At 37.6% G+C, this 288,358-nt stretch overlaps 9 protein-coding genes, 1 non-coding gene and 1 pseudogene across 11 annotated transcripts in view; 6 read left to right on the top strand and 5 right to left on the bottom strand.

Annotated features, from left to right (window-relative positions):
- Positions 1-5,289, bottom strand: part of LOC145782528 (uncharacterized) — a 12,698-nt gene extending 7,409 nt beyond the window's left edge. For both annotated transcript variants that reach the window (XM_082594334.1, XM_082594342.1), the window contains exons 1-7: positions 4,870-5,289; positions 4,640-4,763; positions 4,392-4,550; positions 2,201-4,008; positions 1,673-1,815; positions 1,403-1,469; positions 936-982 (exon numbers count right to left, since the gene is read on the bottom strand). In XM_082594334.1, coding sequence (XP_082450460.1) covers positions 936-982; positions 1,403-1,469; positions 1,673-1,815; positions 2,201-4,008; positions 4,392-4,550; positions 4,640-4,763; positions 4,870-5,111 — 2,590 coding nt within the window. In that variant the 5' untranslated portion in view covers positions 5,112-5,289. The remainder of the gene's footprint in view (positions 1-935; positions 983-1,402; positions 1,470-1,672; positions 1,816-2,200; positions 4,009-4,391; positions 4,551-4,639; positions 4,764-4,869) is intronic.
- A 31,859-nt stretch (positions 5,290-37,148) lies between these two features.
- LOC145766904 (G protein-coupled receptor 137Ba-like) lies at positions 37,149-41,791 on the top strand. Its single transcript, XM_082578613.1, has 7 exons — positions 37,149-37,541; positions 38,386-38,435; positions 38,982-39,078; positions 39,293-39,439; positions 40,196-40,345; positions 40,918-41,046; positions 41,642-41,791. The coding sequence occupies exons 1-7, from the start codon at positions 37,149-37,151 to the stop codon at positions 41,789-41,791; spliced, it is 1,116 nt and encodes a 371-aa protein (XP_082434739.1).
- A 28,888-nt stretch (positions 41,792-70,679) lies between these two features.
- LOC145766887 (uncharacterized) lies at positions 70,680-84,563 on the bottom strand. Its single transcript, XM_082578591.1, has 6 exons — positions 84,244-84,563; positions 79,405-79,557; positions 77,359-77,605; positions 75,561-75,765; positions 74,192-74,476; positions 70,680-72,858 (listed from the first exon to the last, which is right to left on the bottom strand). The coding sequence occupies exons 1-6, from the start codon at positions 84,515-84,517 to the stop codon at positions 72,604-72,606; spliced, it is 1,419 nt and encodes a 472-aa protein (XP_082434717.1). The 5' UTR covers positions 84,518-84,563; the 3' UTR covers positions 70,680-72,603.
- Positions 84,564-90,809: 6,246 nt separating this feature from the next.
- On the bottom strand, positions 90,810-90,912 carry LOC145785073 (U6 spliceosomal RNA). The gene has a single exon (XR_014291115.1). It is a non-coding gene; the product is annotated as a U6 spliceosomal RNA (small nuclear RNA).
- A 33,888-nt stretch (positions 90,913-124,800) lies between these two features.
- LOC145766878 (somatostatin receptor type 2-like) lies at positions 124,801-181,765 on the top strand. The gene is made up of 9 exons (XM_082578582.1): positions 124,801-124,825; positions 124,934-125,084; positions 133,422-133,584; positions 134,167-134,348; positions 134,646-134,774; positions 135,934-136,153; positions 175,386-175,604; positions 179,590-179,702; positions 181,645-181,765. The coding sequence occupies exons 1-9, from the start codon at positions 124,801-124,803 to the stop codon at positions 181,688-181,690; spliced, it is 1,248 nt and encodes a 415-aa protein (XP_082434708.1). The 3' UTR covers positions 181,691-181,765.
- LOC145776534 (uncharacterized) lies at positions 140,347-141,446 on the bottom strand (annotated as a pseudogene).
- Positions 181,766-195,630: 13,865 nt separating the features above from the next.
- On the top strand, positions 195,631-201,671 carry LOC145777361 (uncharacterized). Its single transcript, XM_082588731.1, has 7 exons — positions 195,631-195,787; positions 196,153-196,384; positions 197,414-197,579; positions 198,099-198,311; positions 198,512-198,778; positions 199,221-199,349; positions 199,987-201,671. The coding sequence occupies exons 1-7, from the start codon at positions 195,691-195,693 to the stop codon at positions 200,002-200,004; spliced, it is 1,122 nt and encodes a 373-aa protein (XP_082444857.1). The 5' UTR covers positions 195,631-195,690; the 3' UTR covers positions 200,005-201,671.
- A 7,939-nt stretch (positions 201,672-209,610) lies between these two features.
- On the top strand, positions 209,611-240,493 carry LOC145771333 (somatostatin receptor type 2-like). Its single transcript, XM_082583085.1, has 10 exons — positions 209,611-209,723; positions 228,231-228,381; positions 229,333-229,495; positions 230,062-230,243; positions 230,629-230,757; positions 231,028-231,226; positions 233,604-233,870; positions 234,196-234,308; positions 236,999-237,139; positions 238,076-240,493. The coding sequence occupies exons 1-10, from the start codon at positions 209,648-209,650 to the stop codon at positions 238,260-238,262; spliced, it is 1,608 nt and encodes a 535-aa protein (XP_082439211.1). The 5' UTR covers positions 209,611-209,647; the 3' UTR covers positions 238,263-240,493.
- LOC145776518 (protein FAM200C-like) lies at positions 219,179-220,123 on the bottom strand. Its single transcript, XM_082587824.1, has one exon. It carries the CDS (start codon positions 220,121-220,123, stop codon positions 219,179-219,181), a length of 945 nt encoding a protein of 314 aa, XP_082443950.1.
- An 8,020-nt stretch (positions 240,494-248,513) lies between the features above and the next one.
- On the top strand, positions 248,514-265,432 carry LOC145766868 (somatostatin receptor type 2-like). The gene is made up of 10 exons (XM_082578572.1): positions 248,514-248,568; positions 251,924-252,065; positions 252,836-252,998; positions 253,654-253,835; positions 255,957-256,058; positions 257,340-257,565; positions 257,789-258,049; positions 259,396-259,508; positions 262,170-262,310; positions 263,674-265,432. The coding sequence occupies exons 1-10, from the start codon at positions 248,514-248,516 to the stop codon at positions 263,753-263,755; spliced, it is 1,467 nt and encodes a 488-aa protein (XP_082434698.1). The 3' UTR covers positions 263,756-265,432.
- Positions 265,433-270,191: 4,759 nt separating this feature from the next.
- Positions 270,192-286,009, top strand: LOC145766860 (somatostatin receptor type 5-like). The gene is made up of 9 exons (XM_082578564.1): positions 270,192-270,285; positions 270,972-271,113; positions 272,303-272,465; positions 274,562-274,749; positions 277,707-277,974; positions 279,517-279,780; positions 280,257-280,369; positions 283,700-283,834; positions 284,830-286,009. Exons 1-9 carry the CDS (start codon positions 270,252-270,254, stop codon positions 284,948-284,950), a joined length of 1,428 nt encoding a protein of 475 aa, XP_082434690.1. The 5' UTR covers positions 270,192-270,251; the 3' UTR covers positions 284,951-286,009.
- Positions 286,010-288,358: the final 2,349 nt, after the last annotated feature.

The following is a 288,358-nucleotide window of genomic DNA, read 5'->3' as shown; positions in this document are numbered from 1 at the left end:
AACCAACTAAAACACAATAGCTTCCTCGTTTCATCGAATTGCATTTTTATCAGCACAAAACGTCACTGGGCATAAATTTAAAACCATTTTAAAACAAGTCTTTTAATGCAAAGGCTTGATGCCAAGTATTTAAAAATTGCATACAAAATGTCGGAATGGCTCATTTCGGCGAGTTCCCTATTCGGCGCTTTTTTGGAAATCCAACGATTGAATATTATTCAGTATTCAGACATAGAATCAATGTAAATACGAACTGTTAGGCTAACTGGGTTCTTTAATTGGGTTCAACCCATACCTGGTAAGCAAAAGTTCCCTTTTGTACACGCTTTCAACGTCTGGCGACGTTAAAACGATGCAATTGCCTTTACATTACATTCAAAAGTTTTATTGACATCAAAAACTCCTTGACTGTTTTGAATTACAGCATCGTTTTGTGAAAAAGTTATTTTGATGTAAAATATATTTGAAATATCATATAAAATCAACAAATAGCTTATTTAAAAAATGAATGACATGACGAATGACATAAACATGACGCAAAGAAGGTGGATGTACCGTTGTACCTGAGAAACATTTACAAAAGCCATTCGATTTGTTCAAAGAACCCAGTTAGCCTAACAGTTCGTATTTACATTGATTCAATGTCTGAATATTGAATAATATTCAATCGTTGGATTTACAGAAGGCGTCGTTGGATTTTCAAAAAATTGCCGAATAGGGAACTCGCAGAAAAAAGCTGTCGCCGAATAGTAGCAGACCCACAAAATGTTAAGTAAGCATTGTTTAACTACTGTATTCATCTATGACAGAAAATAAAACATTCATCCTGAAACACATTTTAAAATATTGAACAGAGGAAAAAACCATCAACATTTTCACTTTTGTGAAAATAAAAAAGTTACCTCTCTACCGAAATTGTAGAGTAAACAACTTACACAACTGAGGGATAGCGGCTTGAAACCTCCGACCGATGTTGATTTTTCTGCAGTGAAATATAGCACAATTAGTTATCTGCACTGCACGTTGATTAGATTTAAAGAGGGTAACTATATTAAAAATGAAAGACTTAAAACAAAATCACTGTTAATATTGATTGCAAACCGACAAAAGGTGAAAATTGTGGGCCATAGAAAACATTTGCTGTTTCAGAAGTAGCTCCATATTCAAAGAATGCTTGACTGGGTTTAGTTTCGAAACAGCTGCAAGCTTCATACATTGATTAGAAAGCGTTATGGAGATACAATTATCAGGTGGTCTGATACCACAGCTACTTGCACTCAAGCTACTTTGCAGTTCCAACTTTAGGTTTTCATCAAAATTAGGTTGTACAAGATTATGCAAAAATGTAGTTTACAACGCTCAGTAATGCTAACATACGACATTGATACAAAAAATAACTTACGGCTCGGATGATCTGACGAGTTCTTCATCTTCTTCAGCTATAATCAGAAATTCTCCGTCTACACTTTCTAAAGAAAATAAATTTTGTAAATAAAACTTAACAGTTACAACAAGGTCCAACCTCGTGAACTGTAATTTTAACTTGGACAGAAAGTAATAGAAAACTGTAACAAGGTCGCTCCGTCCAAAAACCAACCACGATCCCAAATGACTCAAGAATATAAAGTTGATGCCTTCAACAATAATAAAAACGCAATTTATCTCCACTTACTTTGTCTGTTGAACATTGGAGTAACCGGTGTGGTACAGTACAAACCAGAACCAGACCGTCTCGGACTGAGCATCGGTGGGGGAGTGTATGGAGGTATTTTATCACTAACTCCATTATACCCCGAGCAGCTATCTCCACTTGGTCTGGAAAAGAAGAACTTTTTTCAAAATAAGGATAAGACATAAACCAATAAAAATAAGAAATACCAACTAAAACCAGATTTTTAATGTATACAAATACGCTATGAAAATGAGCTGAATCATGTTGTTCACATGTAATCGCAAGACTGTAAGTGTAGGGCGTTTGTAGTTATCGTAGTGACGGCATTTGAAAAGAAAAATATGCAAGTTTAACAGAGAATCAAACGCAAATTCTTCTGCTTTCATGACAACTGTACCACGATTCGGTAATCGGTATAAATCCAAAACTAGCCGCGAGTGTATGTACTTTATAGCTTTACTTAACTTTTGAATTTGTAGTTCGAATTGAAACACAAAAGTAAAATAAAATGATATTTCAAGCGTGTACCTTCTACGTTGATGCAAGTTACTTTGGTGATAAGGAAGATGACTTGGCGTGCCAACAGAAAATGTACTGGCACTGGATGGTATTACCAGGGGTGGGGGGCGATGCCGAACCCGCACCTCAGACCGCAGCAGGTTCGCATTCTTTGTAGGATTTCCGACTTGATGTTGCCGACTGTTTGTCAATGAGCCGGATTTTAACAACAATCGAAAGTCGGCTGAATGTCTTCGATGACGGATCCGTTTTGGCATCGGTTTTGGTTCTGCCCAAACTTCTTCGACCTTTTTTGTTAATGAACTTGATGATGTTGGCTTTTCGTTTGTTTCCCGGCTGTTTGAAGATTTTTGCGTTTCACCAGCCCCAACTTCATTAGGCAGTTTGAACTTGTCAATATTCTGAGTGACAGGTGGAGTTTCGGCCGATCTTAATTTGATGGTGGGTATTGGACTGTGTAGAATTTGTTTGAGAAGACTGGTCTGTGAAGTTTTTATAAGATGGGCTCCCTCGCTGTGATGCCTCTGTCTGAAAGGTCGGGCACCACTTACAAGAGTGCCAGCAGTGGGGGTGCCACCCATCATGGAATTGGGAAGAATCTTGCTTGGATTTGCAACATCAACAGCTTCTTGCATCAGCGAGTCATCAAAGGAGGAAAGAAGCGGAGATTGTTGACTGGATGGGTCAACATTGTCTCTCCAAGTCACCACAGATTCTCTCTGACTTAACGGATTCACAGTAGCTGAACTGTATTCAAAAAACCTTTGTTGTGATCCATCCATGACAGCATTGACAGGAACAGTAACGGGAAAAATATACGGGTCTTGACCGGATTGCATGGGAGATCTTTCTGGTGCAAAGTTTGGGTCTTGGTACATTGGCTGTTGTGGACCGCACTCTTGCTGAGGTACAGAAGCTGGTATCCACTGAACGGAAGAAGCTGTGTTAGGATCAGATTCAGCTGAATGCATGTCATGCTGTTGGTAAGAAGGTTGAAATTGATCATGCAAATTCGCATCAGTCATATGATCTCTGTTGGCAGCAGCAACAGCGATAGAAGCAAGTTGAGACAAGGAGTTAGTAGCAGCGAGTTGACGAGCATCATAGTGTGGGGAGAAATTTTCTCCGGGCGTTCCAGCAAACATAGGCTTACCCATGTCCACAGGAATTTGCTGATCTAAGTAGTTTTGCTGATTTTCCGACCTGTTTTGATTGTTCAGATCGCCCATGACTGTTTGTTGTTGTTGCGGACTATTAACAAACGCAGCATTTGGTGCTTGCAATGGTGGGGGAATTTGAGAAGCAGGAAAAGAATTGACGTTTGTCAAAGGAAGTCCTTGTTGAAATGGTACCGCATAGCGTTGAACCTCATGCTCTCCTTGTGAATCGATGACCTGCATTGCTTCAAGCTTTTCTCCTGTTTGGCTTTCCGCGAAATTGGGATTGTACGCATTAACCACAGATTGCTGTTGGTAAACCATACCTTGAGGATCCCCATAAGCTTGAGAAAAAACGGGATTAACGTATTCTGTCCCGGGTGGTTCTGACTTCAAAAAACAAGCAGCCGACGCCATAGTCAGTAACCCATTGTGTGCTATGCTTTGTGAAGGAAGGTTACCGCTACTTGGGGCGTAATGCTGCGATGGCGCCATGCCACCAACTGGATCGCAATTCATTGAAAGATCACTTGCAGACGATATGCTCAGTTGAGTTAAATGGCTGTAGGTATCCGAAGATAGGTTGTCAGTTGGAATTGAAGACGACTTCGTCACAAGATCAGCGCTTGCTGTTTTTAATAAGCGCTCTTCTTTTAAATGCTAAAAATAAATGAATAGTTAACCTTTAACAGTTGATAGGCGCTGAAATTAAAAAATGTAGTATTGTACCAATTTTATGAATTATTGTATGCTTGCCAATGATAAAATCATATGTCTAAAGAGAAAGAATTGTTTGAAATTATTCAACGACACACTAAAAACATAAACATTACGAATCAAAAAGTAGTAAAGAGTAAAATTCTTACACTTTCTCTCTCTTGCTCACGTAACAACTCAATACATAAAATAAGGTGTTTCCACAAGAACAACTTATATTTTTTCCGTGCCAAACATTACTACTACTATTGTATACGGCTTTAACGAGTTAGCACTTCAGAAAAGTTGATAGCAATATTATTGCAATGCCTATGTCCAAGCTTTACCTTCTTATCAGACGAACTGTGAACACGCATGTGGCCATTTAAAGCCGGCGTACTACGAAAAGTATGTCCACACAATGGACATGTCAAATTACTATCAGATTTTCTTCGACTAGTGCTGGAACTGCTTGTTTTTCTAACTTTTGTATTTGCAGAGGGCACCTATGAAAAGTCAAAGTATTAGTAATGTACCTACTACCTACTGTGCATCATTGCTTGCAATTCGAAAATGCTAACCAACAACTAGTTACCTTGCTTTGCATCACAGTGTTGTTTACTGCTGCACTCCCGGATGTCCGCAAAGGATCAAACGGATCACCTTGAACAGGCATAACTGAAGACATTTCTATTTCACTTGGATTTATTCTCGAGTTTCTGAAAAAAAAGAACATAGAGTACTAAAACCTTGCGCGAGGCCATATTTTGACAGTCATTTGATGACAGTCTTACCAATGCAAAATAGAAAAGTTTAAATTCTTACCCAGTGTGCTGTGTTTCCTCATTTTGAAGTACATAGTTTGAATGATGTTTCATTGCGGCATTTGAAAGCCGATCAAGTCTCAATATCGGATGTGCTGTTCCAGGTAGAAACTGGTGCCCGCTGGATATGGTTAGATTCCCTGGATCCTGCTTTACTTGATGGGTTTCCACACCGAGGAATGGTAAACTAGTTGGTATTATTTGCACCCGATCATCCTGCCTACCAAGCAACGTTTGTCGCATCTCTGTTTGTTCAATGGGATTAGGCTGCTGATATAAAGAAGAGGGTGGAGTAGTTGAAGATTTTTGTAGTATGTGTAAGATTTTTTTAGGCGTGCCAGCGTCTAAGGTTGCTCTCAGGTTTTTACCGAGGCTAGTTGTTGCATTGTTTGCAGAAGACCTTGCTGAAGTGAGAGGCACATATGGGTTCTTTTCGTTTTGTTCAAGTAGTTTGCTTAATGCTGCTGCTGCTTTTTTGTCTCTTTCATTAAGAGGAGCTTCGTCATTTTCTTCCTCGGCAGATTCTTCATCATTCGAAAAGAAACGCCTTCTTTGTTGATCGAGTTGGTGCTCGGGGTGATCGAGAGGGCTTTTTAATTCAGGCCCGGTTTCAGCAGTCACTTGTACTGGCAGGGAAGGCACTTGTCTGTGAGTTGTTGAAGCCAAGACAGGTTTTTCTTGTTTTGTATCTTCACCTGATTGGAGAGATAACATCGGACTATCCTGAGAGCCGAACGAAAGATTTCTGACGTGGCCGCATGTGAAGTCTGGTGTGTTGCGTTCAGAACTTGTCCATTCACCAGGAGTAGAACGAGGTGATTTACTAGGGATTTGAACTAATGAACTCGAAGGTAATGGCACGAGAAATACACCGGGTTGGCCAGAAACAAGCAAAGGACCTTGCAAAGGCTTAATAATAGACGCCTTGGAAATTGACTGAGACCGTTCGCTAATGATTGAGACATTTTGCTGTTCAACTGGCTTCGTGAACTGCTGCATTGCACCGCCACTGACTCCTTGACCATAAGCTTCTTGTTGTTGTTGTCTTTGGTGCTGTTGCAGAGCGCTATGAGCAAGCAACTGCATATTATAATGGTCAGCGGGTGGTGATAGCAATTGAACGTTATCGCTTTTTTCTTCACTGTTTCCATTCAAACTTTTTTTCTGAAAAAAATGCAATCCTGGTAAAATGTATTTTTTCAAAATTAACGTCGCTGTTATGTGCCAATCACCCACACAAAAATGAAGTTAACCAGCCAATACAACAATATATGTGAAGATCAGAAGAAAAACACTACTTACCTCAACATATACTTCTTGTTGAACTAACGAGTTTACAGAAGTTCTAGATTGTTCAGTGTGGATTTGTTTTGACATACTGCACAAACAAATTTTATTGTATACAAAACTTATACTGTATATACATAATGTAATACATCAAGAAAAGAAAACTTTGCATGATGCATCTTACATAAACTTACAAAATTTTGATGTTGCGATTGAAGTTGACACATATTTTCTTTAAACTACATTGACAAGAGGAGTGGTAAAAATTGGTTTTGACAATTCTTTTGCACTCAGCTGATGTTAATGTGCAAATCTACACAACGTTTCCTGTTTCAAGCAAAATGTTTTTTGAGTATGCAATTCATTGAATTGCGGCATAGATAAGAATCAGCACCGGGAGTGGTGATTCTGTTAGTTGACGTACAGCTTAGCCGACAGTAAAGCACAGCTTTAAAACCAAAGAAATGATCAGGATTGCGACCATGCTTTGAGTTTGTTTACATGTCTGCTGGTAGTCGGTACTTAGCGATTTCCAATTGTGCAACTTCTTGAGTTTATCCCAAACAGCAAGTCAGCACTTTTTTACATTGATTCAACGTCTGCAGGCGTTGAACCAATGTAAAAAAGTCTGGTTGTGCTGGCTGGGATCTGGTGTAGCGCGCTTCAGTTTTATTTGTTGAGTTCATAGAATAAGTCATGTTTTCCGGCCAAAAACACAGTGAGATGAAAGCGATCACTGGCTTAAAAGTGCCGGAACCGCCGCAAGACATGCAATAACCGGCGGTCAAAACAACATTCAAAACCAGAAGAGTTCCGGTCGCAAAATCAAACACTCTAGATTGAGCTGCCGGCGTAGCTGAGACATGCAGCAATGACGTTACACGTTTTGGCACGCGATAAGAAGTGAAATCGAGCATTTGCGAATTCGTTTATTTGCTAAACGCTGCTGGTGTTTGCCGTCCGAAAATAATCCCGAGCGCTCACCTTTACACCGTTTGTGACGCTCAGTTTTGACAACGTCTTGCTTTCATAACTTCAACTAATATGACATAATTGGACAAAAAAAGTAATACGTTTTTCAATTATTATGCCCACTTGCGATGAAGTTAATTTCACATACCACATTCGTTTTACATTTAATTAGGTTTACTGTGGAAATGGCGGCATAGCTTCAAGTTTATATTCAAGGTATTGTTTTTATTAAGGTCAAATGTTTCAGGTCAAAATGAATCCCTGCAGGCAAGTTGCCTCAAAGTTACATTGCGATATGCTGTGATGCTTGTCGTCTTTTGGCGTTGCAGCTTACTACAAGAGAGTTCGACGACCATAAGCATATAATTACAACGGACAAAAAGGTCAGTGGTGAATTGCGGCAATGAAACAATGTGATGTGCGGTAACGACCGCACATATATGTAAAGAGCGGTTTGTATGAGTTAAAACTTCAAGAGTGATGTACAGTTTTTACATGAACAAACTAATTATATCCAAAATAAAGTTGACAAAAAAATTGGTTTATTGCAATTTTGATCAAAAAGTTTTGATTTTACAGATAACTTGTTTGACTACCGGTACTCATTCTATAATATTTGTGCATATGATATTATACATGGTTCATATTAATATGATGGTTCAACATCACTTACCCAATCAATTGTGTGTTTCTAGTGCCAGCAATTGATTTCTGAACATCTAAACACAACAATAAGCACTTAGCTAAACACATACTTTCACAAAATGCAATAGATATTACATAATGCATATATGCTATCCTAAACAAAAAATATTTGAGCAATTGATGCGAAAAACATAACAGTATTTTTTCCAAGTCCAAACCTTAAAATCATTTGGGTAGGCTATCACCGACAACAGTATTTGTACAGTACAGTTGGGACTCAAGTTGCTAACCACACCGCGACGAGTCCTGGTTTTCACAAGGAATAGGCCAAAAGCAGAAAAATTTCAACAAACGAATGCTAAATATTACCTAGTCCGTCAAAGCAATAGCAAACAGTTGAATAAATAGGTATGACTCAGGGATGCCAGCGACAAATTTCCAATAAACTTAGATTGTGTGCTAAAAAAAAACCCAGATGAGGCAAAAAAACCCAGGTCCAGAAAATATGTAGTAAAAGCGGTTAAAAAAACCTGCGTGTGCTTTCAGCACTATTTTAAATACTTACACAGAAGCCTCAGAAAGCTACAAATGGTAACACGTATATATAATTATACAATATGATATCCATGCTTATGTTGGTATGGTATTTAATATATAATGTAATATAACTACATACAAAAACAAGAGCTTGGTAAGCATATGGGCTCACAGCAAAGATTTTGGTTCAAAATTACTTTTAAGGTAAAACGTCTAGCTAGCAAGGTTCAGTGTGTGTTTAACCAAAATTTCTAAAACTGACTAGATGTATGAGTGTATAGGCTAGCCATTAAGGTTAGCTTTGACTTTTGAAGTAAAATTTTTGCAGTGTGAGTTGTAGACTGCAGCTGAGGAGAATCATCATGCCTGCATACTGCTTACAGTTTGTTGTACAACTACGATAACTTGGTTCTTAGCAATAAACCCTGCTTAGCCTTTTTCATTTGAACATAATGTTGAAAAGAATAACTCAAATTCACAATAAATAAATGTTCAGTAACACAAATAGTTGTACTACTCCAATTTTTAGTCATCCACATTTTCATAAATTTGGATCATTTCTTGAGCATCCTGTACCTCACTGACTGCAGTAGCTGATGCAAAAAACATTACCGGTACCTTATCATTTTTGTGTTGCAGTGTGGACCCTTTATCGAAAATCCCAGAGCCTTAATACCATGCAAGCTCTGTACAAAGTTAAAAACCAAAAAAAACCAAGATTTACCTAAATTTGAAACAAAAGAACTTAAAACCCAGATGTGGTCAAAAAAACCCAGATCTAGGTGGAAAAACCAAGCTCTGGCATCCTTGGTATGACTTCAAGAAATGCTATGTGGTGAAAGCTAGAACAAATGCTTCTATTACATCATCATGCATAACCAGCATTTTGCAAAAAGTAAAGCAATCAATGCTGCAGAAACGGGTAACAACAATGGAAAACTAAAGAAACCGCATGATCAAAATTGGGATAAGCTAAAGCTTTTTCAGTTAGCTTTTCCCACTATTGATGTAATTAAAGCATACGGCAACAATGCTACATTTTATAGAAATCAGTTAACAAAAAACAGTTAAACTACTCATTTTTACAAATTAGTCAAGTTTACAGTTAAATTACTTTTTTACAAAATTAGTAGGTATTTATATTCAGGGTTGAGAAAAACCCGGGTTTTTTTAAAAAAGCCCAACCCGCCCGGGTTTTTTTAAAAAAACCCGGGTTTTTTTGGGTTTTATTGGGTTTTTTTAAAAAAGATGCAAAAAAAGGTAGATTCATGCTTATTTCACCTCAAAACTACTTTTTACGAATGAAGTGCCTTTCACTCACAGTCTCACAGTACATGCTTGCATAACTCAATAAAATAATGCACTAAGGTTGTTGTTGCTTGAATGTTGCATCATCCATTAATTTCAAGATCAAGTTGGATGTTGCATATCCACTGATTTCTATACCAAGTTGATGCTACCGTGGTAGAAATCACATTATTGCATCATTTGCTTTAGATTTGAAGGCAAGGAGCATTTATGCCATCATGTTTAAATATTTTTTATCATTTATATATACATACTATATAGGCAGTGGCTATTTGACCGGCTCCGGTCTTTGAATCTGAAACACTATTTGACCGGTCATGACGTCACCACATAAGCACTTTTTTTTTCTCTTTTAAAGCAAAAGACGATAAGCGCGTTAAGTTTTAAATTCAACACGTTTTCTTCAACTGAGTCCGTGGTCATGGCAACTTAGAGCATCAGTATGTTCTAGGTGACATGCCAATTGCCCCTAAAAAGAGTGAAAAAGACTTGGGTGTTATGATAACGACTGATCTTAAAACATCCACCCATGTCTCGTATGCAGTTAAAAAGGCGGAGATGGTCCTGGGTGTTTTAAAACGAACACTGGTCAGCAGGGACAAGCATGTCTTTTTAAGATTATATAAACAGTTGATCAGGCCCCACTTGGAATTTGCAGTGGCGGCTTGGAATCCCCATTCTGTTCGGGACATTGATTTGCTAGAGAGGGTGCAACAACGAGCAACAAAATGCATTCATGGACTGAAAAACCTAACCTATGAACAAAGACTGTTTGAACTAGACCTTCTCTCGTTGGAAAAACGGAGATTAATTTTTGATTTGACAGAAGTTTTTAAATTAGTACACAATGTTTCGGTATCACCATGTTCCAAATATTTCCTTTTTAACTCTAATTCAACCAGAGGCCATAATTTTAAATTGCATAAACAGTTTGCTCAACTGAACTGCCGTAAATTTTCCTTTGCCAATAGAGTAGTCGATACTTGGAATAATTTACCATATGCTGTAGTCAATAGTATGTCTATTGCGACATTTAAGCGACGTGTCGAAAACTATTTATGATTGTGTCTTATCTTTTTTGTTCCTTGTGATTTTTGTTTTCTCTTCAAAATTTTCTTATTTTTATTTATTTATGTTTTCTTATCAATTGTTATCTGCGAGCTATGTTAATGTTTTTCTCTGTAGTACCATGTGTACTGGACCAGAATACATTATTATTATTATTATTTCACATCATATATACAGACTACAGTAGAGTAGTACTTTCAGCAGTTTAACTATAAGGCCTTCTTGCATAAATGAGTTTTAGTGTAGTATACACAAAGGGGCATTACTTGATTTCTGTGTACTGTACAATATCCACTGCGTTTTCAGTTTATTCTTGGAAATTTACTTCACAATCACATCCTTAAGTCCTAATTTAAAGTTTGTTTTAAGTGCCTTGTAGTGTTTTTGTTCATTTTTTCAATTTTCTAATAAAAACTGGACAAATATGATGCTCTGGGTTTTTTTATGGGTTTTTTTGGGTTTTTTTAAGTGGGTTTTTTTGAAAAAACCCACCCGGGTTTTTTTGGGTCGGGTAAAATACCGACAACCCTGTTTATATTAAATAGAAACATGAAGATAATACATCAGTTTATGTACTTTTTAGCAGCCAGCGCCCAGCAGCAACAGCTAAAAGAATGCATATCATATTGAATAAAAATGGGTTGCATAAGCCGTAACAGCAATTTTACTTCAAAATGCAAAGCTCTATCAAGTTGATAACATTGGTCATTAGGGTGATTCATAAATTGAAATTTTTTTTAATTCAATGGGGCACCCTCTTGTATCGTGTCAATACCTGAAAAAATAATCAAAATTTATTTTTAGGGCAATCGAAAGTATTTTTAAGGTTGCTACCGACTTTGAAAGCTGCACATAATACACGAATGGGTCATTCCATGTCAACTCAACAGGGTGTGCAAGCTCGACCCTCTTAGATTTTCTTGAAATTCACACTAAAGTTTCATATTGACGTATAATGAACAAAAAAACAATTTCAGTTCATTATCTTAAGACGTTTAGAAATTACAGCCCTTTAAAGTCACCAAGGTCCCTCAAAATGCGTTTGCATGTAAATTTTCCTCCATGTTTGGGTCTTCATAACTTTTAATCTAAAGCATTTACAACACTGAAATTTGGTATTCTGAGTAAGAAGCAGTCCTAGTTTTCATATCTACCACCAAAATTGCTAATTTTAAATTAGTTTTAAATATAAAACCTTTTAAAAATTGAAATTTTTTGCATTTGAAAAAAATTTATCAATTTTTGATGTCCGCTATCTCCCAAACCAATAGTCACAAAACTACCATTTCACGTATCATTAATCTATACTAGTTGGTAATTAACCCCCATGAGACTGACACCAAACAAATGTAAAATTATTGAAGTTTGGAGGGTGTAAAGATGGTTCGGGCTTCATCTTTGCACCCTCCAAACTTCATTAATTTCACAATTGTTTGGTGTCAGTCTCACGGGGGTTAATTACCAACTAGTATAGATTAATGATATGCAAAATGGTAGTTCTGTGACTATTGGTTTGGGAGATAGCGGACATCAAAAATTGATAAAAAATTTTCAAATGTAAAAAATTTCAATTTTTGAAAGGTTCTACATCTAAAACTAATTTGAAATTAGCAATTTTGGTGGTAGATATGAAAACTAGGGCTGCTTCTTACTCAGAATACCAAATTTCAGTGTTGTAAATGCTTTAGATTAAAAGTTATGAAGACCCAAACATGGAGGAAAATTTACATGCGAACGCATTTTGAGGGACCTTAGTGACTTTGAAAAGCTTTAATTTCTAAACGTCTTGAGATAATGAGCTGAAATTTTTTTTGTGTTGATTATACATCAATATGAAACTTTAGTATGAATTTCAAGAAAATCTAAGAGGGTCGAGCTTGCACACCCTGTTGAGTTGACATGGAGTGACCCATTTGTGTATTATGTGCAGCTTTCAAAGTCGGTAGCAACCTTAAAAATGCTTTCGATTGCCCTAAAAGTTTGACAGGATTATTTTTTCAGGTATTGACACGATACAAGAGGGTGCCCCATTGAATTAAAAAAAATTTCAATTTATGAATCCCCCTATTGATCATATATGCTATACACAGGGTACATCAAATATAGTTACAACTTTCTAAAACTCCTACAGCCTGTTTTACCCTAAAAGGGGATCATCATAAGGTCCTTATTCAAATAGAATGGACATCTGCTATACAGGGTATGTATTTATTATTATCTACAACAACTAAGAATCTTTCAATGAATGGTGAAGCTGTTGATGTTTTGACAATAACGACTTAGCCTATTTATTTTATTGTTTTAAACAAACGTTATTCATACCTCTTTCTGGATTTTTATCTTGGGACATGTTGCTGTATGAAGCAGGGTTTTCTGCCTCTAGCATCATTTGTGACTGCACTGGTGAAATTCCTGTTTACAATAAAAAAAAATATTCACTTAACTGTTGTTTGAAAATAGCGATATAATTGACAGTGTTTTTCTGTGTATAATAAAATAAATAAAATAAACAACTCATAAATGACAAAAAATGTTTCAGACATCTGTGTCTTTCAAATTTCTTTCCACAATATACTACATAACTAAGTTTTTATTACATATCCACAAGCATAATATTATTGTGAGGATCAACATAATCAGTATTAATAAGACACTTGACAAGTACCGTATACTAAATGTAAATAGCCTAATAGTTTGCACTAGCCAATGTCTCAAACAGTTAAGTGAATTATTTATTAAGTTATTTTGCACCAGGTTGGCAACCACTTTCTTTCATTTAATCAAAAAATAATAATTGTAAAACAAGTACGGTACCAGTACATTTCAAAAAATAAGGTTAGCCTAATAACGTAAGCAATTCCAGCTTTCACATACCGTATTTCCCAGTTTTAAGACACAGACACTTTTTTTCTGGTATTGTTACATTGAATATTAGGGCACTCATTTATTGTTACACACCATATCTTCATTAATGGAGATCAAGCCATTTACATCACAGCTTGTCAAACTATCACAAGCTGAAAGGGGTCACAAATTAAATTAATAGCAGGCCTATACAGTATTAACTACTCACAAAAAATTATAAAATGAGGTTGTAGAATATAAGCATATAAGCTTAGAAATCCCTGCATTATACCATACGGGTCTGCTACTATTCGGTGAGTCCGATTCGATGAGTTTCTAACCTCTAACCCTAACCCCAAACCTCTAACCCTAAAACGGCAATGATAATTAGGCTACGGTACCCGATCATTAAAAAAAAAATTAAAAAATCCCCTGTTAAGGGATCGGACTCACCGAATCGGACTCATCGAAACGGGCCATTCCGATACCATACGGTTGCTTAAGTTGGGAGCACACCTTGACTACATGACTTGCTACTTGCACTTTTTAACAATCACAGATAACAATTTTCGCTATAATAAAACACAGCAATTGTTTCATAATAGTTACCTGCCATAAACGAAGCCCCTTGTTCATTAAATAAGTGATATTCATGTGCACTCGCTTCTTCAGCATAGCTATGATCAACATCCAATGGTGCACAAGGTTCAGTCGACCCAGAAGTAGGAGTATGAGGTTGATTATGATCTGGAAAACATGTGTTGTTAGCTAATAACAAAACCAAGAAGTTGCATTATTGTTTCTATTAGAAAAAGTCACATTTTGCTATGGCAAAAAAGTAAAATAATTATATATATAAGTTATCTTCTCTATTGGTAGCTTAAAGTATTAAAGTAACAGTATCCACAACGCTGAGAATAATGCATCCTATAATTACAAAACTTCTCTGGTCCACAATGATAATAAAAACAAAGACATTTATAGAATTTGTTGTTATAGGTTTGCAGCTAGATATTTTTGTCTCACTTCAAACCATACAAGACTAGATGAAAACATCATCACTTAATCTATTACAGTCAATTAAAAAACAAAGTACCTTTACCTAACAAAGAAAATATCCAACCTTTACATATTCATTATTTAGCACAACATGTTTATTATTAATTAAATTGAGTGCAAGCACACAATCCATCATCCACAAACCACTGTAGTCAATAATATTTTATAACTCATTAAGTGGGCTGATTACAGACCACAATTTTGCACAACTTATTTATGTTGTTTTTTAAAGCTACCGTATATTTTAAACAAAAAATATATATGCCAACATGCAAATATTAAACAACAAAAAAGGTTTGATTGTAGTTGCATCAAAGAAATCATCCTAGTTTTGAAAAAAAATATATATACGTCAGCTTCTTCTTCTTTTGTGTGATATCTTCTTTTTTGTGGATTGTTCAGACTTCAAGGTGGGTGATGGAAAGCCAGGTAAGTGTCACTTTGTCCTGTTCTGCTATTCCATTTGACGCCTTGTAAACGGAACATTCAAGAATGACATGATCAGCAGTTTGTTCCTCCGTGCTCCATTTGCAGACCGATGAGGAAGCCAGACCCCACTTTACATATTGGAATGGATGCGGCCGACTTCTGTTTGAATTCTGTCGAGCTTGACCCAAGTCAGCTGAGGCAGGTCCATAGCAGGAGTGAAGGCGCGTCACCGAGTGAAGTACAAAACCATGGAGTTTGGTGTAAGTGGCACACCATGCTTTGTTCCAAGTGTCTTCCATATAATGTGTTGCACTGGTAGTATGATTACTGAATGGTTGTAATAGTTGAAGTGCTGCTGGTACAAAGGGATGTCTTGGCTTTAATCACCGGAAAGGTTCCTGAGAGGGGAAGCTGAGTTTTGCGTAGAGCAAGTGGTTTGGATCTTCTGCCAGACGAGTGTATAATGGCTTACTTTCGGTGAAGCTCAGCAGATTGAATGCCTGCAAGAATTGGTAAGTACTCTGCTGGAGTAGGGAGCAGGCATCCAGCTACAGTACGCTTTGCATCGTTGATGAGGCGGGTGTGGGGACTGCAGCACCAAGTAGGGTTTAGTATTAAGCAGTGGAGTAAACCAAAGCCAGGGTTGCAGTGCCCAAGGTGTCAGCACCTACACCCCAAGTTGTGCCTGCCCAACGTCTCAGCAAGGCAACGAGAGATGTTAGCTTTTTGCGTAGTGACTGTAGATGGTGACGACACGTAAGTGACCAGACCAGTGTTACGTCGAGGTATTTAAGTTCTGGGCAAGACAGCAAAGTTCAGCTGTATGGCCAAATGATGAGAATATCCAGAGGTGGACAGTAGTGCCACTATTTTTTTGGTAGCAGTTCTTGGAATAGCAAAGCTACTTTCTTTCGATGTAGGCCTAGTGTTAGCAAAGAGGCACTACATTTCTTTCAGTTGTAGTCCTGCTACTTTCCAATTTAAAACAAAAAAAATTGACTTGTTTTTGAAGATTTTTCATGGAAATAAAGCGTGAAAAAATCAAAGCAGAAATCATTCGACTACTGCAGGAAACATCAAAGTCAAGGCACAACAAACAATTGTGGAGACCAATCTGCAGACAGAATCAAGTCTTTGAGCTTTCCTAGTGCCAATTTATAATGTCTCTTTATTGAATACAACACCCCATTCCTTCCAGGGCTGCAGTGGAGAGACTTTTCTCTGTTGGAAAAGACGTGCTAAACATAAAGCGGACAAGACTCAGCAACTCGCATTTTGAAATGCTGGTGTTTTCTAAAGATGCATATTGCATAACAATATATCTCACCTAAAACGTGTTTTCTAGAACGATGTTGAAATAGTAGTATAAATTGTAAACGAATGATATTATATCATTTGTTTTAAAGGTTATTTTGACATTGCTATTTTTGTGTTGCATCCCTTATCACAGTGTACTGTATGTTGCTACAACGAGCAAAAAAATGTAACACTATTGGAAGATGTTGTACAAGTCTCCGCATTGGGTATAAATGCTATCACTTAACCCATTCATGGCCGGTGTCCTTTTAAAAGGACATCGTTTTGAATGCATCAGTATTGCATCATCTTATTTTGATTGAATCATTTTGGACTTGCTAGTAGTTGTTTAGGGTCTGTTTTGGAAGGTGTTGATAAATATTTGCAAACAACGTACTTTTTCTGAATTTTGTGAAAGTTTGAAAATTGTTGAAAAATGAGAAGAGCCCGATAAAGTGAAGTGAGGAGGAACATGCATGTTTTATTGCCTATTGGTAATAGATATGAATTATGCTTCTTCATAGTTTGACACTCTGTAATATTGTGCTTCCTACTACACTCTAATTTGTGTAAGGTTTTGCTTCTTTTATTTGTTTATTTTGCTTTATATTTATTGTTGCCTTTTAAAAGGACACCGGCCACATGGCCACATTTGTTTGGTTGTTTGTAACACTGTCAAAGAATATTGAACATCGTGTAAAAGCAGCACATTGTGCCTATGGAAGACTTAACCATCGTGTTTTCAAGCTATATTTATCCGCACAAAAATTATGGTCCTCCGGGCAGTCGTTCTATCTACTCTTCTCTATGCTTGTGAAACCTGGACATTATACCGCCGTTACATCAAACGTCTTGAAAATTTTCAGCAGAGGAAACTGGGTCAAATGCTAGGCACTCGTTGGGAAGATTGTCTCACCAAAGATGCAATCCTTGATCGCGCTAGGTTGCCCAGTTCAGAAGTCACCATATTGCAACACTGCCTTCGCTGGACAGGACATGTCATGAAAAGGAACAACGAGGAGGGACAACTAGAGACAGGAACCCCCCCCTCCAGAAGACCAAGAATGAGATACAAAGATCAGCTGAAAGTCTCCCTCAACCATGCAAACATTGATCTGGATTCATGGAAAAACCTTGCTAGTGACAGATTACTCTGGAGAAAAAGATCTAAGGAAGGCACGGAAATTTTTCGAAAAAAAAGGATACAAAAAGCCCAAGAAAAACGAACACTAGAAAAGTTAAAACTACCACGTCTCTCCCTCCATACAATCCTTACCCCCCATACAATGTGACTTTTGCCCACGTCTTTTCCATCATACACTGGCCTCCAAAGCCATATATGACATCACCATCCAAAGCCAAATTTGATTTGATGACGAAACCAATGCTCGGTCACGAGCTGGAGCCGACGACTGTCAGTGGCGTATCGCTATGGTTTGTGCCGCCGCGGCGGACCATGATTTTGCACCCCTGAACGAGTGAAGTAGGAACCAGCAAATAGAATACGAGCCAAATCCATTTCAAAAAAGATTTTGACTATGCTTTTTCGTTTACGTTTAAAAATATTCTACTGCCACAAGCTTCCGACCGAGGGGGAGACTGCCAACTGGGGGGGACACCCTCCCACTAGCTACGCCGATGGTTACCGTGAATATAATATCTTCATACAATAACTTTGAAACGTCCTTCAAGTAAGATCTGACAAATTTCTACCGAAACAAACACCTTCTTATGTTAAGGTATCGCGAGATTTACATTTGACTATGTGGCCGGTGTCCTTTTAAAAGGCAAACAAAAAAATGCATCAAAAAAGCAAAAATCATCAAATTTTTTTAAACTAATTTAAAAGTTATGACAATACAACTTTGTGGCTAAAATATTTCCTAAAAAAAGCAACGGGAACTTGTGGCGGCTTTTAATGGGTTAAATATACCGTACGTCAAAGATTAGAATTGACCAAGACATAGCCCATAGGGTATAATAAAGTGTATAAACAGTAAACATAGACAGTTTCACCCTATATTTTTGGTTGATTCCAAAGTATGATGTTGTGGTATTTTGGCCAGAGCAGAGATTTGTACACCAGCTTCCACTATTGTTATTAGTAGTCAGATAAATTTTGCTGCAACTTATCTTACCAAAAAGATGAGATAAATGAGAATCTTTCACAGACAAAAGCATGTCTTTCTCTCTTTTTAAGATAGGAAGATTCCCTTTCTGAAATTCATCCATTTTCAAACAAGATCAGATATACTTTGTTGCAATGTACCGTACTTCACCAACAAATGTAAAGTTTTATTTTCAGTGAAGGATTAGGCTATGCTACTTATACAATACAATGCAACTTCCTTTTAAAATCATTTTCATTATGAGGGATCTTTGAAAGTAATCTAAGACAACTAATACATTCCATTGCATCCCTGCATATAAAATTCAAGCAATTTTTAAATAACATTAAGTGATAATGATACAAAACCTAGGCTATAGCATTTATAGCAAGAAATATTATTAAACTACAGTGTAATGACAATTAATTAGAATTAAATAAAATGACCTCCCCTTGCGTATGCCACTAATTGTGAATAATTCTATACATACTACAAATTGTTGTAAGCAACTCATATGCAAGTTTAAGATTGATTGAATGGCTTATTTTATAAAAAATAGATTACCATACCTGGTAGCCAAGACAGTAAAAATTTAGACTTACTAGCCTAGGCCTACCTCTTCGCAACAAATACCACACTCAAAAAAGAATGTGCATTATTACAGTACAGCTACTCCACTCTCTGGCATGGTTTTTGCTTTTGCAAGAAAAAATGACCTAATAGACATAAACAAAGCTTACATATTACCCTGCACTAGCACCTTCATAATAGGCGTAAAATGAAGCATGATTGCTGTTTGCATTAATCCATTACATTACATTAGCCTAATCCTTTAGACAAAATTAATCTCCAAGCCGACTTTCAAAGTTTTATGTACTCTTATTGCTGCAAAAATGCAGTTTCCATTTGCAGCAATTGCCGCATCTCATTGCAACTTGATCATGCTTATAGAAAACGTCTCTAATATTGTTTACATTTTTTTTAAATTTATCCACAGTAAATCCAATAATGCATCAAAACAACTTCAAGGCAATAATTTAGGTGCAACAAATGTACAAAATCTTTTGTTGTGCCGAAAATTATCTGCAACGAGCAAACGTCATGGCTTTGTTGTGACGTCACAAAATTTACAAAACAGAGTTTCAATTGATGTTATTATTTTAGCCATGTGCTGTGCTAGACTGGCAACAGCCACCGAATAGTATTATTTGAGTTGATATTTGTGGAAAGCTTAAAAAATATCAAAATAAAACAATATATGATGTCAAGTGGTCATAATTTATTTGAAATCATTACTCACAGCTGCCAAAAGAAAGTTTTTATTTTTCATCATCATCATCATCATCAGGTGCCGTCTCCGATCCGGAGGTTGGCTGTCACTTTCTTCCACAAGTCACGCTCTTCCGCTACTCTTTTTGTTTCTCCGATGCTTGACAAATCAGCCCACTGTATCACGTCATCTCCCCATGTTCGTCTCCTTCTTCCCCTGCACCTCTTTCCTTCCACCATACCTTCAATAACCAATTGATGTAGCTGTCCTGCCGATCCTCTCAAAATATGTCCCGCGAATTTCATCTTTTGTTTTGCCAAGTCGTTTGCCCATTTATCTTGCACTCCAATTCTTTTCCTAATTGCTTCGTTTGTAATGTGTTTTTTATATGATATTTTTATATTCTTCTGTAGCACCAGAGTTGAAAAGCATCAATTTTTTTGTGAATTTTTTTGCTGTAGGTCCAACTTTCACTTCCATATGACATGACTGGTTTGATGTACCAAGATAGAAGTCTCAGTTTTAATTGTAAATTTATTTCTCCTCCTAAAAATTCCTTGCATTTCCAAAATGACGCTTTTGCTTGACCGATTCTTCTTTTTCCTCATCATTGAGGCATCTTCAATCTTGTGTAATGAGGGTGGTCACAGCGGTAAACCATAATCTCTTCGTGGGAAAATTGTAACATAAGATTCCCAAATCCGTTCGTCTGTATGTATCGACCGAAAAAGAAACACTCCTTGAAACGTCTATTCAATAAGTGTATTCCTGTAAAATTAGCCCGCGGCTATCGAAATCGAGATGCAACGCCGTACACCTCTAAAAACTGTCACTACGATACAGATTACTTGAATAAAAGACGGAACCTTTGTCCAGCTAGCAAGCACTAAGCAAACAGTTAAATGTGCGGCCAACTTTCAAACAATCATTTTACGAATGACCAGAATAGATAGCAATATCTCAAACTCACATATGCAGTAGCCTACTGTGACGCAATAATGAAAGACAATTATGAAGTCATTCAAACAGTTGTTTAAAGCTGATGTAATATTTCCTGTTTAAACAGGTTTCAAACTGAAACAGGCCCAAACAGGCCCAAACAGGTTTGACACAAGTCTTATGAACGATGGTGCAATTTTGGCACATTTTCTAGCAACTTCCATGACGTAATATTCAGTAGACTTGAACGGTTTTTTATATGACGTTTGATTAGGTGAACCATTGTCTGGAACATAGCGGCCCCTAGTTATGAGAGTCTGACATGGCATAACTAAAAAAGAATTGACGACAATTGTGAGCCAATGAATAAAAACACATGATACGGTACACAAATTGTTTGAATCACTCACGTTTAAGTTAATACGCAAATACAAAGGGCATGCAAAGAATGAACAGCAATTTGAATAAACACGACGATACATGAAATTGGTACCATAGGTAGCCTACACACTAAAATGACGCTATATACAATTGTTGCGATAATAACCGACTGTTCTGGGCTCAGACAAGTATCGGCCACCGCAGACAAAACCAGGCTCAAACCCTAACACTCAGGTGTTCTTTACGGGGGCGAGGCACGAAATATCCCTCAACACGTAGTCCATTTTCACTTTCCCCGTACTCTCATCATAGTTGCAGACGGCAACTTTAACTCTACGAACCACAGGCTCCCCTTTCCTAATTTGTGGAACTACCTCATGCACCCTCCCAAGTTGATACTTCCCACGTTTACCAATGTCTTGGAGAGAACCTACCACTACAAGTTGACCAGGCTCCAAATTCTAGGCCATTTTTAGCCATTTTTTCCGGCCCTGAAGACCTGGCAAATAAAAATCGATCCATTTACTCTAAAACTGCTGAGAAAGTGACAAATTGAACCGATAATCCCTTCTTAATTGGTCACGATCATGTGGTTGCCCAACAGCACAGTATGGGTCTAAGTATGGGGTCAAAAGTGAGGCAGGGGTGATGACAGTAAAATCCCTAGGGTCGTCACTCAAAGGTACCAAAGGGCGTTCGTTCACGATCCGAACAGCACTGCTTGTGTACGTAAGCAGTTCAATGAAATTGGGCTTGCGTATTGACGAGTCCAGAATGTGAAAAAAGTACTTGGTCATATCGGCCACGAAACCAAGTCTACTTAGCCGAAATCTAGCCAAGAGATCTGCCAGAGGGTTTAAGAAATCAGGACACGAAAACATTACATCATTAACACAAGTTCCTCGAAATTCAGACTTGCCATCGTAAACAATACGCTTTTTTAATTGTGACGTCACAAAGTATGGTAAATACCATTCAAATCCCTTTACATTTTCTGCTTCACCAGCACGCTCAATATAGCCATTAGATTTAAGATCTTTCATGATGTCAGTAAGGAAATCACGAAGTTCAGGTTGTTTTAAAGCTTTCTTTCTTAAAGCAGCAGCTCTATTTGACGCCAACACAAAATTGTTAGGTAGATCAATATCTTCCTTCAACGGTACAGGTCTCTCAAATCGACCATCTTTCAACTCAATATTCGGTTCAACAAGTTCTCTAGCTAAATTATCATTGCGAGACAATTCACAGGTTTCATTTTGCAACGTCAAATCCTGAATGACTTTATTCAGGTCTGCTATTTCCATTACACGAGACTCAATTTTACGCTGAAAGCCAGAGATGACATCCGACTCTGAAGACGTTTGCACTCTGCACACTTTAGCAACGCTTTCATCTAAGGGTGACTTACCACCACAAGCCAACCAACCGAGAGGAGTGAGTAAAGCATGCGGTTCGCTACGATTTTCACCAACACGTTCTTCTTTTGTCCACATCAAATAAGCGTTGTCGTTGCCAATCAGTACATCTACAGTACTACAATCATTCAAATGAAACATATTCACGTCATGAAAATGACGGAAACCATTTAAATCTTGTTTATGCGGTAAAGTTTTAACATCGTCAGCCCAAGCTGGGTTAACCACCGAAGTTATATCACAAAACAGTTCATCTGTCTCTAACGACTGGATGTTGAGTTTAACAAGGTTAGCACAAGTAGGTTTCTGACCAGCCAGGGTATCCATTTTAAACGACGCTTTATCGTACGGTTTAAGACCAAGTTCGCACACCAAATCCAGGGATATCTAGAACAACGGGATTGCTGACTCTGTTTTGAAGTGGACAATAGTAGGGTTACTGCATCATTATTGCACAAACTAAAATGTGGATTTCTCAACATACAACCCATTTCTTGTTTTTAAAATGATGCTTAAAGATGAAATAATTTAAAAAAAGCCCAAAAAAAAATTGAAAATTTGGCCGTTTTTCCCTAAACCGCCACTAAGTGATAAAAAATACACAAATTTTAAACACAAATATTTTTAATACGACTTACTGGATTTGAATCAAACTTTAACAGAATGTTTATAAGTATCACAACTGAAGCTCTATGGAAGGTAATGAAGATATTTTAAGAAAATAAAAAGTTATTCGAATTGTTGCATTTTTTCAAAAATTTTTGATCCTCGGACATGAAACAAATGGGTGACAGCATCATGGACAAAAATTTCCAAAATTCTTTGACCAGAGGCTTTGCATGTTTACTCTGTCTGATAGTGTTAAAAATTTGAAAGCGATTGGCAAATAAATGAAAGAGATATTTGGGATTAAAATTTGGTACTTGGTCAAAAATCACATTTCACGAAAAACAACAATAAACATTGTCAACACCTTAAAGCCTCCTTTATTATAAACTTTTATTAACCTGGTCAAATGGTTGAAGGTTTAGACTTGAAAAAAAACTATTGATTTATTTTCTCCTTTATCATAAGTAGACCCTTTTTTTGCCTCTGCTTGGGTTTGTAATTTTTTCTTAAGTGCTTTAAATGCTTTTCTCCTGGCCTTGGATGTGTCAAAGCTTCTTTTTCTTGATTTGTTAAGTCAAAACTTGTCGAGTATTTGGCAGATTTCTGAATACGCAGAGATTTTGCCACTGTCTTGTTTTTCTATTTTTTTTTGCTGAAGTAGAAGGTTGGCAAAAAGGGCTTTGATCTTCTGTTGTTGGATGGATTTCTGGTGTTACAGGAAAGGTTACACTTGTGTTACAGTAACAGTTCATCAAGTCTACCACCATTGTTAGACTTACAACAAACCTTATCCAACTTTCTTTGTTTAGCAATACCACGAAATTAAATTTTCTTACTTCTTTTCATGTTTTGTTTATTTCCTATTTTTGATGACTAAAACTTGCCCAAAAGTGATGCAATAATCAATTAAATATGAAAACTAAAGCTGTGTTCAATACTGAATAGTCTTGGATGACTAACAGCAAAAGTTTGCTTTAAAATGATGATCTTAAGTTATAGACAAGGCCAGCCATTAGTTGTTGCTATAGGCGTTGCTAGGGAAGATGCCTAGGAGTGCCCACTTTCAAGACCTTATTTTAGCTTCACAGCAGGGATATCTAGAAAAGGCGACTACTCAACAGCGTAATTGACACGCGCTTTCGCCTTTTTCATTTTCGGGCGTTACAGCGCTGACCCTTCTAGTGTCCATCGCTTTATCGAAATTTGCAAAGTCAGCAATCCCGTTGTTCTAGATATCCCTGACCAAATCACTCGAAACAAACGTCAACTGCGAACCAGAATCATGCTGACAATACACCAACTTCGATTTGCCAGTCATTGGATTCAAAACACGAGCAGCAGTAACGCGGTTAAAAGCTGCTTTAACATTTCCAATCTTAACATTACGCACAGGAACTCTGGCACCAGTATCATCTTTGCCAACCGAATCCAGAGAATCACGTGACGTCACATAAAAATCATGCAGAAGAAAATAATGTTTCCTATCGTTGTTAGGCCCACACTTACGACAGTTATTTGCATGAACGCAATCCCTAACCATATGCTGGCGCAAACAATTCAAGCATTTTCCAGCTTTCACAATGACATCTCTCCGATCTTTAGGTGTCAAACGCAAAAATTCTTTACAATTAGACAAAAAATGATATTCAACTTGACCACGTGACGAACAACAAATACATGCCAGCAGGTCTTTACGTCTAGCCTCACCACCGCGCGGTGCGCCAACAACAGTCGAGTACTGCGAACTCCCTGACATCACATCATCATGGGGTTTTACGGACGTCTGCCTAACCGGACATGAAGGCAATTTTCCTTTGCCAAACTTTTTAAAATGCTGCGACTCACCAGAATCGCCCATTAGCATAATGCTAAAATCAGTCGACTTACGCGTTTCTTCTCGAACTACAAATTCAAACAAACTCTGAAAAGTAGGTTCCTCAGTGCTACCATACCGATCACCTAAAAAGTCAAGATAACGCTGCTTAGCGTCAAACGGGAGTCGCTTAGCCAAATCCAAAACAAAACGTCCTTCTAATTTATCACGCTGACCATAAGCTTGCGCGTAAAGCAAACACTGCGACAATTCATCTTTAAACTCTTTCAAATCACTGAAAGAAATCGAAGTCAATTTGCTACCATAGCGGTACTTCCTAATTTCCGGTTCGGCGAAAAGACCTCCACGAACTCCAAAACGTTGAGACAAGCGAGCTAATGACATTTCTATCCTGTCTTCCTCTGACAAGCCAGGAGTGTCGGAAACCAAATTAGCAATCGTTTGCGTAGCTGTTCTAACACAAGCTGCTTGTAACAAAGTCAAACGTGTTCGTTTAAAGGGCGAAGCTGCCATTAAGGCCGTAACACGATTTTTAAAGAAGATAAATGGCATATTATTACCATCGTAACCAATCAAGGCCGCCTTATCGAAAAACGTCCTACTATTTTGGTATTCAAAAAAGCAATCCTGCTGTTGAGAACTCGATTTAGCGGGAGAAGACAAGCTATATCCCTTAAGGGGCTGAGTGGGCTCAGTCACATGCACAGCCCGATCACGATCCTCACACACGTTAAAATCAGGAGACACGATACGCCTCTCACAACCACCCAAATTACGTGTAGCTGGGCGATCAACAACTAGCGGCGCAGAAAACTTTGAAGGGGGCAAAGCATTACTGCTAATGGCGGCCCCGTGACCTGTACGCTCTGGGGGAGGAGTTCGGTTGTAATTTGTAGACCTTGGCTCTACAGCCTTCGGAAGACCCTTAACCGCGGCCCCGAGACCTTCTGAAACAGCTGGAAAACATGTGGATTGTACAGGTCCACTTACAGATTGAACAGGCGTCTGGAAAAGGTTAGGTAAATTAAACTGCGATTGATGTTCACTTCTGGAATGCCTAAAAGAGCCCTTCCTAGAGCTACGCCCGGAGCCCAACTCAGAACGATATTTAGCCAAAACTACCTCTTTACGTTGTTCGGCCCTCAACTGAGCGTCTTTGAGTGCGAACTCAGCAGCTCTAGCTTCAGCTTTCGCGGCGGCCTCAGCAGCTCTCGCTTCGGCCTCAGCTCTCGCGATGGCCTCAGCTCGTACGGCCTCAGCAGCTCTCGCAGCAGCCTCAGCAGCTCTCGTGTCGGCCTCAGCTCTCGCGGCAGCCTCAGCTCGTATGGCCTCAGCTCGTATGGCCTCAGCTCTCGCGATGGCCTCAGCAGCTCTTGCTTCGGCCTCAGCTTGTATCTGGAGCTCCTCTCGTTTTAACTGTAGGTTAATTTGTGTAACTATCCGTGACGAGCTCTCAGACATCCTAGTGCTTACATTTGAGGCGCTATCCTCAGGATGTATGTCAGCATCCAACCTATCTGAGAACTCACTTTCTTTTTGTTCGAAGTTATTTTTTAACGAGTTAAATTCGGGATCTACCCTATCACGAAGTTCTGCCAAGATTGCAGAGTTAACAATTTTACTCAAAAGAGCATGGAAATGCCTTAATTCCTCTTCTAAGGTAGAGAACTTAGATCGAAAAATTAACAGTTCCTGCTTATCACTCAAAGAACCTAGGGCTACAGAAAGTTTCCCAATTTGAGTCAAAATATCCCGTCTAAGATGCCAGGCCTCTCGAACTCACTTAGCCTCATCGTTACTGGGTCCCTCTCCAGAATGGCCTGCCTGACCGCAAAGAACATCATCAGGCTTAAACTCAGTCGAGTCGACGGCGGTCGAGTCCCTGTCGCCACCGAGTGCAGACATATTAAATGTTGGGGCTAAATTTAACAATTAAAAAGTTAAATTACACAAACACACAAATTTAAGTTATAAAAAACTTAACTGTAAAGACCGTAAAAAATACAAAAAAGAATTTAAATGCACAATATCGTAGATGTAAGGGTATATGAATGAAGTCCAAAAGTTCCACAAAACTTGCTTGGATTCTTCGACTTTTGAATCTTCAAGCACAGATCGATAATCTTTAATCTTCTTTCTTGCCAATGAATGTCAAAGTTATTTTTCGTCAGTACCAAACTGAGAAGAAATGTCTTTAATTTTCTTTTGCTTCTGTAGACTACCAACCAACAAGATCTTCTTTTATTATTTCTTTGCTTCTGTAGCCTAGCCTACCAACCAACAACTTCGTCTTTTATTTTTTATGCTTCTAAGTGCTTCTGTGCCAAACACTAGACAGAGAATCGTCTTTTATTTTTTATGGTCACAGCGGTAAACCATAATCTCTTCGTGGGAAAATTGTAACATAAGATTCCCAAATCCGTTCGTCTGTATGTATCGACCGAAAAGGAAACACTCCTTGAAACGTCTATTCAATAAGTGTATTCCTGTAAAATTAGCCCGCGGCTATCGAAATCGAGATGCAACGCCGTACACCTCTAAAAACTGTCACTACGATACAGATTACTTGAATAAAAGACGGAACCTTTGTCCAGCTAGCAAGCACTAAGCAAACAGTTAAATGTGCGGCCAACTTTCAAACAATCATTTTACGAATGACCAGAATAGATAGCAATATCTCAAACTCACATATGCAGTACTGTGACGCAATAATGAAAGACAACTATGAAGTCATTCAAACAGGTGTTTAAAGCTGATGTAATATTTCCTGTTTAAACAGGTTTCAAACTGAAACAGGCCCAAACAGGTCCAAACAGGTTTGACACAAGTCTTATGAACGATGGTGCAATTTTGGCACATTTTCTAGCAACTTCCATGACGTAATATTCAGTAGACTTGAACGGTTTTTTATATGACGTTTGATTAGGTGAACCATTGTCTGGAACAGAGGGACCCTAGGTATGTGTACGTGGTGACCTGATCCAATTGTTCTCCTTCCAGCTTAATTTTTATTTTATAATTTCCATTGCTTTTTTCGATGAACATTGTCTTTGTTTTTTTCAAATTGAGTTTCATTCCGTATTTTTTACTGATTTCATTGATTTTGTCCATGCTTTCTTGTAGTTTTTCTTCTGTGTCGGCGAGTATGACAGTGTCATCTGCGTATCGTATGTTGCTTACTATTTGACCATTGAATTTTACTCCGTTTTTGTTTAGTATTGTTAATGTTTCCTTGATTATTGCTTCGCTGTACAAATTGAATAATATTGGTGAGAGTATGCATCCCTGCCGAGCTCTTTTGAATATCCGGAAAAATTCTGTGAGACTGCTACCACTTCGAACTGCTGCTGTTTGTTTAAAATATAGGCCTATGTTTTTTATAAGCCTTCTTTCTAAGAACGGGACATTAAATTTTTCTAGCAATTGCAGTAATTTGGTATGTTTTATCCTGTCAAATGCTTTGCTGTAATCTATGTATGTAATGTAAGTGTGTTTTCCTTTTTCTATTCTCCGTTCGCCAATTGTTCTTAGAAGGAAAATTGCATTTCTTGTTCTGGATCCTTTTTTATATCCCACTTGATTTTCGTCAATTTGTTGTTGTATTATTGGGGTTATCCTTTTTTTGATAATGTTAGAGCTTCGGTAGAGAGTTTGTCTTGTTGAACCATAGGCATACGAAGCCGAGCAACGTGATCAAGTTTAACATCTTCAAGTTTATTACATTTACATAAACATAAAACTACTTCTTGATTCTTACAATTAGTTAGCTAGTTACCTTCAAGAAGTTGAAATTTATTGCATTTTATCAATATTTTCAGATTCCTGATGAGGGCTTAGGTTAAGCCGAAAACGTTTGAATGTTAAACTATTTTGTAAATATGTAAAAAATATATACTGTTGTAATGCTCGACCCTGTGGTATTGTTGTGTCTTGCCTGTCTTTGGTATAAAAAAGCAAACTCTCTCCCGAAACTATATTATCAACATAAAACTCGCTGAGTTTGAGCTAGTCAGAAGTAGCCTACTGTGCAGTTTTTGTCTTTTTCTGTTTATAGATTTAGTTAACCATTGTATTTTTTTCAGATGTAGTTAATTTGTATGTATATTATTCCTGAAGAGGACATCTTGTGATGTCGAAAACGTTCGATACTTAATTTGTTGCGTAGTCTTATGTTTATGTAAAGGTAATAAACTTGAAGATGTTAAACTTGATCACGTTGCTCGGCTTCGTATGATTTTGATAATGTGTAGCAGAATTTTGCTGGCGTGTGAAATCAGACTTATAGTCCTGTGTTCTTCACATCTCATTGTTTTTGTTATTTTTGGTATTGGGATCAAGATACTCTTAGTGAAGTCATCCGGAATTTCACCACTATTGTACATCTTGTTTATTAGTTTCGTCATGTTCTGCAATCCCGTTTCTCCTAGTTGTTTCAGAAGTTCCGCAGGAATTTCATCTATCCCACTTGATTTTCCATCTGGGAGTCTTTTTATGACATCTCTAACTTCATTTTCCATCATTTTTGTAACTTCAGATTTTGCTGGTAAAATTTCTATATTGTCTCGTTCATCATCATATAGTTCTTACGCATATTCTTGCCATCTGTTGGTTATTCCTTCTTGAGTTTGTATTACTTGTCCATCTTTATTGATCAGCCCCATCTTTGCAGCTGGCGTTTGACCTTTCATTTCTTTTAGTTTGGTGAAGAGTTTTGGCGATCTCATGTCATCTAAATGCTCCAACTCTTTGCACTTTTTTTTCCAGTAATCTTCTTTTGCTTTTCTACACATTTGTCGGATCTTTTTGTTTAGTTTTTTGTACAGAAGTGCGTTTTTTACAAGCAATGTTCCTTTCAGATTTCGCCTTTCTTTGCTTTTTCTCTAACAACTGCCTTGCGCATATGTTTTCCGCAACATCTTTTATACAAATTTTCATTTTATTCCAGTCCGTTTCTAAACATTTCTTTGCAAGTTTATTGTCCAGTTCTTCTCTAAAATTTTCCCGTTGTCTGGGGTCCTTTAGCTTGTTGACGTCCCACAATGAACGTTTCTTTGTTTTCTTCAATGCTTTCAATTTGTTTTTTATTTTGCACACCACCACGTTATGATCAGAATCGCAGTCTGCACTTGTTCGTACCTTTGCATTGATCATCCCATTCCTGTGTCGTTTACTCATTAAAATGTAGTCTATTTGATTTTTTGTGATTCCATCTGGCGATCTCCACGTATGCCTTGAGTTTACTTTTTGTTCAAACCATGTGTTTGCTATAAACAGGTCATTTTTTTACAGCAGTCTATCAGTTTTTTTCCATTGTCGTTTAGTGTTCCAAGTCCAAATGGGCCCACGATTTTTTCATATGTGACATCACCAACTTTAGCGTTAAAATCTCCCAGTAGCCTACTACCAGTTGATCAGTTGATTTTTTATACTTTCTTATTGTTTCATTCAAATTTTCGTAAAAAGTATCTTTGTTCTTCTCGCTTGCATCCTCATTTGGTGCATAGGCCTATAGGCTACTTGTATTAGCAATGTGTTGAAAGGGTGTGTGTTTATTTTCATGCAAATAATTCTTTCACAAATTAGATCATAAAATATCATATATTTTTCGACTTATTTTTCGTATTTACTTTTTCGAATATTTTTTGAGTATGTTCTTTTTTAACTTCATTTTTGTAGTTTCTCATTATAGTTTCAGCCAGAAACTTTTAGGCAAAAAATTTTGAGGTTGCTGCTAAAATCTTTTGCTTCTGAAACGCTGAAACAGCCCAAATATTTTTAATAGGTTTTATTTATTTATGTTTATTAATCCTAGAACCGCTGCTGGCGTAACTACTGCTTCGATGATACAGAGGAAACAAAAATGAGTCTCACGAGTTCGAATTGCAAAATACAGAACATCAATTTTTCTTGAATTAGCTTTTTTTAGAATGAATAAGTCTTGAATTAGGGAATGAAAATAATTCAATGCGTTAAACTTGTTTATGCTGATGCAAAATAAAAGAAAAAACAAGTGATTACGTGATTTAAATTTGGCAAATCCCAACCATATGTTTACAACAAGGGTGAACTCATGTTAAGGTTTCGTCATAGAGGTGAATTGCAGAGATATTAAATAGTTGTTACTTCACAGCAACTTGAAACTGACGCTATTTCTTAGAAGTTATAGCTGATGAAATCACACGATTTGACGTCATAATGCAACGTTTTGCTAAAACGGAGAAAATTAAGCCATCAATCGCTATTGAACAGAATCACCGGTGAAAGGCTGCGGTTGTGTTGTTGGGTATAAGACGATTTATCAATTATTTTTGCTCATAACAAGTGAGTTTTAAAGAATGCAAATATTATAGAAGAAAAACATTTTGCACAAAATTGAAAACACTGAGTATTCATTACGGGTTCCTACAAACCCTTTGAACTTACGGAACCCAAACCGCATATTATGCAGAACCCTGTTGAAGAGCACTGCTCGACATGTTTGCGCCAGTAATATAAAATTGACTTTTACATTCTGTTTGAACTGTTTGCTCTAATTTATAAAGGTAAATTTGGTCATTAGGACAGAATTTTTTATGTGGCAACACTGCTATAAATTAAAGCTTCTATTTTTTATGAAAAAAATGAAATAAATTCTGACAGGTGTTCAAGCCCACAAGCCACAACAATGCTTGATATGATTATGAACGACTCGGTTACATGTCTTGTAATGCAAAGGAATTTATTCTACGAGTCAGTTCAATCATAAATAGCTAAAAGTCGATTTCGATCAGCTAGTAGCTAGATCATCTTCAGTTAAGCTTATTCATATGGAACAAGCTTTCTATTTGAATAAGAATATGAATAGGCTAGTGGAATAAGAATTTGAATAATATTCTTTCTGAATAACACAGCAAAGGTCTAGAAAAAGGTAGAAGCGAAAACGCGGACGTTATAGCGTGCATGGTAGCCTACCAAAGCAGGACAATCAGTTTAAAATATGGCACGGTTGCAACACTTAATAAAATTTTTATAAATTTAGAAAAAGGAGAAAAAAAGGTTAATGAGTTTTTTTTTCTTTAACAATTGATATAGGTAAAAAAACAAGACAAAAAGACAGTTGCTTTGTTGATCGACCTTGGTGGGTTATCAAAAGTGTTGATGGTCTTGAGGAGAACACTTGGATGCAACCTACGGTAGTTCATATCCTGAACTGTTCATACCCTCAGTTCGTACCCTGAAAAGATCAAGAGAAAAAATGAAAAAAAAGCGGAAGTCGCTGATTGCAATTTCCGCAAACATTTTAAAATTTTCCCCCTGAAAAGATTGAGAGAAAGATAGCACAAAGCCGAAGTCGCTGATCGGAGTTTCCGCAAACATTTTTCTGCATATTCCGCTAACCCTAACTCTAGCCATAGACTAATCGCTGATCGCAGTTTTTGCAAACATTTTCCCGTAGTTTCTGCTAACCGCAGTTTCCGTTAACCCTTACCCTAACCTTAGAGTAATCTATGCTCTAACCCTCGCTGATTAGGGTGGAGTGAAAAAAGTTTTTTGTTTAAATAAAAAAAAACGGGGTTCTTAAATCCCGACAAATGACCTAAAATTTCATTAAAAATTGACTTTAGGGGGTTGCCCCCATTTTCCAGCCGGCAACCCCCCAATTTCTGCAGGTGGAAAGGTAAAATTGTTTATCTCAGTAACCACTGGTTGTAGAGTCATGATATATAGCTCAAAAGCTGCCAAAACATCATGTTTCTATCTGTCCTAAGAAGAAAGTTTGCTCTATTTACGATACAAAACGAGTTATAACCAAAAACCAAAATATACACACATTTTTGTTAAAATTCAGCATTTTTTCTGACAAATTGTGATCTGTCATCAGGTTTTAAAAAAAAAATCTGATATGTTGCACAAGATATAGTAACACACTGATAATACGGGGAAAGATGCAGGGAGGAACTACGGCAAGAAGAGCAACAAAATTTCAGTATCTATACTTTGATGGATGTAAAGATACAACACAAACGGTTGTGCAAGGTCCAAATGAAAAGCACTACAGATCTGTTCAATTGGAAGAACACTATACTGCAGTTGGCGAGCCGGGGAGTTATTACCTCAATACCTCACCCACTTTTCACCTGAAGATGGCAAGGGCAGAACCATAGCTCAACATCTTTTTAATTCATTACAAGGTACAGAATTGCAAAATAAACTGGCAGTTGTTGGTACTGATGGCACTGTATCAATGACAGGAAAACACAACGGATGCATTCGAGGCCTGGAAGAGTTGCTGAATAAGCCATTTCAATGGATAGTATGTCTGCTACATAGGCTACTAATGAATTGCCTTTGGGACATGTGTTTGCAGGTCTCGATGGTGCTACAAGTGGCCCAGACACATTTACTGGTCCAATTGGAAAAAACTACATGGAACTGTATCCTGTTGGCCAGTTACTCAATTCAAAGAGCTCTCGCCACCACTTTTGGCCTTTCCAAAGCTCCCATCCGAAGTTGTGAATGACTTAAGTACAGACCAGTTCTATGCTTATAAAATTTGCTGGGCAATTATTGAAGGAAATGTTAATGATGATCTGGCTTATTTGGAGGTTGGACCAGTTGTGCATTCAAGATGGCTAACTTTGGGATGCAGAATTTTACGTTATTATGTGACAGTAGATAAACCGCCTTTGAACCTGGAGATTCTGGTTCGTTTTTGCCTTGAAGTATATTTTTCGACTTGGTTTGAAATCAAGCTAAACAACCATTTAACAAATGGATCCATAAACTTTTTCAACTTGATTCAACGAGTTTTGAATTTTTCTGACCAAAATGTTCGGAAAATTGCTTTGAATGTGGTGACAAGAAACGGTTATTTTGCACAGCCCAAAAATATTCTGATTGCAATGCTGGGGGGTGATAATGAAGACATACGAAATAAGGGTGTGACCAAGGTGCTTGCAATTCACAAACATGCCGCTGAAACAAATTCACTTATGTACATTGAAAGTCATAGCAGTTCCAACCCATTGAACTGCAGTCCAATTCGTTTGTTCTGTGTTCCAAAGTTGAACTTGGAAGCAAAGGCATACCACGAGTTAGTTGATATTGAACCTTATCAACAACTTTCTCCAGCAATTGAGCACTTAACCGATGCAGAGTTGGAAGAATGCCGCGAGGAAGCCTCTGATTTTGTTTTATCCATGTCACAATCAAACAGTGGAACGACATGTGAAGCTCGTAACAGAAGCATCAGCACAAGTTTCAGGATTTGAAAGACGAGATGGACTCATTCGCCAAAAAGTTAAGTCTCGTAAACTGATGTAAAAATTTGACACAAAAATACATTTTACATAAGCCGTTTTAATCCAATTGACATACCTACTCAATTTTTTTTTGTGATTATCGTGCCATCACAAAGCCTGAATTGTCATTTTAAAAACAGAGCCTTTTAGGATTAGCAAAGCTCACACTTGAAATATTTCAACTGAGGAATTACAAATCAACGAAATTATGAAAAAACATTAAGTTTGGGGACGACTGGGATATGAGTTTACCACTCTTCGAGTCTCCAGCCCCCCAAATGTATATCAAACACAATCTTCCTCCAGCCGTAATAAAACTCATGCTTTGCCGTTGCAGTATTGAAAACCACGAGCAGTTCCGCTCGGCCATGTCGCTAACATGTCACACCAGGCAAAGCAACTTGTTTTTGCAAAATGAATATGAGTTCTTTGAAGTTCATCACCAAACACTTGTGATATTTTTGCACTGCTGCAATTAACATTATGCTTAATGTGAGTGCTTCATTATGATGTTTTGAACTGATGTTAAAAGGACTGTGTTGTGAATATTTTTGGATTATGGGCCCAATCTTCGGTATTATCATTGTGTTACTATATCTTGTGCAACATATCAGATTTTTTTTTCAAAAAACTTATGAGAGATCACAATTTGTCAGAAAAAATGCTGAATTTTAACAAAAATGTGTGTATATTTTGGTTTTTTGGCTATAACTCGTTAAATTGTATTCACAATAGAGCAAACTTTCTTCTTAGGACAGATAGAAACATGATGTTTTGGCAGCTTTTGAGCTATATATCATGACTCTACAACCAGTGGTTACTGAGATAAACAATTTTACCTTTCCACCTGCAGAAATTGGGGGGTTGCCGGCTGGAAAATGGGGGCAACCCCCTAAAGTCAATTTTTAATGAAGTTTTAGGTCATTTGTCGGGATTTAAGAACCCCGTTTTTTTCGATTTAAACAAAAAACTTTTTTCACTCCACCCTATCGCTGATTGCTGTTTCCGCAAACATTTTTCCGCAGTTTCCGCTAACCTTTACCCTAACTCTAACCATAGAGTGATCTATGCTCTAACTCTCGCTGATTGCAGTTTCCGCTAACCGCAGTTTTTGTTTACCCTAACTCAAACCATCGAGTAATCTATGCTCTTTAACCCTAACCCTCGCTAATTGCAGTTTCCGCAAATATTTTTTCGCAGTTTCTGCTAACCGCAGTTTCCGCTTACCCTAACCCTCGAGGTGTTTGCGGAAACTTCGATCAGCAACTTCGGGTTTGTGCTATTAAACTGCGATCAGCGACTTCGGCTTTTTTATATTTTTCTCTCGATCTTTTTAGGGACGAACTGAGGGTACAAACTGTTCAGGGTACAAACTAGGTTGCACCCAGAACACTCTTGCCTTATCTCATCACGTAAAGCAAGGTTGGCAAAGAAAACCCCTGAATAAGTATAGCCACTTCTTTTTTTTAAGAGAGTGAAACCTTTTGTTTTGTCTGTTGCGAGAATAGTACGGTACAATTATACACAATGCGCATCATCATCGGCCATGCCTGAATAAGGCGTCGACTACCGTGAGTCTCCACAACGATCGATTGTCCATACTTCTAATTAGGTTTTCAAAATTTTGGTTTGTCCATGTTGAAAGATTTTTGAAGATTTCCAAACGTGGACGCCCCTGGTGTCTCTGACCAGGAAGTTGCCCCGTCTGACCAGGAGTACACAATGCGCATAAAATAATTAATACCATATAGCTAATAGCAATCTAGATATCGCAACAGACAGGAAGCAGCAAAGTAGGCTAGGCTACTCAAATTAAATATTTACCACAAAAATGCGTAGCCCAACGATTGAGTCACTTCGGGTTAGAATTTAATTTAAAAAAGCACCTCCTGGTGGTATCGAACTCATATCCTTGGGAGTACGAGCAAGACAAATATCGCACGCGCCATTGATTCACTTGGCAAAAACAGTTGAATTATTTTAGAAGTTATATATATATATTATTATATATGCACTTTTTTCATTTGTTCTTTTCTCGTCTTTTGCTTTGAAAGAGAAGGTGGAAGAAGAGAAAATATGCAGCAGGGGTGCAAACGCAGCAACAGCACGCATGCACAGTAAAAGTAACATAAAGATAAAAAAAAGGCATGGAACGGCTATATCTACGGCACCGTAAGTATAGCCACTTCCTTAAATTATTTGCGCAGTCAAGTTATATATAATCTAAATGTATGCATAGAGGACTGCAGCAGTCACATTTATATTATGGCAAAGGCTATGTTTGCAATATATATATACTGTAGGCTACTGTATTGTGGATATTGCCTCTGTGGCTATGTTTTCATGTTTATTCAAGCAAAGTATTTGGCCTTTATATGCGCTCAGCCATGTTGTAGTTGTAATCTCCATATCTTTTTGTGAAAAATAAAGTTATGCATGCATAATAAATCTATGATAGCAGCAGCAACAAAACAAATAATGTGGCAAAACCTAAATCCTAAAATTATAAATTGATAAAAATATGTATTTTTTAAAAATAAATATTGTTAATGTTTACAGTCACCAAAGTTACTCATTATCAGTAGAAATGTAGTAAGCTAAGTAAAACCAGTCATTTCCCTAAAGTAGGCTAGTATATTGCATTTCAAAAAATTGACTTTGAGAACCAGAACAAACAGTTTTGGAGGAATTCTCAAACTCCAGCAAAATTAAAAAACTCAAATAATTAAAGTTTATTACTCTACTTGTAACAATAATCTCAAGGGTCACCTTCATGTAACTAATAATAACTAACAATCCTTGAGACTAATTGAGACATGCAGTTATTACTCTAATTTCAGGTTTTTTAGTAATAATATGTTTTTTGTTAATATTTGATGTTTTATGTGATGATCTTTAGCTTCTACCATTACAATTTGGAGGAAGTTTCTGTTTAAAAATCACTGGAACATTCTGAAATTTTTCTCTTGTTTGGGTGTTTGTTTCATTGCACTACACTATGCTGATAACATGTCAAAATGTAACCATTCCAATCATTGACAAAAATGTCTCTGCCACAGAAAGTGATTGGATTTTCTTTCCAACAATTTCAAGCAACATCACACTCAGCTTGACCCTGTTTTATGTGGTGATTTACTGCATAGTATTTCTGAGTGTATATATCCAATTATGGATGATCCTTCTTTACAACTACAAGCAATTTAGCTTTCAAAGTGTATTCCTTTATCTGTGCTTATTGTGGAGTGGACTTCGTGCAATATTGTTTTCTTTTTATATTAACAATACAATGACTGCAACTGAGCTTCCAGTGTTTTGTTATTGGCTTCTTTATTGCTTTCCTGTTTGTTTACAGTTTTGTACCTTGTGCCTTCTGAATCTATACTTTGCTCAGGTAAATACATTCATATTTTTATGGGTACAGTACTTTCATTTAAGTTGTATGGGGACGATACCTTAAAATAACTTTTAATTTTGGAAATGCAGGTACACAATCCATTGTTATAACCTTGGTTCCAGTAATGTTTCAGTTTTTGAATTTGAGAAGATTGGTATATTTGCATATGTGTGCTCGGCATAAGTAGGGAATTGAATTAGAAACTACAATTTATTAGTAACAAATGCTGCACTTCAATTGACTTAGGTCGTAGGTCAATGTAATACTCGGAATGGCCCGTTTTGGTGATTTCGATTCGGTGAGTTCGATCCATATTCGGTGTTTTATCAATTTTTTTTAACTATTGGGTACCGTAGCCTAATTATCATTGCCGTTTTAGGGTTAGGGGTTAGAGGTTAGGAACTCACCAAATTGGACTCACCGAATAGTAGCAGACTCGTAATACTAGCTGACACTTGGTAGGATTTGGTAGACTGGTAACCTATCTAACAAATGCCGCTACATTGTACGTAGGTGACTGAAGTTGCATAGGTCAGAGGTTTTCTGGCCAAAGAACACAAAACAGGCTTTGTGAGTTTCAGATATGGAATTGTGTTTCTTTCTTTGGCTTTAAAACTGGAAATTACTATGATGTAATGTTAGCCATTTATACAGATATGGCAGTTTATTACACCTATTTGATTGTAAGATATGGTTCTCAGGCAATCAAGAGCTCTTTCAACCCCTCTCTCTTTTGGCAAAAATGTTGTAACCTTTTTTTTATACAAGTACTGTAATATGACAATGAAATGCTTACTTTACACAGGGTAACTCACTAACTTACTATGTTTTGACATTTCAGGTGATGTTCAAATCTATATCTAAGTACGCTGCAAACCCAAATAGATACATGTAAGTTATTCAGTTAACATATATGGTTTTATTATGTTTGGCATGTTAGTGTGCTTTGATTTTGAAAAATTGTTTTGTATGCAATTTGAACCTTGACAATGCAAAAAAACTCATTAATTACTTTCCTTGTGTCTTTTTACCACTTTGGTTAGTTTATACACTTCAAACATTCTTTTTTCAGTGAAAGTGTTTTATTTCATATCGAATGATGTCTAAATGATACTATTCATCATTGGTTACGTGTTTTATGAGCAAGGCATATTTACAGACACAGTGTTTCTAGTTCTAGACTTTTTGTTGGATTATGATTTAAAAAAAACTTTTACTCTCTTTGAAATGTTAAAGATACTACTGTTTGAAATTCAAATATTTTAAATTTTCGTTGAAAAAATGACGTAGTCTTCATTAATGTTGGTCAATCACCAACTTTTTGGCATTCGGACTTTGTTAACAGTGTGTTGTAGCTTTGTATTCAATTTGCAACTGTTCTTTTTTAAAAGAAAAAATATATTATTCCTGTGGTTTGTTTATTGCAATGAATTTCAGATTTCCATTGCGAGCAGCATCTTTATTGGCTGTAATCCTGTTCTTTGTGATGAACATAACCTGTGCTGTGATTGTTTACAAAGAAGCAACTGCCAAGGTATTACTTTGAAATCTAAAAAGTTTGCTAAGTTCATCCAATAGGCTACTAAATAAAGTAAAACCAGAAAAACTGTGACTTGTTTTGGTTTCGTCACTGACAGTACCTTTAGTATGTTTTTCTAAAGTGGAGACGTTTTTTTTAAGGTAAATTATATCGAATTTAAAGTATGCAGTGAAATCAAAAAATACGTAATGCAAATATGTTTCTTCAGGATCCAATAAAACATGCAATACGAGCGATCGTGTTTGCAAGAGTGCTTGTCAATGATATGCTCTTTGTCATTTTTGCCATTTTTCTGGCATATTCTTTCTTCAAGATTTCTAAGACTCCTTCAGCTAATATTCTACTTGAATCAAAGGTATGTTTTAATTAAAGATTGATTAAGATTTGTGGTAAGTCATAATTAATAGTTTGTATCACACAAGACTCTATAGTCTGATGTGTTTTACCCATATCGATTGCTCTCAGCGATTAATACACACAGTTTTATGCGAATCATTGATGTTTGCACTCAATTATCATTGTCATAGTTTAATGTTTAACATGCAGCGTTTAGACAAGCCCAAATTTTTTGCCTATTTTATGTAACATTGGCTTATTTTTGTACTTGTTAAATACAGGATATCACTGTCTAACATTACGGGTTAACTGGTGCATAAAAGTGACTAGATTGTATATATATTGTGTGGTTAATTTTGTTTATGGCTGCTTTTGTTACAAAAAATTACGATGAACGTTAAATGACTATTGACTATTGTAATATTGTTTAATCTTTATTATTGTTTTGAAATAATTCCATTAGGGTGCATTATTACATACAAATTTAACACATACAACAATATTCCGCACAAATTATATCATAGTTCATACCAATTCGTTGTGATTTGCCACTTATAAGGAGCTTCCGGAAACTTGTGCAATGACGTGTGGCGCAAACAATGCAACATCTATTATACTCGAATGCCCTGTCCTAAAAGCAAAATGCTCTTACACAAGATTTGACCGAGTTCAACGATTGAACGAGAGCTTTCGTGGTGCTCTGGTCTACGGCCGTGGGAGTGTGACACACGACGAAAAGAATAGGGCTTTTATAGTTTTTTTTGTTTTGTTTTAGGGAATAACTGTTTGCCAAGCTGTATCTGTTGGAATTGTTATTGTTTTCTTGTATGTGTCTCGTTCCTTATACAACCTCATAGCGATCAGTCCGTTGAGATGCCCAAAATCTTCCAAAATGAATTTCAAGTGGTATAATGTTTCTGACCAAGTAAGCTACAGCCACGTACCGTACTAGATTAACTTTATAATTTCAAATAAAAAGGCTTGTTCTGTGTTGATCTACGTTTTCAGATGACACAATGCGATAACCTGCTGAGTGCTGGCATTCTCAAGGATCTCTGATACCTGTATAAGACATGTGATCTGGTTTTTAAAAACTTAGACAAAAGGCTTGTGTAGAATCTGAAAACTTTGTATCTACTTTGCAGTTTATTTTGAATAATAGAATTGGCATTAATTCAATAAACAACATTAGCATTAAACACCAAACGCAACTTCCTTGATAATTTCTTTGTGCCAGCTGGCCCAAGAATATTTGAGCATTTGTAACATGTGATATCAGCACGATCACGTTTTTTTAAAGATTGGAGTGTTAAGTTTTGTAAAAACGCACAAGTTGCAACAAAAAGACGATTTTTAATGTTTACTCTTCACTGAAAATTCCCTTTTTCTCAGTTACTAGCTTTGGCTTGTTGCTATTGTTATACAAGTTTGTGATGGTTTTTGAAATCGAACTATCTGACTCAAAACTTCAAAATCTAATAAAGATCAATATCTCAGGCTGATCTGGTAGACCTCAACGAAGACGTGTCTTACGTGGTGTTTGGTGTCGTTCTTTTCATATGGGAGTTTTTGCCCACTTTGCTAACAATTATGTTCTTCAAAGTCTCCAGGCCGGGAAATTCAATTGTAAGTATATAGGGATAGCATTTGCGTTCAATTTTCTTTTGATCATTCACTACAGAAAGCTTGTCATTGCGAATATCTGTGCACATTAATTTCAGCATGTTTGTGTCTGCTTTTATCGGAAAAGAAATACAGTCTTTACTCAAACGTACAAAATACACTAGTTTGCCTGGCTAGACTATTAGCACTGAGAAACAGAGGTTGCAACGTGCAAGTCATGTTAAAATTATTTTGCATTGCTCTATCCGTTGTGCTTGTATAGTGCTAATTATTGTAATGTGCATTATTTTGCGCTGTATCAATTTCGGACTTGTATATATTGCTCCGGCTGAGCTCTTCAAGTATTGCAACCCCGTACACTATTACTTAGGTTAGGCTACCCTCTATTTATTGCCTCAGTGCTGAAGAGGAACGCCATTCAGTGCGATTTTTCTAGTCTTCGATATGACCTCATCAATCAGCATAATCGCCTGCGTCATCAGTAACAAAGACTACAAAAATGTCCATGTCATGCCTTTTCACAGTTTTGCAATCTCACATCAGTGTTGTTTACTTGCAGTTAAAGGTTATTATTGCAACTCATGGATTTCGTTTTTAGAAATCAAGCAATGGGAACGGGTATGTAAATGGTCATACCTCGCGTGCCTACTTCTTGGACAGCCCTCGCGCCAGTGATGATGATGATGACATTAACGTGAAATCTTCAACTAGAACGGATTCTTCCTCGTCGTTATTACGGCATCATTGAACTGGCGTTTGATTGTTGACTCACAGTCAATGATCTGGTAATGACTATTCTGCTCACTTCCAAGCTCGTAAAATTGGTCATTTTTACATTGATTCAACGCCTGTACAGTGTACACGTTGAATCGATGTTTAATAGTACCAATTTTGCAAAGTGGGTTGGAACGAAACGTTGGATTGCCAAAAGTTGTAAACAGCTTTTGAAACGGGTTTTAACGCTTGGTTTACTAAGGCTAAAGCAAGCATGCTAGTTTAAATTATTTTGTTTCCGTTTGAATACGTTTACTCTTGGTGTACTGTATAAGACAGGTTTGTCGAATAAAAGCTTTTTTAATTTTGAACCCTAGGGCAATAGCAGGTTAGTTAATACAAATTTTACATAAAATGGTTTTTTTCACGAAACGCTAGGTGTAGCGACGCAACTTTAGGTGCATATGAAAGCTCATTTACAGAGTTACTTTTTCGCCAAGTTTGGCTACTTGCATTTAAATAGCAATCAGTTTATGCACCTTGGATTTTACAACATTCTAAACTAATCTTTCGAAAAGGTTAGTTGATACACTCTTAAGGTTAGTTGATACACACGTTGCAGTTCTGCAGGTTAGTTGATGCATGGCTGTATTCAAGCAGAAAAATCAGGAAATAAATGTTCATGAGCAAAGCAGTAAGTATTACCGTCCACAATAAAACACATCACACAAACGAATGCATTTTGTAAACAATTATATTGTTTGATTAGTAGGCCAAATCCCACTTTGTAAAATCAAAGGAGAACTTCAAATAGTTGCTCCTTCTGGAAGACCCTCCTAAAGCATTGGGGTATGGCAGCTTGAACAAAATGTCTGTTGCATGAAAAGAGTACTCTGACTCTTCATCAGTTATAAAAGTCTGATCGTCAGGATCTTCAAGATTTTTGGAAGTTTATGCAGGAACACCCCCTTCATAGTCATTATCCTCCTCATCGTATCGACCAATCCGGCAATGTATTTTGCTGGGTGTGTGCGACCACCAACCTGCAAAATTATCATGCAATAAGCTTTACAAGAGAAATTTTATTTATGTTTTATGATGGTGATATTTTCAAAAAAACTTCTCAGAGGTCATCTGGCTATAAAATAATTAAACTATTTTTGTCCATATGGCAAAATTATTCAACACAAGCCAACCTCTTATCAATTTTAAATTAAAAACCTCTTTAACCAATTTTAAAATTGTGAAATCACTGTCCTTACTATATAATTAGCTACTGCTATAAATTTAACTAGTTTCTATTTTGTTTTTAAATGTGTTATCGCAAACCTTCACTCATCACCACCTGCAGCAGATTGTTTTTACAAAATTATAGTCCATTAAAAATTACAATTTTAAGCAACAGCCCTTAGAATAAAAGAAAGTTATTTAATACTTTTTAAAATTTATGCATAGGCCTACCTTAACTATCACATAATCTCCAATGTTTACTTGGATCTCTTCATCTGAAATGTGATGGTCAGAATCACCGTCATTCAATTGAATGGCAATGCTTTCATCAGAAGATGTTTCCTCAATATGTTGCTTCTGTTTCTTCGATCTCTTTTTCTTTTTAAACAGTTTTTTTTTTAAATGAGCTTGCACGTTTTGGTTGTTGTTTGTCTTTTTCTTTTTCTGCTATTTCATTCCTGACCGGCGTGAGTGTAAAAATTTGAGTTTTTCCTTGTCGTCGCCGTTTTTGTTTTTTCTTTCTGGGGATTGCTTTGGGCAAAGGTCTTACATCACGTGGTGAAACATACAAGGATGTATTGTAGAAGGTCTGTTCAAAATGGAATTGCATGCTTCACTTCCTTCATCAAGGAGTGGTGTTGCTGACAAGGGTGTGCCTGCAGAAGCAGTTGATAAGGCAGGCGTTGGGATTGCGAAAATAGGTGTATCTACTATCTAGCCATCGATATTCGATATTGCTGGGATTTCGGAAATGGGCATGTCTGCAGAAGCAGCTAATACATCCAATGTTTCTGGAGTTTCAGCTTCCACAAGTTTATGGCTCTCTGCTGGAAAAAGGATAGGATGAACTGATCCGATTTCAATAGTAGGCTGTAAGGATCATAAACATTATCAGTGGCACTTGATGGGGAAAAATCAGTCTCAGTAAAGATATTTGGATTAAATGGCTAATTACCAGTATGTTCAAAACTAGATAATATGTTCCGGGGTACAAAAGCAGTGAGTTGAGCTTGATTTACCAATTGTGGTATTTCGTATATAGTTACCTGCTTTCCAGGATGAGATCTAATCCATGAATCCATTGCAGTGTTGTAAGCAGTTTTAAATGGATAAAAAAATGATTTTTGTAGATGGTGTGATGTATGCGGTGGGATAGTAAGCAAAACAATTCCAAGCTCCTTGCATTTATCAATTGCAGAAATCGAAATATGGCTTTCATGGTTGTCAAGAATTAACAACGCCATGTTTTCCTTGGAGCACTGACTATGCTCTTTAAAATGATCCAAGTATTCCACAAAAATCTCTTCAGTGGTCCAGCCTGATGGGTTTGCTTTCCCAATATAACCTTGTGGCCCACCTCGAATAAAATGATCCTTGTATATTTTTCGTGAAAATACGAACAATGGTGGTATAACACTACCATTTGCGCACATAGCATAAATAGCAGTCACCAACTCACCGCGTTCAGAGGATGTGATAGAACCAACATTTTTTGCTCCTTTTGATGTAACTATTGTATCTAATTTTCAACAAAATACATCAAATCATCAATCAGCCAACCAAGAACACTTTGGGACACTGCACGACAAAGGGAACATTGGAAAAATTTACAAACTAAGCATCTAGTTCATCAAAGGCCGCATCGGCTATGATACTGTTAATGATGATGTAACTATCTTTTGAGGATTTTGGACAGTGGTCAGACCAGTTTTATCGAGGTTAAATATTTGTCTTGCTTCAAACTTATGCTGATCTAACACAAAAGCCAAATTATTAAAATAAAGAGTGGCATTGTGTCGATTGAATGCCGAAGCCCGTCCGCCGTCCAATTGATGTTGCCTCTGGCACTCTGAGCGAGAGGATTTGACGCTGTTTGAAACCAATCCACCCTGCTCTTCCTGCTGTTTTGTTTTTTCTCCAGGTTGCAGGCATATTTAAATTGTTAGCCACAGCAAAATCATAAGCTAATTCTTTGCATTTTGGCAATGAAAGACGATGATATTGATCAGCTAGTACAATAATATGAGCTGCCAAGTCCTCTTCCATTGCAGGGGTGAAAATGGATAGGGAAATATAGACAGCCTTGTACCCCACTTCCATATTTGATCCATTTTTAAAATTTTTCTTGTAGCTATGGAGACTGGAGAGTCATCTTGTCTATGTGGAACATTGCTGCAGATTTTCTTAATGAACACCCCTTTTTGCATTCTTCAGCTGCTTTTTGAAAATCTTTAGCAGTTGAACGGTAGCATCTGCCTGTTTTTCTTTTATAAAACTGTGGTATACCAGTTATGTCTGATACACAAACCAATTATTGAAATCTTTTATACAAGATATTGAATTATTATCTGTAAAACATAATGCAACCTTTTTGGGCACATGCCAATACTTTTAAGTTTGCTTTTTTTCGCATAGCAATTCAATTTTGGGGCACTAGTAGACTTGTCAAAATCTTGAGGGAACACTGCCCCTAACTATCACATCATTGACTTTGCCCAAAACTATCTATGCCTATTTTAAGGTTAGAGGGGATTGATGTAGATATTGCATAAAAATTGCCATATAACCTTGATAAATTTGGTCAGGCAAGTTAGTTGATACAGTGTCTCAATTAACCCATAGATTAATGTATCAACTAACCTTTTCTTAAAATTTTGAAAAACATGGATGTCATTGTGCCAACACAAGAGTTGGAAAACTTTTTCACTTGCACATTGTTACCTTGCCTGAAGACACTAAATCTCACCTATATGTAAATATTCTACCTTAACTCAACCAGGCCTTAAAACTCGTGTTTTTTTCCTGCAGCCATCGTGGCCTACCGAGAGCTCCTTCTCGACGGCCAAATCTGCGTGCTTGGAGGCCAAAATACAAATAACGATAGCACAAGTAAATAGAATTATTAAACTCGCAACAAGGCCAAATTGAACACTTAGTGTTGTTGAAGTCTGGGCGACGTCCTGCTATAGAATCGTTGTACCAAGCAATAACTGCTTTATCGGGATTGTAATTCGGTATTGCGGCACCATCAATTGTTTTAACACTAAATGGTTTCAACTGGACACTAAATTGTTTCAACTGCTCGCTGCTCAGTAAATTGTTTCAACTGCATATATACCGCCTTTCATAAAACCTGACCGTTTATACCGTTATGATGTCACCATCAAGGGTGTGAAGTCACTAACCCACAGCGGGAACATTGTGTTTTCTCTTCGGAATGTCAACTAACCTACCGAGACAACAAAATCCGTCATTTTTACATTGATTCTACGTTTGCACGCAGTCGTTAAATCAGGGTAAAAATGACGAATTTTGCTGCCTGGGTAGTTCTCCTCTTTAACAACGATTCAATGTCCGACAACAACATTGAATCGACATAAAAACGACAATATAACCAGCCCATGTAAATTGGCACTTCGGATTAACACATTGTTAAAATAAACGTCGGGAATTACAAACAAGACTTATAGCTGTGATCGCAACTGGATATTTTCCATACAATAGCAAATGTTTCCTTACAATACAACAGTTGTGATTATGACGCGCTGACCTAATTATGCGTCACTCATTTTCATTTCAAAACAACCCCAGATTGGAAGCATCTAGAATATTTTCGACAGTTAATCCACGCTCATCCATATTGTTGTGAATTCATATTGTGAAATTAAATAATTAGCTAAAAGAATCCGGCGGCCAAAATGGCCAACTGAGGAGGTAGCACCGGCGGTCATTCAAGCACTACTTAGCGGCCATGGCCGCCGGCTGCTTTAAGGCTTGTCAACTTTCTCTAATTCATTGTAATGAAATTCTGATAAAAATTACAAAAAACTCTAAATTTCTAACTTTTGTCAATCTTTTCCAAATTAAGCAACTCCATGCTGCCAAATCTTCATCTGATATAATTATCATAACAGTTGACCAGCTGGTGGCAGTATTTCCCAAAAATATTGTTTATTTTTATTTTTTTGGGGGGGCGTATCAACTAACCTGTCCTTGCCCTACTTGCAAGATTATAGGCGTATGTAGCAAATGTAAATGATTCGCGCGATTTTTTGTTTGATTTTGTTATTAAGATTTGTCAACTACGAGTAGATTTCCTTTCAGAGGCTACATTTCATATAATTAGAAGTAAGCTCTTATGCAGGAAGATTACACTGCATGGTAAATACCTAAATTCTGATCCAGCTGGTGGTTGTAGCCTTATTTTTGGAAACTTGATAAGGTGTAAACAAGAGGAAAAAGTTGAAAATCTCCGTGTCAGATTTTTAGTTCGTCATTATTGACGTCAGTGGCCTACGAAAATAGATGGCCTTGGCGCCGTGCAGAAGTCTTCAGAACTGAAAGCTGAAGTCAATTGCAGATAGCCTATATTTGCCTAAAATGTTTCTTGAAATGTTTTTAGTGTTCAATGGCTTGCCTTCAGTGTTCAGTGCTTATTTTATGTTGCGGTTTGAATGTTAGCATATTGATAGTTAATAAGTAATACCCGCCAATCCAATGTAAACTATTGAATTTACATATAGAGAATGCATGTACTATTGCACTGTGTTTAGCTTGATAAAATGCTAAGTATTCCCATATCGAAGCTTCCTATGATAAAAAAACACTTGAACACTGAAACAATTGAATATCAACACTTGAAATAACATTTTAGGCAAATACAAGACCAAAGGACATGTATATTTGTCTGCAATCGCCTCCAGTTCTGGAGGCTTGTGCAAGATGTTTAGGCCATTTTTTTCGTAGGCCACGTCACTCTTTCAATTTTGTGAAAACGTTTTGTTGTACAATATATTGTACTATGTTAATTTTTTGTGGTGAACTTATGTAGTCGACACTGTTTTATGCAATTTTTCCCACCTGCTTCATCGTGTTCTCTGGTTTGTGGTCATATCAATTGCCAAGTAAGAGATGACTTGACATCGGTTTGTTTTATTGAAACTTGTCAAACCTTACATTCTATTACCTGTGCAGTTTCTTACATGATCTTGTTTTGCGCAATTGTTGTTTTGTAAGCGTTGCTTGTCATTGTAACGAAAAACCGTTTAAATGATGTAAGTTTACATAATAAGTTCACGTCACATGCATCTCGGTGACTTTCTTTTCACCATGCGGGACTTTTGAAGACGATAGTTCTGTGATTGTGTTAATGTAAGCAGGGCCATGGAATTGGAGCGAACGTCCAAACCTGAAAACGTCGAAATTTTATCTCACACGTAAACAATGATTGGACTTCCGCCTTTGTAGTTTTGCACTTTTCAACAATTGAAGTTACGAGTTGTGCAAATACGCTTTGTCCCATCTAAAATCAATTTATCCAAAGAGTAGTTAATTATTATCTGCACGCTCGATAACGCAGTGAGAAATAACTGTCAGAAATTGGGTATTTTTTATCTTCAGGCAAGTGTTAAGAGAGGAAATATCTTTTTTCTTTATCCTATTGAAGATTATGTCCTGAAGACATTCATAGTGCTCTCCTTGCAGTGAACATGCTTGCAGTGTTTCACAGGGGTGTCGAACCAACGCCTTTCGAGTGTTGTGCAAGCGTCACGGTGTCAAACTCAAATGCACTTCGTATTAAAATTGTAAAGTTGGTACCAGCCGCGGGCCAAATTGGTTCAACGTACAGTGTAAAATTTATTTCAAAAAAACTTTCATATATTCAATCAGAAACTAACCCATTTGCACCCTGCCTGCAAAACAACATCCAGCATCAAGGGACCTACCAGAACAGCTAAAGTTTTAACTTCGGATAGATATGTTCAATTTGGATAATAATGGGTGGTTTTTCCCGCGATTTATCCAGAATTTCCTTCGATCGATTATTTGGTTAACTATAGATCACTGTCTTAATTTAATGAAGCCTGCAGCATCGATGACTTTGGCTCGTGCAAGTATACAACGTTGTCTACAGTGCGTAAGTTTTAATCGCGTTCATTTTCGGCTTGCTTATGTAAGTTTATTACTGATGGTAACTTACAGTTGTTTATGGTGCAGCATATCAGTGGGCCAGATTCAAAGGGAGTATCATACCATCGTGCGGCCAAAATATGTTGCATCGCGCGCCGGTAGTTTAGATACATGTGCTCTGAGGGGTTCACAATAGTAACAACCGAAAAATCCTCGATATTTACTAATATAAATTTGTACAATTCATGTATTCTCGTCTTACCAGTATTCAGCTTGCTATTGTCTTTCAATCCTTATGATCATATTTCCTAATTATCATCTTTTTTACTGATTCGTTGTGCAGTTGACGTCATTGAATTGTAATTTCTATTTCTCTGATCAAGTTTCTGTCGTGCACTTGTTTGCTTACATAGGAATTAGCTGTTGCTTCAGGTATGCAGTGCAAACTGAACGGAGCATGACTTTTGTTTTCGGTTTTGTACATAAAATTTACAATTATGACGTGCATACTGCATATTAATAATTATATTATTGTTCTATTACGCATAATGATAATTCTACTTTCAAAGGAGATAATATTTCTGGTCATAGCAATAAATTCCTCAAATGGTGTTTCTTACGTGTAAGTTTAATTTGAGCTTAAATCGAATTCCAAAGTGCGTAGAATCGAGACTTTCACACGATGAACGACCTATCCTGTAAGCGCAATTGCTTTATCAAGGAACCTTTGTGTAAAATATTTCTTTAGAGTAGGGGTTTTATTCCGTCCTTTCAAGTATGAATGATGAAAATGTATAGCCTAGTCTACTACAAATTGTGCAATAAATTTTATACCATACAAGAAAATGCTTTGTACTATTCACGTCTGTTAAAACTGACCATTAAAATCGAAAAAAAATATCACTCTCATAGCATAGCAGGGGTCCGGAATGAGGTAGAAGCGACAAAATGAGAACGTTCTCGAGGCCGAAATGAACACCGTGTGAGGATTTTGGCACGGTCGCAACACCTTGAGAAATTTAAATAATGAAGCAAATGTGAAAAAAAACATCTAAAATTAGTGTCTTAAGATATGTTGTTTGTGTCATCATCACAAGTAACAGAGCAAAGTCAATACTTTGAAGTAGCCCGCATTTAAACCTGACTTGGTCTTCTTTCATTGCCATGCTCGATCGGAAGTTTGACGAACTGCTGTGGTGGCCTACTACAATTACCATTTCTTTATTAGACTGCTTTTCCTTTTGAAACAAGTCAATGCATTTTGTTCCACATATAAACAAACAAGCAGAGTAAATGAAATGTAAAAACAATGCATTGTAAGTTGCAACTGTTAGTAATTAGCCTATGGCGCTTATTACTAACAGTTGCAAGCGGTCATCTAGGCAGCCACCACCCCATAACAATAAATCTAATTACACATGTGTGCAAAGGTAAAACATACAACACTTGGAAAATGTTGCGGTTGAATAAGTTTACGAAATAGCTCGTGTTTATTTTGGAAGCTTTAAAAAAGTTGCAAAGATTTGTCCAACCGATGACTGATATACTGTATATGAGTAGGCCTACTAAATCGGCAAACTATGGAGTGTAATGAGTTAAGTTTGGACACGGGACGAACAACTTAGACCAGTGGTTTTTAACCTTTTGCCTTGTCGACATCACCTTGAAATTACCAAACGGTTCTCGCACCCCCTCCTAAGATTGGCTGAAAAGTAATAACTTAATTGCCTACAGTTCGAAATTTTTGTTGAAACCTGGTAAAAATAACTGCTCCTTACGTCGTAGCATATTATAACAAACCTTGATAATTCAGCATCCCCGCACCGCCTAGGCACAGGTCTCGCACCCCTGGTTAAGAACTCCTGACTTAGACCATTACATTTCATCTCCGTGCTCTCTCGTTTTTAATGATCAAAGTCCTACATGTTTTTTATTGGCATCTGCTACGCGCTTCATTTATTGGTAGGCCATGCAATCATTACCAAGAATTATAAATCACTGAATCTAAACAAGTCATGCGATAGCATTTTCCTTTTCCAGCAAGCGAAACAATTTCTACAAACACATTATAGCATTGCTGGCACTGGGTGTGAAGAGTTATGAACCTCAAGAGAGTGCAGTAGCCTTCCCGTGTGTATAGCACTGGTGGTAGGCTAATATGCAAACCTGATTTACTATTTCACAAAATTTCTTGTAAAAATCGCATGAAACCTAGCACATCAATGAGTAAATGAATGTATTTATTTTATCCAAACGAAATTTGTGGGCTCTGTGTTAAAAATACAACTCATCGATTTTAAGTTTTACTGTAATTTGGGAGACGAATCAAGATAATTTTTTCTGTTTGAAAACTGTACAAGTGAAATCAAAACTTTCCTATTTCTAAACTTGGTGGTTTGATTAAATTACAGAAAAAACATTTATATTTTTCCTTTTTCTGCAATGCCAGGAAAAAATTAGTAACCTATATTAAGAACCGGTATCCTAAATCCTGACAGCTTTCAGACTAAAAGGGAGTTTATGCTCCCTTTAGGGGAAGACGGGGCAAAGCGGGACACTTTTCGTAAAAACGTAATTTCAGCAACAGTGATGGTTGGATTTAGTTAATTTCTTTTTTAATCGAAAGCCTTAGTTGGTCAGCATTGGTTCGAAGATCAAGCGGAATCTTTCTACTGTTATAGTACAAATCAAAAAAGAATTTTTTTTAAATGTCCCGCTTTGCCCTAGCCGTGGGGCAAAGCGGGACTTTCAGTTTTGCATGATTTGGTACTGTTTAGTAGGGTGGAGTGAAAAAAATAAAAATCACTAATTCAAAAAACGTCCCCTCTCAATAGTTTCCTTTGGTCTCAAAACTAAGTTTAAAAGTGGTTTTGGGAAGTTGCCTCGAATACTCAGGTGACAACCTTGACGCAAAGGTCATGCGGGGGTCAAATCCCATAAAAATGCCATAACTCTGTGAGCGGTGATGCTAGAGAGCTAATTTTGATGCCAAAAGAAGCAGAATGTGCAGTTTCCTATCTGTCTCAAAAGAAGTTTTTTTCGAAATTTTACTAGATATATGGTTATTTTCACAAAATGTAGTTTACAGGTCAAATATGAATAACACATAGCATTATGCACAGTTTAACATCACCATAACATAATCACTCCACAAGAAATCAGCATAATGACTAATGAGTATGATATATCTCTAACCAATGAAACACTCATTTGAGTGGTTTTAGAGCAAGCACAAGCACAAGATGGTAACAACAAACAAACATAAAATTGGGTTTCATAATATTACAATGGCCTAGACCAGGGGTGTGCAACGTGCGGCCCGCGGGCCAAATGCGGCCCGCGAAGAAAAATTGTGCGGCCCGCGAAGATGTGCCAATTTTGAATTGTGTGCGGCCCGCGAAACGTGTTTATATTTTAGTTTAGTCTGGTACGTGTGAACAATTCATTGTGGAGTGGGTTATTGCAGCTTTTGCACCTTCTGTTAACCATTTTAGAAATCTCCCACCGGCCACCGCTAATACATTGTATTTAATTATTTGGAATGTAAAAATGTATGGTCACATAAAAGGCATTATGAACAAATTACGACTTTGGAAAGCTCACGTACAGACAGGAAATTCTTTCCACTTTCCAACTTTGAGAGACTACGGAATGCATCCTGAGAAGAAAACTGAATTTGCAGACCAACTTGAAAATTTGTTGTATGAATTTTTCGCTCGTTTCAAAAACTTCAAATCTCATGAACATTTGTTTGGTATATTCGCATCGCCATTCAACACAGACATTGACAAAGCACCAGTAATTTCAGCAAATATAACTTGAACTGATTGATCTTCAAGAGAAAACGGATTTGAAAGCAAAGCATTTAGAAATGAACCTTGACGATTTTTACTGAAAGCATCTCAGCTAAGATGACTTTCTACATTTGAAAAAATCCATGGCTTCGAAAATGGCTCTGTTTGGCTCAACGTATTTGTGCGAACAATTGTTTTCTAAAATGGGCGTCATAAAATCTCCCTATCGATCGGTTCTGACAGACAAACACTTGGAAAATCAACTTGAATGCGAGTACTTCCATTGAAGTAAATTTGGAAAAAGCCGTCGGGAAAAGGAGCCAGCTGCAAACTTCTCACAGAACTCACTTAAAGACGCGGTGTGACAATAAATTCCAATAGCAATTTTCTTCAGAAATTTATGCGTCTTAACTTATTATTTCTGCAAGGAGATAACCCCTAATAATGCCATAAGAATAACATGAATAACAAAAACAAAATACTCGTTTGTGCCTGCAATTACTAGAAATCATATGTTAAATAAACGTGCGGCCCGCGGTTTCACCCAGTTATTTATATCTGGCCCTCCTGTAATAAAGGTTGCACACCCCTGGCCTAGACGACATACGTTAAATGCCAGTTTTATGCAGGGGGACATGGTATCGGCAGGAGGACCTAAGATTGAAATTGCTTTTTGGTATTGTATTGCTTCATCAGTTTTTGTGACCGAATCTTTAGCCTGATCAGACCGTCACGTCTGTTGAAGCCAGCTACTGCTGATGAAGCTTCGGTTACAAGCTTTATGTGACGCTCCACAGCTTGATTGTGGCATGGGTGGCGCATAATGAGCTTTTCTTCTCTGATTTTTTCGATGTCGCAGTTACTCAGGTGTCGAATTTCTGGTGGTTCGTTGATTTGGTCAGAATTTAAGTTCACAAGTTTGTAGTAAGATTTAGCATGAACGTTGATTGCTGGAACATTGAATTTTCTCACATGGACAGAAGCTACATATTCTTCCCCATCGGATGGCTCGTTTTGGACTGGTGCTGCTTCGCTTTCAGGCACTTCATTTTCGATTAAAAATTGTTCAATGACCCCTCTCAAACTAAGGATTTTGTTTACAGCTAAATGACGAACTGTCTCATCATCATCTGCCAACATCCCCAAGAGAATGTTTTCTTGGTGCGCAAGGAATGCATTTCGCTTAAGGACATCCAGTGCAATCTTCTTGACTTTATTGTTCGGAAATTTGACGACTCTTTGTAGCATGTTGAAGCAGTTTTTCGGTCCATTTGCGATCGTGTGGTAGTGCTTGATTTCAAACCATGCAGGAAAGTAAACTCTAATGCAAAATTCTACGATTGTTGTCAATGTTGTGGTTGGTCGTTGTACAGAAACATAGAAACGGGGTATGTGACAGGCTAAGGTCAGCTACCTTGCATGGGAAAGTCCTCCAACTTCAAGAAGCTCGAGATCTTCATCAACAGTGCCCAACATTACGGCCATGCAGATTCTGTACCCATAATATTCGTCATTTAGCTGTGAACAAAATCCTTAGTTTGAGAGGGGTCATTGAACAATTTTCAATCGAAAATGAAGTGCCTGAAAGCGAAGCAGCACCAGTCCAAAACGAGCCATCCGATGGGGAAGAATCTGTAGCTGCTGTCCATGTGAGAAAATTCAACGTTCATGCTAAATCTTACTACAAACTTGTGAACTTAAATTCTGACCAAACCAACGAACCACCAGCAATTCGACACCTGAGTAAATGCGACATCGAAAAATCAGAGAAGAAAAGCTCATTATTCGCCACCCATGTCACAATCAAGCTGTGGAGCGCCACATAAAGCTTGTAACCGAAGCTTCATCAGCAAAAGCTGGCTTCAACAGACGTGACGGTCTGATCAGGCTAAAGATTCGGTCACAAAAACTGATGAAGCAATACAATACCAAAAAGCAATTTCAATCTTAGGTCCTCCTGCCGATACCATGACCCCCTGCATAAAACTGGCATTTAACGTATGTCGTCTAGGCTATTGTAATATTATGAAACCCAATTTCATGTTTGTTTGTTGTTACCATCCTGTGCTTGTGCTTGCTCTAAAACCACTCAAATGAGTGTTTCATTGGTTAGAGATATATCATACTCATATGGTGATGTTAAACTGTGCATAATGCTATGTGTTATTCATATTTGACCTGAAAATTACATTTTGTGAAAATAACCATATATCTTGTGAAATTTCGAAAAAAACTTCTTCTGAGACAGATAGGAAACTGCACATTCTGCTTCTTTTGGCATCAAAATTAGCTCTCTAGCATCACCGCTCATCGAGTTATGGCATTTTTATGGGAGTTGACCCCCGCATGACCTTTGCGTCAAGGTTGTCACCTGAGTATTCGAGGCAACTTCCCAAAACCACTTTTAAACTTAGTTTTGAGACCAAAGGCAACTATTGAGAGGGGACGTTTTTTGAATTAGTGATTTTTATTTTTTTCACTCCACCCTACTGTTTAGCCGCTTCTCTCAAAGACAACTTCTTACTTTTCACATCTTCTATTGCATTCTTAATATTGATAGCCTATCCGTCCATTTACCTATTTCAGTTTTTCTCTTGTAGCGACGAACCATTGTCAGAATTAAATTGTGTAGGCCTACCGGTACAATATAAATGAATGCTGATAAATATTTTACAATCTTGAAGACTAAAAGAGCTATAAACAAAAATTCAATCAACAGAAGAACCACAGATACAATCTAGACTTCTAGAGTCTCATGTTGCCCTAATGCACTGTCCCAAGTCGCCCTAATACAGCTGTCCCACTTTGCCCCAAAGTATAGCCTTTAGAAAATAACATCTCTGCTGAAACCTGTAAAGTTTTAGGTAAAAGTTGCTTTTGTTACCAACAAAATAATAGGCTACTGTCTCAATGTCTAAGATAAAAACAGAGCTACCAACAAATTCGCTTATGCTAACGAATGTGGTAGCTACTTTTCCATCTTTTGCATCTCTTCCGTTTTCCATCTCCTGCATCTCTTCCAACAAACCATGCCAAAACGCATTTTACTTCCTCACGACACGCGTTGTGCTCTGCCAGTCGCATTTTTTTCACAGCAAATACAGTTTACAGTTGCCTGACTAGTGCTTCCGGTTAGAGGAAGCCAAAGAATACAAAACGTGAGAAATCGCGATGTCTCGCTTTGCCCCGTCTTCTCCTAGTCATAAACTGGCGACAATATTCTTAGAATTGTAGGCCTACCGTACTATTTTTAACCTTCAAGGCGTTAAAAATGGCCTGCGTAATTGGATTCTTTAAAATTAAATAGATAATTGTAAACGAAAGCCATGTGCATATTGGCAGAGGCGCAGGAACGATTTTGACTGTGGGTGGGGGGCAGGATTATGATAAAAGGGCACTTTTGTTGCTAAAAGGCCATTTTTTATAGTTTTAAGATAAGATATAGCAATTATGCTCATCTGTCAGCATAATATCGAGTAATGATGCAAGTTTCCGGTATACAAAAGAACAATGGCAAGGAAGGGCTTCATGCTATTATAGGCTGATGATGTAACCTACTTGTTTTTTTTTGTTTGTGATACTGTCGTGAATATTATTTTGAGGCAAAAATGAAAGATTACAATTAGCCTAGGCTGAAAGCGAATAGCAGAAATTGTTGTATTGAAAAATGTGCAGTAACTCACACAGTGTTGTACGTTGACGTCGCCAGCTTTTTGTTGACGTTGAGGCTAGCGCCAGGGGCGCCGGAACGATTTTTGTTTGGGTGAGCAGGATTATGAAAAAAGGGCACTTTTTTAAAGTTTTAAAATAAGATATAGCAATAATGCTGGGCAGTTCGTTAATCGTTTTTCCTCTATTAATCATATTAATCGAAATGTGAGACAGATGAAGATAAACGAATGAAATATTTTGAAATAGCTTGAACAAGTAGGCTAGAAACGAAAAATAAGTTTCACGTTCATAGCGTCACAATCTGCCGCAAAGTATAAAATGTGTGCACGGGATATGTGCTTTGATGTGTGCTTTGAAAACGGTGTATTTCAAAGTTTAATGACATGACCCTTACCCTGAGTAATATCAATCTTTCTTCTTCTAACTCAGGGGTTCTTAACCTTTTTTGTCTCGTTTACCCCTTGCCGAATGAAAAAAGTAAAATTTACCCCCACCGTTTTGGTGGCCCCTTGTGATGTCCGTGTCCAGATTTCGAGGTCAGAAAGCTTGTTGCGACTTCTACTGACTTTCCAATCACCAAATGTTGGAAAATTTGCGTAAATTCCTTTTTGAACTCTTCTACTCCACAGATCTAATTTTGTCTGAAAGCCCTGAATTTGATCATGTAGGCTACATCTATATAATGGTCACTTTTTCCTTGCATGTGCATATTGAGCTGGTTCAAACTTGAAAAAATGTCTGTCAAGTAGGTAAGCCAATGCACCAATAAATTTGTTGTCTTCAAAGATGGAATCAACACTCTGTTCTCCTTTATCACACCGATGTTCAATGGCTCTCTAGGGGCCTTGTTTTGTCTCGAGTTTTCTAACTACATGGTGAAATCGAGATTTTTCTTCGAGAACGCAAATCCCCGTTGAGTAGGGTCATGTCAGTTAGAAGAAAATCCCCGTTGCAAATCCCCGTTGAGTAGGGTCAGGTCAGTTAGAAGAAGAAAGATTGATATTACTCAGGGTAAGGGTCATGTCATTAAACTTTGAAATACACCGTTTTCAAAGCACACATCAAAGCACATATCCCGTGCACACATTTTATACTTTGCGGCAGATTGTGACGCTATGAACGTGAAACTTATTTTTCGTTTCTAGCCTACTTGTTCAAGCTATTTCAAAATATTTTATTCATTTAAATTCATCTGTCTCACATTTCGATTAATATGATTAATAGGGGAAAAACGATGGATTTGACTCAACGGGGATTTGCGTTCTCGAAGAAAAATCTCGATTTCACCATGTAGTTAGAAAACTCGAGACAAAACAAGGCCCCTAGAGAGCCACTGAACATCGGTGTGATAAAGGAGAACAGAGTGTTGATTCCATCTGATCACAAACCACTTTGAAAAGACGATGATTAAGAGCACGTGCCCTGATAAAATTCACACATTTAACTACATGCTTCAATAGCCTACTGCTTTCAAATATTCTGGAAGGGTTTTACTTGCCAGTGCATGTCGATGAAGGGCACAGTGAGTAGAAATGATGTTCGGTGCGCGTTTTTTCGTTCGTTGAGTTGTAAAGCCAGACTTAGCACCGAGCATAGAAGGGGCACCGTCTGTGCAAAGTGAACCCACATAGGCTAATTTCAGGATATATTAGTTTGTTGAAAGAAATTATCTATTTTTTCCAGAACATTAACCGCTTTGGTAGTCGTCTCTAAACTTTCGCACATCAAAAATTCTTCTTTCAACTCACCAGCATGCACTTATTGACAGTAAACCAACAAATATGCACAGTTCGACACGTCAATTGACTCCTCTAGCTGTAGACTAATTCTTGCCTTATACCAGCTCGAATTTCGTCTTTGTGGTCGAAGTCCTAATTAGGTTGTATAGCCTACAGTGAAAATGCAGCACACATGTGCTGCTGAAATGAAACTGGCAGTCTACTTCCGTGGAGATAAAAGAAAAAGACGAAAACTTACAATAAGCATAAATTTGAATCAAAATCGAGTGCAACACTACCAGTTTTTTAATAACTGAAAAGATGAAGTTTGCTTTAATTTATGATTCAGTAAATTTACCCCCTCTGTAGGTGACATTTACCCCCAGGGGGTAAATTTACCCCCGGTTAAGAACCCCTGTCTAACTCAATTAGGCCTAAATTGCTTGGTGTAACATTAAATCAACATTTGTGTTTAGAAAACTTTGTCAGTTCCACTGTTAAATCTTGCTTTTTTCATCTTAGAAATATTGGTTCCTTCAGACAGTTTATTAATGCTGATGCTTGTAAAACTTTAACTCATGCACTTGTGACATCCAGGCTTGATTATTCAAATTCATTGTTAAATAACATTCCACATTGTACTATTTTGAGTCTTCAAAGAGTTCAGAATGCTGCTGCTCGGCTAATTACTTTAACACGTAAACGTGAGCATATCACTCCTATACTAAAATCCCTGCATTGGCTTCCAGTATTGTATCGTATTCGCTTCAAAATATGTCTATTAATTTATAAAGTTTTCCATGGTTTTGCTCCGAACTATCTGGACACTTTGCTTGTTCATTATAAACCTGCCAGAACTTTGCGTTCTCAGCATCAATTGCTCTTGTGCAACCCTTCATGTAAGACACAATATGGAAATCGTACCTTCCCAGTTGTTGCTGCCAGTTGCTGGAACTGTTTGCCTATTTGTGTGAAAGAAGCTGAAAATTTAAATGAATTCAAAGCTCGCTTGAAAACGTTCTATTTCAATGAACATTATGACTGAATGTACCGTATTAATTATCACCATTGTCATGTACAGCGCCCAGGAGCATAGTTTAACTGTGGATGTGGCGCTATATAAATATTGTTATTATTATTATAATTTGTATGCTGTAGGCTACTGTACATAGACAAATATCAAACCAATCCAAAGTAGCCTACATTTTACGCGCGTCGGTGACTCGAATGAGCTCATTTGCAACAGCTTCTAAGTCAATGGTGTCCATCACTTGTTTGTGAATATTCTCAAACATTCGATTGTTTAAGTTGTTTTCTGTCATTGTGGTACGATGGCACATTTTTATTCGCCTCATGGCGCTAAAACTGCGTTCAGCATTCATCTTTCCTAAATTGTCCCTTATAACGGCTTACTTACACTTTTCCTTCTAAAAAATTTTAACTTCTAGGTTCTCACACCCTTTGCTATGCTAAGACGTTTATAGGTTACCATTCCTTAACTTTCCTACAATTCTGTATCACTCAGGCAGGGGCGCCGGAAGCGGGGGGCAGGCCCTCAATTTTTCTGCAGATAGAGGGGCAGGGGGGGCAATGGTGCCCTTTTAAAGTCATGTAAGCAACTGCACATTTTACAATATAACAATTTCTGCTATTCGCTTTTAACCTAATAATAATCTTTCATTTTTGCCTCAAAACAATATTTACGGCAGAAAATTTTGCAACACAGTACAGGCCTTTTTTTCGGGAGCTCCTTCTCGGCGGCCAAACCTGTGGGCTTGGAGGCCAAAATACAAAATAAAAATAACGATAGCACAAGTAAATAGAATTAAACTTGCAACAATGCTAAAATGATCACTTAGCGTTGTTGAAGTCTGGGCCTGGGCGACGTCCTACAATAGAATCGTTGCACCCCGCAATAACTGCTTTATCGGGATTGTAATCTAGTACTGAGGGACCATCTAACGACACTCGCACGAGTGTCTCTAATGTGGCTGATTTTAACGAAGTTCGCCACTCCCCTAGAATTCTTTTTAGCAACGAAAAACAACGCTCGACATGATTGTGTTGACAATGACGACAAGGTAATAAAATAAGTATTTCAATGATGTGAAGGACATTACTCAATAAAGCATAATTTTTGCAAAATATGATCAAAAAATGTTTTCCCCTTGGATGTCAACTAACCTAGTTCTCCTTTTTAACAACGATTCAATGTCCGACAACATCGAATCGACATAAAAACGACAATATTGCCAGCCGATGTAATTTAGCACTTCGGATTAAGACTTTGTTAAAATAAACGTCGAGAATTACAAACAAGACTTACAGCGCTGGTGATCGCAGATGGATGGATTCCATCAATAACAAATATCCCCGCACAACGCAACAGTGGCGATTATGACGCGCTGACCTAATTTTGCGTCACTCTTTGATATTACATATTTTCGACAGTTAATCCACGATCATTCTATTGCGAAATTAAATATTTGGCTAGAAGAGACCGGCGGCCAAACTTGGCCGATTGTGGAGGTAGCACCGGTGGTCATTCAAGCACTACTTAGCGGCCATGGCCACCGGCTGCTTTAAGGCTTGACAGTAGGTTACATCATTATGACATAGCATGATGCCCTTCTTTGTATACTGGACACTTGTAGGCTATCATTACTCAATACATAGTGAGCTGATAGATTAGCATTATCGCTATATCTTATCTTAAAACTTGAAAAAAAATTTGCCTTTTAGTAAAAAAAAGTGCCTTTTTTTCGTAATCTTGCCCCCCCAGTCAAAAATCGTTCCGGCGCCCCTGCACTCAGGTCTTTTTTCTAACTAAAACCAAGACCACGAGAAACATTTTCTTTTCTCATAAGTCAGCCATCAACAATACCCGGCCACCCGGCCCTACCTTTGGTCGTAGCCTATTCTATGCAAAACGGTCGTTAGTAGTGCCTCGAATCATTGGCGTTTAATTTTCACAGCTGGTGGTAACATCAAACATAGTTGTGAGTGACAAAGACAAAACCGTCTTTGAAGAAGCATAGGAGTGGTAGAATTTCAATAAATTATGTTTGTGACCTACACAATAGCTCATTATCGAGTAATGATACAAGAACTATACATACCGGTATACAAAGAACAATGGCACGGAAGGGCATCATGTAGGCCTAACCTAGTGTGATATAGAATTTTGTGTGTGAATATTATTTTGATAGCAGAAATTGTTATATTGAAAAATGTGCAGTAGCTCACATGACCTTAAAAGGGCACGATTGCCCCCACATCCAAAGAAAAATTTAGGGCAGGGGGGCGATCGCCCCCCCGCCCCTGGCTAGCGCCGTCAGTTTATTTTTTAGTTGACGGAAGTGATAGCGCAGTCAAATATTTTGCCGATTTTAAGCGTCACGCGCTATGCGTCATTGTTTGTTTTCATGGAAAATTTCGTTTCACAATGTATTCTGGCCAGCGCGACTCAACCGAATTACCGGCTTTCGCGTTGGTTGGAATGTCTACCTGGAATATAAGGGGAAGAAGTTCGCCAAATGGTGATCACTCATATCGTGAGCAGTATCGAGCAACGAGCAGTGGTGGCTCGTGACATTGGGCTGCAGCCTCACCTGAAAGAAAGAGGGAAAATATGTTTTCCTCTGTGTTTGTCCGACCCGGTTAATTTTTTCACTTAAGAATTGCTGATCGAAAATTAAAATATTCAAAGTTTCGTTTGGCAACACCGACTTTGCGCAAACTTCTCTGCAGCCCGAGAATCTGGATTTCACGCGCTCTGGTATTGGCTAAAAGTTATCTTTGAAACTCCACCTATTTTGGTATTTTACAGAAATTTTTGAATCTGTTGGGGCTGCATGGAAATCAGCCCCACCTAACCCAATAACTTTACAGACTTTTTAAAGTTAAATAAAGTAAACAATATCACACCAAATCAGAAGAATCGGTTGAGAGCCTTCACGTGGATCATGTTGGATCATGTTGATGATCATGTTGAGAGCCTTCACGTGGCGATCCCCGTTAATCCTTTACAGGAGACTAATCTCAACACTACACTCCAGTTACTGCCAGAGAGAGCATATTTAGGGTGGTAAAAGGATAGACCCTCGGCCCTACGATGAAAATAATTAGCTTCAATACGGAAGGTTTGTCAGCCACGAAAGCAGTTCTTATAGCTAACTTACAACCAGACATCCTGTGCTTGCAAGAAACACACAGAGACAAAATCCCTCCTAGCATCCCAGGAATGTACTTAGCCATTCAATCTCCCAGCCGAACCCATGGTAGTGCCATATTCTGCAGGGAGAAGTCAGCGATTCTCGGATCGGCCAACCTAACAACGGGTGCTTTAGAAATTTTGCACATAAAAACTAATTCATTGGAAATCTTCTCAATATATAAACCCCCCACAGAATCTTTTTCCTGGCCAAATAACACCTGGATCGACAACAGCAAACCGTGCCTCATAATAGGGGACTTTAACAGCCACAACATTGCCTGGGGATACAGCAGCAGCAATAAAGATGGAGAACTGGTTGAACTGTGGGCCTCCAACAATAATCTCTCATTGCTCTACTCGCCGAAAGACAAACCAACCTTCCACAGTGCCCGATGGAAGAAAGGCTATAATCCCGACCTTGCTTTTGTTAGCTCAAAATACATCAACTCCTATAAAAGAACAATCCTCGAACCCATACCCAAGTCCCAACACCTCCCAGTATGCATCAACATAAACCCAGTAATTCAGCCCCGAATCTCCAAACCACTGCCACGGTTTAATTTCCGCAAAGCTAACTGGGACAACTTTACACAAGTACTAGACGCAGAAATCGACAATATACCCCCCACACCCCAATCATACGCTGTTTTTCAAAAACTGGTTTGGAAGGTCTCAAAACAGACCATACCAAGAGGAAGCCGCAAAGAATACATACCTGGTCTCACAACTGAAAGCAAAGAAGTGTATGAAGAATACCTGAACCAATACAACCAGGATCCTTTCAGCCAAGAAGCTCAGAACCTTGGCGAAACAGTCCTCAACAAACTCGATGAAGAAAGAAAAACGCGCTGGAGAAAAATGATAGAGTCAACTGACCTTCGCCACAATAGCAAGAAAGCATGGGCTACCATAAAAAAATTAAATTCTGATAATCAACTGCAAAATAACCTCGCAGCAGTCACACCAAACCAAGTCGCCCACCAACTGCTCCTTAATGGAAAGACCAAAGCCAAGCACCGATACCACAAACCCACCAGGTACAAAAACGATACTTTACTAGAAAGGGAAACCAACGATCAATTTTTTACACCAGCAGACCTTCAGGTAGCCTTCAAACACTTGAAAAGTGGTAAAGCAACAGGCCTAGATGGAATCACTACTGAACAGATCCTCCATTTTGGTACGAAAGCAAAATCCTGGCTCTTAAAATTCTTCAACAATTGTCTGGCCGGTGCAACAATACCAAAGATCTGGAGAAAAGCAAAGGTAGTAGCTCTTTTGAAACCCCAAAAAGATCCCTCTTCCCCAAAGAACTATAGACCAATATCACTTTTATGCATCCTCATGAAAGTATACGAACGCCTCATACTAAATAGGATTTCAACGCAAGTAGATGACCAACTTACACATGACCAGGCAGGTTTTCGACCAGGGCGCTCTTGTTGCGGTCAAGTATTAAACCTAACTCAATATATAGAGGATGGATTCGAACAGAAACTCGCCACTGGAACCGTCTTCGTAGACCTATCTGCCGCTTATGATACCATCAACCATAGGGCCTTGCTTCTTAAACTAGATCAAGTCATCAAGAACCCCACAATCAACCAAGCTATCCAATCACTTCTTACAAATAGACGATTTTTTGTTGAGATGAATGGTCGAAAAAGCCGATGGAGAACCCAACGTAATGGCCTGCCGCAAGGCTCTGTCCTTGCACCTATCTTGTTTAACATATACACCAATGATCAACCAAAACCCCCCAACGTACGTCGTTTCATTTATGCCGACGACCTCTGCCTAGCTACCCAATCAAAAAACTTCTCGGTGATAGAAAAGACCTTAACAGGAGCACTCTCCGAGTATTCCACATATTACAAGTACTGGAGCCTAAATGCAAACCCTTCCAAAACCCAAGTGACATGCTTTCACTTGAACAATCATAAGGCTAGCCAAAAACTTATCATCAATTGGGAAAACACTGCTTTACAATATACCCCCTTTCCTGTATACCTTGGCATAACACTAGACAGGACCCTATCCTATAAGACACACCTACTGAAGCTTAAGAAAAAATTATCTGCTCGCAACAACCTTTTGCAAAAGCTGGGAAACTCAAACTGGGGAGCAGATGAGCACACACTGAAGCAAACAGCACTGGCTCTCTGTTATTCGACCGCTGAATACTGCGCTCCAGTATGGGCTAGGTCAAGCCACACCAAAGTAATTGACTCCGAATTAAACCAAGCATGTAGAATCATAACTGGCACACTCCGTCCAACACCAATCGCCGACCTCTATAACTTAGCAACTATAGCCCCACCTCATATCCGAAGAGAAGTCACTACAAAAAAGGAAAGAGTAAAACAAATATCCGACCAACGCCACCCTCTCTATGAACACAAACTTATCCCAGCAAGACTCAAGTCACGCAAAAGCTTCATCAAAGTCGGCCCATTGGAACACACAAGCGCGACAGCTGCACGACTAGAAATGTGGACCTCTGAGCCCGATAGGACACAACATCCTGCCATCCCAAGTCCTTCCGAAAGTCTACAACAAACTCCCACCCTTGAGAGAAGAGAGTGGTGCTGCTTAAACAGAGCCCGCTGCGGAGTCGGGAGAAATAAAAGCAATCTTTTCCGATGGAAGATGACTCCTGACCCAATGTGTGATTGCGGCCTAGACAATCAGACAATGAAGCACATCCTCACCAACTGCCCCCTTAGCCCTTCATGTGATGACAACGACCTCAAAAACATCACAAACAATGCTCTTACCTGGCTCCGACACTGGCGTGACAAGCTATGAATGAAAGAAGAATCGGTTTATTTAAATACAGAGCTTTCGCCACACAAGTGTGGCTTCATCAGTATAAACTGCAACAATAATAAAGAATGATATACTATTAAGATGGTTATAAAATTTAATAAAAGTGGTAAAAAAGTAGATAATATAGTAAAGAAATAGAAAAGATCAAATATTATACATAACTATAAGACTTTAGGTCAATACACTAGATAATAAGATGATAATCAACATGTAAAAATTCAAATCTATTAAAATTGTAATTGGAGAGAACTTTAGAGAAAATTGGAGAGAACTTTTAACTATAAAACTAGTTTCTACGTATTGTCGCTCCTATCATTTGTCTGACTTGTCTGACTTCTAACGATGACATAGCCTACACTATTTATTATCGTGATAGCAAGGAATGAAAACAAACTGAACTGCTAATTCAAAGAATGTTGAGATGCAAACAAACTGAACCGCTAATTTAAACAGAACTAAATTCTAAGAATGTTGAGATGCAATGACATTGGCATAGCAACGATAGGTTAAAAGTAAAAATGTATTTCAATAATGATGTCATAATGAAAATTTATATTAGAAATGAATTAAAAATGAACAAGGGAGTAGTAAAGAAAAAAACGTATTGAAATGTTTAAATCAATTAGTGAAAGAAAAGAACATCTAAATCTAAAACGAGAGAATTAGGAAAATAGACAAAACAAGAAGGTCTAAAAAGTAGTTAGTAAAAAGATCGTCAGTAAAAGAGTGATAAGATTGTTTATTCTCTAATGTTTATCCCAGTAGGTTCTTGTGAGTGAAGTGTTTTAATCCAAAATTGTTCTTTAGTTTTTCTATATTCACACGTTTTGTTAAGTTTATCAATGGCAATGGCGTGAAAATCAACAGTGGTATGATTTTGTTTGTTGAAATGTGAAGCAACAGCTGTGTTTTTATTGTTTTTGATGTCTCGTAAGTGTTCACTAATTCTGATTTTAAATTTGCGTCCAGTTTCTCCAACGTATTGTTGGAAACATTTTTGGCAAGTAATTAAATAAATGATGTTAGAAGAATCACAATTAACTGACTGGAAAATATTAAACTGTTTATTTGTAACACTGCTGGAAAAGTTTTCGCAAGGATTAGAATGAGCACAAGTGGAAAAGTTTTTAAAGTTAGTTTTTATTTCGCAGAGTAGCGATGAGCTATGAATGTAGAAGTGTTAGCTGTAGAGTTAGGGTATTCAACAGGTTATAGAAAGTGCTAGTCTAGCCTAGGGTATCTCAAAATCACTTGAACCTTGTATGCAACGGCCAACGGGTAGGCTAGTCAAGACTAAGCTCAATACTAGTAAAGTTTGTCTCCAAAACAATACTGTTAGTTTTTTTTAATTACAGCTTAGGAATACATCAACCTTTCAACAAAGTTTGAATGCATTTTTTCAAAATTTGGGGTACAAACGTGCTCAGAACGCACCAAATTTAATGTGATTTTTCAAATTTTTTTGGGGGAATACCCCCAGCGAAGTCGTTCGCTTTCGGCGTACTCAGCGACGGGCTTCGCCCCCCAATTTATTTATTGCAGCCCGACTGCTCACAAACAGCACCAGCCACCACTGGTATCGAGAACGAGGGAAAGAGAAAAATCAATGAATGTCATCGCGGAGGTTGAAGATACTTTATTTCAAGAATTCTATGCCCCTGAAAAGAGCGATTTTGTTGCAGTGGACCTCGTTAAAAGATTTATATATGCTAAACCATCACAGCACGCTTGGAACAGTGATACCTTTCCGAGTGAACGTTTTCAAGGCTTGTTTTTGAAAGGTGAAACACATGTTTTCACTTGGAAAGGACATTATGCGTCCCAAACGCAGCAGACAAAAGTTTTGAAATGCTTCTACAAGGAAATAACTAATAGGCTAAGCAACTAATTACAATACAGTCTCAAAACATAATACGTGCTCTTCATTCATAGCTATTGTTAGCCTAAACTTGGTTGAAATACTTCCATTTAGTGAGACCCTGGCTAAAATAGCGCTGTAGTAGCAGTGAGACCCTGACTAAAATAGCCCCCGCTGACAATCTCTTTAAGAGCTGACGTAGCCTAGTACTTCACGCCGTGAAGTTTTTAGGCAATTCGCGCTGACGCCGTCAATTTATTTCATTGACGCGTACAACCCTGAGCTTACATGAGCTTAGTTAAAAGGGCACCATTGCACCCCTCGGCCTCGCATAAAATGTCGTATACCGTAATAGGCCTACTGTACTATGACGTCTACACTTGCTGTAACTGATTTTTATTCATGTTTGTAAAGTTATAAGCTCTTGATATGATCATACTGAGGATGCTGTGATAGCGAAATCGATTTATGATAAAGAAAATGAGGCTGGTAGGCTACACTGTTTGTTGCATTGAGTAACAAGGCTTATAGTGATGAATGATACGAGACAGTCAACCGCTTCAAGTGGACAATTTGCTGAATTGGTTCACAAAAACAGAAACATTTTTTATGAGTCGATATGCTATGAAATAGACATTAAAACAGTCATTTTCATCAATTGTGAATGTTTAAAAAATAAATTTTGCTTGAATAAACTTGAAAAGCATGCAAAGTAAACTTGAAGTCTGGTTTAAAACCCTGTAGCCTATGCAGTGTCCATGATCAATTGGATATTTGTATGTTTGCAGGAATATACGGTAATTGATTGAAATTACAATGAAGACTAAAAACTATAAAACAGCCATTTAGGCCTAAGGTTTCAGATTGTTTCAACTGACATCATTTGGTTCAGCATTGGTTTCAGCTGAGTCAGCTCCAACAAATGTTGCTATTAAAAAATAAAATAATGGAGTCTGATCGATGGATAATTTCAACCATAATAATAACAAAAAAATATTCCCTCCCCCGTGATAAGTTAAGTCCGCCGTGGGACTAATATCAGATCAAACTATTTGATGCGGAAACACACAATTTTCACAAAATTTCGGGTCCCGGATTTCTGGAGGGGGGCGCCCCCCATAAATCCGCGCCTGGTTTCATGCCAAAGACTTTATTATAACTTTTCTGCTTGACTTTCAGATCTACAGTAATGCAGTGTGGAGAGAAGTAGGTAAATTCGCTTGTTGTGCCTGCCCTTTGGAAGAGCAATTAATAGAAATAGAAATCAACACAATAATAGGCTACTTAATAGTGTGGTAGTAACATTTCAATTTTAGCTCACTATACTTTCAATTTAAAACTTAATAGGCTTATAGCCTATACTGCTCTTCCCTTGGCAGACAAAACGGGAAAAAAACCTTTGCATGCACCCATTGAACAAATTTAGGTCACGACTCACTATTTTCGGACCCTTGATCCAGATTACAATGAAAGTTACCAAATAACAAAACTGTACTACGTAGAAAAAAACAAAAAACAAATACAATTCTATTACATTTGCTCGAGACTAACATCTACAGAAAAGCAAACGTCAAAATAAACAGATAACTACAGCTACACGCAATGGGAGTAGGCCTACTATTCTTTCACAAATATAAAAATAAAACTAAAAAAATATATCACTTTAACAAAAGCTGGTTGATATATCACCAATGAAATAGCACTTCACTTTGCTCATGAGAGCGATGGGGTAGCCAGGCCACTTTTTTCTACAGTAACAGTTTATGGTAAGAACAAAAATACGTTAACACCACACTCTCTTGTTATCCTCGACTGCATAGGTGGAAAAATATGACACTGGAGTAAAGTTGCATCAAACGTCAGCATCAGTACAAAACAATAACAGAGTATAGGGTACCTAGACAGAGTACAGAGTACCTACCCAGGTTATCTCACATGCTTATAAATTAGGGTGTCCCACTTTTAGGCGACTTTTCAGGAAAATTAGGTTCGGGTCAAATTCTGAATGGATTTTCGTCACTGATTTCAAAAATGACGTTATTTTTTTATTATGACGTCATCTTGATGTGCAGCTAGCGGATTTTTGCTATTTTGGCCTTATCACGAATATGGTAAGAGCTAGAGACTTGGAACTTGCGCCAAAATGACCGGAAGGGACGATTTCCTATTTGTTGTCAATACAATATGAAACGCTAACTGCAACAGAAAAGGAGTTATTTTGAAAAAAAACATGTTTTTGCTCATTTTTGGACAAAAAAATGGGAAACACGGCAATTTTGCTACAGTGATGCTTTTATTTCGATTGTTAAGTTGCTCCGCCTTGTTTAGCAATTAAGTACAGTGGTAGTAGTAGGCTAGTGGTACACACTCTTGAATGTCTCTTTCATGTAAATGAGATTTATTTTACACACGCAAAAAGCTTTTTGAAAGGCAAAGTGAAAGGCCCTAATGCATACGAAGATGGTGGTTTGATGAACATAATTAAGAAAATATCAAAACTTAAGCCCCAACATCTGAAAATCCGACAATATTGTAAAGTTTCATCACAGCTATAGCCGCAAATCATTTAAAAGCCAAGATCTTATGGTTTTCTGAGCACAAGAAAGAGGCTAAAGATTCATCTTTTCAGAGCGATCATATGTGTCTTCTTGCTATGGCAGTTCATTTAGTGATGGATGTTCCAGGAAATTTGAACCCCTACGTTTTTATCGTCAAGAAAGGTTATCCCATGCGCGTTGAATAACAACAGCGAGTGGTTACTTAAGATTGCTGATTTTTGGGTATTGTGTTGGGCCTCAGGATATCCCTAAACTTCAACGTATGGTTTCTTGTATTGTTTGTGTTAATTTGCCAGCATTTTTAGTCATCCATCTTAAACCTTCCGCTGCTGAAGGTCCCTCAATTGGTACTGCTTACAAGAGATTTATTACTTGCATATAAATCTGTGGATGAACCAGTATTCAACGCTGTTCTGAAACATTTCGTTAAGTATGCATCCCAATGGTTGAGCCCTAAAAACGTTGCTTTAAGTTCTCCACGCTGAAGCTGCGCCTTTTGTTGCTGATGCGGCAAGACAGAAAAGTTTTCCAAGAAACGTTGATACCGAGCAGACGCTTTTGAAGCGTGGCAACTTAAGTGATTTTTTCTCCGAAGAAAGTGAGATGGCTCCACGCATTGCATGTTTTTCATCATGCGTATGATCAACAACAACAATCGAGAAACAGAGCGCTTTATTGGCAGACTAAAACGCGTTGTGAACGGCTTGATTCGAGATGACCAAGATGATTTGGCCAAAACAGACTTGCGCATTTGTGCTGCTTTACACAGTAGGCCTATGGTGTGATAAATAATCCCATTGAACTGTGTTGTGTTGTTGAATGGTGGTTTTGTTTGATAGATCTTTGAACGAAATGATCAAGGGTTTAAAGTTAGCTAGTATTAGTAATTGCAATATGCATGTAAAAATCAATGCTGAGGTATATAATCAATTGTAAATACAATATGCTAGACTAACTACCACTGTACTTAATTGTTGAACAATGTGGCGCAGCACATCAGCTTAACAACCGAAATAAAAGCACCACAGTAGCAAAATTGCCGTGTTTCTCATATTTTTGTCCAAAATGAGCAAAAACATATTTTTTTCAAAATAACTCTTTTTCTGTTGCAGTTAGCGTTTCATATTGTATTGACAACAAATAGGAAATCGTCCCTTCCGGTCATTTTGGCGCAAGTTCCAAGTCTCTAGCTCTTGCCATATTCGTGATAAGGCCAAAATAGCAAAAATCCGCTAGCTGGCACATCAAGATGACGTCATAATGAAAAAATAACGTCATTTTTGAAATCAGTGACGAAAATCCATTTAGAATTTGACCCGAACCTAATTTTCCTGAAAAGTCGCCTAAAAGTGGGACACCCTATTATAAATGCAATCAAAACAATTTTCGAGTCTGTTTTACAAAGCAAAAGATGCGCGAGCTAATACGGCACCTGGAAATTTTTTGACTTCGAAATGGGTTCTTGATCTTAAAAGTTACATGACTGCGTGTTAAAAATTGCATTTGGTTAGTTGCTAAAATTAAAAAAAACTACAATTATTTTTTCTACATTCGATTCAACTTTTTATATTTTTGGCATGTACGCTACTACAGTATATGAGAAATGGAATTTTACCAAATAGGCATTGGGATAGAACGCGGATCAAAAAGGGAAAGTGAAAAGAGTTTAAAACAAAACAAGTAAAAAATAGCTGAAGAATAAGACAAAATACGTCCAGGAGGAAAGATGTGATGGACAGAATGATGCGGAGATAAGGAGTGCAAATAATAACGCATAAACACGTCCACCCAAATTTTGAGGCTCGTGATGACGACACACATTACGGTATGTGCAAAAATAAGCTACAGTACAGTGCAATATTGAAGTGTTCAGGTAGTCAGTAGAAAAAGCTAGTACCGATAAAAATGTTGCAACACGTCTTCATTAGACCACACCGAGAATACAATCGAAAACACTTTCTGTAACTATCCATTAAACAGCATAGCACAAGGAGCAGTTCAAATATTACATATGCTCGGGTGAAGAGTGATACAGTACAGTGCAATATTGAAGTGTTCAGGTAGTCAATAGAAAAAGTTGAAAACGACGTACGTTACATGGGGCGAGGAAAACAACAATGAGGTGTCAAGTAATGTATGAACAACACCTAAACATAGGTAAGCATTAAGCAATTTAAAACCCTTTGACCGCCAGCTGCAAAATAAGGTGCAAAAAATGGTCATGCATGAGTGAACATAATTATTTTTGCTAATAACTTTTGATATATTTTTTGTACCTCAACTATCAAAACATGAAAGTAATAGTGCATTTCACACTCTTTTCAATAGTGTCAAAATTATTTGTAAAGTACATTTATTTTAAATGCTGGACTCGATTGAGTTTCCTTACCTTTCAATAATTTTTGTCCCTTTTCCCTCCCCCGAATAATGACATGTGGTTTTATTTTTTGCGTGAAATTTTTTGTAATTGATTAAACTATAGTTGGCAACACTGATCAGGTGGTTTTCCGCGCAACGAGATGCTTCGAATCCTTCGAATCACTCGTAGAATAGAATGCAATGGTCAAGTTTGATTAAGAAAATGTCAAAAAAACTTAATGGCAACCCTGCTTTTTTATCAAGAAAATATTTTCTGCATTTCATTAACTTTGATTGAAATGGTCAACAACCATAACCGAAAAAGTGGTTTTGAAAATAGTGCATTTTTAGTTTTGCCCTCATATATTATTAAAATCAAAAAAGGCTCACACAACATTATATTTGCAGACCGCAATATCAACTCTGCTTATAAGTTATTTATGACTACAATTTTGCATTTTCTTAATAAGTATTTCAAACGTGACATTGAATAATGGGACACTGAAACAGTGATTGGTGGTTTTAGGAAGTTTAATCACTTTGTGCTAATAAGAATGTTATGACTGCGATAAACTCCTAAATCCTACACTAGAATGCTTTATATTCATGCTCCAAGTGCAGCACATAAAAAACTATTTTTTCTAAAAATGCTTGGTTGCATTTGCTCTTCGTGCCATTCTCATTGAAACAGTGGGCTTAGCCTTTAAAGTTCATCGGCAGCCAAAAAATTTAAAATCATTTGAATTTTCATTAAATTGACCCCGGTGCCATAATGCGTTCCATCAGCGCTCCACACCCCGGTTGTAACTTTTCTCAAATCAAGGGTGGGGATTTTGTGAAGTTTGCAAAAGGCTTCCGTCTTTTCAACAAAACGGTCGATATCTCCATCCGTTCCATGCATCCTCACATACGCTGGTGGCTTGAATATTCCAGTTTTCAACTGATGAACCCACAAAAACTGCAATTACAAGTAACTTCAATACTAAACTTGGTATGTTCTGATACCTAGGATCCTTTTAAAACGTTATATGACGCTCTAGTGAAAGGATTCTAAACATGGGGTAAATTTTATGCGTCAAGGCAAGGGGAAAAATTAATCACGATAAAAATACAGACTATATGGCAAATTCCTAAAATCTGAGCTGAAAAAAGCTGGTAGGAATTTATCTCGATAGTCAGCAACAGTCAGATGAAGGCAAAAAGGTTAAAAACCTCAGCTCTAGTGTGTGCGAGGTTGTTAGAATCGTCTTATAGGAGGGGATTATATAAGTCATATAGGGTGATAACGAGCGATGTCATATCATATTTGATTGGCTCTAATTATACGCTCGGTTCTCTACGAACTAGTTTACATGAAGCATCATCTTGGTCTGGACAACAAACAAGGGTTTTCAACCTGGTAATTTCGTCTGCATCACTTCAGCACAGAAAAGCTTTCCCCGGTGGAGTGTACAACATTAAGCAGAATGTATATTTTCATCACAATTATGGCTGACTGTAAAAGCTTTAGGTTAATGGTTTTTATCGAAAATACAGCTGTCTGGTTAAAAAAAGCAAGTAATTTTGTCTTATCTTTCTCACGGACGTAAAACAAGCTCTCAACTGATCAACTCTTGCAGCCTGATGAGCTACTTGACGGCTTCTCATGCTTCTGTGCGCTTTTTCTTAGTCTGATTTCTGAAAATTGACTGGCTTTAGATTCGCACGTTATTGTGGATATCACTGGAATCGGAACATAACAAACTGGTACAGATTTTCACTAAAACTTTTCACTCATATTCATCAGAACTGAAGACATTTTCATTATAAAAAAAGAGTTAGATCTCAATATGAATAAGCTCAACTGCATTAAAACTGTTTTCGATAATAATTAAAACATAAAATAACTTCCGCTATACTTGATTCACGACTTCACCATCAAGCAAAAAATGAACTTGAAAAACTATAAACCTAATTATAAAGTACAGCTAACAATTGATGTGAGGTTAGTAGCCTCTAAAATTTAAATCAATAAAAGGTAAAAAGGTTTCAGCAACTACGCCCGCCCAATTTACTACATCCTGGGTAGAGGTGAGCAGTGTTCTGCCGCCGCACCATCCCATCTTTAAAAATCAGCTCATCTGCAACGCCTAATGAGCTTGTTATACTTCAAAACGTTTCTAAACCAGCAAAATCATAATTGCGGGAACATTTATCTTCGGAGTGAGAAAGATTCTTTGGAGGCTTAGCCTCGCAGTTTCGCGCAAGCCTACTTGCAGAAAAGACAAAAATCTAAAAAGCTTGCGACTTACCTTTGGCCAACTATGACCAGCAAGAATGTCAAACGATGGTTTCAAGTACTGTTGTATAACCACGTCTGCATTGTATTGGTTGTGAACGCCGATTCCCACCAAGAGGTAGGTTCCCTGTTGATCAAGCAACTCACTGACGTGCCGTTTTAGGTCTTGGCCCGTGTTTGCGATCCAGAATCCTTTGAGGGCAAGCAACGTATCCAGATGGCCATTGCACAAGCCATGACCAGGTAAGGATTGACTGGTCGGTGCCAAAGCCATCGCTAAGCAAAACTTGTCTAGGTTCTGAATATAAGAGATGTTTGAAAATTCATCAATCACAAAGAACAATTGTGTGCACAATGCAAACAGATGCTTTGCAAAAGCAAAAAACACAAACGCTGTAAGTAGATAGAAATCATCTCACAACGCAGTCGCATGTAACAGAGTGGTGCTAGCTTGTAGTAGAGATGTACCGATATATATCGGTATCGATATCGGCCATTTTTGGAGTGTCGGTAACAGCTAAATTTGGCCGATACTAAAAATATAAAATAAAACGTATTTTGCTGCATATTTTTTGTAGTCAGCAAAAATATGGACTGTTTGAAGTTAGTAACTAACGTCACACTGATGCAAAAAAATGGCAAATTTTTGATACCCCACACTTCCATGTCATTGCTACTTCCCAGTCAGCAAATCAGTGGATTTTTGCATTGATTCAAAGTCTGCATGTGTTGAATCAACATAAAAAAACGACTACTTTGCTTCATTCTTGAATTATGAAGGAGACTCAACTTCTCCCATATTTATCATCTGTGTTTCTTTTTTATTCGTAGCATAAAACTTATGATAGCTTTTCGTCCACATGACTCATGACCTCGGAAAGCAAATCAATCGCTTTTCACATTTGTTCAACGCTGGTAGACGTTGAATTAATGTAAAAAACGACTGATTTGCCATCTCGGACGTGACATCATCTCAACATTTAATCAAATAATGACATATTTTCCAGACCTTTTCAAACAATGAACTTTTGAATTGCTGAAGTTTTTCGCAGACCAACATTTAGTTACATTGACGCAAACTAATAACGCAACGAAAATCGCGAAAAGCAATTACACTCATCTACACGATTTTTGCTGTTTGAACTTAGAAATCTGATTCAGATTTTGGGGTGATAAATCCGAATCTAACCTCAAATTTATTCAATAATATCAGGTTTTTGAGATATAATAACAAACTGTTACTTTTGCCAAATGTGAAAGATTTAACATAGCGTAACTTATCATACGTATATATACACAGTCTAGCTGTATTAATTTAGTGCACTTCAATACAAACGAAACGCCTATTTTTTATTGCACATTTCGGATAACATGGTGTTTACCTGCCACTGATTGACACATTTTTCTCGAATAGAAGGAGGAACACAAGCTCTGACGCTTCCATTATAGTAGTTATTCTGTAACATTTGTAACATGACAGAATATATGTTCCGAAGCAGTGAGTTTCCCACAAAGCCGATATACTTCACATTCTTGGCATGCAGGAGAGCACATGCACTGCTTTGATCGTACGTTATCATCTTGCAACTAGATAATGAAATAAAGTCAGTTACATATCTTAATAAATAAATTCAGGAAAATAAAACTACTATTCAAAATAAAGTTCGGGAGATCCAACTAAGAGCAAAACAAGCTGTGGAGGTTAATGAAAATTAATGAAATCCCAATACAGCAGTGATCTCGGTCACTCCATTAACTATATGTGCAAAGAAAAAAATGCGCCAATAAAAAGTTATAAACCAAAAAGAACATAAGCCAAAAATCTACATCTTATATTTTACAAAAATGTCACAATTTAAAATCAAAAAATAAAGAGCCCAAAATGTAGATACTAAACTCATGTTCAGCAAACAAACGTTTCGAAAACTATACTGTCTTCATCTTCAGTGTTATAAATGTAAACTTTATTTATAACACTGTAAACTTTATTTTAAACACTGTAAATGTAAATTTCATTTATAACACTGAAGATGAAGACAGTATAGTTTTCGAAACGTTTGTTTGCTGAACATGAGTTTAGTATCTACATTTTGGGCTCTTTATTTTTTGATTAAATTAACCAGGCGTTCCAACCATTTTGCTCCTATGTCACAATTTCTTTTGTAAAAAAATATTGTAAAGAGAAAAAATTAGGTTCTGAAGTTAAACCTTGTATATACAAGCCTCTAAGCTCCTTTACTTTTCCGGTGACCAAGCATGGCTAACTAGAGCTTCTGCTTGGTGGCCAACTTCTCACGCCCGGCAGCCAAAATAAAAAATCCGGTCAAAATTTGTGTTTTAACCGTTAATTGATATCACGTTTTTACTTCCACTCAGATAAAAACAACGCAAACAAGGTCTCAAAACATTTGTAGTTGTATTTAAATGCACTCAAGTAGATGTAAAGCTAGTTTTCTAGTTTTTATACGTGGACGCTCAGACTTTTTGCGAAACTTTTATCAGCAGTATTTCTCGTCGGCGCATAAGAGACTTTGCCTTGTTTGTAAAAAAAGGTTGCGAATGCAAGTGAAGAGAAAAAAGTGTCACATACGAACGTGATGCTAACCAGCTTGTAGAAGCCGGACCAAACATGGCCTACCGGCGTGATAGTTTCGAAGGCCATTAAACAACTTTTCGGCCGCCGTGAGCTTATAGGCGTAAATCTATATCACACTTCTTGGATACCTGTTTTTTTTGGTTATTTGTCCGAAATGACTTGAAAAAATTCTGTCACTTTTTATTTATTTCGGTCATTTTTTCTGATGAAAATATTTCCTTTCAAGTAGCTGATACAAACCAAAATTTGCAATTCCTGACTAGCTGCAACATTAAGTTTCGCTGAGAAACGTTGTTTTTTTTTTCGGACATTTTGACCGAATTGTCTATATTTTTTTCGGACATTGTGCTGAAAAATCGGTCAATGACCGATAAATGACCGAAAAAAAACCCAGCTTGGATACACATATTTGTAGAATATTTTCAACTTTCTAGTTTCAGCAATTTTATTGGCATATGCTGGTACTTAACCACCATTTGCATGAGCAGATATTATACACCATGTAAAACTTCTCATGTAAAACTTCTGGCTCCAACATTTTAATGTTATAAACTTGATGACAACGAAGTACCGTAATAGCTAACCTTGGGTCATCAGGAATCCAATCAGCAATTTCAGCATGGAAATGTTTTGCTAAGTTTACACTCTGTGGAGAAGTGCAATGACTTTCAGGAACACACCTTCCACTCATCGAATTGCTGCAGCAGGGTTTATCGCTGTAAGGTTCACACCATGCTGAAGCATCATACGGAGTCAATAGGTGCATGCCACGTGAAAGTTGATGTTTAAAACCACACTGGCCATCTGGTCGGAAAGGACAAGCTGAAAACCCTGCAACGAGAAGGTGTATAGTATCATAAAAGGCAATAGCAAATTGCCTATTGATGAAAATAAACCTTTAAAAGTGAAGCTGCACAGTGCACAGTATATAAATACCGGAATGGCCTGTTTCGGCGAGAGCCTTTTACGGTGAGTTCCCTATTCGGCGAGTTTTTGAAATTTTTAAAGGAAATTATCGGGCTATTTTTTGAAATTTTTGAAAGGTTATTATTGCCGTTTTTACATCGTTTTCACGTCGCTAAACGTTGAAATCGTGCAGAAAAAAATAAAATGTTTGAACTATTAAATTAAAATTCGTCATGTTTATGTCATTCGTTTATGTCTATAAGTTAGTACTTTTGAATAGTTAAAATGATTACTTTGGATCAACAAATGTGTGGCCTACAGCTTGGATTGAAAGGAAATTATCGGGTACCGTAGACTAGTTATCCCGACCAGCAGAAATTGCCGCTTTTACATCATTTTAACGTCGCTAAACGTTGAATTTTCGCTCAGACTTTTCGGTCATTTGTTCGAAATGACTTGAAAAAATTCAGTCATTTTTTATTTTTTTCGGTCATTTTTAGTCATTTTTGGTCATTTATGGTCAATTGACTACATATTTTTTCGGACATTTTGACCTAATTGACTATATTTTTTTTGGACATTTTGCTAAAAAATCAGTCAATGACCGATAAATGACCGAAAAAAAAACCCAGGTTGAAATCGTATAGAAAAGAGAACTTTTGCTGACTAGGATATGTTGAAAGTGAGAAACATTCACAGAAGCCCTTTGGTTTGTTCCAAGAACCCAGTTAGCCTAACAGTTTGTATTCACATTGATTCAATGTCTGAATATTCAATCGTTGGATTTGCAGAAGGCGTAGTTGGATTTTCAAAAACTCGCCAAATAGGGCACTCGCCGAATAGTAGCAGACCCTATAAATACTGCAGTACTTTCTTTATGAACATGTTACTGTTATAACAGAAATAGGTACGCTTCTGTTACAGCCAAGCATACTGTTTTAAGAATACAAAGCAAAGAAACACATTGTAAGGGTAACCTGAAGGTCACTCCCTATATAATTTTTAAAATATTCATGTTCTTACAACTTAAGACAGATACGTCAGCATAAAGACAATTAAGTAAATATGGTTTGTTGCATTTTAAAGCATGTTTAGGTAGGTAAAATAAACTGAAAATGGAGAGAAACAATAATGCTACATATAGCCTATATAAGTATATAATGTGAAATTACAATATGAAATGAAGCAGTTGCATTTACGTATTTCTATTTCATTGGTCTAATAACAAACACTTAACCACAAGCCATGACAAAATTACTCTTCTTTTGATCATATTATGAAAAATAATGATTCATCAATCAATCACTCAACTGTTTCGGAATGGCCCGTTTCGGTGAGTCCAATTTGGTGAGTTTGATTTGGTGAGTTCGATTTGGTGAGTTCCCTATTCGGTGAGAGCCTTTTTCGGAGAGTTCCCGTTTTAGGGTGAGGGGTCAAGGTTAGGGTCTTATTTCAACGTTTAGCGACGTTAAAATGATGTCAAAGCGGCAATGATAATTAGGCTACGGTACCCGACAATTTTCAAAAAAAATTTCAATAAATCACCGAATAGGGAACTCTCCGAAAAAGGCTCTCACCCAATAGGGAACTCACCGAATCGGACTCACTGAGTAGTAGCAGACCCCAATTGTTTATTAGTCAGAAAAGAGGAAATGACTTTAATACAGCATTAAAACAGGAAATAACTTTTCAGACACCCTTACTTCAATTTTTTCAAAACCAACCTTCATGATGGACTCTAAACAAGGTTAAAAGCTTATCTAAGACAATCTTTTCCTTTTCTACATCCTTTCTTTCTACCCATTTTCCATTTATAACATTTTTCATCAGATTGTCACACACTGGAGTTTGATGGGGTTTGTTGGAAAATGATTCTCCTGAAAACAAAAGTCAACATATTTCAAGCTTGATGCATTACCTAGTTTGTTATTGGCATTCAATAAGCAAAATTCAGAAACAATTACGACAAACTTACTATTTTTAATACCGTATATATATGAATAAGCAGGGTTGCCATCGACATGGACCCCAAAATAAGGACTACCTAAAAATTAAAATTGTCATACGAAACGAAACAAACGTTTTTGAGCAAATCTTTGCACTTATTATGAGCTATGATATATCACATGCCATAGTTTCTGCCAGAAACAATCTGTTCCAGCAATTCCTTGTTTGTAGAATATACTTCCTACATCTCATGACAGCTCAAGTCTAGGCTTGCCTTTACTTAGTAGCAGAGATTTCACTAAGTCTCTTTCTTTTCATGGTTCACTGAGCTGAAACAAGAGAGAACACCTGCTCCACAAATGCATTACTGACTGAAAGGGAGACGATGACGCTAACCAGTTTGTAGAGCAACAGAAAAGATTAGTCTCCAGTAAAGATTTTCATCCACTAGTCCTCAGGTCCATCCATTCCTTACAGAACAAAACATCTGGAATCTTCTTGGCAGAGCAATGACAGCTGAGACCTCATCAAAGAACTCATGCTTCATTGTCATTGGCGGATCAATTTGTTTCGGTAATCCCTCAACTTTCTCATACTCAATTGTTTGATCTCTGAGCAGTGAGCAGGGTCCAGTTGATGTGTGTTAGAATGTTGGATGCTTCTCAAATTGATACCACTCATTGATATATTCCCAAAAAAAGATAAAAGATTTGTAATTGTTAAAAGGCTGTGGCTATATTTACACCATATAGTGTAATAATAGCCTCAATAGTGTTGCCAGATAAGGAATTCTGCTCTAATTTGAGAAAAGTTTAAAGCTGTTGAAAACAAAAACTTGTATTTTGGAATTTTTTTTAGTCCTGGGCAAAGATCAAAACCCTAATCTTATTCCTAACTCTAACCCTTCCTAACTTTAATCCTAATTATGGCAACACCTGAATGTAACCACGGCATTAGGTGTGGAAAAATAGCCACTTCCTTGTTAAAAATAAGACAAAATAAGGACACAAGTCAAAAACAAGGACATTTCTTAGAGATAAGGACAATTAATTTTTCTAAGAAGTTGCCCTTTAAAATAAGAACAAATCTTAGAAATAAGGACGGTATGGGGCAACCCTGTGTATAAGTTATACACTTATATAGGGTTTTCAGTACACAATAAAAAATATTTCTTATTCAAAAATATATCTCGAAAAAATTCTCTTGTTTTAAACCATTAATTAAAAAGGTTGCAACACTTTAAAACATTGGAATTGAAATAATAGAACAGAAATAAAATAAGGTTATTATATATACTATATATATTAGAGATGTACCGATACCAATATTTTGGCCGATACCGATATCACTTTTTTAGGCCGATACCGATATTTTGGCCGATACTTTAGTGTTACAAAAAGAAGCAATTTTGGTATTTGCAAGTAATTATATCAAATGCTTGAATTGGCCAATTCAAAGCTTTTTTTAATAGTTTTATGCAAATAAGGTATATAAAACTTAAAGCACAAGATCAAAAGTAAAACCACAAGATCTTGCGCTAAAACACAAGCCGTGGCACCACCACGACTGACACAGTGACAAATTAGTCTAAAACCAAAATATCCTCAAAATTTAAAATTAGTTGTGTTTAAGTTTGGCGCTTGAAATAAATAAATACGCCACAAAACCAACCAACTTTGGAAATTTATAGAGCAGCAAGGGGAACTTCAAATGGGCAACATTAGGTGCTAAAGGGGCAATATTACGTCATTATGAGTGACAATGGACGGATTTGGAAGTCCTTGGCACTTGAAGATTCAAGAATCCAATCCCAACTCAATGTTGTGTCATAATAGTAGGTTTTAGTAATGAAAGGCCATCATGATTGAGGACTGGAGTATAAGGGAAGAAACATTACATCATAATTGGGGTTTCTGAAAAATTAATGAAGGGTTTGCGCAAACTCTCCAAATAGGCTATCATAATTGATAATAAGATGTAAAATGTAAACCAAGTCATTTGTGTAGTCGTACAAAAACTATTCAACAAGTAATGTGCAACCTAAGGATGATAGGTAGTAGGCACTTTAACATACTGATATCCCATTGAACCACGAACAATCAACCAACTAAAAGCTACGCTGTTTATGACGTCATCAAGGTTGTGTTTCTCGGAACAAAGGAAAAATGCAACTTCCCACTACTGCTATTGCTCTTGTTTATTGTGTAATTACCAAAAAAAGTTTAAAGTAGGCTTATAATCTTAACTCTCTGGCTGAATGCTGAAATGGTCACAATTGGATGAACAACCTAACATCTGATGGTTCGTGGTTCAGGTTCGTTCAATTGGATATCAGTATGTCAAAGTTCCCACCCCTAAGGGCGCTTGTCCTTTGGTTGAGAAGCTTTTGCCAGGCCAAGACTACCCACTACCCAGGTACCAAAAATGTATAATTTTGCATCGTTTTTACGTTGTTAAACGTTTAAAAAAACCATGTAACTTGGTTGTTTTTAGTAAGCTGGTTCTATCAGTTTGTGATTTAATTTCCACCTTTCGTTGTAATAAACTCATCAAGCTTAAACAATGTCAGAGTAAGTAGGCTGTGCATTGCGCAACAAAGTCCCACAGCCACAGTAATCACCACTTGCTGCTGACAAGTTAAACAAAACATCTATATATGTCTTTTGATGTTGCCGATTTGCGTCACATTTTTGTGTTTTTTTTTATAGTGATACTTGCTCTTGCTATTTCTGTTACGTTTAGATGATGTCACGTCATTATGCCGATTTGAGATATAATTTAATTCATGACGTTGTATGGATGAAAAACTTTTACAAGTTTTATAGGCCTACTCTGGTGAGAGTAAAAAAGAAACACAAATGATAAATATTGGAGAAATTGAGTCTCCTTACAAAACAGAATCGAACAACGCAAAACTGCTGAAACAAAACGTTTTGTTTAAGTGAAAGAATAACTGTAAGCAACCAATGTTAAAACGTGCGCGCAAGACGTCATGGGAGTGTGATGTATCAAAAATTTGAACAGGTTGTTATTTTTCTTAATCAACGTGACGTTGTAGTTACTCCTTTAAAAAAATTATATCTTTGCTTCTGTATAAAATCCGCAGCAAACGCCTTTTTTATGTGTTTAGTATCGGCCACAGTATCGGCCACAGTATCGGCCAAATTTTGGCGATACCAATACTCAAAAAATGGCCGATATCACCGATACCGATATATCGGTACATCTCTAATATATATATATACAGTAGAATTCGTCTATAGTGACACCTGAAGGGACCGCGGAAAAAGTGTCACTATAAGCAAAGTGTCACTATAGACGAATGATGACGTCGTTGATAACGTCACTTGTGCAGTATCTGCGCATGCGCATCCCATGTTGGTTTAATTCAAACCCAGTCAGCAAATCAATCCTTTATGGTTCAACCTCTGCATACGTTAAATCAATGTAAAAAGATGGATTTGCTGGCTGGGAACTGGCGAATGCTGATAAGGACAAAATATGATTCCAACTTAAACTGGAAATACACCGTAGTGTCCTTATACGGAAATTTTTGAACCCAAGGGACAGAAATGTGGTGTCACTGTAAGCAAAGTGTTCTTACACACGAAGTCACTATAGACGAAGTCATTTCTATGCAAAACATACGGTTTGCAAACGGGACTTTGCAACAGGTGTCACTATAGGCGAAGTGTCACTATAGCCAAAGTCACTATAGGCGAATTCTACTGTATATCCAAATAATATGTAAGTTTTCAAGAACATCTTAAATCATGAATAAACCATGATGCCAATTACATCAACCAAAAAAAACAAACTCCAAGTACAGTTAAACCGGAACCAATAATGACAATAGGCCTATGTTTTCATTTCCTATCTATGTGTGTAATAGGTATATATATTTGGGTGCAACCTAGTTCGTACCCTGAAAAAATCGAGAGAAAAAATTAAAGAAAGCCAAAGTTGCTGACATTCGGAGTTTCCGCTAACAAACAAACTGAAAAGATCGATAGAAAAAAATAGAACAAAGCCAAAGTCGCTGACTGCAGTTTCCGTTTTTCTGCAGTTTCCACAAACATTTTAAACGGGTTAGGGTTTAGGGTTAGGAAAAGATCGATAGAAAAAATTTAAAAAAGCCGAAGTCGCTGATCGCGGTTTCCTCAAATACTTTAAAAGAGTTAGGGTTAGGAAAAGATCGAGAGAAAAAATTCAAAAAAGCTGAGTGAAGTCGCTGTTTGGAGTTTCCGCAAACAAACAAACTGAAAAGATTGAGAGAAAAAAATAGAACAAAGCCTAAGTCGCTGATTGCAGTTTACGTTTTTCTGCAAACATTTTAAAATTTCCGTTAATGATCCTGAGAGTTTATGTTTGTTTGCGGAAACTGCAATCAGCGACTTGGGCTTTGTGCTATTTTTTCTCTCGATCTTTTCAGAGGGAAACTTTTTAACTGTTTGCAGAAACTGCGATCAGCGACTTCGGCTTTTTATTTTTTTCTCTCGATCTTTTCAAGGTACGAACTAGGTTACATCCTATATTTTTAACCACTATTTTAAAATTAACTACAAAATTATAACTAGTATTCAACTACATTACAATACCAACACTGTTTAGGCTACCTTGTTCTGTTTTCGGTAAAGTGATACAAGTTTCAGAATCCGTAGGAAAATCAACAATGGTGGTGGCTTTAAACACTTGACATTTATATTGTTTAGAATGAGCAACTGACAAATTGTTTGGAAGTGCTAATGATTTGGTATCAAGGTAAGATATTGGCAAGTTAATGTTCGATGAAGAGGTAACAATTGTGTATGCAAAAATAAACAAGCAAATCACACTGATCCATATGAAATATTTCCTCCTCAAACAATCCTTTCTAAGACATGTATTCATGATTCAGCCAGAAATTGTTGGCAATTTGCAGCCACACCAGTTTCTTTACAATTCTAAAAATATAAAGTGCAACATAACTCAGATGATACTGTTACCCAAAATACAAAGACGTTAAAAAAGAAAGCTTATATATATACATCTTACAGTTTAAAACAATGAAAAATCAAAGCCTGGAGACACGTCAAGTTGGGAAAACTTGATAAAAGAACGTGTTTGTGGTAACTGCAATGAATTTTTTTTTTTAAATTGATCAAGAATTGTTAAAGAAAATGCGAATCTTCAAAGAAACGTTAGAAATTGCTGAAGCAACAAGTAGAAAGAGGCAAGAAGTGGGCTTACAAATGGAAATTGACTATTATAAAAAGTAAACTGTTCTAGACTAATTTGGAATTGATTATTAGTAGTAAAATAGAGCTTTAAATTACACTAAATTTTTAGGCTGTGGCAATATCTACACTATATAGTGTAATAATAGCCTGAATAGTGTTGCCAGATAAGGAATTCTGCCCTAATTTGAGAAAAGTTTAAGGCAGTGGCTATTTGACCGGCGCCGGTCTTTGAAGCTGAAACACTATTTGACCGGTCATGACGTCACTATACAGGCACTTTTTTCTTTTTCTCTTTCAAAGCAAAAGACGAGAAGCGCGTATATAAGTTCTAAATTCAACAATTTTATTCAACTCGATCCGTGGCGCGTGCGATACTACGCGGGTCGCGGGCTCCTATTGTAAAGGGAATGAGTTCGATACTACCCGGAGGTGTTTTTTTTAAATTAAATTTTGACCGGAACCGCATTTTTGTAGTCAATTTTTAATTTGAGTTGCATTACATTTACATACCATTGCCATTTTTTTAAAAGAAGCATTGTATATAACTAACTCGTTGAGAGCAAAAATGTAATGCGTCGTTCGGCAAACACGGTCACATCAACCAATCAATCATTTTATTTTTCTGCGTCCGGGACGAAAAAGATACTAATTACAAAAATCGATATAGACCTACCAGCACATTAATGAACGGGAAAAGGTGGCAAAACCTTGAAAGGTTTAAAACATGCCTGAACGAAAAATTGTGTAGTAGGCTATATATCAGTAGTTAGCACGGAAAATTACCCAGAGAAATTCTCAAATTCCAGCAAATTAAAAAAACTCTCACTTTATTACTCGCATTTGAAAAGACATAAAAAATTGGGCTGTAGACAACTCAAATTAAAAATTGACTGTGACAAAAATGTACTTCGGGTCAAAATTTAGTTAAAAAAAAAAGAACACTTCCAGGTAGTATCGAACTCATTCCCTCTAGAATGGAAGCCCGCAAAGTATCGCACGCGCCACGCATCAAGTTGAATAAAATTGTCGAGTTTAGAAGTTATATACGCGCTTCTCGCCTTTTGCTTTGAAAGAAAAAAAGAAAAAAAGTGCCTGTATAGTGACGTCATGACCGGTCAAGTAGTGTTTCAGATTCAAAGACCGGCGCCGGTCAAATAGCCACTGCCAAAGTTTAAAGATGATGAAAACAAAAACTTGTATTTTGGAAATTTTTTTTAGTCCTGGGAAGATCAAAACCCTAATCTTATTCCTAACTGTAACCCATACGTACCTTAACCCTTCCCAACTTTAATTCTAACTCTGGCAACACTTGATTGTGGAAAAATAGCCACTTCCAAATTTTTATCATTAAATTGTCACTAAACAAAGGTTGACTGCTAGGTGCTAGCAGTGCTTCCACTTTCAAATTTTCAATTTCCCTAAATTTAGTGTACAGTCTGCTTAAATTTCCCTAAATCAAACCTTAAAAATCTCTAATAATTTCGCTAAAATAAAAGGACAAATATGTGTTAGAAAAAGCATAAACAAACCAGGTTTCTATATGTAGTGACCATAGACTCCTTAAAGTAAAGAACTGGAATGTTGCGATCTCGGGGTTTGAAACTTGAGTCTGAAGGATTAACGAGTTCTGGGCTGAAATGACTTCTAGAGAAGCTAGAAACACAATCTTGGATTCCATATTAGGGTTTTTGAGGATGGCGAGTTCAATAGTGTTACTTTCAAAACCATCCGTGGTCATTTTCAAGGTCAAAATATTATATTATAAGTTTAATTACAGAATTTTGGTCATTTTTGCCCATTTTTGGGTCTAAATCGTAAAGAAAAACTGTTTGAAAGAAGTCTGTGACAAAATCTACTATTACATAAACATCATATGTATTTCTCAACATTATGGCTATTATCTAAAGGAGTCTATGATTACAATATAATACACAAATTGACAATACATAACAAGATGACACCATAATAGACAATGTCTATCACTAGTTGGAAAGCTTTTCCAACCTCCTAAGGCATCCAAAAGACTTTTCTTTGTCATTTACATTGACGACATAAGCTTTCAATAGAATGCAGGGTTGATCGGTTTAAACCGCCCGGTTAAAACCTGGTTTAAACCGGGCAGTTTTGACCACCTATTGCTGGTCAAAACCCCTTTAGTGTATGAATCAAGTTGCTTTTCAATTGAATTAAAAGTATTACCCTCCATGTTATTAATAATGATGTTCAACTATATTTTGTTTTGATCAACATAACCTAAATGGGTGCTCTTTCACAACCACCGTCATTCTGGCAGAATAATTTTTCCGCTTTCCGCCTAAAAAAGTTATCCGTGAATAAGTGCGAGGAACAAAATGCGACATGACATACCTTCGAAAGATCTCCGAATAAAACTATAATCCGCAACACGTGCCACTTAAATTTTACATGCATCGGATTCAGTATTAAATTACCTTTCCAGGGATGTGCATCAATAGGTCGGCATTTGGAAGGAACTCCCAGCAGAACGCTTCAAAGATGGAGCATATATTTACGATAATCATTAAAATAATACGATTTTTGTATAATAGACACTACTCCAAACATCTTCAAATAAAACTATAATCCGCAACACGTGCCACTTAAATTTTACATGCATCGGATTCGGTATTAAATTACCTTTCCAGGGATGTGCACCAATAGGTCGGCATTTGGAAGGAACTCCCAGCAGAACGCTTCAAAGATGCAGGAGGATATATTTACGATAAACATTAAAATAATACGATTTTGCATAATAGACACCACTCCAAACATCTTCGAATAAAACTATAATCCGCAACACGTGCCACTTAAATTTTACATGCATCGGATTCAGTATTAAATTACCTTTCCAGGGATGTGCATCAATAGGTCGGCATTTGGAAGGAACTCCCAGCAGAACGCTTCAAAGATGGAGCATATATTTACGATAAACATTAAAATAATACGATTTTTGTATAATAGACACCACTCCAAACATCTTCGAATAAAACTATAAACCGCAACACGTGCCACTTAAATTTTACATGCATCGGATTCAGTATTAAATTACCTTTCCAGGGATGTGCACCAATAGGTCGGCATTTGGAAGGAACTTCCAGCAGAACGCTTCAAAGATGCAGGAGGACATGTTTACGATAAACATTAAAATAATACGATTTTTGCATAATAGACACTACTCCAAACATCTTCGAAAAAAACTATAATCCGCAACACGTGCCACTTAAATTTTACATGCATCGGATTCAGTATTAAATTACCTTTCCAGGGATGTGCATCAATAGGTCGGCATTTGGAAGGAACTCCCAGCAGAACGCTTCAAAGATGGAGCATATATTTACGATAATCATTAAAATAATACGATTTTTGTATAATAGACACTACTCCAAACATCTTCAAATAAAACTATAATCCGCAACATGTGCCACTTAAATTTTACATGCATCGGATTCAGTATTAAATTACCTTTCCAGGGATGTGCACCAATAGGTCGGCATTTGGAAGGAACTCCCAGCAGAACGCTTCAAAGATGGAGCATATATTTACGATAATCACTAAAATAATACGATTTTTGTATAATAGACACTACTCCAAACATCTTCAAATAAAACTATAATCCGCAACATGTGCCACTTAAATTTTACATGCATCGGATTTGGTATTAAATTACCTTTCCAGGGATGTGCACCAATAGGTCGGCATTTGGAAGGAACTCCCAGCAGAACGCTTCAAAGATGGAGCATATATTTACGATAAACATTAAAATAATACGATTTTGCATAATAGACACCATCCAAACATCTTCGAATAAAACTATAATCCGCAACACGTGCCACTTAAATTTTACATGCATCGGATTCAGTATTAAATTACCTTTCCAGGGATGTGCAACAATAGGTCGGCATTTGGAAGGAACTCCCAGCAGAACGCTTCAAAGATGGAGCATATGTTTACGATAAACATTAAAATAATACGATTTTTGTATAATAGACACCACTCCAAACATCTTCGAATAAAACTATAATCCGCAACACGTGCCACTTAAATTTTACATGCATCGAATTCAGTATTAAATTACCTTTCCAGGGATGTGCACCAATAGGTCGGCATTTGGAAGGAACTCCCAGCAAAACGCTTCAAAGATGCAGGAGGATATATTTACGATAAACATTAAAATAATACGATTTTGCATAATAGACACCACTCCAAACATCTTCAAATAAAACTATAATCCGCAACACGTGCCACTTAAATTTTACATGCATCGAATTCAATATTAAATTACCTTTCCAGGGATGTGCACCAATAGGTCGGCATTTGGAAGGAACTCCCAGCAGAACGCTTCAAAGATGCAGGAGGATATATTTACGATAAACATTAAAATAATACGATTTTGCATAATAGACACCACTCCAAACATCTTCAAATAAAACCATAATCCGCAACACGTGCCACTTAAATTTTACATGCATCGGATTCAGTATTAAATTACCTTTCCAGGGATGTGCATCAATAGGTCGGCATTTGGAAGGAACTCCCAGCAGAACGCTTCAAAGATGCAGGAGGATATATTTACGATAAACATTAAAATAATACGATTTTGCATAATAGACACTACTCCAAACATCTTTGAATAAAACTATAATCCGCAACACGTGCCACTTAAATTTTACATGCATCGAATTCAGTATTAAATTACCTTTCCAGGGATGTGCATTAATAGGTCGGCATTTGAAAGGAACTCCCAGCAGAACGCTTCAAAGATGGAGAATATATTTACAACAAACATTAAAATAATACGATTTTGCATAATAGACACCACTCCAAACATCTTCGAATAAAACTATAATCCGCAACACGTGCCACTTAAATTTTACATGCATCGGATTCAGTATTAAATTACCTTTCCAGGGATGTGCATTAATAGGTCGGCATTTGGAAGGAACTCCCAGCAGAACGCTTCAAAGATGGAGCATATATTTACGATAAACATTAAAATAATACGATTTTTGTATAATAGACACTACTCCAAACATCTTCGAATAAAACTATAATCCGCAACACGTGCCACTTAAATTTTACATGCATCGGATTCAGTATTAAATTACCTTTCCAGGGATGTGCACCAATAGGTCGGCATTTGGAAGGAACTCCCAGCAGAACGCTTCAAAGATGCAGGAGGATTTATTTACGATAAACATTAAAATAATACGATTTTTGCATAATAGACACCACTCCAAACATCTTCAAAAAAAACTATAATCCGCAACACGTGCCACTTAAATTTTACATGCATCGGATTCAGCATTTTAGATCAGCTAACTTGTTTATCAACATTTACAGTTTACACGTTCTACGTAGCCTATGCTTCGATTGTTAGGCTATGCAAATTGAAACTTTTAAGAGGTAGGCCTAGCCCAGGGGTCACCAACTGGCGGCCCGCGGGCCACATGCGGCCCGCCACGCTATATCGCTGCGGCCCGCGGAAGGTATCAGCGTACAAGTATAACCTAAAATACTTTTCTTGAGGAGTTAAAAAGCACGAAGGCAAAAAATACTTTCAGGGAAACATATTTTCGCTTTGCATACGATTCCACCGACCAACCAATCAGATTATAGTTCTCTAGGTGGGGGTTGCTTAAAGTTATTCCAATGCGATGTCCAGCCACACTGTCCCAGTGGTTGCTTAAAACGCCTGTTTTCGAATTTCGATAATTAGGGTTGAGCATAGGGTTGCTTATTTTAAGTTTGCAAATGTGATGTAAACACTTGTGTGTGTTTCACCGTTGTTGTGTGTCAAGAGCAGTGTTCTCTTTATGCAGGTTTTTGTTGGCAAAATAGGTCGGTGTTTATAACAAGTTGGCAAAATATTGTATATAAATTTAAAGACTTTTTCTGATTTTATTATGAAAATATTTAGCTTAGTACTGCAAAATGTTTTTTTTTAAAGAAATATGGAACGCTTCACGATTTTGCGTGTCATCCTTGCGCAGGGACCATGCTAATCTTCTCTGTATCGTTCCAATTTTAGTACATCTACTGCCGAAGCAAGTACTGCAAAATGTTGTTAATCAACAAATTCTTGCCACGCTGATAAGCATCGCAAGTGACAGTTGTCTATAATAAAAGAAAGACGGTTTTATAGACTTTCACAAAAAGGATGAAAAACCAACTCATTGCTTTTTTAGAGGGAAGACTGTTCATGAATTACGATTTTTCGGTGATTTCCACAAGCGTTTGTTTCATGGTGCCTGGTTTCTTTACCCCTGTTATTGGAGCCTATTTTTCGCTGGTATATGCTTGCAGGTCACTATTGTTGCCTGTATTGCGATGTGTCAAACATTTCCTTGTTTACTGAAATTGTTAATTGCAAGATATCTTTTGTGAAGCGAAGTGACAACACCACTCTTGCTTGGCGATGAATATTCTGATGAAACTGCTCGCCTCGCTATGAGTGCGCAAAACAAGTGGCCTCGTTTATTAGGCATTGTTAAAAAAGTCAAAAGTGTTGTAAAACGAGCTTGGCCTTGCAGTAGCGTTGTTCGATTAATTTTGTTGCTACGGTATTCTAACATAAATATGAACAACATGTAACGCTGGATACTGGGTACGAAATGGTTTCTTTTCTAGCATAAGAGTCAACCTACCTAAAATTTTATTAGTGCGGCCCGCCACAGCTTTCCTTAGTGCCAAAGTGGCCAGCATGCAAAAAAGGTTGGTGACCCCTGGCCTAGCCTATGTACTCAACTTTTAAACAATAAGGGTTCCATGTAACAACAGTAGGCTATGTTATTATTAACCAATTTAGCAATTGTGCTGATTATCTAACTTATTTCGAGAATTACTATTTTTGCACCAAACTTAACCCGCTGTTATGATTAGCCTACTGATCTACAAAAAACTTCGCTCCAACTAATTCTACAAAATCTAATTTAGTGGTTCTCAACCTGGGTGCCATTTACAATAGCCTACTCTAGGGTGCCGCGAGCTATTTCTTATATTTATTTTCATCTGTCTTCACATAATTAATTAGCTATAGCTAGAATCATTGTTGCTGATAAGACTTTAGAAGCACGTTTACTTTTGTTACATCATTAATCAAGGGCGATTTTTCATCATACTGTGTATGATGTTTCGTGGTCACAAATCTTGTATTGTTGTCGTGGTCACAAATCTGTGGCTCCCTTGTATTGTTGTCGTGGTCACAAATCTGTGGCTCCCTTGTATTGTTGTGGCTTTGTGATGTCACATGCAATGTTTGTACAAGTTGCGCTAATTGTCGATTGTAGTTTAGCAGGTGAATGCTGTGCATAGAAATCTTTTTGCCTATTTTGTCTGCTAAGAGAAGAGCAATATAATAAGTTTCACACTGACTTCGAAATAAATAAACTTTACTTATTATTATTTTTTGATAAAAATATTGTTTCAAAGTACAGTGGCATTTAATTCCCAACTAAAACTAAAGAGTTACGATAAATATGTTGATTTTTGAAGTTGTTACTGTATTGTTAAATTGCATTTTTCAAGGGCATGCGCAACAAGCTAATTTGTCGACTTTTTTTCCACACTGCATTATACCTAAAAGTCAATCAGAGATGCTATACGGTTAAGGTTTGTTTCAACAACCTGCTGCATTCAAGGTGAAACATCATGGGTCTGCCATGGGGTGCAATAAAATATTTTTCTCTTCTGAAAGGTGGCGTAAGCCTTAAAAGATTGGGATCCATGTGGGTCTGCGGGCCAAAAATAACGCAATGTGAAAGAACAGGCGCGGTCATAGAAAAACATATCGCGAGCCGGACTTTGGACACCCATGGCCTAAGTTGTAAAAACTGCAAATAAAAGCGATATAAGAGCATTAGCAGAAAGTACGCTTGCATTCAACCTCGCCAACTTCAAATTTAATGTAAATCCTGACACAATTAATTGTCACATATGGTTGTCATCATTGTTCTATCATAGATTCACTCCAGGCAGGTAGAATATGGCTACTGGCGATAGGTCCTGCCTCAACAAAAAACCTAGCGACCGCATGAGGTTGCCTCAATGGCGCGGTTGGAAAACCTTGCACATCACACCGATTAGTTTTATTCGAAGATGTTTGGAGTGGTGTCTATTATGCAAAATCGTATTATTTTAATGTTTATCGTAAACATATCCTCCATCTTTGAAGCGTTCTGCTGGGAGTTCCTTCTAAATGCCGACCTATTGATGCACATCCCTGGAAAGGTAATTTAATACTGAATCCGATGCATGTAAAATTTAAGTGGCACGTGTTGCGGATTATAGTTTTATTCGAAGATGTTTGGAGTAGTGTCTATTTTACAAAAATCGTATTATTTTAATGTTTATCGTAAATATATGCTCCATCTTTGAAGCGTTCTGCTGGGAGTTCCTTCTAAATGCCGACCTATTGATGCACATCCCTGGAAAGGTAATTTAATACTGAATCCGATGCATGTAAAATTTAAGTGGCACGTGTTGCGTATTATAGTTTTATTCGAAGATGTTTGGAGTGGTCTCTATTATACAAAAATCGTATATTTTAATGTTTATCGTAAATACATGTTCCATCTTTGAAGCGTTCTGCTGGGAGTTCCTTCCAAATGCCGACCTATTGGTGCACATCCCTGGAAAGGTAATTTAATACCGAATCCGATGCATGTAAAATTTAAGTGGCACGTGTTGCGGATTATGGTTTTATTTGAAGATGTTTGGAGTAGTGTCTATTATACAAAAATCGTATTATTTTAATGTTTATTGTAAATATATGCTCCATCTTTGAAGCGTTTTGCTGGGAGTTCCTTCCAAATGCCGACCTATTGATGCACATCCCTGGAAAGGTAATTTAATACTGAATCCGATGCATGTAAAATTTAAGTGGCACGTGTTGCGGATTATAGTTTTATTCGAAGATGTTTGGAGTGGTGTCTATTATGCAAAATCGTATTATTTTAATGTTTATCGTAAATATATCCTCCTGCATCTTTGAAGCGTTCTGCTGGGAGTTCCTTCCAAATGCCGACCTATTGGTGCACATCCCTGGAAAGGTAATTTAATACCAAATCCGATGCATGTAAAATTTAAGTGGCACGTGTTGCGGATTATAGTTTTATTTGAAGATGTTTGGAGTAGTGTCCATTATACAAAAATCGTATTATTTTAATGTTTATCGTAAATATATGCTCCATCTTTGAAGCGTTCTGCTGGAAGTTCCTTTCAAATGCCGACCTATTAATGCACATCCCTGGAAAGGTAATTTAATACTGAATCCGATGCATGTAAAATTTAAGTGGCACGTGTTGCGGATTATAGTTTTATTTGAAGATGTTTGGAGTGGTGTCTATTATGCAAAATCGTATTATTTTAATGTTTATCGTAAATATATCCTCCTGCATCTTTGAAGCGTTCTGCTGGGAGTTCCTTCCAAATGCCGACCTATTGATGCACATCCCTGGAAAGGTAATTTAATACTGAATCCGATGCATGTAAAATTTAAGTGGCACGTGTTGCGGATTATAGTTTTATTCGAAGATGTTTGGAGTGGTGTCTATTATGCAAAATCGTATTATTTTAATGTTTATCGTAAATATATCCTCCTGCATCTTTGAAGCGTTCTGCTGGGAGTTCCTTCCAAATGCCGACCTATTGGTGCACATCCCTGGAAAGGTAATTTAATACCGAATCCGATGCATGTAAAATTTAAGTGGCACGTGTTGCGGATTATGGTTTTATTTGAAGATGTTTGGAGTAGTGTCTATTATACAAAAATCGTATTATTTTAATGTTTATCGTAAATATATGCTCCATTTTGAAGCGTTCTGCTGGGAGTTCCTTCCAAATGCCGACCTATTAATGCACATCCCTGGAAAGGTAATTTAATACTGAATCCGATGCATGTAAAATTTAAGTGGCACGTGTTGCGGATTATAGTTTTATTCGAAGATGTTTGGAGTGGTGTCTATTATGCAAAATCGTATTATTTTAATGTTTATCGTAAACATGTCCTCCTCCATCTTTGAAGCGTTCTGCTGGGAGTTCCTTCCAAATGACTACCTATTAATGCACATCCCTGGAAAGGTAATTTAATACTGAATTCGATGCATGTAAAATTTAAGTGGCACGTGTTGCGGATTATAGTTTTATTCAAAGATAATTGGAGTAGTGTCTATTATGCAAAATCGTATTATTTTAATGTTTATCGTAAATATATCCTCCTGCATCTTTGAAGCATTCTGCTGGGAGTTCCTTCTAAATGCCGACCTATTGATGCACATCCCTGGAAAGGTAATTTAATACTGAATCCGATGCATGTAAAATTTAAGTGGCACGTGTTGCGGATTATAGTTTTATTCGAAGATGTTTGGAGTGGTGTCTATTATACAAAAATCGTATTATTTTAATGTTTATCGTAAATATATCCTCCTGCATCTTTGAAGCGTTCTGCTGGGAGTTCCTTCTAAATGCCGACCTATTGATGCACATCCCTGGAAAGGTAATTTAATACTGAATCCGATGCATGTAAAATTTAAGTGGCACGTGTTGCGGATTATAGTTTTATTTGAAGATGTTTGGAGTTGTGTCTATTATGCAAAATCGTATTATTTTAATGTTTATCGTAAATATATCCTCCTGCATCTTTGAAGCGTTCTGCTGGGAGTTCCTTCCAAATGCCGACCTATTGGTGCACATCCCTGGAAAGGTAATTTAATACCAAATCCGATGCATGTAAAATTTAAGTGGCACGTGTTGCGGATTATAGTTTTATTTGAAGATGTTTGGAGTAGTGTCCATTATACAAAAATCGTATTATTTTAATGTTTATCGTAAATATATGCTCCATCTTTGAAGCGTTCTGCTGGGAGTTCCTTCCAAATGCCGACCTATTGGTGCACATCCCTGGAAAGGTAATTTAATACCGAATCCGATGCATGTAAAATTTAAGTGGCACGTGTTGCGGATTATGGTTTTATTTGAAGATGTTTGGAGTAGTGTCTATTATACAAAAATCGTATTATTTTAATGTTTATCGTAAATATATGTTCCATCTTTGAAGCGTTCTGCTGGGAGTTCCTTCCAAATGCCGACCTATTGATGCACATCCCTGGAAAGGTAATTTAATACTGAATCCGATGCATGTAAAATTTAAGTGGCACGTGTTGCGGATTATAGTTTTATTCGAAGATGTTTGGAGTGGTGTCTATTATGCAAAATCGTATTATTTTAATGTTTATTGTAAATATACTCTCCATCTTTGAAGCGTTCTGCTGGTAGTTCCTTCCAAATGCCGACCTATTGATGCACATCCCTGGAAAGGTAATTTAATACTGAATTCGATGCATGTAAAATTTAAGTGGCACGTGTTGCGGATTATAGTTTTATTCAAAGATGTTTGGAGTAGTGTCTATTATGCAAAATCGTATTATTTTAATGTTTATCGTAAATATATCCTCCTGCATCTTTGAAGCATTCTGCTGGTAGTTCCTTCAAAATGCCGACCTATTGGTGCACACCCCTGGAAAGGTAATTTAATACTGAATCCGATGCATGTAAAATTTAAGTGGCACGTGTTGCGGATTATAGTTTTATTTGAAGATGTTTGGAGTTGTGTCTATTATGCAAAATCGTATTATTTTAATGTTTATCGTAAATATATCCTCCTGCATCTTTGAAGCGTTCTGCTGGGAGTGCCTTCCAAATGCCGACCTATTGGTGCACATCCCTGGAAAGGTAATTTAATACCAAATCCGATGCATGTAAAATTTAAGTGGCACGTGTTGCGGATTATAGTTTTATTTGAAGATGTTTGGAGTAGTGTCCATTATACAAAAATCGTATTATTTTAATGTTTATTGTAAATATATGCTCCATCTTTGAAGCGTTCTGCTGGGAGTTCCTTTCAAATGCCGACCTATTAATGCACATCCCTGGAAAGGTAATTTAATACTGAATCCGATGCATGTAAAATTTAAGTGGCACGTGTTGCGGATTATAGTTTTATTTGAAGATGTTTGGAGTTGTGTCTATTATGCAAAATCGTATTATTTTAATGTTTATCGTAAATATATCCTCCTGCATCTTTGAAGCGTTCTGCTGGGAGTTCCTTCCAAATGCCGACCTATTGGTGCACATCCCTGGAAAGGTAATTTAATACCAAATCCGATGCATGTAAAATTTAAGTGGCACGTGTTGCGGATTATAGTTTTATTTGAAGATGTTTGGAGTAGTGTCCATTATACAAAAATCGTATTATTTTAATGTTTATCGTAAATATATGCTCCATCTTTGAAGCGTTCTGCTGGGAGTTCCTTCCAAATGCCGACCTATTGGTGCACATCCCTGGAAAGGTAATTTAATACCGAATCCGATGCATGTAAAATTTAAGTGGCACGTGTTGCGGATTATGGTTTTATTTGAAGATGTTTGGAGTAGTGTCTATTATACAAAAATCGTATTATTTTAATGTTTATCGTAAATATATGTTCCATCTTTGAAGCGTTCTGCTGGGAGTTCCTTCCAAATGCCGACCTATTGATGCACATCCCTGGAAAGGTAATTTAATACTGAATCCGATGCATGTAAAATTTAAGTGGCACGTGTTGCGGATTATAGTTTTATTTGAAGATGTTTGGAGTGGTGTCTATTATGCAAAATCGTATTATTTTAATGTTCATCGTAAATATATCCTCCTGCATCTTTGAAGCGTTCTGCTGGGAGTTCCTTCCAAATGCCGACCTATTGGTGCACATCCCTGGAAAGGTAATTTAATACTGAATCCGATGCATGTAAAATTTAAGTGGCACATGTTGCGGATTATAGTTTTATTTGAAGATGTTTGGAGTAGTGTCTATTATACAAAAATCGTATTATTTTAATGTTTATCGTAAATATATGCTCCATCTTTGAAGCGTTCTGCTGGGAGTTCCTTCCAAATGCCGACCTATTAATGCACATCCCTGGAAAGGTAATTTAATACTGAATCCGATGCATGTAAAATTTAAGTGGCACGTGTTGCGGATTATAGTTTTATTCGAAGATGTTTGGAGTGGTGTCTATTATGCAAAATCGTATTATTTTAATGTTTATTGTAAATATACTCTCCATCTTTGAAGCGTTCTGCTGGTAGTTCCTTCCAAATGCCGACCTATTGATGCACATCCCTGGAAAGGTAATTTAATACTGAATTCGATGCATGTAAAATTTAAGTGGCACGTGTTGCGGATTATAGTTTTATTCAAAGATGTTTGGAGTAGTGTCTATTATGCAAAATCGTATTATTTTAATGTTTATCGTAAATATATCCTCCTGCATCTTTGAAGCATTCTGCTGGTAGTTCCTTCCAAATGCCGACCTATTGGTGCACACCCCTGGAAAGGTAATTTAATACTGAATCCGATGCATGTAAAATTTAAGTGGCACGTGTTGCGGATTATAGTTTTATTTGAAGATGTTTGGAGTTGTGTCTATTATGCAAAATCGTATTATTTTAATGTTTATCGTAAATATATGCTCCATTTTGAAGCGTTCTGCTGGGAGTGCCTTCCAAATGCCGACCTATTGGTGCACATCCCTGGAAAGGTAATTTAATACCAAATCCGATGCATGTAAAATTTAAGTGGCACGTGTTGCGGATTATAGTTTTATTTGAAGATGTTTGGAGTAGTGTCCATTATACAAAAATCGTATTATTTTAATGTTTATTGTAAATATATGCTCCATCTTTGAAGCGTTCTGCTGGGAGTTCCTTTCAAATGCCGACCTATTAATGCACATCCCTGGAAAGGTAATTTAATACTGAATCCGATGCATGTAAAATTTAAGTGGCACGTGTTGCGGATTATAGTTTTATTCGAAGATGTTTGGAGTGGTGTCTATTATGCAAAATCGTATTATTTTAATGTTTATCGTAAATATATCCTCCTGCATCTTTGAAGCGTTCTGCTGGGAGTTCCTTCCAAATGCCGACCTATTGATGCACATCCCTGGAAAGGTAATTTAATACTGAATCCGATGCATGTAAAATTTAAGTGGCACGTGTTGCGGATTATAGTTTTATTCGAAGATGTTTGGAGTGGTGTCTATTATGCAAAATCGTATTATTTTAATGTTTATCGTAAATATATCCTCTTGCATCTTTGAAGCGTTCTGCTGGGAGTTCCTTTTAAATGCCGACCTATTGGTGCACATCCCTGGAAAGGTAATTTAATACCAAATCCGATGCATGTAAAATTTAAGTGGCACGTGTTGCGGATTATGGTTTTATTTGAAGATGTTTGGAGTAGTGTCTATTATACAAAAATCGTATTATTTTAATGTTTATCGTAAATATATGTTCCATCTTTGAAGCGTTCTGCTGGGAGTTCCTTCCAAATGCCGACCTATTGATGCACATCCCTGGAAAGGTAATTTAATACTGAATCCGATGCATGTAAAATTTAAGTGGCACGTGTTGCGGATTATAGTTTTATTCGAAGATGTTTGGAGTGGTGTCTATTATGCAAAATCGTATTATTTTAATGTTCATCGTAAATATATCCTCCTGCATCTTTGAAGCGTTCTGCTGGGAGTTCCTTCCAAATGCCGACCTATTGGTGCACATCCCTGGAAAGGTAATTTAATACTGAATTCGATGCATGTAAAATTTAAGTGGCACGTGTTGCGGATTATAGTTTTATTCGAAGATGTTTGGAGTGGTGTCTGTTATACAAAAATCGTATTATTTTAATGTTTATTGTAAACATATGCTCCATCTTTGAAGCGTTCTGCTGGGAGTTCCTTCCAAATGCCGACCTATTGTTGCACATCCCTGGAAAGGTAATTTAATACTGAATCTGATGCATGTAAAATTTAAGTGGCACGTGTTGCGGATTATAGTTTTATTCGAAGATGTTTGGAGTGGTGTCTATTATGCAAAATCGTATTATTTTAATGTTTATCGTAAATATATCCTCCTGCATCTTTGAAGCGTTCTGCTGGGAGTTCCTTCCAAATGCCGACCTATTGGTGCACATCCCTGGAAAGGTAATTTAATACCAAATCCGATGCATGTAAAATTTAAGTGGCACATGTTGCGGATTATAGTTTTATTCGAAGATGTTTTGAGTGGTGTCTATTATACAAAAATCGTTTTATTTTAATGATTATCGTAAATATATGCTCCATCTTTGAAGCGTTCTGCTGGGAGTTCCTTCTAAATGCCGACCTATTGGTGCACATCCCTGGAAAGGTAATTTAATACCAAATCCGATGCATGTAAAATTTAAGTGGCACGTGTTGCGGATTATAGTTTTATTCGGAGATGTTTCGAAGGTATGTCATGTCGCATTTTGTTCCTCGCACTTATTCACGGATAACTTTTTTAGGCGGAAAGCGGAAAAATTATTCTGCCAGAATGACGGTGGTCTTTCACAAGACGCCCTTTTGGTCAATCTGACAAAATGATGACGTCACACACATTGGAATGGACTATTATGAAGGAGGATGTGCGGGGTGGAAATGCAATGAAACAAACCAGAAGAAAATTGTTTCCCATTTATTTATTTGTCGTTTAATTTAAACAAATTTGCGATTGTTGAAAAGCACAAGCATAAATCTAACCAACTAAGTTAATACCAAGTCCCAAAATACTACTAGCTCCATCTGGTGGCCACCTAAACATGACCAAATTCAAACCATTATCAAAAGTTTATTTGCAATGATAAAAACATTAAACGACAGCCAATTAAATGATTGCTTGCACAGTCCTATTGGTCATTCAACCACCAGTTTGTGTTTAGCTTGTCTGAAAACATATCACAGTAGCCTACAATGTGTACTTTTCTGTTGTGATAGCATCAGACTCAACCATATGGCTTAAACTGTCATGCCAGGTCCCACTTGATACAACTTATTCATAGTGTAGAAACTGTTAACAACAGTTAACCGTTTAAAGTTACTTTGGGAGCAGGAAAAACAATCAACTGACCTCGCCACTTAACTGCACAGCTCCTTTTCAAAAAGCACGATGGCTCATGTCAAAAGAATTATGCATCCATTAAAAATAAATTTACCAATTTAACATGTTTTTGTTATTTCTATTTGGAAACCGTTGCAGCAAGCATTTTACGCTGAAATTTATTTAAAGTTGCTTTCGTATTTTTTAGATCTTGGATATCGCCACCAAACGGTCAACCATCACCATCATTATGTTTTGGCCACAGGGGGTCACACATACGAACCACATTGAAAACTTGTGGCTGAATTGTAAACGAAAATTTAAAAGAATGGGTGGCACCACAAGGCACATGATACCTGGGTATCTTGATGAATTTATGTGGCGACATCAGTTTCCACGGGGACGACATTTTCCGGAAGTTCTCCGCGCCATAAGGGAGTCCTACCCCTTACTGTAGGCGCCACATCGTCCATTTGCCAAAAAAAAAACAGCCCTTTTCAGGGCTACCTAATGATAAAAAAGAGTTGCTGTCCACATACTTTGTGATATTTATTCTATAACAAACAAACTAGGCTAACAAAAGTGCAATGTCAGACGAAACAAAATAATTTTTTTAACTGACGTTTGTAACATGATTTTTGTGTGTCAACGTTTAAGGTTTGGACCTATGAATCATTTTGTTTACACACGCGGATGCCTTTGGGAAAAAGACTTCGTGTGGTAATGAAAGAACACGAGAATGCAAGCCCAAGTCATTTCATTACGGTTTCGTTACTTACCTTTGATCCATATTTAAACCTAGGTTTATTAGGCTTAGCCTAAGTGTTGTGAAAAAATTTCTTGGCTAAGCATTGAACAAAACATAAGTATCTGCACCCACTGTCTCGCTGGTTGTTGTTGCTTTTTATTATTTGCAGAGGTTTCTCCATCCAAATAGGAACAATTTTCTGGCTCCTGCACTTGGCTTGGAGCTGACATCACTTGCTTCCTCAACCGAGCTTTTCAAGTTGATGTCGACTGAGGGCCGAGTGACAACAATTTTTCCACGACCTCCCAAAGGATCAAAGTTCTACACCGCTCTAGAGCACACATCGCTTTCCTATTGATCAGTGTTTGTTACATTACTTGATTCGGACAAGCCATTACACCACCAATTAGGCTATTTGTGTGCCTGATCCTAATCCTTTCTATGACTTTAGCATTTTTTCAATATAAATGGGAATGGGAGACAATTAATTATCGCGATCACACAATTTGAATCCAGAAAGACGATCGATTCGTCATTGAAATGCATTGTGCAAAAGCTTCGTTGGGAGGCTGTCTTCGAACAACGATTGCTCGTATATTAAATAAGGTATGAAAATGAAAGTTAGCCGTTCAATAAACAGTACGGTAACGTGTTTGCTTAATTGGTTGTCGTTTAATGTTTTTATCATTGTAAATAAACTTTTGATAATGGTTTGAATTTGGTCAAGTTTAGGTGGCCACCAGATGGAGCTAGTAGTATTTTGGGACTTGGTATTAATTTAGTTGGTTAGATCTATGCTTATGCTTTTCAACGATAGCAAATCTGTTGAAATTGAGCAAGAAATGAATAAATGGGAGACAATTAATTATCGTGAACATGCAGGGCGTGAACTGGAAGACGATCGATTTGCCATTGAAATGCATTGGGCAAAAGCTTCGTTGGGGGGCTGTCTTCGAACAACGATTGCGCGCATATTGAATAAGATATAAAAATGAAAGTTAGCACTTCAATAAACAGTAACGTGTTCTTTTAATTGGTTGTCGTTTAATGTTTTTATTATTGCAAATAAACTTTTGATAATGGTGGTTAAATCTATGCTTGTGCTTTTCAACGATAGCAAATCTGTTAAAATTGAGCAAGAAATGAATAAACGGGAGACAATTAATTATCGTGAACATGCAGGGCGTGAACTGGAAGACGATCGATTCGCCATTGAAATGCATTGGGCAAAAGCTTCGTTGGGGGGCTGTCTTCGAACAACGATTGCGCGCACATTGAATAAGATATAAAAATGAAAGTTAGCACTTCAATAAACAGTAACATGTTATTTTAATTGGTTGTCGTTTAATGTTTTTATCATTGCAAATAAACTTTTGATAATGGTTTGAATTTGGTCAAGTTTAGGTGACCACCAGATGGAGCTAGTAACATTTTGGGACTTGGTATTAACTTAGTTGGTTAGATCTATGCTTGTGCTTTTCAACGATCGCAAATTTGTTTAAATTAAACAACAAATGAATAAATGGGAGACAATTTTCTTCTGGTATGTTTTATTGCACTTCCATCCCGCACTTCCTCCTTCATAATAGTCCATTCCAATGTATGTGACGTCATCACTTTGTCCGGTTGACCAACAGGGCGTCTTGTGGAAGAGCACCCCTAAATGTTGGATTTGGAACAAAAAATATTCAACTTCTTTGTTTGTTTTTGATATTTCAATCAGTTGGTTATTTTAATTATTGAGAAAATTCAAATTCTAAAAATAAGTTTCTGATGAACCAAAAAATGCTTGGTAGAAATTTCCCTACAGCCAAAAATTTACTGCAAATTTCCCTAATTTCGGGAAATTTCCCTAAAAGTGGAAACACTGGGTGCTAGCCTCACTGTTTTTTGAAAGTAGTGTTGCCAGACGTGCTTAGATCAATTATAATTAGGGCCATTTTTATTTTGACCAAAAAAAAAATTTTGTGACTTGATGTTCATCAAAGTTTGACTTTATTTTGACCTAACAAAATTGCTTATTTGTAGAGGCCACATAGTTCTTCTTTGAATTAATACTAACTTAGTTATCCAAACATAATATTTTGTCGATTTCAGACCCAAACGTGTTCAATAAAAGGGGCTTGTTCAATAAAAGTTTGCCTTGACTGCGATGCTTGTTGTCGCTCCAGTCCAGCTTGATGGCGTTTACTTTTTCTGTGGCTTTCAACAAAATACTTTTTTATCGCACTTTACTATTACTCGCTAAAATTGCACCTTAAACAGTTCAATAGCCTACTCGTCAATTAGTAAATAAGTTCAAAAACTGCTTAGCTTATGCTAATCTAGCACTTCCAGAAAAATCGATCAAAAATCACGAAGTAAACATGATTATCATGTCACGCTGACATACAATCATACATGCTACATAATTTCTTACACCTGTGTGCATCAGTCCTTACATAATTTACTGTAGTAAATGATACAATTTTGAAGAATGTTTTATAAAGGATTTATAGAACTTTCTGTGGACCAACATAAATTCTTGGTGGACCATCAGTGGTCCACCTGGACCACATTGAGAATCACTGATGTAGGCTACTGAAATTCGTATCATCGAAACTGCTTTTTTGTCGCCTTAATTTTTTGAGCAAACTGTTACAATAATAATCGTCTCAATTTGCTTTTAAATACTTGTTTTTAACTTTCTATCGCTTAAGGTTACCTTTTGGTGACATTGCAAAGCGATTTCAATTGCTAAAACTTGTTATATTTGTGATTTTCATAAAGCTTTTGAAATTTTAAATTGAGAATTTGATTAAGCCAACTTTATCTAAAAAAGAAAATAGCACCTATGTTTTTTTTTTGTTATGCTTACTTAATTATATCTGACTTTTTATTATTTTGTTTTTCTGAATTCATGTGGTCACACTGAGCCGCGTGAGCCGGTTTTGCGTAACTTTTTGCCTCTCTGAGTCATTCCTTTATGATATCACACTAGGCTATGCATGTTTTTTTTGTAAAACTGAGAAAAAAATATAGAAGGCTATTTAACTGCAGACAGTGCACACCGTTTCGACCTTCCGGTCTTCTCAGTGCAGTAGCCTAGGTACAAACGTATTTTTTTTTAATCGCATCCTTGCTTTTTTTACTTTTTTCTAATATCGTACGGTCACAACTCAGGACTCGCTTACTCGCAGGAAGCAGCTGACTCGATGACTAATATAGTCTTTCGCTGCTTCCTGTCTGTTGTTGAATATATTTGTACCGGTTTATATTTGTAGCTTACCGTATAGCTAACCTACTAATTTTCGCAACAAACAAAATAAAAGTTTTCTCTCTCCCTAATTATAAAATATATTGCATACTATTTTGCCTAATTCCTCTACTTATTCATTTTCTATTGCTACTGGAGGGATTAATTTACAAGCTATGTAATGCTAATTTACATTCTATGTTAATAACGGCCTTCTGCAAGCATTGCAATGCCGTTGCTCGAAATAATTGTGTTGATAGTTTTGTAGCAATCCATTATTTCGTCATATAAGTTTCCCTTTCTGTTACTTTAACCTAAATTTATTTCCTAATGTTTCTGTGATTTTCCATGTAAACTGCTCCCGAAGTAAATCGAAAAAAGGGAACAGAAAATAAAATGATTTGTTCGCATTTGGCGACAGTTCAATCAGACCAGCTCAAGCTGAGGTGTAGCAATCCATTATTTCGTCATATAAGTTTCCCTTTTACATTAACCTAAATTTATTTCCTAATGTTTCTGTAATTTTCCATGTAAACTGCTCCCGAAGTAAATAGAAAAAAGGGAACAGAAAATAAAATGATTTGTTCGCATTTGGCGACAGCTCAATCAGACCAGCTCAAGCTGAGCTCAGTTCCGAAAAGATAAAATAGATTATGTAGTATGTAACAATTTGGACGACTGTTAAAATGTGAAAATTCGTAACCTTTGTTTCGTTATTCTACAATGTTTAAATTCATTTTTGCTATCAACCTACAATATTATATGAACACCTTCCGATAACTAGAAAATAGAAATTATAATTCGAATAACAATTGTGTGGAAATAGTCCATGGAGTCAGATAGCCAAATTACATAAGTTAGATAAAATATTTATTTGGTAGTCAGGAAGCCTTAATATTAATTCAAATATAAACAAACATAAGACCTTAAATAAAATAGGCTTATATCAACGTTACCACAGTCTCGCTGCGAGTCGCTGGAAAGCTGGCCATTCTAAAGGCCGAGTGTAGCCACCTTCTGAACAAAAGTTCTGAACTGGTGGGTAAAGGTCGTCATCGCAAAAATTTAAACTCAAATACTTCAATAACTCAAAAACAAAATTAAAAAATACATTTTATTTGATTTCTACATCTTCTTCAACAGATTGATCATGTTTGATCAGCTGTGATCTCCCATATGAATAAATTGCCTCCATTTAGTTCTGTCTTTTGTTTTTATTAGTGCTTCCGGCATACTTTTTATTCCCATAATTTGCTGGATATTGTCAAAAATTCGGTTAGGGTTAGGGCTGATTTCTACAGGGACTACAGCTTATCTTATCTTTATTGCATTTTCCTTCCTTGCGATGTCACAGGTGTTGGTTTCAATCTGCTTGATTTTCAATTGATTGATTGGCGTTTATTTTGTTGCGAGTGTAAATACACACATTCAAAGCAAAGTCAAATAATACAAACGATGACGTAGAATGTGTGAATTGAACGTCTTGAACAATTTGAACGTCTTGAACAATTTGAACGTCTTAAATTGAGGCTTTTTTGATAACGGATAGAGGACTGGAGGCAGCCCTTTGTAATTTCTGATGGTTTTTTGAAGATTAAATTAAGGTTATAATAATAACTAATATATTTTCAGGTATTACCGATTTATTGCTTTAGCATGGTTTTCAGGACCTTCTGATGATCTCCCTTTTAGGGTGAAACAGGCTGTCAAGGGTTTAGAGATTAATAACTATATTTGATTTAATTCGCTCTGCTTGGCATTGAGCACTTTTTGTAGCGTTAATAGTATTTATTGTTTAACCCTGTGTTTCTCAAACTTTTTTAGTCCATCGCCCCCTTTACGTTATTGAAATAAAATTTCACCCCCCTAATTCTGTCAAGTAAAATAAACATTGATAATAGAGTGATAGACCAATTTAGTTTTGGGAATTTAATCAACGAAATTGACAGTAACACAATGGTTCTCAACCGGGGGTCCGTAAAGCGATTTCCGGGGGTCCGCGAAAGTTTCCGAGTTTTCAACATGACGGATAAATTAAGAAATTTAAAAATTGTTTGTGCTTTATTTATGTATTAGCCTACAGTGATTCTTAAACTGTAAGTCGCAACGCACTGGTTCGTCGTTTGAAATTGCAAAGGACATTGCACAAAGGTTTGGTTTCTTAACTAAAATATCATATAAATTACTTAAACCTTTTAATAAGGCTATGTTGGCTATGTTCAACTAAATTCTTTTAAGACAACAGATTGATGATCAATGATTAATTTAGAAATACAAACGTTAGTCAGCAGTCTATCACCACTCACAGTTTTGCAATGACTGTGATTATAACGAATTAATATTGATTTCAAATGAAAAAAGGGAGAAATTCTTTGTAACAGTCGCAAGTATTCTATTAACTTTTGATAAAAGTTATAGAAAAACATCAAATGAGCATATAGCTTACCGATGTTTGATCCTGTGTGCCAACATATAGTGCTCATAAGTCAACATAATTTCGTCAATCTCATCAATCGTCAAGTGCGTTGCGAATTCAACAAATTCTTTTAAGTGTGTTGCTTTGAAACTTATGTAACATAATTTATGATTCCATAAGGAAACGCGATATACCAAAATTTCAAATTGAAATTTTTAGGAGTCCGCGACCGCTTCGAAGACACCAAAAGGGGCCCACCAAGACAAAAAGGTTGAGAACCACTGCAGTGAGTAGGCTAACATGAATACATGATAATGTTCAGTGTTCAATGGGATGGATGAGCTTGGCGACTTTTACAAAGTTTTGAAATGTTTGGCGACATCTTCGTAAGATAGAGTCGAAGATCATCCCGTTTATGAACTAGCAAGCGTTTCTTTGCTTTGAAAGCATCAATGTCACAACCGAAAACCCCCTTTCAACCATATATGAAGTAGGAAACGACAAAATCCACATTCTAGCTTCTTTCCAGAGAAGCTCATATTTGCCAGCAACCTGGCACCAAAACAAATCGTATCTATCATTTCTGAATTTCACTCTTGACTCATCATCTGTTTGCATATCAATGAACTGCTCTTGAAGTTCCAACTCTACAGTATGTCTGTAGGTTCGCTAGAAAATGGTTGTCCCACCCAGGTTGGAGCATGGAGGTTCACGAGATCTGCAAAGCGAAGTTTCATGTCTTTATGAAGCATCTCTAAATGTGAGCAGTATTTTTGCCGTTGTTCTTCTGTAATAACAATCTCGCTCAAATTGGGAAACTGAGTTAAGACATTTTGACCTGCGATTTTATCTTGTTGACGAATTTTATCTCAATATTCAGTGATTTATGCAGTTCAGGACTGAGCTTACTTACGGGCAACTAAATGCTGACGGTGAATTACACAATGTATTGCAATAAGTCCAGGAATTGCTCTTTTCATCAGTGCAATGAACCCTCGCTGCTTTCCAACCATTGCCCGAGCACCATCAGTTGCGCATTGTAGAATATTCTTCAGTGGAATCCCCTTCTCTTCGTAGAAGTTTTTCACTGCATTAAAGATGCTTGATGCCCGAATATCTGTAGGAAGACTGAGCGCAAAAATCATTTAATCTTGTTCTCATATTATGAACAAAACGCACATATCCAAGCAGCAGCAGCGATACATTGTCGGTCAAGGTGGAATCATCTACTGTATTTGCAGTAGGCTAAATGGTTTGCGCATTGGACTGTTGTTAGCGCGTTGGACTGTTATTGGTGGTTTGATAAATTTGCCCCCTTCGAGTGTTTTCGCCCCCCCGATCGCCCCCTTTGATTTTTTCGCCCCTCTGGCGCTTAAAATCGCCCCCAGGGGGCGATTTCACCCACTTTGAGAAACGCTGGTTTAACCCATAGTTTAGATATTTTCTACCAAAGTTATATAACAATCTATTATTAATTACGTTGCAAACATATCAGCATATTTCACAATGTAAATAGTCTATTAACGATTTGTTTTAGCCTGATGCTGTGTGTTTGCTGTGGTAATAGCGAATCGCATTCGCTTTTGGAACACAGTTCCCTCGTCATGGGCTATGACGAGGGAACTGTGTGCTGTTTATAGCACAGTCACATGTCTAGAGAACTGTGTTCCGAAAGCGCATGCAGTTTGCTAACGTTACTTGTCTGCTATAAATAATATACAAAACCAACGAAAATACACTGCCTAAAAAGTGTGGATTTTCTGACGCATACGCAACGTTTTGAAAAAAAAAGTTTTCCATGATCAAGTTTATGGCGTATTCATCACATAGCAAGTCACCTGATGGAGTGTTGAGTGATGAAACAAAAGACTGGCTGCTTTGTAATAGCCTTCCAGCTTAGTCTAGGAACATCGTGAATTTGGAATGGTAAAAAGATAGACCCTCATCCCCAGAGCTTCACACGACGACGACGATGATAACATTTCAACAGCTAATAGTGTTGTAATCAGCGATGTAGCGTGACTCATTTGATTGAAGGGGACACTGATTGATTGAGCGACTTATTTCATTTGAGATAGAAATTCCAGAAGCACAAGTATTTAGACTAATTTGTCGTGAAAAGCCTATGTAGGTAATTTTTAGGAAATTTAAAATTTAACTATTATCCAATAAACGCATTTGTAATGAAACCTTCTTGATTTCCGTGAATTCGGCAACAGTTCCTGCTGCATAGTAAAGATGTAGCAGGCCTACTGAACATTCAACTTGCCAGTAGGACCATGTATGCCATAAATTTTAAGCCCTTTTTTTGATTCAATGGCGTATGTCAAAAAACAGAAAAATTTAATGAATTTGTTGAAAAAAATTGTGTTGAGCTATTCTGAGAAAAGCTTCTTCGACCTCTGCAAATAAAGTCAACCATAGCCTGCATTTCATATTAATCAGTATTATAAAATGTATTTTCTGTTATGGTTTTAGCATCAATAATTTCAGCCAGGATCGCATTCATCATCATCATGTTCCGTCTCCGAGTCGAAGGTTGACTGTCAACTTTTTTCACACGTCACGTTCTTCCACTACTCTTTTTGCTTTCCCGATGCTTGACAAGTCAGCAGGGATGGAGGAACCATTTTAAAAGTAGGTGGGCCCAGAGGCGCAGCAGTCAAAGTCAATCCAACTTTTGGGGTCGGATTTGTTCAAAAAATTTACAAAATTGTTGAATTGCTCTACAGCGCTGTACAAAATGTGGCAATGTAGCCTACACACAAAAAAAAGGCAACAATACACACACAGTTATAATATCACCTGGGAATGCAGCATTATATAGTACGTGCATATGTAATGATATCACTGTTCTAACCATAGAGAAGATAGAAAATAATTATATTGATTGATAGGTTGCTCCACCAGTCACACGCAACCACACACACACGTGCTGTACATCAATAATGGACTCAACAGAAAAGTTTGAAGATTGAATTTCATCATTGAGCCATCAAAGATAATCAAACTTGTGTGTATCAAATGAGTGAAAACCTCTTTTTTGAAACTCCCTCTCTGAGGTGCCGTTTTCGCTACCTTTTCAAAGAAATTTGGCTTTCAAATGTGGGTGGGCCAGGCCCACCCAGAAAATAAAGTACTTGGGCCAAGGCCCACGTGGCCCACGTGGTTCCTCCATCCCTGCAAGTCAGCTCACTGTTTTATTGTACATCATCTTCCCTAGTTCGTCTTCTTCTTATCTCGCACCTCTTTTCTTTCACCAAGCAATAACCAATTGATGTAGCTGTGTCCTGCCGATATTTAACAACATCGCATTGGCTGGCAAATATATACTATCTTCAAATGATGATGGACAAAATTAAGCTTGGCCGTAGCCTATTGATCTACATTTTGCGATAGACTTATTTCGCGAAAGAGCGTTCTTGTGAAGAAAGAAAGGCCTATTTTGACTGGAGACCTATTTTGTTGGAAACAAAGTTTGATTGCTTTTTGCTGAAACGTGATCAAATCATTATAAACTAGAGGTGTTTGAACCGAATCGGGCAAAAGAGCTTTTCGCTTGAGAAGTTTAATTCGAAAAGAAAATAAAGGTAAATGAATTATGAAACAAAAAGCAACATTTTTAAAATAGCCTATAGGCTACGCTGTATTTTTTGAAGATATTAATTTTTTTTACTGTAAAATAAATTTGTTTCAAACAGTCCTAATCAGCAGTCTTGTTGTAAGATTCATAGGCAACTTGAAGAATAGACAAATTTATTTTGACCCTGAACAGGAGTTGTCAAAATTTTCAAAACATATAACGTGGTGATCCCTTCACAAATTTGTCCATGATCATGACCACTTTTCCATGATTTATAATCCATTCTACAGACAGATATTACCCTCTTCTGACCATGCGTGTGGGGAGAGGAAATATTTTACTGTTTGGACCGTGGGTATTGATCTACATACCGAAAACCAATTAAAGTAACTTTCTGACAAGACGCTTGCGAAAGGTAAGCTGTTGCACAGCTGAATCATTAGCAAATAATACCTACTACCTTCTTCCACTTTTCAGCTGTTCGAGGGAAGGTGTAAGACTCGTTTTTGCTTTTCTTGCTTTATAGGTTTTGAAGTAGAATTTAGTGGCAACACGACATTTTATGATAAAAGTACCCCACTTACATTTTTGTCTGTGCACAACAATCTTTGCACAATCCAGCTTTTTTTTTTAAACACATGGGTGAGGGTATTCCAGTCTCCTCATCGTATGATCATCTGTTGGACATGTAATCCTAGGTCTGCCAGCCCTTTTCGAGTCCACTAAGCTCTCAAATTTTATAAATGTGACTACTGTCTGACGGATTGCTGTTTCGCTAAAATGTAGTTTTTCCAATATTTTTCTTTCTGAGTACAATTTTTTGACCTTTTAACAGCTGAGGAGCTGTTTTTACTCATGATTTTCCGCAATAAATTTAACAAAATTGATTTTTTTGTTTCCAAAACAAATAGCTCATTCATAACGGGTTGCACAGAAGCATCAGTTACATAATAGTAATAGTTACACCATCAAATAATATATGGCATACAATTTGGAATAGTTTTTCTAACATATTGTAGAAATATTAAATTTTAACAGGTGATTTTAAACTTTTGAACGCGACTGTATTTTTTTCTATATTTGCAATGACAAAGTTCAACTATTGCTATATTAGGCATCGCGTAGCATTGGACTAACTGATATGCGTCAGAAAATCCACTTAAACTTTTTAGACAGTGCATTCCGTTGGTTTCGTATGTTGCTTTATTATTTATAACAAAGGTGTGACAGCGTTCACGCTTAAGGTGGACTTTAAAAACAAAAAATTGTTAATAATTTTAAGAGAAAAGAAACAGTATTTGATTAAAAGTCATATGTCAGTTCAGAAAGTTAAAATGCTTTATAAAGCCACTTTGTTGCTCTAATGTCGAACAGTAGCCTACAAATACTGTTCATGTATGTATGCTGATATGCTTGCAACCTAAATAATAGATTGTTACAAAACTTTAGTAGAAAATATCTAAACAATGGGTTAGAAAGTTCTCTATCTAAAGGAAACTTTTACAAATATCAAAATTATTCACCTTGAAACAAAATTAGAGAGTTAAAAACGCTTTTTATTGTGTAATACAGCATAATCCATTTTAACATAAGATTTGAAATGGAATAAACATAAAGCTTGAAATTCAGGGCCCCTGATTCCGAAAATGCACTTAGTTTTTTTCGAATTGGCTCTAGTTTTCGAGATATTCGACAATGAAAATATTTTTGAAATCGTTTCTCAAAAGCTTTCAATTAGCAAAAATTTTTTTTCGAGATTTTGCGCCAGCCTACTACGTATACGCCGCAAATTCTACGCCGCACACTTGCGGCGTAAACTTTTTGTTTACGCTAACGCTTACGGCCACATTTTTTGGATAGTTGTCGCTTGAGGCTACCCCGTAAAGTTTTTGCGGTTCTTTAGCGCATAGCGTCAACGCATACTTTTTAATGTATTTTTTTCGCTACAACACGCCAATACCTACCAGCGCTGCAGTTGAAAGAATGTTTTCAATGGGCAAAGACATATTGAAACCAAAACGTAACAAAATGTCAGATGAACACTTTCAGATGCTTGTGTTTCTTCGTGGAAATTCAAAATAAAACTTGTTTGTTTCGAGTGGTTTATACCGTGTGAATGTTTGGCACCTAGCAAACAAAATAAGTTTACGCTGGTGTTTGCGCTGACGCCGACGCCGCCAACTTTGTTTACAAGTTACGTTGACGCATACGGCGTACGGTTTTTCGAACGTTTGCGTTTACGCTGACGGCGTCAATATTTTTCGTATGCGCGTACATCACTGACTAAACCACACACTAGAGAAATTTAAAACTGCAAAGCTTGGGTCCTCACAACAAACGCTTAGATCACAATAAATTAACCGAAAAGTTTCAAGAACAAAGAAATGAACACCACTTCATGAACATCAGACTTCGATTTCAAGTATCTTGTTTTATGTTTTAGAAATGCTTAAGGCTTTGAAAGTGATTTCACAAAATAAAAATAATTATATTAGTCGAGTTTGTGATCGACACAGGCTGCACAATGTCAAACCAAGAAATTGGATATGCTGTTAACACATCATGTAAGTATTTGCATCATTCAATTAAATCGCCCTGATAGCTCAATGGTTACGCTACGGACTCAAGATCACGCGGCGCTGGTTCGGCTCTTGGGTGTGCGCTTGAGCAACGCATTTCAGGACTGCTCTCCATTCAGCGGCACCTAGTGAATGAAATAATTCCCCGACAACAACACTTCATCAATCGAAAAACTTTACTCTGCCAATCTCGTTAACCGGCCCTGCGTCAAGAGTCTCCACAAGTATGCGAAACTACCAGGAATAACCTATCAAGGCTTGATCGGCCGGAGGATAAAGATTCAAAACTAACCCACCAAATGCATCTCATTTAAAGGTAACTTAGTACAAATACTTATATATAAGATGTTGTACATTGTGTGCTGGCAAGGAATTGGTTAGAATTGAATTGCATAAATTTGCTGATGTAGTTCTTGCAGCCAAGCAAAGTGTTTCGTTTCATGTTGTAGTTTTTTGTTGAAAAGTTTGTAAAACACAATGCTTTTGCCAAGGTGCTTGTTTAAAAGCCGTCTTGGTAATTTCGTGTTTCGCAGTAGATGGTGGATCTGTAGAGTGTAAGCAATGCTGTCACTGCATCGGCTGCTCTCATATGTCGCTTTGTTAATAACAATTATTAACTAACATGTTAATTAATATTAACTTTCAGTTAACAATTTGCAGCTTTGCATCCTTAATGCAAAGATAATGATGCTGCGTCACCATTTTGTGTCTTCGTTTATGTGCCTTTTCTTTATTGTATTTAGACATTTTTGAGTCGTGTGGTTCATTCTTGTTTTTAGTGCTGTTTCTCTAGTTTTAAAAGCGCCATTATTTTCACTGTCGCTTTTAGGGGTGGGAATGTTGGAAACAGTAATTTAGTAATGTGCATCATTCAGTGCATTTACCTCCATCTAGTGTGTTAATTCTATACTTGGCAACCATATTTCAGCATGTTCTTTGCTATCGGTGTTAGATGTGTGGTCTAGTCAGTAACGTTGGAGGGGAGTCCTGGAGGTACTTTTGGAGCTGTGCCCAGGGGTAATTTTAAGGGTTCCAAAGCTTTTCATGGGGCCCAGAAACATGAAGAAACCACAGCGTATTGTTTTGATACAGTGCGTTTTTCTTATAAATTTCTTGATTTGAGACCCAAAATCTCATTGGCACCGAAGCCAAAATATTCTCTCAACGGACCTGGGTCTAAGACAAACCTATCGAAAACAAACTAAAGCCTAACCCTTGTACCATTTGACAATCAAGTAGGTTTATTTTAGTTTTCCTTCAAGACAAACCCATCGAAAACAATTTAAGAAAATAAGCTTCTCAAAAAAAGCTTTAAGCTTCTTAAGACATTAAACGTCTCGATACTTTCAGTTAAACTCTGAAAAGCTCCACGCAACCTGGAATGATGTCACGATTGCATTGTGGCAACATTGTGTGAAACGGTAGCCACTTCAACAAGGACAAATTCTGCCACTGCAATTGACTAGAATGCACCGCCAACCAATCATAAGCTACGTTTTCTATGACGTGAAAAGAAGATGATCCAAAGCAAATCAAGTGATGGATTTTTTGTCAGCTGGTTGGCTTAGGGGTTAGAGTTAGGGCTAGAAAGTAGTTATTTCATTGACGCGGGTTCGATTCCCACCACTGCTATTGCCCTTTTTTTTTCTGTAATTACCAAATAAAGTTCAAAACAAGCATTAACTCTCTGGCTGAGTTCTAGAAAGGGCACAATTGGACGGTGGCCTCTTATAACATGTTCTGATTGGTTGGCGGTTGCATTGTAGTCATTCGCAGTGGCAGAATTTCTACTTGTTAAAGTGGCTACCATGTGAAACAAACACGGAGAGATGGGAAAAACTTCGTTTATGGCAGGGGTTCAGAAGCATGGGACTCCCAAATGTTATTCCTTCAATGGAACGATCAAATAATCGCAGTGAAAGAGGTCAAATAATCAAAGACAGTTCTCATTTATTTAAACGGGTGTTTATTTAGTGACAGGTAACATAATTTATTTAGTGACAGCTCAATGGCTAAGCGCCTGACTCAACATCAACCGACGCTGGTTCGACTCTCGGGGTGTTCGCTTGAACAATTCATCTCAGGACTGCTCTCCATTCAGCGACATTCAATGGACAGAATAATTCTCCAGCAACAACACTTCAACAACAAACGGAAACTTCACTCCACTAATCTCGGTGATAGGGTCTGTGTCAGTGGTTTAAAGCTTTTACACGCACGCAAAACTACCAGTACCAGGAATTACTTATCAGAGGTTTTGCCAGTCCGAGGATGAAGATACAATAGGCTACCACATATAGGCGAGTGAAGCTTATCAGTTATCACTGTACTATAAAAAAAATCGTGCTTCTGGTGTGTTTTCACATCGAAACCAAACCTCGTCAATTTACTTCAGATAAAACTAGCAGCAACGTCGTAGATGCCATTGCACATTTAAAAAAAACTAAAAACAACTTCGAGATCTCAGTTTACGTGCAGTGAATTTCAAAACCTCCTTACGTCTAACGTCAGTAGTTTCCTGTGTGAGTTAGAGTCATGGCGCAAGGAAGCTGCTTCGTCTATTCTTAACTTCAACTTCCTTCAAAACAACTTTCGTTATTGTGATCAAACAAACAGCTTGTTCAACAACTCCATGCACCCACGAAACGTTGTTGTTTGTTTTCATTTATATTTCTGAGCTCCTCTGTTTTCTATTACGATCAACCACTGTTGGGAGTGAAGACAATTACTTTCATACTCTCTCCCTGCAAGCATAGGTGGGCAAAGTTACTTTCAAAAGTAGCTGAGTTACAGTTACAGTTACTTGGCCAAAATAGTAACTGAGTTACCGTTACAGTTACCGATTTTAAAAAGTAACTAGTTACCGTTACTAGTTACAGTTACTAGTTACTTTCAGTTACTCACAAATCTGAACATAAAATTCTGCACCTGGCCAACTCTGCATGCAAGTCCAGTTTAACCGCAATGTTTGATATATAGTGTTAGAGCCATCCATGCTATAACATAACAGCACAAGTAGGCCTACAAAACCAACAAGGTTTTATTTAAAAAAAATATTCAGTGGCTTATAATTATGTTTATTTCCTTTGAGAAATACGAGCATTTCAAAGTGCTCGTCACTCAGGCCTGCCCTTTTGGGCTTTAAAATGTCCTTGCCCAATCGTCGTCGTCGTGTGAGCTTCTGGGGCCGAGAGTCTATTCTTTTACCGCCCCAGATTCACACTGTTCCCGGACTACACTGAAAGGCTACTACAGAGCAGCCAGTCTTTGATTTCATCATTCAGGACACGCAGACCTTCCACTCCGTTAGGTGGCTTGAAGATGTTACAGTCATTGATGATGTCCGTACCGATAGTTCAATTGGTTAGCGCGTCACTTCTGGAACGAAGAAGCTTCAATATCAAGCTGCACTGGTTCGAACCTCAGGGCATGCTCTTAAACAACGCACGTTAAGGACTGCTCTCCATTTAGCGGCATCTAATAGATGGAATAATTTCCCGGCAACAAGACTTCAACAATCGGAAACTTCACTCTGTCAATATCGGTGACCGGGCCTGGTCAGTGATTTAAAGCCTTTAGTCTACAAGTATGCAAAACTGCCAGGATTAAGTTCTGAAGAAGCTTTGCCAGTCCGAGGATAAAGATTTAATTAATCAATCAATGATGTGGTCTGCGGGCTGTTCCTCGGCACCACATTCACAGGAGGAGGAAGAGCCCATTTCCCATTGGTGCATGGTTGAGCGAAAAAGCCAGACGCCGCACGGAGACGGTTGAGGCGCACCCATGCCTGTCTTGGTAGTGTCAAGTCGATGGAGCGTGTGTCGGCGTCGGGGATGAACGAATAAAGTCTGGTGATGAACAAGTGCTGCAATGAAAACAATATTTCTACTGCAGCACTTGACGGAATGGGAGTGTTATGTTTTTAAAACAGTTTTTTCATCGGTCCAATTGTGAATCTGGATCCGCTTAACTTGTCCTCAGGGCCCGCTTCCAAATACTCCTGTAACAGATTCAACGCGCATTGCTTTCTTTTCTTGGTTTTTGCGTAAAGGGGTGCAAAAATTCCTCCGTGGCTCTACCTACCACCATCCACTTCAGTGTCGCTGCTACTCCCCTCATCAGCAGAGCAGTTTGCTTCTTCAATTGCTTGAAGCATGTTCTGTTTTATTTTGGTCTTCAATTCAGCAGTGTCGCTTAATTGTCATGCATTAAACACAGATAAGTCTAAATTGTGGGTGGAATGCAGTCGCAAGCTGAAAGTCGCTGTCCTCGAACCAATGACCAAATCTGGTTTGTATTGCTTCCACAAGAACGTCCACCATCGGCAAGCAAACAGCAATGCTGTTGCTGGTTTTATTGTCAGACAATCTTTTTAGAGGCATTGCAAGCGTGACACTAAATGCAATAAATTTCAACTTCTTTAAGGTAACTAACTAACTGACTATAAGCATCAACAAATTGCTTTTAATTGCTGCGTGTTTCTTGATGCTTATAGTTAGTTAGTTAATTACCTTCAAGAAGTTGAAATTTACTGCATTCTTATAAATATTTTCAGGTTCCTGATGAGGGCTTAAGTTAAACCGAAAACGTTTGACTGTTAAACTCATTTGTAAATATGTAAAATATATTATTATAATGCTCAACCCTGTTGTATTGTTGTGTCTTGCCTGTCTTTGGGACATATTGATTAATCGTCAAAAACAATTAATTTAGGCAAATCAGTTATCAAAAATCGCCAAAAAAGAGCCAAATCATAAATATAAAGCTAAACGTATTAAAAAATCGCCAGATTTCTGGACTTTGGCGATAAATTCGCCAATATAGCAACCCATCTCAACCAGACCACAAAACAAAAGTAGAACCGCGCATGCGCAGTGCTGCGCCGATACATCTGCGAGAAAAATGCATTATTGCGCAAAACGCAGCAAACACGCACTAAGCAAGACACAAACACGTGCAGAGAAATAAACGGCATTAAAAACTGAAATTTCAATACAAAAGTAACTTGTAACTGTAACTGTTGAAAAAGTGCTAAAATAGTAACTAGTTACCGCGTTTCGTTACTTTTGAAAAATAGTAACGAAGTTACCGTTACAGTTACTCAAAAAGTAACTAATTACAGTAACTAGGTACTTTTGTAACTAGTTACTGCCCACCTCTGCCTGCAAGTAACATCAAGTAAAATGTGAAAGTGAAACGCAAACGCTCGGAATTCGACTTAAAATGTTTGCATTGCACAGAAATGGTTCAGAGAGAGTCTTCTAGAGCTCAACAACTCATGTGTCGACAAGTAGTAACGTTTTGCTTTACTTCTTTTAAGCACAGAGGGCAACACATTTATTACTTGAGTGGCTGCAATATGAAAAAGCATCTTTGACCCTAAGTTGAGGGGAACTGAAGCTGAATCATTTCTTTCACTGTAAAGTCCTTGCTTCACCAAATGGGTGCAACATCCATGATGTCGACCAGTTATGAAGTTGTTGAGTTGACGATATTTTCACACTATGATGATCTTGACATATGTGCTAACGTAAACCAAAAATATCGTTTCCTCGTGGTTTTTTTTTTTGAGTAATAATGATAATGTTATGGTTCAATGTATTGTCACTCCACAATATTGCTGAGATATTTTTGCCACAGGGCTTTTTTCTAATTTATATCAGGTTTACGATTTCATTACATTATTACTTGATTCATCCTCACTGCGTTATGGAAGAAAGAACAAAGTAAGTACAGTTTATAAAGTCTTCTTTATGATTCGACAATCGACATGGAATCAGTTTATAGCCTAACAGGTTTGCGACCGTGCTAAATTCCTTTCAGCTTAATAACTTATCTTGGTCAGATACTCAGTCATGGTGTGGTGCTGTATGCCAGAACAATAGATGTTATGTTGTTAAAAGATTGAAAACGAATATTGTACACTTAAAAACTTATCGATTTTTTCCATGAATAAAGAGCTTTGTTACGTCAGTTACGTCATAACCAAGCAACTAACAGATTTGACAACAACTACATTGACAATTACTTTTAGACTGTGATAGAAACGGTCATTTCATATTCCAATTGTGACTTCACGGTTAAGGATATCCGAAACATAAAAGTGTTTTAGAACTTAGCCAATGATACAAGTGAATATTTCTATAGGTTAGCTCACATTCTACAGAAACCGAATGGTTATAAACAGGCCGTTAAGAGGATAATTGAGGTTCGGTACCAATGAGCTCAATGGGCCCGGTACCCAGATCCAATCACTTTACACAACTTAATAAACTTAAAAATCACTACAACTTAAAAATAGTTTTAACAAATTGTAGACTGAAAGTTTTGCGTTAAAAACATATACACGAAAAATTAATCACAAACTTAACTTTTAGTTTTTTTTTTACAAACTGAATAATATTTTTTAAAAAGTTACAAACTTTTAAGTTGTATGATTGACAGATAAAAAAAATTAACTAACGAGGTGCAAACTTTTAAGTTCCACAATTTACAACTGAAAAATAGTTTTAACAAACAACAAACCTATAAGTTCCATAACTTACAAACTGAAAATAAAAAATAGTTTCAACAAATTGTAATCTGAAAGTTTACCTCTGAAAACATGCACATGAAAAAATTATTTTAAGTCACAAACTTAAATTTTCTTTTACAAACTTTAAAAATATTTTCAGTAAATTACAATTTTATTTTTACAAGCTTAAGAAACTACAACAAAATATCACAAGTTTCTGTTGCATAATTTGTAACGTTAAAATCTGTGTTCGGAGATTTGTTTGTGTGTTTTCATCATCAGGTGTCATTGCGTGTTGCAAAATTTGTGCTCGCATTCTGCTAGAGTTTGTATTTTTTCATGCTTGTCTTAAGTTTAGATAACAATTTGTGATGTAGTTTGCGTTAGGTTAGTTGACTTTTTCTAGTTGTCAGAATGTAGAAGAATATGTTGCAACAATTTGTTCTATAGCTGTTAATTTGGGCGTTCTCATTGCATAAAAGGAATGTTGATTGTTTAGCTGGTATTAGCATCATCTAAAATAAAATTCTTAAATAAAATAAAATTTCTTCGCTGGACAACCAATAACACAAACTTTTTACAATTAGTGTGGTTTATTTCGATAATACAGAAAACAAGACCGACGCTATAATATTTATTTACACGATTTATTAACGCTCCAAAATTCATCACTAAACAAATCGGGTGGGGATTGAAGTGGAGTTTCAACCTCCTCAAACAAGTCAAAAATCTCGCAGAGGCATTGTGCGTCACATCCTCGATGCTCACATCTCTTTGTATCCCTTTCATCACCGGTTTGAAGGGGGACTTCGATGCTTTCTTGAAGAGGAATCGAATCAGCTTCTTCATCACTTTCGTCCACATCAAATATTGGAGAAAGGGATAAGAAAGGATCAAAGAGGATGGGTAGAGGTAAAATGGATCCTTCGGGATCGGATAGGTTGAACCTTTCAAAAGCACCTTCGCCTTTAGGGGTTGAGCTATCTAGAGGGATAACATATCTTGGGCTGTCTGGTTCATTTTCACCATCTCCATCATCCCCATTAATCGGTTTGAAGTGTTGAGGAAAAAAAAGTTTTGAAGATCATCATCATCCCGGCTTATCACACGCTGAAGCTTTTCATAAGACATTTCTGTTTTATATCATAATGTGGAAAGTTAGTACTCCTTTCGTGTTTATATACAAACATCAGAGTAAAAAAAAATTAATCTGCTCACTCTTTATAGAATGCAAGCTTTGTTCTGCCTGCCTCTATCTCTGTTTTATATATGTTATGAGCATTTTTCAATTCCCCGTTTATTTCATAATAAGGTGCCTTTTTATCAGTATCCTATCGTGAGAATTATGAAGCGAACCCTGTTACACAATTATATCGCTTCACTTAATTCGGACTTTGTACTTATATTTCTCACATAAAATCAAATGTACGTCACTACTTAGGGTTATTACATTTACAAGTCCATTCATATTCATAAATATATAAAATCAAATGTGGTATAAAATCAAATGTGTTTGTGGCGTCACTACTTTGGGTTAATACATTTACAACTCCATTCATACTACTTAGGTAAGTACGTTTCGAAAAGCCAACCCTATTTCCTGTGGGGGGGGGGGGGGGGGTCGGTGGGGACTTGGTACTTTTTAAAGCAATATCATTAAAGAACTACGCGATCCACAGCTTTGAAATTTCTTGACTTTTTCTAAAAATTATTCAAGTATTTATTCCGCTTTAAATGACGTTGCTATTGTCTATAGTTTTAGAGATATGGCATGATTTTCATAACATACTCTGATATTTTAGCTAGCTACTAGCTAGCCCTTTTGTTTTCAAATTATACCGATTAATAGGATTACTGAGCGCCGCCGTGCGTGGAACTGCGACGCAGATTTCTCATGATTTGGTTTTGTTGTAAAGCTTTCAACCGTAATGATTCCGCCTTTTGTTTGCAAACTCGAGTTTTGAGTTGCTTTGATTAATCTTTTAATTACATCTGAGTTGCTTTGAAATTATCAGAGAGTATCCGATAAGCTATGCTGAAAAAAATGTAATTTTACGTTGTTTTCTATGGCGAATACATTTTGTTTCTAACTCATAACAAGAAGCAGTAGGAAAGTTCTTGACAAAACTCTGTTTATCTTATAAAACAAACATACTGATGTGGTAAGTTTCTCGATTTCTTGTCGGAAAGCAAGGAGTGCGTTCTTGACCCGCCAATAAACTTTTGCATGTACCTGTGCACTTATATTCACATGAATATTTATGGATGTTGTGAAAATGTTTTATGAAAACGAGAGATTGAAGGATACTGAAAAGAACTTGACACAGACTATCTAAACTGCTTGGCTTTTGTGGAAAAACACACGCAGCTAAATTATTGTGCTTTGACAAGCATTGTGCGTGTTGTATCATCACTGAAGCTTTACCTAAATGGTAATTTTGCAGTTGCTTGAGAGATTACAAAATTATTTTTTTATACGAGGATTGAAAAGTTTTGATATATCTCAGCAGAAACACTATTAGGACCAACTCAATAATTTCAAACTTTTCGTTCAAATGTTGGTCTTCAAAAGCTTATTTTCACAAAACGGTGTAGGCCTATATCTTTTTCTCCATAAATTTGGACGTTTGTGTCATTTGGAGCAAAGTTGTTTGTTGGGTTGAAAGAATCTGAAATCAATGTCTCGTTTTTGTAACGTATCGTAACGTAATCTATCAGTCAGCGCCTTTGTGCCTTTTTGTTTTCGAATACATTTCCGTGACAAAAGGTTGGCTTTTGTAATAACGCCATCAACCATAGAGTTGTATTCTCTGACTGCATCTCAAACGCTATACGATACTCAGCAATTGTTCTAAAGCAATGTTACACAAAATGCATATCTGACAAAATAAGGAAAACATGTTGAATTGAATTATATTTTATACGGATCGTTTTCCTTATCTTTGAAAAAAAGAAAGAACGATTTTTATCGTTTGGCATAAAAATATGTATATTAAGGTTCACCTTGGTTTGCATAATGAAAATCACCCCAAAGAATTGCTTGAAGTGATTTTCGCAGCTATTTGATCCTTTGCGATGATATCAATTATAGTTTCTATCAGATGAAACCTGTTCAAACTATTTTTTTTTAAAACTATGGTTCATTCAAGAATATAACACTTTGTAGATATAGCTTACTTCATTTTTGTGTTTTTACTTCGATTTTTTCACAAGCAAGACCTTACACAAAACATGTTATTTGCAACGTGAGTTGATTGACCATAGTAGCCTAAATGGACCAGAAAGCTGTGGCCAAAACTTGATTACTTTTTATCAAAATGTTTGCACATTGGAAACAGCAATCACTTTGTTTCAAATCAGCAAATCACTTTTTGTCATTGGTTCAACGTCTGCAGACGTCTAAACTAATATACGACAAAATTGGTTTTCTGGGTCTTCGGTTTGTAAAAACATCATTATGATGTATTGTGACGTGGTCTATCAGCCAGCAGTAGTATATGCGTCTTTTGTTTTTGGATGTGTGTCAATTACAAAAGATGGCTTTTGCAGTAACGCCATCAACCGCAAACTGCATCTAAAATGCTATTTCAAAATTTGAACAGAAAGAAATCTTCTAATGCGTAATAAATAACTTGACACAAAATGCATGTCCAACAAATTAGAAAAAAAATGTAGAAAACGTTATTTTGCAAATCTAGTTAACAACATGAAAAAAAAACACTTCAATCATTTTGACACAAACGTGCATTTTTAAAATATCAACAACCTTCAATTTTGCCCAAGGAAAAAGTCAACACTTTAGTGATTTTTTGTTTTTTTACGACAATAGCACTCGGCCTGAAAAATATTTTTTTTTTATTTTTCGTATCGTTATGTCACGACTTTGAGTTTGTTACGCAGAACGGGAGTTCCATTTGGCAAACGACCTCTTCTATAGCGTACCAACACGATTTGACTAAACGATTATTATCACTACATTTTGTCACAACTGTTTGCAAAATTGTTTCATTCAAAGTGATCATTGTTGGTAAGTATTGAAACATATCACTTTGGAATGCATCTTGACAAAGATTATCAGTCAGGAGTTTTAGACGCTCTTTGTTTTTGAAGTGCATGATGGCCTAAAATGGAACAAGCTCCTATCGAAGCAAGTCACTACCTTTGGATAGGTTGTTGTTCAAATACCACGTGACACCATTAGGCTACCTTACTTTTCTGTATTCAATCGCTACCCAGACAGCAAATCAGACACTTTTTACATCGATTCAACGTCTTTAGACGTTGAAATAATGTTAAAAACGAATAAATAGCTTCCTGAGATGTGCTGTGAAATGCAAAGTGTTTCTTGATCATGCATAACCAAATTCGACAGTGTGAATGTGAAAAAAAAATTTGCTTGGTTTAGTTCCAATATCAAGTAATGACAGTACGTTTGAAAAAGTGTAGACTATAAACATGTGGCTCAAAAAGAACTTGAAATAGTTTTTTTGCGGTGATTATGTCTCATTCTCTGCAAATGTTGAAACAAAGTTTTGCAATGCCTCCGGCAAAACAACAAGCAAACGCGAGTCGGACGCCAATTACGATTTCATTGAAGCGTGGACGACGTCTCCGCGTAAGAGATTAAAATCTACACAATGGAATTAACCCGTCACACTCAATTATAAGTTAATTAGGAAGCAATTTCTCAAGTCAAATAAAAAAATATGACCAACCATCAAATTATTTGATTTTTCAAGTTGCGCTGTTGAACAAATTGCAAAAAAGTTTCGATGTTATGTTGTCAGATAAATTATCTACACCATGTGAAAATTTGATTGATCTATCTTGCGTAGTTTTTGAGTTACACGAGCTCAAAGTGATAGTGTCGAACCGACCCCCCCGTCCGCAAGTCAACTGGCCAAAATACGTCACAGGAAAAAGGGTTAAAATGTTTCAAGGGAGTCTCATGAAAGGCATTTTTAACGTTCCTTTTTGCGTGTAGAAAAAGAAACGCAAATAATTTTGTAAAAATCTTGATTCATATCATTGTTGTAATAAGTTTTTTTTTGTTTTTTTTTCAGTTAATTTGGGAGCAGGAGCGGAGGAGCCCAGCACAGACGCAGTAAAAATCGTCTTTTCTCTAATCATTTGCGTTTTGGGATTATTCGGAAACTTGGTTGCCATTTTTGATATACTGGTTCTAAAAGAGTACCAAAAATCTGTGACCCGTTGGTATGTGTTAATAGGTTTGTGAATAAGACACGATAAAAATAACCAAGTTGTGACTTGTTTTTAAGTGTTACTCACCTCTGTTAAAGGAACGTATAGGTTAAATTATAAAACGTGGGGCTTGGTTTAAGAATATCTACTGTACACTAGTGTAAATTAGAATAACTGTTTAAATGATAGTAGATTTTAAGTAAATTGTTTAAAACGTTTCGTGCAACCTACACATAGTATCAATCCACATATTGCCTTCTATTAGTTTGTAGCCTAAGGTTGAGTGAAAGTAAAATGTGACCGATGTTATAACGAAAAGATATTTTACTCACCTATGGAAAAGTTGATGAAAAAGTTGCAGGCTATTTTGTGTACTTGTCTTGATGCTTAATGTATGTAAACAAGCCAAAAAGTAAGACTAGTTTACGAAAGAACTTGAAGTTGAAGTTTTCATGAAGTTTTATAAAAATGGCTGATTTGAGGACAAATGAGAACAAGTGCCTGTGTTGTATCGAAAATCACCATCGAAAAAATTTTTTTGGGAGGCGGCACTTTTCTCATCTGCATAGGGCAGCACTTAGGCTAAATCCGGCCCTGCCTGCAAAATACTGTTTTCAATGCTAGAGCGCTTTTAAATAGACTGCGGGTACTTGATAAACAACTGCAATTGTAACTTATTAACTCGTTTTTGAAATCAAGTGTTCCATTTTCGAAACATCTCACCTGCCGCCGAATGATATGCATTCTATCGCTATTGGAAATTCACTCAGTAGTTCTTTATTTGGTAGAGCAATGTAATTTCCTCTCAAAACACTGGTGCAGCTGAATGCAGTAGCGTTACCACAGCAACTGGTTACAAAACATCAGGCCCTCGTCATTCTCCTCCAGGAGACCCATTGCACATCTGTGGATAAGTTGGTATTACCCAACTTCACACTCGCAGGCGCAACCATCAGCGGGAAACAAGGCCTCACCATGTTTGTCCATGAGCAACTGAGCTGGACGCCAATAGATCAATCCAATGCCCAATCGGAGATAGAGTGACTATGCATAGACGTATCAGGCTATCACATCATCAGTGTTTATAAGCCACCACCCTCACGCTTAACACCAACAACCATCCCAGTGTTCCCTCAACCCAGCCTCTATGCTGGCGAGTTTAATTGCCATCACGTTGACTGGGGCTACAACACCACCAACACCGAAGGAGAAAGCCTGGCCTCATGGTCAGCCAATAATAACCTTACCCATGGCCACCTAAAGATACGGCCTGATTTGCCACATTTTGCAGAAATTTCCAGGTTTTTCTAACTTTGGGCGAACGTGTAAATAAATTTTTCTAAAAATTAGATTTTTACGCTTTCTTTATTCTTTTCTCCAAATGACACAATAGGTTTTAACATCCTCACATGTTGAAAAACAAAGAAAATTTGATGTTGTAGATTTTAGTTTAATTTTCAATAACAGTCTGATTTTGCGTTTTTCAACTTACTTTTTCTCATTTGCTACTGCTTCCCCAAGGCAACAAAGAAGTTTTTTGTCATTAGGAAACCGCAAAAAGTAAAAACATCTCAAAAAATGTCAGTTAAGCACTAGCAGTAGCTGTAGCCTAATCAAAATCTGCAAAATGTGACAAATCAGGCCGCATCTCCAGGTGGCCATGCCTCACCCTACTGCACGATCTCAAGGGTGCAGCGAGCTTCTTCTTCAGGCGCTTGAACACTGGCACAAACCTCGATCTGGCTTTCGCGAGTGATGACCCCAATAATTGCCAACCGGACAGACGTGTGATAGAGAAGTTCCTCAGGTCCCAACGTCGACCCTCGCTATCACGGCTCCAACGTCCACAATGCCTGTGCCGAGCTAGACTGTTAAGCGATGGAACTTCAGAATGGCTCGGCTCTGCGAGTACTATAGCCTCTTCACCAACGAAGTCACACAATATCTCCCATCTCCACACACCAACAACGTAGAAGAAGACACCAGGACTTTTGTGATGCAATAACATCAGCGGCAAAATACTCCGTCCCCCGCTGCCGAAGAAAGAACTATATAGTATACCGTGCTGGAATAATGAGTGCGAAAGCCTCTACCCCGACTTCCTTCACGCTCCCCGCAGGGCAACGACACCAACAGGTCAGCCACAGCCCTGTTGGCAAGGCTGGACTCAAAGAGGAAGGAGTGATGGACAGAAGCCGTTTAATCAATCGACTTTACGCACTCCAGCCGCATAGCATGGAGTACATTGAACAACCTAACTGGCTGATCACGTGCCTCTCGTCAACAATGTCCCATTTAAGCAAATTCCATCGTCTCACAACTCGTGGAGAACTAGAAATACAAATCGAGAGACCGTGAATCAGACAGATCCGTCTTACAAGAAATGACGGACCTATAACAACCCCAGACGGAGACAACATCTCGGGTGAGTTCACCCCGGAGGAATTTTCCATCGCCTTCCAGCACATAAAGCCAGGTATAGCCCCGAACGCTGACCACCTATGCCCGGAGTTATATCGTGATGACCTCAGTCATGTGTATAAAGGAAAGTCATATCCTAAACATTTTTCAGTGCCTTGTAACTTATTATATCTGTGCAGGTTATTGTTTTTAATTTATTTTTTTCTGAAGAGACAAATTCGACGATGTCTTGAAAATGTGATGTGCTACAGAACAAACAAAAGCAGTTTCGAAATCAGCACGAAAAATAAATCTAAAATGAAGCAGGCCTACTTACGTTTCCGTTTCAAAAATAAAGTTAAATTTTGTTGACCAGTGTAAGGATATGAAATTACATTTTTTTGCAAAGGAGTATTTAGGGAGGCTAATCATAACACTTTTTTGTTTGGGATAGGAGATTGAGTATTGTGTTCCTCTGGACACTGACTGTAACATTTCTAGGTACAGGCAGGGCCAGATTTAGCCTAAGTGCTGCCCTAGGCAGATAAGAAAAGTGCTGCCCCCGAAATTTTTTTCGATGGTGCGCTACGATTTATCTTTTCAATTCCTCACAAAAAAGTTATTTGCACTGTTTATTTGAATACATCAATGAATGTCATTGTATAATGAACCTGTCCTGTCCTTGTCCTGGGCATGACATTAAAAACTGCAACCGGTGGGAAAGGCTCCAGTGTGGGAACTCTGGAGTTATGGGGAATATGGAGTTACCCCTTAGTTTTCCATTACTCCCAGGTCTGCTCTGGCCCGTAGCAGTAGCACCTGTCAGGGCCCCAGCTATGGGTCAAATAACATCACTCCGGCTTGTCACCTTATTCAAACCTGGATGTGTGGCAGACTGTGCGGAAGAAGCTCATCACTGGACATAGCTCAACGGATAGGAAGGCACCATCCAGTATCACAGTTGCAGGACGTGCCCAAAAGCATGACGTGACACGTAGGCGTCATGGTCATCCTGCTGCATCTCATGCTTCACCCAATCGTCTTGACCATGTCTTGCCATTGGACCTTGAAACCTGAGACAAGAGAGTGAGGTTGGAGTCCCGCGCAGCCCTTCCTCACTTAAAACAAAATCACGCGCAAGTCATGATCCTGGATCAAGAAGCCCTGTGGCGATGGAGGAACGGCGAACCAGATGGTGCGGATACACCCAAGCTGTAGCCATGATCCCACACACAGGCGGCTCAGGCCATATGGTCGTTCTCCACTGAATCCGAGCAGCAGTGGAATCCGGCAGGCCCCTGAGCGACCGAGCAGCCCTATCTAGGGATGCTCTGCTCGCCTCCGTAGTCTGAGGACAGGGCTAGAAAAGGTGCCCTAAAAATAGCATGCTCCATCGTACCCTGGCCAGCCTGCCGCAGCTGGTGGGGATCCCTTCACGCGGTCAAAAAAACAAAAGAAAATTCTATAGTCTCAAAATCGCTTCATGGAATGTCAGAACACTGCTCGATAACCCAAACTCCAACAGACCTGCTCGCAGAACTGCTCTCGTGGCCAGAGAACTAGCCCGCTACAACATCGACATTGCTGCCCTAAGTGAAACTCGCTTTGCTGATTCAGGACATCTGTCTGAAATAGGAGGTGGCTACACCTTCTTTTGGAGTGGCCGCAGCATAAACGAACGCCGAGAGTCTGGTGTTGGATTTGCCATCAAGTCTCTCCATGTGAAGAAACTAACTAAGATACCCAATGGGGTAAACGACCGTCTAATGTCAATGCAGCTTCCTCTGGGCAAAAACAATGCCACTTTGATTAGTGCTTACGCCCCCACCATGACCAACAATACCGATGCAAAGGAAAAATTCTATGAAGAACTAGACTCTCTTATTGCTTCCATCCCCAAATCGGAGAAGTTAATCATTCTTGGCGATTTCAATGACCGTGTTGGTTGTGAACACCAGGTCTGGAATGGCATTATTGGAAAACATGGTATAGGAAAGTGCAATAGCAATGGTCTTCTTCTGCTAAAAACCTGTGCCACCCATGGCCTAGCTATCACAAACACTATGTTCCGTCATCCTACCCGTAACATAATATCATGGATGCACCCCCGCTCTAAACACTGGCATCTCATTGATTATGTCATAACCAGAGCCAAAGACAAACATGACGTATATGTGACCAAAGCCATGTGTGGTGCTGACTGCTGGACTGATCACCGCTTAATAGTCTCCAACCTATCGCTTCACATCAAGCCCAAGAGAAGACCTCAAGGCCAAACAGTCACAAAACGGCTCAATATCAACCGGCTGAAGTCCCCTGACACTGTGAAGGAGTTTCAATGTGCCCTGAGGAACAATCTCTCAACCACAACCAGTAGTGATAACAACATTGAAAGTCAATGGACCACTCTACGAGACACAGTATACTCCACCGCATCTGAGGTACTAGGCCCCGCAGTCAGAAACCATCAAGATTGGTTTGATGAAAACGATGCAGAGATCATGGAAATGCTGGAAGCCAAGCGACTTCTACTTAGAGATCACCAGGGTAACCCCTTGGATGTTTCCAAGAAAACTGCCTTTACCAATATACGCAGCAAGATTCAAGCCAAGTTGCGAAACATGCAAGACTCTTGGCTCAGTGCTAAACCTGATGAGATCCAAAGCTAAGCAGATAGGCACGACGCTAAGCGCTTTTACACCGCCTTAAAAACTGTGTATGGTCCGTCCACCTCTAAACCACGCCCTGTCTTTAACATCGATAGATCAACTCTGCTCACTACCAAGAGCCAAATCTTACAAAGGTGGGCCGAACACTTCCATGACGTTCTCAACTGGCCTTCAGAAATAAACGACGAAGCCATTGATCGCCTCCCTCAGGTAACCACCAATCGTGAACTCGACGCCCTCCCAACAGTTGATGAAGTTCAGAAAGCCATCGACCTCTTACCCTTGGGAAAAGCCCCTGGACCTGACTCTATACCAGCAGAGATCTACAAATCAGGTGGCAAGGGCCTTGTTGACAGTCTTACTGAATTATTCCAGTCAATGTGGGTTACAGGTGTACTTCCCCAGGACTTCAAAGATGCATCTATAGTGCACATTTACAAACGCAAGGGAAATCCCCAATTGTGCGACAACCATCGAGGAATCTCCCTCCTGTCAATTGCTGGAAAAATTCTCGCTCGTGTCTTACTGAACCGCCTCTTGAACCATCTCGAGCAAGGCCTCCTCCCTGAAAGCCAGTGTGGATTTCGCCAGGGCCGAGGAACTGTAGATATGATCTTTGCGGCCAGACAGCTTCAAGAAAAGTGCATGGAGCAACACCAAGACCTTTACACTGTCTTTGTCGATTTGACAAAAGCTTTTGATACAGTGAGCAGGAAAAGGTTGTGGAAGATCATGCACAAATACGGATGCCCAAACACATACATCTCCATTGTAAGACAATTTCATGATGGAATGATGGCCTACGTTGCTGATGACAATGAATTCTCTGAAGCCTTCCCAGTTACAAACGGCGTTAAACAGGGCTGTGTCCTGGCACCTACCTTATTTAGCGTGATGTTTTCAGCAATGCTAACAGATGCTTTCAGAGATGAAGACTGCAATGGTATTCCAATTCGCTATCGTTGTGACGGAAAACTTTTTAACCTGAGACGCTTCAAAGCAATCACCAAAGTTACCGAAACTGTCATTAAAGAACTTCTGTACGCGGATGACTGTGCCCTGAACGCCTGTTCCAAAAGCGAAATCCAACAACAAATGAATAAGTTCTCCTCTGCTTGCGATAATTTTGGACTAACAATCAGCACTAAAAAAACAGAGGCAATGTATCAACCAGCCCCTGGAAAATCCTATAGCAAACCACTCATCACTGTAAACGACCAGAAACTACATGCATGTCAAAGTTTCAAGTATCTCGGTAGTACTCTTTCTAACACAGCCACCATTGACCTGGAAATCAACAACAGAATCGCCAAAGCATCTATCGCCTTTGGTAGATTGAGGTCTAACGTATGGGAGAGGCGGGGAATCAAGCTGCCCACAAAGCTAAAAGTTTACAAAGCAGTTATTCTGACGACCCTTCTGTATGCATGTGAGGCCTCGACTCTTTATATGAGACACGAAAGGCAAGTGAACCACTTCCACCTTTCCTGCCTCCGAAAGCTCCTCAAGATTCGATGGCAGGACAAAGTCCCAGACACCGAAGTTCTCAGTAAAGCAAACATGCCCAGCACTCTTACCCTCGTAAAAAAGGCACAAATAAGATGGGCTGGCCATGTCCACCGGATGCCGAACCATCGCATTCCTAAACAACTGCTCTACGGAGAACTGACTAACGGCAAACGTCATGTAGGTGGTCAAAGAAAACGCTTTAAGGACACTTTAAAAGCTTCCATGAAAGAATTCGCCATCGACGTAGACTCGTGAGAAGACTTAGCCGCAGAACGACCAACATGGCGCAGTCTTATTTATAAAGGCGCAGAATCAGCTGAGAAACACCGTACGCTATCTGCTGTCAGAAAACGAGAACATCGCAAGGCCCGAGCCTCAAACAACCCTGGCCCTAGCCAACCATCCTTCCAATGTCCATCCTGCAGCAGAAGTTTCACCGCACAGATAGGCCTCATCAGCCATCTCCGCACTCATGTAGCCTACACTAACCAAAGTCAACACTAAAAAAAAGAAAAAAGAAGCTTGATCTCAGTCTCATTGGCCATCTTCAGAAACGAAGGGCGAACATCATCATCATCATCATCATCATAATGAACCAATTGTTTAAAATCGCTTCCTGAGGGCTTTTTCTCTTGCAAACAAATCAATAAATTTTTCAAAGTCTGTAGAAATAAGTAAAGCGATGAGTTAATGCTCAAAAATGTGAGATCATTCATGTGATCATGCTTCAACGTAGACCGCCGTGCATTCTTGATCAGCTTCAAAATAGAGAATGATGGCTCTGCACTGCAATTGGTTTATATACTTTAAGCATCAAGGCATCAAGTAAACAAAATAGCCTGCAACTTTTCTATCAACCTAACATTGACTAAAAAGATTATTTCTAGGCTCCTTTAAATTTACCAACAATGAAACAAACCGAAGAAAGATTATTAAAAACTGTACAGACAAGGCCTAGTCCTCCATACTAAGCGAGACAGATAACTAAAAGAAGCACTATATTGTTGAAAACCAATCAAGCGTGAAGTATTCTAGGCCCTAGGGGTAATGACTTGCCAGACATGACTTGCCGCACTGTTTATAAATGTATGTGATGTGATAACATATTTATTAATTGCTATATATCTGAATATATTTGTTGTGAATTATTATATTCACGTACAGTATTGTCAATGTAAAATATTCGTATATTTTGCCGCCCCCAATAATTTGCCGCCCTAGGCTATTGCCTAATCTGCCTTACTGATAAATCCAGCCCTGGGTACAGGCACGAGTAACTTGACATAAGCGCTGTATCAGTGCCAGTCTTTGGGGTGTGCAAACCGTGCGATCGCACAGGGCCCGCAAATTAGGGGACCCGCAATTTACTCAGAAAATGCAGAAAACATAGAGACTCAGCTTTATTTCCGAAAAATGACAAAGAAAACATGATTATCCTTTGCTATGCCACCGGACAGCACCATTTTACAGTAATATTCATACCCTAATTTTTGTTGAACATGCTCTCAAAATGCACCAAATTCAAAGTAATGTTTCAAAATTGTCTGGGGGAGGCCCCCAAGACCCCCCGCCTCTGGCTCATTTCACTGCCCTCAAACCCCCCTCCCCTTTCAAAATACCTAGCTACGGAACTGAATTGGATGATTTGGATCATTGTCATTGAGGCCCGCAAAGCATATTCCGCGCAGGGCCCGGAATACCCTAAGACCGGCGTTGGCTTTATAGCCTAAACCAATTTTATATCAAATCAAATTTATAATGTTGGTTTCAGGTACGTATTACAACTTGCAACGGCTGATTCCTTGTTCCTTTTGACTCTGCCGTTTAAAGTTTCGGAAGACTTGAACAATTACTGGATATATCCGGAATGGATGTGCAAAGCAAAGGAGACCGTCCTTTTTCTCAACTATTACGCATCTATTCTCTTTTTAGTGGTACGGGTTAGAGTTTTGTGTTTCCACGTATGACAGAAGATATGCATTGATCTATTATTATCAAAGATGATGTAGATACTTAGATACCGCTTCGATGCCCTGTAGAGTTCACCTACTGAAGGCCTTGTAATAATGATATTTAAATATATTTCGTCTGGAATTTAACCATGAGGAAAGGAAATGAATGTATGGTAATGATTTACTCTACTTGGCTGAATATCGATGCGATTGAATAAATAATTAGCTGAAACGATTAGAAGAACGTATAGATGACCTTTACTGGTTACAAAAAAATCCATCAGTATTTAACTTGCTTTCACCAATTCGAGCAAGTCAGGACAAAAATCAAATTTGACAAAGATAAGCATGCCAGTTTTTGTCTTAAATAAAGTTATTGTTTTCTGCAGATGCTTAGAATAGATTTTGATATAGATTGTAACTGCGCTGAACCGGTTTGATCAAATTTGGAATCGTGCCCCAGCCCAAAGCGAATTTCCATTATACTTTGCTTTTAGAAATTCTACAGAATTATATAAAGAACGTACATTATTGTTGTTAGAAAGTATGTTTTTGTTTTTACAGGTTATGAGCGTGGATCGGTACATTGCCGTCTGTCGCACATATTCTGACTTTTTGCAACGACTGAGAAAACGAACCACTGCGTTTGTTATTGCCATTATAATTTGGAGCATTTCTCTTCTCTTGTGCATTCCAGTGATGTTGTACAGTTTCAAAGTGGGAACTGCTCCTTGGTGCAAATGCTCGTAAGTAAACTGTAAGCGTCAGTTGCATTATGTAATCTAGTCGAAAGGTCTATTAACATTTTGTAATTACAGCAGTATGTAAATGTGCTCAAACTATAAAAATATCATTGCTTGCAGCGGTTAGTCTTTGATGTTAAGGCAAATGCTATAAATCAAGAACAGGTAGGGCTAATGCTCTTCAGGTAAAATATCCCAAAATTCAACCTCTTAGTTGGCTGCAAAACTTGGATCCATACTTTATTATTCAACTTTTTCTACCGAATGCGCCACCAAGTAAATTCATAACTACCATTTTAGATACGAGTTCCCAGATGAGCAGAATGAGATCAGTAGATGTTTGCGACAAGGATTTGGAGCGTCGCTTGAAGATTGTTTGCAACTATCCCAAAGCGCACCAATGTTTGCTACAGGAGAACCACACTGCAGGTAGGTAATAAAATAGGATGGTAATCCGTCATTGAATGCATCAACTACCTACATGAACGAAATGTAGTCTTTCAAGCACTTTTTCTTCTAAGAAGCATTTAGCCAGTTTTGACTTATTTTAAACAAAGTTTGGTGTCACGATTTCTTTCTATCTCTTACCAGGAAAAAGACTTGGAAAGGTTCAATGACGTAATTTAATGGGTTATAACCGAAAAGCAGTCAATTAAATTCACGGATAGTTCTACTAGTGAAATGATATATGAAAACGCTTGAAGGACTCCAACGAATGGTTCACCACTTCCAGCAATTAATCAAAGTAACAGTAACAGTAAATAGCAATAGATTCCACGGCTTGCGACTATTGATCGAGTTTAACGCAATCCACTCTCAGCTTCTCATACGATTCTAATTTCAATCAGAAATTATAGTAGCATCAACTTTGCTTTACTCGTATTCAACACTTCAATTCTCGATCAACAATAATCTTTGCGTCTATTAACACTAAGGTCGCCACTAGACTACTACAGTACAACAAACGATCTCTCATCATCAACTCACAATAATAATTATTACGCAAATTACACCACTATTTATAGAAGGTTGTTCGGTCTAGTAACTTCGAGAAGGTTACGTAATGTTACATCATAAGGGCTCATTGTTCTGTCAAGTTGCATTAAATCGTAAACCGTAGAAGTTTCTAGATTGTTACGCAGGGTAGACGGTTCTAGAAAATACATTATATAATAAAGATTTCGCAATCACAGATCCACTGAAAAACATCCTTATGACGTCATGACAAACGATATTGGCAATTGTGAAAACAACAGAATGTTCGAGGTTCGCATCTTACAGAAGGATCTAGAATTACGTTACATAACAACGATTTCTCAATCAAAGGCTACTACTGGTCATTGACCGATAATAACATACCGCTCAAGAATTCCATAATTAAAACAGCGCGTTCGGTCAAGATACAAAGCAACCCATCGCGAGGCATTGCACATTGATTGTGACATTTGGTTATTGTAATAACTTACGAAAGACAATGGGTTTAAAAGTTAACAGATACAAATTTTAGTGCTGCTATGACTGTGAAACAGCGAATGAGAAAAAAAACAACTGTGAAACAACATCATAAGCTTGTCTTTTTATTTTTTAGAGATGATATCCGTAATATTTCTGACTCGATATTTGAGGAAACAAGCGGAGAAAGCGGTGATGCTAGCGGAGAAAGCGGTGATGCTAGCGGGGAAAGCGTTAGCGGCAGTGGGGATGGTTTGACTGACATTCATGCCTCTTGTCATTATCTGGATAAGCCAGTTGGATGGATCGCATTTCTCAGCTTTAACTTTGCAGTGATGTTCATTTTGCCTCTCATAGTAAGAACAGTATTTTTTTTTAATTTTACTAAAAGTAACGTTTAACTTTAAGGGTTGAATAGACCAACAGTAAATTATTTCCTGATTAAGCACTTATATTTATCTTGTACCAAAGACCGGCAAGACACAACAATACAGTACAACAGGGTTGAGCATTATTTATATAACAATATATTTTACATATCTATAATAATGCTCAACCTTGTTGTATTGTTGTGTCTTGCCTGTCTTTGGTACAGTAAAGCAAACTCTCTCCTTTAACTATATTATCATATTTATCTAATTTCTAAAAACTTGCATAGCTCTAATTTTAAACTAACTTCGAAAAGCTAAAAAAATTCTAGCTGTCCAAGACTGAAATAGGCCAACAGTAAATTATTTATCGATTAGGCAAATCTATCGGTTAGGCCTGTGCTTTTTAAACTTTTTTAGTTTTGTTCACCCCTAGCATCTATCTCTACATTTCATTCACCCTTGTCTCATGATATGATAAAACTATCTCGTCTATATATAACAGCACAAAATGACTTAGGTTGTTTCGATTTTTGTTAAGATCAACTCAAGCTAACTTTTACCATTGCAAATCTACAATTTCTGGAGTCCAGAGATATACTGTAGGATAAAGCTACAAAACACAGTCACCGAGTTTTCGTACTTTTCTACACTCAGTGCCAACCAACTTGACAGAAAATGCGACCATTTTCGAACAGCTTCCACTATTGCCGTTCTTTCTTTCTCAACACTTGCATGATGCTTCTCATTGCGATTCAAGGTGCGAGAGAAAAATGCAACCGGTTAACCGTTTTGTTGAAGTATTGCTGACAGTGCTACGTCCGACGCATCGGTTTCAACACAAAAAGGCAAATTTTTATCAATAGCTTGCAACATCGCGTCCGCCAACACTTGTTTTAAGTTTTTAAAGGCGTTTTCAGCATCTTGATTCAATGGAAATGATGCTGTTTCCGTTAGAGGCTTTATTTTATCCGAATACTTTGGTATCCAACGTGCATAGTATGCAAATAACCCGACAATTCGTCGTAGAGCCTTTGTACTCCGGGGCACAGGCATTTGAAGGAGGGGCCTTACTCTTTCTGGATCTGGGATTATAGTTCCATTTTGAACTCTATACCCTAGAAGATCAATTGTTTCACATGAGTAGGCTCCTTGCACTTCTTTTCATTAAAAGTAAGGTTGCAGTCTTTAGCAACATCCAGAAAGTGACGCAGATTTTCATCGTGCTCCTGTTTTGTTTTGCCACACACTGTTACATTGTCTAAGTAAGCAAAAGTACTTTTACAAGAATGTCGATCAATAATGTCATCTATAATCCTTTGAAACCATGGCACCGCGTTAGTTAAGCCGAATGGAATGACATTGTACTCGTACAGTTGACCATTTGCTTCAAAAGCTGTGTATAAGCGATCAGCTTTGGGAATTTATATTTGATGATAAGCACTTTTGAGATCGAGTGTGCTAAAGAACGTGTATTGTGCAATTTTATTTACTTGATCTTGCATATTGGGTAATGGGTAAGCGTCTAAATCAGTGAATTTGTTAATTGTGCGGCTATAATCTACACACATTCTTTTCCGGTGAATTTCTTCATTTTGCCCAGACACAACAAGAACTTGGGCTCTCCATGGGGAGGTACTTGGACGATTTATTCTATTAGCTAGTTGCGTTCGAATGGCATTTCGAATAAATTTTTCATTAGTAATAGATTGTTTTCTTGATTTTGTGGCAATAGGTTTGCAATCTGCAGTCAAATGTTCAAAAAGTTTTGGCATGAGAGGTGTCTTAATTTTTCCTAGAGCGCCAAGCTGAAGTAATGGTTCCTTTCCACCACAATCAATTTTTACTGACTCATGTTGTTTTAAGAAGTCTTGGCCCAAAATTACGTCAGTCAGTAAGTGTTTCAAAATCACCAGATTGACATCAACATATTTGCGTTGCCCGAACTCAATGTTTACTTGACAATAACCTTGACTACTTGACGCTTTTCCTTTTATCGCCATTCCAATTTTACATGATTGAGGGTGAACTACAAGATTATGCCTTCGAACAAACTCTTTATCCACATGGCTTAAACTGGATCCAGTGTCAATTAATGCATTAGCCCAAATGCCATTGATGCTAATTTTAACATTTACCTTTGTCGGGGGGTCTCCTGTTGGTTCCGACGATGATACCACCGCGAGCGATTCCATTGCAGAAGACTTCTTTCAACTCGTGCGACAAACCACCGCGTAGTGTCCGTAAGCGTTGCATTTGTAGCACTTGACTTTTCTGGCAGGACACAGCGACCGAACATGTTTTGGAAAACTTCCACAATATCCACATTTTTGTTTTTGTTTTGTTTTATTATCTTTATCCTGCATTGCGGGAAAGCGAACTTGAGCGCTATGCATCGGTGTACGCCTTCCGACGTACACCTGACCCACGCTGCAGCCGAAGGCAATGTCTGTTTCCGGTTGTCTACTCTACTTATGACTTAAATTTGGTACTACCCATTATTCGAAATCGATCACTAGGTAGAGGCAATTATCGTAAAGTTTCTTGTCCAGAAAAACAACAGCAAGTGCGGGTGGCTGGAGTCGAACATGCAGGATCATTTTGATTTGAAGCTGGATTAATTGGAAATGGAACTACCCGCAAGTTGGTTTGGAATAGCAGCAGTACTGGGTTCATCATGATACTCAGAAATCGGCTTTGACACAAACGGCCTGTCATATTGTTCGGAGTTTCGATGAGCAATTTCTAGGGAACGAACTTGCTTGAAAATAGCTTCTAGCGTTGGGGTCTCTGGCGTGTTGTTTTCCAAAAGACGCTGTCGAATCTCGTGAGAGACAATACCAGAAATGAACGTTTCGCATATAGCTTCGTTTCGATGTTCTATTGCCGTCACCTGTCTATAATCACAATCTTTGGCTAACGTTTTTAGCTTTTGTAGATAGTCATTTAGCGATTGACTTATTTCTTGTTTGCAAGTTTTCAATTGGTAACGTGAGAAACTACTGTTGATAGGTTTCTCATAAAGAGCACGTAGTGTAGCGACAGCATTATAAACGTCGGCATCTACAATACATGCGCAATCAGGCATCTTAGCTTGTCCACATCAGTCGCATCCGGTGTACCTTCTAAGAATCCCGTGAATTGTTTGTACCAATGTAGCCAGGATTTCTTGGATTGCGCAGAACTTGGATCAGCCTTGAAGACGTTAGGTTTATAAAACTTGCTTTCCATTTTCAAATAAGTTAATTAAATTGTTCTGTCATAATAACCAGACATTTCACTTGCTGAAGTTTTAATTAACTTAAAAGTATGATATCTAAATACCAGGGAGTCGAACCGAACCCGATTTTTGTAAACCGGTTTTGGTGCGATTTTGTCTGAACCTTAACCGGAACTGAACCGAAAATTTGAGTTAGCTTAAACCCTAACCGAACCCAAACCGGTTGAAAAAAGCGGTTCACTCCAGCATTACGTCATTGTTCGCATTGTGGTAAGTGAAGTTGTACGTAGCATGTTGTTATCTTGGAGGCCACATTGTACGAATGAATTATAGCCTATTCTGTAACACACGATCCACTATCATCGATGCTTTGGAGAGGAATTTTTTGAGGTAAGCAACTTCTGTTCTGTGACATCATAGACATTAGGCAATATAGTTTGATTGTAACTTGTGCAACAAACAACAAAGGCAAGTTAATTGAGCAAAGCAGTGTTTGCCAACCTTGCGGTTTTCACGCCCAATTGGGCTATGTGTTATTATTCTAAACCTGTTGGATTTCAATAGTAGGCCTAGGCCTAATTTTATCAGACCCGAACCGGAACTTATAAAACCGGTCTTAAGTTTCTTCGAACCCAAACCGGAACTGAACCAAATTTTGAAACAATCTTTGAACCAGAACCGGACCCGAACCGGAAAAATCAAACGGTTCGACTCCCTGCTAAATACAGAACATAAATACATATGTAAACAGAAAAGAACATCATTACTCTGTAAACATAGGAACCTAACACCAGCTAACAAACTCAAGACTGCAACGAGTTGAAAACACAAAACACCGCGTGTACCAATACAGAAAGAATGCCTGCGTCCGAAACAAAATAATAATGACGTCACACACGCGAATCAGAAGAGCGCAATTTCATTACATGCAATAAGCAAATAAACACCAAAAAACAACAATTCAGTAGTTTTTATGAGGAGAACTTGTCAAAATTGTGGCTTTTGATGATTTTCGCCATTTAGTATCAGGATTCATAGATCGGAATCGCTTTGGTTAAGGGCTGATATCTGTTACAGATACAACAATCCTTTTTTCCTTTGAGTAAAAACTGGATGAGGGTAGGCTACAGGGCTTGCTTGCATGTCAGAAAGTAGATTGCTGCTTTCTGCTGTTTTGTTGATGCAAGCAGGAGTGTCAGTTATAACTAAAGCTGGCTCTTCTACAGGAAATAAAGAATCATTTTTGCTGGTTTCTGGGAAAGGTTGTAAGGTGGTTCCAATGATACTGGAGCTTGTGCTGGCAATTGGAATAGAACTTGCAGTGATGACTGGAGTCAAAATTGTGGTGATGACAGCAGATGAGATTGCGTTGGCAATTGGAATCGAAGTTGTGGTGTTAACTGCAGCTGAACTTGCATTTTCCACTAGAGCTGAGCTTGTGGTGGCGATTGGATCTTCTGAATTCTCAGCTGGATCAGGTTGATCTATCACATCAGCAGCTGCAAAATCACTGTCATTAAAGACCAGCATATTAGCTGGATAAATTCCGGCCTTTCGAAATCCATTCACCACACAGCTGACATTTGCAGCTTTTCTGTATGCAAGACCAAACAAACGACAAATCTGAAAAGGAGCGACTGCTCGTCCAGGATTTGCACGCAGCCACTGCTCAATTTGTTGATAATAATAGGTCTTCAGGGGTTTAAAAAATGTTAAATCTCATGGCTGCATCAGATGATTGGTGTGTGGTGGTAATGACAGCATAATAACACCACTTTTTGATGCCAACTCCAAAGCTTCAATATTGTGCGTGTGGCTTTTACGTCCATCTAAGATCAGCAGGACCTTCTCTTCTTGGCTAGGCTTTGCATGCTGGATAAAGTGTTTTAGCCATACCAAGAATACGTCGTTGTTCATCCATCCCTTTCTCTGAAAAAAGGTTCAAAATTTATTACGAACTATTGAGCAGAGAGAGACTAACAGTTTGTGAACCAAAGCCAAATTTATGCACCATACAGTGATAACAAAACCAATTTTCACGAATAAAAATAATTGTTAGTATGAGCATAGTTTATAATTGGTTAAAACATTTGAAAACACTAGCAAACCTAAACACTGTATAAAACTGACATCTTTAGCATCCCAGTGGGAACAACCACCATTTTTATAGGCTACATGGATTCAATGTCGGTACACATTGCATCAACGTAGAAAAGATGAGTTTTGCCTGGTAAGATTGCTAAACACTTAAACATGACTCACTTGACAAGTGAACATGCTTCCTGGTGGAGCTCCATCCTGCAACTTCATACGCACTCGTGGAAAGATGAAGCCCGGTGGGACAAAATTTCCTGCTGCAGTCATGCAGCAAATAACCGTCACATTCTGTCCTCGCTCTTGACTAGCTATCGAGCCAACTTGATGTTTCCCCTTCTTAGCCAAAACTTTTGACAATTTCTGAACAACGTTTATGCCAGATTCGTCCATATTATAAATTCTCGCAGCGTTTAAGGCGTTCTTTTCATAAATTTCATGTATAAGTACAAAAAACTTAGCTATCTGTGGTTTGTTAAATCCGGGTGATCTCGCTAGTGACGTTTCGAAGAGATATTTCTTGATGCCTTTTTAGAAATCCTTTCACCCATTCATAGCCAGCAATTTTCTTTTCTTTCTTCAACCTAGTAGAAATGTTATTTGCTTCTGCAATTTGGAATGCTAGCTTTTGAAGGTCCATCAATGTCAAGCCAAAAAACCTGGCCTCCATATCTTGAATATGTTTTGCCAATTGGTTTTCAATCTCTTCCGGTAGATCAGTATATCTTGCGGCTGCCAAAAGCAATCTTGTTTATGTTTTTCAGTCTTTTACGAAGAGTCGTTTTGGGGACATCAAACTGTTTGGCTGCTTTTTTGTACCCATTGTACCATTTCTTACAGCCTCTATTGCATGTCGCATCGCTTCTTCATCCCACTTTCCGTACACTCCTTTGCTTTTACGCTAAGCTCTTGAGGTCATGTTTGCAACCAGTTCAAGATCAGAAGAATCACGAAATGACAATTTGACTGATTAGCTGTGTTACAAATAGCAGAATATTGACTGCAAAAGTTAATGGGCATACTTATCAGAATAGCCTATGTCAACAAAAAGCTAAATGTAGAAGCTAAAATATAGCCTACCTCTTAAGACTTTTCTATCATTTAGCAAGGTGACACAGATGTAATTCAAGCCCTAGGTCAGGTTTGTACGCTACTAAAGAGTCATATTTGCTAACATATCTACAGTTTAATACCGCAAGAAAATAGTTTATGATATCTGCCTCCACGTGTAATTTGGATCCCTGGGTCCTGTGATGAGAGGAACAACTCTTGTTACAGTTTCTGCTTTGAGCATCAACTCCTTTCCTCGCCGTTTGCTGTTCACGACTTCTGCTAAAAGCAAACGTCCTAATTTAGTTTCTCTCTCTTTTGTTGTAGACGCTTATTCAGTTAGTGTTGTCAGCTGTGAAGTGGTTGTGGGTTGGTGTAAGCTATACGTCAAGAGTATCTTATTGTATTGTACTTATGTTTTCAGATGTTTCGTTTTAAGTGGATAAAGTCTTATGTTAGGTTAATCTTGAGTCTACTTATACAACAATTTATTCACTTAATAACATGAATAAGTAATTGAGGCCAATAGAATTTGATGTTGATCCAAATGCACCTGAAGCTGCTAGGAAGTGGGAACACTGGAAACTTACCTTTCAAAACTACGTCAGGAGAATCGACGACGCTACCGACGATGACAAACTGGCTGTATCAGCTTCGCGCACAGCGCCGTGGAGCGTGACGCTCGCGTTCTGATAAGATTTTCCTTTTTTGTGAGTAAACGCGACCTGGCAACACTGGACACACTCAGTAGATTTTTGCAGGACGGTTTACTGTGGAATAATAATACAACCAGAGATGGGCGTGATCTTGAAAATCACAAGTGATCTTGAAGATCAAGATCGTGATCTTGATCTTCAAAATCACTTTTTTTTGGTGATCTTGATCTTGATCTAAGATCACTTTTTTTTGTGTGATCTTGATCTTGAAGAACAATAAGATCAAGATCACTTTAAAATTGAATTTTACTTCCTAAATAGAGGCATTTTTTTAGAACTCGTAGGCTACTGTACAAAGCAGTTAGTGGCAACTACTAACATTAAGCCACTGTTAATATGATATGTGTCCAACAAAAGACGATTTAAAGTCTCCGTCTAATCTGGTCAGTGTTGCCATTTCAAAATTGAAAAAGATTTCTGTGTTGATCGTAATAAAGAAGTCAACTACCGTGTACTTTATGTTGACGTATAATAAAAAATGATTTAACTTTGTTCACAATTTCCATGTGTGAATTTAAAAAAAATGTTTTCTTTCTTTGACCCAATTTTAGATGTTTCAAAACTCTAGAATGGCGGTGTTAAAACATCTGGACTCTAGGACGCCGACTTTGGTTTAGTCATGTTTTGGTTTAGTCATGTTAAGTGGTTTATTGCAGCAAACCAACCAGACCAAGACTTGTTTAGCCAGTTTAGGGTCTGAGTATGGAGCGGTTTGTCTGACCGCAGGCCTCTGAACTTTTTTGATAGCAGACAACAGCATCAAGGCTGCCAGATAGGTAAATGGTGCAATAAACATTGACATAATACAGTGAAAGTTAAAACTGCTTAGTGACGCGAATAAAAACTCCCACATAAACCAGACAAAAATTTGGTAAAAAATGATGCAGTTCAAAGTTTATTTTTATTTATTTATTATAAATAAAACGTACAAAACTAATTGCAAATTTTGCGACTTTTTCAGAACTACTGTAATTAACCTCGGCCTTGGGTGTGACGTTGCGATTCTACGCAAACTACATCAACAATTGATAGGCCTAATAGCAACAATCACTAACTTATCACAATTCTTAGGCCAGCGATCGAGTAGTTAAAAGTAAAAGTAAGCAATACCAACTATACCTTTACCCAGGTTGCTTATAGTAATTATTTTTTGCAAGTACACAAAAAGTGATCTTGATCTTCAAGATCACGATCTTGATCTTCAAGATCACATTGTTTGGTGATCTTGATCTTCAAGATCACCTATTCTTGGTGATCTTGATCTTCAAGATCACCAATACTGGTGATCTTGCCCATCTCTGAATACAACGAACATAAATACATAAACAACGAATTAAGCGGTTACCACTCAACATGCCAGTGCACTTACCAAACTTTTATGTGCTCCACACGTACTGATCACATTGAATCACAAGAATTCATCACTATTCACAGCCTAATTGTCTTGAAAAAATAGAATACAAAATAACTAGGCTAACTGTACAGTGCACTGAAACCGAACACACACGGATTTCACTAACAAAAACTACTGCACAATATGTTCACATAAAAAATATTAGCTAACTTGCTTACAAAACAATTCTGTCATGGTAAACTTCGGAAGGCTTCGCAGTAGCAAACGACGACTAAAATGTGGTAACCGCAACTACGGAACAATAATAAAAATAAAGGGCGTAAAATCTCATACACTCCCCCACCAAAATGGGGACTGCAGAATCAGTACACATTTTTACAAACACAATACAGAAGATTTTACGATTACATACCGCATCACAATGACTAAACGACAGAGAAAGCGGATCGTGTAGTAAGAGCATTGCAATACCATAAAAAAAAACGATTACATCAACACTACTCTTTAGCAGGAATTAGTATGGACAGTTTCACAATAGGTCGTTCACGTACACCCTTTTGTGTAAGTACAGAACAGCTACGAACGACGCCATGTTTATCATGATTAACACTAATTACTCTACCCAGAGGCCAATCACACCTAGCGGAATCCTCACTAGCAATTAAAACAATGTCGCCCACTGTGACATTTCGTCTCAGTTCGTGCCATTTTTGGCGGGTCATAATTGTGTGGAGGTATTCTTGTAGCCACCTATCCCAAAACTGATCAGCAAGGTACTGAACGACACGGAACCTTTCTCTAGCATAACAATCCTTTTCATTCGATAGAGTAGGGGGAAGAGCAACAACAGTGTTTAATTTTTAGCAAATGATTGGGAGTCAAAGGTAACTCTTCTCCTGCCTCCAACGGCACATCAGTCAATGGACGAGAATTCACTATGCATTCTATCTCAGTAAGTACGGTACTCAGGGTATCGTCGGTGATTACTCGATCCTTTAGTACAGTCGTTAATATCCTACGCACTGTCCTAATCATTCTCTCCCAGCAACCTCCAAAATGGCTGGCTGTGGGTGGGTTGAAACTCCATTCTACGGCGTTTTGCCGAAGATAATCATGTATCTGAACCACGTTCCATTCGGCTATTGCTTCTCGCAACAAACGTTCGCCACCGACAAAATTGGTACCATTGTCTGTGTAGATTTGGGACACTGGTCCACGTCTTGAAATAAAACGTCTCAAAGCATTGATAAAGGAGCTGGTTGTCATATCAGGAACAAGCTCGAGGTGAACAGCTCTACTTGTCATACAGGTAAATATACAGCCATAGCGCTTGTGTTCGGTGCGCTTCACTTTGACGCGCAGTGGGCCAAAGAAATCAATGCCACAATGACTAAATGGAGGTTCATGTACTCGCAGTCGGGCAGAGGGAAGATCAGCCATAACTTGTTGACCTAATCTGGCTTCTCTCTTCAAACAAGAGACACATTTACTAATAAAACGGCGAATTATAACTCGAGAGTTCACGCACCAATAACGCTGACGCATAGCATTTAGAGTAGAGGTGACGCCCAAGTGTCCAACATTGCGATGATAATGGTCAATTAATAATCTGGTAAAGTGCGAGTCCTGTGGCACAATCATTGGATGCTTTGCATTGTAACACATGTTGGCGTTGTCAAGTCGTCCACCAACTCTCAGAACTCCTTCAACCAAAACGGGGTCAAGCTTGTGCAAAGCATCTGATTTCTTTAATTGAGCATTTACATTCAAGTTATTTGAGTGTTTGAACCACAAAGGGAATTGATTACGTTGCACATATTTAACGAGTGCAATTTCACTGTTATATAATTCGGTTGCCAAAACTGGTCCATTAACAGCGAAGTTCACTCCATTGCATTTCGATCTCAAATAGTTTTTGAAACGTAACAACCATGCTGTGGACACATTCAGTTTATGTAAAGATGAAAACTGAAGAAGTAATCGATCGGTTGGTTTGCAGTCAACCTCAGATAGACTAGAAAAAACCTTAGCTTCATTGACAGCATCAAAGAGTTTATAAGTACAGGAATTTGGCTTCAGATTATCCAATGGCTTAGGCCAACTTTCTGGGTTTAATTTTAAAAAGTCAGGGCCTTCCAACCACATACCGGACTTTAACATGGCTTCAGCAGTGAGTCCACGAGAAGCTTGATCAGCTGGATTCAACTCTGTGGGGACATATTGCCAGTCGTATACACATGTATGTGGTTGAATTTTTGACAAACGATTTCGGGTGTAAACAGGAAAACTTTTACAATCTGCCAACAAGCTACGCAACACTGCGGCAGAATCAGACCAAAATATACAGGTGCAGTCATTTAACTGTAACTGGCGTTTAACGTTTTGCGCCATTCTTACGGCATCCAATGCAGCTTCAAGTTCAAGCTGTGGAATCGTGCGTTTCTCGGAGTCGGCTAAAAAGGATATTGCAGTCACAATGTTACACTGAGCCCTTCCGTTCGAATATATTGCACGCAAATAGCAAACACAACCTCTGGCATTATTAGAAGCATCAGCGAATATGTGCAGTTGCTTCCCAACAATAGGCGTGTTGTCAGACCTCATCTCATAAAAACGTGGTATGCGTACATCACTCAACTGTGCTAGACTTTGAACCCAAGTTTCCCATTTCTTGCTAATAGAAATGGGCACTCTTTCATCCCAGTCCAAAGCCAGCCTACATGTCTCACGAAACAACAATCGTGCGGCTAGAACTACTGGAACGACCAAACCTAAGGGGTCAAACAGGGAATTCATAATAGACAACATTGAACGTCGTGTCAGAATTCTATCAGGAGGGTTTACGGAAAAGCGAAAGTCATCATCAACTACAAGGAATTCAACACGTTCTGTGCAACATTAGGGCCAAAAAATTTACCATATTCTCGAGCACATGTGCGCAAGCTAAAGGCGGCACAACTAGGCGATGAACGAGCACCAAACAAGTGCACTCGCATTCGATAAGGGACAGGATTTTGCTTGATGTCGCCATGAGGCCACCATAAGAATCTGAGAGCATCACGGTCTCGCACTGTCACTTGGTGAAACATCGCTTGTATATCAGCAACAATTGCAACACGGTGGCTGCGAAACCTCATCAGCACACCTACCAAAGAATTGACAAGATCGGGACCTTTCATCAAATAATCATTTAAAGATTGATCATGTGATTTTGCAGCACAGTCAAACACAATGCGCGTCTTATCCGGCTTTTTTGGATTTATGACTGGGTGGTGTGGCAGATACCATGTTTTATTTTTGGTGTTAATTTCATTTTCAGGCACAATTTCAGCATGAGCCTTCTCAACGTAATCTTCCATCTGTTTCACATAACGTTTGCAAAGCTCATCATCTCGCAACAGCCGTTTTTTTAATGTGGATAGACGTTTTTCAGCCATGCTTATACTTTCAGGCATTTCAACGGCATCATTTTTCCAGGGTAGAGGTAGCTCATAATGCCCATCCGAATGGACAATATGGCGTTTCATCATTTCATGAGCAATTACATCTTCTTTTGAGTATTTTAACCCAAACTCTGCTGCTTCTTTGTTGTTACCAATCCATGTAAGCAAATCTTCAACTTGGGGGATGTCATGCTCCAACGGTGAAGGATACATAGTTCCTTCATCATCAATAATTACATCAGACAGCAATTGAGAATCCTTATAGTCAAATGCCGATGAAAAGAATCCAGAACTGGAAATTTCTTGCTGCTCAACCAAGGCAGGACCTTTCAATAGCCAGCCTAATGGCGTCTTCACTGCGTCAGGGTACTTTGTTGAGTCAGGGGAGAATCTACTTTCAAGACACCGATGCAGCATCACATTGTCATTGCCTAACAGCAACGTCACATCTCCAGTCACTAAATTAGGAAAAGAAACACCATGCAAATAATCTAACTCACTCAACAAAGTGGCATCAGGCAGATTGTTGGGTTTGGCTGGAATCTCATCCAACACAGCAAGGCCATTAAGTTCATATTCTCCTTCTTCTACCAAAGGAAGCACAGTTAAATTAACAGATGAAGTATTAATAACTTCAGGATGACTGGTGGTGAGAGTTCTTAAAGTAAATTGAGTTTCCACATTATCAGCACAACTCACATTCAACTCATCCAGCAAACTTTGCTCACAAAATGATTTGTTGGAACCGGAGTCCAACAAAGCATAAGTTCGTGTCTCTTTTTCACCATTACGTACCCTTACAGGTACGATATCCAAATAAGGTAAGGAATTCATAGGAACAAGTGAACATTGCATACAATTTCTTGCTTCGGGATTATTCGCTACCATCGAAACACTTCTTGGGCCAGTGGGGGGCAAGTGTAACAAGCGATGGTGACTCATACCATGGCACTTATCTAAGTTACATCTCACAGTAAGTTTGCATTGGTTTGCTCTGTGGCCTCGGTATAGACAATTAAAACATAATCCAAGTTTCGATGCAAACATTATTCGCTCCCTAGGAGTTTTTTGTTTAAATAGAGCACAGTTATCTAATTTGTGCTCTGCATTACAACAAACACAACGCTTTTGATCAAATTTTGAATGTGGGATGGGTTTGGATGATTCATCAGCAAGAGCTGTCAATACCCGGTAACTACGGCCACTGTCGTTTGTATTACTCCTTACAATTTTTGGAAATAGCATTTTACTATACACTGAGTTAGCCTTCAGTGATTGATGAATAACAAATTCTGCAAAGTCTGAAAACTCAGCCACTCTCCCGTAGTCCTCTTGCACAATCATAGCTTTATCTACCCAATCTTTTCTTAGATCCACAGAAAGTTTATTAACAAGAGAACTAATGAAGTCCACAGAATTCATGGGTGAAGGTGTTCCAGCATCCTCCATTGCTGCCAAGCATCTTTTCATTAAAACTGCAAAACTTTCTAATGCTTCTGCACCATTTTGCAAAATTCTAGAAAAATCTAAAAGACGACGCTCACAATACCGTGAGACAACATGAGGTTGGCCGTACCTATCATACAACTCACGCCACACCATACTGTACGCTCGAGACTTGTTTCGTTCACTGGCAAGATGCTTCACCTTTTCATATACAGATTTACTGCAATGTTGGAACAGATAAACCAATCGAAGATCATCATCATAAACTTTATTTGCTACATGGACCTCAAATCGATTTATAAAGGCCCAATAGTCCATGGGGTCACCTTCGAATTTCTCCACAGAGGGTTTGGGAGAAATCGATCTCCAACTTCAATATGACGACACTGAGGTACAACCGGATCCATGTGATGAGACTGAGGTACAATGAGATCCATGTGACGACGCTGAGACGTAACATGATCTATGTGATGAGACTGAGGTATAACAGGATCCATCTGGGGAGACTGGGGCACAACTGGATCGATATGGGGAGACTGAGATACGACAGGATCAATGTGAGAAGACTTCTTACCCTTTGATTGATAGCAGTTTAGGGTGACATAACTACTCCTTTGAGACATGCTATCCCACAATTCAGCCTCAGCTTCTGCCATTTCAATATTTCTTTTTATCTGATTTCTTTGCATTTCCAATCCTTTTCTTTTCTCAGCTTCTTCCTCATCGAGGTGCTTCAAAGCGAGTTTGGCCAATTCAACTTTTATGCGGCCTTCTCTACGTTTAATACTAATTGAACTATGACTAGAATGATGGCTTTTGATTGAGTGAGCCTGAGAAACACCCTCAACCGAGCTTTTGGATTTTGAAGCCCTCCCTGTGGAATGCACCGCTACCTCCGAACCAGGCCCATCTGTCCTACCCAACACCTCTCCCGAACCACGCTCTTTTTCAGTCACTTGATCAGCCATGGCCCCCAAACAGATAAATTACACAAAATACACAATAAGCTACCAAAAGCGCAAGAGTATCAATATAAAGGCACAAAAATAAATAAAAAGGCACATGAATAAATTATTGTTCAATCCGCAAGAGAAAGATACCTCTTCGTTTTTGATGAAAAGTTTGTAGACTGAACGAAGGACACCTCTTCGTATCGACCAAGATTGTAAACTGAGCAAAGGACACCTCTTCGTCTCGATAAAAAAGTTTGTAAACTGTATCAGCTTCGCGCACAGCGCCGTGGAGTGTGACGCTCGCGTTCTGATAAGATTTTCCTTTTTTGTGAGTAAACGCGACCTGGCAACACTGGACACACTCAGTAGATTTTTGCAGGACGGTTTACTGTGGAATAATAATACAACGAACATAAATACATAAACAACGAATTAAGCGGTTACCACTCAACATGCCAGTGCACTTACCAAACTTTTATGTGCTCCACACGTAGGCTACTGATCACATTGAATCACAAGAATTCATCACTATTCACAGCCTAATTGTCTTGAAAAAAATAGAATACAAAATAACTAGGCTAACTGTACAGTGCACTGAAACCGAACACACACGGATTTCACTAACAAAAACTACTGCACAATATGTTCACTATACACTTAAGAATTCCCTTACTACCTCAAATCGGCTGCTGATATTTACAGATAAAAAAAACTGCACATAAAAAATATTAGCTAACTTGCTTACAAAACAATTCTGTCATGGTAAACTTCGGAAGGCTTCGCAGCAGCAAACGACGACTAAAATGTGGTAACCGCAACTACGGAACAATAATAAAAATAAAGGGCGTAAAATCTCATACACTGGCCGTTCTGATCAACCTTCTAAATACTTCCATGTACTCGCTCATCAGTGAAGCCACAACCTATGACGATGTCTTGGCATGTCTTGAAGAGATGTATCTGAAGCCTGTAAACGAGGTCTTCGCTAGACACAAGCTTAATACATGTCAGCAAAAGCTGGGTGAGCCTCTCGAAGATTTTTTTCAAAGGCTGCAGAAACTTAGTACCGACTGCACTTTTAAAGCCGTTAGTCTTAAGGAAAACAAAGAAGCAGCCGTTCGAGATGCTTTTATTGCTGGAATTAACTCTGCGTATATTCGTCAGACACTGCTGGAAGACAATGTGCTGCAACTTCAGCAAGCATTCGACAAAGCTCAAGCACTTAACGATGCCCGGTTAAATGCCGAGTCGTACCATACACCGGATGCTCAGGATGTTATCGCTTGTCCTCTTCCTGAAAGCGTTTCTACCGCAAGGACGCCTTATAAAACTGAGTGTGCTGCCATGAAGCTAGAGATGTGTTTCTTTTCTGGTGCTAAACGGCACTCTCGGGCAAACTGTCCAGCGAAAGATTGAATTTGTTTTAACTGCTAAAAGAAGAGGCATTTCGCTAAAGCTTGTCGAATGAAGAGGGGTTCCAAGGAAACGCCGAAACTTACAGCAGCTGTTTGTGACGAGTCAACAAATCTTGCTGTCTTGTGTCCTATGCAAAATTCTGATGACGACAAAGTTAATGTTGCTGTCACAATCAATGGTGTTTCTGGAAGAGGGCTCATCGACACAGGTGCTACCCGTAACCACATCAAGATGGATTTTGCTCGCCTCGCTAAACTTACTGGTGTCAAAAGAAACATGGAGAAAATTGACTTGGCAGTTGAAGGCGCATCGGTCAATACTTTTGGGTTTTGTTCTGCCTCAGTGGATCTATTAGATCGGAGCTATCGTATCGAATTCTCAGTGATGGATGGTTTGCTTTGGGATGTCATTCTCGGACGTGAGTTCCTAAAACAACACCGTAGTGTCAATTTCAACTTTGGGGGACCAGATAACTCTTTACACTTAAGTGTTCTGGATGCGTTAAGAGCGGTCAAACCAGTGCAATTATTCGAACATTTGACCTCAGATTGTCGTCCAATTGCTTCAAAATCTAGACGCTATTCAAAAGCTGATCAGGAGTTCATTGAAAGTTAAGTTACTCAACTCCTGAAGGACGATATCATAGAACCCAGTTCTTCACCATGGCGGGCGCAGCTGGTTGTTGTCAAAAACGAAAACCACAAACAGCGAATGTGTGTGGACTACAGCCAGACCGTAAATAGATTTACACATCTGGATGCGTAGCCTATCCCCTTTCCAGTATGCAGAGTATTATCCATAATGTCTCACAGTACAAGTATTTCTCCACTTTGGATTTACGGAGCGCCTATCAACAGATCCCTCTTCAACCAGAAGAACGCAATTATACAGCTTTAATTATACAGCAGTTTTTTCCCGCGCTTTTTGGATGTAGGAAGCAAGATTTTTGCTGTCCAGGTCCTAGTTTAAAAACTGGTTTTGTGCAAATTTAGGACCTGCAGATAAGGTAAACTCAAGAAAATATAAAGGAAAAATTACAATTTCATCTTCTTCAAAAGTTTGCAAGGGAATTACGAAGCGGTATGTCAGAAAAATGTGAAAAAAGAGAGAAGACAAGAAGTAGGGTCCACGTCTTTTAGGCGCAGACAGTTAGGCGCCGGTCAAATAGGCGCGCACACTGTGGCGTCAGGATATTTAGGTGCGGAGCACTGTGGCGCTCGTTCATTTAGGTGCTATTCCTAATAAAGTCTGCAGATTGTATCAGCTCAGCTTTGGCAAAACCTAGTCGGGGTTTTGGCGGAAAAGTAAGTTACTCTTCACTCAAGCCACCCGCTTGAATATAGGCTACAGTATATTTTTACTGATGTTTGGTGTAGTTATTATTTGACTTAACCAAACGTGAACTCAGTCATGTTCGGAAACTTAAATAATTTATTGACAAAGCTTCCGCTGACGCAAACCTGGGCTAACAACAAATAAATGCCGAACACGCGCATTAAAAAAACAATATATTTTTCTGTTCAATATAACATTTTGTGTGAAAAGCATTGCCGGTTTAAGCAGCTTAACTCATGAAAGCCAAGACATATTTTTCTGTTCAATACAACATTTTGTGTGAAAAGCATTGCCGGATAAAGCAGCTTCACTCACTGAAGCCATGAGTAACAACAAATAAATGCACACGTATTAACAAAACAACATATTTTTCTATTCAATATAACATTTTGTGAAAAGCATTGCTCTACCTGCCAAGCTGATACAATCGGCAGACTTTACTAGGAATAGCACCTAAATGAACGGGCGCCACAGTGCTCCGCACCTAAATATCCTGACGCCACAGTGTGCGCGCCTATTTGACCGGCGCCTAACTGTCTGCGCCTAAAAGACTTGCTCCCAAGAAATAGGCTTTCCAATGGAAATTCTGTCATATAAAAAAAAGCTGCTTATATTGGACTGAGATGTGATTAATTATCCTTAAAATACAACTTTAAATTATGCAAATTAGTTATTTTGTCATCAAATTGCTCATTAAATTATATGTTGAATGGTAGCCTAACTGTATTTCTAGAAGTAGTGCTGCCAGACCTTTTTTTGTACTAAAATTCGTATCATCAAAACTACTTTACTTCTGTAGCTTTAATGTTTTGTAAAAATTGTTGCAACTATAATCTTTCTCCTTAATTTGCTTTCGACTACATTTTTTTCTTTCATTTTTATCACTGCCTTTTTGGTAAAAGTATAATTGCATTTAAATCGCCAGAAAATTATTCTACTTGTAACTTTTGGAAAACCTTTGGACAGTGAAATTGATTGAACAAAGTTTATTTGAACAGAAGTAGTATGTCTGTATTTTATTATATTTAATTATATCTCTATTTCTATTTTCATTTACTTTTTTCTGAATCCGCATGGTCACACTGAGCCGGTTTCCTGCTACAGTTTTTATTTTTCTGAGTCTTTTGTGACATCACACCAAGTTTTTGAATGCGAGACTCTCAAAGTAAAAACTTCGGGAAACTTGTCACTTTTTGAATTTCTTTTGTGTTAAATCGCCCTTGTTGCTCTTGCAAGTGTTAATTGTAGGTCTATTTTACAATCGACGAAATAAAAGTTTTCTTTTTTCGCTTTCTTTTCTAGGTTTGGTGGCTGTGTATTTTTAAGATTATGTTTTTCAAACACTGTTTTATTGATGCATATTTTAAACCTTCTGGTTTTGTCTTCTTTTCCTTTTGTTGGTGTAAAATTCGCGTGTTTACTTTATCGTTCTCTACATGTTCGCGCCAGCAATGAAAAATAAACTTGAACTTGAAAAATTGAATTTCGAACCAAATGGACGGTTGTTTCAGTTCAAGCGGATTCCATTCGGACTGAAAAATGCAGTACCCTGTTTCCAACGGGTTATAAGCGATATTATTTCCACATACAAATGCAAAGGAACCTACGCTTACCTCGATGACGTCACCGTATGTGGCAATACGCGCGAGGAACACGACGAAAATTTGAAGACGTTTTTGGATGCAGCCAAAAAATGTAGGTTAACCTTAAATGAAGACAAATGTGTTTATGGTGCAGAGACCATAACATTGTTGGGGTACTGCATATGACATGGAGTAATGAAACCCGACCCTGACCGTGTTACACCTGTCCTTGGCATGCCAATCCCAACAAGCCCAAAACAGCTCCAGCGCATGGTGGGAATGTTCGCCTACTATGCGCAATGGGTACAGGGGTACTCCGAAAAAATTAAACCTTTAGTTGCGGCACGAAGATTTCCACTCGACGACGAAGCACTGCAAGCAATCAAGACATTAAAAGAGGATCTCTCAGCAGCTCTCCCGTGATTTGTCACAACCTAATATCCGCCATTTTCAAGTTTTCGAGATAAACGACTTTTTGTGTTTATAGCTGTAACATTAACAAGGTAAAACACTCGAAGTTGACTTTTGGAAGGCTGGAGCGGACAACCAAACAAAATTTTTAAGAATGAAATTTGAGCCAGGTTTTTGTTTGTTTATTAAAATATGGCTTATATTTGGTTTTGCCAGATAACTAGTTATAAAAAAAGTATTAGGTTTGTATGATAAAACCTAATATATACTCTCGATGTTGACTTGAACCGCCTTATTGGCTTATTTAATGTTATGTTTTGGTATGATAAAGCCTCATATAAGCTAAATGTTGACTTTGACCACACTATGTTGGCTTTTGTAAGCCTAAATCAAACCTAAAGTACCGGTAAGCCTCTGGATTTCTCCCAGAACTGTGTATCATTTCATCACTGTAATCTCTAGATGACTTTGCTGATATCACAAAAGCCTGCTAGGTTAAAGGCTATCGCTGACTCAAAATTAGTTGCTGGTAGCCTACTTAATAACCATGTCTTCATTTAAGACAGAGGTGATGAACCTGCGGGCCGCATGCGGCCCGTCGAAGAGTTTTGTGAGGCCCGCAAAACGATTTGACAATCGCTCATGCATTAAAGACAAAAGACATCTCAAAGCTGTTTTATGCATTCACTGGTACACCTTTCCTTTGCTATTTTCTTGCCCTAAACACTAACTTTCAAGGTTTAAAGTTAGAAAATAGAAAAGCTATAAGGCAAAGTTGTTAACACTATTCACCAACTTCACCTTGTATTTTTGGTCGATTCCAATCTATGACGTCATAGAATTTTGACAAGCGCTAAGTTGTATGGCCCGATAACTCATATGTAATTGACAAAGTGGCCCGCGACCGCAAAAAGGTTCGTCACCCCTGATTTAGGGCTACCGTACTACATTGGCTGCACAGCATCTGGGACGGTTGATTAAAAATGACCAAACACACTGAGTAGCGTACTCCCGGGCCTCTGCTTTAAAATCGTAATAATCATATGCAAGCTAAGTTATTTAGCGTACCGTAAAGTCAACTAAGCCATCAGTACACCAGTAGGCTGCGAAAAATCAAACTGATCGGCGAGACGTAAATGATACGGCATTTAATGAAAAGAAAAGATAGTGTGTTCGGATGGACATTTTTAGGCTAGCCTACATAATTAAGCTTACTTAGTGCTTGACAACATTTTCGCCCAATCTACTTTATCAAACGCTTTTAAATCCGCTTCATGCAACTCAAGAGATGTAAGATGTTGTGAAATAGCCTGCTGCAATTGCTTCTGAAATTATGGCTGTCACGTGACGATATCCTGTTACGTGATTGGAGTAGAAAAATATGTTAGGTTTCAGAAAATTATTCTTGCACAGATTAGAATATGTTAGGTTTTACCCACCAATTATCTCGAAAACCATACTACATTAGGGCACAAATTTTTGTCAGGAGATGCATGAAGTCTTTAAACGTAAAAAAATGCAAAAAAGTCATTTTCGACAAAATGGCGCATATTAGGTCTACCAAAATCACGGGAGAGCTGCACTTGGAGTTACTGATGAGCAGCTTCCTTTCGTGCTAGAAACTGATGTCTCAGACAATGCTATCTCAGCAACCCTAAACCAAGGTCGCCCTGTGGCCTTCTTCTCAAGAATGCTCAATAAGAATGAACGTCATCAGTCCAGTGTTGAAAAGGAGGCCTTAGCCATTGTGGAGGCTGTACGGGAATGGTCGTATTTACTGGCAGGTATACATTTTACCATAATTACGGATCAAAGGTCAGTAACATTCATGTACAACTCAAAGAACTATGGTAAAATCAAGAATGACAAAATCATGCGTTGGCGCATGAGTCTTGGCGAATATGATTTTGACATAGCATACCGTGCTGGACACTGTAACGCTGCCCCCGATGCACTTTCTCGGGTTTATTGCGCCACTACTCATAGCAACGCCTTGTATAAACTTCACGATTCATTATGCCATCCTGGCGGTACTCGTTTGTACCATTTTGTTCGGGCGAAAAATTTACCATATTCTCTCGATGAAGTTCGTAACGTTGTACAAAGTTGTAGTATATGTGCCGAAGTAAAACCCAAATTTTACAAGCCTCCTCCAGCACAAGTTATAAAAGCTACACAACCGTTCGAACGTATAAGTTTAGATTTTAAAGGTCCCTTGCCATTCTCAACTAAAAATCAATTTGTACTGACAATTGTTGATGAATTTTCACGCTTTCCATTTGCGTTTCCTTGTCGCAGTACGGATGCACAATCTGTAATTTTTTGTTTGAACAAATTGTTCTTTATGTTTGGAATGCCTGCCTATATGTTCACTCCGATAGGGGCTCTGCATTCCTCTCGCGTGAACTCATCACTTACTTGCATAGCAGAGGAATTGCGTGTAGCCGCACATCTATATACAATGCTCCCGGTAATGGTCAGTGTGAGCGGTATAATGGGATCATATGGTCCGCAGTAAAACTTGCTTTGAAATCATGTAAACTTGACATATCGCAGTGGGAACTTATATTGTCTGATGCTTTGCATTCCATTCGGTCACTGTTGTGTACTGCTACAAATGAAACACCCCACGAACAGCTATTTTCATTTAAACGTCGCTCATCCTTTGGTGTTTCCGTGCCTACGTGGTTGAGTACACCTGGCAATGTGTATTTGAAGTTGGTCACAGCGGTAAACCATAATCTCTTCGTGGGAAAATTGTAACGTAAGATTCCCGAATCCGTTCGTCTGTATGAAATGACCGAAAAAAAAACACTCTTTGAAACGTCTATTCAAAAAGTGTATTCCTGTAAAATTAGCCCGCGGCTATCGAAATCGGGATGCAACGCCGTACACCACTAAAACTTGTCACTACAGAACAAACTACTTAGATAAAGACGGAATTTTCGTCCAGCTGGCAAGCACTAAGCAAACAGTTAAATATGCTACCAACTTTCAAGCAATCATTTTACGAATGACCAGAATACATTGCAATATCTCAAACTCACGTACGCAGTACTGTGACGTCATAGTGAAACATTGTGAAGTAATTTTCAACAGGTGTGATACAAGTCTTACGAACGATGGTGCAATCTTGGCTCATGTTTTAGGAATTTCCATGACGTAAGATTCAGTAGACCTGAACGGTTTATATATGACGTTTGATTTGTACAGAGATTGGCCGTAACATAGCGGCCCCTAGTTATGACAGTCTAACATGGCATAACCAAAAGGAATTTAAGGACAATCGTGAGCCAATGAATAAAACACACGATACTCAAATTGTTTGAGTCACTCACGTTTAAGTTAATACGCAAATACAAAGGCATGCAAAGAATGAACAGCAATAAGAATAAACACGACGATACATGAAATTGGTACCATAGGTACACGCTAAAATGACGCTATATACAATGGTTGCGATAATAACCGACTGTTCTGGGCTCAGACAAGTGTCGGCCACCACAGACAAAACCAGGCTCAAACCCTAACACTTAGGTATTCTTTACGGGGGCGAGGCACAAAATATCCCTCAACACGTAGTCCACTTTCACTTTTCCCGTACTCTCATCATAGTTGCAGACGGCAACTTTAGCTCTACGAACCACAGGCTTCCCTTTCCTAATTTGTGGGACCACCTCATGCACCCTCCCAAGTTGATACTTCCCACGTTTACCAATGTCTTGAAGAGAACCCACCACTACAAGTTGATCAGGCTCCAAATTCTCGGCCATTTTTAACCATTTTTTCCGGCCCTGAAGCCCTGGCAAGTAAAAATCGATCCATTTACTCCAAAACTGCTGAGAAAGTGACAAATTGAACCGATAATCCCTTCTTAGTTGGTCACGATCATGTGGTTGCCCAACAGCACAGTATGGGTCTAAGTATGGGGTCAAAAGTGAGGCAGGGGTGATGACAGTAAAATCCCTAGGGTCGTCACTCAAAGGTACCAAAAGGCGTTCGTTCACGATCCGAGCGGCACTGCTGGTGTACGTAAGCAGTTCAATAAATTTGGGCTTACGAATTGAAGAGTCCAAAATGTGAAAAAAGTACTTGGTCATATCGGCCACGAAACCAAATCTATCAAGCCGAAATCTAGCCAAGACATCTACCAGAGGGTTTAACAAGTCAGGACCCGAAAACATTACATCATTAACACAAGTTCCTCGAAATTCAGACTTGCCATCGTAAACAATGCGCTTTTTTAATTGTGACGTCACAAAGTATGGGAAATACCATTCAAATCCCTTGACATTTCCTGCTTCACCAGCACGCTCAATATAGCCATTAGATTTAAGATCTTTCATGGTGTCAGTAAGGAAATCACGAAGTTCAGGTTTTTTTGTTTGTTTGTTTATCTTTATCCTGCATTGCGGGAAAGCGGACTTGAGCGCTATGCATCGGTGTACGCCTTCCGACGTACACCTGACCCACGCTGCAGCCGACGACAATGTCTGTTTCCGGTTGTCTACTCTGCTTATGACTTTAATTTGGAACTACCCATTACTCGAAATCGATCACTGGGTAGAGGCAATTATCGTAAAGTTTCTTGCCCAGAGAAACAACAGCAGGTGCGGGTGGCTGGAGTCGAACACGCAGGCTCTCGACTGTGAGCCCAAAGCGCTAACCACTCGGCCACTGCTGCCGACTGCTTGTTGTTTTAGCCGACTGCTTGTTAAAACACTGCTTGTTTTAAAGCTTTCTTTCTTAAAGCAGCAGCTCTATCTGACGCCAACACAAAATTGTTAGGTAAATCAATATCTTCCTTCAACGGTACAGGTATCTCAAATCGACCATCTTTCAACTCAATATTCGGTTCAACAAGTTCTCTAGCCAAATTGTCATTGCGAGACAATTCACAGGTTTCATTTTGCAACGTCAAATCCTGAATGACTTTATTCAGGTCTGCTATTTCCATATCACGAGACTCAATTTTACGCTGAAAGCCAGAAATGACATCCGACTCTGAAGACATCTGCACTCTGCACACATTAGCAACGTTTTCATCTAAGGGTGACTTACCACCACAAGCCAACCAACCGAGAGGAGTGAGCAAAGCATGCGGTTCATTACGATTTTCACCAACACGTTCTTCTTTTGCCCACATCAAATAAGCGTTATCGTTGCCAATCAGTACATCTACAGTACTACAATCATTCAAATGAAACATATTCACGTCATGAAAATGACAAAAACCACTTAAATCCTGCTTATGTGGTAAAGTTTTAACATCGTCAGCCCAAGCTGGGTTAACCACCGAAGTTATATCACAAAACAGTTCATCTGTCTCTAACGACTGGATGTTGAGTTTGACAAGGTCAGCACAAGTAGCTTTCTGACCAGCCAGGGTATCCATTTTAAACGACGCTTTATCGTACGGCTTAAGACCAAGTTCGCACACCAAATCACTCGAAACAAACGTCAACTGCGAACCAGGATCATGCTGACAATACACCAACTTCGATTTACCCATCATTGGATTCAAAACACAAGCAGCAGTAATGCGGTTAAAAGCTGCTTTAACATTTCCAATCTTACCATTACGCACAGGAACTCTGGCACCAGCATCATCTTTGCCGATCGAATCCACAGAATCTCGTGACGTCACATAAAAATCATGCAGAAGAAAATAGTGTTTCCTATCGTTGTTAGGCCCACACTTACGACAGTTGTTTGCATGATTACAGTCCCTAACCATATGCTGGCGCAAACAATTCAAGCATTTTCCAGCTTTCACAATGACATCTCTCCGATCTTTAGGTGTCAAGCGCAAAAATTCTTTACAGTTAGACAAAAAATGATATTCAACTTGACCACGTGACGAACAACAAATGCATGCCGGTAGGTTTTTACGTCTGGCTTCACCACTGCGCGGTGCGCCAACAGCAGTCGAGTACTGCGAACTCCTTGACATCACATCATCATGGGGTTTTACCGACGTCTGCCTAACCGGACATGAAGGCAATTTTCCTTTGCCAAACTTTTTAAAATGCTGCGACTCACCAGAATCGCCCATTAGCATAATGCTAAAATCAGTCGACTTACGCGTTTCCTCCCGTACTACAAATTCAAACAAACTCTGAAAGGTAGGCTCATCAGTGCCACCATACTGATCACCTAAAAAGTCAAGATAATGCTGCTTAGCGTCAAACGGGAGTCGCTTAGCCAAATCCAAAACAAAACGTCCTTCTAATTTATCACGCTGACCATAAGCTTGCGCGTAAAGCAAACACTGCGACAATTCATCTACTCTTTCAAATCACTGGAAGAGATTGAAGTCAATTAGCTACCATAGCGATACTTTCTAATTTCCGGTTCGGCGAAAAGACCTCCACGAACTCCAAAACGTTGGGACAAGCGAGCTAACGACATTTCTATCCTGTCTTTCTCTGACAATCCAGGAGTGTCGGAAACCAAATTAGCAATCGTTTGCGCAGCTGTTCTAACACAAGCTGCTTGTAACAAAGTCAAACGAGTCCCCTTAAAGGGCGAAGCTGCCATCAAGGCCGTAATGCGATTTTTAAAGAAGACAAATGGCATATTATTACCATCGTAACCAATCAAGGCCGCCTTATCGAAAAACGTCCTACTACTGTATTTTGGTATTCAAAAAAGCAATCCTGCTGTTGAGAACTCGATTTAGCGGGAGAAGACAAGCTATATCCCTTAAGGGGCTGAGGGGGCTCAGTCACATGCACAGCCCGATCACGCTCCTTACACACATTAAAATCAGGAGACGCAATACGCCTCTCACCACCACCCAAATTACGTGTAGCTGGGCGATCAAAAACTAGCGGCGCAGAAAACTGTGAAGGGGGCAAAGCATTACTGCTAATGGCGGCCCCGTGACCTGTACGCTCTGGGGGAGGAGTTTGGTTGTAATCCGCAGACCTTGGCTCTACAGCCTTCGGAAGATCCTTAGCTGCGGCCCCGAGACCTCCTGAAATAGCTTAAAAACATGTGGATTGCACTGGTCCACTTACAGATTGAACAGGTGTCTGGAAAAGGTTATGTAAATTCAACCGCGATTGATGTTCACTTCTGGAATGCCTAGAAGAGCCCTTCTTAGAACTACGCCGGGAGCCCACCTCTGATCGATATTCAGCTAAAGCTACCTCTTTACGTTGTTCAGCCCTCAACTGGGCGTCTTTAAGTGCGAACTCAGTAGCTCTTGCGGCAGCCTCAGTAGCTCTTGCTTCGGTCTCAGCTCTCGCGACGGCCTCTGCTCGTACGGCCTCAGCTCGTATGGCCTCAGCTCTCGCGGTGGCCTCAGCAGGGGCGTTGAAAGGGGGGTCTAGGTGGTACTTTTGGACCCGGGCCCGGAATATTTAAGGGGCCCGAATTTAAAAAATTCCCCGCGACTTCAAATATTATCAAGATCTTAATAAAATCACATCTAAAGGAATTGCCATCAGAAGATAAAAGAGTCCTTTCAGCAGTCAGATGGTAAAGTACCGGGCTCCCTTCTAGGTACCGGGCCCACTTCAGCTTTCTGGTGGTAAAATAGCCACTTCTGCCACCAAACATTAAAATAAGAATTTAGTCTAGTACGGCATAGTGATTTCCCTAACCACGAATATTACCCGAAACACGAATTTCAAAATAAACAAGTTAATATTTGTTCAAACTCAAAACTGAAATGACATAGGTAAGAAGATTACTATCCCTATTTCTGCACTAATAATTAGACCAAAACCGATTTTCCGATTGCAGCAATCAGCAAATGTTTGACCTAGGCCCTAACTCCTTTCCGAAATCGAATAGAAAACTTTCTGACTGTCTGCAGTGCTGTAAATTCTCTTCTGGTGAGCTTAGAATGACCAGTGACACATCAATGGAATTTACTCTGGCGCCATGTGACAAATAAAAGTTCAAAAAAGCAACCGCTATATAGAGATAGTAGGCTAAGTTTTGCGGTTCAAGAAATTTTAAGATTGCGCAAGATTTGTTAAATGACCATGCTTAAACGACATCAATAAAACTTTGTACACAACCTTTATATTCATAACTTTGTCGATGAAGGGGGCCCGAAAATAAATTGGTACCGGGCCCGATAAATCCTGTCAACGGCCTTGGGCCTCAGCAGCTCTCGCTTCAGCCTCAGCTCTCGCGACGGCCTCTGCTCGTACGGCCTCAGCTCGTATGGCCTCAGCTCGTATGGCCTCAGCAGCTCTCGCGTCGGCCTCGGCTTGTATCTGGAGCTCCTCTCGTCTTAGCTGCAGGTTAATTTGTGCCACTATCCGTGACGAGCTCTCAGACATCCTAGTGCTTACATTTGAGGCGCTATCCTCAGGATGTATGTCAGCATTCAACATTTCAGAGTACTCACTTTCTTTTTGTTCGAAGTTATTTTTTAATGAGTTAAATGCGGGATCTACCCTATCACGAAGTTCTGCCTAAATTGCAGAGTTAAAAATTTTACTCAAGAGAGCATGGAAATGCCGGAATTCCTCTTCTAAAGTAGATAACTTAGATCTAAAAATTAACAGTTCCTGCCTATCACTCAAAGAACCTAGGGCTACAGAAAGTTTCCCAATTTGAGTCAAAATATCCCTTCTAAGATGCCGGGCCTCTCGAACTGACTTAGCCTCATCGTTACTGGGTCCCTCCCCAGAATGGCCTGCCCGACCGCAAAGAACATCATCAGGTTTAAACTCAGTCGAGTCGACGGCGGTCGAGTCCCTGTCGCCACCGAGTGCAGACATATTAAATGTTGGGGCTAAATTTAACAATTAAAAAATTAAGTTACACAAACACACAAAATTAAGTTATAAAAAACTTAACTGCAAAGACCGTAAAAAATACAAAAAAGAATTTAAATGCACAATACCGTAGCTGTACGAGTATATGAAGTCCAAAAGTCCACAAAACTTGCTTGGATTCGTCCACTTGAATCTTCAAGCACAGATGGATTGTCTTTAATCTTCTTTCTTGCCAATGAATGTCAAAGTTATTTTTCTTCAGTACCAAACTGAGAAGAAATGTCTTTACTTTTTAGCTTAAAGTTCTTCAGTAGCCTACCAACCGAGAAGAAATGTCTTTAATTTTCTTTGCTTCTGTAGACTACCAACCAACAACTTCGTCTTTTATTATTCTTTGTGCTTCTAAGTTCCAACTGACAACAACGTCTTTATAATTTATGCTTCTAAGTGCTTCTTGGCCTACCAGCTAACAAGCAACGTCTTTATTATTTATGTCTTGCCTGTGCTTCCGTACAAACACTAGCCAGAGAACCGTCTTTATTATTTATGCTCACAGCGGTAAACCATAATCTCTTCGTGGGAAAATTGTAACGTAAGATTCCCGAATCCGTTCGTCTGTATGTAATGACCGAAAAAGAAACACTCTTTGAAACGTCTATTCAAAAAGTGTATTCCTGTAAAATTAGCCCGCGGCTATCGAAATCGGGATGCAACGCCGTACACCACTAAAACTTGTCACTACAGAACAAACTACTTAGATAAAGACGGAATTTTCGTCCAGCTGGCAAGCACTAAGCAAACAGTTAAATATGCAACCAACTTTCAAGCAATCATTTTACGAATGACCAGAATACATTGCAATATCTCAAACTCACGTACGCAGTACTGTGACGTCATAGTGAAACATTGTGAAGTAATTTTCAACAGGTGTGATACAAGTCTTACGAACGATGGTGCAATCTTGGCTCATGTTTTAGGAATTTCCATGACGTAAGATTCAGTAGACCTTAACGGTTTATATATGACGTTTGATTTGTACAGAGATTGGCCGTAACAGAAGTCTCATAGTCGCTCTACTAAATACGATCTACTTGTTGAGGAAGTGGAGCTTGTTCATGCCACTCCAAACTATGCCCGCATTCGATTCCCTACAGGGAGGGAAACAACAGTAGGCTATCGCTCAGAGATATTGCACAGATAGGGCAGTCTTCATATGAGCAGAATGTTTCGATTGACGCAAAACTGCCAGAGTCGGCGGACTCATTGCAGAAACATGACGTTGATGTTTCTACTGAAATTTCACGTGATGTTCCTGATAATTGTGATAATACTGATCGTGATCTTGACCTTTCATGTGAATCTAATGTACTTACTCCTGTTCATTCCTCTCCGACTCCTCCAACTACCTTAAGGAGATCCACGCGTATAAGAAAACTTGTAGATCGTTATGAATGTTTTCCATACGTTTGAACTGTATGTGCATAAACCTGTTTGCAAGTGTTTATGGTAATATTTTAGGGAGGATGAATGTGATGAGAGGAACAACTCTTGTTACAGTTTCTGCCTTGAGCATCAACTCCTTTCCTCGCCGTTTGCTGTTCACGACTTCTGCTAAAAGCAAACGCCCTAATTTAGTTTCTCTCTCTTTTGTTGTAGACGCTTATTCAATTAGTGTTGTCAGCTGTGAAGTGGTTGTGGGTTGGTGTAAGCTATACGTAAAGAGTATCTTATTGTATTGTACTTATATTTTCAAATGTTTCGTTTTAAGTGAATAAAGCCTTATGTTAGGTTAATCTTGAGTCTACTTATACAACAGGTCCAAATTACACATTTTATCGGGGTCCATGTTACACAACCCTTAGCTGAAATTTTTTTCAAACTTGTCACTAATATCTGGGGGGGGGGGGGAAGAACAAGCACCTTCTCGTGGTCCCTCCCGTCAGTACCATATATTCAAGAAAAAAAAAAGATATGCGAAACGAAGCTTGTCACACTCGAGCAAACCAGGCCCATGTTCAGCGCAGGGTGGATAGGGAAACGCCCTTCTCAGGGCGCGGCAGCTCCTCTGTCGAAAAGTACCGACGACCCACCGTACTGCAGCTGAACACCGAGGGCATTACGGCCAGCAAGCTCAGCATCATCGAGTATCTGGCCACAAAACATCAGGCCCTCGTTATTCTCCTCCAGGAGACCCACTGCACATTAGGGTGGAGTGAATTTCACTTAATGTTTTGATTTTGATTTAAGGTGTTGTGTTGTCTTTGGGCCTAAAAAACAACCCCAAACATAATTTTGGTTCTCCTACCCCTAAATTGACCCTTCTACCTGGGGTCAAAGGTCACACGAGGTCAAAATTGCTCTATCTCCACTTCTACTGGTGCTACAAATCTGTTTAATGGCTTAAAAGATTCAGAAGACCCATATTTCTATTTATTCTAAGAGAACATTTTCTTCTATTGCTAATAGGAATTTGACTAAACAGCAAAAATACAGTTTTTGTGGTATTTTTGCATATACAACATTATAGTTAACGAACTTCAACAGCCAAAATAGTAAATTTCAGCAATTGGTTGGATTGTTGTTTGAGAATAAGTGTATTGAACATCGAAATATTCTTATCTGTAGCATTGATGAGGAACTAAAGTTTGAACTAAGTATGAAATTAATGTTTTGATGCATTTAAGATGACATTTCAATGGTTGAAAGGCATGAAATTATTGAGAGAGAGATACAGTTTTTGCCAACAAGTCACACTACGTACGATAATATTTATTACACAAACAATCAAAATTTAAATTGAGCATGAACTAACCAGCAACAACGGGAAGGCTGCGAAGGGACCAACGACAGGTCTTCAAGTCAAGCAGCACCTAATGAAAATCCCATTGCTTGTAAATGAAAATCCAATTGCACTTTTAAACACTCAAAAATGTCACAAAATATTTTTCCTCTCTCATATTTAGGTTCCCGTTATGCCTCTGGTAAATATAACGAAAAAACAAGTGGTTTTTATGCAATCGTATTCAGCAGTAAAATTGGTTTTTGGTGTTGAAAGAGGGCATCAACTTCCGTGATTTGATCTTTTGCCAGATCACACCATTTCGTCTTTCGAACCCAGCCACATGCATGGAAGCTTCTGTTACGAGCTTCACTTGACGCTTTACAGCTTGATTGTGGCATGGGTGATCAAGTTCAAGCTTGTTTGTTTTGAAATTTTGTATTGCATCATCATTCATGACTTTGGTTGCGGGAGGTTTCTGTGACATGAATTTCATCAAAATTTACTATGTTGTGGTAGAACTCGGCGTTGATATTGATCTCCAGTTTGATAAATTTTCGAACAGTTACTGCCCCTCTCTGCAATAGATTTCACCTTTGCACTTTCATCATCTGGAGTCATTTCAACATCTTTGCTTCTGCGTAGCGATAGCACAATATTGACAGCTTGCGATCGAATTGTATCATCATCGTCAGCCATCATCGAAAGAAGAATGTTTTCGGGATGAGCTGAGAAGCCATTACGTATCAAAGTTTTTGATGCAATGTCTCTTGCTTGCTTCGAGGGAAATTGGTTGATTCGTTTGAGCATGCGAAAATAGTTGACAGCTACTTTATTTATCTTAGAGTTAAGCTTGACATCAAACCAACTTAGGAAGTAAACTTTTAAACATAATTGTACCAGAATTCTCAAAATTTTGCTCAGCTTTGTTTTGGGAAGTGTAGTATCTCAAAATGCGACATGCAAGTGTCAACCATCTTGCATGTGACAAGCCATCTACTTCAAACTGTGCTAAGTCATTCTCAAGTTTTCCAGATATGACAGCCAAACAAATTTGGTATGCATAAAATTGATCGGAACTCAAACTTTCCATAACTTCTTTTGGCAATTGAGGAAATTCAATAGAAGATAATGGCTTAAACTTAACCACATGCCAATCAGACACTAAACCATTTAGCTCTTTGCCAATTGGGCCTGAAAACGAGTCGGAGTTTAAAGAGACTCCATCCAAGTGCTTATAAAGACATGCCTGAGAGGCAGTTCGTTGCTATGCAGGAGACAGATGACCTATTGCGAAGGTCTTTGCAGCAACTTTTCTAATGTTTCTCGGCAGTCTGAGTTCCTGCTACACTCGACTGCCGAGAAACACATGTTTTTGGAAAAGTCTTGAAGGCTAGTGTGGAGGCTACACCGGTATGGTTAGCGAAACACAATGCTCGCTGTTCTATAGTGAGTAGTGCTGACGCCAGGAAGATCGCTCCTTTTCAACAACTTTTCTAAAGTGGCAAGGCTGCAATGGTGTTTACCTGTCATAATTGTGGTTCCATCTGACCCTATAATTGACAAATTTTTCTGCAGGTCGGTATTTTCCAGTGCTGTGTGAAAAGCTTTGTGATTCTTACATAACAATCCAACCAATTGCTGAAATTTACTATTTTGGCTGTTGAAGTTCGTTAAATATAATGTTGTATAAGCAAAAATACCACAAAAACTATATTTTTGCTGTTTAGTCAAATTCTACTAGCAATAGAAAAAAAGTTCTCTTAGAATAGATAGAAATATGGGTCTTCTGAATCTTTTAAGCCATTAAACAGATTTGTAGCACTAGTAGAAGTGGAGATAGAGCAATTTTGACCTCGTGTGACCTTTGACCTCAGGTAGGAGGGTCAATTTAGGGGTAGGAGAACCAAAATTATGTTCGAAGTTGTTTTTTAGGCCTAAAGACAACATTAGAAGATCTTAAATCAAAATCAAAAACATTAAGTGAAATTCACTCCACCCTACTGCACATCATCAGTGGATAAGTTGGTATTACCCAACTTCACACTCGCAGGCGTAACCATCAACAGGAAACACGGCCTCGCCACGTTTGTCCATGAGCAACTGAGCTGGGCGCCAATAGACCAATCCAGTGCCCAATCGGAGATAGAGTGGCTATGCATAGACATATAAGGCTATCACATCATCAATGTCTATAAGCCACCACCCTCACGCTTAACACCAACAGCCATCCCAGTGTTCCCCCAACCCAGCCTCTATGCTGGCGATTTTAATTGCCACCACGTTGACTGGGGCTACAACACCACCAACACCGACGGAGAAAGCCTGGCCTCATGGTCAGCCAATAATAACCTCACCCTACTGCACGATCCCAAGGGTGCAGCGAGCTTCTTCTCCGGATGCTGGAACACTGGTACAAACCCCGATCTGGCTTTCGCAATTGATGACCCCGATAATTGCCAACCGGACAGACGTGTGCTAAAGAAGTTCCCCAGGTCCCAACATCGACCCTCGATTATCAAGGCTCCAACGCTCATAATGCCTGTGCCGAGCAAGCCTGTTAAGCGACGGAACTTCAGAATGGCTCGGCTCTGTGAGGACTATAGCCTCTTCACCAACGAAGCCACACAGTATCTCCCATCCCCTCACGCCAACAACGTGGAAGAAGACACCAGGACTTTTGTGATGCAATCACATCAGCGGCAAAACAATCCATCCCCCGTGGCCGACGAAATACCTACATGCCGTGCTGGGATAAGGAGTGCGAAAGCCTCTACTCCGACTTCCTCCACACCCCCCAGGGCAATGACACCAACAGCTCAGCCACAGCCCTGCTGGCAATGCTGGACTCAAAGAGGAAGGAGCGCTGGACAGAAGCCGTTGAATCAATCAACTTCACGCACTCCAGCCGCATAGCATGGAGTACACTGAACAACCTAACCGGCAGATCACGTGCATCTCGTCAGAAATGTCCCGTTTCAGCAAATTCCATCGTCTCACAACTTGTGGAGAACGGGAAATACAAATCGAGAGACCGTGAATCAGATTGATCCGTCTTACAAGAAATGACGGACCTCTGGAGGGTAACAATTCCAGACAGGGACAACATCTTGGGTGAGTTCACCCGGGAAGAATTTTCCGCCGCCTTCCAGCACATAAAGCCAGGTAAAGCCCTGGGCCCTGACCACCTATGCCCGGAGTTGATACTCCATGCTGCTGCCTCTTTAAAGTCCTGGTTAAAAGAATTCCTTTCCTGCTGTTTGCGCCACCTGAGAATTCCCAGAATCTGGAGAAGAGCCCTTGTGGTTGCAGTTCCAAAGCCGAAAAAGCCCCCAGGGGACGCTAAGAGCTACCGTCCAATTTCACCGCTCTGCATCCCCTTCAAGATCCTCGAGAGACTCATCTACGCCCGTGTCGAACCAATAATAGACCCGCAGCTCCCCCGTGAAACAAGCTGGTTTCCGACACGGACGATCAACCGTAGATCAGGTCACACTTATGACCCAAGACATTGAGGACAGCTTCTCGGCTAAGAAGAAGGCTGGCGCCGTGTTTGTTGATCTCACGGCTGCCTATGATACCGTATGGCATAGCGGCCTTACCTGCAAGTTACTCCGTCTGCTCCCTGACAGACACATGGTCCATATGATGATGGAACTTGTGCAAAACCGCAGTTTTACCCTCACAACCGGTAGCGGTCGTCGAAGCAGCAGACTACGCCGACTTAAAAACGGCGTCCCGCAGGGCTCAGTCTTGGCTCCTCTCCTGTTCAACATATAGCCTACACCTACGACTTGCCCCCCCCACCATCTCCAGGAAGTATGCTTGCGCAGACGACCTGGCACTCCTGCACTCAGCACGAAGCTGGAAGTCAGTGGAGAGGAACCTCAGCCAAGACATGCAAACACTATCAGCATACCACCAGAAATGGAAGCTTAGCAAATTAAAGACAGCTTAGCAAGTCAAAGACAGTGTCGGCGGCCTACCACTTTAACAACCGGGAGGCACAGCATGAGATAAACATCAACATTGATGGGGAACGCCTGCCCTACTGTGCCAAACCTACATACCTCGGCATAACCCTGGACAGGTCACTCACGTACCGCCGGCACTTGGAGTCACTGCGCAAAAAACTATCAACACGCGTCGCACTTTTGAGGCGATTGGCGGGTTCCGGCTGGGGAGCTAGTGCTAAAACTCTTCGTACAGCTACCCTAGCCCTTGTTCATTCCACCGCTGAGTACTGCGCGCCGGTCTGGTGTCGTAGTTCTCACACCCACCAGATTGATACCGCCATCAACGACGCACTGCGTACTGTGACTGGATGCCTGCGTCCCACTCCGACGGACTACCTACCCATCCTAGCAGGCATCCAACCCGCTGAGCTACGCCGTAAAGGAGCCACGATTTCTCTCGCTTGCCGCGCTCTGGACCCCGACCATCTACTCCATGCAACATTCAAGCGACCACCACCTATAAAGCAGCGGCTGAAATCAAGACGCCCCTTTGTGCCTGCCGCACAACAACTACTTAAGAACGCAGAAGAACTTGGTTTAAGTGCGGCAAACTGGACGAACCACATGTGGAACACGGAGTGGCAAAATCACACCTCCACGCTCCGTGACTTCATACCAGACGCCGATCCCCGTCCACCAGGGATGTCTCCAGGGGCGCCGGAACGATTTTTGACTGGGGGGGGGGCAAGATTACGAAAAAGGGCACTTTTTTTACTAAAAGGCAAATCTTTTGTCAAGTTTTAAGATATAGCGATAATGCTAATCTATCATCTCACTATGTATTGAGTAATGATAGCCTACAAGTGTCCGGTATACAAAGAAGGGCATCATGCTATGTTATAATGATGTAACCTACTGTCAAGCCTTAAAGCAGCCGGCGGCCATGGCCGCTAAGTAGTGCTTGAATGACCACCGGTGCTACCTCCTCAATCGGCCAAGTTTGGCCGCCGGTCTCTTCTAACCAATTATTTAATTTTGCAATAGAATGGTCGTGGATTAACTGTCGAAAATATGTAGTATCAAAGAGTGACGCAAAATTAGGTCAGCGCGTCATAATCGCCACTGTTGCATTGTGCGGGGATATTGATGGAATATATCCAGCTGCAATCACCAGCGCTGTAAGTCTTGTTTGTAATTCTCGACGTTTATCTTAACAAAGTCTTAATCCGAAGTGCTAATTTACATCGGCTGGCAATATTGTCGTTTTTATGTCGATTCGATGTTGTCGGACATTGAATCGTTGTTAAAAAGGGGAACTAAGTTAGTTGACATCCAAGGGGAAAACATTTTTTGATCATATTTTGCAAAAATTATGCTTCTTTTAGTAATGTCCTTCACATCATTGAAATACTTATTTTATTACCTTGCCGTCATCGTCAACACAATCATGTCGAGCGTTGTTTTTTGTTGCTAAAAAGAATTCTAGGGGAGTGGCGAACTTCTTTAAAATCAGCCACATTGGAGACACTCGTGCGAGTGTCGTTAGATGGTCCCGCAGTACTGGATTACAATCCCGATAAAGCAGTTATTGCGTGGTGCAACGATTCTATTGTAGGACGTCGCCCAGGCCCAGACTTCAACAACGCTAAGTGATCATTTTAACATTGTTGCAAGTTCAATTCTATTTACTTGTGCTATCCTTATTTTTATTTTGTATTTTGGCCTCCAAGCACACAGATTTGGCCGCCGAGAAGGAGCTTCCGAAAGAAAAACGAGTTTTAAGGCCTGTACTGTGTTGCAAAATTTTCTGCCGTAAATATTATTTTGAGGCAAAAATGAAAGGTTATTATTAGGCTAAAAGCGAATAGCAGAACTTGTTATATTGCAAAATGTGCAGTTGCTTACATGACTTTAAAAGGGCACCGTTGCCCCCCCTGCCCCTCCATCTGCAGAAAATTTGAGGGCAGGGGGGCATCCGCCCCCCTGCCCCCCCGCTTCCGGCGCCCCTGGATGTCTCTCGCAAGGCTTGCATGGGTCAGGCTAAACTGCCTGCGAACTGGCGTGGGCCGCTTTCGTTCGGACATGCACAAGTGGGGCCTGGCTCCTTCATCAGAATGCGAGTGTGGTGCCACGGAGCAGACTGCAGACCATGTCATCCACCACTGCCTAACCCACCGGCCTCCACACGGTGCGCATGGTCTGAGGGTCCTGGACGACGAGACTGCTGAGTGGCTGATGATTTCCTGTCCTCCAATCTAGCCTGGAAAGATCGCTAATACGCCATCATCACTAACATCTCAAACTAACAGTCTAATACTGTCATGGTACAGTGTATGTGAATGTTGTAGTTGTCTCGAAACGTTCAAATTATTTTCCTACCTGCCTCTGGTCTTCGATTATATCGAAATAACGCATGAGCAAAAATAAGATCAAGCACCCCTAATAGTTTACTTACGTTTTCGTAACTACGCCACAAAAGAAATGAGATCAAACACAACTGCTACCACGTTGTCTTGTTAACCTCTTCCATCTCACGTGATATTCGTGACGTCACATACGGCTATTAGTCTCAAATCAGCCGGAGTCCATTTTACACGAGGGTCCAATTTACACCACTTTCCCCTAACTGCAATAGTGAGTCAACGCAGAACAGAAAGCAACATTTTTTTATTCTGATTTGTGTAGGCTAAAAGCCATTTTCTCTGTCCGAGAAGGTAGAATCAGTTGTGAAAATACAGTAGGCCTATTTTGATTTAAAAAGTTAATTGAAAAGACATAGCCTACTAAGTTGTTTGAAGAAGTTTGAAAAATTAGTGATTTGGCATTCATGGTGGATGTAATCACACACTTTAGTCTTTGAATTGTAACATGTAGCCTACCATGTTTTTAACCAACAAATTTAAATTATGACAACCTTAGGCAGAAATCTATGAGAATTGCAATTTGTACATGTAGTTCAACTGTGAAAATTCAAAACTTTAATTCTGCTCTCACGGAATTTAGGTCACGCTTCTTGTTAACAAATGCCACTCTCACGGAATTTAGCTCACCTCATCCGTAGGCTGTTACTGATAAAAAGGCACTATATTATGAACTAAGTGGGGAATTAAAAATACTGGTAACATAATTACATAAGCCAAAGGAATTTCCATCTAAAACCAGACTTTCAAAAACAAAACAGACCGAACGACTCTCGAGCAAGAAGGTAAAAATCACGACGGGAGAATGTCGCTTTTCTGGCACCCGTCGCAATAAACTAAATTGGTTAGAGTTAGACAGGATAAGTATTTCTCAATTTCTCAAGTAAGAGGTTGTAACTTTGATTAAGAAAAAATGTATTTAACATTAGATTTAACTTGTTTAATATTGTAGGCAATCATACCCCTAGACAGAAACCATAAATTATCCACTTGTAGCTAGAGACTAAGAGTCTATCAATTAGCAAAAGCCTACACCAAAAGACAACTCAACAATAAAAACCTCTACAGAATCGCTTCATATAGGCCTACAAGGTAAGGTCAAGTTCTGTCACGATTTGTACGACACGGTGTCTGTCTTCATTGTAAATCTTTGTCTTTGGAAGACGCAGCTTGCACGTGGTTTAATGACATATTTTTCATCACTTTTGGAGCACCAAGTCAACGGATCATCCAAAAGATATACTAGGTTTGTTATGCGACATGATTGATGAATTTAAAAGTGGCATTTATGATATCATTTTTTTCTGTTTCTGATGAAAATATTTGCAACATTTATGGTAATAGGCGTAGCCATCGGTCCGATGATTTTCAGCTGGCGCTGATAAACTTACAGTCACATTTGGAGCTGACACAAGCATTCCAATGTGATCATTACTTTACTTTTGGAGTCGAGTTCCAGAAGAAAAGTATCCTAACTTGATTGCCAATGCACAGAAAAATGTCTCTGTTTTTGGTGCAACATACGTGTGTGAAGCACTTTTTAACAAAATGGTTTTAACTAGATTTTGCGCTGCATCTCAAAATTAGGCTACCTCTGACTTTTGGCTATCCCCGATTAGGCGTTTCGAAAACTTACTAAAAGTCAAAGCCAAAATCAAACTTCACATTATGACTTGTTTTCTTTTATTGCGGTCCTTTATATAATTTAAGCTTTTGAATTAGGCTCCGGTGGAAAAGGTTGAAAACAACTGACCTAATTGCACCAGTTGTCTAATCAGCTGGCTTAAATGAGCAGACTTTCTCTGATATTTCTTTGTGTTTTATGTTGTCGCTACAGTTTGCATTAAGTTGATAAACAATTTTACAATTTCGTGAAAATTGCATTAAAAAATTGCAGTGATAGAAATTTTTGTATATATTATGCTTTTTTAGTGGTGACACTCCCGGTATATGAACAAGCAAACACAATTTCAAGAGGCACTCTCAATTTTAGGCCAATTAGCTAACCTACGGTGTTGGTAATATTTTCAGTTAATTTTGTTTAAAAATTAGGCCTATCATGTGAAAATTAGAATAAAATTATTCTCTGGTTCATAATTGATTTTTGTAAATACTTGATGTGAAAAAACACTCTTTGGGAATTTTTTTTTTTTACTGAACTACATTTAGGCCTGAGTTGCAATATTCTTTAATAATTATAATCTTTTATAGTCTGTAACTACATTGGACATGATTGGAGTATCATCAAACTTTGCCGAAATTTAGCCTGTTCATATTTTTACAAAATTTAACCTTCTTTGCAGATAATGGTCATGTGCTACGGTTTAATCATTGCTCGGCTTTTGGCTACAAAATTGAAGCCGGGAAGTCAGAAATTCAGAAAGAAGTCAGCTTCTCGATCAGACAAAAACCGAAGACGAGTAACGATTATGTGCGTAGCCCTCGTCGGAAGCTTTGTAGTGTGCTGGCTTCCTTTCCATGCTATTCTTTTAGCAAAAGTCTATGGAATCAAGGGTGGTAGTGTAAGTAAATATTATATGCATTTCTAATTGGTTGGTCAAAGAATTTAATGCTTCTGAAATTTTATAGATTTGTCTATATTAAAGTAGAGGTGGGGGGTGGGGGAGGGGGCATGGAGTGTTAATCGACTTTTTTCAAATCCAACCTTAGCCCGAGTTTTAAAATAAAACAGGACATTCTAAGACCTTTGGAAAAAATTTGAAATTTTCTTTTAAAAACCCCTCCCTACCCTGAAAATTAGGTTTGCGTTTTGTTTGTTTTGTTTGCTAATATTGTATGGACGTCACTTTTTGTTTATAGCATTTAAAGTTCAAATATTGCTTGCCACTGTACTACAACACATTAGGTATGTCGCAAGACTGCCGTAAGTATTTTTCTGGTCTTAGGGTTTTCGTAAAACACGGGAAAAGTAGTCATTTCAATTTGTGCGCATGACTACGCGCATGCGCAAAAGCGTGACATTAATGCAAACAGCTTGTATGAAGCTGGTTGTAGTTGAGCGTTCGCAAATTGACCAAAACCTATCTCCAAAAACTACTTTTAAAAAAATAAAGTTGTTTTAGCTTGTTATAATAACTGATTTAACTGATAAAACGTCTTTGGCTTCTGTCGGCAAAATTTTACTTGCACTTTCGATTCAAGCCTTCATTCTGAGATTCTACACTCAATCCCTCTTCATCCACTTGTCTATTTTATCTGCTGGTTTCAGTTTAGTCACGTAGATTGGATTGCCTTTGGTGTGATTCGGCTGCAACAATCAATTGAAAACTTCAGGCTGACAACTGGTGCTCGATGCTTCTCAACAGCAAGTTGTTGTAATGGATGTTTGCCGATACGAGGTGGTTATTCAGAAAGCTCCATCAAAAGAACACTAGACCATGGATATTGACTGCCTTGACCCTATCCAATATCCATAGATGCTCACTTGACTTGTTTCATAATGACAAGTAGGCGATTGCCAATGCCATCACTGTCTATTCTAGCAGTGGTAGCAACCATCACTAATTTGCATACCGTACTGTACATTAGGCCTACTCCTGGACATGACCTAGGCTACAACGGATCTTGTCATTAAACTTTTCACATTGTACAAAAGTGATTTTATGATACAACATATAACATGGTTAAGCGGCTATAGCTTTTAAAAAAATTTCAAGTAAATATTTCCATGAAAAATCCGACGTGGTTGTAAGAAACATTAGGCTATATACGGCTCCAAAGTATAGACTATTTCTATCGTGGGAGAAAAGGCTGCACAGGCTAACTTATATTGCAGATTTAATTCCTGATGAGGACACGTGTCGTGTCGAAAACGTTTGACTCATTATGTTAGATATTTTGTTTTGTATGTAATACATTATATTAAACCCGCTAAGGTTACTTTGTTTTGCTTGTCTATGGTTCAAAAATGCAAAATCTCTACCAAAGCTTTAACTATTATATTTTTCAACAATTATAAACATGTTATGATCAGGCACTTTAATTTGGAGTAGACTTATCATGTAGTCTATTCGCACAAAAGTAATATTAGCCTACAGAAATTTTCATGCACTATACAAAAGAGCAAAAGGCCTGTGAAAGTTTCGAAATGGATTTTAAGTGAATATGGTTGTCTTTGTTTTATTTGTTACCGGTAACTCAATACAAAATTCGAAAAATAAAACTTTGTGAATGAATTTTTCAATTTTCTTTTGAATTTACTAATAATCCAAACAAATGCGTACTGCAACTAATACTAGTAAAAAAAAGTAGAGAGGAGGCTATACCGCATTAAATTGATAAATTCAAGTGTATTGTGAAGCTTTCACTACAAAAGTGTGGTTTCGTCAGTGACTACAAATTTAGCAATAAGTCACATCAAGAAAGGTTTAAAGTTGTACTTTTGTAAGAATGATACGTTTAGGCTAGGCTACTTAAGAAGGCGTACTTGAATGGAAAAATCTGTACAATACCCTTGGGTTAATTTAACGTGGTAGCCTATTCTCTACTGTATTTCTTCAATACAAAGTATCTGTATTATCGGTATGGTTTTGCGCATGCGCGTAGTCATGCGCACAAATCGAAATAGATCATTTTTCCGGGTTTTACGATGAACCAATATCAGAAAAACTGTTTGAGGCTGTCCTGTCTTACAACATTGATATGCTTTAGTACAGTAGCAAATAATATTTGAACTTTAAATGCCATAAACAAGAATAACGTCAATACACTACAAGGCAATTTTACATGAAATATAATTTTTGTGGTAGCAGGGAGCTAGGTATTTGGACGAAAATTAAAAAAAAAATTCTAAGGGTCTTAGATTGTCTTGTTGTATTCTAAAATCAGGGCTAAAGTTGAAATTAAAATTACTCCCCCCCCCTCCCCTAATTAGACATTGGTTTAGCGAACATCAAATACTTGACATATTTGTAATCAGAAGCTTCCACAATCATTAATTTAAGAAAAATGTTTCGAATAAGAAGCTTATTCCATAGTCTCCAGGGACGTAATCAGGGGGGGGGAGAGGGGCAAAGGTGGAATTCGCCCCAAAAATATTTTGAATAAACATTTTACTTTCTCTTACAGCTTCATTTGACAGAGTTTTACTATGGATCTAGGGTGAAAGTAGGCTACTTTCAAAAATGCGCAATTTTAAGATATTAATTTCAAACTTTTCTTAGAGATAAACCATGAAATCCTCCTCTGAGTGATTTGCTTTCACCAACTCGTTGCCTGGCTTACTGACATGTGCAATAGGGTGGCTCGTTTTTGAACTTTTTTTAAATTCTCTCGGGGTAGTGGGGAAATGGTGCCAATGAGTGAGAAAAAACGCTCATGACAAAATTTGAGATTCGTAACAAATTGTCTTCAGCCTCCTCATGGGGCCCAAAAATCGAAAAATGGGGTCAAAAGCAAAATTCTTTCCAAAAATATTTTTAGTTTGGGTAGATACAATATTATTTAGATATATCTAATTAACCTAACAAAAAAAATTGGAGTCATTTGAACTATTTCTTCAGCTTCCTCACAGCTTTTGAAAATTTCCATTTTGCTGAAAATTTCGCATTTTTGTTTGTGGTTACGTAACTACAAACTTCGTCAGTGACGTAGGCTAAATTCAAATAAAAGACGTAACTTTTTCCTACCAAATTAACCCAATTTCATTAAAAGATGACGCAACAGCTCAGGGCAGGTCTATAAAGAGAAATACAATGACGTTTTATAGTTGGAAAAATGTCTAACGCAATTATGTATTATGTAACCACAAACAAAAATGCAAAATTTTCAGTAAAATAGAAATTTTCAGAAGCTGTGAGGAAGCTGCACATTCCACACTTTTCACTTTTCTGCACTTCCACACTTTCCTTCCACAGGTACCTAGACTCCCCAGCCTGGCCCCCGCGATCTAAGCTGGTGGACTTCCCTTCCGGGTGCATCGCCACCCCATAATCACGCCGCTCCCCGCCTCCATGGGGCGTGGCAGGCCGGTTCTTTAAAGTCTCTGACCTGGCTATGTTTATTGTGTTCTTCTCGCCGTGTCAATTATTTTGTACTCGTGCGTCGTTGATCAAAATAAAACAGTTCATCATCTATAGTTCAAATGACTCCAAATTTTTTTTCTTAGATATATATATATCTAAACATAATATCATAATAAAGATATATCTAAACAATATTGTATCTACCCAAACTAAAAATATTTTTGGAAAAAATTTCGTTTTTGACCCCATTTTTCGATTTTTTGGCCCCATGAGGAGGCTGAAGACAATTTCTAACGAATGTCAAATTTTGTCATGAGCGTTTTCTCACTCATTGGCACCATTTCCCCACTACCCCGAGAGAATTTAAAAAAAAGTTCAAAAACGAGCCACCCTATAATGTGCAATAATACTTGTTTGTTCCTCCCCCGACATTTTTTGCTGCCTACGCTCCTGATATCCTCCTTTGTAACAGCGTCGTACAATCTGGCGTTGTATTTTAAATTTTTTAACTGTTATTTTTTAGTCGCACCTATGTGAAACATTGCCAGTTGTTGGGACTCTATTAGCATATCTCAACTCTGCACTAAATCCTTATTTGCACAGTTGGTTGGGAACCAACCGCTCCCGAAAATGGAAGTAAGTGTAGAAATACTTTTTCATGGTCGTGTAGTTACGTCAGTTGTGAAATTATCTTCTGAATAGTTCACAGGCATATCATTTTTACTTAGAACCAAGACAACCACTTTATCTGGTCCAGATCTGGTAAAGATATTGTTAGATCCGTACCGGATCTGATAAAGATCTGGACCAGATAAACTTGCTGCTGTTTGGGAAACGTCTTTTCACAGAAAATTAAATTTGAAGAAGCATGTCCGTCCAAGAAAAAATTAAACTAATTTGAAGATAGTTGAATATTTTGCAAATAGAATGAAAGTTAAAGACATTTAACACTTTAAAACTTAACATATTTAAATCGCCGAAGTAGTTTAGCTGCAGGGATTACGCTCCTCCATTCGCCACCCTGTGACTCATAAAAGAACAAACAAACACATTCAAACATATTTCGAATGATCACTGATGCGTGACAATGAATTGTTGTTTGTTTCTATGATAACACCACAATGTTGACATCACAAAAGATGTTGAAGCAGAACAATGGCAGTTTGGGTAAATTTTTCCGCCAAAATTTAAACGTATAGAGAAAAAAAAAAAAATAGAGAATAAACAAGTAATCAGAGTTTGATTCAGGCTCCAGAGTTGCCAGATTTTACGATGCCAGTATTACGATCCAGTAATGTGGAACGAGGCGTGTCTATGACTCCAGAATCAGGGTTGCCAGATTTATGTTTCAGTCATGTGAATGGAAGCATGTCTATGACTCTAGCTCCAGGGTTGCCACATTTTTGATTTAATCATGTGGAACGAGGCGTGTCTATGACTTTAGTTTTAGGGTTGCCAGATTTATGTTTCAGGGTTGTTTCTTTTTCAAGAATTGTGATGTTATGTGTGGAACGTAACTTTGGTGTAACATGCAATACAAAGATTTAATATCTGAAAAACGCTTGTTGAAACAGTGACACAATTCATTTTTGTACGATTGAAAATGAACATACGGTTTCAGCACCAATTCAGTTTCACCTTAATGCTTGCTGGCCCAAATGGTAACAGTAAAACTGATTTTGTGGTAAAGTTTTTGAAGCAAGCTGATGTTAATTTATTGAAACGTGTTGTGGCTCCGTCCATCAAACCCCGCCGCACCAGACCTTTTTTCTCATCCCCTCCTTTCAAAAAGCGAAAGAAGTACTGTAAAAAAGCTAACAATTTAAAAAAAACGTAGACAGAAAGCAGTTGTACCAAAAGATATTTTTGATGATTCATGTAAAATTTTGTGAAGGGTAGAAAACCGAACTGGATTTATTTTTTGTTATGTTTGCACAAAACAGTTTGGAAAATGAACATTATGGAAGCACGTTCACAATCTACTTTTACGGACAAAGGCGGTGACTATCACATCGATTTTGCAATTGGTTGGACAGTCTGTGACTCTGTGGTCGCAGATCAACTTAAGCCTTTGCAACACCCAGATTTCCCAATCCAATAACACGTAGGCCTACCCATACCAAGCTCAATTTGAGACATTCCTCGGCTTTCAAAAACCTGCAAAATCCTCGCAGCTCTTCGCAAACTTTTCCTCGGTCATTCCGGCAAAATAAGTTTTGACAATCGCCTTAAAAAACAATCCATAAAAAGCGGCATCAAAAAATGTAATATAACTGCAAGGCTGCTGAAAGAAAACTCAAATAAACAATAATTCGCAACACGTTTCTGTCAAAGTTTAAGCATGCATTGGAGTTAGTATTAAATTTCCTTTCCGAGATGTGCAGCTTGAGTTGGGCATTGATGAGGACCCCCAGCAGAACAGTTGAAAATTGGAGGATGCATTCACGAAAATCAATAAAATGACATGATTTTTGCATAATTGATACTTCATCAATACATGTCAAATAAAACTACAATTCTCAACAGGTGTCTCTTAAATTTTATGTGCATCAGATTTACTATTAAATTTATTTTCCAGGAATGTGAAGCTTGTCTTGGGCATTGATGAGGAACTCCCAGCATAACGGTTCAAAGGAGGACACATTTACAAAAATCATTAAAATAATACGATTTTTGCATAATTGACATTTCCTTATTAAATCTCGAATAAAATTGTAATCCTTACGTGCCTCTTAAATATTATATGCATCAGAGTCAGTATCAAAGTTTTTTTCCATGTGTAACTTGAGTTGGGCATTGATGAGGAACTCCGAGCAGAACGGTTGAAAATTGGAGGATACATTCACGAAAATCATTCAAACAAAAATGTTTCACTTGCTCTTACCGGTTTGGTAGCATAAAACTCCGTCACAGTTGAATTGGACTTCACCAGGTTTAAGTGGCTACCTGTAACTCGGTGGTAACGCTCCAACCGTTATTGTTTTTTTTTTCTTAAATTTAATTTTAGCCTACTTGTGATCGAAACTGAAACGGCGACTTTCACAACAACTGACAAAAACAAACACTGCTATTTGTAGTGAAGTTTTAGATTTAGAACGTAGGCCTAATACAGAGAACAAAAAACAATATTTTGAAAAAAGATTGCAAACAAAATTTTATTTTTCATTGTTTTGTATCAAGCCGGAGTCGGCCTATTTTTTAACGATTTCCGACTCCGGACACGCCAGATCCTTCTGACTCCGACTCCACATCTCTTTTTAATATCCAGAGCTGTGGAGTCGAGTAATAATGATATCAAACAATGGTGAAGTCAGTATCTGAAAACATTATTACTAGGGCCCGCAAAAGTCAATTTTTTTAAGGACCTCGTCTGTCCACGAATCCAAGAATAAAGTTGTTTTCAGCACCTAGGGGGCTGTTTCTAAGAAGTTTATAGGTCAAAATAAAGTCAAAATTTTCAATAAAGTCAAAATTTGTCAAATTATGGCTTTTGAGAAACTTTTTGTGTTTCTTGAGAGTAATTTTGTCAAAATCTTTGTGGAAGCATTGTAAATGAGTAACATTCGTAACACCGACACCATTAAACCATATTAACCCATAAAAGCAGGAAATATGCCACAATGCCCACGGATCAGCAGTACCTTTTATTGCAAATTGCCAATTGTTTATTCATTGTTACGTATTCATAATTTTTATAAAACACTCCCTCTTCACAAACGTAGTCTTTTCGAAAATCAACAGTTTGGATTTTAGGAATAGCATACTGATACTCTATAAAACAAAAATGCCTAAGTAAGCTAAATCGTCTTCAGCAAAAGTTAGACATATTTGTGAAGATCTTCCTATCGCCGAAAAACACGACGCACTTTTTATAATCCATAAAAACCTTGACTTTTCGACAAAATATTACGTTTGGATCTGAAATTGACAAAATATTATGTTTGGGTAACTGGTATCAATTCATGGAAGAACTGTGGCCTCTACAAATAAGCAATTTCGTTAGGTAAAAATAAAGTCAAAATTTGATAAAAATAAAGTCAAAAAAAATTTTTTAGGTCAAAATAAAAATGGCCCTAATAAATTTGGCGAAGCGCAAGCCTTTGCACTTTAAAACTGTTTCTATGTGAGACCTAGCTCGTACATTTTTCTAGGATTCTTAGATTGAGTATAAATTATCCTTAGATAAGCAAATTCAAATTAGGTATCATGGATTGCCGCTCGAAAAAACTTATGAACATATCTCACAGAAGATTTTGAAAATATGTTGCAAAATACAGAAATCGGTAAACTTTAAAAATGGTAAAGAATATTACATTTGTCCTGACCTCAACAAGAACTAAAAATTCTTGCTAGAGATAGAATTGAAATGATATTCTTTACTTTTTTAGCTTGGTTGAAGATTGTTAAAGGTAGGTAGGCTACACCCGATCCTCATTTTTCTGGTATAGGCTACGTAGACATATGGTCATTGTTTTAACATAGATCTGACACATGTCTACGTCATTAAACAATATATTGCTTGTTTGGTTGAAACATTCTATTGCAAATGAAACTGGGTATTCTGACTTCTCATCATATGTGGTTATCTTGCGACGTGTTATCTAAGTCTTGGCAAGACGATCTATCCCATGACGATCACACAACAAAGCCCACCTACACTGTGCATAAAAAAACTGTTGAAAGCGTAGACAAAAATCCCATTCTTTGCATCTGTTTTTGCAATATTCCGATGAACTGCATCCAAATGTCTACAAAGAAGCGGTGTGGCCAAATGACAACAATTCAACGTTCTTCGATCAATAGAACTTGGTTTGTTCTACAATAGCCCAATCGATGAGCACTCTGCTATGTAAACAAGAAAAAGGCGAGGTCTTCAATCTTGGAATGTGGAGTTCAAAAGTAACTTTTAAAGATTTCAAATTTTATAGTTTAACATAGGGGTGTGTAAACCTTGCCCCGCGAGCTTAAACTTTTTGGCCAGCGGAAAGGTCCAGATTTAAAATAATGTGTGGCCGGCTAAACGATTTTCTTGTTTCAAGTTTGCAACGTTTAGTAAACTCTATTGTTTGTGTGGCAACTTCAACCAGTGTGAAATTAGGCTAGCTAGGCTTGAGGTAGGTGCTAAGGTGCGTGATCATGCGTTGCTTGTACATTCGTTACAATATAAGTTTAGTTAAAAATAAATATTTTCCAGTAAGCCCAAGTACCAGCACTAGACAATATAGGCTATTGTTCCTTTCAAGGATACAGGCTAGATTTGACAGTGCAGATAGTATGTTGCCGCACTTTTGCCTACGTTGAGATTGAGTCTGCTTATAGTAGCACATGTATTTTGCTGTCATTTTTTGAAACACAGTTGTGGCCTGCGGGCCAAGCTGGTTATGTTTGTTTGACCCAACAGTATTGCTAGTTTGCATACCCCTGATTATCACGTTATTCCCACAATAGCACAAAGTTCATCCTTGGCTGGCCAACTTTGGTTTTGTTTGCTGTAAATGAAATTCTTATTTTCAACGATTTGTTCTGTTGAGCCGAATCAATCTGATTTTGAAGTATGTTTTATTTGACACGAGGAATGCATTGATTAAAACCATTCATTGAAACCATTGATTTCACACACAGTAGGACAGCATTCAATATGTCCTTGAGACAAAGACATTCCAACAGAAGAAGAGATGCTTTTTGCTTCGCTGCACACCAGCCATATTTACTAGACTATTAGCCCTACGTGCAATTGGATTTAAAAAAGAAAAATCCGGAAGCAAAACGCATGCCACACTTGGAGTTGGATAAGTCTATTATTCAAAGACTTCACAATTGAGTTGTTTTATTTTTATTTTTCAATAAGTTGAAACAAGTTTCCATTGCTTCACATATGGCAGTGCTTTTTAAAGAAGTTTCCGAATCAAAACCGTAGGAATCATATCATTTGCACGCCCTCTTATGGCTGAAAAGTTCAATGGGTGATTGGCAGGCGAGACCTCAGCAATAACATGTAAAGCATGCCACCGGTGATGATGGAAAATTCGGACGGCTTTGTCTATTCGTGGTTGGGATACGCGATTCTTCATACTTGGAGACGGTCTCATGCACAGTGAGCCTCCACGCATCGCTATCTTCTGCAAGGTTAATCCAATATCGAGTGTCTAAGTTGCATAATTTCAGTGATTTTAAAGGGCACCAACATTGTTTTGCACATTTTATGGTCCGATACACTGTTGTTTCGTTTAAGACCAACACTTTGCATTTGATTAAATTTATGCAATTAAAACTAGATTTCTTCAAAAGTTAGAGTTGTAAGAAAATTAACTTTTAAATCATTTTTTTCATTTCCACAAAAAGATTTTAATAATTTGTTTTTTCACGATGCTTTGTACTATAATCTTGTAGCCTATCGTGTTCTTGAGTGAGGTTTTGAGTGAGTGAGTGAGTGAGGTAATCTTGTATAATCTTGTATCGATGCTTTGTACTATAATCTTGTATCGTGTTCTTGAGTGAGGTTTTACTCAATGCCAGAATCACTTGTGCGCAGCAGCGTTGACAAGGGGATCCAGGGGGTACTTTTAGACCCAGGCCGGAGTGATTTTCCCGTAGCCTCCCCAAACAGCCTCGGAACTTGAAGAAACCACTATAATTATATTCATCGATATAGTGCGTTTTTTTGGAACTCTCTTTTGGAACTTTTGTGATTTGGGATCCGAAGATCTCATTGGTACCTGGCCCAAATTATCCTCTTAACGGCCCTGCTTGTAGGCCTATATTTAAGCGCATTAAAACTTGCAAAACCTATTTTTACTTGGAATGGGGGTATTAACATTATTTCAAGTAAATTTCTATCAAGTTCTAAGACCGCTATTAGGCTACATGAATGGCCGCAGGTTGGGTGATCGGTTCAATTCCGTACCGTAGTTCCAGTCTGAGTTAAACTTCTTCGCAAAACAAGGTGAGCCTACACCATTCTTTTGAACAAAAAGTACATGACAGTGACAGAAATTAGATTCGCATAAGCAGTTATTAGCTTTCACAAAGAATTAGTAGGCTACTGTTACTAAAGCGAAATAAGGCAATAAAGCAGTAAGTGTCTGCCCCGATAGCTCAGTTGGTTAGCGCGTGACTTCTGGAACGAAGAAGCTTCAAGATCAAGCGGCGCTAGTTCGACTCTCGGGGTGTGCACGTAAGCAACGCACCTGCTCCCCATTCAGCGGCATCTAATGGATGGAATAATTCCCCGGCAACAACATTTGAACAATCGGAAACTTCACTCTGTCAATCTCGGTGACCGGGCTTGCGTCAGTGATTCAAAGCCTGTACATTACAAGTAGGCTATGTGAAACTGCCAGGATTAAGCTCTGCAAGGAGCTTTCCCAGTACGAGGATAAAGATTCAATCAATCAGTAAGCCTACGATTCAAAGATTTATTCAGTCTATAAAAATTTCCAAGACAATGTTTCTCGCATTTGCAGTTGTAAAGTGGAAAATAATATTATCAAATGTTTATCCTTTTTTTCATAATAATAATAATGTTATGGCTTCTTTATTGTCGCTGTACAACTGCGATAGCAACTTTAAGCGATACTTTAAACGTTAGCAAGTAGCCTATGTGAACATTGATACAAATATGCTGGACATCCCAAGGTTGCAGTAGGTACAAAAGAAGCCAGAAACACACCAGATGATCATGTTGTTTTTTATGGAAGCTTTGCTTTATTTACATAATTCTCAGTAAGTTTGCACATGCATCAAGGTTTAATCGCATTACGCTATGAGGCTGCAAAATGCTTCGTAAAGTTTAATCTTCACATGCATATATTGGATTATGCTACTGCACTCAAAGGATAAATAATACTCAAGAACGTCTTGAATGAAGGTATGCTTTTAGTGAAAATGTTTTTACAGGAACACAGTAGGCTACTACGATTGATCGTGAATGAAAAAATCTGTATCCTAATGCTGGCTGTTTTTGTTTGCATCGTGGACTGACAGTGAAATTAAAGAATGAAAAATAGGAAGTGTGCTATCTTGTTGCACTTATTGTGTGGATGCTATTTCTCGCGTCCACAATACGTGATTTCCTTGATTTATCGATATTAGGTTGCATGTGATTTTTGCTTAATTTTAGAACCGATTAAGTAGGCTAAGCCCATTGGGATGAACACAAAACAGTTCTAGTAGTTCGGCTAGTTAGTTTTCGTTAAGCAAATTCATATGGCAAATTTCGCTTTCAGCCATAAAAGATGTCTTCAGGGGGTATTGGGCTAGTCTTGTAATTTATTGATCAAAACAAATACACAAGTGTACAATAGCCTACCAATGTTTCTCGGCAATCGAGTGTAACAAGAATTCATCATCATGTTTTTTTATTTTTTTATTTCCGACCATCAAAGCACAAAAACAATATCACTTGCCATAACATAGCATGAGACTGGAAAAACTTAGAAGTGACAAAATGAAAACGTTAAAGCGTGCTCGAGGAGAGAAATGATTCACTTACGCAAGGATTTTGCACGGTCCTAACAACTCAACATTTTGACATTGATAGAGTATTACGCCCTAGAGACTGGGACTTGAACCCGTTCATAAGTATTACAGCTCTTATTTTGAATGGGATGTAATAATTACAGAAAGGTTATTTTGCGCATGTCTCTTTTTAAAAATATAATTTCAACATGAACAATGAAGATTTCATTATATTGCACTCTTAGGCCTACAATTTCGTAATACTTTGTCACGATTTCTTTCTATCTCTTACCAGGAAAAAGACTTGGAAAGGTTCAATGACGTAGTTTAATGGGTCAAACCGAAAAGCAGTCAATTAAATGTCGAATAATTCTACTAGCGAAATGATAATCTGACTTCTTGAAGAACTTTAACGAACGGCTTCTCAAATAACTCTAATTTCTGCATCAACTACCAATCCACAACTCATAGCACAACTCTCATAACCAACTCAATAATAATTATCATAATAATAATCTCAGAATAATCATTACACAAACTACACCACTATTTATAGTTGGCTGTTCAGTCCAGTAACTTCGAGAAGGTTACATCATAAAGAACCATCGTTCGGTCACGTAGCATTTAAATGTAAACAACAGAAGTCTCTAGAAGGTCACGTAGGGAAAATGATTCCAGAAAACACGTTACATAATACAGATTTCGTCATCAGAGGTTACTTCAGGTCATAACCGATAATAACACATCGCACCAGAATTCTACTACCAAAACAACACATTCGGAGCAATTTCCCCCTTTTCCATATTGGCAGCTTATTTATAAATCTACTGATTCATATCATTGACTGATATGAACGTAGGCACGTCAGTGCTTGTGACATATTACCATAAAAAACGTAATCAGCTTACCCGAATCACGATTTATGAAAGAAACTGGTACTTTACTTGGATGATGACGAAATGCAATCAAACTTTCTTTTTTTATGGTATTTCCAAAACGGAAACAATCCTCTCACTTCAAACTAGTTATTGTTATCGGGCAGGAGCTAAATTGACGAAAAGAGTTACAGTATGTGTCGATTTTGCTCAACTAGCAAAATTATTTTTTTTCACATCGATTTTGATAGCATTGCTAGTAAACGAAGGGCCCAAGATCAGGTGCTTCTTGTAAGAAAATAGCTGAGTAGTGGCAGTAGGCTACCTGCTAAAACCTGTTTATAGCTTGAAACTTCTCACGGTTGCTGCCAATACTTGATAAATTTTTCTTGAAGCTTGATACACTATCAATAAGTTCTTTTTATTGTTGTTTGTTGTGATGGCAAACAATCTCTTTATTTTTCACGAGGCGTATCTGAATTGCAATATTGCTTCAACGAACAACTGGTTCTGAGGAAGGATTTTTCTACAACAGAATCCAAAGAAAGAACTGTGTTTTAAAATCTTGGTCCAGAATTGATAAAGGTTTCTTAAAGAGCAGTCGATTCGTGTTTAGGCTAATAAAGCTATTTGGACGGTGACAAGTTAAAAGTTTACCAACGTTTCACCTCTAATGATATCTTTTTCTTTTGCTCGCACGAATTGAAATAAACAGAAGTTTTAGAATATTAGATGACAAAACGACATGTAGGCTACATGTAGTTACATTATAGAACGAAGCAGTAGCCTACAGTAGGTATGCAGTATGGAACGAAGTCTTGGCATCCAAACCTTTGCTTCTAGCAAACCAATAAATAGTAACATAAACTTATAGGTATCAAAGTGCTCAACTTTGCCAAAGCTGGGGTTTTATAAAGCTAGGGCTTTTTACAGTCGTCTTTTTAACCGTTTGACTAAGACTGTAAGTTAGGGCTACCATATGTTCTCTTTTAAGAGGATTTGTCCTCTTTTTTGAAGAAAAATGAATTGTCCTCCGAGGACACCCAAAAATGCTCAAATGTCTTCTTTTTTACATTTTCAGTTTTCTTGCTCATATTTTCAACAGGATTTCATTGTTATGTGACTTTTTTGCAATTTCCAACCATTTCAGTAGGCTACGAATGCAACATGTTGATTTGTAGAATTTTCGAAAAAACATTGGGGTACTAACAGTGGCGTACGCAGGATTTTCTCAAGGGGGGGGCCATTAACGGTAGCGTAGCCAGGAAATTTGGAAGGGTGGGTTTGACGACCGGCGGGCGAAGCCCGACGGTGTTTTCGCCTCAGACGACACCCAGCGGTGGGGGTCTGGGGGGCCTCCCCCAGAAAATTTTGAAAAATTACTTTGAATTTGGTGCATTCTGAGAGTATTTTCAACAAAAATGTGGGTATGAATATTCCTGTAAAATGGTGGTGTCAGGTGGCATAGCAAAAGGATAAGATCATGTTTTCTTCGGCTTTTTTCGGAAATAAACCTAAGTCTCTACGTTTTCTTGTTGCTAATTCCTGGCTGAGATGTTTGAATGTTTGGTATTGGCAAAACTCGCTCTTTTAATTCAGTTTTGTTTACAATTAGGCAAGTTTTTTTTAGACAGAAAGCATCATTCCCAAGCATAAAGAAACTGAAAGCATCATTCTCAATATCGTGACGTCACACAACATCTTAAGGGGGGGGGGCCATGGCCCAATGGGCCCCCCCCCTGCGTACGCTAGTGGGTACTAAGTTATTTGATCTGTTGTAGTAAACAATCTTAGACGGTCATTGAAACAAACTACATTGCTTTGCGATTGTCATAGGTAGCCAAATGGCGGTCAGTGATGAGTGCGAGCGAACTGCAAATCCACATGTAAAGGAATTGCTTCATTTGAGGAGATCTGATTAACAAATTTATGAAAAAGAAAAATTGGGACAAACTAAAAAAAAATTGAAAAAATCAAAAAAATGAGTAAATCACAAAGAAATAAAAAAATAAAAAACGCAAAAACTTGCAAAAGAGTTTGACGTGTTTACATTTTAAGGTTCTTACTTTTACAATAAATTATTGTTTTATCCAGATCTATTTTATATTGATTCAGCGCTTGTAAACGTTGCTGATTACCAACTTAATAGTTTGGCTAGTTTGTCAAGTGAAGCAAATCGAAACAATAATCCAATCTGCACTATGCATAACATATAACCTATTTCAAAATAAATCGTGGCATGGATAGTAGGGTGGGCCGTTTTTGACTTTTTTTCGAAATTCAAAAACGGCTAGTCATAAAAAGTGGCACATGCATGAAAAAATTACGTGTGCAAAATTTCATCAGTTTGAGGGTGCATCTTCTGCCCCCGCAGGGGGGTCAAACTTTCAATTTTTTGAAAAAAAAAGGAAAACTTCACTTTCCATTTTAACATAACTTTTTTTTATAATTTTTCTACTGGCTAGTTATAAATTGTAAGTGGGATGTTATCAGAACTTTCCTATGTAAAGGCATGTTCGAAGCTTAAGGTTTACTGCCCCCGCATCGACGACCAAAGTGCTGAATGTTCACCAATTTGAGATGCTATTTTGTCATTGCTCAATAAACAAACTTGTCGCAAAAGGGCGAGATGGTGTTAACGCTGTACGCTTATTTATGTTCTGTCCATTAACTTTGCAGGATGATACGAATGAGGTACGAACATCAGTACATATTTATGATAAAGAGTTACAAAAAAAATGAATAACCTTTTGAAGTCAAATTCTGGAGGTGGGCCTGAATATTCTGCAAAATTTGGACCAAATGAAAGAATCTGCAAAGTAAAAATATTTGAAATCGGTTGTTGTAGCCAAAGTGTCCCAATTTTCTGCAATGTATTTGTCCGCAGGAAAATCGTGTCCCTGTTACAGAACAACAGTTCCTTCTTGATCAAAGAACAACTCGCATAATGGTGATTGATAAACATGATAAATCGGCCACAAAATCTAATTTTAAATGTTTTCTGAGGAGAGTCGCAAGATCAGAACAATTCCGTTCTTTACGTGAAGAACCAGGAGCAGGCACAAGTAGCGTTTTGGTTAAAACACCTTTAACTTCTTATTCAAGCTCAGAAACTTTGTCATCCAATGAAGAACGCTGCGAAGATATTGATTATCAACCCAGTTTTGCCTCGGAAAACCACAGAAAAAGCAAGGTTACTTCCAGTTTAGTAGTATTTGCTGAATCATGCGATCGTACTGGTATTTCAGATAGGTCTGCAGCACTTATTGCTTCATCATTTCTACAAGATGTGGGAGTTGTAACGGATAGCGAATCTCAATCAGTCATAGATAAAAGCAAAGTGAGAAGAGCGAGAAAAGAAATGAGGTTTACAACTCAAATGGAAAGTAGGCTAGGCCTATCATGTGCATAAATTTGCAAAGCATATATTTTGATGGCCGAAAAGATTAAACCATCAAACAAAATAAAATTGCTGGGCGAGCTCGAAAACATTTCGCAGTTGAAGAACACATTACTTTACTTGAGGAGCCAAGTTATCATTTCATCGGTCATTTTACTGCAGCCAACTGATCTAATGTGTCATAGCTACCGCGATTCTTGAATATCTTGGATCCAATAAAATTAGCTACGATAATGTAATGGCAATTGGATGCGATGGAACCGCAATAAACACAGGTCAAAAAGGCGTCGTGATAAAGCTCCTGGAAGATCATTTCCAAAGCCACTTCAATGGTTAATATGCCTACTCCATAGTAATGAGTTGCCTCTTAGGCATCTTATAAAAGATATGGCAAGACCTGATAGCTTTACTGGGCTCATTATAAAGCAGCTAGCCACAGTCACACAACTAGATGTTGTAAAATATAAAGCAGTTCCTGCACCAGAGATTGAAATTGATGAAAATGACCTCAGCACTGACCAAAAATATCTTCTACACATGCACAGAGCAGTGAAAATTGTAGATATATCAATTCATTTCGCATATAGGAGTCCAGGTATGATAAACCACTCAAGATGGTTGAACACAGCCAATAGAATTCTACGTTTATATGTTGCATCTAACGCGTCAGCTGTATTGGTGGAATGTGTGGACTATAGGCTATTATGAATGTTTATATTCCAGTATGGTTTGCCATTATAAAGGAAAGCAATTTCACTAATGGCCAAAAACATTTCTTTAAAAGTCTACACTCTGCTCAGAAGCTATCGAATAAACCCCCAATATCCTCAACAAAGTAATATACAGGAATGCGTTTTATGCCCATTCTGAAAACATTTGTAAATGTTTGTAAATGACAAATTTGTGTAAACAACATCATGATAACAATTCACGTGGAACTGTACAGTGCATTCCATTTACGGAACCTGCAGATCAGATTGCTTTTATTCTGAAGTAAATTATAGGTTGCGTTTTATAGCTGCAACTGATCAAACGTAGGCTACTATTGCTTTTAGTTTAAGCAAGACTACGTCTTATCGTTTGTCAGTTCGTATCATCCTGCAAAGTTAATGGACAGAACATAAATGAGCGTACAGCGTTAACACCATCTCGCCCTTTTGCGGCAAGTTTGTTTATTGAGCAATGACAAAATAGCATCTCAAATTGGTGAAAATTCAGCATTTTGGTCGTCGACGCGGGGGCAGTAAACCTTAAGCTTCGAACATGCCTTTACATAGGAAAGTTCTGATAACATCCCACTTACAATTTATAACTAGCCAGTAGAAAAATTATAAAAAAAATTATGTTAAAACGGAAAGTGAAATTTTCCTTTTTTTTTCAAAAAATCGAAAGTTTGACCCCCCTGCGGGGGCAGAAGATGCACCCCCAAACTGATGAAATTTTGCACACGTAATTTTTTCATACATGTGCCACTTTTTATGACTAGCCGTTTTTGAATTTCGAAAAAAAGTCAAAAACGGCCCACCCTAATGGATAGTTGGATACTTAGGCTACAACTTATGTGGGTGCAAATGTAGAATAAATTTTATCTGTGATGCAGCCACAATGGTGCAAGGAATGAATTAGCCTTTTAGTTGAGTCTGTCCTTAGCATCTCATTAACAGCTGTATACAACTTCAATTATTATATTTAGTGCAAGTAATTTCATGATTTCGTTAAAACTGACCCTTTTTGTCTGAAAAAAGTTAAGGCATGGCTACCTACAGATAGCCTACTGCCTGCCTCACATTTTTATTGCTTTATCACATCACATTTTTATTTTGTTACACAAGTCTAACAAATCGGCTTACGAAAAACAAATTTGTCTGTTTTTTGCTGTAGCTTAACTTTTGCTGCATATGTCTATATAATTATCCAAAAAAAAATGTAAAAAGTTCTTCATACGTAACATTCTACTTGTATTTTACTCGCTGGCGAAACGTGTCCTCTTTTTAGGCAATGAAAATATGGTAGGCCTATGTAAGTGTAACGGTGTAAGGATATATAATCTGATCGTAATAGCCTACATGTGTTTTTCACACAAATGTTTGATAGTTGTCGAAAGAAACATGTTAATTAAAACTTCGAACTTTGATATTCAAGATCTACCTATGGAAAAGTCAAGTTGAACAAGGAAATTTAGGCCTACTAAGCTTCAGCAACTTGGATGCTGCACTCGGAGATGCTAAGTTTGAGGGTACAAATCAAGCATCAACTCATCTAAATGTCCTGAAAGCAAACTTCATGAAATACTGTCCTGATATAATGAACACCTACAAATTCAATTTGTTTTAAAGTTCAACTCCACTGCCAAGTAGATTAAGACTCCGAAGAACTGGAATTCGAGGTTATCTTTCTATTCATTTAGGCTACTTGTCTCATTGTTCTGGTCCACATATCTTTGTGAAGCTTAATTTTCTACGCCAGTTGCTACTAAGACCAAGGACAGGCTGAGAGCTGTAGGCTAGACTTAAACTACGTTGTGTAATTTCTGGAGTTAAACCTCTCACTAAAATATAGATGCTGAGAAGCAATTTCAAGTACGGTATCTTACTATCATGTACGTAGCCTAATCAATAAATACACAAAAACAAAACTGCCTTTAGTGTTAGCCTACGCTTTTTCAAAATTGTGAAAAGAAGTGCAAAGCATGTAATCGTTGCTAAAGGCGGCGTGTCTGAGAAAAGGTTAAGAACCACTGGCAGGGCCGTTGAGAGAATGTTTTTGGCCTTATACCAATGAGGTTCTTGAGCCCCACATTAAGACATTGGTAAGAAAAACACACTGTAGCCTATCTAAAGAATACGCTGTGGTTTCTTTATGTTCCTGGACACCTTAACAAGATTCTGGACCCTTAAAATCACCCACCCCAGGCCCTGGTCCAAAAGTTTCCCCTGGACCCCCTTGTCAACGCTACTGGCCACTGGTATAGAATGATGCAGAAAATTCTAGTTGCCACCAGCATATTCAACAAAACTTTCTGGATAGTTTTTAAACCTTTGTTGTTTATTGTTGAATCAGACAGCATAAGCTCTGTGTTAAAATCATGGCTGGTTTGCAATTTAGTCTAAGATTGTCATTTCAAAAGTACCTAAATCCAAAATTTCTGAATTAAGTTCCCAAATTTGAGACAGGTTTAATTGTTTTTACAACGAAAAGTTTTACGTATCTTGAAATCTGTGACATTCAAAAGCGGACTTCGGAACTTTTTAGGGGCCTTTAACCTTTCCAATGGGCCCAGGAACTTGAAGAAGTCTTCCCTTAATCTGTGGATATAACGCATTTTTCTTAGAATTGTCTTGAGTTGGAGCCCAAAGATCGCATTGGTCCTGTTCACAACATTAATTGTACATTCAGATCAGTATGACAGTTGATCAGATAGTCAGATATTAACTGTTATCCAATCTGAAAAAGAAAATTCATTTTGTAACTGCAGATAACTGACCATGTGTCACTAACGGAAATTGCTGAAATTTAACATTACACAAATTGGCAAGTTTTTGAATAATGTTAGAGTGCACGTTTAGTTAGGTTTAGGGCTATGAGTTGTGGAGTTTAGATCGCAGTGTTTGCTTTTCCAAATTCACACTTAGCGACAGTGAATTCTCACAAAAGAGAAGGACATTAAAATACTGACATTGCGTTTACGATGAAGAGCCCATACTTTCAATTGCAAGCTTATTCTGTCCAACGACCAGAGTTAATTTTTCAGATAGCTGAAAGTAGCCTACTATATAGGCTACCGGTACAAGGTAAAAACTTAACATAGCATTTCTTTTTTTATTTTAGCTTCTATTTTTGTTAAGTAATCTGATGATCGTTGTTAAAGTGCTTATAAAAAACAGCTGCAAGCATGGCAGATTATAGTGAAGATGGTTATGATTTGACTATTTATAACCCAATAGATTTTGTGTCGGATTTGGAGGGCAACGTTATCATTGTTAATGTAGGTAAGTACGAAAGGTGAAAAATGAGTGAAACCTGAATGGAATCATAAAGTTTATTTTTTACAGTGTTTTTATTACTCTACAACGGTTAAAATGCTTTGGTAACTTCTTGGTGGTCATTTATGCACTGATGTAGCTGCACCATTATACAGAGCACAAGGAAGTTTGTCATAGAATCCGACAAAACGTTAAAAATAAAGTTTATCAACGCTTTCGATACTTGTGTGGTCGTTTGGGCGAAAGAAGTAGAAGAACTGCAAAAAGTTTAAAACTACATTCCAGCAGTGGACAGCTTGAATTAACAAATTACAAAATGTCGAGACGTTACTTTGTTAAAACTCTATAACTGCATTTAACGCTTTTTACAGGTGAGTCCGATGACTACGATGTCAACTCCACCACGTTTCCTTCTTTGAAATCTACTGATTTCCCTGCCAACGATGCCACTACAGGACTTATAGATCAACCAGTGGAGCAAAATATTTCATGGGGAAAAGTTGCTCCTTCTTTTATCCTGTGCTTTGCTGGCATAGTCGGTTGCTTGATTGCAATGGTACACGTTCTTCGACTCAAAAAATCTTTTACCACAACATCACATTGGTAAGTCAGATCTATGTTACAAGGAACTGTTCATAAACAGTTTTCTTCTTTTTTTGTCTTCCCATTTGACGTTAAACTTGGCATATCCCAAGCAGCCACTTTATTAGGCCAGATATTTACCAGTTCGGGTACGAATCTGACCAAATCCTTACCAGATCTGGGCCAGATAAAGTAGCTGTCTGGGAAGTTACCGATTTAAAGAACTCAATGTGACGATATGGGACATGACCTTTGCAAGGGCAATACACAATGTGCGGATAAGTCCTAACTAAACTGTATTTTTCAATATTTCAACAATCACTGCAGGCTACAATGGCTTGGTTGATTACTGGAACATTTATTCTCGGACTAACAAAGTGTTTTTGGAAAATGAATCATGGATGTTTACATGCTTGTAAAACACGTCTGGGTGGATGAGATAGCAAAAAATAACTCAACTAGGCAAGTTGATTGGAAAACAGCCTCTGCCAGTGGAAACCAGTCAACACACAAAATGAAAATCGCTATCTATGAAAAGATTTTCTTGATGCTTTTAGGACTATTTTGAGATTAGTTCTTTATTATTTGAAATGAAGAGACACACAATTTGAAGGCAAATAAAACAAAAATCCAAACAAGAGAGTTTTCTGTCGAAATGAAAAGAATTTAGTTTTGTTTCGAAAACAATTTTAACCGTTTTATTCGCCAAGTAGGTTATCATAAAGTATATGATTACATTTTTTAAAGTCATATCGTCTTCTTTCAATTGTGCCTTTTTTTTCAAACGCGTTATGGTATTTCGGAATGAAGCCAAAATAAATTGTTCACTGAGAAACTTATGTTCGCAACATGCATCCAAATTTTAAAATCCTACCTGCACTCTGTTTTTCTATGAAACGGCCAAAGGTAGATGGTAGGCTTCTTCCATATACCCATGTGGCTGTAAAATAAGCATAGGCCTATTTGTGTTAGCCTGAATGAATTTTAATATTTGCATTTTTTGCATTTGAAAATAATGATCAACTTATTTTAAAATATTTTCTCTTCTAGGTTTCTTTTCCACGTGTTCGCATCCAATTGCATTTTGTCGTTGTCATTGGTACTTTTTCTGTCTGAAGAAGTTGTCATGGACAATATTTATGTGACCAGCAATTTATGTATTGCAAGAAACGCTGTCTTATTCATGAGCTTTTTCAGCTCAGCAATTTTTCTAACAGTAAGCAAAGTTTATTCTTTTAATTTTAATAGCGTAAACTTAAGACTACTATAAAAGACACATTAAGATTAGTTTTTGTAGTCAGTGCTCAAAATGGTAAGCTACCCATAAATAGCCATGAGTAGGCAAAAGGGTATGTTGCCACTTGCCACAGGTCGCTGTGAGTCGCTTATTTTTAAAATGGGATCCTACAAGAGTATGGATGCTTGGAAATGTTTGACGCGTACATCTGCAGGTTATGTGCAGAAAAACATAACATTGACAAATGCATAGCCTACGTTCTTTCTGCATTGGAACATTGCTCCACCATTTCATAGCACTGTGTACCCACCGAACATAAAGCTTGATCAACCAAAAGCTATTTTCTTTTCTTCTGACAATCAGAAAAGGACTTCGCTTAATGTCCCCCCACAAAAAAAAATTAAATTCCAAAACATGTCATAAATTATTACAGCCAAAATTTACGTTGGAGTTGATTAGAAACATAAGATTAAAGTTACATTCACTAATTTATTACAGTTCATCAGCATCGATCGATTCCTGGCGCATGCTCAGATTTCATCACCACGAATCAAGTTCCTGCAATCTCAGATATTCATTTACACTTGTACTGGTCTTGCTTGGGTCGTTTCTATTATACTCAGCATTCCTATAGCGCAGTATGAAGTTTCTACCACTTGGGCCACGATATTTTTGTCCTACTTCTCTACCATCTACTTCATTGCTGTTTTGGTAAGATAGTAAAGCATAGTAAAAGTACTGTGTGTGTAGGCTAGCCGCTAGCGGACGGCAGTGTATGTAATCACTTAGCCAACATTTTATTTGAGGCAGATCAACGTAAGTCAATTAAAATACAATGTTATAAGACTTTTTCACGTCCATCCGTTGTATGAGTAAATTAAACGTGACTAGTTTTTTTAAATTTTTGCTAGCTTTCATGCTCATTCTGCGGGATTGCTTTGCGAGCAAGCCTTAAAAAGAACCCTTCGGCTGTCCAGAATTCTGACCTGCACACTGTATCTGAAGATGTGCAGGAAAGCAATTCAATTAAATGGGTTGAAGAAAGCAAAGAAAAAACAGATGAGAGAAGTTTGACATTGACAAGCGCACTGATGATAGCTTATTTTTTCGTTTCGTGGATCCTGCTCTTTTCAGTTTATCTGAGGAACAGTCAAGCCTCCAGAGAATCTTTATTCATGGTATGATGATAGCCATAATACTAAATTGTAGGCTATATAGAGAAATAGGTTCACTGGAATACAAAGCATTTTGTATTTTGCAGTAAACCATTTCCTTTACTAATTACTTGATGCAATTGAATGGAGAGACAAACAAACTAACTACCGGGTGTAAGCCTGGAATGACAAAAAAAAAAATTGGCAAAGTTTCAAACAAATCTGAAAGTTAGTTGTTTGAAGAGGTACTGCTATTGCAATTTTAGGCAATGCGGATGCAATTGTATAAACAACGAGAAAGCTCCCTACACTAATTTAAGGATGATTTAAATTAGACCCTCCTTGTTTCTGCATGCAGAAATCATAACCAGTTGTAGCCTAAAACAACTATTCACTCCAAAATTTAACAAAAGTTACTTTTAACGTTGCGTGATTTACTGGTTGATCACACTGTAATTTGGTTTAGAACTGCATAAAAAGCGATGAAATATCAACAACTCATTTCATTGGAGAGCTTTTGGTGTACGTGAACGCGGTGGTCAATCCTTATATACATATTGTTAATACCATGTCTGCAAAACCCCGTGTTACTGAGGTAAGTAGAAATACTAACGTTACAATGCAATTGGACGCAATACACTAACATTACATAGAAAAGATGTAACTTATAAGAGCGAAGACGTGCGAGAAACTTTGACATTTATAGCAATTGTTATGATGTTTGTTAGCTCATTCTTAATATATTTTTTCGATTTCATTTTAGTAATTTTTGTGCAATAAAGTGCATACCTTTTGCCGGAAACTAATTGAAATCTATAGCTTACTGCGCCCAAGCATAGGCTAGTGTTCGTATTGGTAGCAAACCAAAACAAAAATTAAATTGTTAAAGTTTGGGTAAGGACGAGAGTACCTCTAGAAATTTCCTTATTTGGTGAAGTTTCAATGGAAATAAAAAAAGAGTGTTACCTTCCACATTGAAATAGAAAAACACTCTACTACCACCTTTGCGATTTAAATAGCAGTATAAAAGTGTAGCTTGTTGAATAATGGCCATGAAGATGATGAAGTAAACACAAACATATGTTGGAAGCTCTTTCTGGTTTAAGCTACATCTCTTTTTGCTAAGAATATCCAAAGCGTTTTCAATGTTAATTTTTAAATAGTGATTTTTATACGATAAATTGGGTTAATACGATAAATTGGGTTAAAACTAATCTCAACGATGCTTTTAGAGTGACAGTGTTGCATGAAGAAGAACAAGTTTGAAATCAGCAGCGGCAGAAGTTGGATCAATTGTGTATTGGACTGAACTGTGTTGAAAACATTAACATAAAACTTGTAACCTCCCAGACAGCAAAATCCGTCGTTTTACATTGATTTGACATCTGCAGACGTTGAATCGATGTAGAAATGACGGATTTTGTTGTCTGGGCTACTGTTGTCAGTGACGGATCTATAAAAACAATATTGTATTTTTGGAGGGTACCAAAGTTACGACAAAGAAAAAAATTCTAAGAGAGAATGGAAAAAGCAAAGTTGAGGTTCTCGGAATTAAAAAAGTTTTGTTGGGTGTCTCTGGGGCTTGACTCTAGAAACACACGCATGGTGTGTTCTATGCCGCTCAGAAGATTGAATACAATGCAGTTGCGCGAGAGAGAAAAGTTTGCAAAATCGGAGAAAATTTGCATGTTTTTTCAATTTCTTTTGGCAAATGACCAATTTCCCGCCTGGACTCGCTACTGATTGTTGCTATCATGTTTTTCCCATTGACTTATGTCTATTTTAATAATGTGTGCATTTGGTTGAATGATTAATTATTACTAATATTCTCATTTCTTCAGTAATATTTTTCTTTCAAATGCTTGCAAATTCATTTTTTTGCTTATCGAAGAACTTCAATATCGAGGCAATTTGTAGGCTACGGTTTGTCGGAAGAAGACCATTTCTGAAAATTATCATAATGACCCACTACAGTACTTTTTTCGGATTATATGCTTTTTGAACAAAAGAGAATAGACTGCTAAAGTTTATTGCATACTTTTACAAACAAATTTAAGTAGCCTGGTTTTTCTTAATTTTGTTGTCTTCCATCAATTTTAGACTGAAATGAAATTTCCACATTGGCAGATTACTGATAAAAGCAATTGAGTGCATAGACCGCTATAAAATCAACAATTTTGAATTTAAAAATATTGGAATTTTCTTTTGCTTAAACACTAGCTGCTGAGTACTGATTGTCTTCATCATTAGGCCTTTCCTGTTCGGAGATTAGCTGTCATTTACTCTCACAGTTTTCATTCTATCATTTTCACATGGCTTCCTCTGACCTTTCTGAAAGTTGATCCTGTGGTTGAGTTGAGAAAAAGATTTTTTCGTGCTATCTGATAGGCAATTATTGTATAACAAACAACATCAGGAAAATATAGGAAGCACTGAAAACTTGAAAAATCGGAAAATTGTTTTTAAGAAGCTGTATAGAATTAAATTACAGTAAACTAAAATAATTTTATTACACCATATTTTGAATTGGTTATGGTTGTGGTCATTTGAAATAGATTTCATATCACTTTTATCTTCAAACTGATTAACTTTAACCGTTTTTTACCATTGCGTTGCGATATCTTTCTGTTTCTGTGCTGTCAAATAAGACGTATATAAAGTAGGCCACAAGGAAATGCTAGCCAGTTGCAAGAAGGAAAATATGGCATTCAGTAGATTTTACATAAACGACTTAAGCTGCTGTTTATTTTTTTATTTTTGTTGTTGACATGTTGATGCAATGCCCAATACACGACCAAGAGGTGATTATTTTTAGGACTGTCGTCTTTTTTATTAACTCTTTTACTAACGTGTGTTTTGATTTTTGTTATCTGTAAAAAATCGTGAAAAACTATAATAAAAAGTTAACAGTCAGTGACTATTGTGCAGTTTGTGATATGTGAATATGTGAACGTCACAGCTGCAGTATGTAGTTGCAAAGCAAAGTAGTAGGCTACTAAATTAAGGTCAAAGTTTAACCTGAGATATTCTTCAGTCTTGGAAGGCTAGAACTAAGCAATGAAAGTTGTGCTCTATATCTGCGCAAACTAACAACCATATCTAGAATGAATTATTTTAATGAAATAATTTTATTTCTCTACCGTGCGTAACCAAAAAGAGCAAGTAGCCTATTTTTCTTGTTAGGATAGGAGCACATCGTGGCGTGTTGTTACAGTGGCGTGTCACAACACGATTTGTATGTGATAACCCAATCGTATAACTACAAGTTTTTAGTGGGAGGCTTAGTCTTCAGTTCTCTTTCGTACAAGCGTTAAAAATTAGGAAATTTGTCACTGTAGCAGAAATTATGAGGAGTGACATTGAATTTTAGGAGACATAAGGTTTTCTAATTAAACTCAAAAATTGTCTGGCAAACATAGGATTATAACAGACTGACCAGGAAAGATACCGTTCGTGAACTGTAAGCTTGTTCTTTTCGTCATACCAAGTACATAAGACCTGCAGTAGAAATGTACACACGTGGTTGTTGAAACCAAACATTTTGTTTGGTAAATGATCAAACAACACGTCAGTACAACTGAGAAAGGCTTTTTTACAAACTCCCCATCACTAAATGGTTTTCCATGTTTAGCAATGACCTCTGCGATTCGATTCTCTGCATCGTCCTTGAAGGATTTCTTGTGCTTCGTTTCAAAATGTCGTTTTATGCTTGATGTTTGGCAAAAGACGTTTTGATAATACAATCCACACTCGGCTCAGTCTTCTCGAGAAACGAATCCAAAATCTGTCGTCCAAGATTCTTGAAATGATCTGACATCTAATTTACGTCTCTTGGGATACGCCATTAAACCTAATTTCATAAGTTAAATTCTGTAAATATACCCTAGCCCTGCTGAAAAAAACGAACACTACAGATCAAACTAGAAATGTGTGCAACCATTTAGTTAGCGCTAGTGTTGGTGAAAAAATAATAATGTTGGTGATGCAATGATAACGGTAATGATGCAATGGTTGCACTTTCTTAAGATGATATAATGTGCGCATCAAATCATTTGGCGTGCAATGAAAAATCATTTCGCGTGCTACAATGCCAGGGAATGCCGACCCCTGTAACAATCGAACTCCTTGCTTCCAACAAGCGGCTAAAAATTACTAAAAGAAGCTTTCGTTTATCGGCGCTGTTTTGCAAAAATGAGCTTCAAAGCTACATTTGAACCGAAAAGCAGTTAAGAAAACACAATTTGAACAGAAATTGAAAAAGACAAAAACTTTTTACTAAGATACGGGCCTGTGGCGACTGTGACAATTCAGATCTTATTCAAACACGAACTTCTACGTCCCGTGAAAAAAATAAGGTTAAAGCTGCGTAAGCATGATTAACATACTTTCTTTTAACATTTTAAACTTTTTTTTAATGCACGAAAAACCTTATTTCAAGATAGTTCAGTTAAAAAATCTATTTAAATTATTTTAAGTGCACTCTACTAGATACAGTGAAATAGAAGCTTGAGCAAAGGTCTGAAGGAGATCTAAATTACCTCTTTAGTTGCGTGGAAGAGACGTGAAAACATCTGCGCGACGTTAAAAAAAACGTGGTTCCTTTGCTGTTGTGTGCCGTTGCTTCGGTATTTGCACTGTAGGCTACTATATGTTGCGCAGTGGACGCAGAGTGAAAGGTGGGATCATATTATTACAAGCCTTCCTTTTCCCAACTCGTGCAACCGAGTAGCTTGACAGCACATGGATATAATGAACTGGCAACCTGCATAAAGACGGGCTATTTATCAAAACTTTCATCATGTCATGCAAAAAAGCATATGCAGATTTTTGTCAGTGCGTGGGACAGCTCAGACTTGCCAAATGTATGTCATGTGTAGGCCATGCAGTCCAAGGTATTGCTCATGCAAGATATTTTGCACACGTCGTTACTATGCAGTAAAAAAGGAAGTTATTACTGTAAGTAAACATGCCTGAAAAGCTAAAAAACCTAATGAAAAAAAAACTCTCCTAATTAGTTGTTGCTGTATACAGAAGTGTAATTCGAAAGCAGGAACGTTAACTGCACCTTACCCAGGGATATCTAGAACAACGGGATTGCTGACTCTGTTTTGAAGTGGACAATAGGAGGGTTACTGCATCATTATTGCACAAACTAAAATGTGGATTTCTCAACATACAACCCATTTCTTGTTTTTAAAATGATGCTTGAAGATGAAATAATTTAAAAAAAGCAAAAAAAATTTTGAAAATGTGGCCGTTTTTTTCCCAAACCGCCACCAAGTGGTGAAAAATACACAAATTTTAAACACAAATATTTTTAATACCACTTACTGGATTTGAATCAAATTTGAACAGAATGTTTATAAGTATCAAGACTGAAGCTCTATAGAAGGAAATGAAGATATTTTGAGAAAATAAAAAGGTATTCGAATTATTGCATTTTTTCAAAAATTTTTGATCCTCAGACATGAAACAAATGGGTACCGACAGCATCATGGACAAAATTTCCAAAATTCTTTGACCAGAGGCTTTGCATGTTTACTCTGTCTGATAGTGCTGACAATTGAATGAGGCTGTTCACCAGACATTAAATTAAATGATATGAGATGTTCTACTGGTGCAAATTAAGCTAAACTATCACAAGACGTATACAGTGACAATCTGCTTTTATTCCGACGTTTCGTCAATCAGACACGACTGACTTTTTCATGGGGCTAGACCAGGTAGTGACTACCTGTCTAGCATGGCAAAACACAGGACATATTGCTGAAAACAACTAAACATGCAAAATGAAAATTCAACTTCAGGACAAAAACTTATCGCGCGCAAAGTTTGAAATAAGTTAGAAAAAAGGAGGGACTTAATTGTTAACGATCAACAAGAAACTTAAATAACAACAAGATAGGAGAGTGAACGGCATGAGTCATGAATCGAGTTTTGTACGCACTACTGCACAGTTTTACAATCAGCATGAAACCAATTTAAACAAAACGTCAAATAAGCACTTACAATAGTTTTGTAGATAGCGGGAAAAGAGATGCCATCATTGCGATTCATTACATGAGGCTTTTGATTGATGAACCAACTTTCAGAAAACATTCGCTTTTTATAATCACTTTCAACTTTTAGAATTTTAGAATTGCTCCAAGTTATTTCATGATCTGAAGTTATGGCATGCATGCAAGGAGCAGAATGTTCAGTGCGTTGATATTTGAAAGCTCTTTTGTGTTCATTAATGCGAAATTTGAGATCTCGTTTTGTTTGGCCAACATAAATTAAATTGCAATCATCACAAGAAACTTGGTACACTAAACCTGAGATTTCGCTTTGTTTCAAGGGGTCTTTTAAAGACGGCAAAAATTTACTTATTGTTAAGAAAGGTTTCAAAGCGACTTTTACACCAATTTCATTTAAGATGCGCCGAATTTTTTCAGAAACTCCCTTAACATAAGGTAAAGAAACAAAAGACTTATACTGGGTAGATGGGGGTACTAAACTTTTAGGTTGTCGTTGGCAAGCATGCTTTCTTGGAAATCCATTGAGGCGCAAAGTATTGTGTAATGCTTTGTTCTGCCGTGAACGTTCATACGGATCTGCGACATGTGTGTCAATGCGGTCATACAAAGTTTTAGCTACAGTAAGTTTTTGATGTTTGGGATGGTGTGAATTAAAATTTAAATATCTGTCAGTGTGTGTGGGTTTTTTGAAAATTGTAGTGGTCAACGTGTTTGTGGCATTGTGACGAATAACTGAGAGGTCTAAAAATGATATGGAGTTGTTTTTTTCATGTTCTGTTGTGAATTGAATTGAAGAAGATATGCTATTCAAATGTTGATGAAATTGGTTGACCGCAGACTTTTTTATAATGCAAAAAGTGTCATCTACATATCTCACCCAAAGTTGCGGTGGTGTATGGAATGAAGTGATGGCAGTGCGCTCAATGTATTCCATGAAAATGTTAGCCACGACCGGGGAAATGCAAGAACCCATCGGCGTACCATAAATTTGACGATAAAGAACGTTATTATAACAAAATACAGTAGACTCAAAACACAATTTCAAAGCTTCTGTGACGTCATTGATAGAAAGTTTAGTGCGTTCGTGTAAAGCAGGGGCGGGCAACTTCTCCAGTCGGCGGGCCAGATATGGGAAAATGAAGTACTTGGCGGGCCGGATTCACGAATTGCTACTTTAATCGCGTATTTATCTACTTAGACAAGAAATAAATCGTATGTAATGTAAACTTGAAGTTTAAAGCATAGAGATCAAAAACAGTATTTAATGAATATATCAACAATTAGCGTAATGTTCTTCAATAGCTGCTGAAGTTAGTGAGACATCTGTGGTCGATTTCGGTAACACTTTCACTGCAAAGCAAACATAAGGCCTACTGCTTACGTTTCTTGGCAAAATCCATAGGAAAATATTTATTGTAAATTCATAATCTACTTTTAACTGAAAACAAAGAATCTAAAAACACAAAGAACTGAAAAATAGCTAACAGTCATTATTGTTTGCATACGTTCCCCGTTTAATTATTACACTACTTAGCCAAATTTCACTTTGATTTATTTTTCCGGCTTGAGGCGAGGTTTGAGACCGAATGAGATTCTTACAAGAGACAAAAAAAAAGGATGGAGGGCCCGTTTATGACGTAACATAATATGCTTGTCACTTGACTAAAAACCGAAAACAAAGAGTCAAAGAACACAAACAACTAAAGAATAACTAACAGTCAGTATTATTTGACGTAGTAAGCAAGTAGTGGGTGATTGCGGCAGAGTGTGGCCGCGGGCCACATTATCATGTAAAGAGAGGGAACTGTCTGCGGGCCGCTCAAAATCCCGTCGCGGGCCGGATGCGGCCCGCGGGCCGTATGTTGCCCGTCCCTGGTGTAAAGACTTATCTTGCGAAAGTAATTGAGGGATAATCTGCAAACATTCTTTGAGAGGAACGTAAGTAAATAAGCTCACAACGTCAAAAGAAACAAAGCAATTATTGCAATCAACAGAGGTGTTTTTGATTAATTGTACAAACTCAGATGAATTTTTTACAGTGTATTTTTGGTTCAACAATGGCGATAAAATATCAATTAAAAATTTCGATAAATTATAAGTAGGCGAACCGATGAAGGAAACGATAGGTCGAAGAGGGGTGTGGTTTTTATGAATTTTGGGCAATCCATAGATTTTCGGAGTTACACTCTTATTACACTTCAGACGATGATAAACTGCCATGGTGATTTTTCGTTGAGTTGCAAATCGCCAAACTAATTTGTTTACTGATTTTTCAATAGATGCAATAGGATTAGGTCTACGTCTTAAAATGTAATATATAGTATTGTCATTTAAAAGTTCAGAGAGTTTGTTATGATACTCAGAACTGTCCATAATTACCGTTGCGTTCCCTTTATCGGCTTTCATTATTTTGATAGAGCTGTCAGATTTCAGTTCTTTTAAAGCTGTCATTTCTTCTGGAAGAAGGTTAGGTGGTGGGGGTCTTGCCGTATTCAGAATTTGAGTAATCTTTGATCTGGCCATTGCAACACCAGCTGCGTCATTTACTCCTCTGTATCCTTTTTACAGGTAGTCACTACCTGGTCTAGCCCCATGAAGAAGTCAGTCGTGTCTGATTGACGAAACGTCGGAATAAAAGCAGATTGTCACTGTATACATCTTGTGATAGTTTAGCTTAATTTGCACCAGTAGAACATCTCACTGTCTGATAGTGTTAAAAATTTGAAAGCGATTGGCAAATAAGTGAAAGAGATATTTGGGATTAAATTTTGATACTTGGTCAAAAATCACATTTTACGAAAAACAACAATAAACATTTTCAACACCTTAAAGCCGCCTTTATCATAATTAGAGCCTTTTTTTGCCTCTGCTTGGGTTTGTACTTTTTTCTTAAGTGCTTTTAATGTCTTTCTCCTGGCCTTGGATGTGTCAAAGCTTCTTTTTCTTGATTTGTCAAGTCAAAATTTATTGAGTATTTGGCAGATTTCTGAATATGCAGATTTTGCCACTGTCTTGTTTTCCTAATTCTTTTTGCTGAAGTAGAAGGTTGGCAAAAAGAGTTTTGATCTTCTGTTGTTGGATGGCTTTCTGGTGTTACAGGAAAGGTTACACTTGCGTTACAGTAACAGTTCATCCTGAGTTCATCAAGTCTACCACATTTCTCTTAGTGCAACGCTCAGAATTCAAGGTGGATACCACTAAACCTGGCAGGTTTACATTTCTCTATATAAAATGGATTTGTTACCTGACTCATCATTAATACATCCTCTCCGGTAGCCGTCCACTCACCCAAACACTCAGCAGGCACACCATACTTACATGGAAAATACCTACCAGGGAGGCGAGGGACTTACTCTGACCGAAGAGACTCACCTCGGTAGATGATAATATGTTGGTATATAAAAAAGGTTATTGGCTGCCTCAAGCTTACCTACCTGTCTCAACTTTCCTCTTGCTGATGTTGAAGCAGACTAGGAGGTGGGAGTCAAACTTGAGAGCTAGCATGTTTAGTAGGCCAAAGTTTTTATTTTTTGATGATTTGTGTGTGTGTGGGTGTCTTCTTGGTGCTCGTTTGTTGAGAGGGCACAGGCATGTGAGACAAGGGAGAGTGACGTCTAAAGATTTCTCGCTGCAGTCACTCTTTCGGGATCAGCCCGTTTTGGATGAGTGAGAACGTCAAGCTAAAGATGACACCCTTGGCTGTCTAAACTTTTTCAAAGATTAAACAGCCAAGGGTGTTCTACAGTACAACCGTACTGAGCTAGTGAGACCCATCGCTGCAATCAGTCATCCCTACCATCAAGGACGGCTGAGAGGGGCGGTTGAGAAATAGTCTCGACTGGTTCTTCTTTCTTCTGACCGTAGTAGGCAGTTTAGAAGGAAGGGAAATGTCAGATGACAAAGGAATGTTATGTTTTTTGTTTTTGTCATGGTCACCCACAGGACTTGGATAATGGACCCTTTTGTGTTCCATATGTATGTGTTGCTAATATCCAGAGGTAGGCCTATTTTCTTATGGATGATGGCATGCTTGGCGACGTACATCATGATTAAAAGTATTGAGTTATGTTTTGTCTGCAGGGGAATTGATTGTATAGGATCATGTCCTTTGTTATTTTGAGGTTCGAGGCTAGCGTAGAAGCTACACCGTTATAGTTAGCGAATCGCAATTGCTCACTGTACTAGTGAGTATTCAGCCTTGTGTTGATAGCCAGGAAGAACGTTCCCTTTTTCACAACTTGAGGTCTTGTTTGATTTCTTATACATATGTTCTGTTCATTGATTGTTTTCATTGCTAAAGTAAATGTGCGAATGTCTTCGCCGCAAAAAAAACTGAAAATAATTAACTGTTAATGGCACAACAAAAAAATCCCGCAATCTCTCTATGACTGTCATGTGCCCATGATATCTAAAGTCATGCCATTGATTGAGTTTCGCTTTTAGCAGCATGATCGTTGCTTACTTCACAATGTAGATTTTAACGACCAGGCTAAAACAGGTCGTTAAAATCTACATTGTGAAATATCTAAAGTCATCAGTGTGCCATTTGGCTGGTGATAATTAGGCTACGTAACGTCTGGCTGGTGAGCAAAGTTGGTGTATTGCAACAATGTTGCTTATATCTAACATTGCTCTCTGTCTTGTTCCCAATAACAATTTCCCATGTAGTTAAATCTGATGTCAGGTCAAACTAGAAAAAAGAAACAAAATAAATTTTGTGTGAAACATTAAAACAACAACATTTAATCAGGAAGTGATACACTGGTACCTCGTGATGTGATTTTCCCAGGCATTTATATAGTGCAGATGTTGTTCGTTTGCTTTATTTGTTCACGTTGATTTTGTGAATTACAACTCTAAACGAAGGGAGGTCGCCATGGCTAGTACATCGCACGTTCTTTTTGCATTCAGTCTGTTGGGAACTGCTACACCACGAAAAATTTTCGACTCAGGTAAGTTTGCTTCCTCACATGGTATACTGAATGAAAGATCTAATTAAATTACAGTGTCATTGGAGTAAACCGGTTAAAGCGTTTGGTGTATTTGATTACAAAGCAGTGCCAAAAATTTATAAACTAAGCTGATGGTTCATGATCAATCGTGAATTTTGTTTCGTCATTTGAGGACTCTAGGCCTATACAATAGTTTTAAATTTAATTTGCACGATACGTTTAATATTTCAAACAATAGATACTATTCACATCATTGCGATGCTAAATCATTGCAATGAAACTAGAGGAGTAACTTGGAAACGTTTAATCACAGTAGTCATCCAAATAGTACATATAATTTCAATGTTTTTCGCAGGTCGTATGGATATTTGTGAATGTTAGTTTATCTACGTGTAATATGACAAAAAGTAATCAAAATATCGAAAGAATTTTATCCACTTTTAGAGTTACTGTATATGCTGAAGAGTTTGCATGATTAAGTTACAAAGTTGTGCAGGCAAAGTGAGTTGAAGGAGTCTTTTAATGGCAACAATAATTTTTACAAACATTTTTTTGTTTAGAGAAATAACACTGATCAACAGCAAGGTTTAATCAGACACCCGATTAGACGATTTTTGAAGGGTTTTTGGCGCTGATTTCGAAAAATCTTTATTTTTCCCCAGCACACCAGATTTTTGAGATATTGGAATTTTGGTTGTTTAAATTTCATCTATAGCGACGCAAATGCGACGCAATTTGACATAATAGTGACAATTTTGACCTAAAGCATGTACAAGGCGGATTTCACAATGCATTGTGATTACTAGTTGCATTTTCATCATCATCATTAAGTTCCTTCCTCTCGTCGAGGGTTGGAGGCAATGAGGCGCCAAGTTTGTTGTGAGATTTTTCTATTGCAGTTTTGTAATTAAGTTCTGACCAGTCTTCAATATCATTAGTCCAAATTCTTGGTGGTCTGCCCCTATTTCGTTTGCCGTTCATTTTTCCTTCCAGTAGTTGTCTTTGAATAGAATTATTGCGAATCATGTGGCCAAAATATTTCAGTTTTCTTGTTTTAATTGTTTGTAGAATTTCCATGTTGGTTTGTATTGTAGATAGTACCTCTTTGTTTGTGATTTTATCCTTTCATGAAATTTTAAGCATTCTTCTATAAATCCACATTTTAAAAGCCTAAAGTTGTTTAACCATTTGTGATGATAGTGTGCATGTTTCTGCATTGTAAAGTAATGTAGTCCATATATAACAGGGCTACTCAACTAATTTTAGCAAAGGTCCATTTTGACAAGTCGAATATTTTTGCGGTCCGATGAATATTTCACATGCAACCACAAAAATTAAACAACCAGTAGCCTACGAGCACCGAAACACTTTTCAGGTAGTATGTAACACGACTTGGATTTTTGTCTGACACAAACAAAGAAATAAAAAAGGAAAAATTGTATTGTGTTTCTTTGTAGTGTAGCTGTGTGGATCGCACATCAGAGAAGACGGCAAAGCGTTGGGGGGTCTGGGGGCGAAGCCCCTAGCTCTTTTAATAATCACAAAAAATTGCTTTTCCTTAATGGAAATCTGTTTTAAGAGGCCCTAAAATGTGGCAATGAAGTTATTATTCCGAAAGCCCGAGGTCTACCTTCAACACCCAGAAGGTCCGGATTTGGACCGCGGTCCGCCGGTTGAGTAGCCCTGATATATAGCATTTCATAATTTGTTTTCGAGTGTTGATGTTAATTTTGCGTGTTGTTAATGTCTTTTTCATTTTTACGAAGTTGAAAAAGACATTAACAACACGCAAAATTGTTGCAATTTAGAAACGTGTTTTTATACAACTAAATACGTATAAATACCTAACATATTAAAATACCAATATTTTCATAACCTGATGCGCCAGAGAAAAAATTAGTCCAAATTCGGAATCAGCGCCGAAAATTCATCTAGTAAAGTTTACTTGCATCTCTGATTGAAAAGTTCAGTTAAAATTTGTTGATCAGTGTATAATTTTACGAACGTGCAGATTACACTTTATATACCATTTGCAAGTGTAATTGTCTTTATCCCAAACCAACTTTGAAAAAATAAATTCTGATACTTTCGGTGATGCTGAGCTGCAGCAGCAGGTGGGCTTAAACACGGAGCCACAAAATACTAATGTTGCATAAGCTACCTCAGTAATACATTACGCATTGCTATTTAATGTATCTCGTTTAGTGTTATATAACGTTGTTGCTTTGGACATCACAAAGCATTTGTTTAGGGTTTTATTTAAATTTTTTCTAAGTGTAATTTGTTTAAACGTGTTATTGTTAAGCTGTTTCTCAAACACAAGCAGTAATTCTCGTCGTGCTGACTCACGCATGTGGCTTGAACATAGCTGCTTTAATTTCTAACTCTTTCAATTGAAAAATAATTAAAGCAGGTAAAAAGTTTATCGACAGCAAGTGCAAAAATAGCAACGGTAGACATCGGTGTTTTGGCAATTAGGCTGGCCTCTTCATCCCGCCCACAATGCCTCAAAGGAATCGACCATCCCTATTTAACAAGCAATTCATTCTTTCTCTTTTTAAATAAAGCAGTTGTTAAATACGAATAAAAGCGAAAGAAAAATCTTTTCCTAAAAGAAGACTTGGCAAATAGAAATGAACCAGACCTGAGATTTTAAAACTTTGCCAAAAACGAGTATTGTTTGGCAAAACTTTTAATGTTGCCTTATCAGATCTTGAATTTATTTTTATCGTTTTAGTGATTAAGTTATTGCTCTCTTGAAATCAATTTCTTAAATTATATCTAACAAGCGTATCTAATGTCAGCATTGCAGATAGCCCTAAATACGTTGTAAATAAAATTTCTAGGACAAGAAAAACTTTGAAACAAAGTTGCACCAATTGCCGGTTCAAAGCCTAAATAAATTGGTAGAAATACTTAATTTTGTAAAAACTTAAAAACATGGATATATCTGCTGATCCCATACGCTTTCGAAAATCAACACAAAACATTTTGTGAAATGCAGGTGTAGTGAAAGTGTGAAGTAGGCTATTGAAATTTCACTCCTTGTGGTCTATGGTAGGAGTCATGATCACCATTGTCATGATTACATAAGAAAATGTTTTTGAAACCAAGGAAAAGTGTCACGGCCGACTTCAGTATTTAGATTCATTGTTGAGAATATATTACGGTAGTAATTTTGGTGCTTGTTTTAGCATAGATATCTTATATATAGATATGCAACTCAGTGGTGCGTAACGATGTTTGAAGGCTAACAGCGTAGCTATGGCTGTATGCATTGACTTCAAACTTGGCACAGCAAAACAACTTTATTTTTAATATATTTTTTTGGTTTTTGTTTAAATAAAACTTTCTTCGTTTTCAAGTTGACGTATGGATTGCTTGTGATGACGTCACATTCTCGTTCCGCATGGACTGCTTTATGGAGATTCTGGCGATTGAAAACAAATCACAGTCACAGAGGGTACCTCTAAATACCCATTGTCTGGCATTGTAGGCATTGTCGGGCATTGTCAGGCATTGTCGGCTTTTTGGGGGGTTGTGGAGCATTTTCAGGGGTTGTCGAACATTTTCAGGGGTTTCAGGTATTGTAGAGTAGGCTAACTACTTTCAGGCATTGTTGGGAATTTCTAGGCATTGTGTAGGATTTACAGGCATTGTCGATCATTATCAGTGGTTGACAGGCTTGTGAGGCATTGTCGAACATTTTCAGGCATTATCGAACATATTCAGGGGTTGTCGAGCATTTTGAGGGGTTGTCAGGCATTGTAGAGTAGCTACTTTCAGGCATTGTTGGGAATTTCCAGGCATTGTCTAGGATTTCCAGGCATTGTCGATCAATATCAGTGTTTGACAGGTTTAGCAGTCATTATGGAACATTTTCAGGCATTGCCGAACATTTTCAGGGATTGTCGAGCATTTTCAGGGGTTGTCAGGCATTGTAGAGTAGCTACTTTCAGACATTTGTTGGGAATTTTCAGGCATTGTCTAGGATTTCCAGGTATTGTCGATCATTATCAGTGTTTGACAGGTTTGGTAGTCATTATGGAACATTTTCAGGGATTGTCGAGCATTTTCAGGGGTTGTCAGGCATTGTAAGTAGCTACTTTCAGGCATTGTTGGGAATTTCCAGGCATTGTCTAGGATTTCCAGGCATTGTTGATCATTATTAGTGGTTGATGGGTTTGTCAGGCATTGTCGAACATTTTCAGGGGTTGTCTAGCATTTTCAGGGGTAGTCAGGCATTCTAGATTAAGCTACTTTCAGGCATTGTTGGGCATTTCCTAGCATGTCTAGGATTTCCAGGCATTGTCGATCATTATTGGTTTTTGACACGTTTGTAAGGCATTGTCGAACATTTTCATGCATTTTTATTCCCAGCTCTGCATGCGCAGCAGAATGATCCCTTTCTATTTTGCGTAGGTTGTAAACGTATTTACGGTATACACAAACACAGCAGCGTTTAAATGACCTGGCTATCATTAGTATCGACAATGCCTGACAAACCTGTCAAAACCTGGTAATGATCGACAACCCAAGAAAACGTTCGACAATGCCTAACAAACCTATCTACCACTGAATATGTTCGACAATGCCTGGAAATCCTAGACAATGCCTGAAGATGTCCGACAATCAGTGGCGTAGCTAGGGGGAGAAGGAGGGGCGGACCGCCCCGGGCGGCACGTCTGGGGGCGGCACTTTCAGACTACGATATTTGATTTTGATTATAATCTGATAAAAAACGCCGGATTTAACTGATGGGGGGCCCGGGGCACTTTTAGATCAGGGGCCCCCGTGAAAAAAAATTCGCCTATGGCGCGAAACACCCCCTCGACGTCTACAGTAGCATCAATCCAGCACTGCACAGCATTTTGCAGAAACCACCAAAGCTAAAAGAAAAAAAATAACACAAAATTACATTTTTTTCACGTAGGGGGGCCCTTTAAAAGTCGGGGGTCCGGGGTACCTGCACCCTCTGCCTCCCCCTAAATCCTAGACAATGCCTTGAAATTACCGACAATGCCTGAAAGTAGCTACTCTACAATGCCTGACAACCTCTGAAAATGCCTGACAACCCCTGAAAATGTTCGACAATCCCTGAAAATGTTCGACAATGCCTGAAAATGTTCCATAATGACTACCAAACCTGTCAACTACTGATATTGATCAACAATGCCTGGAAATCCTTGACAATGCCTGGAAATTCCCGACAATGCTTGAAAGTAGCTACTCTACAATGCCTGACAACTCCTGAAAATCCTCGACAACCCCTGAAAATGTTTGGTAATGCCTGAAAATGTTCTATAATGCCTAACAAACCCGTCAACCACTGATAATGATCGACAATGCCTGGAAATCCTAAACAATGCCTGAAAGTAGCTACTTTACAATGCCTGACAACCCCTGAAAATGTTTGAAAATTTCCGACAATGCCTAACAACAAGCCTGTCAACCATTGATAAGTAGGTAAAGACCTTTTTTGGAGCTGTAGTTCCAGGACAAGCTGAAGTTTTATTCAATTAATCTACTGAGTGTTACCAAAATGAAAGTTACTGCTGGCTACCGAAAGCTGTGCTATAGCATTTGGTAGCCTAGTTATGGTGTGTACCAAACATTAAAATTGTCTTGGTTTGGCGGTTGGATCCGTGATGCTAATGAAGCTGTCTCAGCAGGGGGGAGGATGCCCCCTGCCTTCAAATTTTCTCTGGATGGGGGGCAATGGTGCCCTTTTAAGGTCATGTAAGCTACTGCACATTTTGCAATATAGGCTAACAACTTCTGCTATTCGCTTTTAGCCAAATTATAGGGCCTATAGCCTACAGTAGGCCCACACAAATTATCCCGTGGACACATTTTATACTTTGCAGCAGATTGTGATGCTATGAATGTGAAATTTACCTTTCGTTTCTTGTTCAAGTTATTGCAATTATTTATCTGTCTCACATTTCGACTTTCATGGCTAATAGCGGGAAAACGAACGAGTTGCCCAGCATTATCGCTACCGTATATCTCACCCTAAAATCGTTCCGGCGCCCCTCTATCTCAGGTTTGTAAACTGCCTACAACAAGCTTTAATGAGTCACTGGAAATAAGCTTAAATGGTAGTTCCAACGATCATGAAACAGAAGTTGCATAACCTACGTGAAGAAAGATTATTGTCTTGATTTTTCATAGTAGGCTATTCTGTGAAAACTTGAAATATACGCCAAACAAAATATTCCAAAGGAGCTCAAAAGCCTCCACTCGCCAAGCCCAAACCGTACAATAATAGCCTACCATAGATACGCTAGCCAAGCTGGCAACCTTGATTGTTGATTGTGTCCATAAAGTCAGTCAAGCGTGACGATAATTCCACGATTGCTGAGTTGCATATCTATATATTTAAGATATCTATGGTTTTAGTTCCAACATTTCACGAAATCACAAAAGCAACTTGGTGTATTAGCGCTACCTAGCGGAAGTGAAACAGCTTCCTTGACATACCAGTAAGACTTGATGACGGTTAATCCTGCTATGGTAATGCAACAAAAAGAATTCAATAACAATGACAATATCGTGTGAATCAATATCATTGCATATCGTCAAACATTTTCTACGACGGTTGCAAATATGCTCGATTTGTTGAGCGTAAGTCAAAACATATTCAAAATCATTCTCCACGATTAACTTGTGTCGCTTGTACTTATGCATTTCTTTTTCAATTGATGTAATAGCTCTTGATTTGGTTGGTTTTGAATCTTTATCCTCGGATTGACAAAGTCTTGATTGGTTATTCCTGGTAGTTTTTCATCTTGTAGACAATGTAGAGGCTCTGTCTTGACACAGGGGTGATTACCGAGATTGACAGAGTGAAGTTTCCATTTGTTTAAGTGTTGTTGCCGGGAAATTATTCCATTCACTAGGTGCCGCTGAATGGAAAGCAGTCCTGAAATGCGTTGCTCAAGCGCACACTCCGAGAGTTGAACTTGCGCCGCGTGATCTTGAGTGGGGCGCGTAACCACTGAGCTAACGAGACGGACGAATTTATCACCTGCTGTCGTTATGTTCTTTTCTGATGCAAGAGTGTTGTTGGCATATTTATTGTACGAATGAAGCTTATTCCAATAGATAATAGCAAACTTTATCAAAGCCTACGTTAAATTACTAGTTGATGGCTTATGACAAGCAATAAAAAACATCTGTTTTATTAACTTTTTTGCGGGAAATTAAAGCACTGTTAGCCTTGTGACTCTCTTTTGTTAAAAAAAATTATGTAGGGAGAAAATGAGGTAAAAATAGAATTTCACTAAAAATTGGTTGCAATACTGGTCCAGAGCATACAAGCTATAAAAAGTTACGAAAACTATTTGTCGTCTGTGTAAAAAGGAAGAAAGACATTTTGAGATTATTTTTAATGGTTTTACTGAAACAATTCTACGCATACTTCTATGAAAAATGACAGTTTTATGACTGCTGTGCTTGCACTCAATTAAAAATTCAAAAGGAATCATAAATGAGCTTTGCAGAACTCCTGCATTTCTGTCTTTGAATTGATTTCAGTCTTTTCGCACTTCTGTCAACATAACGTTGTTAGGATACACCTGAAGTCCAAAAAGTTGCAGTTGGTCGCGGTTCTCGTCATATGCATTATCTTGAGTATCCTACAATATTTCTTGCTATTACATATTTTCTATGTAAGCAAATTTCTTCTATGGATGTTTCCAAATTTTCCAGATTTATTGACTGCAAGCCAAAACACACCAAAAATAGTTCTAAACAATTTGCATAGAATTATTTTATAGTGATACCATATCAGTTTAGAAAGAACACGTTTGAACACCATATGACTCCATTTTTTTCTTTTCCCCTCCATTGTGACGCCAAAGTGACTTTTGTCTTCAAACTATATGTATAACTCTATGACTTTTCTCGCAACCCCGTCCAGGGAGTTCGTAGCGTTGACAAGGACGTCCAAGAAAAGTTTTTGATCTGGGTCCGTGACGATTTTTGTTCCCGGAACCTTTCGAGGAGGTTCGAGAAATTGGAAAAAACTCTGCACACATCTTTGCTTTAGTGCAATTTTTGGCGATCTTGTTTGGGACCCTTAGAATACCATTGATATCGGACCCAAATTAGCCCCTCAACGGTTGGACAGGGATTTGCAAAAGACATAAACTTAAGTACGAGTTACAGGTGTCCTATGAAATTAAAAGAACCCACAAACTCATCAACTGAAGGTAGTCTTAGATTATATAAGAAATGACAGCATGTTTGCTTGTTTGTACAAAACATTTCGAAAAGGGCAATAAGTTTGCAGCAAGGTTACACTGATATTTAACAGCAGGCTCAAACCAGAAGCGCGTAACGTTGTTGGCTTTAAAAGGGCATCAAGTCAAGCATTTTGTTTAGGCTTTATTCAAGGTTCACAAGCAAACAATTTAAAGAATCAAGCTGTAGAGCAGTGGTTCTCAACCTTTTTGTCTTGGCGGACCCTTTTGGTGCTCTCAAAGCGGTCGCGGACCCCTCAAAAGTTTTTTATTTAAAATTTTAGTTTATAGCTTAAACGGCAACCTAATGTTCCACACAGATTTAACCAAGTCAAAAATAACACAAAACTAGTGGACATTTTCATTTATTTTGTCAAATCGAATACACTTAATGGGATTTCTGCTGTTGCGTAACAGAAGCAAGTCTTGAAATACGTGGTCGTGTTTTTGATAACGCTAGACGCATATCGTCTTCGACGTTTAGTTGGTTGCGAGCCTTGGATTTGATATGAACGAGAGCAGAAAATCCACTTTCACAAAGGTAAGTGGAGGCGAATGGAACAATAACACGTAATGCTTCCATCGATACTTTTGGGTACGACGGCACAATGGCGCACCAAAACTGAGAAAGTGATTTTTCCAGGAACATTTCATAACTGGCTGAATCATTCCTTAAATCCAGTAGTTCATCTTGAATTTCCTCCGGAACAGTTGCCATGTTTATCACAGGAGAAAATGGATTCCGTTGAAATGCTCCAACCCCTTCTGTCAGATCAGGAAAATACTTCTGAAATTCTTTATCAAGCGATTGTAAATGCTCACTAATTTCCGGTTTTATTTGTGCACTGAGACTTGCAAATTCAAATTCAGAGAGCTTTTCAAACATTGCGAAGTTGCCCTGATTAACTTTGCGATTCCAATTTTGTATCTTTTCTACAAATCCACACAAAATGTCTTTAAATTGCAAAATGTTTGTATCAGGCCCTTGTAGTCTCAAGTTAAACTTATTCAACTGTTCCGTAATGTCAGCCAAATAAGCCAGACCCTGCAACCATGTTTCGTCACTGAAGAGGTTGATGAAGGTATCTTTCTTTTCCATTTCCAAAAACAGCTTGATTTCGACTCTAAGCTCGAAGAAGCGAGCAACAACATTTCCTTTCGAAAGCCATCGTACTGCAGTATAAAATAAAAGAGTCTCATGCTCACTGTTCATTTCTTTGCAAAGCTGTATAGACGAGAGGTGGTGGCGCCCTTCTTGACAAAATTGACTATTTTCACTACAGAATCAAGTACATTCTTCAAAGAACTTGGAAGAGTTTTGCAGGCAAGCGTATATCGATGTATCATGCAATGTACTCCTATGACTCGAGGAGATTTTTCTTTAACTTTCATTTGGAATCCAGATTTGCATCCCAGCATTGCCGGTGCTCCATCCGTACATACGCCACAGAGCTTTTCCCACTGCAAACCTTCGGTTTTGAAAAACTTTGAGACGCTGTCCATCACATCTTGGGCCGTAGTTGTAGTTTCCAAAGCATTACAATACAAAAATTCTTCTTTGAGGTCTTTCATATGTACGTATCGAACAAAAACCAAAAGTTGCGAGCATGATGCGACATCTGTTGATTTGTCGAGTTGTATAGAAAACATGGGAGAAGATTTGATTTCCTCCATATCTTGCTGTTTGACGTCTGTCGACATATGCGAAATGCGTCTTTTAATTGTGTCGTTAGATAAAGACACTTGTTCAATTTTCTTTGCGTTTGTTTCGCCCAAAATCAACTTTACCATCTTCAAAGCACAAGGCTTCACAATCGTTTCTCCCAGCGTATGAGGCTTTTTTTGCTTGGCAATTTGTAATGCCACTTCAAAAGAAGCCTCTATGCTTGCAGTGCTTTGCTGTTGAAAATAACCACTAGCATCCAGTTTTTGCCGTTTCAAAGACAACTTATGTCTTTGGAAGAATGAAAAATCTTTTTCGGTATGCTCTGGGTGTGTCTGCTGCAAGTGACGCTTTAGCTTTGATGGCTTCATTGCTTCGTTGCTGAGGACAGCATAACATAAAACGCATTGCGGTTTTTCCTTGCCACCCTCTGACACTGAAGTAAACCCCATTTCAAGATAACTTTCCGAGTACTTTCTTGATTTAGCCATACTGGTTTAGTTTTAGTAAGCAACACAATCTCCTTTGTTACACGTTGGCTGTAGAACAACTAGCTACTTCGCTTCAAATGAGAACGTGACCACATGCCCTTGAAATCACTGCAGCTGCGTTCTCGTATTTATCATTGTGGTGTCATAACTCGTATTTATCACAATAGGTCTACATGAGATGAATCAAAATAGTTTTTGTAGGCTATTGTCACATCTTAATAGGCAATTAATAAGCAAATGTTCGATCCTATTACCAAAAAAAACACGATAATAAACTGCAAATAATTTCCTAAAATCTTAATTTAATCGCGGACCCCCTGGAAATGCTTCGCGGACCCCCGGGGGTCCGCGAAGTTTGATATGTTTGATATGGTATGGTATGGTATCGCATAATGGTATCGCATATGGTATGATATGGTATCGCATAAGCAATTTTGCGAATATTAGATAGCCTACTAACAGTTGTAACTTAAGCTGAGATGTGTTTTTATTTGAAAGTTTAGTTCGCAGCAAGTGCAAGAAATGTTAAGTAAATAACAGCTGTAACATTACTTATACAACGGTGTGGAAACACAGATAAATTGAAAAATGGAAATTACGATTAGGCTACTGTGAACTTTTTTATTCCCAATCGCCAAGTACAGATGCGAAATTTGAACACAACCGTGATATTAAAAAGTTAAAAAGTTTTGAATTATGGTGTTAGCTACAGGAGATTATTACCCATTGCATTAGCTGGGTGGAGAGAAAAACAAACGATTTGCTACCAAACAAATATACGATAACTGGAATCTAGTTAACATTAAAATGTGATGTCCATTGGGGTAGTACAGGGAAAACGAACAAAAGGACGTTGAAATGAAATATTTTGACAATATCAAGCACGTTACAAAACGATATTGATATTAACAAAACACGGAAAAAGAAAAGAAAGCATTTACGAGGTCACTACTGATCGAGCATGATCAATCTGTTAAAGAAGAATATACTATCTGGGTCTTACACTTACACAATTATAAAACTGTTGTTTAAAAAGAAAAGCACAGTTCAAAGCACATAGGTGACATCATATGATAGACTTGAGATGGTTAAACACCAAAATGTACTTTGACTAAAATTTGAGCTGGGTAATTTTACACTGAATATCCAAACAAGCTTTTGTAGTCGCTGCAACTAATGACGAAGACATTAGTATTTTGAGCTTAAGGCGCATCTCATTTCTTGATACCGTGCAAGATTTCCTTTTTGTCTTTTCAGGGAAAATGAATTGTGAAACAAGATAGACTAAAAATAAATTGGCTAAAGTTAACAGAAAATAAGAGTTTTGTGAAACAATGTTCGTCAATAACTTTCACTTCGTCAACTACGCTGACCGTCAGATGTTAACTTTTAAAGAAATTCTTGCAATTTTAAACCGACCTAACATTTCCGTAATTGATCGTCACTCATGTAATGTTTCCGTGACGTATTTTTTAAACTTACTTGATAACGACGTCATCATACAATGGTGTGTGATTTTGGCTGAATGACGTGGGAAAATATTATTATTCTCTGCGTGCTCTTCCTGCTTCCGTTAGTGTTTACCGGAAACAAAAAGTAGGCCGACCGTTGGGAACAAATTTGGCTGAAATCAAAAGTATATGTATATGGAATTTCCAGTAAAAGGCTTACTCAGTTTTGGACTGGTACTTAAAGATTTGTTTCATACTTTATCCAATGTTATCATAAAAAGTTGTAGAAAGTGCAGCAACGAGGTGCAATAGTAAAGAAAGCAAGTAGGGTAATTATAATGAGATACTTAACAGCATTCGTTCGATGTAAAATACGCCCTGCGTTTAACAAAAGTAAAAATCTTTTAAAAGCAGTCTATGAAACTCTTGTTTTTTTAAACTCCGTTGAAATAGTTTTAGTAATGCAGGCCCATGTTCTAACAGAAATTTACAGCCTACGGTATGACAACACTATATAACGCAGCGTGATATGAATCGTAGAATGGTCTTTAATTGTTGGAAATTAGCTTAAGATACTTTCAGCATCATGTCACACCTCGGATAGCAGGAAATTGTCTGCTTTATTTTTTTTGCTAAATTTGTCTGAAGTTGTTTATTTCTTTTTGTTGACTAATAACATCTCCAACTTTTCTTTGTCTTAAAAAACAGCAGGCTGATCCACACATCTAAAATTTGATTTGTTAAACAGTATTGAAATATGGGGCGATGTTTTACACGATAAAAGTTTCTTTTCAGTCTGTCGATTGCAAGTGTATTTGTCTAACTGTTTGGAGGAGACACACTTACATGCACCAGTGCATGTACAGAATCAGATCCCTATAAAAAGAGAAAATGATTCTGACAAGTACAGATTTTTGGCACTCTTTTGTTCAACGTGTTTAGGTAGCTAGATCTGAAGAAAAAGTTGAACAGTTTTGACTTAAAAGAAATTGAAGAACTTTTCTTAAACATCTAATTTTGCAAGCAGTCAAAAATAAGCACTGTATGGTAATGCTTCTGTCTAAAAGCAGCTAAGTTATAGTAAACATGAGTGCAATAAGAAATCTACCTTTCATGCCAATTTTCTAATTAGACTACGCACTATTAAATTTTTTCGTGTCTTAGAGTAGATACTGTAAGCATAAAACGCAGAAATATCAAGATGAAAAAACAAAATTTAAACTACTCGTTTCATTGGAATGTAGGCTACAAAAAGATTGCAGCTCTGTGTAATTTATGCCGAACATCTCCATCTTTGATGCAATGACGCGACAAGTTAGATTGGTTTAGTGATTTTTGACCGTAAAGTGATTAAGGTGTAAACATGAAACTTACGGCCTGGTTTTGCTTGTTGAAGCCAATATTTAAATTGTGAAAAGTGCAATGGAATCTCGTTGCTTCAATATTTATTATTCGTCTGATAATGCAGTATTGTACAATATAAGGCAAATATAGTATAAATCAGAATTGCAACAGTTTTTAAGAACTAGAAAAGAACTCCAATTCCCGTGCTTTAGACTTCGATTTCCAGAATCTTGTTTTCTATTTTAGAAATATTTAAGGCACAGAAAAAAATTTAATAAAATAAACATCATTTTATCAATCGAGTTTGTAATTGACACACACAATGTCAAATCAAGAAATTGGGTATGCTGTGCACACAAGCTGTAAGTATTTTATTGTTTCATTTAATTAAATGCATTTAACATAAAATGAGTACAATTACTTCATCAAAGACAGTACACTTTTTAGGTGGAGGATATTTTAAACCGAATTTTGAGATTTTTGATAGAATATGACATTTCGTTTGCCATGACATCGCATGGGTCTGGAAAGGTAGAAGCGACAAAACGCGAAGGATCAAGCGTGCTCGAGAGAGAAATGATTTAATAAATAAAAGGATTTTGGCACGGTCGCTACATCTCGATACTTTTATTATCATGTTCCCATATCTAAATACGATAAAAGCTAAAGTATATGCTACTTATGATGACCAGAACTTGACCTTGTCAGTAACATCCCTAGAGTGGAATAGAATTTGTTTAGTTGAAGAACAATTTTCAAAATGAGTCGATTATTTCATACGTGGCATTGAACAAAGTAGCATCACAACGAATGCATCGACAGTAAGCGCATCAGTTAAGAAAAAGAAAACAAAGCACAGTTACACAGCATAGCTAAAAATTGTAACAGTGATATGGAAATAACTGCCTTATGGCTTACAAGGTAGTGATGCAAATCTTATGCTTATTTTAAATAACATAAGTATAAATCCAGTCGAGTGAAAGCGTATATGACGTCATTTACGCAGTAAAGCATGATAATTTCTGAGCAACGGTCTTTACTATCTATGGACAAAATCCTTCTAAAAAAATAAAATAAATAATAAATAAAAACAATTACGTAGGAAATTATACCAAAGTAATGTCCTTTGAAATACAGTAATGAAATTATGCAAGACGAGCTTAATTCTACAACAGTTTCAATTAAAATCAATTTTAGATTTAGGACTAAAGTTGGACAAAGCGACAAAAGATATGCAATGACTCATACAAGGAAGAAAATGTGTTTACGATGTTTAAGTATATTTAGAAATGAAGGATTGGTTTAAGACATCCGCTGATTAAATAATTTTCTATCCTTTGTTGAGCATGACCAGCAAAATATTATGCAACAATTTTGTGATATCTAATACCGATGAATTTCTGCCAAATAACCAAGCCATATTCCAAAATGAGTTTTTAATTCTTTTCAAGAGATAACATTCTAAATTGGTCAATTGAACGCCATGACACAAATGATCAAAATGCCGTACATTGATATTTGTCCCCTTGCAAGCGAACCCACATAAGTAGACACGTGTAGCAATGCACATTGGATCTATTTCGGTGTGTATGTGCATTGAAACTTAGTGTCATCTAGTTTAGCTTTACGACATAGTAATGTTGTTGAACTTCTAGCAACACTAACGCAATCCTTTTACTGAAACTGTCAAGTGTTAATTGTTGATCAACCTACAAAGCATGAGGTGAGATTTTCTTGCAAATTTTGTTTTCCACTATGAATGAATAAATGATTGAGAGAATCTTTATTCTTGGACTCAAAGAGCCTCTTTGGAAGCTTCCTGCAGTTTCGCATCCTGTAATAATTTCAACCACTGACGCAGAGCCGGTCACTGAGATTGACCGAATGAAACTTCCTGTTGTTGTAAAGTGTTGCTGTCAATAACATTTTCTACCCTCTAGGCATAGCTGAATAAAAAGCTATCCCTAAACTGCGTTGCTCATGCGCACACGTCAAAAATTAAACCAGCCCTTCTTAATCTTGGAGTTTCTTTGTTTACAAGGTTGAGAGATTAACAAACTGAGTTATAAATATGCAACAACACTCTAACAACATTGACATATTAACAACGTGCGTTTACTGTCACTTAGACTTATCCCCACTTTTCCGTAAAAAAAAACAAAAAACACAACAGCTACCAATTTTTAAGTCTTCAGCATAGCGCAATGAGAAACTGCCATTAATAACACTTTAAAAATCAACAAAATGCTTTCTTCTCACTTCAACATCATTTTTCTATTGCTTGCCGCAATTGCTCCAGCTAAATTTTGGCGACAATTTTTTACATGTAGACTGGAACGCCAAGTCTCGATAAACTATTTAATATTACGCACTGCATAGCTTGTTAGCTTTGTGTACGTCATCACTTACGCACTGAGAGGTATTTGTAACCAACCATTCACTAACCGTTCACCTTCACCATTCCACCATTTATTGGTAAAGTATGGCTCAAGTTGAACCAAACTTTGAGCAGTGTCTAATGCAGGATTGGTCGTTTGGCACTAATATGCAGTAGCCTAATAGTGTGATGTGCATATTCTCCAAGGTTTGTTCTTCGTCACCATACTTCAGAAAGAAGATATCACCCCAGTGGTGCATTGCTTAGCAGAAAATTTCAAAAAAACGTCTCAGTAGGGACAGATAGAAAAAGTAGGTGTCGGCATCGGGAATGAAAATAGCATAGACTTGTAGTATTTGAATTACTTTGAGGTCTCCATTAATGGTTTCTCTCACTAGCGCAGAGATCATTTGTTTGTCAGCACCACCAAGAAGAAGTTGATCGACTGACACGAATAGATGTCTTGGTTTGAATCAACACAAGTGGTCGTTTGAAGGAGCAAGCACCTAGGAGTGAAAGAAGCAAAAGTAAAGATCTTTTTCAAATCTTTTAAGGCTAATATTTTGAGAGTCTCAGATTGGAATGAAAGCACCATAATTCACTATTTTCTTTTCCTGAATTCGATGGTTTTGTGTGCATGCTTACTTCTGCACAGAGATGGCTTAGATAAATTGGTTGGCCCCAATTGTTTACTTTAAAGACCTTTTCACCTAGAAGTATAGCCGTGGCTGAAGCTACCTGACCATGTTACATATTTTTATATCATTCTAATAAAACGTTACATAAGCATCATATATTTAGTCATTAGAGCTTCGGTAGAGAGTTTGTCTTGTTGAATTTAATCATTAGCTTTTACCAAGTTTACGTCTACAGTACATAGTGTAATTGGTAAAAACTAACATTTTAGAACAAAATTTGCGGTAAAGTTATTGTCAAGCACACAGATAAGATTACCAACTTTTACTTCCGTGAGTCAAATTCGCTACGTGATCGTGGGTGATGATGACGTCAGCAAGTAGGAAGCTTTGTCACAGCGTTTGTGGATTACGCAGTCAACGTTTTATAAACCAATGACATGAGGCACGCGCACTTTGTAAACGCTTGTCGTGATGTCTTGGGATATCTTGTAGTTGGAACCCAATATTTCTCCTTTATATGGAAGCAAATATCTTAACAATATTCACCATACCACAATTTTGATATGAGATCGAACGACGCATCAATGATTTAACAGAAACCGATTATCCCAGACTGAAAATCAGTCATTTTTTACATTCATTTAACATCTGCAGACGTTGAATCAATGTAAAAAACAATTGATTTGCTGTCTCTGATACAAACTCATAAGGTATGCGCTTTCAAATGAGCGATTGAGGGTTGCCATTCTTTCAAATATGTTTAATGATTATTCTAAAATCTTTTCTACTTTAGGTCTCTTGCGACTAAAGGTGTAGCATGTTTTGAAAGCAACGATGCTTTGCTTTGGCAAATAAGTCGACAAAACTGAACGTATATCCAATGTGATGCAAATAAGAGTGCTTAGGATTTGTGGTGATAGACAAAATAATTTTTTTGTCACTTACTGTATGTTTAATCTGTCAAGACATTATTATGAAATCTCAGAAAATAATTTCAAAACTACCAAAAAAATGCAATAGATTGACTTTCGCTTTCAGCAGCATGATCGTTAGTTGCTTCACAATGTCGATATTTACGACCTGTTTTAGTCTGATGCTGCGAGTTCGCTGTGGTAATAGCGCATTGTACTGCCTTTCCGAAAGCCAGTGCAATTCGCTATTACCATAGCGAACTCGAAGCATCAGGCTAAAACAGGTCGTGAATATCTACATTGTTAAGCTACCAAAAAAAGTTCAGAATTGTTTTAAATTCTACGTTTGCATAATTTTCATCGCACTGCTGAACACAAAATGGTCGATTATATTATAAACACATAGCAAAGCCATTCTTACGAAAGAAGTTTCCTGTTTAGTTGAATGCAACTTAAACCTAGACCTTCAAAGGTGCTTCTGATCACATAACAGGATGTTTATAGTTTAAAATATTGAATATAATTAATCAAATCAATTTCCTAACATCTTCTAAAACGAAAAAGATAACTGCAATTTCTTCATTGAAGATCATCCGTTTTTGCAGAAGCACTCATAAGCAAAAATGTTTTGTTGCTGTATACTTAAGTCTGTGAACACAACGTGTTTTAGAAAGAAAAAACAAATGCATTTTTTAGGGATGCAAGTTTCCTGTTAGTCAGAAAGTTAACCTTATTGTCTGAGTTAATTTTGCGTATATGCTTAAGAGAATCAGCTGCAAGTTAACCAATAACCATATTCCAGACAAACCGTATACTGTATTGAATCAACAAAGTATAACTTGAAAAGCAGGCACGATTTCCATCAGCAAGTTTTAAAACTTTTAATCTGCTTAATAAAGCAATTAGAAATCCAATTAAACGAGAATACTAATGCCAATGCTTGCAGCAATCATGGCAAAAGAGTGAAGTGGGTGTTTTGGATTGAATTTGTTTTACATTTACTGCAATTTTGACAGTGAGATTCGACATCTGTAAAACTTTTTTATAGCACAAAAAGCTTTATAGCCTTAAACAGATTTTTGTAAAAAAGAAACAAAAAACACATGAGATAATTAAACCAATTTTCGATATAAACACTGCAAATGAACGTTATAATACATTACCAAGGGGAAAGTGGGGAAATTGTCTCTGAATTTGAGCTTTATAATGGTAAGTGAATGTCATAGTAAGGATCTTTCGAAAAGAAATTTAAAACATTTTCCAAGAATGTGTAAAGAAATAATTTTTTTAGGTTCCTTTTTCCGTTCCGAAACAAAAATTCAAATAGTTTTGTAAAGATTTGACTTACTGTATTGTAATATATATATATATATATTTTTTTTTCAGTTAACTTGGGAGCAGGCGCGGAGGAGCCCAGCACAGAAGTAGTCAAAATCGTCTTTTCTCTAATCATTTGCGTTTTGGGGTTATTCGGAAATTTGGTCGCCATTTTTGTTATACTGGTTCTAAAAGAGTACCAAAAATCTGTGACCCATTGGTATGTGATAATAGGTGGTTTGTAAATAAGGCACGACAAAAGTAATCAAATTATGATATTTTTTTACTGTTACTCACCTCTGTTAAATAAAGGGAAGGTAATAGACTTAATTCTAAAACATCCTGCCTGATTTAAGAATATCTATACCGGTACTGTAAACTAGAATAACTGTTTAAAGAAACGTGGGTTTTAAGTGAATTGCTTAAAACGTTTTATGGAACCCAAACATAGCCTCAACTCACACATAACCTTCCACTAGTTTAAGGTTAAATAAAAGTAAAATATCCTAGAAAAACGGTTTTAAAACATGTAATCAAGTTTACGAAGTAGGCTAAACATACTTTACTCACCCATGAAACTTGGGAGTTGGCCAACGCAAACATTGGAACGCAACTTATAACCTGCAAGCCAACTTCCTAAACACACGCCTGCAACATTGTATTCAATACTGGATCATTTTATAAATAGGATTCGGATACGTGATGAACTACGGCAATTGTGTTATAACTCGTTTACGAAGCTAAATATTCAATTTCCGAAACAGCTAATGTGCCGCCCAATGACATGTGTTTTTTCTCAACTGAAAACTCAGTTATTTGTTCTTTATTTGATAAAGTAATGTTACTAATGTATAATTCCTCTCTAAACGCTGTTGCAGCTAATTGCGCTTGTTTTTAAATGTCACTTGTTTTTAAAACATTTTTTTTGTTTTTGTAAGGGGTTTACAAATTGTCAAATAATGATATAAATTTCCTTTTTTGCAAAGTATTATTTAGGGAGGCCCATCATAACACTTTGTTTGCCTGGAAGAGAGAGGATCGGGTACTTGCAACCTTAGCACCCTGTATGTTGTTTTTCTAGGTACAGATTCGTATAACTTGGTATAAGTAGGTCTACTCTTTCCGTTTAAACCATTCTTCTATCAAATTAAATTTACAATGTTTATTTCAGGTACGTATTACAGCTTGCTATTGCTGATTCCTTGTTCCTTTTGACTTTGCCGTTTAAAGTCTCAGAAGACTTGAACAATTACTGGATATATCCGGAATGGATGTGCAAAGCAAAGGAGACTGTCCTCTTTCTTAACTATTACGCATCTATTCTCTTTTTAGTGGTAAGGGTTATGGTTTTGTGTTTCCACGTAAGATATAACAGAAGATATGCATTGATCTTTTATCCGAGGTGATCTAGATGCGTAGATGTCCCATAGGGTTAACCTACCAAAGGCCTTGAAATAGTCGTACTTAAATATATTTAGTCTGGATCTTAACCATGAGGAAATGAATGTATGGTGATTATTTAGTCTATTTGACTGAATCTCGATGCGATTGAATAAATAATTGGCTAAAACGATCAGAACAACTAGCCAGTAGATTACCGTTATTCGATAGGAAAAAATCCACCAGTACTTAATCTACTTTCACCAATTCGAGCAAGTCAGGTCTCAAACTTATTAAAGACAATTAGATCGATTTTTGTCTCGAAACATGTTGTTGCTTCCGGCTGCGCAGAATTAGATTTTAAGTTTCCTGACTGTGTTAAACCGGTTTGATCAAATTTGAGATCATGTCCCAGCCCTAACCGAAAGTCCATGTTAGGCTACTTCAAGAAAGGCTACAGAATAGCCTATGTAAAAAAGTACATTATTGTTGTTTAGAAAGTATATTTTTGTTTCTATAGGTTATGAGCGTGGATCGGTACATTGCCGTCTGTCACACATTTTCTGACTTTTTGCAACGACTAAGAAAGCGAACCACTGCGTTTGTTATTGCGATCATAATTTGGAGCATTTCTCTTCTCTTGTGCATTCCAGTGATGTTGTACAGTTTCAAAGTGGGATCTGCTCCTCGGTGCAAATGCTCGTAAGTAAACTATAAGCGTCAGTTGCATTATGTAATCTAGTCGAAAGGTCTACTAACATTTTTGCTATTACAGTAGCCTACAGTACATGTAAATGTGGTCAATCTCTAAAAATGTCATTGCTTGTAGCGCTTAGTGTTTGATATTACTGAAAATGCCTTAACTTAAAGAAATAAGTCAGGAGATGCATTTTCACAGTTACTACTCTTCAATTAAAGTATTCCAAAATATAATTTACTTGTTGGTTGTAGATCCTTGTAGATCCAGTTTTATTAATTGATCTGTGATTGGTTGGTTGTAATTGATTGGTTTTAGATCCATGTTTTATTATTGAAAGTTTTTTACATGATCCGTCACTCAGTGAATCTAAAGTAATTGTTGTTTTAGATACGAGTTCCCAGATGAGCAGAATGAGACCAGTAGATGTTTGCGAGAAGGATTTGGAGGGTCGCTTGAAGATTGTTTGCAAATATCCCAAAGCGCACCAATGTTGGCTACAGAAGAACCACACTGCAGGTAGGTGACCAAATAGGAAGGTTATCCGTCGTCAAATACATAAACTACGTACATGCGCAAAGTGCAATCTTGTAAACGAATTTAAATCTAAGAAGCATTTAGCTATTTTTGGCGAAAAGTTTGATTATTGTAATAACTTTTGAAAGACAATAAAATTAAAAATTAACAAATGAAAACTTTAGTACTGCTACGACTTTGAAACAATGACTGTGAAAAAAAACAACAACTATGAAACAAAATTTGCATCAAGTGCTTGTTTTTGTTTTTTAGAGGTGGTATCAGTAACATTTCTTACTCGATATTTGAGGAGACAAGTGGAGAAAGCGGTGATGCCAGCGGGGAAAGCGTTAGCGGCAGTGGGGATGGTTTGACTGACATTCATGCCTCCTGCCATTACTGGGATAAGCCAGTTGGATGGATTGTATTTCTCAGCTTTAACTTTGCAGTGATGTTCATTTTGCCTCTCATAGTAAGAACAGTATTTATTTTTAATTTTACTAAAAGTAACGTTTAATTTTCAGAATTGAATAGCATATAGACCAACATTAAATTATTTACCGATTAAGCAAATCTGTCGATTAAGCAACTTATTTTACAGACCAGTTTGTTTAGCATGTACCAACCGTAATTCTTCCATTAAAGCTGACAATTAATAATTTAACAATAAAGTTTGCCCAAACTGTTTCTCAACTATCTAATCCAGGGGTTCTTAAACTTTTTTAAACACGGATCCCTTACAATTTTTTTGGATTGTGTGGACCCCCTTCATGGCCTAGTCCGAGAAATCTTTTTTGATCATTGGACATGACGCAATAAAATTAAAATGAATTGGTAACAAAATTTATTTCCATTTGAATAAGGACATTCTGATGATCCTCCTTTTAGGGTGAAACAGGCTGTCAAGGGTTTAAAGAGTAGTAACTAGCCTACATTTGATTTCAGGTAACAAAACTTATGTTTCATTAAATTTAAGAAATAGCAAATGCAGATTGTTTTTCAATATCTTCGATTTAATTTCATTAATGTGAAGGATGCTGCTGTTTGTCTTCAACCAAAACATGAAATTGTGGCTTCGTCTTTGATAGGGTAACACGCATGTCATCCTTTGCATCCAACCGGTTTCGACTCTTTGTTTTGATAGTTACCAAGGATGAAAATCCTGACTCAGATAAATATGTAGTCGTAAAATGGATTATAGCAGCCATGGCTCTCTTTACCAAAAGGGGATATGCATAAACCTTTCACAATCTTAACCTAGCCTAGCTGACGTCTAGCTTAGCTGAAACTGATAAAATTTTGCAATGTTCAAAAAGCGGCAAAAACAATTATGTGGGAAGTGACGCAATAAACGTACGTAACAAAAGTTGAAACTCAAACTAGAAATCATCAGCATTGTTTGAAGTTAATATCTTTTCATTTGAAAAATTTATTCCATTTTTGAAAGATTTCCATTGGGCCTTCATGGACCCCCTAAAACTAGTCCGCGTACCCCTTGGGGGTTCATGGACCACAGTTTAAGAACCCCTGATCTAATCAAACAATTTGCCTAATAGCAGTGTTGTACGTTGACGGCGTCAATTAAATTTTTGTTGACGCTGAGGCTAGCGCCGTCAGTTTATTTTTTAGTTGACGGAAGTGATAGCGCCGTCAATTATTTTGCCGATTTTAAGCGTCACGCGCTATGCGTCATTTTTGGTTTTTATAGAAAATCTCGTTTCACAATGAGAGTTTCACAATGTATTCTGGCCAGCGCGACTCATCCGAATTACCGACTTTCGCGTTGTTGGAATGACTCCCTGAAATACAAGTGGGAGAAGTTCGCCAAATGGTGATCACTCATATCGTGAGCAGTATCGAGAAAGAGGGATCAGAGAAAGAAAGCGAAAAATCAATAAATGTCATCGCGGAGGTTAAAAATACTTTATTTGAAGAGCTCAATGCCCCTGAAAAGAGCGATGTTGGTGCAGTGGACCTCGTTAAAAGATTTATATATGCTAAACCAACACAGCACGCTTGGAACAGTGATACCTATCTGTGTAAACGTTTTCAACACTTGTTTTGGAAATACAACACACCAATACAATACCAGCATCCAGCGCTGCTGTGGAATGCATGTTTTCTTTTGGAAAGGAAATTATGTGTCCCAAACGCATCAGATTGTCAGATAAACGTTTTGAAATGCTTGTGCTTCTACAAGGAAATAACTAATAAGCTAAGCCTCTAATTACAATACAGTCTCAAAACATAATACCTGCTCTTTATTTATAGCTATTGTTAGCCTCAACTTGGTGAGGCGAAATACTTCTGTTTTGTGAGACCCTGGCTAAAATAGCGCTACAAATTAGCGCTGACGTCTTCAATTTCTTTAAGAGGTGAAGCAGTACCTTACGCCGTAAAATTTTTAGGTAATTCGCGCTAACGCTGACGCCGTCAATTTATTTCATTGACGCGTACAACACTGCCTAATAGGCTGCTTAAAAAGCTGTTGCTAATGCCCGGTATATCGATAAGCAAAATTTCAAGAGGCACTGGCAATTTTAGGCCAATAGCTGACCTACGGTGTTTTTGATATTTTCAGTTAATTTTGTTTAAAAATGATCATATGAAAAGTAAAATAAAGGTTTTCTCCGAAATACAGTATAAGTGATTTGTGTAAACACTTGATGTAAAAAAAGCAAAGTCTTGTTTGTGAAGTACTTTTTTACTGAACCACATTTAGGTGTAGGTTGCAATATACTTCAAAATCTTTATAGTGTGTAAATAATGTTGGCGTGTCATCACACTCTGCCAAACTTTAGCCTGTTCAAAACTTCACTATTTTTTCTTAAATTTTACTTTCTTTGCAGATAATGATAGTGTGCTACGGGTTGATCATTGCTCGGCTTTCTGCTACTAGAATGACAACTACAAACACACCGACTTCGGCGAGCTTTTCTCACGCCACAATGGGTTCCGGAAGTCAGAAATTCAGAAAGAAGTCATCTTCTCGTTCAGACAAAGACCGACGACGAGTAACGATTATGTGCGCAGCACTCGTCGGGAGCTTTGTGGCGTGCTGGCTTCCTTTCCATGCTATACATTTAGCAAAAGTCTCTGGAATCAAAAGTGGTGGTGTAAGTCAACATTTATAATTGCTTGATCAAACAATTTGATGCTTCTAATTTTTTTTGTTGGGTTTAAAAAATGTTTCGAATTAGAAATGTATTCATAGCCTACTTCGTAACAGCTTGGTATAATTCAGGGCCAGATCCAGGAGGGGGGGGTTCAACAAACCACAATGATGTGTAAGTCTACTTTAATCCAATCTTGCAAATACACCGTCAATAAAGGTTATTTTTTTGTATTTTATGGGAGCAGTCGCCCCAATCGCTTCCCCCTGGATCCGCCACCGGTATAATCTGTCGTTGTATTTTAAACTTTCCAACTGTTATTTTCCAGGTGCACCTATGTGAAACATTGCCGGTTGTTGGGACTCTATTAGCATATCTCAACTCTGCACTAAATCCTTATTTGTATAGTTTGTTGGGAACTAACTTCTCCCGAAGATGGAAGTAAGTGCAAAACTTTGTTTTATATGTTAAAATGTCGTGAACTTGTGTCGGTTGTGAAGTCATCTTCCAAGCAGCTCACAGGCTTATCATTTTTACTTAGAAACATTTTTTCACAGAAAATTAAGTTTGGAGCAGCATGTCTATCCAAGAAAAAATTTAAATTATTTGAAGATAGTTGAATTTCTTACAGATACAGTAAAATTAAAATAAAAAACAACCAACAATTTAAAACTTAACATTTTCAAATCGCCGACTACATCATGAACGGAGCTAACCAAAATTTGGAAATTTGCATCTAAATTGTTAGCGTGCAACCAGAGAAGTAAAACAAAAACCATTTAGAGTTATCTTCATTTAGGAAACATCAAAACTAAAAGTAAATCATCAAATTGTTGATAGTTTTGAGTTTATGAAACAAAAATTTGATTGATTGAAAAATATGTTGGGGCGGACTCATGTTGGAAAATATTACGTAAATATACGTAAAAACTTAATTATGAGTACGCAAAGGTAACCCACCGAAAGCAAGAAAAAACGTTATAATGTTGCTCTTATATGTCTCTCGCTGTTATTGAATTATGGCCTCCACTAAAACATAAAGATAAAAACGTAGACAATGAGGTAGCCTGTTACAGCTATTAATAAGTCTTCAGGCGCCGCGAGGTTACACAGTAGACGATATGAGTAAATTCAAAGTTGGTGTAAATATAAGTGGATGTAGCTAAAACAAAGATGGTGAGAAGCAAGAACATCACGTATCTACTTTATTCCAATTTCTAGTTTTTCTGGGTGATACTTTCATTGTAATTACTTCATTCATTTTTATGTTTATTTTGAGTTTTTTTGTGGTGTAGTCGGTGTTTCTTTGATTGATTGCTTTAAAAATTCATTCAGTTTTGTCTTTGAACTAACTATAACCATTATAATAAAAAAGCATTTCAATATTGAAGAAGAATGTTGAAAAATAACTCAAAATTATTTGAATTAAAAAATAATTTTGTGTGCTACTTTTATAACTTATAATTCAAAAAAAAAATTAAATGATGACAAAATATTTAAAATAATATTTTTGTGATAAGCTGACCATGCATCAAAACGTGAAACAAAGATCAATTGTTCAGTGAGGCAAAGTGATTTTCTGTTTAACTGAAAAAAGTAAGAAATCAACACAGTCATCACTTGCGGTAAAGATAGGTTTTCTCCAGTGAAACAGAAATAGTCTTCTTTCTTCTAGCAATAAGGGGGGATGGAACTTTATACTATAATTTCACTGGTGATTTATTGCCAACAGCTTAAGACCGAAGACGTCAGAGCAAAATACCAAAACTAACCCGGCTGAATCAACACACGTACTTCCGGGATTGCCCAAGCACGTCATTGGGGACGTGCGATGAATATCGCTACCCCGCCCGTTGAAAACTTGTTAACAATGGTCTCAATTGGAGAACATCATCTACAGTTTACATCAAAGGGTTAAGGTTTACAAGCAGGAACCGCTGCTTAATGGAAACACTACAAATAGAAATCTTTTACCATCGTGGCTTCATGAACTGCTTTATTTGGTTAATAGTACCAGTAGTCTCATTTTTTTCCAAAAAAAACAAACAAAAAAAACAAAACAATCTGCCCCTTAATAAGTGAGAAAAACCTGCTTTTTGTAACAATGTAGAAACTGAATCATTTAAGGTTGCATGCGACTAAAACGTTAACAATACTAAACCCGATTTTTCTTCAGATTACTGAAGAAATCTCGCGGAATACAACACTTTGTGTCAATGGCCGCTTGGAAACGCAGCGATAGTGCCGGTGGTGGTAATGGGCAGGCAAATTCGAGGAAATCTAGAAAACCTAACGCTTCGCACAATTCTCGCCAATTTTCATCAAATGGCGCGCCAGATCCAACAATGACAACTAAGGCTTCTGTTATAAAGCAAAATGATTCACCAGGTCCGTCCCAACATTAGCATCTTGCACTCCGGTTAACACAATTATTTTTCTTTTTACATTGATTTAACGTCTGTATAATATGTACGCATGTTGTATAATATGTGTATGCAGTTTAAAGTGATGCCTTCAGAATTGTTAAGGATTGTTTTTAAAGTCAACTGAGCATGCATTTATTTTATCAATAAGCGTGAATATACACTGTTTTTGCATGAAAAAATTACCATATGTTGATAATATACAATCATGACATTTACTAGCTTTGTGAGGATTTCCAGTTGCATATGGTTTATATGATGGGTTCAGATTTCGAATAAACTTTGGGCACTGTGATACAAGTCACTATCCAGTTCATGTACAGGGCATGAATGCAGTGTTCCTTAGAAAAATGCGTGCATGCATTGACAATTTCTTTCCAACAGAAATCCTCTTGCAACCAGTGAACGTATAACTTTGACGCTAAACTTTCGTTTTGATTGATGTTTAAATTTGAAACATTTGCATGCTTTGATATTTTCATTTAATTGCACGTGAAACCGTCTAACAGTTGTAAAATTTTCCGTATTTCTTCATGTATGTTTTTTAAAGTAATGGAATTACTTGGAAGTTATATCAAAACTTTCCACACTTAAACCGAAAATAAATGCATGCAGTGTGTTTTATATTTATCGATCATATTTATATTTTTGTTATACCATTATCACGAATCTCGTAAATAAAAGTCTAACAGCATGCATTGTCTTCAGCTCTGCGTCGCGCACCCTTCGACGTTCCATTAGACGCGACAGCTCCTCGTCAGGGGTCGGTGCTGTACGATTCACAAAGAAAAAGTCCGCAAGAGAAGGAAGTTCCAGTAACACAGCAACTGTTATAACTAAAGTATACAAGTAAGTTTGATATTCTCGAAAATGCAGCAGCTACTGAAAACAGTCTGCCCGATAGCTCAGTTGGTTAAGCGCCTGACTTTACACACAAAGAAACTGCAAAATCAAACTGCGCCGATTCGACTCTCAAGGTGTGCGCTTGAGTGACACACTTCAAGGATAGATCTCCATCCAGCGACACCTGGTGGATGGTATAATTCACATACAACAACGCTTCAACATTCGGAAATTTCATTTTGTCAACACTCGGTGATCGGCCTGCATCAGTGGTTTAAAGCTGCTGCGAAGTATGCGGAACTGCAACCGACGAAATTCTCAACCCGACGATAAAAATTCCTACAATCAATCACTTGGCTCATGACAAAGAATACTTGCAGGTTTAATTCGCTTAAGTTCGGAAGTTCAATGCCAATACTTTTTTAACATCTTCATCCCCTTGTTATACACATTCGCAATTTTCCTGCATCTCTGAAGCTATTTCCAACTTATTAGCTACCGACGTTTGTAGCCTACTCCTCCTCTGAAAAACACATGGAGGAGGTGCACGATAAAAGAATAAATTGTGATAAAAACAATTGTTTTTACAATAATAGTTTTAAAACATCCACATTTTGTCTGGCCAAGTGGTTGGACATGTGCCCGAAGTTCGAAAGGCCGCACACGTCCGACAATCAAACGAACGTTATTGTGTTTTTAAAAAACAATTGATTTCATGCTGAAAAGTGGACATGAAAATTAGCTATTATGTGCAGTCGCCTACTTGTACACTAGCTTCAATTGTAAGCCTAATTAAAAAATCGCATCACTGTTTTCTGAAGTTTAGTAAAAAAATTTGCATAATGGCAATAATGCAAAGTGCTTTCCGACTATACGTTGAAACTACACAATCATTTTAATAAAGGTTTTACCATAACAATAATTTTCATACTTTATTATTAGAAATGCAAATGACAAGAGCTACACTCAATCCGAATTCCGAAAGTCCGCTGATGTGACAGCCTACAATCTTGAAACTCAGCATCTCAACGCTCCAGTAATTCCACAAGACAACGATCCAATTGGAAAAGGAAGCCCACCACCAGACTATGCAGAATCTCTCACGAAAGACTACGAACAAAAGGCTTAAACTTAGTAGTGTCAAAACTGATCTGACGTAGCTTCCTTATTCTTTGCCCTGGTTTCATCTAACGCACAACTGACACTGATATAGCTTACTGTTAGACTGTTTATCAATATACTTGAAAGAGGATTGAACACTGTATATAAATGCTCAATACTGTTTTATGATGTTTTTTGCGCACATTAAATTGTTTTTTAAATGCTTTTAATCTTCAACTCAAGTCAGAACGCTTAGGCTACAGACTGTAAAACCCTTTTCTTCAAAAGGTTGTTCCTTCACAGCGGACACGACATGGACTGATAAATATCCCAGGAAATGTGTTTGCCACTCACTTTTTCAAAATCAAAATTATTGTCTTAAAACAAAAACGATAAAAAAATTAAAAAGCTACTTTGAACAATTCGGTATAGTCGCTTGGTGTTATCTAGTATCAAAACAAGTGAACTTGACGCCCAATGCCTTTATCTAACTGTTCGAAACATTTTCCGATCCATTTATCGTTTTTGTTTGTCGAGTGGTGAGATCCCTTGTGCCACACTCGAAAGAACGACGCTTCAACACCGCCCATGAGCATGTAACTGTGTCTTTGTCAGGACACTTACATGCCTGAAGGCGGACACGAAGATTGGCTTCCTTGCCTTTCCGTCCACTTAATCCAAATCTTCAACTAGCCGGACTTAAGCGAGGATACAGCGGAACAAATCTACGCGCGCAGAGGTTTATATTTTTAGATTGTACTAACTTCCACAAGAAAAAAATCTTGCAAACAACATCTAAAACCATGTGCAACGTTTGCACAGTAGCCTATATTGGTTCAGTTAATAAGTCCAAAGAAATGAAACTCATCTTGGACCTAAGTTTGAATTGAAGATTTAGCGTTGTATTTTTGCGATTCTATGTAGATTACAATTGGACACAGACGTGACTTTCAAAAAGTTGTTGCCACCCGAAAACTTGTATGTTTTCTTATTATACAACAACTATACATCGCTTTATGATCAGCATTTTGTCATGAATGCTTGCAATGTGTTCACGCAGGGATTTTTCGAAGCATGGAAGCGAAATTGTGTGCCTGCTTTGTTTGTCGTATCCAAGCTTACGCCCGGTGGTTGAAGATTTAGATTAAGCGGACGGGAAGGCAAGGAAGCCAATCTTCGTGTCCACCTTCGGGCATGCCTTTAAGTGTCCTGCCACAGACACAGCTGCATGCTCTTGAGCGGTGTCGAACCGGCGCCCTCTCGATTGCTGTTCCAGGGTTCTCACCACTCGGCTATGCAGCCGACATGTGCCTGCTAAAAAGTTGCGATAAATAAAAGTGTTGCCGAATGTTTATTGTATATTGAACCTAAATCTCATTTGTAATTTTGGTTTTAAAAGTAAACCATTGCTTGCTCGATAAAAATAATTTTAAAGGATAGAATATATTTTAAAAACTCTATAAAGTTAATCCAATGCGACATCTTTAACATCTGGTTTCATTAGTGTTTGTTAATTTACGCTATTTGGAAAACCTGGGTTATAACCGCAACAGAAATTGTTTAGCGGCACTTGCAGAATATTAAACATAATTCTTTAGAAAAACCTTTCAAATCCTTAAATATATGAAAAACTGGTAAGACATCATAATTGTAGGCTATATATGTATCAGCCGGTTCAGTACTATATTTGATAAACGTATGATTTCTTTTTAATGGAACGGAATAAATGAAAGATTTCTTTTCAGATTGAACTGTACGTAGAGTTTGCGATTAGGATATGCAAAAACACTGATTTGATGAATTGATACAAAGTCAAACCAATTTTATGCAGTTATCTCTATTTTAAATTAATTTTAACAGACAAGCGTTGGTATCCTTTTAAGCTAGGTAAAACAGTTTTTGAATAGGAAATTAAAATCACGTTTGGCAGCATTTGGTTTGTTTAATTGACTCAACCTTTTTTAGTTTTACATCCTCAGATTCTAAAAACCTTGCGTTCTTTTTCCACCGTGACGTTTCTGTTGTAACCGAAAGTATATTTACAAGCGCACCTACTGTATTTCTGTTTCGACTCGTGTATACTTTATAGATGTCATCGAAGGCGTTGACCGACAGTTTGTAATTTTTCTTTTCTATTAAAGACCATAGCGTTTGCACGATTTTGTTACATCTACATTAATATAATGTTTCATAAAATCAACAGGTATCAAAATGTGTAAGGAAAAAAATGTACATAAATTGTGTTTCAATAAAAGTGAAGAAAAGATTCTTTGATGAAGTTTATGTTTTGATTAAAAGTTTATTGGTGAGGGTTTTCTTTTAGCCTAACCTTCTGGAATATTTTACAAAGGTACTTGTGACTAGTGTCCTGTCAAGTATGGCCAAGGGAGGCCAGGCTTTCATGCCCACTGTCTTAGAGGGTTAACGGATAATAATTTGTGCACTTTTTAATAAACTTTTGCGACGTCTGTGAAATTTTGAGCAAAAGTGTAGCTATGACGTGATCAATCTGTGCTTGCTATTAATTATATTTGTGTTGTTTTCTGTAGCTTACACCGCTGAGTTGATGGTTGTGAGACCTTATCTCGACAGGGGGGGGGGTCCAGGTTAGTTTTACACTCGGGCCCGAAATGGTTTTAGGCTTTTAATTTTTCTAATGGGTTAGGAAGCTTGAAAAAGCCACAGCGTATTATTTGGATACAGCGTGGTTTTTTAGAAGTGTCTTGATTTGGGTCCGAAGAGCTTATTGGTACCGGGCCAAATTATCCGCTTAACGGCCCTGCTTGTGGGCCTATATTGTTAACAGTGTTGTGTTGTACAGTAAGTACAGTAAGCGGTGCGATGTTGTACACTAAGTATTAGCCTACACCTTGCGTACAAAACCTATTAACCAGTGCTACTCTGTAAATATTGCTTCATTTAACTGAAGATCATAGCAATATGAGTGTGTATGCTGTGAAGTAGTTACACATATGTGATAAAGTTATTAAATTAGATTTAATCAAATATAGTTATTACTATCTGAAGCCTTTACAAATTGTTTCACCTAACGGATCATCAGAAGGTCTTATTCAAATAGAAATCAAATAGATTCTATTTGAATAAGACCTTCTGATGATCCGTTAGGTGAAACAATTTGTAAAGGCTTCAGATAGTAATAACTATATTTGATTTAATTCGCTCTGCTTTGCCTTTTTGCTTGGCATTGAGCATTTTTTGTAGTAATAGTTTTCATTGTTTTAAATTAGATTTAAATACTCAGTGCTGCGCAATAAGCATTGTATCATTTCGTCATGGAAGACACTCGGAACACAGCGTGTGTGCCACTGATACTAAACTCTAAGTTTTATATTTCACCCAGTGGCACGCCCCCATGGTAGGCTATAGACCTGCTCCCGCGACTTGGGTTAAGCTCAATATAATTCAAACAGGAGTCGGCCGCCCGCTTCTATTCCAATAAGCACTAGCGGGTTTGGCTCCCTTATCGGTCTACGAATGCGGCGCAGAGAAACAAACTGCTGACCATGTCAGTGGCGGCTGGTGAGTCCTAGAAATGGGGAATACATTACCGCACAAGGCGAATACAACAGCGGAGGTTTTCCCTCAGAAAAATTACATTTGATTTGGTGCATTCTGAGCATATTTTAGCTCTAAATTGTGATAAACGTTTAAGGTAAAACTTGGCTTATTTAAGAGTTTCGCAAATGTGTAATATTTTGAAGGAGACGATCAACAAACATAGCCTATGTGAATAACACGTTCTAAATGATAAAAGAGAAAACGTTTGTTTTTTTTTTCATTGCCTACTCGACAAAAAATTCTCCCGTGGCCTATGTCACTTTACATTTTGGATGTAGATACGTTGCTTATTGCATGACATATTAAATTCAAGCAGTTTTTTCCAAGGACGGAAAGTAGACCTATCCTAAACAGTATCAGTTTTTCTAGTGCTTCCCTACTTGCGTTTTTCTGTAACTAAGACTACCGTATAATACTAATCAGCAAAAATGTAAACTACTATTTGGTTTGTTGCGTAACACTTAACAATGCGTAATTTCACAACGTAAAGGCGGATTCATACTGGCGAGTGGTGTCGCTATTGCGCCATAAGCCTCTTTTGACGTACCACGACACCATCGACTTTTCACACTGCCTTTTGTTCTCAAACCTCGCCGTTCTGCTCGTGTGCTGTTTTAAAACAGCACATCGTTTTGCTATTCGTTTGTAGGCTATTGGCAATTCAAGAAAACTCACGGCTTTACGGCGTCACAATCGAGTGTCTCTTCAGTTGTAACCTTGTGCAAAATATTTCCTAGCACGCAGAGTTTCCAAATATAATTTACACTTATAATAGTCAGCAAATCTGTGCACAGAGAACATAAAATACATTTTGGGCTGAATTGGGCCGAAGAAACGCTAAGATCTTTGAGAAACTTTTTGTGAAAACTTTAATGGGAGTGCTGCAGCACCGCAGCACACACTAGCGAGCCTGCCCATGGTCACCATTTTTGAATGTCCCGCTTACAAAGCGTCGTAGGAAATGCACGGCATAGAAGCTGGACCAAGCTACACTCATCTGGGGCTTTCCATCACCTGCCCTGAAATCTGAACAACCCTGTCTCACACGAAAGAAGAAGATTGACAACTGTACCGTACTAATTATTTTTATATATGAAATGAAAATGATGTCTGATGTCTTTTCAACGTTTATTGACTGTGGCCCTAAAGATAGATAAATTTACGCTGTTGGAAAATAGCCTACTGGTTTTAGGCATTCACTGTATTCAGTTTAACCTCTAGGTATAGAGCTTCGGTAGAGAGTTTGTCTTGTTGAACCATAGGCATACGAAGCCGAGCAACGTGATCAAGTTTAACATCTTCAAGTTTATTACATTTACTTGAGTTTGAGCTAGTCAGAAGTACTGTGCAGTTTTTGTCTTTTTCTGTTTATAGATTTAGTTAACCATTGTAATTTTTTTTCAGATGTAGTTAAGCTGTATGTATATTATTCCTGAAGAGGACATCTTGTGATGTCGAAAACGTTCGATACTTAATTTGTTGCGTAGTTTTATGTTTATGTAAATGTAATAAACTTGAAGATGTTAAACTTGATCACGTTGCTCGGCTTCGTATGCCTATGGTTCAACAAGATAAACTCTCTATCGAAGCTCTATCATTCAGTTGAGTTTGAGCTAGTCAGAAGTACTGTGCAGTTTTTGTCTTTTTCTGTTTATAGATTTAGTTATCCATTGTATTTTTTTTTTCATATGTAGTAAAGCTGTATGTATATTATTCCTGAAGAGGACATCTTGTGATGTCGAAAACGTTCGATACTTAATTTGTTGCGTAGTTTTATGTTTATGTAAATGTAATAAACTTGAAGATGTTAAACTTGATCACGTTGCTCGGCTTCGTATGCCTATGGTTTAACCTCTAGTTATCTTGTTGCGTGTTTTAACTCTGATTCTTGCTGCTTTACTTAATTCATTTTATCAGTATGTTTTTGTGTTATGCCATCGTTGCTGAACAGGTTGTGTTAACCTGTTTTAGCCACCTTGATAAAGTCAGTCGTGCTGACTGACGAAACGTCGGAAATACAAAAAGCTAGTTATCATCTTTAACATCAGGAGGTAACCTAGCAAATAGTCACCAGAAGAACGCAAATTACTTTAAATATCAAATGCCTGGTGAACAGTCTCTCTCTGTTTTATGAAATCAAAAGTCAATTCAACAGTTACATTGTAGCAACAACTGCTACTAAGAATAATTGTGCTTGTTGAACGCAGCAACCACAATGTTCAATGGACAAAACTATTACTTTTTGAAAATAATATCTCACAGAAAGTAATTGTGTGAACGTTTCACCATCGGCAGCGTGTCATAGCGGTTTGAGGGTTAGGGTTAGAAAAGCAGCACATGATGACGTGGTTTCGATTTCCACTCCTGCAATTACTCTTTTTTCTTTTGTATTTACCAAAAAAAGTTCAAAGCAAGAAACAACTCTCTGACTGAGTGCTAGAAGGGTCGCAGTGACTACAATCAGCCGTTTCATGGGGAAAATATTAAACGTGCTATTTTGTGCTATCAAAATTGAAAATTTTTGAAAAAATCCGGAAATATCTACATCAAGGCGGTGTTCACACAGCAGACGAAACTGTAGGCAACATACAGGGTGACATAAAAAAAATGTTCATCAGTAAAAATCGAATAACTTCCAAAATTTTATTTAGATTAACACAAAAATTCAGCTACATTAGGTTAAGTATATATAGCAGACATCTCCAAAGTTTCAAGTCTATACCACAAAAACTCTTTGTTTAACTGGCGCTCAAAAAATGTGCTCTAAATGAGCTCCCCGTTGCTGCAAGCACATTTGGATCCGGCGGGCAAAGTTCTCAATGACCCTCTCACATTCTTCCCTTGGGATTGCTTTTATTGTTGCTGTAATTGCTGCCTTTAGATCAGGAATAGTCTGGGGGTTGTTGCCATACACCCTATCGTTAAGGTCGGAATGGCCCGTTTCGGTGAGTCCGATTCGGTGAGTCCGATTCGGTGAGTCCGATCCCTTAACGGGGGATTTTTTCAATTTTTTTTTTAAATTATCGGGTACCGTAGCCTAATTATCATTGCCGTTTTAGGGTTAGGGGTTAGGAGTTAGGGTTAGGGGTTAGAGGTTAGGAACTCACCGAATCAGACTCACCGAATCGGACTCACCGAATAGTAGCAGACCCCTTTAAGGTAGCCCCACAGATAAAAATCTGGGGCGTTCAAGTCCGGTGAATACGGTGACCACTCTGGGTCACACCTGCGGCTGATCAGTCGGTCAGGAAAACGAGCGGTCTGTGACAACCAACACCGAGCGATATGTTCAGGTGCTTGGCAAATTCTGGACAGCACATGGTCGACGAAAAGGGGTCGTCAGGGACCTCCAGTGGTTTCAGCAAGATGGTGCCACCCCCCACACCTCAAACGAATCATTGGCATGGCTACAGCAGCGTTTTCCTGACCGACTGGTAAGCCGCAGGTGTGACCCAGAGTGGTCGCCGTATTCACCGGACTTGAACGCCCCAGATTTTTATCTGTGGGGCTACCTTAAAGATAGGGTGTATGGCAAAAACCCCCAGACTATTCCTGATCTAAAGGCAGCAATTACAGCAACAATAAAAGCAATCCCAAGGGAAGAATGTGAGAGGGTCATTGAGAACTTTGCCCGCCGGATCCAAATGTGCTTGCAGCAACGGGGAGCTCATTTAGAGCACATTTTTTGAGCGCCAGTTAAACAAAGAGTTTTTGTGGTATAGACTTGAAACTTTGGAGATGTCTGCTACATATACTTAACCTAATGTAGCTGAATTTTTGTGTTAATCTAAATAAAATTTTGGAAGTTATTCGATTTTCACTGATGAACATTTTTTTTGTGTCACCCTGTACAAAAACTTCACACAAAATTGTTAGTTTCCTTTTGCTATTCACACCAAAAGAACAAATTTCTTTATGTTTATAAGCAACAAACTTGTTGCTTGTGTGCTCCACCATTTTTAAAGCAACAGATACGTATTTCCGTTTTCAAGTCTTTAAAGTCATAGAACGTAATCCAGTCCAAGTAGAAGTAACTCTCTGACATACCTTAGATTGACAGGTTTAACTTTGAAGATAATTATTGTGGAACTATAAAGTTTTCACTTCAAGAGGTGTTTTAGGATTTGTAAGAGAGCTTTTAAAATGTTTTGCTCTTCTGCGTAACTTGTTATTGATAATTTACGCATCATCATCCATTCGGGCGTACCCGAACATCATCAACTTGGTTTTTCCAAACATCCGGGCCATGATCAGATGCGATAGTTTATGCTTCTACACTCCGAAGTCCTGTTCTGATAAAGAAAGGTTTTTGCCTGTCGACCCCTTTTTCTAACGATATAGTTTGGTTTCCAAAAAAGAACATTACTAATTTCCTGTTGACTTCTAAAGCAGTGACCTGCCAGCTGTAGTCTTCGTCTTCTGATTGTCTCAGTGACAGTTGACAGGTTGTCATCGCAAAGGTTTTTGTTTGTGAAATGCTACTTTCAGCTAATGTTGAATGCTAGTAACCATTGAGGCGATTCTCCATACATTTTGTTAGAGTCTAACTTTTAGCACCGTAGGTCAAGACGCTTTCAACTGTTGCTCGAAATAATTGCGTTTTTACATTTTTTTGTAATGTCTGATTTTCATATCAAATTTAATGCAATAGCTGCTGACTAAGCCTTTGTTTTTCGAGATTTTATATCGTTTTATGTGGAATCGATCCAAGAATCCTATGAATTTAAATCATGACTTCCTTTGATGTGAGTTCCTTCTAATTGTGGATGGACCGTCTTGATTGTAAGATATAAATTCTGTTTTAGTTTCGTTCATTTGCATTCCAATGTCTGCCACGTACATTTTGATAAAAAATTTTTGTCATAGTTAATTTCAAAAAGAGACTAATATTGTTTCAAGATAAATTGAAAACAATATCCCAATTATTCAAGCAAGCTTTGAAAAGTTTCATTTTGATTAAATTTTGTTGTAGCTTATTGATTTTACTTCAAATTCACTTAAATTGTTTTATTTAAAATTTTGTATTATTTATGAGAAGACATTACTTGGCCGCTAGTCTTACTACTTACTAAGTCTTAGCGCAAGAAAACTGGACAGAATCATCCTATTCAACCCTAACAACTGAAAATCATGTTATAGGGGCTGTGAAAACTGGTAGACTCCTGTTAGTGGGGTTAGTGGGAACAAACGCTAGTTATCATCAACTGAAGATAGAACAAACACATTATGACCAATGTAAAACTAGACATTGCTATTACTGGACCGAAGTTCAATAAATAGTTGTTGTTGCATGTTGCCCACCATTGAATCATATTTTCAATGCAATTAACTCTGCTATTGCATTTTCTTTTTACAGCCTAACAGCCTACAGTCAGTTGAAAATATACGAAGTTTTTAGTTGATAATTGTTTACTGCAGTTGTTTCATTTGGACTATCATTAATCGTTAGTATCATGCTCCCATCCAGTTTTTTAGTTCTCTTATTTTTGCCACAATAGGCTACTTTATAATTGAATTAGAATCACCCTACTTCGAGGTTAGCCTATGCACGGACATCTTCATTTCATTGGCAAAACTATCAAAATAAAAGTAGCCTAAACACAACCTCCTGAAAAAGATGCCATAATGATTTGGTTACACAGTATACTGTACAGTATCGCAACCTATTTGTTGAGGACTATAATTCATATCAACGCAAGACGCAACAAATATGTGTTTCTGGTGTGGATTGACTTATCCTTATGGTAGAAAGGTTTGTCGACATACAAAATACGAAAATGTGCATTTACATACATGGTATGCAGTTTTGTCTGCTAGTCATGGACCTCGCGAAAGGCTTGTGAATCCAAAACTAAATTAAGAAAAAACAATTAAGAACTAGGCTATTACGTGGGAATATGATTCAGAATTAGAAATATCATTTGCGAGAAAGAAAAAAAAAACATTTATCAGCATCAAGTTACTTCCTTCCGACCATTCTTTTATATAATAGTGAAATATGGCACCTGATTAAAACGGTTGACAGTGCAAAAAGAAGCATATAGCTAAGTGAAAACAATAGTTTAATGTCGTAATTTTGTGACCTAAAATATCGGTAGTATGAGCATCTGCACGTGCTGCTTCAAGTAGAATCAATAAGAATTCCATGTTTCCGAAAATGTCGTTATAACTAGGCTATAACGCAACACCGTAGATATCTCAAGTGATTTTTTATTTGTAGACTGTCAAAGGTTTTAGCAAAAGTCTAAGCACTGATAATTGTGCTTCATTTATTAAACAAAATTGTAATTGATTCAAAAACAAAAGCACCCTTTTTACAGCTTTGACAGAAGATTTACTTTGTTGTACAACAAATACAGTATTACATAAGTTTGTAGTATTACAAAGGCGTTCAGCTGCAGCAATAACTAATGTTTACTTTTTGTAGAATGTACAAAGTTCTTGCCTACCTGTGTTTCTGAACACAACTGATCAGCTTGTACTGACAATACAAAGGTAAATTTCAATGTTAAGAATTTAAGAGCATAATTAACCAAATCTGTAATTTTATTTTAAAATAATGATAAACCACCGTAAGTAATTGATATTTAGCTGTAGCCCTATGTTGATAATTTTTAGTTTTAGATTAAAAAATCTGTTCTTGTCTGCAAAAGAACGTTGCGTACAGAAAAGTATCTCCTAAGAAAAATAGTTTTTGAACATGGATGCTTTGGACGATTCAGAAAAACTCGCAAATGAAACTCAACTTGAAAGCAGTAAGTTAAATCACTGAACTTGGCCTATAAATACACACAGTATAACTGTATGCATCTTTATTTCCATTTTCATTTTTCTGTCTAAGATTAGTTCATCATGGTATTTTTTGTTGTGATAAGTTTGCATCATTCGTGGCAAAATCACAACTACAGCATTTATTTTTCTTGATAAAATAAATGTGGTCTCGAAGTTCATGTAACTGTAATCATCATCAGGGCCTCCGAGAGAAATCAGCACTGGTCGGGAAACAATACGAAAAATGGGCCCCATTTTTTAGCCAATATTGCGTTGCATGTTCGTGTTAAGCTGAAGTTAGCCTACTTTCCTCAGCATGAAAAGAACTTCGTTCAATGTAAAAATCATAATAATCACTGCATTACACTTGCAGCAAAAATGCCATTGAGGCTAACTATTTTGTCTAGAAAGCTTTGTAAACACACAATAGGCATACAGGCAACGAAAGTAGTTCAACCAAGCATTTAAATCAGGAGTGTCCAAAATTTTTCCCACGCGAGCCAGATTTGATAATAAGTGTTCGCGGGCCAACAGCCACAATAATTTTTCTGAAAACTGCAAGTTGAATTTATATGATTTTTGTGTGTCTGCAGGCCAAAAATAACACATTGTACAACAACAGGCGCGGGCCATACAAAAACGTCTCGTAGGCCGGAGTTGGCCCGCGGCCAGACTTTGGACATCCCTGATTTAATTCAACCCTTTCTGGACTTTTTGCAATGCAAAGTTACGGATCACAGCATCAAATGATAAAATTTTGCGTCGTCTGAATTGATGCACCACATGTATAGTTGGGCTTTTCAATCGGTTTTGAGTCATAGGCCTACTGAAGCGCAAACAATTCTTTACAAATTTTAGTAATTGCTAAAACCACGTTCTCAAAGCGCAACCGTTGGAGGTAGCTACCGGAACACAAAAAAAATCATAACAAAACTATTTGGAAAAACCTTTCGAAAGTTGCAATCAATGATTCCTTGTGTAGAGATTATGGGGTGGTTCGTTCTGGTTTGCAGCTGAAGTTTGCTGTGTAGCTTTCTGTCAAAAGTACCAACTCATCCAAAATGTCTTGAAAAATGTCATTGTTGTAGCCTACAAATGGTTTAAATTTGTCCCACATGCCCGCAACTGCACAACAGACGTACGATGAAATTTCCATGGAACTTCAAACTCATCGACGATATGTTTGAGTTTGTTGATAGATTTGTCAGTTCCAACAACTATCGAATCCTTTGCAATGTACGGTAGAATACATTTCCTTCGAATGATTCAGCTAGTTAAGTGAAGTTACAAAAGCGTTCTGTCCTCAAGAAAAGAAAATCATTTTCTTTTAAATTTATAATTGCCACTGCAACTTTAGCTTGCGAATAGTAGCCTACTCTTCTCAGCTTTCTCTTACTTAGATTACATCTTCCTTTAAGTTCATTAAATTCATCAGTGAATCTTGTTTAGGACCGTAATCCACATAATGCAAAGCAGTCACAAATTTAAAACTGCTAGTTGTAGGCTACTTTAGCATTGACTCAGTTTCCGATCAAGCTCTTCTTGGTTCCAACTTGATGCATTTAAGAAACGTCTTTAGAGCTTCAATTGCAAAAGGGTAATGTAAAGCATTGGGTTTGACTGCACTACGCCTACCCTCTCAAAGTCAATTTTCTTTGCAAGATGATAGGACAGCTTTCTTCAGACTTTTCCTCTGACTAGGCTATAACTTTAAAGCTGCCACAAGCTGACAGATACAATCAATTACTCCAAAATGATAAGACATTTGAACAACGCTGTCTGTAGGCAACATTATGAATTCCAACTAGATTTAAGCAACAACATCCATAAACAAAAAACTCAAATAAAGAAAAAACTCACTACCTTCCAAAATCACATCATGAGAAGTACGACCAACAAAAGGCTACTTGACCACACGAAAACAGAAGATCTTTTACCTATGACAAAATTACATCCAATTGCAGTAATAAGTTAATAAAATCAAAAGTTTTAAACTGTTCGGCCACACTAAAAGATCACAATTCGGAATCAGCAAAGTTTGCACAGAAGGCAAAGTAGAAGGAAAAAGAAAACGTGGCAGACAACCAAAACGATGGCAAGACAACATCCAATCATAGACCGGACTCAACTTGGCGACACTGGGCGAGTTGGCTCAAAATCGCCACTCTCGGAAGCAAATAACTCATGTTGATGCGCAATGTGCTGCAGGCGGTGATGATGACTGATGATGATCCATAAACAAAAAATATACAGGATTTACTTTCTTTAATCGTGCTTGGACTGATACCTTTAACTTTCCCAGATAACTTATGTTGGATAGGCTACAACATCCTATGCCTGGCCAACGCAGATTTTGAAGTTAAGGTTCAGTTGTCAAGCAAAAATAGTTCCCGCTTAGCTAAAACAGCACCAGTTTTCAAGTTGACACTATCAACCTACAAACGAAAACGTTCAGTGATACAGAAATCATTTCAGCTTCAGATTTTACGTCTTGAAGCTGTTCAACATCGCCTACCTTGACACGAAAATGATTTGTTCTTGATGAGAAGCATCGAGAGTGACATTTACAATGATTGAGAAATACTTGGAACTACGCACTTCATTTAAGAATTTGTTGATTATTTAGTTGGTACATTTTTACTTTAGTAGGCTACTAAAAATGGGCCCCACTCAAAAGTGCAAAAACAAAAAACTACTCGTTTTTCCTTTACAATGTTTTTCTAGGGGGGAAACTGGCCCGACTTCCCCCCCCCCTCTCGGAGCCACTGATCATCATACACGTCATGCATGTCTCACTTTGTTATACTGTCTACAGGGTAAATGTGTGTAAAATATGGGTAAATGAGGACATTTTTTTCAGTTTAGGTTACAATTGAAGTGCATGGCTTTACTAACGTAATGAATAGTTACTTTACAGAAAATTCAAGACTGAGATTTTTGAAAATAAATCACAAGATAAGAAAAGTTTTTCACTTTTTGATGAAAAGTAAATGTGCAGGAAATTAATAAATATACCCTGAAGTAAAGTTCAATTTTAAACCTTTGAAATAAATATGGCTGATATTCTTCTCTGTCACTCTGCTACGACATATTTACAATATACATAGAGCAGTAAAAACAAAGTGCATTCACTTTCCAGACTTCTTCACATGGAATAACAGATATCGCTTACTGCAAAATGATGTTATTTCTTAAAACTTACTTTACAGTAGGCTAGTTCAAAATTATGAAATCTAGGAGCTTCGTTTGCCAAAAAAGCTTGATTTGAATCGGCCTTAACATGTTTTTCATCACTACCAATTTATGCCATCATAATATGTAATTGTGACATCTTATTAGATTCGATCAGCGGATTGACTCCGGGAGACCAAGCAACAGTGGTGTTCTCTTTACTTATATGTGCATTGGGTTTGCTGGGGAACTTAGTGGTCTTGTTTGTGGTCATTGTTGTGAAGGAATACAAAAAATCTGTCACTCATTGGTAAGTTTTAAAGTGTTTGATATTTGAATATTAACCTACCTACTAAAATATCTATTCTACAGCTTATGATAAATTTTGTAATCAGAGTAGAGTTTTTGATAAGCAAGCTATAAATGTATAAAATAATTGATGAAAGATGTTGCATGCATTTGTAAAAGCATTACTTTGTTAAAGCAACGCAACAATAGTGCTACGAGCAAAGCAGGGGCCAATCCAATAAGTAGCGTTGGGGTAAGGGTAATTTCAATAAAACACAATAATGCGTAAGGTCAACATTGGTCCGACCTTGGAAATGCAAAGTGATAAAGTTACTTTTTTGTATTTTTGGGGGCGATCACCCCAATCGCCCCTTCCTGGATCCGCCACTGGAGCAAAGGTGGAAGCAACCTATTTTAAATAGATTGTGCGCAGAACACACTCAAATCTGTAGTCGGCTGTCCCCAGCAACCCCACTGCACGTCGGTTGCATAGCCGAGTGGTGAAAGCCCTAGAACGGCAATTGAAAGGGCGCCGGTTCGACACCGCTCAAGAGCATGCAGCTGTGTCTTTGGTAGGACACAAAGGCATGCCTGAAGGTGGTCATGAAGATTGGCTTCTTTGCCTTCCCGTCCACTTAATCTAAATCTTTAATCATTTACTGGGTGTAAGCCTGGATACGACAAACTCAAATCAATTATCCGTGTTTCAATAATATTAAAAACTATCAACTTTATATTGTTCTATACAGTTATTTTTAACAGCTAAATTGAAACCATATTTTTTCCTTGTAGGTACGTGCTCCAGCTTGCTATTGCAGATTCGTTGTTTCTGCTGACGATACCATTTAGTGTGTCTCAAAAGTTAAACGGTGGTTGGATATATCCGGAGTGGATGTGTAAAGCCAAGGAAACTATTCTTTTCATCAATTACTACGCGTCCGTTATCTTTCTAATGGTAAATGAGCTAAATTAAATGCATCGTGATGCTTGAAAGCTGTCAACTATCATCTTGTGACTGATGGATTGACAAGCAAAATAAACTCAAACGTTTTCAACACCTACTTGTGTCCTCATCAGGAAGTACTTTTAATCTGCTATATGCATAATTCCTGATGAGAACACAAGTAGGCTACATGTCGAAAACGTTTGAGTTTGTTTTAATTATGTTATACTGTATTTTTCTGTGTAATAAAATGTCAAACCCTTTTTTAATAAAACAGCTAATGTTAATCTAACAACAAGCTTTTGGTGGATTGTATATCACAAAACATCTATGTGCTGAGGCTTAATTTTCTAATTGCACCATTGAAACGTCACTGCTTTGGAAAGTTGTTGAAATCTGGAAATAATGTGAAGCTATAGTTGATTGGTTGCGTGTTTTCGTTTGTGTGGTACGACGTGTAGAGTTTTTTTGCTGTCAGCACAAGGCTAAGATGCTTATCAACTTGTCATTCCGTACATTAGCATATGATGTTACTGATGAAGCCTGACCGTAGCAGTTCTCCCACTTCATCCTTCAAGGGTTGCCCGTTGATAACTCTAACAAACCTTATAAATAGAAGAGACGAGTTTTCTTGATAAGATTATAAAAATGTTTTGTGTTATTTCAGATTATGAGCGCTGATCGATATATAGCAGTATGTCACAGCTTTTCCGCGCCGCTGCAAAAACTACGAAAGCGAAATTTTTCATTGATAATTGCATTTACTGCTTGGACTATATCTCTACTCATGAGCATACCAATAATGCTATATTCATTCAAGGTTGGCACTTCACCTAACTGCAAATGCAGGTGAGGAGACACTATAAATCAGATGCTTTCAGCTGGAAGTCGTAAAAAATGAGACCCCCAACTCCTCTACGGCAGACTTGGACAACTAGATAATTCTAGTTCTCTAATTCAATAAATTAGAGCGAAATGTCGGTAATTCTAATTCTAATCTAATTCAGTAAAAACTTGGTTGATCTAATTGTAATTCTTATATAATCTCCAGTTTTGCTAAAAATTTTAGTTTGTCCAACAGTATTTTTTGGCAAATGGAAGGATACTGCGCTCTTATCAACGTTATATTGTACAAAAAAAAATGCAAAAAAAAACGATCAAGATCAAAGTGTTATTCCATCCCTTGAGCAGCAAAGTCATGAAAAATTCGATTAATTCATCAATTCACTGACGTTACAATGTATATTATGACGTTTTGGGGATGTGATGGTGGAATGACACTTTGATGATTCCGAGTTGACACATTGGCGTTTTTATCCAACTAAAAAAAGATAGGCTTATGTGACAACTGCGTCCAAGTAATTCTAATCTAGTTTAAATTCTACTCTAATTTGTGAAAACTTGGGTACCGGGTAGCTTTAATTCTAATCTTGGTCTAATTTGTAAAAGCTTAAATTGCTCTAATTATAATACTAATCTAATTTCGAAAGACTAGAAAAATTCTAGCTGTCCAAGTCTGCTCTACAATGCCGATTAAGGGTAGGATGAGTTAAAAAAAGTGCCGTCAAATATTTTTTTAAATTTTAGTAGCGTTGGCTCAAAACGTGTCTATTGAAATTGCAAAAATTAAACTAACCTATTTTTAATCAACTTACCACAGATTTATAAAATACCGTACTAAGAATCCGACACTGAAACACTGTAAGAAAACGTAAAGCATTCCCGTAGAATATACAGCATCGTGTGCCTTGTTTTAAAACCTGCAAAAATATTATGACTTTGATGAGTTGATAACAAATCGCTTTAGGATGATTTTGAGGTATTTTTCATTAGGCACGTTTAGGTTTACTACAGTAGAACTTGGATAACTCGTCTTTGGAAAACTCGTCAGTTTGCCCAAGTCGTCAATGATTGCCAGGTCCCGGCAGAAAGCCTACCTTTTGTACACAATCAAGTTCGGTTAAGTGGTCATCGCATAATTCGTCAATTCGCTTATGTCATCACTGTTTTTCTTCCCCTGGGACGTAAAATTCGTCTAAGTTGTCATCCACCCAAATGCTGACGTGGCATTTGCAGACTCTTTCGAGAAGAAATTACTGCGCTAAGACGTGTGCACACACACACTTTATCGGGCCAGACGCACATGCGTGGAATATGTTGGTCTGGTCGATAAATGGTTGGAAAGCTCCAACACTATATGTTATACCAAGAAGACAGTGGTGAACTCGCAAGCTCACTATCAAAAATGCATGACTACTTGGTTGACAAGACACTTGCAAGCAAAACGCAGTCAAAAATATCTGTGTTCTTCAGTTAAGCTGTTAAGTGCGTTATTAATGTAGGCTACTGTACTTTATTGTGTACCGCAATTAAATTCTTTTCTCGCTTTCCTCTTCGTTTCACTTTACCACTATCGCATTTAATTTGGTTGCGGAGCACCATGAAATTAATGCGACGCGAAACAATGGCAAAATTTAGCTGTTTGCATTGGTCGTCAGTTCGCGTAAGTCGTCACTTTTTCTGTTCCCCTGGGGTGAAGAGTTATCCAAGTTCTACTGTACTACATTAACAAAACACTTCTTCCAAAACAGAAAAAAATATCTGGCAACACTGTTGTTTAACGCGGCATGACATGATCTTTAAGCTACGTTTAGAAATTCTTGCTTTTACACAATAAAACTCACATAAAAAAGCAAGTAAATTGAAAGTTGTAAACGTTTTATGATTTTTTTTGTTATCGAGTTTCAGCTAATACACATGTCTTGAATGTTGAAGCTTGTTGAATGTGTACTTTTGTTGTAGTGGTTTGATCTTTAAGTTTCACTGTTATGACTAAAGGATGCAACTTAACCGTTGTGTTAAGTTGTAAATCTTTCATATTTATATATCGCTTTGTATATGAGATGTTTTTTAAGTATTTTTTTAGCAATTCGTATTGTGCTTACGGTAATTTAATTTTTTACTTGGCAGTTATGTATTCCCTGGGGAAAGTAATGCTCTAGAGGATGAGGATTATGTCGATTATCTAAAACCTATTGCACTGGATAATTTGTCTGGAGATCAGTATTGCAGGTAACCTGTCAGTTTTTTGCGCTGTCAATAAATGTAAGATAGCGTTGCTTTATTATGGATAAATAACATATTTTATTTTATAAGCATTCATAAACCATTTTGTATTCTATGTTAAAACATCACCTACGGACTACGGTTGACCGGTACCCAGTCATTTGGTTGACAGGACGTTTGGTCGACAGACATTTGGTCGACAGGACGTTTGGTCGACAGGACGTTAGGTCGACAGAACGATTTATTTTAGGGTTAGGGTTAGTTAACTAACCATAACCCTAATCTAACCCTGACTCTAACCCTAACCCTAAAATAAATCGTTCTGTCGACCTAACGTCCTGTCGACCAAACGTCCTGTCGACCAAACGTCCTGTCGACCAAATGTCTGTCGACCAAACGACCGTGCACCGGTTGACCACGGTAAGATAATTCTGTGATTAATCCCAACAAAATAGTGTGCCTGGATCAATGGAGTATATATGAGAAAAACTTCCACCAATAGTGTTAGAATATTACAAAAAAGAAAAGATTCATTTTACTTCAAAAATTTAAACTTTATTTCCTCATCTCTGCTTGCTTGGATCATGTATGGGACTCACCTTTACTCTACGATACACTTCGCACTTGACTAAATATTTAAAGTAGGCTAATAACTAACAATTGAATCAAGTTTAGAATAATATTTTTCTGTGTATTATTCTAATGTTTTTCCAAATAACAGTGTCTTTTCCTTTATCAAGTTGACAAATGTTGATGTCAGAATCTTTGGAGAGTCTGAATAAGGTTTTATTTATAGCCAAGTTTCCCTTTGTTGAGCACACACGTTTAGCATCAGACATGAATACAGTTCGTCTTTCAGTAAACCAAACCAACGATTTCTGTCCATTTTGACACAAAATTTATCTTCTTGATTTCGCTATATTTCATTTTAAATCGCTATTTATAAAACGTATCTTTGTTTCACTCAAAGAAGCTCCTCTATTTAATAACTTGACTTCAAGTAGATTGAATCACCATTATCGCTTTGGTAGTAGTGGTAAAATTTGGTTGAACTTCTACCTCTGCTTAGCATTGCGCTTGGCATTGAGCACTATTTTGTGATATTAATACCGTTTATCGAATAAATTGACTTATATTGTTAAAAACTTGCCATGTGCGTGTCATAACCGTGGCATGGTGGTGTAATATTCGTGCCATATCCGTGCTCGAATCAGATATCTACTTGTTATAACCGTGTAATAACCGTGTCATATCCGGTTCCATTGCCGTTGATTTATTAATTATTAGAAACCTGCAAGATATCAATAAGCACATAAGTTCTGGATTTGTTGAATATCTTCAAACACGAGGGGATTATCAGGACGAGTACAGCGAAAGCGACCACAATGACTCCGGATCCAGTTCTGGAAACTCCAATGATAACATCCAAACTTGCAATATGGATGGCAACTCTCGAGGACACAATGCAATATTGGTCGTGAATTTTACCGTGATGTTCATACTACCATCAGTGGTAAGAGATGAAGCAAATAAGCTAAAATAAATACGTATGTAATATTTTTTATGTCATGTGGTAAGTGGAAAAAAGCGATAGATAGCTGAGAGTAAGAAACAATGCGATTGGCTGAACTGCGTTTCTATATTTATATTCTAATTTCCAATGTAAGATAGCTTATCTATTTGTTTAAAAAGCTGGAAAACATATTAATACATTGGCACAATTTTTCTCTGTTAAGGTTATGCTTGTTTGCTACGGACTCATCATCAACCGATTCAAATACACACAAGTAAGGAAGCCATCGGTAAAGTCGTTACAATCCTCAGAAGGTGGTGATTTAAATCAGAAAAGGAAATCTAGAAAGAAATCCTCTTCCCAATCCACAAAAGATCGCAGACGGGTGACCATTATGTGTGCAGCTTTGGTTGGATGTTTTGTTGCTTGCTGGTTGCCTTACCACGCAATTAACTTGGCCATGTTGGCAACATTTCCTGGAAATGTAAGTAAAAGTATACGATTAAAATAAAATACTTTTGCGACTTAATTGTTACACAACATTGTTTCTACCACCGACTCGGTGGTGACAATCTAACTTCGCTTTTTTGTTGTTTTTTTTTGGTTAAAGTTAATACCGTTTTTGATGGTGATGACTTGTTCTATGGATTTTCTATTGCAATAAACTGGAATACAAAGAGACACAGACCTCGCTCTCGATTCATCTCCATCACTGCAGTGCTCGGGATGTCGCTGTCACGATAACAGCTATGTACAAGCGGATTGCCATTCATCGCTCCGCTACAAATTGCAATGTCTTCAAAACGCATGTTTTAGAAAAACAATGGTGGCACATAAGTTGGGCGCGTTGTTACAGTGGCGTTTACAACACGATTTCTATGTGATAACCCAAGCGTATAACCACGCGTTTTCAGTTCTCTTTCGTACAAGCAGTGAAAGTTAATAAATTTATCACCATAACAGAAATTATGAGGATTGCCATTGAATTTTAGGCAAAATTAGGTTTTCCAACTAAATTAAAACATGATCTGGCAAACTATAAGGTAAGATCATAACTGATCAGTGATCAGGCAAGATGCCATTCGTTAGATTCAGACCTGCTCTTTTCATCACACCAAACAGATAAGACATGCAAGTAGAGATGCATACATAGTTGCTGAAACCACGTCATTTCTTACCACAAGACGTGTTGTCACAGCTGTGAAATATATTATATTCGATGGTGACACATTACTTCTCAAGATGAAATTTTTATTGTTTTTGACAATGAGCATAAACTCTTAACCAATACGTTCTAAAGTATTTTTTTTTGAGTTTCGCATATTCTTTTATTCTGTTCAGCTTGTATTAAACAATTTTTTGTTTGGTTTCTTTCATATTGTAGGCATTAATCATGTGCAGAAATTTTGTGACAACACGCCCGGAGTGGGAAGTGTCACAGCTCATCCACCTGCATTAAACATGCGTCAATGAAAAAACGAAATAGCAGGGAAAAACTTTAGCTGTTGCTTGAAGAAGACGCATGATACTTCTTTCAATTGCACTATTTAGCAGCCCAATACCATTGGTACAGTACGAGATATATGCTGACTTGTAAAAATTGTGACAACACGCCCCGGTTTGCCCTGTAATACAGACAACTGCAATTCAACTGTTCGCAGAAGCACGCTGTTTGAAGTGAAAGATGGTCTTGTCATGTTCTCTGATTATGTGCCTTATCTTATTCAGACGTTGGCGATCATGGTTTTCCAAACTTACCGTTGTAAGCTGTTTAACTGAACCAACACGAACTTACTATATGCACTCAATTAAAAATGGCCTTTTTTGCAGAAACAATATTGCAAAAGTCTTCGCACGTTTGGCACGGTAATGGTATATGTGAACTCTGCCTTGAATCCTTTCCTATACAACTTTTTGGGAAGTAGCTTCACGAAACGATGGAAGTGAGTCGCTCCGTAATTACATGAAACTTCACTGGCTTATAAATGTGTTGCTAAATTGTAATAGTGAAGGACGAAATTATTCCTTAGATGGTTAGATTTGTGCAGCCAACAACCTTAGGCGCGTTGAGAAGGGCACAAGATCCACGAAAGTGTATTATGTGAAAGTGAAAAACTATTTCTTAATATTTAAAAAAATCTATCACTTGTTTTTTGAGAGTATTTCAGAATATAGAAGTGATCTTTTACACTTCAGCTATGGCTTTTAAAGTTGCGATTTTAGAAAATACGTTTACACAATTTTTTATGAGATGCGATAACTATCAGACGGAACAGTGTGAGCTCCAAAAGTTTCTTTGCGGCTATGTAATCCCAATCTTAAATTTCTTTTCATGTCATCTCAAGTGTAAACGTCGTGAAGTGAAAACCGGCGTCTTTTAAATAGCTCTCATTCTCATCAAATCTACATGATGATAGCTTGTATGCTGATTTTACAGCTACAGTAGAATTCCATTGATCGTTTTTTTACTACTAACTAACCCTTAAAGTTATTATGGTGTTCGTTGTTAAGTGAGTTAAATAACTCAAGTAGGCTAGAGACTAGCGCACTTATAGCGGACTGCATGTTCACAATATGTTAAAAAATTTAGACAGAATTTAGCCTGTACTATTTGTTACAGGACGGTAGGAAATCTTGGCCAATTTTTTTGAGGTGTCACAGTTTGTTTTAAATAGGTTTATTTGAACAATAAAAGGCAGCAAAATCTACCTTCAAAAAACTAGTCTAGAGGTCGCTCTCTAAGAAATGTTATCACTTTTGCTTGGTCATTTTACAAACAGATTGTAGTGTATTTATTTTCCGCGCTTTTTTTAGGGACGGGTTTCCAAGTTTTTCCACCAAGCGTCACTACTTATCTGTAACCTTATTATTTTTGTATTTTATTGACCAGCACCAGTAATAGGCTGCTGTGGTGCATTAAACAAGTGCTAACATTACATCTAAAGATAGACTCAGTTCAAGAAAATACCCAAAAAAGGTTAAATCTTGACCAGTCGTATGTTTAGTATTATTAAAAGAATGTAAAAGTTTATTGGGATTAGAATATGACTAATTAGCTGACTGGCAGTATTTTGTTGCGTTACGTTTACATAATGCTTTGAAAAGTGTTTTAAATAAAAAAGCAGCATAACAGACAATGTCAGTTCCTGTTGTGCTCGATCTTCATAGATACTGATATCCTGTGAAACACGTTGATTCATCAAAACTTTTTTGCAAATTCTGTAAGGTTGCATTTATCTTTCTATTGCTTGGAAAATCTTATTATAGACCCAATGGTTTTGAAGTTAAAACGGAAATCTGACAGAGAGCTATTGTAATACCGTATTTCCTCCTTTGCTGGGTAATTTTCGATTGCTTGAACAGCACAGTAGCGTATTGATCTCCCGTTGTCATACTATTGTTCGTCACTTTGTAAATAGTTGCCAGGATGTAGGCTTGGTAATTCCTGATGATCTTTGCTAACTTTTTCTGTGTGAGATAAAATCTGTTGTCAAACTGGCGGCCATCTTTGCCTTACTTTCGGCATCGAACCCATTGTCGTGAAGAAATAAAATCAAAATTTACTACATTTACAAAAGTTAGAAGCTTTTCTGTTGCAAATAAACTTTTTAAATTTTGAGAATCCCTTGAAACAAAGCGAAATCTTAGGTTTAGTGTACCAAGTATTTTGTGATGGTTGCAATTTAATTTATGTTGGCCAAACAAAACGAGATCTTAAATCTCGCATTAATGAACACAAAAGAGCTTTCAAATATCAACGCCCGGAACAATCTGTTCCTTGCATGCATGCCATAACTTCAGATCATAAAATAAATTGGAGTAATACTAAAAGTTTAAAGTGATTATAAAAAGCGAATGTTTTCTGAAAGTTGGTTTATCAATCAAAGGCCTCATGTAATGAATCGCAATGATGGCATCTTTTCTCTTTTCCTGCTATCTACAAAAAACTATTGTAAGTGCTTATTTGACGTTTTCAATTGATTGTAAACTGTGCAGTAGTGCGTACACAATTCGATTCATCACGACTCATGCCGTTCACTCGCTTCTCTGCTGATATTTAAATTTCTTGTTGATCGTTAACCTTTAAACCCCTTTTTTTTCTAGTTCAAAGTTTGCGCGCGATAATTTTTTGTCCAGAAGTTGAATTTTCATTTTGCATGTTTAGTTGATTTCAGCAACATGGCCCTGTGTTTTGCCTTGATAGACAGATATTCACTACGTGGTCTAACCCCCTGAAGAAGTCAGTCGTGTCTGATTGACAAAACGAAAATAAAAGCAGATTGTAACTTTATACATCTTGGGATAGTTCAGCTTAATTTGCACCAGTAGAACGCATCAACTTAGTCAACTTAATTATATTTAGTTCAATAATAAGAATCTTTTTGTCTTGGGTCCCTATGCTGATATTCGTTAAACTTTCTTGCCTTTTATTGTGTATTTTTGAGATGTTCTGGATATTGGTGGTACGCGAACACCGTGTGAAACTGCTGAATGGTAGCCTACGTGAATAGAAAACGTTTGGGAATCACTGACTTAAGAGTTCAGACAAAATGCAATGTTGAACATGAAATATAGTGCAATAAATGATTATAATTTCTTTTCAGAAATGCATCTAAGTCTTTTAGACGAAGAATTAGTACACACAGATCATCTGTTGGAATGCAATCTGTTCACTACAAGCACAGACGACCACGTGGTAGCGTGAGTACAAGTAATACCGCCATTGTGTCGACAAAAAATTTCAAGTAAGTTATATCTAAAAAGTATGCTTAGCAAAGAACAAACTCGCAGCAACTATGCTTCTTATATTTGTCTTTGAAAGTGGGCACTAAACAGTTAAAGAAATCATTTAGGCACTCACTGCTGTGAGTGATCCAGTATTCACGTGTTTACCTAAGATATCCTTTACCAACTTTCGCAAAAACTAAACCTGAGAGCAGTTGACTGGAAGACTAAAATGGTCTTGCGCTGCATCTGGCTAATTAAATTGAATTGCTCAACAAATAAGATGAAACGTTTCTCTAATTGGGTAAATTGTAATGTAAGCTATTGTGTACTTAAAGTAATTTGCGTTCTTCTGGTGACTATTTACTAGGTTACCTCCTGATGTTAAAGATGATAACTAGCTTTTTGTATTTCCGACGTTTCGTCAGTCAGCACGACTGACTTTATTAAGGTGGCTAAAACTGCTGAATGGTATCTTGTTGAATGGTATCAGTCATCTTGTTGCGTGTTTTAACTCTGATTCTTGCTGCTTTACTTTATTCATTTTATCAGTATGTTTTTGTGTTGTGCCATCGTTGCTGAACAGGTTGTGTTAACCTGTTTTAGCCACCTTGATAAAGTCAGTCGTGCTGACTGACGAAACGTCGGAAATACAAAAAGCTAGTTATCATCTTTAACATCAGGAGGTAACCTAGTAAATAGTCACCAGAAGAACGCAAGTTACTTTAATTATCAAATGCCTGGTGAACAGTCTCTCTCTGTTTTTACTTATTGTGTACTGTTATTGCTCTCTACGGCTACTTGGGCGGACCATAAATGGAATTCTGAATGGAAGTCAAGTACCACCAGACTCCATTCGTTCATCTCCGGCGCCGACACACACGCCCCATCGTCCTGACACTACAAAGACAGGCATGGGTGCGCCTCAACCGTCTCCGTACGGGCGTTGGGCTTTTCAGCTAAATCATGCACCAATGAGGAATGGCCTCTTTCTCCTCCTGTGAATGTGGTGCCGAGGAACAGACCGCAGACCACATCATCAATAACTGTACCATCTTCAAGCCACCTAACGAGGTGGAAGGTCTGCGCGTCATGGATGATGAAACCAAAAACTGACTGCTCTCTAGTAGCCTTCCAGTGTAGACCGGGAACATCAAGAATCTGGGGTGTTAAAAGGATAGACTCTCGGCCCCAGATTCTCACACGACGACAACGATTACATCTGCTTGGCAAATCAAGTTATTCCTTTTTTTTCTTTCTTTTTTCTTTGTTTCTTTTTCTTTCTTTCTCTTTTTGTTCCTTATTTTCCTTTACGCAGTAAAAACGTAGACCATCATTTATTAAAATAATAATACAACGTGACGAATTGAAATGTATTTTCAGAAACTCAATTGCCAAAGATTTTTCTGTTTGTGAAGCTCAGCGTTCCTTCATGGATGAACAGCATAAGGAAGACAATCTCTGACCTTTTATCTTCCACGTACAAAACAGAACTAATGACTGAGAAGCGTGATGAAAATGAAACACAATGCTGATTCTGACACAACTGCACATCTTTTATTTTGTTTTTATTTTAAAACTAAAACTATAAGTTTTGTTTTAGAAGTTAAATTGTTGCTAGTAGATCTTCTAAAAAACGACTAAAATGTATGATAGACTTGTCATAAAAATAATAATAACCAACTATTCAATGGCAAACTAACCGAAACACATCCAGTGGCAAAAAGCAACTATTCGCTAATTTTCTCCTTTCCCTGCAATAGAGTTAACGCACCATAGAAATCTTAATCAGAAGCTCAGTAATACTGACACTGTTTTATATCTCCAAAGAGTTTTTTTTTGTCGTATCCAGGCTTTCACCCGGTGGTTGAAGATTTAGATTAAGTGGACGGGAAGGCAAGGAAGCCAATGTTCGTGTCCACCTTCAGGCATGCCTTTAAGTGTCCTGCCACAGACACAGCCGCATGCTCTTGAGCGGTGTGGAACCGGCGCCCTCTCGATTGCCGTTCCAGTGTTCTCACCACTCGGCTATGCGGGCGACTAAAAAACTAAAAATGAGGTGTTAATCAGCTATTAAATCTTACAACAAATACGATAGAAGTCTATTTTCAATGTTGCACTACAAAACTTTGATTGTAGACTGTAGAGCTTGCTACTTATAATTAGTATCATTAGATACAGCAGTTGAGTACAGTAGTTCATTTTGTTTACTGCGTCTAAATATCGTCTCTTATGTTTTAACTAATGCATATATAGGCCCATTTCGTGAAAAAGTTTCATGATCATGTTGTTTCTCTATTTCGCTGATATGAGAAGAAATAATTTTGTGTAATATATTCTCTTGATGCAAATTTTAAAAATATTGTTATGTAGTAATCTTCAGCATTTACTGTATGTTTTCTACTGTAGATTAAAATGAAAAAGCACTTGTAATCTACTACGGGATATTGTACAAAAGTTCTTAAAGCAAAGTCATTTAAAACCAAGCATTGATCACCGAATCGGAACAAGTTGTCAACCTTTGACAGCCGGCTGCTTAGCCGAATGGTGAGAGTCCAGGTAAGACTCTCAAAAGGTACCGATTCAGCGCCGCACTATGGTGACTCTGAACATTTACTTTGCACTGAATCTTATGACTTGAACACGCTGTGGTGACTCTGGCAGTGCCCGGACGGACAACAAATGACGCGCTTGAAAGGGGACACGATGAGTGCATGGGTTACCTTATTGCCTTCCCGTTTATTTAATCTAAATATTTACCAACCGAATAAGCCTGCATAAGACAATGAGTGCTTGAATGACACCCTTCGTTTTTTTGCAATCCACAAAACGTACGAACAGCGTTGCACTCACGCGTCACCATGTTAAGTTTTGTATAGCAAAGTTAAGAAAGGGTTGTGCGTGGTTTCAATATATAGGCACTTTGCTATCTACAAAATCGCTTCGCTGTTAAGTCAGATTTTTTAATGCTGTAGTTATGGCATGTATTCAACATTTAATTGAATTTCATTAGTCTTGCAAAGCCTTTCCTTCCTTTGTTTTTGATTTTAATGGTATAATTTTGATGTACAGTAATTGTATGAACAGCTTTGACATTGCTTTTTGTTTGTGATTGCGTATCAAACTGTAAATACATGTGCATACGTCACTTCTGGTCAACAGTAACTAAAAAAACTATAACAGAGTCAAATCCAAATCTAGTGTGAACGAAACGAAAACTTTTGCAAACCATTTAAATCGAAATCAGGACAAACAATTTTACATCAAATGAAAAGAAATATTTCAAAGTTACAAAACGAAATTTTTCTAACTATATTTCCAATCTACATTTTTTTAAATCAAAAAGGAGGATAAACAAACGTGTGAAAAAACTCAGTCGGTTGAGCTTACAAAGTCGTCACAACAGGGCAGGTGCATAAAAACATCATAGCATATTCGTAAAAAATCACAGAATAAACAGTATAAATCCCTCTGGGATGGCGCAGCGGATAAGCTTTCCAATCACGCAATCTTAGTTCGACTCCAGGCTTCAGCTGGTTATTGAAAACACTGCTCACCTCTACCCATGGTGTAGTAAATTAGGTGGGCTTAGTGGCTGAAGAAAAGGCAGCCAAGAGAAAGGAACTGGTCACCCTACTCTGGTTAGTGCAGAAAGCTTAGTACAATGAGAACCTTATCTTCTCATCTCCCGATGCTTGGATCAAGTATGGCCAAAGCCATATGAGCACTATCTCTCCCTTCCCCCAAGATCCACTAGTGGGCCCCTATGTTTAGTGATTGTTCTTAAAATAGGACCAGAAAGCGTTTAGGGTGGCAAACTCTTTCAATGTGGGAAACAAATTTACACTCATCATTTTAGCAACGAGTAAACAACTTTTAAGGTTTTATAGAAAAAATAGTTAATAGGCTATGCCGACAATCCAGAAGAAGATGTAAAAAAAAAGTTGGGAAAGAACCAGAGTTTTAACAAAGTAAAATTTATAACATAAATGAGCAATCCAATGCAAAACTTAATGTCCAAATAAATTAAACGGAAAGGGGTATGGGGGGCTTGCCCTTCAGAAAATTTTGGCAAATATAATCTTGTTTTGGTCAATTTTTAAGCATTTTTAGGAGAAATATTTTTTTTATCAAGATGCACACTTTGTATGTAACCAAATTCAACAAATTAAAATTGGATTGGAGTAGCAGTTTTGTTAGCCTACCGTTTCAATTTTTTTTAACAACCACAGAAAGATTACAATAATTAATTTATATCTTGAAAGTTTGTATAGCCACGTGTGTTGGATCCTTTCAGCAGACTAGAACTTTAAAAATTTTACTTGACTCCAACATTTACAGATAACATTTTCACTTCATAACCTATTTCCAGTAGCGTAGCCAGGAATTTTGAAAGGGGGGGGGGTTTTGACGACCCAGCGGCGGGAGGTCTGGGGGGCCTCACCCAGAAAATTTTGAAAAATTACTTTGAATTTGGTGCATTCTGAGAGCATTTTCAACAAAAATGTAGGTATGAATATTCCTGTAAAATGATGCTGTCCGGTGGCATAGCAAAAGGATAAGATCATGTTTTCTTCGGCATTTTTAGGAAATAAAGCGAAGTCTCAATGTTTTCTTGTTGCTAATTCCTGGCTGAGATGTTTGAATGTTTGGTATTGGCAAAACTAGCTCTTTTAATGCAGTTTTGTTTAAAATTAGGCAATTTTTTTTTTAGACTGAAAGCATCATTCTCAATATCGTGACGTCACACACGTGCCAAAGGGGGGGGGGGGTTGTAACCCCCAAAACCACCCCCCCCCTTGGCTACGCCACTGCCTATCTCGATTCACATTGAAATATATCAGTTTCATGATTTTTAATTAACTAGGCTATTTAAGTGAGCAGTGTTTACTTCGAAATAATGCATCATTTTTTTAGTTTTTTTTAGACACAAAACACTTTTCTCTCTTCTAATCTCCAACTATGCTTGCTAAGTATGAGTGAGCCGTAGTTAGAGGTAGGCCCAGCCCCACAGCAGGTAGTTAGAGGTAGGCCCAATTCGGAAAGCAGTAAATACGGCCTTGCATGATTTGTTTAGCTATTGATTATATCGAGCTTCTGTAGCATTTTTTAAACAATCAAAAATATTAGACAGACTAAAATGAGTGGGTCCCCAGGCCGGGGGTACGGGGAGCTGTTAACACGGCCATGCGTATGGAACTCACCTTTACCTATAGAACCCTTTTTTGAAGGAATTGTCAAGTGCGTACAGTGAGTGCTGATTTTTCAAACATAAAGGTGTAAAGTCTGTCCCAATAGGCACAAATACTTAGCGTTACTAGTCTACTTTATGTATGGAAATTGTTATGGTCTGATTGATTTCCCAAAACTAGTCTACTTCAGAAAATTTTTTCGGTCTTCTCAAAGATAAAATTACCATCATTTTTCTTTTTTCAAACTCTTGCTTGAGGTTCTCTACAACAAATTTTAATAGCTGCTCTGAAGAAGAGCATGTCAGACATCTCGGAAGAATATAAGGTTGCACAGTTTGGTTGTTTTCAATCTATTTTTATCAATTTCCATAAAAAGCACGACGTTTAACTGCAACAAACGATCAAATTAACAATTAACCTCATTACAAAATAACTATGAAATGTAATTTGCATTAGAAATGGTGCAATGCCTTGTGTTGCTTGTTTTTGCTCTTGTGTTTTGCAATTCTAGTTGTTGAATTTAAGGTTTGTTTTTAAAATTGAAGCTGAGATTTGTTTTGTTATGGTCAATATTTCGACCTTTATATAATTTTTTCTCCATTGTTGCCGGACAGAAAATTTTGTTTGAAACTTGAATAGGTTTGAGATAGAAATTTCTAGACTACGTAGGTAAATTACTGTTTGTATTCAAAAGTGCATATACAACTGCTACAAACATGATGCCAAAAACCAAAATCTGCTACAGCGTGAACATCCCGCTGATGCGACCGCTTGAATGCTGTCTCGTGTGTGGTCGGGTACATAGCCGTACGAGCCAGGGGGGCAGGGGGAGGGGGCAGCCGCAAAGAGCGAGTTATTGCAAAGAGCGAGTTTTGCCATTACCAAGCATTTAAATATCTCAGCCAGGAATTAGCAACAAGAAAACATAGAGAACTGTAGCTTTATTTCTGAAAAATACCGAAGAAAACATGATCTTATCCTTTTGCTATGCCACCGGACAGCATCATTTTACAGGAATATTCATAACCACATTTTTGTTGAAAATGCTCTCAGAATGCACCAAATTCAAAGTAATTTTTCAAAATTTTCTGGGGGAGGCCCCCCAAACCCTCCCACTGCTGGGTGTCGTCATAAGCGAAACACGCCCTCAACCCCTGCCCTTTCAAAATTACTGGCTACGCCACTGCTGGTGATCTTGTTATGTTACTTTTTCACTGTTATCATCAGGGATAGTTATCATACACCGCATACATTATATTTGGGCAATTTCTATAAAAGCGTGCACATTTGGGCAAATTTACTTTCTGCCCCCCCAAAATGCTTTGGTCTCGTACGGCTATGGTCGGGTAAGCGGGTTCCATCGACATTTGAGCTTTGCTAACAATAGTAGCCTACTGGCGTCATCTGGTTGTGGCATATTGGCTCGGCAGCAATAGACCGAAAGCATATTTTCCTTTGTCAGTTGATGTTGAAAAACCGTTCCACGACGTTTACGAGCAAAATACTGCATTGTAAAGCAGCAAAGCAGTGTGGTACAATAATGCATTGTACAAATCACCTATCTATTGAAATATTGAATGACAATGTCTACCCAATAGCGACACATTTCCCGTAGAAATCATTGAAGCTACAAAAAAATGAGAAAGGAGTCTTTATACAATCAAGACCACGTAATATGTGACATAAAGCAACGATGGTAAACCAGCAGCAGTTTGCACCGTTTAACATCAAAACATTCTTCAGCCTCCATCTTATCTCTTTAGTAGCCTAGAATTTGCAAGGAATAGTAATAAGCAAACTATAATTAAGATTCTTCAAAACAGAAATATGAACATCATAGCATGTGTTCAAGATACAAAAAAGTAAAAGATAGAAATGTTTTAAACAAATGGGTAAATACTATTGCATATTTACACCTAGCGTCTGAACCGAAAGCTCAGCTACAAGATTGTCGGAGATTAAGAGAAGTGATATATTTTTAATTTATTTGTATTATTGCATTTTGAAGCAATGAGACCTGATGATTGTATGGCACGACAAGCAGCCTCTGTTTCTTCAACCTCGACCTTGACAGTTTTCCATTTGCGTCGACTCTAGAAAGGCAGGCGAAAGTAAGTCTCGAGTGAGTCTGAGATGTCTTCACTCCGGCTTCAAGCTTTTCCGCTCGACGGTAGGTAGGCTTACAGTGCCCTACACTACTGGGAAGTGGCAGTATCTTCCTGCAAATAAGACGCTGAGGATCATACCACCCATCGATTGCTGAAAGATGGAATAATCGTTGATAATAATAATATTGAAAAGCATTATCTTTCATCCACCTAACAGAACAGAAAGTTTGCGCCTAGGAGGATTGTGAATCATCATGTTCAGCCTGGATTAGCCCACTGCAAAGTGAAAGCCTTCCTCTGTTCGTGCCAATCCAGTCAATCGTGTGCTTTTTTTTTTATACCAGTTGATTGTTGAACATTCTTAGTCTTTCCACCTCACTTTTGACTTTCCTTGTTTGCATTTTTACCCAGGCAGCGCAAGTTGTTAGTTTGTTAATCCTGATATCTTGCTATATTACCAGCACATGAGTCATGATCATAGTTTTGTGATAGTTATTACAATATCCGCAATTTTGCTCGATTTCCAATCCATTTAGCAGTTTTTGTCTCGTCACGTTAGATCCACCATAATCTGTTCATGTGCTCTTTGCATGGTTTTCAGTTTAAGAGTTAAGTTTTTGTAAGGTTTCAAGTTTCTGCGCTCAATGTAACAGCTGGGAGGATGTCAGTCACAATTGGAACACAACCAAGTGAGAGTAAGTGTTGTAGGAGAAATAAAGTGTAGGAATAGACTGGTTTTGCACTAACGAGGCCGCCTTCATGCCAAAATACCTTGCTTTCGCTGCATTGACTGATTGTTGAAATCTTTATCTTCGAACTGAGAAAGCTTCTTTAGAAGCATAGTCATGACAGTTTCGCATACTCGTAGAGGCTTTGATCTGCTGATGTATGCCTAGCCACCGAGTTTAACAGAGCGAAGTTTTCTGCTGTCAAAAGGTTGTTGTCTGTTCCCCGCCTCCCCACTTTAGATGCTGCTGAATGAAAAGCAGTGTTTGAAATGTGATGCTCAAGCGTACACCCGGAAAGTCCAACCAACGCTGCTTCATCTCGCGGCTTCTGTGTGAAAAAAGTCAGGCACTAAATCAACAACCAACTGTTTTTTACACATTCAACGTCTGCAGACGATTGTCAGGAAAGTTACAGGCAAATATAGGCTACTATAGGCTAGTCGGTGCTGCAAAGTTATAAGTTGTTTTGTCTTTGAATATAAAGATAGCTGATTGTCTTCATCATCCAGATCTATTATCATGTTTTAAAGTTTTATTAATTGTTTTCAAACCGTTCATGGAATTATAACTTTCAGATATAATGAGCCTCTGTTTCATGATTTATCACTTTTATCAAAGCCAACTACATCATTTGTCAATTATAATATTTCTAGATAGTGGTATTGGATTAACGCCGGAAGCAAAAGTTGAAATAGCGTTCACCTTGCTTATATGTATATTGGGAATCCTTGGAAACCTATTGGTTTTGTTTGTGATTATTGCCTTGAAGGAATACAAAAAATCCGTCACTCACTGGTAGGAAGTTATGCTGTTTTAAAAAGTGCATTTTCAGTTTAAAGACACTACAGAAATTAGTGTCTGTGGTTCTTGCGTTCTAGCGATTCTATTCTACGTTTTCAGATTGCTTGCTAGGCGTATTAATTCTCGTCGATGGTCATCGTTGAAACCATGAAACTGAGGCTCTAACCTTTTGCTTTAACCATCCTATACTGTCAAAGGTTGTTCAAACTACGCAGAGAGACTCTTAGCGAGTAGTCAATCATTGGTGGTCTATTACTGACCACGTAGATATCTGCTACGTTTAATCAACAAGACATGCCCCAGTTGTTTATGAAATGATTAGCAGTCTGATCTTCAGCGCTACATTGCCAACAAGAAAACGATGCTACTCTACTATGGTGGGTGAAGTGAAAAAGTTTAAACACCATATGAAGACAGTTGAGACCTACAACGTTAAAGACAATCAGATGGGAGATGTGTCGGCGCAAGAAATATAAGGCAAAGCCTGATTGTCCTTGATCAATGCCTCAGCTTTCCATTCATTTCCCATTCAAAAACAATGGTCAATATTGCAAGTGGTTTTTGTGCATGAGTACTACAGTAGATTATTTAAAAAGACTTATTGTATTCAAAGATCAATATTTTCACAGATCAACAACATTTTTTTTCAATTACCAGCCATAAAAATATTAGTAGCCTATGGAAATGGACGCCGATGTCTCTCAACTTCTGTTCTGGTTCCTCGATGTTATTAAGGATGAAAAGGTGTGCAGGGATCCTTCATTTAGGATGCAACCGAACAATTAGAAATAATAATTAAACAAAATCAGTCAGGTTCGGAAACCTATACAATTTACTAATAAAGCTTTCACCGCCGTAAAGGCTGCTTTTTCAGTATCTTATGGTTGAAACTGCCTGTAAAATTGTCTGAAGTCTTCATATTGGTTGACATTGTAGCCTTCGCATTGGAGACCATAGACTGGCTGCTCTGTAATAGTCTCTTGGTGTAATCAGAAAAAAACAATGTCAACCTGGTTTGGCAGAAAGGTTGACTTTCGAACCCGAAAGGTTATATGACGAAAACGACAACTGGCTACAAGCCTACAAAGCTTTATGACTCATGTGTAGCTTTAGTAACAGACTAAATTTATTTTGATTCTATTAACGTTTTTTAACAAATTGTGAAATATACTATTCCTTGCAGGTACGTGCTGCAGCTTTCCATTGCAGATTTGTTGTTTCTGCTGGTGTTGCCATTTGACGTATCTGAAACAGTTCAAAATGTTTGGATTTATTCGGAAGGAATGTGTAAAGCTAAAGAGACCATTCGTTTCATTAACTATTACGCGTCTATTCTGTTTCTTATGGTAATAACTTTGTGCACATACGTTCTGCATCATTGCATTATCACTTATCAGTATGATTGCATTATCCTGTGGCTGTGGGAGATTAGTTTTTAAAGCTTGATTTTCTATGCTACAAACATTTCATTATTTTGTGCGTAAATCAATTTTACAAAAATAGTTTGAAGCAGATGGAGTTGTGTACTGTATTTTTTTAAACTTAATGTCTTTATTTATTTTCTTATTTTATTGCAAGCATACAATCCTACACAGACATTGTTCTTCAGCACAGCTGTTATGATTGCAAGATGTGAGCAATTTGGAAGGTTCAAAATTCACGCCTTGAATAATTATTAAAACAGATTCATCAAGGCATAACTTGCCACTCACAATGCTTGCAGGCAATGAAGCAATGCATTTAGACAAAAAAGGAATTTTGCCGGAGCTCTATGCTTCTCCTTGCGTTTGAGGCTGTCGTAGGTCACGTTCTTATATCCAGGCATATCAGCCAATGGATTGTGTGATTATCGAGCGCTGTTAGGTCCACAGGGGGTCGGTATACAGTACAGTACATTGGTGGATAATGTGGTAGGGATTCTGAAAATCTGAGCCACATACACAAGGTAGTGAGTCGGTGAGGCCTCATTGGAGCATGTTGCCATTGAAACTGCCCATCTCCGTTTGCAAGTGATTGAGTTTTACTCATTCTTTCCGAGGTAGTTCTGCTCCGGGTGGAGTATTGGTATTGGGAAAGGCTGTGAACTGAATTGGTCTCGCGACTTCGCTCCATTCACTAATCCAAATTTCAGAAATGTGGAAGTTGGAGCTGCAAATAGCTGCAGGATTGCTGGAAAAAGACAGTCGAGATTTCAAGCGCTGGGGCTTTTGGAAGTGCGGGTTTAGGACGTTAATCTGGTTAAAGCGGTGATCATCCTTTGACTCAGTCCATGAAATCAGTTCTATGCTTATCACGGTCAACTTGTATTATAAACAATGGGTTGTAGAGATTTGTGCCAGTGCCAAAGGAAAACATTGCCAGGAAATTTGATTGACCGCGTGCTTGATGTACAATATTGTGACGCAATGTATAAGAAAAGCCTTTGTTCCATTTAGTTACAAGAAACATATCAACAAACAGGTGAATCTTCAAATTGTCTTTCCAACATTATATTCTTTTTCCACAAACACCAAACTTACAACCGTTTACAGTACATGTATACGACTTACACACGGCCAAGACACTGAGCCATTAAGAGGATAATTTGAGCCTGGTACCAATGAGATTCTCGAGCTCTAAATCAAGATCCTTTTAAGAAAAACGTATTCCGGGTTCCTTGGGAAGAGGATGGTGGCCCAAAACTACTCCATGGACGATGGACCCCTTTGTTAATGCTTGATGACCGATGACCGATGATGCTTGATGACCGCGTGCTTGATGTACAATATTGTGACGCAATGTATAAGAAAAGCCTTTGCTCCATTTAGTTACAAGAAACATATCAACAAACAGGTGAATCTTCAAATTGTCTTTCCAACATTGTTTTCTTTTTTCCACAAACACCAAACTTACAACCGTTTAAAGTACATGTAGTATACGACTTACACACGGCTACGACACTGAGCCATTGAGAGGATAATTTGAGATTTGGTATCAATGAGATTCTCGAGCTCTAAATCAAGATACTTTAAGAAAAACGCACTATATTAAAAAAAATACGCTGTAGTTTCTTCAATATTACGGGTTCCTTGGGAAGAGGATGGTGGTCCAAAACTACTCCATGGACGATGGACCCCTTTGTTAATGCTACTGCCACGACATTTAGTGTTAAACAACATCTTGGATTATTTAAATCCCTTAGAGACATTTTGTTTGACTTCTTGAAAGTCTGTTTTTTTTTAATTTAGAAAAATAAAAAATAATCTACTTGAAAACCAATAATAAAAAGCATGTATAAAATTTAACTGCTTTGAAAGGTACCAAGTTAACAGAGAATTGGATCAGCACTGTCTACGTCATTGGTGGCATATGATCAGTAACATAGGTCCAAGACCTTGTTGAACATTTTTCAAGTTTTGTTTTTGATTTCATGAAATCTAGATGAATATTTTTTCCACTTCAGATTATGAGCATCGACCGCTACATAGCTGTATGTCACACCTTTTCTGCTCCCCTGCAAAAGCTACGGAAGCGCAAATCTGCATTTGCAATTACACTTACGACTTTGACTTTAAGCCTGTTGATGAGCATACCAATGATGATGTATTCTAAGATATATGATGATTTGCCTAATTCTCCTTGCAAATGTGGGTGAGTAAAACTTCAAAATTAAAAGCTTATGTTAATATTGAAAGACAGCGACTGACGGGACGCATGACGCATTCTACATGTACCACCGTACATGACGTTGATACAACGTACATAACGTTGATACAACGCATAACGTTGATACAACGTACATAACGTTGATACAACGTCTGTGGGCAAAACTAGACCTCGATATTTTTGAGTTCTATGTGGTTCGATATTGCAGACTCTCTGTTCTTCCCCAACAAAAATTAACGTGCTTTTTCCATTAAGACAAATCAATCTCTTACATTTTAAATAGGTTAGCTGTGAAAAATATCATAAGATTGCAAGTGAAACTGTAAATGCCATGTCATTTGTAAGACTCGTGATATCAAGTCTTATACGATACAACAAGATGTTCACTTTGTTTTGACAAAAAAGTACAAATGACTTTCATTGCATTTAGATTTGAATTTTAATCACACACCATTTTGCATCACTGTGCAATTTCTCTATTAGAGTCGTATTTCCCGGAGAAAACCGTCTTGGGATACTTGCAGCTGACTATGAACAATATCTTGTTTCGATGAACAACAATTTGGAAATTCAACTCTGCATGTGGGCTTATTATGCTACTTGCAATTCAAGCTGTGTTGTAAACTCTAGACGTTTTAACTTTTAATCAGTATGTTTTCGAATTTAAGCAGTGAGCATATTCTACAACCCATGGACATGAAAACCAAAATTTTTGACTTTTTGAATTAAAACAAAAAATTGAAAAATATGATTCAGGATTTGAAAGTTTAGAAATATTTTGGAAAAAATTGAGAGTAGGCTACGCGATAACAATGTAGTAAACAAAGAAAACATCTTTGTCATTATGAAAAAGATGCAAAATTAACTATTGTACCTTAATGTTGTTTGCTTTTACTTTTTATCAATAAAATCAAGAAAATGAAAATGCATCTAAACTGTGAGTGTTTTGTTTAATAAGTGTGCTGAAAACTTAGTTTATAATAAATTTACCATTTAGGAGTGAACGCAGCTTTGTGGTGAACAACTCTACAACAGAAAGTTCTCATTCTTTCTCAAATAATTCTGATGAAATGAGTACCGGTACCGGTAGTAAGATGTTAAAAAGGTGCTTCAATTTTCTAAACATAATTTTAGTATTTAGTGGTAACTTCACTTTTTTCTTAATTGTATTGCTCGAAGCTGGTCACCTTTAGGCTATGTTGTTATACACTGAAGCGGATGCTTTTGGATGTGTAGGATTATCAAAAACGAGTTGAAATTACTTTAATAGTTAAATAGCTAAAGCTTCTATACTGCCCTTGCTCCAATAAACTTTTGACCTGCGTGAATAGACGTAGAGAGAAGTGGTACAACACAACCTTTTCTTTACAAAGCAAAAGCACACGCAGCATACAATATAGGCTAAGTAAATATGCTTGTGCAACTAGCTGCAAATGGTTTTGATTAAGTTAAAAGGGCAATTTATAATATCAGGATTTTACATGCTTTTAAAAAATAGTATTTATTAAAAGTCAATTATGCCTTTCATTCTGTTCATCATCTTTGGCCACTTTTGAACCATGGACAAAAAAAAAAAAAAAACTTTAACGGGTTTAACATAATGCATTAAGCTACACAAAAAACTTCTTACAAAATTAAAATGAACTCTAACGTTTTCGACACGTACTTGTGTCCTTATCAAGAATTAGAAATCTTCAGTTTACGTACTATACATAGGCTACTCTACTGTACAGACATTGACCTTGTCTTTTTGCTTTTTGTGTCTTTCTTTTTCGCCAACAAAACAAAAAATAAACTGAACTGAACTACAGGTAGAGATTACTTTACAGATCGGCTAGAGGTGGTCACAACGGTAAACCATAATCTCTTCGTGGGAAAATTGTAACATAAGATTCCCGAATCCGTTCGTCTGTATGCAATGACCGAAAAGAAACACTGTTCTGAAAACGTCTATTCAAAAATTGTATTTCTGTAAAAATAGCCTCAAGGCTGTCGAAATTGCGACGCAACACCGTACGCCACTAAAACTTGTCACTACAATACAAATTACTGAGATAAAGACGGAAATTTTGTCCAGCTGGCAAGCACTAAGCAAAACAGTTAAATATGCGACCAACTTTTCAAGCAACAATTTAAAATGACAAGAATAGATGGCAATATTTCAAACGCACGTAAGCAGTTTCTGTGACGTAATAATGAAAATCATTATGAAGCTATTCAGACACCTGTTAGATTTGGCTTACACCATATCTCGTAATTCAAGATTTAACGATGATGTAATGTTTCAACAGGTGTTACAAAGGTGATGCAATCTTTGCTTATTTCTAGCAATAGTCCATTTCGTCAGACGCCAAGATTCAGTAGACCTGAACGGTTTTATGTGACGTTTGATTTGTAGCCTACAGATATTGTCCGGAACAACAGGGCTGTGGAGTTAAAGAGTTTGGCGTATCTTCAGCCGCTGGAGTCGGTAAAAATACACAGATTTTGCCTACGCTCGGTGTAAAACCACAAGCGGAAAAAAATCCTGTGCGATCTTAAGCTAATGTTTGGCAATTTCTTTTCATCACATTCTGAAAATTTAACCAGTAAATGGGGTTTGGGCTCAGTAGTCGAATATCATTTGTTTTTACACAGAAACAGAAAAAAATATTTTGTTTTCAGTTGGAGCCGTAAATCTAGTTAAAACTGCGAGTAAGAAGCCGGAATTAAAAATTTTTTTGTTCGATTTCTATGCAAATACGATATCGTAATATCGAGGCTGGAAGTATTGGCCCTTCTAGAGACTCAGTCGTATAGTATGTTTTGTTTGGTTTAAAAAAAATGGATTCTGGTACTTTTGTCAGTTTCTCAGATTTCACACACCTTACGGTAGGTTAATTTTCCTCTTATCAGGTTATATTGTGCTGTTGAAACATGAACAAACAAATTTATTTTGACAGAACCAATACGAAAGAAATAACATATGACGACGATTCTGATAACCATGAAGGCGAAAGCTACTATGAAAGTTCGAGATACAAAAGTGACGATGTATATTCGGGATACTCAAGTGACTATGAATATTCGGGATACGAAAGTGACAATTATAGTTCTGGAAGTGGAAATAATAATGATGAATCCCAAACCTGTAGTATGAGTGGCAGATCTCAAGGATGGATTGCATATTTGACTTTCAATTTTGTAGTTATGTTTCTACTTCCAGTTGTGGTGAGAATTGTTCTTTCTGTTATCAGCAATCATAAAGAATGTTTTGTTAAGCGATTAATTTTTAAAATTTGCATCAAGAGATTGAAAAATACAATACAAAAGTAACAACATTTTTTTTTTATATTCTTCTCAAATGCTTGCTTGCCTGACGAAACTAAGCTGACATATTCAGTGCAAAACTATATTCTGCAGTCAAATAAGTGGCAAGGTACCGCGAACGGTTAAGCTCTTAAAGTGTGCGCTTCAGCAAAGCTCTTTAAAAGCAGGCCTACCTTCAGCAGCATCTTGCGAATGGAAGAACTTACCGGTGAAACACTTCGACAAGAGAATACCTGTAGCCTACACTGTTGATCTCGGTGACTAAGCCAACACCAGCGATTCAAAGTTCCTACAACGTTCCATGACTGCCAGTGCTAACTTTCCAAAATCGTTTTGTCAGTCTGCAAAGAATATTTTTACAATCCTATTTCAGAATGCCAATCCGACGTTAATCCTGTATCTTGGGCGAACTTTTATTTTACTGTTGCGAGTTGCAACCACAAACCACATTGTCTCCTATATAGCGTGCTAAAAAGTGATGTATAGACTACGCAAGTAAAAGTCACTTCATGGGCAAATCTCAGTTTTAAATTAATAGAAATTAACAATTTGTTTTTATTTTTACTTGTGATTCACACATATCAGTTTGACAGTTTGTATCCTTTAAGGATTTTTATCTCTTGTACCATGAGCCCATCAGACACGTACAGACAGGTACACCAATTATTTTTTTGGAATTTTTAAACCAATACCCTTAAAGTTTTGCAAATCAACCATACTGGTTTCTCGCAAAAAAAAAGCAGCAAAGCGCATGTGATTAGTTTTTTCTGTAATGCATTTTTAATTAAAGTTACTTTGAGCATTTTTACATACTTTACATCTTATGCAACCATTTCTAAGGTGTAGATTGTTCCATTTCTAAGGTGTAGATCGTCTGCAGCTATAACTCGCCACAAAAATAATTTTGATGTGATTAATTCAATGTTGGATTGTTTCATGGTCATAGATTCGATGCTTTTTTCAGGAAGACTTGTTGTAGGTGGGAAGCAGTTTATGGTTGCTTTTCAGGAAAATTGATTAACAATGAAAGTTTTCCATTTTATCATTTTGTAGGCTACAATGGGCTCATACGTTAGAAAAAAACAAAGCAAGCATAACAAAAAGATCCAGAAATGAAGTCTTTTGCGGAGTAGATTACATCTCTTTTATGTGTCCAACAGTATTATTTTGCCACTACAGTCAATTATGTATCGTTGGCTGCATAGCCCAGTGGTGAAAGCCAGTGTAGGTTGCTCGAAAGGGCGCTGGTTCGACACCGCTCAAGAGCAAGCGGCTTTGGCTTGACAAGACACTCAATGACATACATGAAAATCAACTTGTTTTCTGCTTGTTCTATTAATTTACATCATTAACTAACGGGTGTAAACCTGCATACGGCTAATGTTTACTCAAGGTAAACATTGGTGTTGTCATGTTTGCCTCATTTTTGGTATTGTTGTTTAGGTTATGGTTGTTTGCTATGGCCTCATAATCAATCGTTTGAGGCATATGCCGTCAGCAAGGAAGCCGTCCATAAAGTCACTGCAATCCTCAGAAGGCGGTGATTTGAATCCAAAAAGACGATCCCGGAAGAAATCCTCTTCCCAATCCACAAAAGATCGCAGACGTGTGACCATTATGTGTGCAGCTTTGGTTGGATGTTTTGTTGCTTGCTGGTTGCCTTACCACGCAATTAACTTGGCCATGATGGGAACAATATCTGGCGACGTAAGTAAAAGTTTGATATAAAAAACATGTTTACCAAAAGATTATATAGACTGTCCGCAATCGTGTAGGTCATCTCGTGGGTCAAACAGATTTTTCTTATTATCAGCATAAGCGTCGTCATGAAAAAACAAAATGCACATTTCAAAACTTTGAAACGATAAACAGATCTCTAATCTTTCTTAAAAAATAGAAAGTTTGAACAATAGACAACATTTGAATAAATTCAAATAATAATAACGCTAAAATTCTATGCAAACTAACGCTAAAATTCTATAACACGTGCGATATGTTGTGGCCCATTGACACAAACATTAAGAAAATCTGCTTTCTGCTGTTAAAATTAGTTCAAAATATTTTATTTACATTTTTGAATGTATAGTTTTTTCCTGCAAACAGTTTGCATTCATTTTTCTTGCATAACAGTTCTTCTTGTTTGTTTTTTTGTTTTTTTAAGTTCAACTTAAGATTTTTTACAGGAAGATTACTGTAAATCACTCGCTATCTTTGGATCGACTCTGGCTTACTTGAACTCTGCCTTGAATCCAATTCTTTACAGTTTTTTGGGAGGTAACTTCTTCAGTCGATCGAGGTGACCTGATTACAAGGATAAGCTTATTGCTTACCATTTTATGCTGTCTGTATTGACATAATCCCGCTACTATATAGAGAAATAAATTGCTCTTGTCTTTTTCTTTTCATGAATTTAGGATACTCCAAAGTGTAACTTTGATCTGACGATTAATTAATTATGTGCTTGATCTGATACAGACATTAGCAATCTTGGTCTTCCAAACTTCTCTGTCATTTGACATCCGTATAAAATTGTTAGTTTTGATTGTTGTGTTTGTGGCCCATTGGTTCAAGCTGTTAAGTTGATCTTTGGCGGCCTTTATTGACAACAGAATTTAATAAATCTTATAGAACGTTTGCAGATTTAGCAATCAAGACTGTATCATCAGCATATCTCAAGTTTGTTGTATTTTGTTCCTCAACCTTTACTCCATTCATATCTTCGATGTCTCTCAAAATCATTTCACTGTAAACATTGAAGAGGTTGGAAGGTCGGATGATCGAATGATGTCAGCTTATATTGTGAATAACGATACCTTTTTGTTATAAATCGCAGCAGGTTGTTTGGTAGGCCATTGCTACTGTAGGCAGGATCTTTTAATTATATCTCAGTTCAAAACTTTTATGCAATGTAAAATGCACATCAAATATCAAACGAGGTTACTTATTATCACGTCTCTGTGGATAAAATTTGTAAGTAAAGTCCTTTTAAGATATGTTTATGTATATATCTACTGCCTGTATTCCAAAAAAGAAAGTAAAAGTAACTACGATTAATGGTCACTCCAATGGTAACCAATCGAAGTTGGCTGCTTTTAATGACACATACAAAAAGACAAATGTTTATTGGGTAAGAAAGTAAGAAGGATACCCCAAATTAGAAATGCTTTCAAACGCATCCTATAATTCTGAATTAAAATGGTTTTCAAAGACAAATATTTCATTTGTTTTAATTCAGCTACGGATTGGCAGATCTAATAGCCTGTCAACGCATAAAAACTGTAAAACAGAATTTGCTGCTGTGTTGCAATATTTCTAATGCGCTGTCTGTCCTACCATACAACCTACCTCAAAAGCTTGACGTCAAGCTAAAAAATAACACTTCCTTGATTTGTGGTCGCATTAGTTCATTCAAAGTGTATAAAAGTGCACAATAGACCTATTAATTCAGTGTCGCATGCAATGCATTGTCTAAGATTAAGCTTGCATTGTGTTAAAGTTTTCTGGTACGTCATTAAAATCTTATAAAACTTATTAATAAATTCTTCAAATTTAATTTAAGGGGACACTATTGTCGGTTTTGATGTACATCACCAGTTTTTAATTATCGACAATTCAATATTGACGTAGCTACTATAATTTACTATAGACAGTGTCATCAGTTTTACCTTTCAAGTCGCATCAGTGCAGTGAGCACAATATTGAATATGTTGCTATTTACATCATATCCAGGGCCCACAAGAGGGGGGACAACCGGTGCATTGCACCGGGGCCCGGTGAGTTCAAGGGGGCCCGACAAAATGTCTAAATTCACGCGATAAAAAGATTGATTTCAACGATTTTGCATAAAATATTGTTTTTATATTAGTTCCGTATGTCGAATGGGGCCCCCTTATGGGTAGCCTCGGCTATGCCCTTTTTTTAAATTACAGAATTGTCAATTTTTTGAGTTTAGGGGGCCCGACAAAATGTTTAAATTTGCGTGCTCAGGTAGATTTTGCCTAAAATATTGTTTTTTATATGAATATTAGTTTGTATTTTGAATGGGCCCCCTCATGGGTATGCCATTTTTTAAAACAACAAAATTTCCATTTTTTTGCGTTCAGGGGGCCCGATAAAATGTTTAAATTTGCGTGTTAAGGTCAATTTTGCATAAAATGTTTTTTATACAGTATTTTGAAGTTGGTATTTCTTATATGAAGTTGGTATTTCTTAATGTCATGAACAGTAGCAATACATTCATCCTAAGTTTGCTGCCCTAGTCTCTGCAGATTTCAAGGTCAGAAATGGTATTGTATGTTAATGTAAAACTGTAAGCACACATATGCAATGCTATGTCAGCCATGTCGGATAGTAGGCCTATTGCAATTTTTATCTTCGAAATGGCTGATTTTACCCACTTGTTGCCATGGTTACAATCATGTGTTGCCAGAGTTAGGAAGGGTTAGAGTTAGGAAAGGTTAGGGTTTTGATCTTTGCCCAAGACTAAAAAAAAATTCCAAAATACAAGTTTTTGTTTTCAACAGCTATAAACTTTTCCTCAAATTAGGGCAGAATTCCATATCTGAAAACGCTATTGAGGCTATATTTACACTATGTGGGCTAGTGTTTTAGCATTTTACAGCATTTTATCTTTGTGTATAACTAGTGTGTATCTGTGAATTTAAAGTTATATTTACAATAGTGCATTGGTTGTGAAATAATGGAGTGTTAATACTTTAACCTAATTTATCCTTTGTAAGAATCAGGCCCGGATTTAGGAGGGGGGGGGGCAAAGGGTGCAGGTGCTCCTGGCTCTCCGACTTTTGAAGGGCCCCCTACGTGGAAAAAATGTGATTTTATGAAAAAAAATTTCGCACGGGGGCCCCTCCGATCTAAAAGTGCCCCGGGCTCGCCATCAGCTAAATTCGGCCCTGGTAAGAACGCGCACAGCAAATTTTGCTTGCGATTCGTGAGATATCACGCGACATGTCGTGCTGAGGAGCCCGGCAGCAACATCTGCACCGGGGCCCGGCAGGGCTCTTGGAGGCCCTGATAATATCTAAATCTATATAAAAATAACAGCAACAGGATGTAACGTTTGCATTGTCATTTCATACTAGCTCTAATCTGGCAACTGCAATAAAGATTTGTAGTTTGACTAATTCAATGTATCCAGTGGATGATGTTGATTGGAGTCGTCGGAATCTTTACCTGGCGTCTAAGAAAACTTCTTCGAAAGCTTAACCGAGACAGTTCTTCATACTTGCAGACACTTCGAACGACTGACGCAGGCCCGGTCACTGGATTGACAGTGGGAAACCTTCACGTCATTAATTAGAGCATTTATGCTTGTGCATCATCCCATCCACTAAATGCTCTTGAATGATGAGCAGTCCTTGAAATGCGTTGCTCAATGCTCAAACTCACACCCCTAGCATTGAATCAACCTTGGTTGATCTAAACGTTTGGATGATGTCGACATTGGTTAAGCAGATCAAGTAATTTTCAATGTGAATGCTGGGTAAATACGAGTCAATATCAACAGTCTGACAGCTTTTGACAAAAGTTCTTTGTAAAAGCGAACTACATTTCTCATCTTAATTCATTTCGTAGAAAAAAAATTCTCACTGTATTTTTTAATACTTAGAGCTGCTATTAAGTGTCTTAGACGACGTACCATCAGAAGCAATATTTCTGAAGGAGGTCAAAGTTTTCGTTTGACGAGAAAGCGTAAAAGTTCATCTAGCAGTCATACCGCTATTACATCGATAAAAATTGTCAAGTGAGTACAACGTTGCCCAAGTCTGAGTAAAGATAAATGTTACAGTAGGTGGCCTAGGTTCAGATTCAATAAAGTCTGAGAATCAGAAAGATAGGTTTCGGGCCTGCAGCGTAGCCTACTTGTTTTTTCCGGTTTGGTTGGGTGCTTAAAGCCCCGTATCTTCCTGCGTCAGGTTAAACTGACGACGCAAGCAGAAGAATTGTAATCATACTGATGCTGATAGGAGTCTGCAATTTGGGGTATCGGTAGCCTATCTGGTCAAGTAATTAGCTAGATTCTTCATTATCAGATTAACCCAAAAACTGGACTCCTATCAGCATAAGCCACCTTTTCTATCATACCACACCAAAGCAAAAAATGCGCTATGCTTATGTTTTAGAAACAAATCTAAATCTACATGTGTGCAATTTTATTATTTGTTTCTCACTTCATAAACGCTAAAGTTGATAACCTATAGGCAGGCCTACACATGTTTGATTGCTGTTTGTCATATACAGTACTGGACAATTTATTATGGATTTTTTTTTGACAATTTTACAGCAAATCTCAATTTTTTTGTTTTTCCGATAACTGAGAGCTCGGAAATAATTGTAATGGTGACCCAAAGCAGAAAAGCTGCCATTCCACACAATCGGTATTCAACAGCACCCCATTGTGATGTCATAATGGACGTCACAAAGGCTCAACTGAACTGCTGGCATTGTAGTAGACTTGCACCATTATGACGTCACAATCCGGCATTATTACGTGGTATTGAATACCGATGTTGGAGAATTGCAGCTTCTTTGCTTTGAACCACCCATTACATTTATTGTAGTGCTCTCAGTTATCAAAAAAAAATCTGAAATTTGCTGTAAAATTGTCCAAAAAATAAAAAATCCATAATAAATTGTCCAGTGCTGTATAGTCTATAGAGCTGTAGACCAATATACAGTTGGTATTAAAGTGTTCGTTCTTTTATTAAAATTATGTACAATCTTTTTCATGATTTTTAGGAATTCCAATGCTAAGGATATTTGTCAGCTATCAGCTCAACAGTTGACTCTTGAAGGAAAGAAGGTCTATGAAAATGAGCCCAGTGACCCAATTGTTGGAGATCAACAGACCCCCCTTTAAAGGAAAGAACGATGATGAAACTGGCTCCTTGACAGTTTAGTCCTACAGTTAACGAAGATAAAAACGTTTTACTGGTGAATTTCGTTCTGCATAATAAATAATCCATTTGACAAAAGTTTAATAAATGTTGAATAACATCTACATTGTAAATAAATCTTCATTTTCAGTGGCGTACGCAGGGGGAGGAGCATTGAGATTTTCTTCCCCGTTTTAAAAAAAAAGTTTTGGTACTTTGACGTAGTGGAGTACAGCATTCAATATGCTTTAAATAGCAGTGACAAAGCAAATACAAAAGCTGTTTTACTGCAAATCAAGCAAATACTAAATCCATGGCTCAATAACCCCCTCCTGCATACGTCACTGCTTATTTTGCTGTTTAAAAGAAAATTTTCTGCTTTTTATTTTTCTTTCAAAGCCAAAACAAAACGAAAATATTTAGATTTAGAATAAAATAATGAAACAAAAGAAACAAAAAAAATGTCTCTATTGATAAATAGTTACGCAACTCTGACTAGGATTATATCAGCATTTTGCATGTTTAAGTTTATTAACTGCATTTAGTCACTAAAACCTTCACTTTGATCCACAAGTGTTCTTGATTTTGCTTAAACTTTTAATTGCAGTTCGGTCACATTTTAGTTATTATTGTTATACTGTATGTGGCCTACCCATGCAACTCTATATTATTATTTGATTACGGTTGAATGTCTTTCACGTGATCTATCCATTCAACTTAAGGTCACCTGAGCAGCACTTTCTCACTTGTGAGAGAGTCGCCGTGCGGATGGTTTCGTCCGAATCAACTTTAGTTACACAGATATTCCGTTATAATAAAAAAAAAACTTTGCCAATGCAGTGAATAAAACCTTTAACTGCCACGCGAAAATGTTTCGTGTCGTCATTGCGCACGTGCCAACCATCTAACCCAAGTTGTTTCAACTTGCTATTCCATTAACGATTTTAATAATTTTCTCTGTTATGAAAGAATTTTTATGTGCTACAAAGTGTAACTACGAAGGAAAACCTTTTGTCGCAGCTCTATTATTTGAAGTATTACAATTCAACTGTTTAGTATTTATTCGATTGCACAGTGACTGTAGTGCAAAGAAAGTGTTTCGTGCAAATGGTGTGATTTGACTATTTGGTTATTGAGAAGTCAGAGGATTTCTTTCTTCACAGAAGTTCATTTACAATTTAGTTGTCCGACCAGTTAACTCAGTTGTTAAGCGTTCGACTCAAGTTCAAGCGGCGCTGGTTCGGCTCTTGGGATGTGCGTCTGACCAACGCATTTCAAGACTGCTCCCCACTTGTCCGCTCCGTTAGCTCAGTGTTTGCGCGCCCGGCTCAAAATCACGCGGCGCAAGTTCGACTCTCGGGGTGTGTGCTTGAGCAACGCATTTCCAGGACTACTCTCCATTCAGCGGCACCTAGTGAATGGAATAATTTCCCTGCAACAACACTTCAACAATCGGAAAAACTTCACTCTGCCAATCTCGGTAACCGGCTCTACGTCAAGAGCCTCTACAAGTATGCGAAACTACCAGAAATAACCAATCAAGGCTTTGTCAGTCCGAGGATAAAGATTCAAAAGTAACCAACCACTCAGCGGCCACAAGTGGATGGAATAATTCAGACAAGAACAGTTCAACAAGAATTGGAAACTTCACTCTGCCAATCTCGGTAACCTGCCTTACGTCAGTGACTCAAAGCCTCTACAAGTACACAAAACTGCCAGGAATATATCAAAGGCTTCGCCAGTTTGAGGATAAAGATTAAAACGAAACCAAACTAAATTTCATTCTCAGTGTTGCCGAAAGATTTAGTTATTAAAGTTATAGAATTTGGTCATTTCGTTGATTAACCTAGGGTTAAGCAAAAGTTGCAATTGTTTTGCATTGAAACCAAGCTAAAGCTTTCCGAGTGTATACGGTAAATGGCAAAGCAGCATAACAATAAAGGTTTCAAAAAACGTTATCGAATACCGTTAGTCAAATGCGGAAATTCCGCAGGACTGTCAGTGCAAAGCTGAACACTCACTGCACAACGAGCGTTTGTGTTTCGCCAACAAGGTCGGTGTCTTCCGTGCTGTCTGTAGGACTCTTCGTGACACAATTGATTTATCTACAAATTCTACACTGATACGTAGTCTACTTTGGTCGGATTAAACCAGGGCTACTCAACTAATGTTTGCAAAGGTCCATTTTGATAAGTAGAATATTTTTGCGGTCCGGTGAATATTTAATATGCAACCACGAAAATTAAACAACCAGTAGCCTACGAGCACCGAAACACTTTTGAGGTAGTATGTAACACATCTTGGATTTTTGTCTGACACAAACAAAGAAATAAAAAAGGAAAAAATGTATTGTGTTTCTTTGTAGTGTAGCTGTGTGGATCGCACATCAGAGAAGACGGCAAAGCATTGGAGGGTCTAGGGGAGAAGCCCCCAGCTTCTTGATAATCACAAAAAAATGCTTTTCCCAAATGGAAATCTGTTTAAAGAGGCCCTAAAATGTAGCAATGAGGTTATTCTTCCAGAAGCCCGAGGTCTACCTTCAACACCCAGAAGGTCCGGATTCGGACCGCGGTCCGCCAGTTGAGTAGCCCTGGCTTAAACGCTTAGAAGCTTGTTCGAGCTTGCCAGTTGTTTTCACAGTGAAGTTGCCTTAACTTATGCTTTATAAAACTATTCAATTCAATTCAATTCAATTTATTTTTCTTTGTCGGAAAACAACAGCAATGATAAAGTTACAAATAGTGAACGGGAACAAAACCAACAAAAGAAAAAGGTGGCAAAACTACAAAAGTTTAAAACGTGCATGCGATGCAAATTTAAAGGTTACGTACACGAAAGTAAATTAAGCACGGCCACCAAACCTAACAGTTTAAAGTAGATGAATTAGTTGGAAGAACCAGTTGGCTCCACATACCTAAAGCAACTGGAGGTGTGCCAGTTGATGAAACCATGCGGGGACGACTGAACCTTACAACCAATATAAAAAAGAAAAATCAACAACACGAGCATTTAAGAATATACAATGAACATACGGCATATTATTACATATTAAACATATTACATATTATTTACATATTAAACATATTACACGTATTACAACATATTAAACAAAAGTTTCACAGCTGGGTGCCAAGCAACGCAAAGCAAATTCTATTACGGTATACGCAACCTATCCGAAAAGCGTACCAGAAGTTTTAAACATACAAGTTACAACAGACCTTTTATTAGCAACAAAATGTAGTGAGTAGTCATCGGCAGGAAATCAAAATAATTCCAATCGAGTTCGACAAGACCTTAGTTAGACTTTCAATTTTCTTACGGGTCGACCACTCTTCAATCTTTCGACAAATACGGAATGCGCTGTGATGTGTCCCATTAGCGATGTATTGGAT

The sequence above is a fragment of the Aplidium turbinatum genome, chromosome 1 (assembly GCF_918807975.1).
Source record: "Aplidium turbinatum chromosome 1, kaAplTurb1.1, whole genome shotgun sequence".
NCBI lineage: Eukaryota > Metazoa > Chordata > Ascidiacea > Aplousobranchia > Polyclinidae > Aplidium > Aplidium turbinatum.
This window is presented reverse-complemented; position numbering and strand designations above follow the sequence as displayed.

Coding starts and splice junctions, on each gene's coding strand:
- LOC145766887 (XM_082578591.1), bottom strand. CDS start 84,517: ATGAATACATGTCTTAGAAAGGATTGTTTGAGGAGGAAATATTTCATA. Junction 77,606..79,404: donor GTTTAGAGTCCATCATGAAG/GTTGGTTTTGAA, acceptor TTCTCGTTGCAG/GGTTTTCAGCTTGTCCTTTC. Junction 75,766..77,358: donor TGGATTCCTGATGACCCAAG/GTTAGCTATTAC, acceptor TTCATTATCTAG/TTGCAAGATGATAACGTACG.
- LOC145776518 (XM_082587824.1), bottom strand. CDS start 220,123: ATGGCTAAATCAAGAAAGTACTCGGAAAGTTATCTTGAAATGGGGTTT.
- LOC145766868 (XM_082578572.1), top strand. CDS start 248,514: ATGGATGCTTTGGACGATTCAGAAAAACTCGCAAATGAAACTCAACTT. Junction 252,066..252,835: donor AAAAAATCTGTCACTCATTG/GTAAGTTTTAAA, acceptor TTTTCCTTGTAG/GTACGTGCTCCAGCTTGCTA. Junction 262,311..263,673: donor GTGTCGACAAAAAATTTCAA/GTAAGTTATATC, acceptor ATGTATTTTCAG/AAACTCAATTGCCAAAGATT.
- LOC145766904 (XM_082578613.1), top strand. CDS start 37,149: ATGCTGATAACATGTCAAAATGTAACCATTCCAATCATTGACAAAAAT. Junction 37,542..38,385: donor TGAATCTATACTTTGCTCAG/GTAAATACATTC, acceptor TTGACATTTCAG/GTGATGTTCAAATCTATATC. Junction 39,440..40,195: donor ATATTCTACTTGAATCAAAG/GTATGTTTTAAT, acceptor GTTTTGTTTTAG/GGAATAACTGTTTGCCAAGC.
- LOC145766878 (XM_082578582.1), top strand. CDS start 124,801: ATGTTTCAAGGGAGTCTCATGAAAG. Junction 134,349..134,645: donor GCTCCTTGGTGCAAATGCTC/GTAAGTAAACTG, acceptor CTACCATTTTAG/ATACGAGTTCCCAGATGAGC. Junction 179,703..181,644: donor AACCGCTCCCGAAAATGGAA/GTAAGTGTAGAA, acceptor TTTATTTTCCAG/GAATGTGAAGCTTGTCTTGG.
- LOC145777361 (XM_082588731.1), top strand. CDS start 195,691: ATGGCAGATTATAGTGAAGATGGTTATGATTTGACTATTTATAACCCA. Junction 195,788..196,152: donor CGTTATCATTGTTAATGTAG/GTAAGTACGAAA, acceptor CGCTTTTTACAG/GTGAGTCCGATGACTACGAT. Junction 196,385..197,413: donor TTTACCACAACATCACATTG/GTAAGTCAGATC, acceptor TTTCTCTTCTAG/GTTTCTTTTCCACGTGTTCG.
- LOC145766860 (XM_082578564.1), top strand. CDS start 270,252: ATGTCAGTCACAATTGGAACACAACCAAGTGAGA. Junction 271,114..272,302: donor AAAAAATCCGTCACTCACTG/GTAGGAAGTTAT, acceptor TATTCCTTGCAG/GTACGTGCTGCAGCTTTCCA. Junction 277,975..279,516: donor TGTTTCTACTTCCAGTTGTG/GTGAGAATTGTT, acceptor ATTGTTGTTTAG/GTTATGGTTGTTTGCTATGG.
- LOC145771333 (XM_082583085.1), top strand. CDS start 209,648: ATGGCTAGTACATCGCACGTTCTTTTTGCATTCAGTCTGTTGGGAACT. Junction 209,724..228,230: donor ACGAAAAATTTTCGACTCAG/GTAAGTTTGCTT, acceptor TTTTTTTTTCAG/TTAACTTGGGAGCAGGCGCG. Junction 231,227..233,603: donor TGTTCATTTTGCCTCTCATA/GTAAGAACAGTA, acceptor CTTTCTTTGCAG/ATAATGATAGTGTGCTACGG.